The 272010-nt window shown below is 31.6% G+C and overlaps 2 protein-coding genes across 3 annotated transcripts; one reads left to right on the top strand and one right to left on the bottom strand.

Moving 5' to 3' along the window:
• The first annotated feature begins 31561 nt into the window (after positions 1 to 31561).
• On the top strand, positions 31562 to 100476 carry LOC145245966 (transmembrane emp24 domain-containing protein 7-like). 2 transcript variants are annotated; one of them, XM_080107745.1, is made up of 3 exons: positions 31562 to 32914; positions 48198 to 48446; positions 100158 to 100476. In XM_080107745.1, the coding sequence occupies exons 1-3, from the start codon at positions 32720 to 32722 to the stop codon at positions 100389 to 100391; spliced, it is 678 nt and encodes a 225-aa protein (XP_079963871.1). In that variant the 5' UTR covers positions 31562 to 32719; the 3' UTR covers positions 100392 to 100476. The 2 variants fall into 2 exon arrangements, with proteins under 2 accessions (XP_079963871.1, XP_079963872.1); XM_080107746.1 differs by lacking the exon at positions 100158 to 100476 and adding an exon at positions 76734 to 77673 and having other exon boundaries at positions 32370 to 32914.
• A 19725-nt stretch (positions 100477 to 120201) lies between these two features.
• LOC145245965 (uncharacterized) lies at positions 120202 to 175931 on the bottom strand. The gene is made up of 7 exons (XM_080107744.1): positions 175760 to 175931; positions 140206 to 140302; positions 135984 to 136053; positions 134508 to 134601; positions 128991 to 129020; positions 126367 to 126492; positions 120202 to 120907 (listed from the first exon to the last, which is right to left on the bottom strand). Exons 1-7 carry the CDS (start codon positions 175821 to 175823, stop codon positions 120720 to 120722), a joined length of 669 nt encoding a protein of 222 aa, XP_079963870.1. The 5' UTR covers positions 175824 to 175931; the 3' UTR covers positions 120202 to 120719.
• Between the last annotated feature and the right edge of the window lie 96079 nt (positions 175932 to 272010).

Below are 272010 nucleotides of genomic sequence, written 5' to 3'. Positions count from 1 at the left end.
AGACTGAGATTTCCAGCTAGTGTGGGACGTCTCTATAATTTTGAGGCGTTCATCACAGACTGTGACATAAATTTACGAAATAGAAAAACTTCACTCAGCATATACATGCAATTAGCGTAATTGGTCTAATTTGCATATTTATTTGAAAAATAACATCTTATAAATTAACTATTCACTTTTTTTTTAATTCAATGACTGTTTTCATTCTAATAAGAGGAATTCTATTTATGTATATTTTTAAGCGTAAACAAAAAATTCACATTTTGAGTGAAAAATCAGCCATTTCATTCTTTTGTCAGATTGTAAATTAAAACGAAACAATCTATGCACTAACACACCTTAAAAAAAAAAATCAGTCAGTGAATACATAACACTATCCCTCCTAATATTTTTTCATAATCTTGAATAAAATCTTAGTATTATGAGTAGAAAAAGTGTTATTTTTCAGCCCTTTCATGATAATTTACTTCTCAAGTTTACAATTCTTGGTCCTCTCAGATGATGCTTGTACATGGTTCCTGTGGCCATGATAGCTCAACTCATTGTGCCAGCCCAATGTTGTTGTCCAATCCAGTCAGCCTGCAACAAAGAAATTTTTCCTCTAAAACAAAAACTACAAACCCAATTTATAAACAAATAACAATGTTTGGCACTTCTGCAGGACAGTGACATATTAGCAACAGAGACGAGTTATCGATCCCTTAAAAGAGAAATGACGTCTAGCGGCCATTATGTAAACCTCAAGTATAAACAAGTGTTTATGATAACACAAAAATATATAATAACGAAATAAATAATACAAAAAATATATTAAAATCGAAACATTTATTGAATAAAAAATGCATCAAAATATAATTTTAATGTATTCATATAATTTCTTTTGAATGAGTGATTCATAACTGAAAATAAAATATGATAAAAACATGAAACATTTATAGATTGTTTTTAGAATTATTTGTTTTTTTATGGTAAGGTTGTATAAAAATGTAGCAAAATATAATTTAAAAAAAACATGAAACATTTATAGATTGTTTTTAGAATTATTTGTTTTTATGGTAAGGTTGTATAAAAATGTAGCAAAATATAATTTAAAAAAACATAAAACATTTATAGATTGTTTTTAGAATTATTTGTTTTTATGGTAAGGTTGTATAAAAATGTAGCAAAATATAATTTAAAAAAACATGAAACATTTATAGATTGTTTTTAGAATTATTTGTTTTTATGGTAAGGTTGTATAAAAATGTAGCAAAATATAATTAAAAAAAAACATGAAACATTTATAGATTGTTTTTAGAATTATTTGTTTTTTATGGTAAGGTTGTATAAAAATGTAGCAAAATATAATTTAAAAAAACATTAAACATTTATAGATTGTTTTTAGAATTATTTGTTTTTTATGGTAAGGTTGTATAAAAATGTAGCAAAATATAATTAAAAAAAACATTAAACATTTATAGATTGTTTTTAGAATTATTTGTTTTTTATGGTAAGGTTGTATAAAAATGTAGCAAAATATAATTTAAAAAAAAACATGAAACAGTTATAGATTGTTTTTAGAATTATTTGTTTTTTATGGTAAGGTTGTATAAAAATGTAGCAAAATATAATTTAAAAAAACATGAAACAGTTATAGATTGTTTTTAGAATTATTTGTTTTTTATGGTAAGGTTGTATAAAAATGTAGCAAAATATAATTTTAAAAAAAACATGAAACAGTTATAGATTGTTTTTAGAATTATTTGTTTTTTATGGTAAGGTTGTATAAAAATGTAGCAAAATATAATTTAAAAAAACATGAAACAGTTATAGATTGTTTTTAGAATTATTTTTTTTTATGGTAATGTAGCAAAATATAATTTAAAAAAACATAAAACATTTATAGATTGTTTTTAGAATTATTTTTTTTTATGGTAAGGTTGTATAAAAATGTAGCAAAATATAATTTAAAAAAACATAAAACATTTATAGATTGTTTTTAGAATTATTTTTTTTTATGGTAAGGTTGTATAAAAATGTAGCAAAATATAATTTTAAAAAACATAAAACATTTATAGATTGTTTTTAGAATTATTTTTTTTGTGTGTGTGAGCGCAGAAATATTGTATAAGAACGTATCAAAATATAATTTTAGTTTCGTGCATTTTTAGAAAAGGAAGAGTTATTGACCACTGTTCTTTGGCTAATAAGCGACATGTATTGGCGGTTCTTGAATCTAAAATACACACATTCGCCTCATATCACTGACATGCAGAAGTGCCCAATGTTTATATTTTGGAACATTACAAGTGGCACTTGCTTTCCTAAGGTTAAACGACAGACTTGCAGAATGAGAGTTTTGCCTGACCAGACATAGATCCCATTAACACAATCCTTTACTGAGAGCCCAAAAAAGGACCCAACCTACTCAAAGAGGCACAATATCCCAACTGCTTGGCAGCTCTCTGGAAAAACAACTGCTTACCTGAAACGTCTAGCTCCCCCTCTCTCTCCTCCCTTTTCCATCTCTGAGAATATTTTCACCACTGACTGATTCTGGACTTTTGTTAATGATCACCATTCAACCACCCAGAGGTTAACCACTGGAGATATCATTGAAGATAACTTCCAGACAATCTCTATTCATGGGGGCTTATCTGCAGATAATCTTTGTACACTGCTTTTCTTACCAAGACTTTCCCATTTAATGAAGTACTTATTTTGTCAAACAAAGAAAATATCTCTCGAGTGGTCAGACTCCGGCCAGAGATATTTTCAGCTATTTGTGCTTCCCTCTTATCCTTTGGTCAAGAATGTATCGCTTGTAATGTTTGTTATTTTTATGTGCCACCAAAACATACACTGAATATTAACAGAGAAGATATATAAGAATGGAAAACAAATAAATCTTTCATATTTACGGTGACAATATTTGTCATGCTTAAGAGGGTTAAAAATGAAAAGTACCCTAGGTAGAAAATCAGGAAACAAACAAAAAAAGATCTTTTTATACTTAAGAAAGATCTGCTTATCAGAGGCAACAGATTATTAGATTTCACCCATTACTGCCTTCACCTTTGTGTTATATTGAGTTCACATCAACTACCCGCACTCAGCAGATCTGCTAAGCAGCATAGTCTACTACCTCCATCTGTTATGTATTAACTGCCCTCCCCCACTGCTTTGCTTTAATTCATTAATTGATCTGGAAGTGCAGGAACATAAACGGCCATGCTATCAGTGGTTTACCCCCCCCCCTTTTTTTTTTTTTTGCACTCTTCCACCATATCTACAAGACATACCTTGCTCATACTGTGTCAATTGATGCTTTGGTAATAACACAGTACCAAATTGCTGATCTTTTGAAATGTGAATGTGAGATGCTGAAAACCTACACAAGCGATACACCTGAAGAAGATCAGAGGTTACATAGTCTGAAACGTTGTGAAAATAACATTCAAGATGATAACAGTCATCTAAATAATATAAATTATCTTATTAATTATATTATTATTATTAATTATATTATTATTACCTTTTAAATATGACTGAAATGAAATGAAAAATAATGTCTTTTAAATGTTGCCTATTTTCAGCTTATTTGTGCTCTTTCCAAAACATTATTCATGACAGATTGCAGAATCTCTGGACTGCGATTCAACTCCCTTATTTCGTTCCTGATGTTTTCCTTCAATTCTTGCAGGATTTGTAGTTTGTTAACATAGACTCTTTCGTTAAGATATCCCCACAAGAAAAAGTTGAGGGTAGTCAAGTGAAAATACCGTCGATAAGCTCTTTGAGTTAAAACAATTGACCTCGATTTTTGGTGAAACAATTTCACGACTTGAGTACGTTATTTAATACTATAAGTATGGCATTAAATAATGTTATTTAATGCTATAAGTATGGCATTAAATAACGTACTCAAGTTGGGAAATACATATAATTTTCAAAATATTATCTGTAAAATATCTGAAATAGAGAAAAATAAAGTACTCATTAATGTTAAAACGATAAAGATTTTCAACCTTTCAGAGACTTTTTGTACACCCTGTACTTTTTTACCTCTTTCAGAAACAATTAAGAGGAAACATACAGTGGTGCTCAATACTAGTGCATCACCAGACTCAGTTCTCTACAACCCAGTGCCATAAACATGAAAGTTTTTTTCATAACTTCTCTGAAAATACTCCAGTCAGACACGTCAGATAATAAATATTAGAGTAAAAAAAAAAAAGTTCAATTTGTATTGTGTAGAAATACCAAAGCAACATTAGAAATACACTTAAATACAATTTATTTTGTTAAATAACCTCTTTGCAAAAAAAAGTGTAATAATACAATTGGTTTGTTTGGTGAAGTTTGTTAACGTTCAGGAGTCTTTGGTGAAACTCTGTATTGATGATGTAAGTTCAGAAATTTTTTTGGATACCTATTCCTAAAAAGTACTCTAAACAATTTACTGGAGAGTTTAAAGACTGGCTCTTTGGATGGTGCAGGTCGAAGACGGAGCCGTTCAAATGGTAATGAATGTAGAACCCCCTTCTCCAAATCTTGGACAGCATGGGACAGCATACAGGTGAAAAATACATTGAAGAGGACCGGGGCTAGTATGCAGCCATGCTTTACACCATTGCTGACCTCAAAAGCATCCGTCACATTGCCATTGGAGAGAACCTGGCCAGTCATATCATCATGGAAGAGTCTGATTATAGACACAAACTTTGGAGGACATCCGATGCACTAAAGTGCCTCCATGTTGATGGTTTTCAAAGTTTTGGTCAGATCAATGAATACTGAGTAGAGGGGCTTGTTCTGTTCAATGCATTTCTTTTGAAGTTGTCTTATGACGAATATCATGTTTAGCCGCACTGTGCCTCAGGAAGTGTTTGTTCAGAGACTGTGATTTAAGATAACTTGCACAAAGATCTTTCCGGCAATTAAAAGGAGGGAAATGCCACTATAGTTTCTACAGTCTGACTTACCTCCCTCGTTTTTATAGAGTGAGACGATCAGGGCATCACAAAAGTCGTCTGATATCATCTCCTCCTCCCAGACAGTGAGCAGGACATCATGAAAAGTCCCAAGCGTGTAGGGGCCTACTGTCTGTAGATCTCAGCAGGGATGCCATCCTTTCCCAATGCTCTGCCAAAAATTGTCTGGTGAATCACTTTCATCATCTCCTCAATGGTAGGTTTTGCGAGCAAATCTTGTATGGGCTGTTGGAGGATCTGACTCAGGGTGTTTGGGTCAACTGATGAGGGTCGATTCAGCAGAGTACTGAAGTTCTCCTGCTAGCGCTTGCTGAGACCTTCCTGGTCCTTGATAAGTGTCTTCCCATCTGACGATAGTACTGGGGCACTGCCAGAGATAGAGGGGCCGAAAACAGATTTCAGTGAGCTGAAAAATTTCTTGGGATTGTGAATGTCAGTATAGTGTTGGACTTCAGTTGATTTGTTCTGTCACTACTGGTCCTGCATTGCTTGGAGATCAGTCTGGACTTTGCCTTGGAGGGCCTTGAACTTCTTTCACTTGAGATGAAGGACGAGTCATTCAGCCACCCTGTTTAAGACTTGTTCTTGACATGTATTGTTTCTTTGATTTTTTCATCATTCTCATCAAACCAGTTTGCATGGGTTGTGATTTTCGCTCAAAGGAATTCTTTAACAGTCTATTTCTTAATGCTGCCTTTGGTGGCCACATGATATTAGAGCTTCTCATTTAGCACTTGCTGGAATCGTGCGGGTTAGGATGGATCCTTCAGTCTGGTAACATTATATAAGGTTCTGACAGTCTTATGTGGTTTCTATGGGCGAGTGCAATGTGTAAGTGCTGATGATTGTGAGATCTGGTCTTGCTGAGGATGGATGCACAGTTTCAATGAGGTGCTCGTTGATTCCAACTGGTAGTGCAGGCATACTTCTCAGCAAAGTTGTCCTGATGACAAAACCAACACCATGTATCTGGTCCTCTGCTTGCAGTTTTCCTTTCCAGAAGAAAGTGTAGCCACCCCTCTCTTCTCTTAGGGATCCCTCACCGCAAACCAGGTTTTGCTGAGTGTGGCTATATCTACCAGGTAATGCTGGAACTCCCTTGCAATAAGCACTGTTTTTCTTTCAGGTTTTGAAGTGATAGTTCTATCAAGTAAGGTTCGGACATTCTATGTTCCAAGGATAATCCTTTTCTGTTTCATTTTTTGCATTGTTGCTCAACTGCTATGAGGATGAGTCTGTCAACCGTGGTAAACTGACCAGACATTTAGAAGGGCAAGCATTTGTCTGGGGTACCTTTTCTAACCCCCCTCCCTCATACAAGGCTGGACAGTGCTCTCCTAGAAGGGCTGTCCAGTCGCCCACAGGTGCTGCCAAACTTCCTGTTGCCCTTGGATTCAGGAAGTAAAGCGACCACTTGCCCATGGACCGCCTATGTACAGGTTTTTGACTACAATCATCAGTGTTCCCCTATTGCTTTTGCCACATTCTCATTGCCGCAGGACTTGAAGGGTATGCATAGACCGATTGATAATCGGTGATGAGTTGCAAAACCGACCTATGCGTGAAGGTTTTATAGTGAGAAAACCGGTGCACATGAGCAATCCCAGTCTCTCGGCCTGGGAAGTCTTAATCCAGTGGCACAGAGAACTGTTACAATGGGAGACTGTCAGGCTGCAGTGAATGAAGAGGACTCCTGCTTAAAGCACTCCAACGACACTTGCTGCCACCACCTTCACAACCGTTAGATCTTCAGGTGAACTCTTCCACTTGTTCCATCGGGAATTAGGCTTTGCATACAGTAGTGGTGACGCAGCCTGATTCTAACTCACCAAGAGTTTGAGACTTGTCAACTACTCTCATCTGGTTTAGCAAGCTAGCAAACTTGCCAAAACCAGTACCTGTGGTGTGGCCACTGTTGCATGCGACAGCTAAGGGGAGCCACAGGTGAGAACTGAGTGTCAGGTGAGGTCCAGTGGCAGACAAGTTGTCCTAAGAAAAGAACGTGGCGATCCCCCCCTACCAAAAGTATTAAACACTCCTTAAACACCCCAAAAGAATTCACTGTTTGACATAGATACACCCACTTTAGCAGAAGTCTAATATTTGGCTGCTTTGACACAGATACAGTGTCCTGACTAGAAACACTACATCCAATTGTTTCAGGCAGAGACATTTACCTAACCAGAAGCCTAACAGATGCACCTACCTGACTAGAAGTATAACATCTGGCTTAGAGATACCGACCTGACAAGAAACACAACATCCATCTATTTAACATGGACATCTGTAAAGGGCACCTGCAGATGCATTAGACAAAATATATCTTTTTTGCTAAATCAACAATCATGTTATTCATGAAACGTCTGATCTATAGCATGTGACACAAAGATGAAAAATAAAAATAATAATAATTTAAAATTATTATGATTTAAAATAATAATAATAATAATATAAAACATTAATAATAATTTAAAATAATAATAATAATTTAAAATAATAATAATAATTTAAAATAATAATAATAATTTAAAATAATAATTTAAAATAAAAATAATAATTTAAAATAATAATAATAATAATTTAAAATAATAATAATTTAAAATAATAATAATAATAATAATAATAATAATATAAAATAATTATAATAATTTAAAATAATAATAATTTAAAATTATAATTATTTAATATAATTTAAAATAATAATAATTATTTTAAATAATAATAATAATAATTTTAAAAAAATAGTAATAATAATTTAAAATAATAATAGTAATAAATATAATAATAATAATAATAATAATAATAATAATTTAAAATAATAATAATATAAAATAATAATAATAATTTAAAATAATAATAATTTAAAATAATAATTATAATAATAATTTAAAATAATAATATAAAATAATAATAATAATAATTTAAAATAATAATATTATCTGGTGCAGTGATGTTTAACCTTGGCCATCTGCTTTTTAACTTTAAAATGGAATTGTTTTGTAAAGCCAGCATGTACAGTTCATAGTGATTTTTTGAATTGTACAGAGTGGAACGATAAAATTGTCGCCATAGAAAAGACGACATGATTTCATTTCCATTTGATGAAAACCAGTTTTTTCTTTTGTTGCAGACCATCTACTAGTTGGCTAGTTGTGTACAAATCTCAAGAGTGATAGGAGGCTTCTATCATGTCTGAAAGTGACACTATGTTCAACAAGCTAGATCGGAGATGCGCCACTGTACAACTCATGCTCTCTACTGATCCAAGTTATGATAACAGGACCATTGCTAGCACCCTCAAAATGCAAATCCAGATGGTTCAACGCTTGAAGACACAGCTCAACACAGTTTCCAGTTGTGGTTTCAAACAAGGGCCACATCATGCCACTTCACATCTTCAAGGTCTGCTTGAAAGTCACCACCAAAGTGTACCTGGATGTGCTGAAGAATAAGGTGATCCCCTTGTGCAATCACACCCAGTGTCTGCCGACAGACACTGGGTGTGGCAGCAGGACTTGGCGCCTGCCCACAAGTTCAAAAATACCCAGGCTTGGCTTCAGAAGGAGTGCTACAACTTTGTACCCTTCTCTCACTGGCCTCTCCTCTTCCTCCGACCTGAACCTGCTGGACTACTTCGTTTGGTCATATGTCAAGAACATCACCAACATGACCTCCCACAACAACAAAGCCAGCCTGATCGCTGCCATCTGCCGAGTATTTGCTGAGCTCCCGCCAGTGCCTGCAGAAAAGTTCTAGACCCATATCAAGGCAGTGATTGAGGTTGAAGGAGGCTACATTGAATAAATATCAGCTCTACTACATAATCAAGTTACCTGAATTGATTTTTTCAATAAAAGTTTTTAAATAAAGCTGTAGTATTATTTTCTTTAGGGCGACAAATCTATCGTTCCACCCTGTAATTCAAACTAACAATTTTATATGACAAGCTATAGTTTTCCTAAACAAAAAAATGACAAGTGTACCAATACATTTTTAAGCTGTGTAAAACACATCATCATGTCGCATATATTCAGAATACAATCTCTAGCCAGACCTTTATTTATATCTCTTTCTTTCATATAACTTTATCAACTTCTCCCATGTTTTGCTTGGCCTTCCTCTGTGAAGTGAACCTGCTACCTCAACTGTTCTACATTTACTAACCCATAATTCTCATCCATTCTTTCAATGTGGCTATACCATCATGTTTTGCAAGTTTTATCTTCCTTTGAGTAGCTCAGATCCAAGCCGGCCTTTAACACTTATATTACACATCCATATCATTCTCATGTGATGCTTGTCCTCAGCGCTTACCAACCAGGTTTCACTTGTGTATACCATCACACTGCATACACATTCCTGATAGATTCTTCCCTTCATCGACAGTGGTAATATGCTGCTAATTAGTAATGGCAGATGTTCCCTGAACTACTCCAGTATCACAGGGAAGTTGGGGCATGGTGTTTTTGTTGAGATTCCCAAAGAGGCATTAATTACTTAATTTTATAAAATACTACATGTACGAACCTGGCATCACCTCGGATCCCTTATGTTTAAATTTGTCTGTTAAGTATGTCTATGTACTATAACACCTTTTTCATCTTGGCTAAAACTGCAAATAAAAATTGCTAACCCTTACTAAAACAATAAGAGTTATGCCTCTTAGCTGATTTTTTTTTTTAGTGTTTATTTAACAACTAGTGAGGGGTACCCGGCGTTGCCCGGGTGTTTTTCGGGGTATGTGAAAAAAACCTGAAGCGTTGACGACGCGCAGTTGGAAAATAGTAAAGTGTTTGAAAACAAACAGGTGCGCATTTTTGATTGACGTGACAGCGATAGGTATTCAGACGATTTTGTGCGGGACAGTTTTGAATAAATCGGTTTTTTTTTTTTTAAAAACCCGCTCCCTGTTTATTAGGAGGAGCGAAATGAAAGCTACAGTCTGATATGACGAAGTCGACATTGACCAAACTGGCTCTGGGCCTGTGATTAGAGTCGAGGTTCGCTTTTTTTATACCGAAAACCGAATGTAATGCGTGCCGATTCGGAAAATGTGGAATAATTAACGTTTGAAAGTCAATAAAATTAAATAGACAGGCGAGCTCCGTGGATAATTCGTAGATATTACAATTTATAGATGATATAAAAAGTTTTAAAAAGTTGTGAAGTGAGCAAGCGCTTCTTTGAAAGAAGCCTTTCGTGGACATCGAGGAAAAGTGAACATACATACACACATACATTTTCGCTTTTATATATATAGACTAACGAGGGGTACCCGGCGTTGCCCGGGTGTTTTTCGTGGTATGTGAAAAAAAACAGGTGCCCGTGAAAAAAAACGAAGCCTTCACGACGTGCAGTTGGAAAATAGTAAAGTGTTTAAAAAAAACAGGTGCGCGTTTTTGATTGACGTGACGGCGATAGGTATTCAGCAGTTATGATTTTGTGCGGGACAGTTTTGAATAAATCGGTTTGTTTGTTTTTAAAAACCCGCTCCCTGTTTATTAGGAGGAGCGAAATGAAAGCTACAGTCTGATATGACGAATTCAACAAACGTTAATTAGCTCTCTTGAGACAACTGGCTTTCGGCCTGTGATTAGAGTCGACTTTCACTTTTTTTTTATACCGAAAACCAAATGTAACGCGTGCCGATGCAGGAAATGTGGAATAATTAACGTTTGAAAGTCAATAAAATTAAATAGACAGGCGAGCTCCGTGGATAACTTGTAGATATTACAATTTATAGATGATATAAAAAGTTTTAAAAAGTTGTGAAGCGAGCAAGCGCTTCTTTGAAAGAAGCCTTTCGTGGACATCGAGGAAAACCGAACATCCATACACACATACATTTTCGCTTTTATATATATAGATATCTCAATATGAATAAATTGGTGAACCAGATTAGGTCTTTTTAAAAATAAATTTTAGCAAAGTATGCTAGTTTATTGTCAATAATATGGGGCAACAATAACAGATAAAAATTGGCTAGTCAGAATCAAAGTTTGACTTGTCAGCTTAAATGTTATTTCTGTCCAACTTTTAAAATCCGGCAAAAGCATAATTTTATATGTATGTGGGATTTATGAAGACTGATAGCAATGTAGAGAAACTAGAATGGTGAAAGGAAGTATTTGGTTTAATAATCTTCAGAAAATAATGATAGCTACCCCTCTGAAGACAACTACTGTCTTTGTTTTTGCTCATGCTTTCTTTCATCATACCGGTTTTTATTCATAGCTATTACCTTTCCTAAATACCCATGTATTTCCAAGTAATACTTCAAGCGAAGTAGATTTCTCTTTTATCATTTTATATATTAGAAGACAAAGATAGAAGCTACTGTTTGTTGTCTATGCATAAACCACAAAGTATTTTTATCTGAGTTCTTGTTAAGAAAAAAGTAAAGTGATATTGCAAGATTTAATTTGATTCCAATCTCAAGAAAGTGTGGAAAAGTTCTCATCATTATTTTCAATGTATCATTCACAATGACATTCGGGGGTGAAAAAAAAAAATAAATAAATAATCTAAAAAGTCAAATAAAAAGTACCCAAATCCAAGGGGGAAAACTTGCTAAAAACAGACAAGTTATTCTTTGTGTTTCAAACCTGTTTGTTTTGTCATTCAAGTTGTTTTGTACTTAGTTTTAACATGAAAATTACAAGCCATTGTGTTAGTAAAATAAAATGAAGCATACATATAAAAACGTCTTGCAATTAAAAACACTTCTGATTATGCATATTTGCTACACAAAGTAATTAAAAAAAATTTCAACACTTTCTAATCGCTTGTACATTGGTTAATTTGAATATTTACTTTTGACATTGCATATTATTTGGTATTTAAAAAATGTGAAGTGTGCATTTTTTTTTTTAGATTTGTATGCAAATTTGTGGTTATCTATTCAAATATCTTAATACTGATAATAAATCTTTACTAAAATGTTGACTCTTAAGGTAAATTTTGATGATATGTGGCCAAGCTTTTAAATGTGGTTTATAAAATTCAGTCCCTGTTATAGTATGAAATCCTATGAAATTCTGTCTGTTATAATATGCGGCCTACCTACAAAACATATTATAAAGACGTATAATACTTGCAAGCTGTTAGACATAAAAGTGAAATATAGCAGTTAAAAATCAAATAACAGGAAAACTTTTAAAAATACTTATGATTGAAAAATAAATAAAACAGTAAAAAAAAAAGTTTGTTTTGTCTGGTTCAAAAGCAGAGTCAGCACAAAAAATACACACTTCATTAATTCAACCACTAACTCTAAGTCCAGGATTTCAATATGCCAACCCTTAGTATAAGTCGTTGGGTTAATGAAGAGTACGTTTTAACTTTTTCAGTTCAAATTTATCTCATTGATGTCCAATTTTGAGAAATTCCTCTTAAATTCACTGATTGACTCCCCTTTTATGTAACTCTTCTAAAATAAAGAAAAAAAATGGCATCAATCTATAAATTGCCTACTACTTGTATATATAATCTTACTAAGGTAGTGTACATTAAAAAAAATAAAGCATACATATAAAAACGTGTTGCAATTAAAAATACATACTATAATGGCAATATTTTGATAACTACTTTTTCAACTGTTGATTTGCTTTTGAGAAAAATAAATATTTTGAAGATTGAAATTTCAGTTTGCTAATGAAAATGTTGATCTTTGTAAGGATAATTTTTCCATACAAAAAAAAAAAAGAAAAAGAAGAATTAATGAATTCAATTAATCTATTTAATGAAGAAATAACTTATTTTGAGTTTGACATTCAAATGTGTTCAAAGATTTTTAGCATTCCATATCTTCTTGAAATAAATGCTAATATGTATTTCCCTGTCCTTTCTAATTACAGAGTTGTCCTGAACGTACTTGACAGAGTAGTGAATAAATTAAGCAAACCATATTCATATGATGAGCTTTTACCTACACGCAAAAGGGAATAAGATATTTGTTTAGCTTGTTTTTGTTTGAGATTTCTATGATTTAAAATGGGTAACTCTATCATTTCAGATGTAATTATTTTCATAATTCTTCCTAAAAGGCATTTCTGTTTGCTGCCCATATATTTCAAAAGGGCTTGAAAAATTTGTTATTTGCAAAAGCCAAGATTGTTTTTTTAATCAAAAGGACTTTGCTTTTTTTAGAGTTACTGTCAGTATTTTTAACATTTAAATGTATACTTAATTTGGTAAATTTATTCTTTTTTGATGCCTCCATTCAGTTTTAAAAGACAATATATACCCCCATGTAAAGGCAGCTGCATGTGTCAATTGTGAGGCAAGGGTTGTGCAATCCACAACCATACCTCTCTCCTAAATCAACACCGCTGAGCCCAGTGACAAGGAGAGATCCAGGACGACTGGAAACAATGCCGTGGTGAACAGAGAACATATACAGCACCTGGAATTCTCAAATGGTCACTCATTTTAGTACAACATTGCTTAATTTGGGTGAACTGATGAGAACCGGTGTGTCAATGTGATTATTCTGCGTATATTGCCTTTAAGTTAATAAAAAATCATTTTAGTTGTAGATGATCAGGTTGTATGGTAACAGGATGTAACTGCATATTCATTAAAGATATGTTAGAAGATATATTATATGAAAATAAAATTATTAGGGGTCTTGGATTTGATCTCAGCAGAAAATCCTATTGATTTAAGAACAAGAGATATTACTGTCCAAACTTTAAAACTGTATTACTGTTGTATAGCCTTCAGTCTTTGGTGACGTTGTACAATGACCTACTAAGGAAGAGTTGTTCATCAAAATCTTTCTTTGGGTAACAATAAATGTAAGTAAAAAAACAAGGAAAAGACAAAGGAGCAACAAAGAACAGCAAATAAAAACTAGACCCGGAAACTAAATTAAGTCCAAGTTTTATTAAAGGAATAAAAGGTAGTTGCTTTTGTTTTCCAAAGCAAAGGTATGGTTTCAGTTTTTATAAAAGGATTAGGGGTAGGAAGGATGCTATAGAGGTCACAACAAAGAATACATGAAATGAACAACGTTGGAAGTATGTAGATTCTGACTCCATATAATTAAAGACAGACAAATATTGAAGGTTGAGAACCGATTTTATTTACTACTAACAGTTTGTATTAGAAGAGGCAAAGTGTTCGTAGGATGGAATGTGATTAACGAAGAATGGATTGTCCGATGGAGATATTTGACAGTTTGTATTATGGGGAAATGTTTGTAGAATGTTTGCAGGTATGTACGATTTAACAAGGAATGAATGTTCGTAAACTGTTTGTAGGTATGTATGAATTGACAAGGAATGAAGGTTCGTAAAATGTTTGTAGGTATGTATGAATTGACAAGGAATGAAGGTTCGTAAAATGTTTGTAGGTATGTATGAATTGACAAGGAATGAAGGTTCGTAAAATGTTTGTAGGTATGTATAAATTGACAAGGAATGAATGTTCGTAAACGTAACTTATCTTTTGGACAATGGATGTGGTAGGGGTAGGCCAGTCATCCTGCTGTCGGTGATGCGTGTCCTGGCTTGTAACTGGAAAGCGGGTGACTTCTTTCATCAGCAGCTAGCAGCCCGGCGTCTTCGTCTTCTTTTTCCTCCTCCATCTCTGGTTCCCTAAAATCCCTCGTTTTATAGTGGCAAACCGGCTCCCAGTGACTGTGATATTTGAGATGTTTATTTTAGGCGCGGAGCTCTGCCATTGGTCAATAACTATTTTGTGGTTATCTTATATTTTCTTCCCAAGCGAAAGCAATGCGTGGAACCATGTGCAAAAGACGAGTTTTCATTTTGTCTCTCATGGTGGATACGTTAACATCCAGTTCACTGCTAATTCTCATCATGTTCCCACAAAGGTTAAAAAATTAACCAAAGTAACAATCAACACAGAAATAAAGAAAACATAAAACATGCAACAAACATATAAACTAGGGTCACTATATAAGAGAATTCTTTAAAAGATGTTTATCAATTAAAACGACAAATTTATTTTTGTCATCCAAAACGGTAACAAACAAAAAAAAAATGGAAGTATTCTCACTTTTCGACTTAAATAAAAAAAAAGTCTTACTTGACTATAAAGTAAGTGACATACAAAAATATATAAATCGTCTTTCTTCAAATATCTACTTCTCTGTGTTTTTCTTTCTTCCTTTTTCTTTGGAAAGGAATTTTTATTTCAAACCACTTTGTGTTTATATTAATTTATTTTTTACAGACTATTATTCTCATCTTTATTAGTTGTTGTTTCACGACGTTTCGCCCAACTATTCCTCTGGCCTTCGCCAGAGGCTTACTTGGTCAAAAACGTGGTGAGACGACAACAACTACAGATGGCAGTGATTGCTGAGAATGCAGTTAGTAGATTCAAAGTTCCTATCCGTTGCGGTTAGCACCTGACGAAGGCCAGAGGAATAGTTGGCCGAAACGTTGTGAAACAACAACTAATAAAGATGAGAATAATAATCTGCAATAAATAAATTAATTTAAATAATACTCATCTCAATAATGAATTTCAATTAAAATAATATATATACCATTTGGTACGGACCCGACCATGGAAGATCAGATAATAAATAAACGTGGATTTATACGATCAAAAAATCCAAACTTGATTGCCCTTTGGGGCCCATGGCGCAGTGGATAGAGACGTTGAATCTCTATGGTTCCAGATGAGCATTGTCTGAAAATAGCAGTTTCAATCCTTCCCAAAGCAGGACAGAAGATTTGTTGGCCAAAAACGTGGCGAGACGACAACAACTATGGATGGCAGTAATTGCTGAGAATGCAGTTAAGGGATTCAGAGTTCCTATCTGTCGCGGTTACCACCTGGCGAAGGCCAGAGGAATAGTTGGCCAAAACGTTGTGAAACAGCAACTAATAAAGATGAGAACAATAGTCCGCAATAAATAAATTAATATAAATAATACTTATCTCAATAATGAATTTCAATTAAAATAATATATACACTTTGTGTTTATCCTTCTACAGAGTTTCTTGTCTTTGGTAATAATAATCTTGCAGTAGTCTTCAACAGGAGGTGATGGTGGTCTAGTGGTTAATGACACGGATTGAGAACCTAGGTTTTCCAAGTTCAAATCCAGTTTGTTCTGTAAAGTAGACTTAAAAGTCTACCGAGGCCGAGACTAGTGCTGAATTTATAACACCACATGACGACCAGTGTTCCACTTTTTCCCAACCCATCTCATTGGTTATTCCCATTCTCTACATGCCCACCCCCTTATGATCACAACACCAGTGTTTTGTGGTCACTTGTTGGGAAAGTTCTCTATAGTTGTGAGTTGGTCCTCGCATTTATGGAGACAATGGTCTTGGTGGTTGTGTGTCTCTCATGCTGCGTCATGGGATCGAACTCGTTGATCGGATCTTGGTTATCCACCTCTATATCTGCATCAGATGTGTCATCTGCCATCACTACATCATCATCCATCTTTTGCACATCTATCCTCTGGTGTATGTCACACGAGAACACACTGTCCTTCATTCTTAGTCTCTGGGGAGGTGATTGAAGGAGTGGTTGTATGAGTATCCCTAGTAGGTTGGATTTTCTGGAGGAAATGACAGTTGCATAGTATGATCCTGCCACTTCCATCCAACTGTACCTGGTATTGTTTATTACCTATGGTCTTGACAATTCTCTCCATTTTTGTCCATTTTCGGGGATATGTGCCTTCCTGATTCTACACCTGAACAGATTTGCCAATCTAAAGCTGTTGGAGTGGACCGCAGTGCACGTTGTACTGTTCTTGGTTTTGCACATGCCTTTTTGCCGTCGCCCTTTCTCTTAATTCTTTAGTTTCTGCTCACTGATTGTGAATTTGGTGCTTCTTGCGAAGTATAAGGAGGTGATTCCTTAATGCTCGACCATATAACATTTTGGCTGGTGATAATCCAAGGTCCTGGTGGCCATGTTCCTATGAGTCATCATCGCCTGTGCTGCTCAATCGTGATGTAGGTGACCGTAGCTATCAATGTAGTCTATGAGCATTCTTTTGGCTTTTTTTTTATGATCAGTTCAGCTTGGCCATTACTGCTACTGATGGTAGCAGGACAACTTCAATGTATCAGTCTGCATATATCTACTGGATATCATGGGAAGAGTTACTCTTCCCATGCATATCCAGTAGGTCTTTAACAGTCTTTTGGAATGGGAATTCTAAGTTTGAGGATGGCATTAGTGGTTCTCTCAATTGGAATGGGGTGATCGAATTGCATTTGTGACATGTCCTTGTTTGTCAGATACTAGCATCTAGACCGGGCCAAAATAATCTTTATCTAACATTAGCTAACATCCCATTTACCCCTTGATGGACGGAGTGCAGTGTCTCTAGTACCTCTGCTCTAAGCTGCTTTGGTATTAGAATTTTATCCCTTTTTATGGGTACCTCTTCCAAACAATATAGTTCGTCTGCCATCACCCAAAATTGCCAGCCTTTCGGTGGTAGTTCGTGTTGTGACTTCAGGAACCCGTCTTGTATATATATCACTAACATTCAGCATTCCTCATTAGTGGCCGCAGCTGCCATGATTCTATTCCAGGATATAGCTTTAGAGTTCGGGGGTCATGTATGTAGATGGCTTTGATTGATGCTTGCATGGCCTTCTCGATCTCTTAAGTAATATCGGTGGTCATTAATCTGCTATGCTTTGATGGTGTCGGGTCTCAAGAAGTGCAGTCTGGTACGGCGTTTAGTTTTCCAGGAATGTGCTTAATCCGGAACCTGTACATTAATGACTGTTCTTTGAGAGAAAACAAGTGAGGGTTCTTTATGTTTTCCAGGACCTGATCTAAGAATATTTTTACCAGTGGCTGGTGATCCACTATAAACAATAAATCTGGGCATTCCAAAACAAACATCCTACAAGACTCCAATCCATATACTAATGCCAGAGCCTCACCCTCTATGAGAGAGTAGCGAGATTCTGCATCCTTCGTAAACTGGGACCTGGCCAAAATCAATTTCTAATGGTCCTTATCACAGTTAGGTCCAAATTCCATTGGGCATTGGTAGTGTTTCTGAAACAGAAAATACCCAATGTCAACCTTGCTATAGTCCATTGAGAGGAAAGTTGCCCTGTTCATCTTGAATGTTTTGACCTCTTCGATTTTATGAATAATGTTTTTTTTTTACTCTTCGGTAAGCTCGTTTAGAGAAGCATCCCAATAAAATTTGTGGTCTTTCGCGCACAACAATTCTCAAAAGGAGGATATGATATCGACCTGTGAAAATGCATACGATACCTAGTTAATCAGTCCAAACCATGATCTGATGCTGGTGATGTTCGTCAGCGTTGGGTTAATAATAAGTAGGTTTGAAAGCACTTTTTAAAATCGTGTCAAGCTGGCTTAACGATTATTGTAATTGACTTTAGGTTTTGGGTTCGATTTCAGCTCGAGTACTTTTTTTATTTACAAGAAGTGAATTGTTTAGAAAAAAGCATAACACTCGCATGGACATGGACAGTTTCTTTCCATTTTTTTTCTTCATTTTTATTTAAAGGAATTTAACATTACGTTTAATACCTGTAGTATTTCTATTTATAATAAACTAACCGGGGTGCCCGGCGTTATGACTTGCAAAAAATGTCAGCAAAAAAATTCGACCCTCCCTGTACAAAAGTGCCCAGTTGAGAGTGAAGGAATTAATGTTTTTGGCCAATTTTTCATTGTCATCCGAACGGTTAAGCTTCAAAATGATACTGATCTTGTGAAAATCCGTTGCTTCTGTCGAAAGTTTTAGACAGACATACAAACATACATATATTCATACATACATACATACATACATACATACATACATATAGGTGAGATTTATATAATAGACTAGCTGCTGGGGGTACCTGGCGTTTCCTGGGTGTTTGGAGGTGTGTGTGTTAAAAAAAACCCAAAAACGTTGGCCGGGTGTTTGGAGGTGTGTGTGTGTTAAAAACAAAACGTTGGCCAGGTGTTTGTAGGTGTAAAAGATAAAAAAGTTTTAGTAGGAAGGTAGGCTCGAACTCCGAAGCCTTGACGCGAAGGTGGAAATGAAAGGGGAAAAAGCCAGACATCTAAACATCTCGGCCACGAGGGGAGAGGAATTGATAAGCATGTTAAGTTAAGGTTTATAAAGTGAAATATACAGGTGCGAGGAAGTGGCATGATGTTTGATCTAGTTTTGCGCTGCAAGTCAGTTACTGTTTCCCCTGCCCCATCATTCGCTTTTCGAAGACGCAGCGAGCTGGTAAAAGTCGGGCAAATTAAATACACACGCGACCTCCATTCTTTAGTCGTAGATATTACAATTTAGATGTGATATAAAAAGTTTTAAGAAGGAGCGAGCCAAGCGAGAAGGCTGACGAAAAAAGCCTTTTGCAGACATACACAAAAAGCAAACACACACACACATTTTCGCTTTCATATAATAGATAAAAATTCTGCATTAATTAAAATATAATATTCATGCATATTCTACGACTGGGCAACGCTGGGCGGCTTGCTAATCTATATATATAAAAGGCAAAAATGTGTGTGATCATTTTATGTATGTCTCGCAAAGACTTTTTTCGCCGATGCCCCCGGGGAGGGTTACTATCACTTAGAACTGTTTATATACCCCCTAGATAATAATATCTAGGATTTGGGAATGCGGGTCGCCTCTAGATTTATTTACGTCGATTTTTACAAAATTATTGCTATTTCAGCCCGTCTTGTGTTCATTCAGCTTTTTCGTATAAAAAGCGAAACTAATTAAAAACTAAGGCACTGTTCCTGGCAATCGCACCAGTAAATGTCTAGAAGCAATCAACTTTGATCAATGTGGGCCCAAACTCCTTATATCAGACAATTGCTATCCAATCTGGACAATGAGGAGCTGGTTTCCTCCTCCCAACATCTTGGGGAAAAAGCCAGTCAAAGTTGGGTAAACAAACACTGCCTCGCAGCAAAAGTTAACTCCGTGACTTTTATTTGACCTCATTAATGAGGTCAAATAGAAGCAGCAGAGTTAACTTTTATTGCGGACTCGTGTCAATTCTGTTTTTAATACTTAAATATATAAATTCAAACATGTTTCCATTAGTATTTCGCGGTGGCCCAATGGTTAACGTCGCATGTTTTTTTTTCACACTTTAATTTCTAACTTTGCCTCAAGGGTTCGAGTTTGATCCTCATAGTTACCTACCAAAACTTTTTTTTTATTTTACCCTCCCCTTCCTGAGTTTTGATTTACCCAAAACCACACACGTCTCCAAACACCCGGGCAACGCCGGGTATCCCCCGCTAGTTTATATATATAAAGGCAAAATGTGTGTTAGTGTGTGCATTTTTTGTGTATGTCTGGCAAAAGCTTTTTTCGGGGTGGTTCTCGGGTTGGTCGCTCATTCTTATAATTTTTTATATGCTACCTAGACGATAATATCTAAGATTTACGAAATGACTCGGCATGTATCTTTAAATTAAGCAACTTTTACACATGATTTTCGTCATATTTATTGTCCCACACGTATGTCTTTGGCTTTTCAGTATAAAAAAGTGAAACTCAGCACTCATGCGGCACGTCCAGAAGAGCAATAAGCGCTTAGATCAATGTTGGTGAAAACCATCATATCAGATAATTGCTATTCATTTCGGCTCCACTCCCCACCCCCAACAAGTTGGAGAGAAAAAAAATAAAACCGAAAAAAAATTCATTCTCCCATAGCCTGATGTTTGACCTAAATAAAATCAAGCACCTGTTTGAACACATTAACTTTTTAATCGCTAAATTTAACATCTTACATTGCTTCCATTGCTGTAGCGTAGTTGTATATTGTCAGCCTATTGGCCTCAAGGCTCTGGGTTCGAGCGTACCTGCCACCAACCCCCTATTTTTCTCCCCCCGTTTTTAAAGTTTTAATATTAAAATCACTGTTTTTGTTTTATTTTTTTAAGAAGTTTAATATAATTTTTTTTAATATTTAAAGAGGGTTATGTTTCCATTTTCTTCTGCTTTACCTCCGCCCTCCCCAACACACACACACTTCCAAACACCCAGGTAATGCCAGGCACCCTCGCTAGTCTATACATATAAAAGTAAAAATGTATGTATGTATGTATGTATGTGTGTATGTTTGTGTGTCTGCTAAAAACTTTCGATAGACAGAACAAAAATTCACAAATTTTGTCTCATATGAAAGCCCCATCCTTCGCCCGACAAATATCGAAAAATTGGCCAAAAACGTTGATTTTTTCACCCTGAAATCAACACTGTTCTACAGGGGAGGGTCAGCAAAAACCAGCCTCTACTGACGAGATCAGTTCAATGCATGCGTAAGACAACGGCATGACCTGATTTAGTTTAAATATTTGAAGAACTGACACAATTTCATGTATGTCGTGTTAGCTCAGTTGGTTAGAGCGTTGGGTCATTATCTAAATGTTTTGGGTTCGAATCGTGCTGTGAGATTTTTTTTTTTTCGATTTTTTAAATTTAAATATTGAATCAGTGTTATTTAAGCCATATATTTTTTTTTTACTTTGCTTTTCTTAGGTTTTCATTAACACCCCCACCCCCGACCGACCACACACACCCAAAAACACCCGGGTACCCACCGATTTTTAACATTTTAATATCGAAACAGGCTTATTTAAGCCATTTTTCACGTGTTTTTTTTTTTTTTTGGTTTTTATTTTTCAGATTTTTTAAAGCAGTCTTAACGTTCGTTTTTCTGGGTTTTTTTTTGTCTTTGTTTTTTCGATTTTTACATTTAACGTTTGCCTTACGTTAGTTTTTTTGTGTTTTTTTTTCTCAATGGTTTGATTACCCCCCCCCCAATCCGCCCGGGTACCCCTCCCCCCTTAAGTTTTAATGTTCGTTTTTCTGTTTTCTTTTTTACTTCGCTTATTCTTAGGTTTTCATTAACACCCCCCCCCATCTCCGACCGAACACTCGGGCAACGCTGGGTACCCCCCCTAGTCTATCTTCTATATATATAAAAGCCAAACGTCTGTGTGTATGTATGTATGTTTGTTTGTAACGCTAAAACTTTTGAAAGACGGAACCAAACTTGACAAATTTGGTATCATATCGAAGCCCCATCACCCGGATGACAAATATCGAAATTTCACGTCAAACGGACCACTAGAAGTTGGTCAACTGATCAGTTATCTTCTAGGGGGGCCCCCAAAAAACCTGTCATTATCTATATATATAAAAGACAAATGTTTGTTTGTAACGCTAAAACTTGAGATGAAAGATTCCTCTCCCCTAAGAATAAAACATATGTTCAATATCTGCTTTTGTTTTTTCATTGTTTATACGGTCCCGAGCAACGCCGGGTAGCCCTGCTAGTATATATATAAAAGCAAAAATGTATGGGTGTATGTGTGTTTGTATGTATGCTAAAAACTTTCGACAGACAGAACAAAAGTTCACAAATTTGGTCTCATATGAAAGCCCCATCCTTCGCCTGACAAATATCGAAAAATTGGCCAAAAACGTTAATTTTTTCAACCTGAAATCAGCATTTTTCTACAGGGGAAGGGATCAGCAAAAACCGTCCTCTCATGACAAAGTCGCTTCTACACATGCGTCATACAACGTCGTAACCTGATTTAGTTTAAAGATTTAAAAAAATGAGCTAATTTCGTGTACGTCGTGTTAGGTCAGTTGGTTAGAGCGCTGGGTCATTATCTAAATGTTTTGGGTTCGAATCATGGTGTGAGATGTCTTTTTTTTTCAATTTTTAAAATTTTAATATTGAAGCAGGGTTATTTAAGCCATTTTTCACGGAACGTTCGTTTTTTTTTGTTTTTTTATACTTCGCTTATTCTAAGGTTTTCATTAACACCCCCCACCCCGGCTGACCACACACACCCAAAAGCACCCGGCCAACGATTTTTTAAATTTTAATATTGAAATAGGCTTATTTAAGCCATTTTTCACAAGTTTTTTTGTTTTTATTTTTCAGATTTTTTAAAGAAGTTTAAACGTTCGTTTTTCTGTTTTCTTTTTTGTTTTTGTTTTTCTGATTTTTACATTTAACATTTGCCTTATGTTAGTTTTTTTTGTTTTTTTTCGATTTGTTAATTTTTATTTAATATTTAAAAATATTTACTTCGCTTATTCTTATATTTTGATTACTCCCCGCCCCCATCACCACCGCCCAGGTAGCCCCACTTTATTTTTCAGATTTTTTAAAGAAGATTTAACGTTCGTTTTTCTGTTTTCTTTATTTTGTTTTTTTACTTCGCTTATTCTTATGTTTCGATTAACACCCCCACCCCCCGTCCGAGCACACACACCTCCAAACACTCGGGCAACTCCGGTTACCCCCCCCTCCGCTAGTCTATAAATATAAAAGCGAAAATGTGTGTATGTATGTTTGTATGTGTGTTTGTGTGTCTGCTAAAAACTTTTGACAGACACGACGAAAATTCACAAACTCGGTATCATATTGAATTGAAGCCCCATCCTTCGCTCGAAAAATTGGCCAAAAACGTTCATTTTTTCACCTCGAAATCGACAATTTTCGATAGGGGGGTCAACAAAAACTGTCCTCTCGTGACGATGACCGGTTCTACGCATGCGTCAGATGACGTCATGACCTGATTTACTTTAAATAGTTGAAAAACTGAACAAATTTCATGTATGTTGCGTTAGGTCAGTTGGTTTGTGCGTTGGTTCGTTATCTAAATGTTTTGGGTTTGAATCGTGGTGTGAGACGTCTTCTTTTTTTTTAGATGTTTTAAATTTAAATATTGAACCAGTGTTATTTAAGCCATTTTTCATGTAACGTTCGTTTTCTGTTTTTTTTTTTACTTCGCTCATCCACCCCTGACCACACACCCAAAAACACCCAGGTACCCACCGATTTTTTAAATTTTAATATCAAAATAGGCTTATTTAAGCCAATTTTCATGTGTCCGTTTTTCTGTTTTGTTTTTTTTCGATTTTTACATTTAACATCGTTCGTTTGTCTTACGTTAGTTTTTTTGTGTTTTTTTTCGATGTTTTGATTACACCCCCCCGCTTAAGTTTTAACGTTTTCTTTTTTTTACTTCGCTTATAACAAACAAACCTGGTCATTGACCTCATTTGCTGAATAGCTATTGCTTATGTCGTCGTCGTCTTTGTAACGCTCGATGACTTCCATGCACGCACCTGTCAATTTGGTTCTTACTTAAATAAATTCAAACATCTGTCAGTAACTCATTCTGGCTGGCCGATTTTATTTTCAAACTTCACCTCAGGGCTCGGGTTCGATCCTACCAACTTTTACCCCCACCCCCGGTTTCTTTTTTATTTAACAGCACACACACCTCCAAACACCCGGGAAACGCCGAGTACCCCTGCTAGTCTATATATAAAAGGCAAAATGTGTGTGTGTGTGTGTGTGTGTGTGTGTGTGTATGTCTCGCAAAAACTTTTGACAGAGGCGACAGATTTTCGCCAGATCGGTATCATTTTCAAGCTTGAACCTTCTGACAACAAATATCGACAAATTGCCCAAAAACATTCATTCCTTCATCTTCAACTGGGCAGTTTTGTACAGAGAAGGGTAGCAAAAAAATTGTTCCTTCATTTTCTCTCCTACTGCTACTATGATGATGACGTCATGTTTGACCTAGAAAACGTTGACGTTAGTTTAAACCACCTGCAGTTTTTTTAAACATTTAATTTTGTCAGTTCTCAGTTGTTTGTCTCTTTGGCGCTGGGGTAATGTGTCAGACTTTTTTTTCTGCCTTAGCCTCGAGGCTTCAGGTTCGAGCCTACCTCCCTACCAAAACTTTTTTTTTCTTTTACACCTCCGAACATTCAGGCAACGTTTCTTTTTTATTTAAACAGGGTTATTACTTTGCTTATTCTTTAGTTCCCCCCTCCTACACACACACACCTCCAAGCACGCGGTCATCAGTTGTTATTTTAAGATTGCAAGTTCAATCTGAGGTATTGAAACAGGGTTATTTATGCCATTTTTTCTGCTTTTCGCCGTTCATTTATTTTTAAAAAATTTTTTTACGTTCGTTCGCTGTTTTTTTTGGTTTTGGTTTTTCAGATTTTTTAACATTGTTTTTTTTTATGATATTTCAACAGGGTTATTACTTACCCCTCCCCTACATACACACCTCCTAACACCCAGGCAACGCCGGGTACCCCCACTAGTAATATATGAAAGAATGTTTATATTTTTTCTCCCAATTATAAAGATTTGGTCATTTATTAGATTGATTTGCTTTACTGTAAAAATAATAATGATGATGATAATGATGATGATGATGTATTAATAGTAATTACAAATTTGTAGATTAACACCTTTAGATAAATTGTTCCGCCAAAATGAATTTCTACCTTTTTTTATGATTATGTAGAAAAAAGATAATTATTTTAGAATTTTGAGTAGGAAATCAATTTTGTATATAAATCTGTCTCTATTATTATATAAAAGTCACTTTGTGCATGTGTGTGTGTGTGTGATTTCCTTCCTCATAGATTGAGCCTATCTTTTGAAAATTTCACACAAAGCTAATTTATGTCTTCTTAGATATGCTTTATACAGAAATTCATCTGATATATATCGAAAATCGTAAAAATCCGATCTTAAAAACAGCTTTTCTTTCTAATAGATTAAAAAAGAATAATTTTTACAGGGGAATATTTTACATTATACTGGCAAGGGAGATAATAAAATCTTAGTAAATCATTTTTTCTTCAAAAGAAACAACAAAAACAAACAAAAAACAAAAAAAGCAGATTTATTATGATCTGGAGATAAAGCTTCGCGGTAGCAGTGTCAGAAATCGACATTAAAAATGCGTGATAAAAACTTGAATAATTAGGCTTACTATCTTTCGAAGCTTATAACTACTTAAAAAATGTAATTTAAACCTTAATTTTTTTTCAATAAAAGGAGCAAAGACCAAATTTTAAAGTAATAGCAGGTTTAATAGCAAAATATGCAATATTTGTTTTTTTTTTTAAATCGGTTTTCTTTAAAAAAGATTTCAAGAAAATCAACGAATTTTAACTTGCTTCGAATATAATAAATATACATAAATTCCAAAAAATCACTTACCTACAAAAAATACTAATCAATGGGTACTTACATTCTTCATTGTAACGAATTTATCTATATTTATATTTTATATTCCATGTACTTTTTACATAAAATAATTTTTTAAACAAGGATTCAAAAATATGGCGATGTCAGATGGTCACAACTGGAAGAAAGGGGAGACAAATGTCTCCCTTTCAAGTTGAGAACTACGGTGGCCTGTAAGCGCCAGAATTAATTTCCCCTTTCTATTTCTGGCATGTGTTTGCTCTAAACAAAAGTTAGTAAATATGGGCCATCGTACTTGAAAAATGATGATATTTCACTTATCAGTTTTTGCCGTTAAAAAAAATTCCACTTGACCAATTTTCCATTGTTTTTTTAATTCTCTTAAAGAAATACATGAGTTTTTGATCTAATATATTTTATTTCTTCTTTAAGGAGTGATTTTTTTTAATTTAAAAAAAAAAATAACATTGGATGAAGCAGAAAAAATTGTTGTAGGTATTCAATCTTTTCAGGACAAAATTTAAAAAATGTGAGGTTTCACTTAAAACAAAAAAATCAACATGTTTTTTTTTAAAAAAAGGTTTTAAACTTTTGACTTTACAGGTAAATTTGCACAAAACTATTCTTTTTTTGTTTGTTTTAAATTAGATTATTTTATTTATTGATCTTTTATCTTCAATTTGTGATATATAAATCTGAGGTGAGAAAATTAATTAGTTTCATTTTAATAGACATTTCCAAACGGGGCGGGAGGGTGAATTAAAAAAAAAAAATCGTTTGTTTAGAATATTATATTCCGTTTATTGGAAAGAGCATAAAATTTTACATTAAACCTGGAAATATTGTAAAAATTGAATCAATAGAAACATTTTGATAGATTTTTAAATTGAAAAAATTTAACTCGTAAAATTCAATTCATTTTATTACGTAGAAAAAAATGGATGCATGAGCGCACGCACAGGCACTTTATTAACACGGTTTTTTAAAAAATATTTCTATTATTTTTAAAAAAACTTTAATAGTTTATTTTGGAAGTATATTCCATAAAGAAATTAAACAAATCACTTTAAAAAGAGAAATTACGAGTTTTGTATATTTTATTTGCAGTTTTGTGTTAAGGGTGTCAAAAATTCCCCCAAAAATTCTGACACACCTAACTTAGCGGTAGAGCATTAGAGTATTTAACTACAGATCAAATGATCCCTTGTTCAAGCCCGGGTGTACCTCACCATTTTAATTTTTTCTTATTAATGAGTTCAATTTACGATAAAAGAACAGATACCATTTAAAATTGCCACAAATCATTTCTTCGTTTGCATATTTTAAAAATAAACATTGACTTTCCAGGGCATTTATCGTCAAGCCTAAATATCACCTAACGTGATATTCTAAACAAACGGAGGGCGGAATTGAACATGAGGTCAGTTATAAATTTAGGGGGAAACCAGCTCCCCAAAAGGGGCACTCTGGTCAATAACAAAAATAAAAATTGTATCAGTAGTGAAGAATTTCTCCTCCATTAACCAAGACCACAAAGGGGAGGATTTAAGTCACTAGAATGCTGAAACTGATACTACACTCAGAAATTCATGTTGCCTAATCGCTAACTGTGTTAATGTTTTTATGTATTACTTTCGAAAATCTGCTGAAACAGTTTATGTTTTAAACATTACTTTATTTCAAGTATATTTTAAGCGGTGGGTTACGGGATATGAAGTCAGTCCCGGAAATTACTCACACCGTTTACGATTTAAACATTACTTTATTTCAAGCATATTTTTAACAGTCGGGTGGGGGATATTAAATCAGTCCTGAAAATGGGTGAAACCGTTTACGCATTACACATTACTTTATTTAATGTATATTTTTAACATTGGGGAAGGAAATATGAAGTCGGTTCCGGAAATGGCTGCAACCATTTACGTTTTGGACATTACTTTATTTAATGTATATTTTTAACAGAAGGATGGGAGATAAGAAGTCTGTCCTGGAAATGGCTGAAAAAGTTTAGGATTTATACATTACTTTATTTCATGTATATTTTCAACAGTGGGTTGGGGATTATAAGTCAGTTCCAGAAATGGCTGAAACAGTTTACTATTTAGACATTACATTATTTCATGTATATTTTTAGCAGTGGGTTGGGGATATAAAGTCAGTCCTGGAAATGGCTGAAACAGTTTACGATTAAAACATTACTTTATTTAATGTATATTTTCAACAGTGGGGTGACGGATATGAAGTCAGTCTCGGGATTGAATGAGATGTGCAAATATATACTATCAGAAAGCATAGTATTGAATGAGATAAGTGGAAAACATATAGTAGCAAAATACCCAGCTTTGCCAAATATCGAATGAGATAGGTGAAAGATATATATTAGCAGAATATGCGGCGTCACCCAGGATTGGATAAGATAGGTGAAACATATATATCATGAGATTACCCAGAATTGATTGATATCAAAGTTATTATTTAAGTAAGGGGAAGCGACATAGTGGGTTAAAGCTATGAAAATTATTGTCGAAATTAGTAACATATCCAAGAATTATAAAAAATGATGAAATGTGAGTTATTTGATTGGTATGTTTGTAATGATATAATAAGACCAGGCAATATATCAAATATATTATATAAGTAGGAGGGAGAGGCATAATGTGGGTTTTTAATTATAAAAATTATTGTCAAAATTAGTAACATATCCAGGATTATGAACAACGATTAAATGTGAGTTAATCGATTGTGTGTTTATAATAAAATAATCAGCCCAGGAAATATATCAAAGTAATTATGTTAGTAAGAGAGGGCGATAAGGATGGTTTAAATTACGAAAAATAATTGTCGAAATTAGTAACATATCCAAGAATTATGAAAAATGTAATATGTTATTTAATGCATTAGTGTGTTTGCAATGAAATAATCAGACCAGACAATGTATCAAAGTTATTATCTTAGTAGTGGGGGGGGGTGATAATGTGGATTAAAAATATTAAAAATAATTGTCGAAATGAGTAACATATCCAAGAATTAAGAAAAATGATGAAGTGTGAGTTAATTGATAGTTGTGTTTTTTATGAAATAATCAGCCCAGACAATATGTCAAAGTAATTTTTTAGTAAGAGAAGGCGACGAGGATGGTTTAAATTATAAAAACTTATTGTCGAAATTAGTAACATATCCAAGAATTACGAAAAATTACGAAATTTGATTTAATTGATTGGAGTGTTTATAATAAAATAATCAGCCTAGACAATATATCAAAGTTATTATATAAATAAAGGGTAAGGAGATAAGGAGGGCTTAAATTATGAAAAATTATTGTCGAAATTAGTAACATATCCAAGAATTACGAAAAAATGATGAAATATTAGATAATTGATTGGTGTGTTTGTAAGGAAATAATCAGCCTAGAGAATATATCAAAGTTATTATTTAGTAAAGAGGGAAGGCAGAAAATGTGAGTTAAAATTATGAAAAGTGATTGTCAAAAGTAACATATCCAAGAATTATGAAAAATGATTAAATATGATTTTATGCATTCGTGTGTTTGTAATAAAATAATAAGCCCAGACAATATTTCAAAGTTATTATTTTATTAAGGGGGAGCGATAATGTGGGTATAAATTATGAAAAATTATTGTCGAAATTAGTATCATACCCAAGAATTATGAAAAATGATGAAATGGAGGTTAATTGATTAGTGTTTGTAATGAAATAATCAGCCCAGCAAATGTATCAAAGTTATTATTTTAGTAAGGTTGGGCGACAATGTTGGTTTAAATTATAAAAAAATATTGTCAAAGTTAGTAACATATCAAAGAATTACGAAAATGATGAAATGTGAGTTGATTGATGTGTGTGTTTGTAATGAAATAATCAGCCTAGACAATATATCAAAGTTATTATTTTAGTAAGGTGTGCGATATGGTAGGTGTATCAGAATTTTTGTAGGAATTTTTGACACCCCTAACACGAAACTGCGAATAAAATATAAAAAAACTCGTAATTTCTCATTTAAAAGTGGGTTGTTTATTTTCTTTATGTATTATACTTCCAAAATAAACTATTAAAGTTGTTTTAAAAGTAAAAGAAATATTTTTTCTTATTTTAAAAAAAACAGTAACGAATTTTCCGAACTCAATATTTTTCAATTTTTAAACTTTAAAAATCTATCAAAGTTTTTCTATTGATTCTATTTTTACGATATTTGCAGGGTCAATGTGAAATTTTATGCTCTTTCCAATAAACCGAATATAATATTTTAGACAAACGTTTTTTTTTTTAATTCACGCCCCCCGTTTTTCAAGTGTCTATTAAAAAGTAAATAATTAATTTACTCACCAAAGTTTTATATATCACAAACTGAAGAGAAAAAATCAATAAATAATATATTCAAATTTAAAACAAAAAAAAAGTAGTGTTTTTTAGAAATTTACCTGTAAAGTTCGAAGTTTAAAACCTTCTTTTTTTAAACCACGTTGTTTGTTTTTTCTTTTGTTGTTGTTTTTTTTTTTAATGAAACCTTGGTCCTTGCTCCTTTAATTGAAAAATAAAATAGGGCTTGAATTACATTTTTCGAGTAGTTATAAGCTTGGAAAGACAGGGGGTCGAATAATTCACGCCCCCCCATTTTGAAATGTCTATTAAAAAGTAAATAATTAATTCACTCACCAAAGTGTTATATATCACAAATTGAAGAGAAAAGGTCAATAAATAATATATTCAAATTTAAAACAAAAAAAACTAGTGTTTTTTAGAAATTTACCGTTTAAAACCTTAAAAAAAAAACAAAAAAAACACGTTGTTTGTTTTTTTCTTTTGTTTTTTAATGAAACCTTGGTCCTTGCTCCTTTAATTGAAAAAAAAAAAATAGGACTTGAATTACATTTTTCGAGGAGTTATAAGCTTATAAAGACGGGGTGAAATTATTCACTATTTTTCACGAAATTTCTGACACACCTAGCGATATGGTGAGTTTAAATGATGAAAAATTATTGTCCAAATTAGTACCATATCGAAGAATTATTAAAAATGATGAAATGTGAGTTAATTGATAGTTGTATTTTTTATAAAATAATCAGCCAATACAATATATCAAATATAATATTTTAGTAAAGGGAGAGGCGATAATGTGGGTTGAAATTATGAAAAAGGATTGTCGAACATAGTAACATATTCAATAATTATGAAAAATGATAAAATGTGAGTTAATTGACCGGTGTGTTTGTAATGAAATAATCAGCCCAGGAAATATATCAAAGTTATTATTTTAGTGAGGGGGCGATGTTTTAATAATAAAAAAAGTAGAATAATATGATTGTGCCTTCATTCATGCTGAACAGAACGCTCACAGCATGCCCAGCAACAATATATTACATATGAAAAATGCTGCTGTGGAATTTCCACAGGTCCCGCTAGTTGTTATTATTATTATTATTATTATTATTATTTATTTATTTATTTATCTATTCATTTTTGCAAATTAGTCCACACTCCACCGGGCATTAAAATGTTTACAGATTTTAATCGTGCATTTCTCTAGTTTATATGGATAAAATAAAAAAAATTTTCAGACGGAATGACTCCTCATGTAATAATGCTTAAGATAAGATTTTGAATGCCTTATTTTTTTTCATATCACCCGCAAAGTCTATTTTGGCGACAATACCAAAATTAAACAAAAACAAAACAAAAGCAACATAAAAAAATACAGCGTGGCGTGGATATCACGGCCATTAAAGGTCAATTTAAAAGTCAATTTCACCCAATCCCTCTTCTGAATACTCATTTACGATGAAACAGTAACATAAGCTCGAGTAACATATGGCCCTTCCACAGCGGGATGATATGAAACAAGAATTGTCAAGAGCCAACGTCCTAGAGGAAGAGCACTTTTGGTACCGGGCATCCCAGACGACTGGCAATAAAGTTAAATTAACCCCTCCTTAAAGGAGAAGGCAACGCCTGGGAGGGTGGATCTCCCAGAATTGCACAGGACCAGCAATATACTGCAATCAACAGGCAAAAAGTTATTTCAAAAATGGTCTAGACTGTGGTAGTACTGCATTAGTGCATTACTGCAATACTGCATGGTGGTGCAATGTCTGCCTTTGAAAACGGCACGCCTGTGTCATCGTAAGGGTTAACAAGCAGTGCTCATATGGATAATATTCCGTCGGACGCATGCAATAACAAGAACATCAGGAATGGAACGTATGTTACAGACCTAGTTTTTTACTAAAAGTGTAACGTTAGTTTTTTATTTTTTTTTTTTTTTTTACCCGAAGTGTAACGTTATGTTATTATTATGTCTGGTCAAAAAAGAGAAAGACAAAAACTTCAAATTGAGTGCGGGCCTGAAACCGGAAGTAGCAGTTGCTAGCGCCATCTACCGGCCACGTCACTTCGATCAACATCGTCGTTTCGCCATTAGCACATCCAAGGACGCTTTCCGACCGGCATTTTATCTACAAACCCCAAAAGATCTTCTTCGCCTTTCTTTTTTTTTTTTTTTTCCACAACACGCACATAGAGCCCATTTGCCAAAAAGTGAACTGGCAGAAAATATTCTTTCCACTCTATCTCATTTTTCTTCTTCCTTCTTCACAAACCTTCTTCCCCTTCTAAAATCTTTTGGTCGGGTTTCCAAGTGCTGGATTGAAGAAACTTTTTCAAGCTTGTATCCCCAAAGAGTTCATTATTTAGTTTTGTTTTATTTCCACGATGGTGGAGTTAAGTAATATAAATAATGTCGTCGGATCGTTAACATCTTGTGTTGTCTTATTGTCGGGGATTTTCTGTTTGCTCTGTGTCCAAACTGCTTTCACGGGTGAACTTACCTTCGAGTTGCCCGACAATGAACGGATGTGTTTCTTTGAGAAAATTGACAAAGGTGTAAAATGTACCTTAGAGTTCCAGGTAAGTTAATTTTAGACCTTGGCGGAGAACATCATTGCTTTTTTCTTCTCATTAAAATATATATATATATATATATATATTTGGAAAAGTCATGTCTGCCGTACATACGCTAAAAAAAAACAAAAAAAAAAACGCCAAACAAAATCAGCCCATCTGTAAAATAAATAAAACTATGAGAAGTATTTGGCTTTAGCAATTTGTTACTAATTATTAAAAAATAAACTTTTAAAGTTTTATATAAGAATTGAGATGTAAGATATGGATAATCGCGTTGTATCTCGCTCTTTTTTACTTTTGTTGTATTGTTCAAGCGAGGAGCTTAAAAACTAATTTAAAATGTCATATTAAAATAGTTTCGGGTTTGTATTACTGTACACACAGATTCGAAAAAGTTGTCAAAAAAACAAATATATAACAAATGTTATCAAAGGCAAGATAAGTTACTTTTCTGCCAAACTGGATATATTTTTTGTGTTTTTATTCAATGTAACATGTTTATTCAGCTGGAAAAACAGTGTTTACCGATGTATTGGAAAATTCAAGATGGCCCCTACCCCTCACTCCCTCTTTAACACGGTAAGTTTGGGAAAAGGTGTTATAAATAAAAACTATACAAAATACTATTAAAAACCCGCCGAATATATGTCAACCTATGTCACGGTAACATATATTGAGCGAGTTTTTAGCAGTATTTTATCCGTTTTTTTATTTATAACACCTTTTCCCAAACTTACCATGTTAAAGAGAGAATCAGACGCCATCTTGAATTTTCCAATACATCGGTAAATACTGTATAGTTTTCGAGCTGAATAAACATGTTACATTGAATAAAAACACAAAAATATATCCAGTTTGGTAGAAAAGTAACTTATGTTGCCTTTGATAACATTTATTTATTATATATTTGTTTTTTGACAACTTTTTCGAATCTGTGTACAGTAATACAAACCCATAGTTTCAAACATTCGTTTTAATTTTGTCTTTATTTTGATTTCAATAAATATTCGATTAATATTAAATAATACAATATAATTCAACGTTTAGCGAGAAATACGGTAAGCATCTTGTTTGAGAGATGTCACTTTAGGTTAGATTTTGGTCTGAAACATATGGAAAAGTGTCCATTAGAGTACATCTACATCACAATATATTTTATCAAAAAATTCTAGATTTTTTAAAACTATTGACAATATTTACTTTTTTGGTACTAGTGCACCATGCTGAAATAATGTTATTTAAAAAGCCATTCTTAACATGGGGAGGGGAGGGTGTTTTGTACCTATTCTATACTTTAACCTTACAACTGAATAAAAAAAACCCATAAAACTTTAAACTTGGAAATACGATTTAAAAAATAGGGCGGATCAGCACCACTTTTTTATTTAGATATATAAAAAAAAAATCTTGGTAATTTTAATGTCGCATGAAAAATCAACCTTTCGAAGTCCAAACAGATTTAATCCCCAAATACAGATCTTGCATACACAACCGTGGCTACCGAGGAGAGTAGCCCGCCGTGACAGTGACACAACTCGATATCCTTTCAGATAGAGCTTTATAACCATTAGCGATAAGTCCCTTTTAACTATTGTTAGAGAGGGAACACAAATTTTTGTTGTGGGCACATCAAGTGAAGACTTACTGTTGCTTTTAAGGGTATTCGGGTCCGTTTCGAACGAATATCACGAACAATCATCAATATTTACTGGAAATGTAGACTTTTAGCGTTTTTTCTAAAATAAACTTAAATGTCAACAGCTGTATAGATCACCATGGAGATCGACAAAACGAAAGTCACCTATTTTAGTTTAAATAATTAACGGGGGTATATATATATATATATATATATATATATATATATATATATATATATATAACAACAACAAAAAAGCTGAACATAGGTTAAAACCAATTATGTTTTTTTTTGTTTTTTTTGTAACAAAGTTGACAGAATATTATTTGAACAAGATGTATTTCCCCGTCCATCATATTGAAAATATGGCCACAGGCGCATTCTGGGTAATTTTCAATATGGCAATTGGGAAATGTTTTGTTCAAAGAATATTCCTTAAAAAGTCTGTTATGTCGCCGCAAAACCGGATGTGAAATAAAACAAGCAAACGGATATGTGTTGATAAAACGGAAACAAAAAATCAGGATAAAATAAATAAATAAAACATACACTAAACGCGCAGGTTGGTAAAGTTGACAACGACGCAGACTGATAATCTAAGTGTGCTAAGTTCGAACCCAGTTGATCCCATAGCAGCAGCACTTTCACGTGGTTTTTCCTGCAAGTAGCCAATAAATCGAAAAATCAAGGCAATAACATATTAGCCGATTAGCTGCTTCATACGAATGTATTTCATTAATGCACCAAGTCCGTGGTAGCAATATGCTAACCGGACTTCGGGGTTGGGTTAGTGACGGGTACTAATTGCATCGATTCCGCGTCTCGTTTAGCAGCAGTTTAATAAAAAAAAAAAAGTGCATTATGGGTAATTGTCAATATGCTGGACCAGAAAATAAGATTTTTTTTTATTCACCAATCATTTTAATAATTAAAATTGAAGACTAATGTGAGTGATATATTTTGCATTGGCGGACCTCCTGTACGAGAGTGCTCACCTCCTAAAAACGCGTGTTTTTTAAAAACCTTTTTTCGGCGATTATCATAGATTAGAATTAAGTATCATATTAGCAAAAAAGTTCTAAAAAGAAAAAAAAAATTAATGACTTTTCTCTTTATATAAACGTTCTACTCCATTGCTACCTGACTTATTGTTCATTTCTTTAGCGACGTGTTACGTGATTACAACGATAAAGTGAATCCATTTCTTAAGTCATTAAATTTTGTTTAAAAAATGTTGTTTTTTTTGTTAATTAAGTCTGTAATCTATGATAATCGTCGGGAAAAAAACTTAAGATGAAAAACCCGCATTTTAAGGGGGTGGGCACTCTCGTACAGGTCCACCGAAACGGTTAAATATTTGTATTTATTTAACTAGCAGGGAATCCGACATTGTCTGGGATTAAATGATGATTAAATGACGAATATTTCACACTTCTATATTTTTGTCATCGAAATCCGTGAAACCGCCCAGGAGTAACTTAGTCTAAAATATGTTATTCTACATTGCACTCTAGATAATCTACTGTTTCTTTTATAAAATTATTTTATACAAACTTCTTTCCAGTTATTTATTGAGATTGTCAGACTGACTTCCTCATCTTGGTTGTTATAGTCACAACGTTTCGGCCGTTTTGCCCTCTGGCCTTCATCAGGTGTTTTGTATCGAATTGGGAAACCGTTTGTTAGGAGTCTCGAACCCAACCCTTTATTATTATTATTACAGGGGTACCGTGTTCGGACTCCAGCTAGGCTCTGGGACATAGTTGCTGATTCTCGGAGGGCAAAACGGCCAAAACGTTGTGACTATAACAACCAAGATGAGGAAGTCAGTCCGACAATCTCAATAAATGAAAATACCTCATCTCAAAAATACAGACAATTACTTCTTTCCAGTTAATGGAAAAAAAAAAACCCTATCAACTTCCCCACAGTAGAATTTTCACAGCCTGTTGCTCTATTGTTGTGCTAAGCGATGACATGGAAAAAATGGCTTTATCGATGATAGATAAATTAAAATAATGATTTTGATTATCGGTAATTATTGGGGTTTTTGAAAGATAAAAAAAAATATTTCCATTACTTTTTATACAACTTTAATAGTTTATTTTGGAAGTATAATCCATCAAGAAAATAAACAAACCACTTTTAAATGAGAAATTAGAGTTTTTTTTTTTTTTATGTTATTCACAGTTTCGTGTTGGAGGTGTCAAAAATTCCCCCAAAATTCTGATACACTTAGTGCCTATGGAAGACCATAAAGCCTACATACAGTTGCTTGTATTTACAAACAGTTATCTCCCCTGTTTCCTTTTTGCTGTGATTTGCGCTTGATTTAGTTTAAAGTGTGGGGGACTTGCATCAATCACACTCTCGTTCAGAAATGCTTGGTCGTGAAGGCAAGACAGGGTCAAGACGACCACACGTGATACTAGATGCAGGAGTTGTCTCCAACACATACGGCACCAAGCATTCCCAAAATGGTCGCTCATCTGATAATGGCAAGCCTCATCGTTGCTTAACTTCGAGGGTTATGTAGGCAACAAATATGTATCTCTTATGAAAAAGAATTAAACCCTTACAAAGTTGATTCCTCACTTAATCGTCAAAACAAAGGTTAAAAATACATGAAAATTTACAGGACTAAATGACTACATTTATTCATGTAAAGGTTACCATAGTTTTTTCTAAACTATCATTAAATTTTCGATTTTTTAATTTTGTCACACAAAATCTATAGAGTAAGATAAAAGATGGAATTATTTTAAATTTAGGTACTTATGTTATATTTTTGCATATTCTATAAGAATTATCCTAAATCTTAGACAAAAAAAAAAAATTAATTGGTTCAAAAACTTTAAAAAAATATTCAAATGTTCTATCCATCAAGACAAAAATGGCGGTGAATGGTGTTTTTAATTTTAAATTCTATTAAAAATAGTAGAAAAAGTTTTATATTTTGCTTTTTATATGATAAAATTCAGGCTTTTATCTTTCTGGAAAAGAAAAAGTTGCTTAAGAATTATGGATTTAAATAGATTTTAATTTGTTTAAAAAAAACAACTTGGTTTTTCCTCTTCACACACAAAAAAGTTACCTCCAAAATCCATTTTTATTGTGAGGAAAATATTTCACAAAGACAACAAAAAACAACAAGGGTTTCTAAATGTTATTTCAGCATGATACCTTCTTTGCATAAGTATCAAAACCGGTTTTTAAATTATTTTTAAGTGGTTTTGTGTGAAAAGTATATATCCACTAATGTTTGTTATAAAAAGGAAAAACATTTTATTTTCAAGACATTGCAAATTTACAGAAAACACTTTATCAGCATCCTCTTCATTTCAGGGAAAATTATTTTTTACAAATTCTTCAAATTGTTCTTCCTAGTTAAAAATGTATCTATAAAAGCAATATTTTCATAGCATGGACGAGAAAGTGGGGATTCTTAGAATAACTTGGCAGAATGGATTATAACATTTTTATTTAAATACATTTTGTAATAATTCAATTTAAAGGTTCCAATTCTATCACAAGTTTATAGAGTTTAAATTAAAAGAAAAAAAAAATTAAAAAAATAAAATTTTAATGATTATATTAAACAAAAATATTTTTTTTCATAGATTGCCATTCCTTGGTGTTCACTCACCTTAACTTGTTGTGCTCATGTTAAAATTTGGACCTATAAAGTAAAAACACATATCAAGGTTCTGGTAGTTTGGTATCTAGATTAGCTTATCATTAAATTCGATTATTTGTAATGAGTCATCTATTAAAATGATCACTGGGAATTCTGATATCTTGTTCATGTAAGAAAGACCTAATATTCATGTTAAAAATGTAATTTTTTTTTAAAATTTCCTTATTTTTAATCATAAATTTGTTTGATAAAGAATGGACTCTTGGCAGATTTCAGTTCTTACAGAGTAATTTCAGAGTATTGGAGAATTTTGATCAGGTTCCAATATGACTGAAGCAGTTTATGATTTGAAAACTGCAAAAAAATATATAAAGACAGATGATACTAAACATGCAAAAGTTTAAGTTAGGTTGAAAAAGAAAATTAAAGAAAATAAAGTGCTTTCCAAATCATAAACTTTGCATTCTCTATCACTATTCAGAATTGAAACCTTCTTGATACTCATTCCTTACATGTACCATTGTCAATATCTTTTACAAAAATCTCTCAAAATAATCTCCCTTTTTAGCACTTGTTAGTCCATTGTCTTAAGGATTTTCATATCTACAAATGTGAAATTTGATGCTAGTATCTATTTCACAAAAACCTTAATGTGATTTGTTGTTTGTTAAAAATACTGTAACAAATAAGGATCTGAATGTATTCTAAGTAAAAGTAAAAATATTAAAACAAAATCACATATTCAACTTTCTGCCAAGTCAGAACCTTCCAAGGAATTGTATAAAGCATGAAAGTCCTAATTCAATTAAATCGATATTTAAAAAAAAAATCATATCTTTGGCCATACACACATATAAACACCCTCCTCATCATCATATTCGGTTTAATGTCTGTTTTTGATGCTGGCATCTGTTGAATAGTTTGTAGAAATTAACTATAAAATTAACCTATCCCTGACCAGTTGTTTATCCCTCTTTTTTCTTCAAATTCACCCTTATTACTTTCTCCCATATTTTCCTTGGCTCATTCTTGTCAACTGACCCTGCTACCTCAATTGGTTGACATCCATTTTTACAATGTGGCCATTCCAACAAAGTCTCCTGTTCTGTATTTCTCTCTATAATTGTTCAGCTTTAATCTTCCCCTGAGCTCTTCAGAAGGATCTTTAAAACTCACATTACACATCCATCTTTCCCTTCTAAACATCATCACACTGTATACATGTGCATGATAGACTCTTTTGGTTGAGAGTGATAATGCTCTGCTGGTCATTAATGGCAGAAGACTGGAATAGTATTAAATTTATATATTATTATAGTTTTCATAAAATATGCAAATGTTCCATTGTTTTAAAGAGAAACCTTCAAAGATTAATTTTCTCTAACATTATCAGTTATACATTACTTTACGGCATCACCAAAATAACTTCTGCAACTTTGTTTATTTTGAGTATGAATTTATGTTCACTCATTGCCTTCATCTGAATTTGGTGCTTAATTTTGAGACCAAAACCAAAACTCTAGTGTAAAACAAGTAACAATATTTTATTTTGAAGTTATGCTATTTTCTCAATCAAACTACAGGCTTGAAGTTAGGACAAACATTTCTTCTAACAAACTGCCCCTCTGCTGAAGACCCTAAAGGCCCTTGATTTTCAGACCAAACAAATACCAAACTTATTCCTCTGAACATTTGCTGGAATAAATATAAGTTCATTGCACTTGAGATTTATCAGCTGTTAGTCTATGGACATAAAACTAGAATGAACTTTTGCATAATACAAGGTATTTTGTTCACTGATCATCTTGAAAGGAAGGACCATTAATAGTGACTATAACATTAATGGTATGTTTTAAAGGAAAAAATTGCCAGAAAACTGCTACAAATGAAAAAAAAAATGCTTTTATATAACATAACATGACATAATTCAATAGCAAAACTAGATTTGCGCTTCATGTTGCTTTTGCACCTACCCTATTCTCCAGATCTGGTTTCGAGTTACTGTTAGTTGTTTGCAGACCATGAAAGAATGCTCTAGGGAAAAGATTTGACTTCAATAAAGAATGGATATTGGAACATATTAGTGGCTTTAAAAAAATAAGTGACATTGAATTGTAAGAAAAGTATTGGGATCAATGTATCACCCTAAAAAACTGTTGAATAATATCTAAATTGGCCTTGTTTTATTAGTTAAGCCCGGAACTTATTGAATGATGTGTTACAACATGTCAAAAAAGATGAAAGGAAGCAGTTGACTAACATGACATTCAGTTTGTTGGTGTACGACATTAAACAGATGTTATAAACATGTTGTTACATGAAATACCCAAAGGAAGCTACTAAGATAATAGAATCTTTAAACAGTAAATCCTACATTCCGTAGTAATACAAAAATACACAAGTTATTAAAAACAATAAAAGCAAAGAGTTCAGAGACATCATCCAAAAACGTTGAAGTTTATATATGTTCCTGTTTTTTAATTTTAGATCATGTGGAGTACAAGAATACTGCATCTTGCAGTACCCTTTTGCTTTTAAACCAAATTTTCTCCAAGGAAAAGTCACTTTCAGCACTAGCTATACCATTTCCATTAAAACCATTATATAAAATAGTAGCAACCTTAAGTTCACTTTTTAAAACTAAACTCCTCTTCCTGTTTTAAAATAATAAAAAAAATACCATAAAACTTTAGAAAGTCGCAATTATTTTATTTTTACTGGCTTCATTTAAAACTTATTTTTTGATAGTTTTTGATTGAATGAAACAAATGCATGTCCTACATTATAGATTTTTTTATTTTCTCTTTTCATTTGTAAATATAAAACTTTGGAAGCTAAAGTGAAGAAAATGATTTCCTAGATTTAAAAAAAAAAATGTCCTAAAATGTTTCTCGTTTTTGTTCAATCTTTCTTACTAATAGTACAAATATTGATAAAACTGAATTTTACTAAATGATGTTTTCAAGTGTTTGATTGGATATGGCCGTTTGTTAAAAAAAAAAATGGTTTTAGGTTCTGTTAAAAAAAAAAATGGTTTTAGGTTCTGTTAAAAAAAAATGGTTTTAGGTTCTGTTAAAAAAAAAAATGGTTTTAGGTTCTGTTAAAAAAAAAATGGTTTTAGGTTCTGTTAAAAAAAAAATGGTTTTAGGTTCTGTTAAAAAAAAAAATGGTTTTAGGTTCTGTTAAAAAAAAAAATGGTTTTAGGTTCTGTTAAAAAAAAAAATGGTTTTAGGTTCTGTTAAAAAAAAAAATGGTTTTAGGTTCTGTTAAAAAAAAAAAAGGTTTTAGGTTCTGTTAAAAAAAAAATGGTTTTAGGTTCTGTTAAAAAAAAAATGGTTTTAGGTTCTGTTAAAAAAAAAAATGGTTTTAGGTTCTGTTAAAAAAAAAAAATAGCACAAGTTCTGGCCATTCATGCACACTGCTGAATATCCTCCCTTCAACAAGCTCTAATTGTGAGATGTTTATGCTTGTTCAGTCATGCTCTTCAGCATCAAAGTCAATTTATTAAAGAAGTCATCAATTGAGTTCCATTTTAAGTCTGGAACAAGTGATGTGATGATCAACGCAGAATGATAAAGCAGGTGCAGAACCCATTATGAGTCCACACAAATGGAAAATGTTGAGCTGTGCTTTATTGGCCTTCATTCAGAACTTTTTTTTTATCAAGGCTTGAAGGCCGATTAAGAATAATGGTTAATGAGTTTCAGGAGGTTGGTGAGATGGGTAGTGGTAGAAATTATGTACAATTTTATTATTTAAGAGGATAGTTCAACAAGAACTTGTTTACATTGGATTTGAAAATGATCATGCTGTAGTTAGCTGGAAAGCTGTCCTAACATAATTTCACTGGCAGGTAGTTCTAGACAAGAAACTTTGTTCATGGAATTTTCACTTAGGTTTAGGCACAGATGGAGAAATTTTTGACAGTGGTTGTAGCTAAATTACTGTGAATATTTTGCAAAGGGGATTATAGCTCAGTCGAGCATTTGTCATGAAAATGACAATAGAATAGCTCATAATGTCTCTACTGTAAGAAAGAGGCAAGGAGGAGAAAAGGACACCGCCTACTAGATTTTGAAGCAGATTTGAAACCAACCCAGAGTGAAAGCCATCACGAGTAGAATCAAAAAGGTTCTGATGTACAGGCAAAACTGAACTCATCCATCTGTATCTATCTGCTTTTTTCTTTAATTCTACATTTTATAAGATTTCATTTCGCTCTTTTGGCTAGAAGCAAAGTGTAGTAGTTCTGATACTAAACTTCATACTTGGTCAATGAAGGGGAAATTCTTCTAGATTGAGGCAATTTTTATTTCTAGTCTAATCCAGAGTACTCCTTTTGGGGGTGAGTTGGATTTTCTTTAGATAAAACCAACCTTTTACCTAATTGTCCACGGTGGATGGGTGGGTCAAGTAAATAGGAACTGACACTCTGATACAAATATAACAAACCTACAGACCCCATGTGAGTTTTGTGTTTTTTTTTTCTCTCAACGAACTGGAATACCTATCCATAAGTTGTAATGTAAAAACAAATTCTTGTCCTTTAATTTAGTTGATGGATTGTAAATGTTTGATCATCAGTTTTTTTTGTTCATATCGACCGCTTGCTTTAAGTGTTCACCAAGTGAGCCAACCACTTCACCAGCCTTGAAACATATGCGACTCAAAAGCAGCTTTTCCAATGTTTAAAAGTATTTATTTATAATCCATTGAAGCATTTTCAGGATGAAAATATCATTTTCCAAATTTTAAACAAAAGTTGAGACTTGCACATTGTTCAATCAGTCATTGTAAACATCACAGCTGTTCTCTGAAATGATATCAAAGAACAAATACAAATGAATAGTTTTTAACAAGAGTATGAAAAGCTGACTGACATTTTAAGCTGATAATAAGCACCATTAATTTTGCACACATTACACTTGTAGTCCAAAAACTTTCTGATACTAATCTTTGCTGGTTGCAAAAATAATGGTAAAAATTAATAAGTCCTGCATTTTATAAAACTAATTTGAATTGTCTGTATAAATCTAATTGTAAAATCTTGTTCTGATGGTACAAGTAAAAATGAACAAATAATTTATAAAATTCCATGGTTGAAGTTGTAATATTTTTCATGAGTTACAGTCGGCTTTTTTTTTTTTTTGAATTGTAAATCCAGAAAAGATAACTGTTTAATTGACTGACCGTTTTTTAAGAAAATTATTTTCTTTTTTTTTAATCTTTGAATAAGTTTCTTTTAGGATTAGTTGAGCATTTATTAGATGTTTATAAAAATTAAACAAACTGAAGAGTTGTAAACCTTTGAATATTTGCAGAAGGTAAAGATAAATTTAAGTAACAAAAAAATTATAGAACTCCATCTATGATTGTTAAATCTTCATGACTGTTTGTAATCTAGAATTACTCATTCTAGCAGGAAAATCTGATATGGTTCATTATTTTCATAACATCATTTTTCTTATTTTTTTTAAATGCACTTTTCACCTTCTCTTATAGTCGAAAGAAACCAAGATGTTGATATTAGTATCTAATACATTTGGTTTAAATTTCATTAAAATCAGATATGCATATTTGAAAATTTAAGTTTTACTCCCATAGCTGTCTTAGACGGAAGACAGATTTGGAACCACTTCCATTATCTTCAGAAAATTTTATATGTATAATTTAAATGTCAAATTTAGATATATTTTACAAATAAGTACAAGTTTAAGAAGGGTCCCCTCCCTTCCCCCCAAAAAACCTTATTAGGCAAGATTCAGGATCCTTTCTAGTGTCTTCCTTGGAAAAATTAGCATATACAGTGACATGCATAATTATTGGATACATGTTATTTTCTGTTATAACTTTAGTTTATGTTCGCCATTTTTGCCTGATATTTGGGCAAGAAATATCTTGTAAGATTGTTTTAGTTGTATGTGGAAAGAAAATTAAAAACTCAGGGTTGAACCCTTTTTTATTTTGTCAAAATTCAAAAGTATTAAATAAGTATCAATTTAATATTTTATTGCATAGTCTCTGTTTGGTTTCACTGCTTTTAGTAGCTTTCTGTAGTTGGCCACAAGTTTTTTTTACACTGATCTACTGTTACTTTACCCCATTTTCCCTTGCATAATTTCTCTAATTGCTTGATATTTTGTGGATTCTGTTTATGAATTTTAACTTTCAAAGTATTCCACAAAATCTTAAACTCAAGTCAGAAGACTGGCAATTCCTTAATAAGAACATAAACTAGAGTTCTAACAGAAAATAACATGTATCCAATACTTATGTATACTACTAGAAATACACTTATCTTTCTTTCTGTAGGAGCACACACATGCACACACTTATCTCTATCTCTCTTTCATATATATATATATATATATATATATATTTACACACACAGGAGAACCCTAGGATACGTTTTTTTTTTTTTTTTTCCAGGTTACGATGTGGAATACAATGTTTTTCCGGTCCTTGGTTATGTTATTTGCCTCACCTTATGGTGTTATTTATGTAATTTGATTATATACATATGTATTATATACTGTACTGTATTTTGTTATTAATTTTTTTTTGCCATATCCCAGGGTTCTATTAAATCTGGTGCATCATCTCAAATATGGCTTAACTACTATTCTGGAATCACTTCATCACTAGTCATTGTATATTTCATTTACTAAATTTTTTTTTTTTTAATAGATACATGGAATTTTTACGGTATTGCAATGTTTATGTGCATTTATTGCAGATTATTTTGAAACCATTAATTTCTGGAAAATTTCAGTGTCATATTCGAATTCCTAGCACAAAAGTACATTTATATGGTAAATTTTATTGCATATCTTGTGTTTTAACAAAAATATAGCATTTTTACTGAAAAAGCAGTGTAAAATGTGACAAAACGTTTATCGGAAAAATATCCAAATGTGTGAGGCACATTTTAGTCAGATTTGATTAATTATTTTTAGTCAGATTGTAAAAATTGTTTTTAGTTAGATTTTAAAAATTCAAAAAGATTCTTAGATCAAGTTCTTTATGTATGCCATTATATTTTAAATTTTAAGCAATTTCAATTTTTTCATGTATTGCTAGTTTTCAAATTTCAACCATCTAAAATATCCACACGAATACTCTCAACACAATTTAAAGATTAAAAGATATTGTTACTCTAGTATTATACCTTTTTTTAAAAATTTATTTTGTTTATCTGTTCTTTTCTGAAATTAAAAATGCCAGGGGAGATAGTAAATGCCATTGTTTAGTGTAAGATAAAAAGAAAAATGTCTATGCATAACATAGTCCCTCATCCTCCCATCTAAAATTTTTATGACTGAAAATGTTTTTCCCCCAATTACAGTGTTGTGATAAAAAAGGAAGTCTCTTTGTCATGTTAATTTAATGGTGCTTTTTAAGTGGGGGGGGGGAGTTTCTTGAAATATCTTTTCTAGAAAGACAATGCTTAAACATTACCCTTCGTCTTTACAAACCATGAAATGAAAATTACTAAATGGTACTATTTATGTTAAAATTTAGAGTACTATTTTATGGTATTTGTAAGCATTGGATAAACAAAAACTTCAGTGGAATTACTAGTAGGTTGAAAGATAGCCAATTTATGTGCAAGAAGTGTAAGACAATGGAGACTGATGAGAATGTGGAGAAATTATATTTTGATGGTGAATCTAATGAGATTCCTCACAAGTTTTTAATTAATTCCATTGGTGCAGATAATACTGTGAAACAATTAGGAGTGAAGTAAGTTGATCAAGAGAAGTCTACCGGGCATGTGTGTTTAGTGTAATAATGTTTGGACGTGAAACCTGGCCAGTACATGCATTTCATGGGTAGATATGATACGATGGATGTGTGATGCGAGACTTGAAGACAGGCTTAAATCTAATGACCTCAAAGATTAAATCTGGACAGTATAGGGAAAAGTGTGTAATCTAAGAGACTTCTATGATATTGTTATGTTGAAACAATACATGAAAGTTATTGGGTTAGAAGCAAAACAGTTGAGATAGCAAGTTCAGTTCACAGATAAGACAAAGGAAAACATAAAAAGTGGAAGAAAGGAGGATAAAGATCTGGGAGATATAAATTATTTTGGAAGTCCATTTCCAAAAGCTATCTAACACGTAGCGGCATGTAAAATGAATTTTAAATTGAATATAATGATTATGCTCATATAAATTCTGTAAATTTCAATCATACTAAGAGCTAGATTAAAACTTTCGGATGGTCAGTTTTTGTTAGTACTTTAATAAAGTTTTGTTTTTAAGTTTTCATGTTTTTTTATTTTCCTCCCTATACATGGAATGAGGATGTTTCTTTTTCTAGAGCTGTATTTGTACTTTTTACTCTTATTTTTCTTTTTACTTTTTATTTAAAAAGCTTTTTTCTTCACACCTGCCTTTTTGTTTGTTCTGCAAACTTTCTCTGTTACACATCTTAAACGCTGCAACCTGTTGATTTGTATAACACCTGTTTAACACTAAATCGATTTTTGAGAAGAAAAGAATGACTTGGACAAATGTTCATATCGCTTGAAAAAATTGCCAACTTTGATTGATTTATTGGACACTATATTATTCACAAATGAAATATAATATGTGTGTTTCATATAAAGTTGATAGTTTTGGATGAATGGAAGCATATTAAAAGGGTGTTGTTCTATTAATATAAATCAATATATACCCATCAAAAACTCACACGTGTGATGAAATAATTTGCATAAGTTGTCTTTCCTTAAACTGAAAAGACAAACACTGAAAGTTCATTTTTTTAGTGGTTTTTAGCAAGCTGATTTTAAATTCTATGTTCAGCTTTGATATGAATAAATTTTGGTTCTTTCATAAAACCAGTCTGAAATTGTTTTCCTGTCCATGACCGATAATACTTTTTAATCTTCCATTTTATAATAAAGTGTACTGTGTATTTATTTGTCAATATATATTCATCTCATTACTTAATTCTGTCAGACAAATAAGGGAAGGGAAAATGCAAATCTATTTCCATAATGAGGCGTTTTCTTTTTCCTTTCTGGTTTCCATATCGATTTTTCTATAAACATTGCAAAAGTTTTCTTATTTCTTTATATTTAACTCTTTTACTTTGGCTAATGTTTTTGATGTCAAAAAGTTTAGTATCTTTTTTATCTACTTGCCCTCTACCTTCCAATAATAAAAGGAATAATATTTAAAAAAATAGAAAGCAAAATCTATTTAAAAAAAACTCTTCTCTCTCTAGTTGAGAAAAACAGTTTTAAAAAAATGCTACACATTTTTTTTTTTTTTTTTAACTGTTCTTTTTATTTGTTTTATTTGAGCTACTGTTCTCATCTTGAGTGTTATTGCACAATGTTTCTGTTGGAAGTTACATCGACTTTATTCAGGTGTATCTTGTCAAATTTGGAAATCTGCACTGAATTTCAAATGGAACTTTCTAATCCACAGAGGTAGCATACTCTCATTCTGTCAGCCATGATTGTGTAAAAATCCTAAGTAATTTATAATTATTTTAGTGTCACCTGCACTGAAGATTAAACTTTCAACCTCTAGAAGAGTGTAACTTACAACTGAATTTTACCAAATACTTTATCTGAGTTTTATTTTGTTGTCCATACTTTTTGGGCAATGCTAGTAATCATTCTAGTCTAGTTAATTAGTTTTAGAAAGAACCATTTGTTACCACCTAGGCAATGCTGGGTAACTACAGATAGTATATTATTATCAAGAAGAAACTGACAAACTGAGACCATTTCATTAAAAAAATTAAATGGTTAAATTGATCTTCTAGATAACTATGGTTGACATTGAACAGTCTTTTCTTGATGAAAAACAAATTATTCTTAGCTTACTATCATGAAAACAAATCTTTTTTTTCTATTTATGTACATCCTACTGATGGCATAATTAGGTTGGGATAAATGGTAATCTAGCCCATGCAGTTGACCATTCATCCTAGCTTTGCCACTTAACTATCAGCAGCTACAATTCAATTTTACATTACTGTATTTTTTTCAGGTTATAACTGGTGGTCATTATGATGTAGACCTGGAGGTTGTGGCTCCCAATGGACAGATGCTTTATAAAGATACCAAGAAGCAATATGATACATTTGTATGGACCACAGATCAATCTGGAGTTTACAAATTCTGTTTCAGTAATGAATTTTCCACTTTCTCACACAAAGTAGTTTACTTTGACTTTCAAGTTGGAGATGAACCTCCTCTTACGAAGAACATGGAAGGCCATGCCACTGCTCTTACTTTGGTAAGTAAAACAAAAATATTAAAATATTTGTATCTTGTTAACAAAACCTTTCTGTACTTGAAGTTTACTACTACTACTACTAATTCTACTGCTAATAATAACAACAATAACAAGAGTGGGGAACGGATTAAAAAAACCCAAAAACTTTACTCTTGAAATTCAGTCATGACTCTTTGACATAATACCTGAGGTAGGAAATTTAAAAAAAAAAAAAAAAAAAAAAAAAAAAAAAAAAAATTGATTTAATTTTTTTTTTTTTTTTTTTTTTTTTTTTGCTGGGTTAAAAACATTGTCTTGAAATATATATCCACATTCCAAGACATTGAAATGTTTATATTTTATAAAATAATGACCTTATATATTCTATAAAATATGAACATTTCAATGTGTGCAAAATATGTCACAACAAAACCCTTACTTTTGTACAAGATTCCTCACTTTTGGCTTATTAGACTCCCCACCTCTGATTATTCAAGCTTTTCTTAAACCTACATGTGTGTTGAAGGAAAGTATGAAACTCGAATGCCTTAACAAATTTGTTTGCTTTCATTTTAATTACTATCAAGAGTTGATAAGTTTTTTTTTTTTTTAAATTCCACCAAAAAACTCCTTAAGTTTATCAGCACATTTTTGCACATATTTGCCAACGTTGAGTTTAAAAATATATTTTCTTGAAATATTTATTTTAAAATTATGAAATCCTCATTCCATGTTAAGACATTGAAATGTGCATATTTTATAAAGGAGTTATCACTGGACTTGGTTATTTCTTTATTTTTTTACAAGGTGGTCACCACTTATCAAGGCCCGGAAGCCACTCAGGGATAAGGGTTATTGTAAGTACAGTATGTTAGTGTGGAGATTTAATAAAGTGTCTACTTCAGGGGGCGGTTCATCAGAAATTTGTTTACGTTGGACTTGAAGACATCCAGGTTGTAGTCAGGTGGAAAGCAGGCAGACGAAACAGTTCGACAGGCGTGCAGTTCTAAGAAGCTTTGTTCATGGAATCTACGTTTTGATTTAGGCATAGATAAAGAGTGGGGGAAGTTTTTGACAGTGGATTCAGCTAGAGGGGATAGATTTGCCTAATTTAAAATAAAACTGTTTAAGATTTATTTTTGAAATGCATTTAAAACAACAAAAATGAGTAAATATATTATGGCAAAAAGAAATAACGTTTTTAGTCTTTATTTAAAATTTAATTTGTTAATATTGGTTTTAATTTTGTTCAAACTACTTCAGTGTTGAAGGTTTTATTTCTATTTATAGAGGTGTATAGGTTTATATATTTCTATGTACAGCATTCCAAACTAATTAAGTGAGCGTTATGAATGTTGGAACATGACTGCAAGGCATAAGGATGGGTAATTTGAATTATATTATTTAATTATATGTGAAGCAGGTACAATTCAGATATCCGATTTTTGAAATTTTAACAAGTATTGGACATCACTTACTAAACTTTTTGATTCGTTAAAGTAATTTAGTTTCTAGAGGGCATAATATGGGTACAACTTCCCATTTAAAAATTCCAATATTTTAAATTTGATCCTTAGTCTTTTTTTTTTTTTTTTATACACAGGAATCACCACTTATCCTCGAGTGGCCTCTGGGCCTTGATAAGGGTTAATGGGTATACATTAGTCAATGTGATTATGGCGTAGTAATCATAAGTAGTGGGAATTTTGTAAATTGGATTACTTAGGAGGACGGTTCATCAAGAACTTGTTCACATTGAACTTGAAGACAATCAGATTGTAGTCAACTGGAAAGCAGGCAATCAGAAGAGTTCCACAGGCGTGCAGTTCTAAGAAAGAAGCTTTATTCATGGAATCTGCATTTAGGTTTAGGCACAGATAAAGAGTGTGGGAAATTATTGATCGTGGTTTTGGCTAGACGAGTGTTTTTCGTGAAAGTTTGGTGAGGGGGAACCATAGATTGAAGCTCAGCTGAGCATTTGCCATGAAAATAACAAAGCCGAGACAGGCTCGTAACATCTCTTCTGTGGGAAAGAGGTTGCAGGGAAGAGAAAAGGGTATCCCCCACTAAGCTACAAAATCTATTTTGAACTCTGTCAAGGCAGGATAAGCTGCTTCTAGCAGCTCCTGCCCAGATATGGCAACAATATTACATTGTTGGCTGTACCTGGATTTTATATAGGTAGAGAATTGCATCAGGAGTGAGATATCTACTGAAGCGGTAAAAGGATCCCACCATTTTTCCAACAATCTTGGCAATGGATTTGATATACATGTTCCATTTCAGGTCAGGAGTAAAGGTCTATCACCTGAGTTCTTAAATACAGGGCATACTGATGAGATTTTCCAAGGTGTTGGGAAGCATTTCTCCTTAAGACAATGCTTAAATAACTTTGTAAGTATGGGCACTAGTTCTGGTTGAAGCTTTTTTAGCACTATAATTTGTATGCCGTCAGGGCCAGTTGCTTTACTGGAATCAAGGTTTTTGATTAGCTTGGCAAACTCACATGCAGATATTTGTATGTCGCATAGCGTGTTTTCAGATACACAAGGAAATACTGGGGGTTGGCGGCCTTGGACATAAAGGGTAGAATTAGCTGCAAAGAGTTTGGCTTTGTCTGATGCTGACGAGATTACCTCAGGTTCACTGATGATAGTTGGGATAGAGCACACACTTCTGTTCAGGATTCTGTTTGCTATTTGCCAAAACTGATGGGACGCTAGTCGCTGCTCAGTTACTTTGGACTTTACGGACTGAGCATACAACTCCCTCGCATTCTTTATTACCTTTTTACACAGGTTGCTGGCGGACCTGAAGGCGGCTTTAGTCTCGGAGCATATATTACGTTGGAAGAAATGGAAAAGTGATTTCTGTGTGCAATGGTAGCAGTACATTTTGGAGAGAATCATGGCTGGCTGTTAGGTTTTTGCTGGAACTTTTTTGAGGGTATGAAGCGGTCTATACCTACAATTAACCGTTATGTCAGGTCTGATACTAGACATCCTTTTTAAACATGGAATGCAGATGTAGATCTGATATAAATGTGCGGAAACTATCCCAGTCAGTCATTGAGTATCAATATATTGTACGATGGAGAGGTATGTTTGAGGACCTATTACATTTCGTTTTTATCTTAACTGATACAACAGAGTGGTCGGAAAATCCTAGTGGAGACAGAACGGAGGATGAACATAGCTCAGGGCAAGTTGTGAGAAAAAGGTCTAGGAGACTTGCATACTGGCCGTCAATGTCTGGGACACGGGTGAGTTCATGAACAATCTGAGTGAGGTCATAGGCAATGGAGAAATTGTGACAGAACCTCCCCTCGTTATCGGTCTTGTTTGAGTGGGTTAGCCATTCCACATTGTAAACATTAAAGTCTCTACAGACGTGAATGTTTGCTGTGTGGTATGCAGACAGGACGTGGTCAATTTTCTCAGATATGCTTTTAAAGATAGAAGCTCCACTGTTGTGGGGGCGATAGTGCAAATATGAATGCGGTAGTGTGAGCCAGTGCAATCTGGAAGCACATATAGGATAAATTAGGATCTTCTCTAGAAATGTCCCTGCTACATGGAAAGTCGTCTTTAATGTAGGTACATACTTCATGCCTATGGCGATCTTGGGGGTCAGGTTTAGAGGTTAAGTTAGAGTATCCTTTAATTACAAACTCATCTAGGAAGTAGTTGGTCCAATGCCAGTCTCGCTTAAGAATAATAGGTTAGGTTTAGTCTCCTGTAATAGTTTGAACCTCTGGAAGGTTGGAACGTAGACCCCTGATGTGGGAGGAGGAGACATGGTAGTGGGGGTCTACGTTGGAAGTTGAGGATCTGGGTTTGATCGAGTATTTCTTCTGGAAACTTTTCATATTTGGGATTTAGGATTTGTGGAAGAGGTCGACAGACTTGCTTAGAGCAGGGCAGAGAGGAAAAGTAAGAGAAAAGGAAAAGATTTTTAATCAAAGTTCACTGAATATCTTAAAAACCCCTTAAGCTTAAACGATAATGACATTACATTCTGATAAATTAAACTAAGGATTCTAGATATAAGTTTTAGTATCATATGTTGATCTTAATCATAAAAGTGCTGCAGAATTGTTCTGTTTGATGAATTTTGTGTGCAGATGGAGCATTTCAAAGCATTAATTTATAGAGATTCAATTTGAAAATCTCAAGAGAAAATTTATTTTGGTATCAAGAAAGATATAAAATTTCGTCATTCACAATGGCTGTTTTGTGTTTTCCAGTAACTAGACATGTTTGCATCAACTCCAAACACAAGTCACTACCAATCATGACAGTCCGATATTTGAGCTATGAGTCAGCTATTGTTATTGGAGAATGGATTTTTGTTTTCATTTGTTTACCTTTTACTATATTAATAATCTAGAGAATTCAATTTTTTTACAAAAGTAATCTTTTATATTTAAGTTGAAACCATATTTGCTTCACTCATAGTGGAGGGAGCATGCATATATATATATATATATATATAGTGATAATTGGGTTGATTGACTTACCGAGGGTGGCTCGGTGGGAAGGGAAAGACACTCATGGCTGTGAACGGCCCAGCCTGGTGTTTGTTAATGAAGAAAATAGGATGTCTATTCCTTATAGCTTAAATAGACATTCCAGTCTCGTTTCAATCTCGCTGAACGAGAGATTGAGACTATAAAAAGAGTCACCTTTGTAGGCTTGTTGTTGTAGTTTGTTCTTGTTGTTGTTAAAGATCTATCAGACCGGTACGACAACTGTTAACAGCGCGTTATATTTACAAGAATACGTTTGCTTGTAAGCAACGAGGTAATTTTTCGTTGCAAGCTAAACGTCTTTTCTCCCCCCCTCCCCCACTCGTCGGTAGGAAATATCGACAATATATATATATATATTTATTGTGGACTATTATCCTCATCTTTTTTAGTTGTTTCACAATGTTTCGGCCAACTATTCCTCTGGCCACTGCTAGGTGGTAACCGATGGGATAGAACTTCCGAATCTCCTAACTGCATCCTCAGCAATTACTGTCTTCCGTAGTCGTTCTCACCACGTTTTGGCCAAGTAAGTCTCTGGCCGGTTTTTGGATAGGATTGAAACCGCTATCTTCAGACAATGCTCACCTGGAACTGTAGAGATTCATTGTCTCTATCCATTACGCCACAGTTCTCAAAGGGCAATCAAGGTTGGATTTTTTGGTCTTATAAATCCACGTTTATATCTATTTTATTTATAAGACCAAAAAATCCAACCTTGATTGCCCTTCAGGACCTGTGGCACAGTGAATAGACATTGAATCTCTACGGTTCCAGGTGAGCATTGGTTGAAGATCGTGGTTTCAATCCCACCCAAAGCTGGCCAGAGGCTTACTTGGTCATAATGTGGTGAGACGACAACAACTACGGAAGGCAGTAATTGCTAAGGATGCAGTTAGGAGATTCAGAGTTCCTATCCAGTCGCAGTTACCACCTAACAAAGGCCACTGGAATAGTTGGCCGAAACGTTGTGAAACAACTAAAAAAGATGAAGATAATAGTTCGCAATATATATATATATATATATATATATATATGCAAGTGCTCCCTCCACTATGAGTGAAGCAAATATTAATAAATAATACTCCTCTCAATAATGAATTCCAATTAAATTATATATGTATGTATGTCACTTAGAATTCAGACTGGCTAGATGCATGTCTATCAACCTTGTGACATTCTAACACTTTATCCTTTCGGCTAACAAGCTACACACACACACACACACACACACACACACACGATAAACTGTATTTGTACATTTTACTACAGTTTCACGGCTATGATGATCCTGACATTTAACACTGCTGTAAAAAGTACCATTTATTATTCATTATTGATAAAGCTCTATTAGAAAGGATATTAAGCCCTTTGTTCCAAATCTGCGATTATGTTTTAAGTTTTTTTTTTTTATAATTTTGATTCTGACTGGATTAATAACATTGTCAAGTATATCTTTTAATTCTATTGCAGTTTTATCTTTACAAGATCTGAATCCTCACTTAAAAAAATCTTCAGAAAAAATTTACAAAATTGAAAAGACAAAAAACATGCCTTTCATCAAAGAAGCCATGTTTGATATAGAATTAAACAAAAGTACTGTTGTTGATCCAGTTAAAATTTATTTTTGCTGTAGAGATATTTATTGGATAATTCAAAATGCTTCACGGGTATTCTTTGACCTGAAAAGTGGAAAATTTATTGAGCTAAGCATACAAAAGTTTGCTTTGATTTAAATTTTACTACACAAACATACATGAATCCGTAAAGACTCTTATTATTATTATTTATTTTTTTTTTTTTTAATTATAGGAACATGGAATTACATAAATTCCAAACAATTTAAATATTTTTTCTGTCCTGCAAAAATAAAAAATTCTTATTGAATTTGGATAAGCATGCATATTATGCATACAGAATTCAAATACTCATGATACCATAAAAACATCTACTTGAATTCTTTTCTTAGTTCAAGGATTCAAAGTATTTAAAATTAGGGGCCATCCTTTCTTAGAAGGACAATAACTATTAAGAAAACGCTTTTAGATTATTCAGCACAAAGTTTGTTAATCATGTTTATTAGCATATTAGATTTCTGTTTATCTAGGAATGTGATTAAATATATATATCAATTTAAGGATTCTTTCCTATTGCAAATTAGATAGTGATTCTAAAATTAGTGCCTGGATTGGGGTACATTTGCACTATATCTAATATATGAAGTAAAATCGGTTCTTTTGTTTTGTCATTGATAATTTTTTTCATACAAAATAAATATCTGGTTCATCAGTTTTTCTTGTGAATCATTGCAACATGTTAAAAATAAAACATAATTCAATTTAATTTCTTCCAGAAAATATTTTCACCTGGTTGAATTTCGAATGGCTGCTATCATAAGAAAAAAAAAGGATGTAAACATTTACAACAAAATATTGTAGTCAAAGAAATCTTTGGATTTTATTTTTGTAGAGGACAGAGCCAATTATGCTGATGAGAAAACTTGGCAAATAATGTCAAATTTATCTCGACAAATTCTAAAATAAATTTGAAACTGATTGTGCTTTTTTTTTTTTTTTTTTTTTTTTTTTTTTTTTGATAGTTTTTATACTGCTTGTTAAAGGTTAACATAAAACTGCATCATATTCGGGTTTACATGCTGGCATGTTTTGCATTCAAAATTGTCTTTCTGGTAGAAGACTGTCGTGTGTTAATTTATTTGTTTTTATATTCAGTTTTAAGCAAAATTGGAATTCTCATTAATCCAATTTGGTAATAAACTTTTATTATAAACATTTTTCCTTTCTGTATACTTTTAGAAGCTTTTAGTTTCTTTCATTTTGGGTTTTTTTTTTCTTTTAATTTTTTTTTTTATTTGTGCACAATTTTGATTCCTTACTATTGAATGTTTTAAAGTTTCAGAAATAGTTTTATTCTTCTAAAATGCTTTTGTGAAAGTTGAATTACTAACCAGCAGGACTTAATCTGAGCAAATTCATTTTTTTTTTTTTTTTTTTTTTTTTTTTTAATAGTTGGAAATTCAAAATTACCAGAGTCAAGTATCTGAGTTATCAACATTGCAACCTCTTTTTCATAGTATATAACTATTTTTATTTTTTAAATTGAATTCTTGCAAATTTTTAATTAAAAACAAAAAAATTGTATTTGAAGACTTGAAAAATATACCCAACCTTCTTTAAAACCAAAACATTATAAATAATATATAGCATGTATACACTGTTACTAGTGGAACATTTCTTAGGTTGGAATCATAATTTTTAACATTTCAGACATTGGAACTACCAATTAAACAGTCCTGATATATATATATTTTTTTTTTAATGCAGAATTTGATCCCTACATTCATTTTGTATTATGAATCATGTTATGTTTGAATTTTAATAAAATGTAAATGAATATCTTGCACATTCAAAAATATACACTTGCTATCTATACTATCTGATGTTACCTGAGATGAAGTATTGTATATTCTTTAATTAACATGAGTTATTCTCTTTGCTGATTTTGATTTTTCAGTTATTATTGAAATAGGTTCCATATCGGTTGTCTAGGCTGGACTATCTAAATTAAGATGTGCTTTTGCAAAGTACGTTATAGTACTGGTACAATAATAACAAATGAAAATTGGCTAGTCAGAAACAAAGTTTGATTTGTCAGTTTAAATGTTGTGATTGACTTTGAAAATCTAATAAGCTAACTTTTTGGTAGAACATTCAATTTAAAAGATTTAAATTTATATTTTATTCATACTTTGATGAGAAGTAAAACTTTGAGATGAACACTTGTTGCAATAGTTTTCTTATCATTGAGAAACTATTATGAAAAAGGTAATCAAATTAACTGGAAAGATGTAGCTTATCAACCTTCACTTGCGAGCAGGTCATTAAAAAACTAAATTAGGTTTTTAGATTTCACCTCAACTTTAAATAGCAATACTGCACCATTTTTTTTCTTTACACCAAATAAACTCAAATCAAGCATTATTGAAAAGAGCATAAAAAACAAAGATTATCTTCAGTTTTTTAAAATTGAGTTATGACCATTTAAAATATCAAAAAGCATTTTGTCTTAAGTTAGTCCTATTCAAATAAGCTTGTGATTGAAAATGATAGGAAATTTGCACTAATCCATTTTAAAAAGCTGTATCTTCAGATCTTTTTAAGATCTTATGATGAAATTTTGAACATATGATCATAACACCATGTAGGTTCACATGGATGTATTTACGACCATCTCACTTGGTAACTCAGACTAATTAACAAACTAATTAGCATTTTTAAGTTTTTATTTTAATGGTTTTAAGTAGAAACATCATAACACAACTAAGAAAATGGTCAGTAAGGCTTTATCATATGAAGTATTATTCTGATGGACATTATCGTTTGTCATCACATCATGAAAAATCCATTATGGCCCCCACAACCTGATTCAAAGAAATTAACAAAATCGCTTGTAGCATATTAAATGAAAGTAAATTTTGTACAGATTACAATTGTTTTCAAGTACATCAAACTAATTAGCATAATTGTTTCATTTTAACGGCTTTAAGTTGCTGTTACAATTATCGATTGGGTTTCTTCTATTAGTTTGTATAATTTTTTATCGCAATTGTTGAGATTTCAAAGATTTCTTGTTCTCATGTAAAGCTCGACACTTGTTTTTCAAACTGAATAAACATTTACAACACCAAAAATTTATCGAAGTAGTAGTAACTTATCTTGCCTTTAGTAACATTTATTTGTTATATATTTGTTTTTTGATCACTTTTTCATACCTCTGTGCATTGTAAAACAAATCCAATAAATGTTATCATAGACAAGATAAGTTATTCTTTTACTTAACTGGATAAGTGATCTATGTGTTTTAACTCCTTTAAAAGCATTTTTTACTTAAAAGAAAGTGATGTAGAGTGAATCCGTTTGAAACAAAAACAATTTTTTTTTTTAACAAAATAAAACAAAATTACTAAAAATTAGTATTTTTGTTATTCTATGTTCAAGTTTTGATATCCTTTTTTATTAAATTATTAGGTGAAAGTACAGAATAGTTACAAAACACCTTCCCCTCCCCATATTAAGAATAGCTTTCTAAATAACATTATTATAATATGATAACGTTTTATTAAAATGTTATGTGAAAGTACAAAATGGTTAGAAAAACACCTTATTCCAATGCTAAAAAGGGGTTTCTAAGTAAAGCGTTTCAAAAGTTTGTGGGACTCTGTTTTAGAGTTGCAGACTGCCTCACTTAAAACTTTACTAAAATTCAGGAAATCAACCAATTTTAATGAAGTTTTCAGTATTTATTAAGTAACAGTGGCAGAATATATAAATATCTATTAAAATTTTTGAATGTCTTTTTTGTTGTATTAAACCTTCCTAACGTCTAAACATGGTTTTTTATTTATTTTTATACAAATAAACTTTCTATTCAATTTTGTTTGAATTGAATATATTTTGACAATTTTCCTGACGTTAAAATAGAACATTACTAAAAATATTTTTCTGTTCATAATCAAAAACTGGTGTTTTCTAAATAATATATAATAAAAAATGTATATCTCATTGCTGTAAGCGACTTTGTAAACAGATGTTTTGTTATGAATTTACATGATGGCATCACATCGCTTGTGATGGACAGCACTCAAAAGAAACAATCAAATCGGGACTCCTTATCATTTCTATCAATGCGCACATAAAAAAATTCTTAACCAATTCTTTCTTTTCAAATAAAAATAAATATATTGGCTATTACATACCGTTTGAACAAAGTTTCTATCTTGATTTATTTTTGTACTAGAAATCCTCAGCTTCAAGATGTTCTAACTTTTGACTGGAAAGTCACACACATTTTGTTCAAATTCCATGGTAAAGACAAATTTTTTTTCTCTTATGAAACTTCATTGACTAAAACTTCCGGTCGAGTATTTATATGAACAGACCTAAAACGTGTGCATCCGAAAAGTCATTTACCACTCGCATTCATGCCATGACGACATGTTTCATTGTTAATAGATCAAATTAAATTATTTCTTGGAATATATACATCACACACAAAAAAAAAATAATAAATAAAATACTATTTTAAAAAAAATTTTATTTTGAATCCAGTCATGTTTTCTATTGATTGATGTAGAAGAAATCTATTAATTACTGATTTAAAAACTTTGACTGTCAGATTAAGTAGCAGAATGTGCATTGTCCAGCGCTAAACAGTACATCATTTGGTATTCCTGCTTTAAATAATAAACAAAAATAGATTTTAAAAAAATTATTATTCTCACTTTGGTGTTTGTTTTGGATTACCTTATTCAGATGTATTTTTCGAACTTTTCATTTTTTTAATTAAACTCAAATCTATATAAAATTTAGGTACTCATGCAGAGAGTGATTCGTGCTGAAATGTTATTTAAAAAGCCATTCTTAACATGGGAAGGGTGTTTTGTACCTATTCTATTACAATTGAATAAAAAACATATCATAAAACTTAAACGTGGAAATATGATTTAAAAAATAGCGTGGATCACCCTCTGTATTAGCACCAAAATTTGTAACTGAACTCTTTATTTAATTCATGAAGATGAATTATTTTTGTTCTTTCAAGCATGACTGGGTGGAAGAGTTCATTGTATGTTGTTCTTAGTTATTGTCTATGGTAAAGATTGAACCATCGATCTCAGAGTTATTTAAAACTGTTAACCAACACTATTACCTATTATGCCATGTGGCCAATTCTAGTATGTTTTTTTATGTGGAAACTACTTTTTACAATAAAATCCAATGTATATAAGACTATATGATTGCCATTGCCACCACTACTGGTCAATGGATACCTGAAATACTTCAAATAAATAGCATTACAGTACACATCATTAAAGCCATGGTTTTGATATGTTAATACTCTAGCCTAAAGGCTGTTTAATCAAAAGGATGTTTAAGCATTAGTAAACCATATTAACTTTGTTTACTATAAAGTTAACAATGAAGAAGGAACATAGTGTCCTTTCTAGATGAGTTGATAACTCTCAGTGAGCAGAGGTTAAAGTCATCCATACATCAAAACCCAGTCTTCACTGAACAGTACCTCAATTTCAACTCTCACTATTCATACAGTATAAAGAAAGGAATCATCTGCTGCCTACAACAGCAAGCAATATGTAGTAACACTAATAGATATCAAAGGGAGATTGACAAGAGAAACCCTCCATTGAAATAACTACTCACACTCGGAAAGAATAATATCTATATAAAAAACACTACCTAAAAGCTCACCAGTCTGTTTGCATACCATATCTGAAAAATTGTTCTGAAAAAAAATAAAATGTAGAAGATATATAAATACTAATACAACATATTTAGATTAAGATTAATTTTAAAGCTCTCAAAATTCATACTAGAATTGTTCATGTGGACCTGTTGTGTAACTGTTAGAACTTAAGTTAATAAATTAATATTGGGTTCTAAGTGACAGTCTTCTGGAGGTTGATGGTTTAATCCTTACTCCAGGTGATAACAATGAAAAACATAAATTAACACTTCTATTGTCATGGGTGTCAGAATGAGAACACTCTACCTCAATGGATTAAATAAAAGGTTCAGTCCAAAATTCTGTCCAGATTTTTAAAGATTCCCATAGAAAAGGATGCATCGGAAGAATGTTGGAGGTTACATCGATGAGACTTTGATATCAAGATGAGAATAGTCATCTGAATATTCCAAATTGTCATCTCAAATTCTGAAGCACAAAATAAGAACTCATTTTTTTCTTTTTATACTAAAACCAAATTAATTTTTCACCCTCTTAATAGCAATAATAATAAAAATATTAATAATAAAATTAATAATCTATATTAAAAAAGTAAGATTTTATTTTGTTTATTTTTGTATTAATTTCTATTGCACAAAAATTTTCTAATTGGCTTTAAGTGTTTCATCACTTTAAAACACTTTTAATGCACTAATAAATTTTACTCTTGAAAAAATAAAAGTTAAATAATATTCTATACTTTTTTTCTTTTTCTTGGTAAGAAAAAAATAATTCTAAGAATTCAAGAACAAAAACTCCAGCTTAATATATCACTTAAACCATTTTGATCACTTTTCTTTCAATTAATACAAAAAAAAATTATAATAATGAGTGATCGAAATTGGTTTTAATTCTTTCAAAGTGGCAGTTCATTTGTTTCATTTTAGTAGTTGAATTTTTTAAGGTTTTTTTTTTTCTGAGTTTGATCAGCAACATCTGGAGATCCAATTGGAATATTTTCTTATTCTTCTTAGATATATGTACCTTTCTTCTGTTTGATGTTTCTTTGAAAAGTATTGCTTTGATCTAGAAAAATAGGCTGTGCGCCAAGTAGCTTCAAGCAAAACGAATATTAGCAAAGGTTTTCCAGCCATCCACTGAGATCAATTTCTAAAGCCTTCAAGTCTCTACTGTATATTCCTTTTTGAACCCCTAAGAAATGCCTATGAGGGACACTTTCCTTGCACAGGTTTACATTCTTACATATCAAAACCAGCAGAAAGCATCTGTTTCAGCTAGGAAGATATACAATAAATACTCATACAAGATAAATATTTTAATATTAAGTGTGGTCAGTATTTTGATGGTTGATCATTTGGAAATCTCAGATACTATATAAAATCTGGTTTTAGCCATGGACCAGCTAACAATCTGCAACTATAACTAATGTTATGATCTGCACAAATCAGACAATTGCTGGTGATGATTGGATTTGCACACTCGTATGTCAATGGAAAAGCAGACCACTCGATTGTCAAAGAAAACCTCTTTTCTCATTCTGTTATCTAAATAATGAATTTTTGATTTTGCCTATTATTAGCAAGGTAAAGATTTTAAAGAAAGAAAAAATGGAAAAGGACCTGCTTTCACAATTTTTATTGGCTTTTAAAAAAATTATTATTGCTAACTTTAGTGTGACTTACACTGCTTTTTATTTTAGAATAGAGGATTTCATGATAATGCCTATAAATGTAAAAAACTTTTCTAAGATAACTAATGTAGGAACATTTTTAGATATTGTAATAGTGCATTAACTTGTTAGTTTTATTTTGATTAATCGGACAATTATTCTCATCTTGGGTGTTATTAGCACAGCGTTACAGTCGCTGTACCCTGCGACCTTCTTCAGGTGTTGAATACATGTTTCCTTTTCTCTATTAAGGAAAAGAGGGATTAACTCTGCATTGCGAGAATTCGAACTGTAGGTTTGAGTGTGGGTCCGTAGATCATGAAAGTTCAATCTTCAGGGATCACGATATATATATATATATATATATATATATATATATATATATATATATATATATATAAATATAATTTTTTTTTTTATAGGGTTTTTCTATTACTCAATTTTTCGGGATATCTATGCTCATTGTTAATATTAGTGAAAAGAAAAAAAATAGAACTTGATCACATTTGGATCCCTCTAATTACAAATCCACAGGAGAAAAAGAAAAGAAATAACAAACATATGCCCAACCCAAGGGAGGTAACTTCACAAAAAAATTCTTCCCTTGGAGTTGTCTCCCTTGTATTTTTTTTTTTTTTTTATGTGGGTATCGATCCTGTTTCGTAAAACATTTTTTTCACTAATATTAACAATTAGCATAGATATCCCGAAAAATTGAGTCACAGGAAAACCCTAAAAAAACTATCACTTACATTAGCTATTCGTGCATCAATTCTTTATGTATAAGAATTTGTCAATATTTATACATTATATTCCATGTATTTTTTAAATAACAGGATTTTTAAACAAATAGTCCAGGAAAAACTTTTTTTGGTAAATGTTATCCGCCATTAAGAAAACCGGAAGTCCGTCGATTGTCGAGTTCTTATATATGGAACCAGCGAAGTGACAAAAATAATTATTTCAAAAACGTAAAAACCACACATTATAATCTCGATAGTAACTATATGAATAAACAAACATTTAATGTAATAATAACGAACAAAAACACTTTTCTTTTCTTTTTCTTTTTACTATAAGCATATTTTATTCAGTTTTGCATAAAATAAATGAATGTTTATGCATATAAGTGGTCAGTATGTGCTACCATATTTGAAAACTTTGAACATTTCATTCATGGATTTTGGCCAATTACAAAAAATTTGCTTGACCAAATTTCTACTTTTTTCTTATTCTCTTAAAGAAATGCATGAATTTTTGATTTAATATATTTTAATTCTTTATTGTTGTCGTGGAACAACGGTGAAAATAAGAACAATCAAATCGAGGTTCGGTTAAGGAACAAGTGTATTAACAATAATGTACAAAGATAGGAAAGCGCGTATATCTGCTGGGCACTGGGTACCTCATCTTTGGAGTCTATTTGCCGTATGTTGTGGTAGTCCCTTTTTCTATCTGAAAATCGTTAATAATGGTTTGTGGTCTGTTTGTAACAAATTGCCTACCGTGCAGGAAACGATGAAATTTCTTTACCGCGAATATAATGCTTAGCGCCTCTTTTTCACTTTTTGAGTAGTTCTTTTTGGCTGGCAAAAGTGATCAGAATGAATGTGCAATGGGTTTCACTTTTCCATCCATTTTGTGTAAAATGCATGCTCCTATGCCATAGGAGCTGGCATCGCTTGGAACTATGATTTCACGCTCGGGAAACAAGTCTCTTTAATTTCCCGAAATGCTTCTTCGCACTCTTGTGTCCAGATCCATTTTTGGTCTTTCCTTAACAGTTCATTTAAAGGCGATCTTAGTTTATGCATATTTGGCACAAATACATAGTAGTAATTTGCCAAACCTAAGAAACCTAAAGACGCAATATTTTCTGGAGCAGGCATATTCTTTATTGCACTAGATCTATCTGGATCTGGCCTTCTTCCATGTTTATCGATGATTTGCCCCAAGTATTTTATTTTCTCCATGAAAAATGTACATTTTTCCTGTTTTCCTTTAAATCCTGGATCCTTTTGAATACTTGGTTTACATGAGCTTTGTGTTGTTCTTTGCTAGCGCTTTTCATTAACACATCGTCCAGGTACCCTACTGCGAAATCCAACCCATTTAACATAATGTCCATAATTTGCTGAAAAATCGCAGGGGTGACTTTGACCCCAAAAGGAAGTCTGTTAAACTTGTACAATCCCTTATGGGTATTAATACATAGCAGCTTTGAACACTCCTCATCGACTGGAATTTGTAAGTACGCGTCACTGAGGTCGATTTTAGAAAAATATTTCCCTCCACTCAGTTTCGCAAATATCTTTTCAGGGCTTAGAAGAGGATAATGGTGATCCTGTTTAAGCCTGTCGCGAAGTCGGCGCAAACCCGAATCTCCTTACTCTTCTTTTTGATGTTAACCGTTGGTGCAGCCCACTCACTGTGATCAATTTTTCTGATGACACCCATGTTTTCGAGTCTTTCTAATTCACCGTCTATCTGTTCTATAGCGAAGTATGAAACATTTCTTTTCTTTCTGAACACTCGCTGTTCATTTACTTTTACGTCAAATTTTGCTACCGCTTTTGTGCACTGAAAATATGTCTGGGAAATTCTCTTTTAACTCCCTCTTAAGTTTTTCTGCCTCCACATTCGAATCCTCAACCTTTTGGCAAAATGAGCTTAAAGGCAGATCCCGTAGTCTAAACTTCTCGAACAGATCAGTTCCAAAGAGGTTGTTTGATTTTCGCATGACAAAATTTCTTGCTTTTTCGGCCCTGTTCTGGGAAAAAATATTCGTAAATAATTCTCCTTCGAAGATAATTTTTTCGCCACTGACGCTTCTCATCGTTTTATGTGATTTAATCATAGTGGGTCTCCCAAGCCTCTTCCATGTCTGTACATTAATAATGGAAATGTCAGACCCACTATCAAGCTGTAGCCTTACATTTTTTTAAAAACATTTTGACCTGTACATATTTCCGGATATTTTGTTCCTCAAGTTCAATTTTCGTAAGTTTAATGGATGTCTTTCTACCAGATTTTTTTCTACAAGGCGATGCTTTATGCCCTTTCTGATGGCAGTTGTCACATTGTTTGAATTTGTAGGGACAATCATTGTATCAATGTTTATTTCCACACCTCCAACATGGTCCAGGTGGATCTTTTCCATTTCTTTCTCTGGTTATTTTTTAAAGAATTTTTCTTTTGATGGATCCTTTTTAAAATGCGACACTCCGCTTTCCTTTATGTCACGACTGTCTTGTTTCAGTGCAATAAACCGTTCAGTCTTCTGCTAAGTTTTGTAGTTTTACATTCAGTTCATTTTCGAGTTTATTTAAAATACAATGCCAGATTTCAGTGTCTTTATTTAAGACCAGCCGTTGCACAAATATTAAACATTTAAAATTATCTGATGATAATTCATCCAATTTAAAATCGTCGCAATGCTTGTTCACTATAGTTGCATGAGCAGTGTAGTCATCTTCCTCTCTTCTAGTAACATTCATACATTTATATCGCCTATGGAAAAGGGACGTTTTTGCAGAAAACAGTTCTGTAAGTAGCGTAACTGTTTCTTGGAAGCTCAACTTACTGGTCTTTTTTGGGAGAATAAAATTCACGAACTTTGTATGCTCGGCTGTTCCCAATTTCCTTAGCAAAAGCCTAACTTTTTTTGCGTCTGACCACAATCCAATATAAAAATATCCTCCTATCGTATAATTGAAATTTTTAATAGCGGCCCACACAGCTGTTTAAGAAAATGCGTTATGATTATCGTCCACTTTAGTTAACTGTGTCGCCTCCAGAATTTTTCTTTGTTCCTCCTGTATTTTCATAAATATTTCCTCAAAGCGTTTCTGTTGTTGAAGCATTTTTTCTTGAAATGCTTGTTTAAATCTCTCTTCTGTTTCTACTTGTTGTTGAATTTGCTGCTTTTGCAAGACAAGATTTTGCTCTGCCTGGAATTTGAACAATTCCAACAGTGAATCTTTGAATTTTGCATCCATCATATGAATTCAATTTACACTTGTATTAAATAAATATTCCTTAGTGAAAAAAAAAAAAAAAATATCAACCAAGTTTTCTTTCCCAATTCTTTTGTTTGAAGAACAACAGTTTAGCAGTCCTTTTTTAACTTAATTTGTTGAACGCTATATTTCTAGTCTTACTAGAAACAATCCAGCAAAATAACATTTGTTTAACATTTTTTTTATTTGCACGCGTTTTTACGTAGCAAAAATAAAATCCGTCGCTTTAAATATCCGATGAATGCGTATGATAAACTTTTCTTTTTTTTTTTTTTTTAACTCTCTTTGCCTTTTGCAGAAAATGACTTGATTCTTTACATGTTTGCTAAGCACAAATAATGTACGTGAATAATTATTTTTCACGGTCTGTCTGTTTTCTGTTTTTTTTTTTTTTTTCTCAAATACCAGATCTTATCAAAATAACGATAAGCTTACACGGTATTTGCTAGTTAGTTTTGGACATTTAACTTTGCAGAAGAAAATCCTTACCATAGGAAAAATGGCCTCTGGTGAAGAAAAAATGAACCCTTTTTCCCTTTCTAAAAACACTTGGTAAGTGTGTTCAATTATTAAATAATTGACAACATTCGCGTTTTTCGCTGTAGATGTTGGTAGCAAGATTTTTCCCCGTCGCCAAATTACTATTGTAGTAATTAATTTGCTGTTAATCCTTGCGTATCCAAATATCTGTTGAAATGACAAAGGTGTTCTGCCGTAAAGATTTTACAAATCTTTATTTCAATCACTTTTGTTGATTCTCTGCAGTGATGATTGTTTCGATTCCTTGTCGCCAATCTGTTGTGTCGTGGAACAACAGTGAAAATAAGAACAATCAAGTCGAGGTTCAGTTAAGGAACAAGTATATTAACAATAATGTACAGAGATAGGAAAGCATGTATATCTGCTGGGCACTCGGCTAGCAGTTGAAGTGCAGACACATCTCTCTCACCGGTGTTGGAATTACTAGCGCTATTTATAGTGCTAATCGGTGTAAATTCCTCTGTTCAAGGAAGGCCAGTTTAACATTTATCGAGTGAATTTTTTTTTTTTTTTTTTAAATATCTAAAAAAAAGAAAACATTGAATGAAATAGAAAAAATTGCTGTCAACGTCCAATATTTACTGGACAATTTAAGCATAATATAAACTTTCACTTAACAAAAAAAACAAAAATCAACGTGGTTTAAAAAAAAAAAGGTTTTACACTTTGGACTTTACAGGTAAATTTCCCAAAAAACACTTTTTTTGTTTTAAATTAGAATATTTTATTTATTGATCTTTTATCTTCAATTTGTGATATATACAACTTTGGTGAGTAAATTAATTATTTAAATTCTAATAGACATTTCAAAATGAGGTGGGGGGATGAATTTAAAAAAAAATAAAAACGTTTGTCTAAAATATTATATTTAGTTTTTTGGAAAGAGCATAAAATTTCACATCTACCCTGAAAATATCGTAAAAATTTAACCAATAGAAAAATTTTGATAGATTTTTAAAGTTTAAAAATTGAAAAATATTTAACTCGTAAAATTCAATTAATTTCATTACGTAAAAAAAATGGCTGCATTAAGGCATGTCAGCACTTTGTAAAACACTATTTTTAAAAAAATAAAAAATATTTCTATTATTTTTTAAATAACTTTAATAGTTTATTTTGGAAGTATATTCCATAAAGAAAATAAACAACCCACTTTAAAAAGAGAAATTACAAGTTTTTTTTATATTTTATTTGTAGTTTTTTGTTAGGGGTGTCAAATTCCCCCAAAATTCTGATACACCTAATGCAGAGCTAACCCCTCTTTTCCTTTATAGAGAAAAGGAAACATGTATTCAACCATCAAAGAAGGTCGCAGGGTACAGCAACCGAAACGTTGTGCTAATAACACCCAAGATGAGAATAATTGTCTGATTAATCAAAATAATACATTCATGTCTCATCTAAAAAATTCCAAAGTGCATTGACTTGTTTATGCTAATGAATTAAAATTATAGAATCTATAATTGTATCATAGATTTCAATATTTGAGAGTAATCAAGAAAGTCTGGGTAAAAATACTTGAAAGAAATCGTCAATTTTTGAGAAAAAAATGATTTTGATTATCTCTTCAATTTTTACACATTCACTTGTCATATGTAAGTGTTTGGCGTTGTTTCACAAATGAAGATGTTTATTTCACTTGCATATGGTTAGAGACTTTAATTGCATGATTGCCAAGCCTGTTATAGGTATCTTGATCACAAATTTCAATACATACATCAATCCTCTCATTAATCATATGGCCGGATTTATCTCCCTTAGCAATTATGCATCACGTTTAGAATATTAACAAAAAATTATCGACTTTTCTGTGTGTAGCATTGCATTAGTGTTATTTGCATGTATTTATTTTTTGTTTTTTGTCTTATTTTTGTCTGAATTTTTTTGTTATGATTTTGTTTCATATTGTTGTGACTTTCAAGTTGGGCAACTGTTTACTTTGGTAATTTTCCTTATTAAATGAAATTGGAAAACCATGAAGAATCTTAATTTCTGCTGTGTATTTATATTTGTGTGGTTTATATACAAAATCTAATTGTTTTATCAAAGATTGAGTGAGCGTAGGCGACTGGACAAACAATCAGCGTATTTAGTTATGAAAGACGATCTGTATATTTATAAAATTGAGCCATTTAAGTGACATTAAAACATCAAATTTATATTCACAATAGAAAATAACTTTTCATTTACTGATCATGTGATCAACGTCATAAGGTTAACTAATTTGCATATTGCTTTGCAAAAGAATATCTCATTAATGTAATGTTCTTCAATGATTTTCACTTTAAAAAAAAAACACCTAGTGAACGAGTCTTTTCTGTCAATTTACTTCTGAGGGGTGGTCATTCTTTGTTCAATTTTCTCAGACAACACTTGGATATGGGTTCTGCTAGTAAACTGTAATCTTGTATGTTTCTGCTGAACACTAGACAAAACCATCAATGGCAATGGCATCTACTTATATTTTCACTCTTTTTGCACTGTTTCTTTCTTCTGTCGGTTTCTTAGCACTCACTGTTTATGTATTTAATGCCTTTATCAAATTGTTTTTAACGTCACTTTAACGTTATATAGTCTATGCTAATGCTGCCATTGTAATTACTAATTTGGTATTATGATGCTGATAGCTTTTTCATTTACTTAGTTTCCTGGGCCTCACGGATTTGATAGGTCATTGGAAAATGTTAGGCAAAAATTTTTATACAACATCTAGGTTGTACATTTTAAGGAAATACTCAAATGTATTTCATCTATTTTTAAATTCAGTTATAAAGACACCAATAGGTTTGTCATCAACTCTCCTTGCGGGCATCTTGAAATGATGCCATGTAATTGTCAGCAATGATGGAATTAGTGATAATAAAAGAGGCGAAATAAATTTGCTACTTAGATTTTATTGTACTTAATGCTGTAAAAATTCATTTTCTGCAGTTATCATTTCAGAAAAGTACATGTAAAAAAAAATTTAATACAAAGAGATTTTGTTTTGAAATTTACAGTTAGAAATAATTGATAATTTGTTTTGGATTATTCAGATTACTATTCAAATCTTGGTTGTTATTTTCACAAAGGCAAACCTGTGCTTGTGAGACAAAATAAAAATTAGACAGAAAAATTTGGCCAACAATCGCCTCTTTCTAACTAGAATTAGTATAGCATTAAATACATGGAAATCAATAATTATAAATAGATCAGAAAAGCATTAAATAGAAATAAATAGTAGTGATACTTCATATCCAAAGTAAGATTACATTTAAAACTTTCAAAATTCATTCTTGAATAGTCTACAATGAACTCATGACACAACAGATGAAGATGTCAACAGTCGGTTCCAAGTGATATTCTTTTCAAGATTGACGGTTCAATCCTTATGACAAGTAATAATAACGAAGAATAACACAATAATTAACATTTTTATCTACTTCTGGCTGACAGAATGAGAACAATCTAGTACCATGGATTAAATAAAGGGTTCAGTTTTAAATTCTGTATAGATTTTAGAGTTTAACATTAAGATTTTCAAGTTTGAAAGGATGCGCCTGAAGGTTGGAGGTTACATCGGTCAAAATGTGAAAATACAAAAATGAGAATGGTAGCCTAAATAATACATTTTGTTGCTGAAAAAATATTTAAAAGCTTATTTGTTTGAAATATATAACTTTAATCACAAATTGTTTCATATAAATCTGTTGTAATTTTAAACTATTATTTAAATTACCTAACTTGAAAATTAATAAACATGATAATTTAAAAGGTTTTTGTAATTTATATAAATCGCTTTAATTATTATTGGCAGAACTGTGTGTGGGTTTGTTTATATATATAACAAATGACTAACACCAAACATTAAATATAAACTACTTAAGAGTTTTGTAAATTATACATACAAATAGCTGTTTGACTTTTTATTCACTACTATAGATACAATACTTGAAAAGACTAAATTGACTTAAATAGCAGCCTTTTCAATGGTAATAGGTGTGATAAATGAAAAAGACTTCTGCATTTATTCCTTGTAGAATTTTTTTTTTTTTGTTGGCATGGGTTTTCCTGATTCTTTTTAGAAAATCCTGTGCTTAGGGAAGGGACCACATAAATATTGCCAATAAAGTGGTGCTATTGAACGGACTAGATTTGAACTTGGCACAGTCAGGTTATCAGTTCACATTGTTATTTACTTCATTGTCACCTCTTGATTTTGTGTTGAGATTAAGCCTTTTAACAAGTATTTTTATATTTCCTGTATAAGCAATGTCAACATGACCTATAGCACTTTTGTGTTCTCTGCAATGTCCTTTGTGGCAACTAAAATTGCAGTTTTATCCGGTTTCTCTGAATTCAGTTCTTTGACCATGTCTAGAACAGAGGAGAAACTTTCATTCGGTCATTAACTTCATCCAAAAACAACTTCACTCGTTTGACCATGTGCTTTTGTCACAAACCACATGTCCTGTTATGCAATCAGATGGATGGCTCCAGTGTTGAGCCACTTGGCAAAATAGACATGACTGTCAGCGTAAAACTTAGCACTCTATTGGCAAAACTTATGTAAAACTCATATTAGGTGCCAACATCTACAGCATTTACTGGTGGAATTGCATTTGTGATTCAAAGAAAGCTCAAAATTGTCCAGCACAGTCTGCAGCTATGCAAGACTTTTTTATCAGGTGACAGGAGAGCACAATAGGCAAAACATGATTTACCTTTCGTTTTCAGGAATTTGAAACTTATTTTACGTTTGCAGATATTCTGATACATGTAAATTGGAATAGAGGTTTATGAAAGATTTAGGGATTTTCTTTGTTGCCCAACTTGATTTTTAAAAATATTTTCACCATTTTAATGTATACAATATTTTTTGTTTTATTTTGTGCATGTTGGTATCTGGCTTCATCACATTGCTTTCTAAGGAAAAAGGGTTTATATTTCCTCCCACTTTCTAAATAAAAAAAAAATTGATGACTCATGTAAAGTTACTCGTATATCATACCATCTTCAATGTCCATCTGTACAAAATAGTGGCCTCTTGCTCCCAAAATTCTTGCATAATATTTTTATGAATATTTTAGTGTTTAAGAGTTAATAGCCAAGTAAAATTTTTATATTAAAAAAAAAAAAGGCTTGTTTTAGCATCAATTTATTTGTATGTTATTTTCAAGAGTATTTTAATGTTGTTTAATTTATTTGCACTAATGATCATTCAGTAGTCAATAGATGATGGCTAAGGAGAATTTAATGCTATGGCGTCAGCAGCAAAAAGACATTTGTCTTTGTCTAAACTTGCATAAAGCACAATCCATGTTTTAATCAAGATGATGCCATCTCATGATCATTAAATGGCGAGCCCTCAAGTTCATATACCTCTTTCTTAGTGATGCCAACATACACATGAATGAAGTTTGTAAATAGAGCTTTGCTGCCATCTCATTTAATGTGCAAAAAAAATGAAATGTCAAGAAACAATGCTATTGAGCGACATGTTGGTATCTTTTTTTTTATGTTATTGAAGCTACAAGGAAATGGGGAGACACAGAAACTTTGGCTTCTACATCCGCACTATAACAACCTTTTACAATTAGACGTTGCTATATAATGAACTACTTAGGTGTCAGATGAACAGCTGTTTTGGTTGACCAGAAAAACTGGGCAATCTGTAGGTTTCAAAGTCTCCCATGAAGTGCAGCAGTTACATCACATGGAATCTAATAAAATGTTTGAAAAAATGGATTACAATTACATAAGGAACACTTCTTCTGAAAAGCAGTAGTTTTACGTTCATTTATTTCCTATCCTCCAAACTATCAAAAATGTCCTCTCCTGTAAAAAAGTATTTGATGCTTTATCTGAGAATACATACAGGAAAGAGATTTTGAGTCTAATTACTGATTTCTGCCTGCTTCTTTACCTGTATTTACATTTAGATAAAAATTCATAAAATAAGCTGTTTATTTTGTCCTTAAAAAAATGTGAATGTCAAATTAAACAAGATATAACTTGTTTGGAGTACACTAATATTGTAAAGCTTTTTAGTAGAAATTTACTTGAATATAAATATGTAAAATATTGTATTGTTTACAGAAACTTTTTTTTTTTTTTTAATTATTGATGTTGGTGTCTGATTTCGGTTAAAAGGTTATGATCCAGAGAAGAGCATAAGAAAAAAAATCTGTATACATGTTAAAATTGATTTTATTTTTGTTAAATATTATATTATCAGATTGATAAGAAAGTTTGGCGCTTCTACACTATTATTTAAATTTCGGAAATCATAATACTGAATTTCACATAAAAACAATGGTATCTATGTATTCTTCATTTTTAAGATGATTATATACAAAATTACGAAAATCGATAAGGTAGAAAATTATTTATTAAAGAAAATAGAATTTGAAGAAAACAATCGTATTTTCTTATGTAAGACACAGGAGAGTTCTAATGGGAGGTGATTTTCAGTTTCGATTTATTTTATACAAACAAGATGGCCATAATTTTCTACCTGCTAACATGATTAAAGTTGTTTTTTTAATAATTCAGTAATATTCAGGTCATTTCAACTGCATAATTTGAGAGCTAACATTGTAATTTATTAGAATTGACAAAAAAAAAAAAAAAAATCAGTAGAAATCATTGTTTTTTATCTGAAAACTCCATTTATCGATTACAAAATTTTGTTGTGATAGTGTAGAAATGCTGAAAGTTCTTGTAGTTTTTAATTTTTAAATTTGGATAAACATATCTTGACTCAAAAATTTATTGATTGAAATGAGTACCATCAGAATCAGCACACTTAAAAAAAAGTAAGTGTATTCCAGTAACGTAAAAATCTTACATTCTGGTGGCGATAAAGTCACTGAAGGCGTTTTGATATCACTTAGGTTTTTGAAGCATTTTTTATGCAGAAAGTTGTTGAGATACTTGAAAAAGTGGTAGCTGAGAGATCTAGAGAGTATGGCGGATGAGGTAGAGCTTCGTAGCCCAATTTGTTCAACTTCTGCAGGGTCGGTTTAGAAATGTGCGGTCAGGCATTTTCACAGAGGAGAATTGGGCCTTTTCTGTTGACCAATGCTGTCAAATTTTCTAATGCATTTTATCCATTTGTTAACAGTACTTCATTGCCGTAATGGTTTCACCTGCATTAAAAAAAAACTAATGGATGAGACCAGTCATATACTACCAAACAGTCAGCATTACCTTTTTTTGGCTTTGGAATGTGTTGTGGAGCTTCAGTTATTGTAAAGAACCCATTTTTCATCGCAAGTCATAACCTGGTCAAGAAACGGGTTGTTCTTGTTGTGTAAAAAGGAAAATAGTGTTTCTTTTGGTTGTCGTTAAATTCGTGAACATCTATTTATCAAGTTTTTTGTATTTCCAATCTCTCAAGTGGTTGGAAATCGTCTACATTACGGCTAATTCAGAAGCAAGTTCTCAAACAGTTGTGCATGGATTGGCTTTGACTAAGGCTCTTAATTAATTGTTGTCAACATCTCATAGTTGACCACTACACTAATCTTCAAGACTCTAGTTGCTGGTACAAAATTTCTTAAACCATCAATTTGCTGTGCATTCAACAGTGGTTCCTTGCTTCATTGATATCACAATCTCTTAAAGCAGCTTTTTGGCCCAGCTTGAATTGAAATAAGAAAATTGTGCGAATTTGCTTTTTTTTTTTTCATCTTGTATTCAACGTTCTGAAAAGACATTGTTTTAAAATGATTGGTTAAATAGGCGAAAAATGCTCTTTAAAATGCTATATAAAGTAAAAGTATTGTAACAAAAACTTATTTGAAAATACATCATTTGTAATGAAAATTAAAAATTCCACCAGAACTTTCTTGTCAACCTAATTTAGAGTTAAAATTTGAGTTTCGTTTTTAGATAAACACAATATCAGATAATTTTTTTGTTTTGATTTAGCTTATTCACATAATGTTGACACATTTCAAGTGTGCTTTTAAAAATTTTACATGCATAATATTAAGTGGATGTTAATTGGAAATGATTCCTCATTTGGTATTTAACAAAAACAATATAAAACATTTTTCTATAAAACGTTTTTCTGGCTGTGACCTTTAAAAGGTACCCTTCTGATCAATATTTCTTTTCACAATTTTGGGTAAACTTGGTATCTTGCGTGTTTTTATTTTATGTACTAACAGGAGGAATCCAGTTTTTCCCAGTGTTGTAAGAACAAAGTATCTTTTATAGTTGCATTTAGTTTCAAAGCCGTGGCTTCTTTCTCCTTTGTACAAATAAATAAATTAAACATAATTCATGCACCCAATTTTATTTATATTCCAAATGAAACAAAAATTGTCTGATAGTTTTTGAATCTATGGGTACATTCACTTTTGAATCTTTCAAAAATAAATCTAAGGAATAGATTTATTGTCTCATTCAGGAGGGAATGCCAATAAGATTCTATGAGTACTGTTTCCATCTAGAGTGTTGCTTGGATTTTTCACACCTTAAAGTAAATGCTAAATTTCCTCTCTGTATCTTTCTCTTATTCAAACTTAAACAGGTCATAACCATACCAAAATAATTGTTGAAATTCAATAAGTTTTTATTTTGATTAAAATATTATTACCATGTAATTTTAATTAAAATGGTTCCAACAGATTTAATTTTCTCATCTATCTGGACAAATGTAATATGTAATAAGTGTAATATGAAATTAAAATGAAACATTATTTTAGAAATATACTCTTTTGGATAAAAAGTAATTTTTTTTTCCTTTATGCAAGTACTTAAATACAATTTGAAAATTATTGCCAATCATAATTTGTATTTTCAGCTACAGTTTTGAACATATATTTTAAAATTTTAAAATAAAAGGAAGATTTTAGTGATCTAATTTAAAATTAGTAACAATTAGTGTGGAAACGCTGTTCTATTATACAATTTCCCTATATATTACAGTTGGGTTTCATGCTTATGCAGGCAACGATGCAGAACATAATAATTACTGCTGGTTGTGAGGTTCAAACCCAGTCAACAAAATCAATCTTGGTTTTTGCAAGCTAGTGTTCTTTCAGTTGGCCATCAGGAATTAGCATTTAAATGAAAGTGAATTAAGTTGCTTATTAAGCCATGTAAGCAGACTTGTCAATTCAACAGCAACAAGAGTATTCAAACAAACAGGAAGTTTGAAATGATGCATGCAGTTAATTTGCCACTTTCAATTCATAAGTAGGGCTCAACTTTAATTTTATTTAAAGGCGCTTATAACATGAATGAAGAAGTAAATTTGATTTTTGTACAATATCGGGGGGATCTGTAATGTAAATAAAAAAGTGTCATGTTGAAAAAAAACTAGCTAATGAAAATCCGTGAAATATGATGGAAAAATGTCTTAAATTTTGTTAAGTCAAGTAAAAGTAAATACTAATTACAGAGCAAATTCCTAATCTTTTAAATATGACTAAAATAATCCAAGAAATCAATTGGAAATAAAATTCTTGTTTCTAACATGCATCAGTATTTGCTCTATCCAACTAAAATAGATTTTTTAATAAAATTTTTAAGAAAGCTGTTGAATGCAAATGTATTTTTACTTCTGAAAATTGAAAGTATCAATACTTAGATGCATCTTTAAAACCATGCAGTATACATTGTGATCAACACTGAAGCTGTAAAGAAAAAACTACATTGATTTTGCATAGCTTCTTTTTGTGTTTTATGTTGGTCTTTAGTTACCTATGCAGCCTTTAATCTCCCTTCGTCTCTCTCTCTCGAACTGTATTACTTAGTACTTTATCCATTACAGCACGATCCATGTGAGATTTGTGGTGTAACAGATAAAGTGCTAAGTAATGATCAATTCTTAACTTCTTGTGGATCTTCAGTGCGCTTAATACTAAGAATATAATTACAAATCATAATGCCATAAGGTAGGGTAAGCTATCTCTATGGATTAAATGAAGTGTTCTGTTCCAAATTCTGTACAGATTCCTAAGTTCAACAAGATGGATCCAAAGAAGGTCAATTATATAAGCTAAAACATTGAGAATAGCATCCCAGATGAGAACAGTCTGAATAAGGCAAATTATCAATCCTCATCTGAAAAATTCTGAAACGTTTGTATTAGATCATGTTCTTTGAGCCAATTCCATCATTTCATTCATTCCTTTTGCATAAGTTGTGAAGCCAGATACAACACAATGTTAGCCAAAGTATGATTTTTTTTTTTTTTTTGTATGTCTTGTTCACTATTAGCTTTTTGTTTCTTTTGGCAATCTGCAATCTGCTTTTCGTCTGTTCTCTTGTAGATGGAGAGCTCGGCTGTTATTAACCACGAACGTTTAAATCAAGTTGTGGATTATCAGACTCATTTTCGCCTTAGCGAAAGCCAGGGTAGAGCATTTGCTGAAGACCTCAATGAACGTGTGATGTACTGGTCAGTTGGTCAGTCTGTGATCATCCTCATCGTTGGCATTGGGCAGGTGTTGGTTATGAAAGGTTTCTTCACTGATAAGCGACACTTACACCCAATGACGTAAAAAGGGGCCTTTACAAACCAGCTGTTGATGAAAGAACAACAAAATACTGTTTTATATAAAAAAAAAAGGGAAGAAAACTTAAAATGAATAAGTTTTCTAACTTATTTGGTCAGTGAATGTTACTGAAGTCAGTTTTAAATATTTAAAAAATTACAAATCAAAATTTTTGAAAAAAATATAAAAAATATAACACATTTAAGCATTATATACATTTTTTTTATTCTATTCTTGTATAAGCAGAATTTCTTGAAAACATACAAGTATAATGGTCCAACATGGAAGAAAAAAGAACAAAATAGAGATGCGCTCTTGATGGATATTCAATCAGACAAAACATTTTATTTGACACTTGTTTCAACTGATCTTTCAGTTTTCCAAAGCTACAACTTTTTTTTTTTTTATGTTACCAGTAACGTGGAGTAGAGTATTTGTTACTTGACCAAATATTAACCGAATGTAATGTTGAACGTCCAATATTTTTCAGACAAATCTAATTGAACCAGAAAGTAATCATTAAAATATGAAAATCAAATGTTGATCATAAATCAAATTTTGAAAATTATAAACTAAATCTTCAGGGATTTAAAAAAAAAAGTTTAATAACTTTTCTGATTTATTACTTTGTTTTTGGATTGTAGATGTTTTGCTCAACATATTTTGACACTCTTGTGTGGATGTATGATAATAATAATAAAAATGTATTGCTGCAGTTTCATGGTATCAATTGATAAATGAAACAAAACTGCTTATATATGTGACTGTGTTTCACACGTTTTTCTCCATATTTACTTGTGAAAGTTTAACAAACTATGCCACAAGTTAAACTGAGCACGTGAATATTTTTAATTACAAAGCAAATAGTTATTTCTGTCTGCATTTAGATAAAAAATTATTTTTAATATTCTAAGCATAATTTAAAATTGAATTAGTACATATGGCTAAAATGCATGAAACACTAAGTCATGTGTATAAGCATTGTTAATTCTTTTAATTTGCTTTTTGATTGATCCCAATTGAACACATTTTTGATAATTAGTGATACTGTGAAACTGCAGCAGTAAAATTATGAGGTAAGTACATTTTATTATCATTTGATTGATAGAGCTCTGTCTAATAGGATAGTGGGTCCTTTGTCAAAGACCTGCTTTCTTAATTCGATTCTGCTCCAATTAAGAGGTTGGTTTTCTTGTGATATATATATATATATATATATATAAAAATAATCTATGATTGAAAATTCTATGTCTGTCGTTTCTTCATCGGTTTGAAATTGTTTACTTATGAGTGAACACTTTTTGATGTCTAAGGTTTTGGAATGTCTTCAAAATCTAACTTTTTGAATAACAAAAGCTTCTCTCAATTATACTCTTTTCCTCACTTTTTAAATAATCGTATCAACTGTGTTCTGTCTTATGATCTTTGGCATTTTGAAATGTTTTAGAATATCTTTGTTTCCTTTTTGAATACTTTTCATTTACTTTTTTAATTTACTTTTTTAATCGGGACCGTTTTCCTAATTTTGGTTATCATAAATAAAAATCCTCATGTAATTTATTTTTCCAATATATCAAAGATAATTTGAAGGCACAATGACCAAATAAACTTGTCAGGGAATTATTTTTTCTTTTAGCTTATATTAAAACATTCTAAAAAAGTAAATATTGCCTATTTTTCCAATCGTTATTTCTATCGTATTTTGAATTTCACCCTGTCATTGTGTATGCAATATACAATAGGATAAAAAATAAAAGGTATAGAAAATTAAGTCAACACTTGTTTTGTAAACTTCATAAAGTAATTATTTTTATCTTAAAACATTTACATATGAAATAAAGAAAAAATAAAAATTGAATAGACTTTTTAGTTAGTTGATTTAAAATACATTTTTTTAATCTGTCAGTGAATTTAGGAGTCTAAAACAATGTTTTGTTTGTTTCTTGCTTTCTTCAATTTAAATTTATTTTAATTTTGAAATGAAGTGCGTTTTAAAAATGCTGCAATGTGTCAGTGATGTTTTGTTTACTTTTTAAGTTAAGTGTAAAGGTCTGTACATTTTAATTGGAAAAATTGTTGATCTATTGAAAAACTGATCTCATTTAAAATACCCTCCACTTTAAGATTAGAAAATGTGAAAGTAATTTCAAGACAATGTTTGTTAATGTTTAGTATGCAAAATATAAGAATAAGATAACAGCTTTCTCTGAAAACTTTCAATTTTTCATTTTAGAATTAAAGCAGTTTTTAATAAAAAAATATATCTCTGCAAGATATTAACATTTTTTGTAATTAAAACAAACAACTCTATAAAATTAAACTTTGCATTAAATATTGTAATTTGTGTGAAAATACAAATATCTGAGTTCAAATTTTTTTCTTAAAATTTTATAAAAAATAACTTTAAATTTGAATTATTGAATCTTAAAATAAAAAGCCTTGAATTTTGTGACAATTTGCATGTAACTTTTTTTCAAGTACCAAGTTGGGATGTAGCGTATCAAACATTGAGAAAAAAATAAGTGAAAAAGACAAAAAACATAATCACATAAGTGTACATCAGTGGATTATTATTCTGTTTCTTTTAGTAACAGAAACTTTGTCAAAGTAATAGGTGTTATTTCTGATACATACAAGAGACATTAAAATATACAGACCCTTACATCCAACTTAAAATTTGAACAAAAAATTGTTCAAACATTTCAAATTAACAAAAAAATTTCTTGTACTAAACATATCAGAAACATCTGTTGATTTTGACAAAGTTTCTATTAAAAAAATTAATTTGTTGTGATTTTTGTCTTATATTTTGCATTTTGTCCATTAAAATTTTTTTGCTACACATTTTGTAGGATTATATATATATTAGGGATGTACCGATTATCAAATTGGCTGGTTACCGATTAATCAGCCAATTAATAGGTTTTCTAATGTCAATTTATCAACAAATTTTCTTGTCAATATTATATTGTAAACTAAGACAAGTTAACACCTTCTTTTGATTACTATTGAAAATTTATTGAAGACCTGCATCGTCTACACCATATTATCAAATAACGGGCATGATGTGCTGTTAACACGTAGACTTTTACAACTGCACTGAATTTGAGGCAAATAGATGTAAGCATATAGAAAATTTCCATCCTTTCTCTTCCTGTCGAATTAGCATTATTTTTTTACTTTAAATCATTTGTCAAAGAAAATTATTACTTCAGCTTTCAGTTTTCATATTGAGGAATTGTACAGTAAATTGTGATGATGTGTGAACGAAAAATAAACATTCTTCATCAGTCATACTCTTGTTTCTTATTTTCGAAGTCTTGCTACCATTACATATATATTTTTATTTTTCTGGTTTAGATAATGCATAATTTATTTAGATAAATTACTTATTAGATATCAGACATAAGTAATTTAGATATGTAAAAAAAATTAACTAAATATTAACAACCTTCAACCATTATGGCAACCAGTTTCTGGTGGAAGTATTTTGATGTCAATCCCAAGAATAAGAATACAGCTGCTTGCAAGTTATGTCGGACCATCACATCAAAGGGTGGCAAATCAGCAAAAACTTTTACAATGACTAATATGTGAAACCATCTTGGAAAGGTTCGTTCAAAAAAAAAAAAACAAACATTGCAGATAAGAAAAGGAAGTACAATGAATATTCAGGGATAGCATTCCAAGAACAATTGACAACAACTACGAGCCTCCATCAAAACACTAAACTACTATAGAATCAATATTGACCAAAAAGAAAGTTTGGAATATTAATGACCACAGGTCACAAGAGATTCATTATCTGATAATAGAAATGATTGCTGTTGATATTCAGCTATATTCTGTAACATCTGACATTGGATTGAATAAGCTTTTTGCAAAACTTTGTTCAAATTACAGCATTCCATTAAAAAAGTACTTCAATACAAAATAATATTCGATATATTTACAAAAGCAAAACAAAAATTCAATTGTCTCTTGCTGAAATTAGCATTTCATGAATTAGACATTTGGACAGCTACAACAGATAATGCTCCTTTTCCGAGTTTGACAGGTCATTAGCTTTCAAATGACTTTGACCCATGTAGAGCTGTGCTTAGAGTTGTTCTATTCCCTATTACAAACACAGGTGCAATAGGTCCTGGATATGACCTAAAACTATATCCAATGGTGAGGTCCCACCTTGCGGGCCTTGGGGAGTGTTGAGCCACCCTTTAATTGCCATTGCTCCCAGGTCCACTCTGACCCGGAGTGGTAGTACATGTTAGGGTTCCAACTATGGGTTAAATAGAATCTGACTTTAAAAAAATATATACTCCATTAAAAATCGTTCCTCAAAATAACTAGATTCGGCATTAAATAACCTGAAAAAGGTTGATATGCCATAAAACAAAAATCAACCAACTAACAGGTGCAATAATAAGTGAAGAATTGCACAATGTTCTTAGTGACTATAAAATTTTCAATAAACTTTTCTTAGTCTTGCAGAATTCAGTGCAAATATGGTTGCTGATGTCAGAGAACGTGGTTTAGAATAACTATCATACATTGTAACTCAGTCTGTGAAAACAACCATTACACCTAACAGAAGTACAGTCTCTCACTTGAATTGCTTCCTATTAGCAAATTAACTGAAATACAGGATCGGCTTAATTTTGAAAAAAAAAAAAAAAAGACAAACATATTCAAATGTGATCACATGGTGGAATTCAACATATTATATACTGAAATAAATTATAAAGAAAAGCTCTTGTAATGTGCGCTGTTAAGATTTCTACATTGACAACTTACCAATGGAGACTTGTTCAAAAAAATATTCAGTTCTTGAGTCCATTTGAAGAAATCACCCAAGAAGCAAGTCAAAGAACTTCTACCATATCAATGATACCTACAAATTTAGCTCTGAGGTTATTTCTGTCAAAAGCTGGTCATTCTATTTCTAGTATTTCTGACTTCAATGGAATTCTTCTTGTCGAACAATTCAGGTTATTAATGAAAACAAGATTTTCATCTTATCTAAAAACTTGTGTATGTCTACTTTCCTAGACCCATGATTCAAATATTAATTTTAAAAGATTGGAATAAAAAACATGTTTAGAATTGGATTCTACATCTGCTTTTCGCTAATAATAAAGCAGAATCAGCAGGATACAATACCCTGCTGAGGGTGAAGAAGCACGAACAAGTGTGAATTACAATATGGCAACTTTGAAACCAACTGACAAAAAATCAGTAAAAATGCCGCAAAAGATGTTTTCATTACTCCTAGTATAAGAACACAATAAGTAAAAGTACAATTATTTCTAATTAAATTTCACACTTCATTTTTGAGGTGTGAAAAGTGAGCATCATTTATAATCACAGAATTGCACTGATGAACAATTTTTAAAGTATCATCCAGAGTTGCATAGTCAGTCGGAGGGAATCTGAGGTTTTAGTCAGTTGGATTTCTAAGAATACTAGGAGTCGGTCGGAAATTTTTTATCCAACTCCGACTCTTTAAGTCCAATAAATTTATTTTTTTACATGGTTTTCCTGTTTGGTTTTACCAGTTGCACAATTTAGCAGTTTTTGTATCGTTTTGCTTTTATTTTTTGGAAATATATCATATTTTGTACTGTACTGCAATGCTTCTACTTTATCAAGATGTTTCGGTCCATCAGATCACTGCAAATCTTGTCTAGACAGCTATTTTCTTTTTGGTTGTGACTTCACACAGGATCAATGAAAATTCTGTCTTTGAGTGAGATCACTATGGATTGCATTGGATAACAATTGGATTGCAATCTGAAAGTTATCCAGTTCCTGAATCAAATGGAATTCGGCAATTGGAATAGCCCAGGATCGATCCGGAATTATAATCTTATCTAAAAAAAAAAAAAACTGGCCTAAATCAATAAGAAGCAACCCATGCTATTATAGGTCTTTGTAACTTTTTCTTGTTTTTCCTTTGATCCTCTTTCCATAAAGGCAAAAAAAAAATTCTTCTCTGTATGTGTCTCTACTCGCTTCTGATGAGAAGCATTTGACTTTGAAATGCCATGGCCTAAAGAGGTTTCCCTATCCCTAAATATTGTATTTCCTTTTGAACTGATAGCATAATAAAATTTCATTGTAATTTTTATCCCTTTGTTATCTTAACTTATTCTATAAAGCTGGTTGAGTGTATATATTTATCATACAAGTGAATGTTAAGTGTAAAAAATGATATACATGAAAAGTAATTATAAAATAGATGTGGGAGAGTGGTATATGGATCTGCAGAATAGATTTCCACATAGGGCTAAAGGAGTTAGTCAGCTTTTTACCATCAGACTTCACCACCCTAGTATCATCAAATAAAACTGAATTAAATGACAGTAACAGTATGAACATTCAATATAATTTATGCATAATGATTATTATGCCTATTTTTAAACAATTCCAGCTGAAATTTAATGAAGTTTTAATGAAGTCGATAAAAATGCTGATATGTTCAATTTTGGTGGTGGAAATAAAGTACCAAATATCAAACATATACTAATTACAAAATCATGCATCACAAAAACTCTTAAAATATCTGGAATATTGCATGCCTAATTAATACATATTGTAGAATGCTATACTATGTACTTCTTAAATAGTATCCTCAAAACAATGTAATACTTTTCTGTAGTATTTTTCATTTTTTTTTATCATAGCATATAATTAAGTAAACATGTTCAACAACAATTTAATTTTTATAAAAGAGAACTGCATGTTATCAACGATAGAGTTCTTTATATAATTGGTATTTCTTTGCGATTCTGTTGAATTCTTCGCTTGCCACTAATCATATTTATCCATTTGTGGTGGTTTCCTCACCTCCTTCCCCAGACAAGCACATAAAGAAAAAAACTTAAGTTGTCCTTCTTCAATATTTGTGGCACAAATCACTTGTTTTGTAGTGTTTATTAAATTGTTAGGTGAAAGTATAGACTAGTTAGAAAAACACCCTCTCCTCCATATGTTAAGAAATGGGTTGGCAATAAGTTCTCTGCATAAATATTCTTTTTTTATTTTTATTATTGTTTTAACATCTTTATTTTATTTTTTTTTTATTGCCTTTGTTCAACTAATGCTGTGATTGTTTACAAATGATTTATTTTTGGCTTGTACAGACCGTTCTGCTTTATGTTGAATGCCCAGAAAAGGTCCTTTCTGATTAATGTTTACCAGTTTTAAAATAAGCAAATAAATTTGGCTATTCTTCAGAATAACATATTTTTAACTGGTAAACATTAATCAGAAAGGACTTTTTCATGGAATATATGTGAAGCAGAACGATTTGCACACACTGGAATTTTTTAATAAGAGATTCATTCAGATTTTTCATATGAGAATTTGCAACGCTACAAGATTTCTACCTTCACAACTTACCAATGGAGACTTGTTCAAAAAAATTGTCCAGTTATTGAGTCCATTTGAAGAAATCACCAAAGAAGCAAGTCACAGAACTTCAACCATATCAATGATAATACCTACAATTTTAGATTTGAGATTATTTCTCTCAAAAGCTGTACAAGCTATTTCTTCTTTTTGGTGTAATCCTTAACACTGTTGAACAATTCAATGAATCAATGGAAACAAGATTTTCTTCCTAGCTAAATGATAAAAACTTGTCTACTTTCCAAGATCCAAGATTCATATTTAAATTTTAAAAGAATGTGGAAAACACTGAAGTTGGATTCTACATCTACTTTCTACTGATGATAATGAAGCAGAATCAGCAGGATACATTTCTTCAAACTCTGTTGAGTCAAGATTACAGTGAAAGTAAAACTGTACTCTTTCAAGCCTGTTTGAATAAGTCTATAGTAACAAATCAAAACTTAGAGCAAGTAGAAGTTGAATTAAACCTGGAGACTGCAACTACAACAGAACTACAAGAATCACAATCTAAACTCAAAATGGAGTAAATCCGTTATGCTTAAGTGCACAAAAGAACTTGACTATTAAGCAGCTTTACAGCTACTTACAAAAAGGTGATGATCCATTTCAGTGGTGGAAGAAGACACAGACTTTACTACTGCTGAGCAAACTGGCTTAAAAATAGTTAAGTGCACCACCTTTATCTGTGGAGAGTGAGACTCTTTAGTACAGGTGGTAATGTGTATGAACCTATGAGGAACTTGCTGTGTCCTGAGAATGGAGAAACTAATATTTCTACATTACATCTTTAAAGTATTCAACTTTAAATATTGAGGAGACTATGAGAGCAGAGGAGGCAAGCAGCAAGAATAGGGAAGTAGAGCAGCAGCAGGTGCAGAACTTCAGCTTATAGTTATTCATTTCAAGATTTACAATTTGTACTTTGTAGTTGGTTTGTAATTTCTTTTTTCTTATCTAATTATTTAAGTATATTCATTTAAGACTTAGAAATTGTACTTTGCATTTTGTAATTTTAGTTAATAAAGGCAAAAAGTCATAGTAGTGACCAGACATTTAATTAAATATTGAGTTAAATTAGTAGTTACCATGTTAATGTGTGAAAGCTATCTGATGATTCACTTGGCAGTGATGAAATGATTTAAATTTAATAGGAAAGAGAAAAGTAAATTAATTTGCCAATTAATCAACAAAGTGACCGATTAGGCCGATTATCTGCCAATTAATTAATACACCCCTATTATATATACTCGCAAAAGTGCCCGTCGTTGACTGGGTTCAAAAACAGCCTACAGAAAATGGACTCTGATTTATGAAAGTATGATAGGTTATGAAAAGGAAGGGTTGCAAAGAGATAGTTTCGAATTTGGGGGTATCTAAACCAAAGCAAAATATGATGAAAGTAAAAATAAAATAGATAAACCCCATAATTTATTATACCATACCTGTTCACACTGAAACACTTATCACAATATTCTGTGGATCTATATAAAAAAACCTTGTTAAACTTTGTGACATATTTCCATTCTATGGAGATCAGGTGTGAACGAACACCCCATAATTTTATTATACCATATTTCTTCAAACTGAAACATAATTATCAAAGTATACTTACGCAGATAGATATAAAAAGTCTTTATTAAAGTTTGTGCTTATTTCCGTTCTATGGAGGCCAGGCACAAATGCAGACCCCACAATTTTATTATACCATCCCTATTTAAAATTATTTTGATTAATGAAATTGATCAATTTGATTTTTGAGAGAATTTTAAAATCACGTTTTCATTGTTTACGTTAAAATATGTAGAAATTACATTGGGTTCCATTTTTAGCTTTTTGGTGAATTTTTTTTTTTTTAAATTCACCAGTTTTACAAAGTAATATATATATCTTGAGAATACAGCAAAAATTAGGATGAATCAATTTTATTTTACAAGGTATTACTATTATTTGCTATGGGGGTCGAAAATTCCGCCTTTATTATGGTCATACCTACTGAATAGTCTGTGTTGACATAATTTATTTCTATAGATAAGAAAGAAAATCAGTGTAAGGTAAATTAAAATTTTCAAAAAGACATGTTTCCCACTCAAGCTTTTGTTTGTTTCTTGTTAGAATTTTAGAAAGATTGATCAAAATATCTTCTAGAAAGATTGATCAAAATATCTTTTAGTGTTTGAATTCTGTCCAGTTGGACAATATTCAAACAAAATTAAGTTATATTTCGGGTCACTCAATACCTGATTTACTCATAGGAAGAAAAAGATAATTAATGACTACTTTTTTTTTTTTTTTTAATTTAAAGGGAAGTAAATTATCAGAAATTATTCCCCTTGGGGTTTTAAGCTTTTCACTTCATATTTTCAAAACTGCATTCGCGTGCAAAACATTTGTCTTTATGAAATTCTTTTTTTCTAATTTAATAAACTCACCAATACTTTAAAACTTGTGAAATTTTTAGAACTTCATTCTATATATGCATAGATTAAACCTTTTTTTTAATGAAAACTAGCTTTCACCTACACAAACAAAAAATATTTTTCTAATTTTCTGGAAATTTCTATTGGCTGCTTTTTTTATTTGTGTAAACATGCGCACATTCTGTAAACAAAAGCTATTGTCTTCATTCAGTGCTTCTTTAAAATTACATTGACATGAGAAATAAAGTATATTTTTTTGGTTCATGAAACTTTTAAAAACTGTTAGCTAAATTTGCAAAAGAAAATAGACATTTTAAAGTTTCATTACGGGTTTCAGCTATGCTTTTTGTGTATAAAAATAGATTACGTCAGCACAAAAAATCACTAGGGGGTATTTTCTCCAATTTTTCAAGATTACCTAATAATTAGAATGATCATAAAACAAATCAGTTTTAAATAATTTTAAAATTATTTGAATTTTATTAAATTAATTTGATTGATTTTTAAGAAAAAAATAAAATAGGAGTTTCATGTCAATAGTTTTGTACTGCTGTCGTGAAATAGAATCAAACATGTCTTTAATTGGTAATAAGTAGTCAAGTAAGCTTTTTCCCATTTTTACCTCAATTTATTTTTACCATCAATAACTTTTTCCCTATAAAACCTATTTGATTTTGATTCAGGAACTACTTTGACCTGGTTGGAATCATGTTTATTGACATCATCTATAAAAAAAATGCAACTTGATTATTCATCAATACAGAGTTACATCACGTTTGTAACAACAAATATTTTTGGAGAAAAAAAAAAGCATAATATACAAAAAGAAATAAACAGCAAATCAAAACAATACCTGTAGATATAGCTACGTTCTAAATAATGTTGAAATTAAAAAAAAAATCTATGAATGTAGAGATTTGAAGAATTAATCAAAAATTGAACTATTAAAAAAAACATGGCGTTTTATTTATTACAATGTGGTTGTAAAGAATCAGCCTTTATTCTTGATGTTTGCATTCAATTCTATTAACAATATTAAAAAAAAAATCTCCAATGCCCCCTTTTTTTTATATAGGTGCTGCTGTATAAATGTTTAATAAATTGTTGAATTGTAAAAAAAAAAAAAAAAAAAAAAAAATAACAAATAAAATAATTTCATATTTAAAAAAAAATTTATTTGTATATTTATTTTTTTCAAAAGTTTCATAAAGTATAGCTAGCAATTTTCATTGTGGATGCTGGCACCAAATTTTTCGATGTGCTCTCATCATCACCTTCCACTTTTTTTTTTTTTTTTTTCATTCATTAACATAGGATGTATACATACACTATATGGTGTTCAGAATAAATTAGATAATCTTTTTATATCCTTTCATTTCACTACCATTGGAAGTATATAATACTGGTAACATAGTGGGTTTGAGAACTAGCAGTCATGGAGACTGGAAAGCACTGGAATGGTGAAATTGTTATCCGCATTATGACAATGTGTGATATTTTCAAAAATTCAGTTGCACCTCTGCGCTCCTCCAATACATTGATAGCTGTAAGATTTAAACTGAGGAATTGTGAAGATGTGGAAGCAGGGGCTAGTAGGAAAGAGTGTAGCAAACGTTCTGATTGTGTTTAGACAACAAACTATTGAAGTTGCAAGATCAATGCAAGACTTCGTAAGAGAGATGATTGTCAATGTAATAACTATGGAGAAAACACTGAACAGGCATCTTGGCTACTCCTCATACAAGAGTTGCAAGGGCCAAGAGTACCACCTTGTAAAAATCAATAAAGTCCTCAACAAGGTCAAACATCCAGTTAAGCTAGGGATGATCTGGTTCTTTTCAGATGAGGATTTGTATCAGGACAGTTGCACAACATACTGAACAAGTGATTAACCTACAGCTGCATGTCATGAAGATCAACACTCCTCAAACTAATGGCCTTTAGTAATGTTTCCAGCAAAGACCATGCACCATTTTCAAAAAAGGGAGTCACTTAATTCAGATGGCTATTTTGAGTTGCTGTCTGTGGCTGTGGACTTGTCACACCTCCAGGTCCAGAACAGACATAGGTAACATGAAATTAGGTTACTGGGGGAAAAATATCTATCGGGATAAAAAGAGAAAAGAAGGTAGAAGAAAGAAGTGAGGGTGAAACAGAAAGCAGGTATGTGGCAATCATAGCATCGACCATTATCTTCTCTATCTTCTTTTCTATTCTATCTATCTATTCTTTCTTCTATCTCTCTTCTTCTCTTCTCTATATAAATAAAATGAACTCATTTTTTCCCCTCCGAGTTTGACCATAATAGGATTAAAAATCTAGAAATTTTATGCAGATGTACTGTACACAAACTGCATCGCGCTGAGGTTTGTTATAGGCATATTACCTATCCACTACCTCGCTGGTCGGAGCTTCCTGTATTTTATCTGGTGAGAGTTCACTGCCAAAACTGGTTACAATCAATGGAAGTAGTACATTCTTCTCTCTCTAATAAATTCATACTTCCACCACCACCCATTTACACCGGCCGTGACCATTCACAGGAGACAATTACGGACGAATACCGGGTTAGACTTCTATAAAAACTGGACTGCGCTTTAGGTGAAAAGCACCACGCTTACGTTTACGTTGGTTCAAAACAAAAACAAAGCAAAAAACTTTACATTTTCTTTCCTTAAAATAAAAATTATATTTTACTTCAATTCCGTTTTATTTCGCGTTCTGCTCCATTTATAACATCGTTTCTTTTGGGGTTTTTTATTGTAATTTATTTGGGTTTTGTATGTTTCTCTGTTTTTCATTTTGCCGATCTTTTCATTTTACAAATTCATTTCTTCTCTTTTTCGCCAAGTTTACCATCGTTTCTTTTTATTTTTATTTATTTTTTACTTTCCTCTGTTTCTGTTTCCACGATCTTTCCATTTTCTTTTATTTCTTCTCTCTTTAACATCGCAAGTTTAACATCGTTTCTTTCTTTGTAAAACAGCCGGACTTTTTTTTTTTTACACTAAACGAATCTTTCCTTTTTCTCCTGTTTCTTTGCTCTTTGTTCACTGTCTTTCCAATCTCTTCTCTCCTTTTTTTTTTTTTTTTTCTTTTTTTTATAAATAAACATATAAATCATTTCCGTTACATTTCGCTTTGTTTGATGCATTTCTCTCTATTTTCATCGTTTACTTCTTTTAACCCATTTTTTTTTTCCATTCTTCTTCCTTTTTCTTTTTTTGGTTGGAAACGTCTGTCTCACATTTGTATATAACAACATATTTCTTTGGTAGATTTCCGGGTGCTAAAACTGTGCTGATGGAGATTCTTTCATTACACCATATCGACCCAGCAAAGCGTGCCAGGGTACAGCTAGTAAAAAATATTTCAGAACACAAAAATTCTCTTTCCCCACCCAAGAAAAATGGGATGTGGGTGAATGTTTGCTGAACAAAAACAAAACTGACTAACTTGATAATGACATGAAAATCAAACATTAATAATTGCTTTAATCGCTGGTGGGCATTGCATTGTTATTTATTTATTCATTTTTTTCCATATTTTCAGTATATATAAAATAAATTGTAGAAACTAACATAGAAATTTAAATAAAAGAAAGAATACTCTGAAAAATATTTTATATTTATTTGCATAAGAAATTCTTGACAAAATCAATGTTTAATTTCTTTGGATAACAAGATTTTATGCAAGTGATATAGTAAATAAAAGAAAAGCGTGTATTTATGTTCAAAAATGTATTTTATTCACTGACAAATAATGCAAGTAAATATTTATAGTCATAATTTTATTACAATCGTTTTTTATTCACACAGGATTCAATATGGAATATTTCTTTAAAAAAATCATTCGATCTACAAAGAAATCCCACTGTTTATTTTGTTGTGAGAGCAATAAATGTTGAGTTTGTTTTATTTACAAAAAGGTGTATAAGAAAATATTTTGTTGAAAATAATAGAAATGGAAAAGATTCACTTTAAAAATGTACTTATTTGTGACCAGAAACATGGTTGACATTGATGTTTGTTAAAACTTAATCTGCTTATTCAAAACATAAGTTTTAAGCAACCAGAATTACAGAATAGAATTCCTTGAATATGGAATGTAGAGATGCGATAACAATATTGCTTCTGTATACAAAGGACACAATGTAGAAGAGAAACGTAAAAAATACAAAATTTATATGGAAGGAATATGGTTGCTACCCTCGTTTTTGAAAACATATTTGGGAGAAGTAGATGTCTTTGAATAAATGTAATATGTATAAATATAAAAAAAAATGTAAAAATATTTTTGTGAAACACTTTAGGAAGTGCTGTATGTTGTGAGTAAAAAAAAAAAAAAAAAAAAAGTTATAAAAACTGTTTTTTTTTCCTGTTGTCACTGAAGTTTCAGAAGAAAACTCGGGTTTACTTTATTATATAGATTAAAAAATGATTCCTCAAAAACGCATATTTAAAGAGCACATGAGAACTTTGACTTGTCATCACAATACAAAACTCATCATAAAAAAAATGGTTACATAATTTGTGAGTTAACATCTTCACTATGCTCATTATCATAAGCTGAATTTATACCAGAGAATTTAAAAATGATTTCAAACTTGAACCGCTATTGCATGAGAAATGTGTATTTCATAATTTATTTCAGAGTAACAAGTCCAAAACAATTTTTACTTTAACTCGTTTCAAATATTTGATATTTCTTTAATGAGGTGACTCAAATCGTTAACAGTCTTTGTTTTTATCACTATTTAATTATAAGCACACCTGGATACAACACGCAAAATTATCAATAACTGACACTTTGCACTATCATTATTTTTGCTGTGATGGCCTTTAGTTCAGGAATAGTCTAGGGATTAGTTTGGACATCATCTTTGAGATAACTCCACAGATAAAATCATCAGGAAGATGAGGGATGAAGGTCCAGTGAATGTGAAACCCATTTAGTATCGCGCCTACTGATGATCATTAAAATATCCATGCATAGCAATAAAACGAGACTGTTGGACATTCATGGTTGAAACCTGGTGGGTAAGTGTGGCATTGACTGAAGTTGATTTCTATCAAATATGATTATTAACGATTCCACGGATCGCATTTGGAGATGGGTTACCCTATATTGTCATTTACATGTTTTAAATTGTTGTTTGCATCTTATTTCCAACATTTTTGGGCCATTGTATTCTCTGGCCTTCTGTATTAAATTCCCCAAAATTATTAACTACGACACAAGTGACCTCAAGAAAGGTGGCAACAAAGATAAGGATAGCACACTGAAACTTTATAATTATCTAGAACATACTTCATCCTTTAATTGTTCACTTGATGTTATAAGCCATCCAGCTGATTTATATAAACCCTAGCATAAATCAAATTGACTTATGTGATGGCATTCATCCTGGGTTGATAGAGCTGGTTTCTTCCAATGGATTTACTGAGTCCTAAATGAGGTCTGACCAAGCACTGCAGTCTTAAGATAGATCTCTCAGTTTCATTTGTGAATATATGAATCATTAGTTTTGCATCCTGCTTCATTGTTCTCAACAATGTTGGCCACTACACTGGAATCGAATTGTTGGTTTCTCTGATAAATTCATCTCATTGATCCAGCAAAAAATGCCTCACAAAGAAGAGCTTGTTGAAGGAATCATTTTTGAAACAATGCGTGAACCTCTCCCTGCATTTATGCCACCAGCAAACTTGGATGTAATGCAGACAGTAATGATCAAGGACTTGTAGTTTGTGAATGTCTACAGCTTCCACTAGCCATGACTCACATCCATAGAAGAGGATCGTATGAACAAGAACTTGATAAACTCTGAACTTTGTAATCAGCTTAATTTCTCACCTGGGCTACAATTGAGACTAATGGATAGAAAGCAAGATGGGCATTTCTAATATGACAATCTGTATCTGCCTTCTACTGGCCTATTATAGTGGTGATTGGTCTCCGGTATTTGAAGCAACCAAAATCCTTAAGAATATCCCACCAAAGATGACTGGTTACCTTTTGGAAGGAAGAAATCCTGCTGCGAGCAACTTGAGGTAAAATGCTGCAGTTCTTCAATTACATGATCGGCTAAGTGAATTCTCATTAAGTATCTCTAAACTGCACTCCCCATTCCCCTCTATACACACTGTCTCAAAGTAACTTAACATTCTGTTCAGGCTGTGATTTTTTTTTTTTTTTTCGGTTAAACTATGTATGTGTGGAGCAGTGGTATCAATCCTTTCTACTGATATTTGTTTACAGTTATCTGAAGATTAACCAGCTAAGAGGTTCTCATTTTTGTACGGCTGCATGTTAGTTTGAATCTTAAACTATTCATGCAGAAAAGAACTTTACAGCAACAGAAAAATTGTTTTACTCTTACAAATTAATCACTGTAAGAAGTACATTTTTTTTTTTTAATTTTAATAAGTAAAAACTTTTTAAAAATCTTTTTGTGTTTAAATTCTTTCTTTTTTATTGAAATAAATTTATAAAAACAGTGGTTTAGTAAAAATGTTAAAGCCAACAAACATGGTAATCTTTAAAACTATTTTTGAGCAAAATTAATAATAGCATAATAAATTTGCACCAATTAAAAAAATATATATACAAATATTACATATACAAAAAGTTTAAAAATAACAGCTTTTGTTTTTGACAAAAAAGTAAATGTTTTTTTGTTTTGTTTTTAAGAACTTCTGCCTTATGAAATAAATGGCATATGATAAAGTAAAGACGTTTTTATTATTCAAATATATAGGTATATAAGTCATTAGGTAACAAGCGTTGATTACTCACATTTGGTATATTTTATATGCAGGCATTAAGCAATAAAAGAAATAAAAATTATTAATGTTAAAATGTTTCAAGAATCCATGAAACAAAAACTTAATTGTAAATTAAAAAGTTTTTTTTTTCAATTATTTTTTTAATGCCAAAGTTGTAATTGCTATTAAATTATATTTCATATTTCTCATCAATATTGTTGCTTGATTTGTGAAAAGTATGAGACTTTTTTATGTGCGTGTACTTCTTGTCAATTTAACTACATATTGAATTATTTTTCATTTACTAATAATTGATGATTTATTAAAAAAAAAATTAAAAAAATGCAATAGTGTAAAATAACACTTTTTAAATCTTATTTCAAAATAAAAAAAAATCAATTATTTCAAAATAAAAATTAAATACAAAATTATATTTAAGTGTTTATTCATAAACAAGCCAACCATTTAAATATTTTGTGAATATTTGGAGAAAAAAAGAATGAATTTTGTGACTATTGAAAACTTTTCAGAATCATTTAAATTATTTATTATTTAAACTGGCTTTAAAATCTTTTAGGACATCCTCACAGAATTGCTTAAAATATTTCAATAATGGCATGTATAGGAAGAGCTTGATAATTTAAATCTGTATTAAAATCAGACTAAAAATAAGGAAGTTAACTATTTCTGGGCCCCAGAAACAGAATTACTATTTTTTTTTTTTTATTATTAAGATCGTGTGTGTTTCATCACATTTTTATACTACTATTTCAGTAAAAAATCTTATATATCTATATGCAAGATAAAGCAATGAAATTTACCATATAAGTCTATTTTTGTGCATAAAATCGGAATATGCTGCTGAAAAAAAAAAAAAATTCCAAGTAATCTTCAGTAAATGCGTATAAACCTATTACAATCCTTTGAAAAAGAAATTAGCAAACTCAAAGTTGAATTGTAATATTTTATGTACTGAAATTTAATACTAAAACCCTTAAAATTACTTTTAGATATGCAAACTTAGTGAAAATTTTGTCTCATTCTGTAAAAATGTTTTTATAAAAGTGGTGCTCTCAAAATACGTTTTATCTTTGATTTGGGATTACAAACGAACCATAATACTCTATTTTCCCCCTATTGACTTGAATTCTAATCAGGGATTACTTTGTATTCAGCAGTTTAAAGACTTCAAAATTACTTTTGAATGTTGAAGTCATTGTGCCAAATATATTTTGTTTATTACTGAAGATAACAAAATGGTCACTGGGTTGATGTATTTATTTATTTTATTTTGTGGCAGTAAAAATAATCCAAAGAGATTTGGAAGCCTTTAAATTGTAAATTTAAGTAATTTTTGGTTATTACTTTTAATTGACATTAATGGACAGTGCAACATCTTATTTTAACTGCAACAACTTGACTGTGCTCCCAAGCTCTTATACTGATGACACACAAATTTCTGTGTCCCACCCAGACCCTTATATAGTGCCGGTATACCTACAGTTGCTACTTGTTTTTGTGTGTGAGTGTGCAGGGGACCCAAGTACGCTGTTCAACCTAGCAAAAACATTTGCGCTATTGTCCTCTAGATGCTTCTTTCCGTTCCCTATCTGTGGGATTTGGTTCAAGACACATTTCTGCTATTCTTGAAATGGCATAACTATTGGGAGTAATAATATCTAGCAACCTCAAGTTTGATGACCACTTTTATATTCAGCAGCTTTATGTGTTGTGTATCCTGAGCTGCCAAATTCTTCATGAATGGTATTTGCTAACTAGGTTTTACTAGTTGGACAGACTGAACCTGCAATGATATACAGTCACATTAGACCCTCTGCATAATCACACTGGTGTTTGTTCAGAGATGTGCTGCTGATCTCTTTTTACATTGCATTCTACAGTCCTCAGAACTGTGTGGATAAGCATGTATCACTGTTATATTTTCAGATTTCTGTATTGTCTAACTATTGTGATATTCCTAAGTTTTATGCAGTCTCTAATTAGCTAAGTAGCCTCTGTCTATTGCTAATGGGTTTTATGATCATGGCTTAATAAGGTGGGGAGGAATAATAGCTTAAAGGCCTCAAAATCATTTTGGAATTCCCCACAGCCATATTTTTAAGATTTTCCAAACCAGTGTTTTGAAACCTTTTGAAGTATTGATTTGAAAGTCATTCTTTATTAAAATTGTAGGTCGAAAGTTGACTATTTCTCAAAGGTGTCCCTATTTATTTATCCATTTATTTATTGCAGACTATTATCCTCATCTTCATCTTCTAGTTGTTATTGCATGACCTTTTGGCCAACTATATCAGGTGGTTAACCGCGATGGGATAGGAATGCCAAATTTCCCAACTGCATCCTCAGCAATTACTGCCTTCCATAGTTGTTGTTGTCTTATCACATTTTGGCCAACTAAGCCTCTGGCCAGCTTTTAGGTAGGATTGAAACTGCTATCTTCAGACAATGTTCACTTGGAACCAGAGGCTTAGTTGGCCAAAATGTGGTGAGACAACAACTATGGAAGGCAGTAATTGCTGAGGATGCAGTTATGAGATTCGGCGTTCCTATCTCGTCGCGATTAACCACATGATGAAGGCCAGAGGAGTAGTTGGCCGAAACGTTGTGCAACAATAACTAGAAGATGAGAATAATAGTCCGCAATAAATAAAATGAATAAATAATACAAATTACTCATCTCAATAAGAATCTTCTATGTATTAATATGCTTGTCCGTACGGTGTCACGTCATCATCATCGCAAACATTAATTAATGTGAATTATCTCCCTTTATTGTTCAATCTTCATTAGTTAAAAATCATTAAACCCTTGGCTTGACCATTACTCCTGATCTTAAATGGAACACGTACATCAAATTTGTTGCCAAGGCCGCTGGAAAAATGGTGGGATCTTTCTATCGATCCGGTAGATATCTCACTGCTGATGCTATTCTCTATCTATATAAGAGCCAGGTACATCCAAGGATGGAATATTGTTGGCACATATGGGCAGGAGCTGCTAGAAAGGACTTGGCCTGCCTTGATAGAGTTCAAAATAGACTTCGTAGCCTCGTAGGAGATGTCCTTTTCTCTTCCTTGAAACCTCTATCTCACAGAAGAGATGTTGCGAGTTTGTCTCTGATGTATCGTTATTTTCATGGAAAGTGTTCGACTGAGCTTCAATCTATGGTCCCCCCTCGCCAAACTTTCACAAGAAACACTCGTCTAGCTGTAAACACTATCAATAATTCCCCCCACTCTTTATCTGTGCCTAAACGTAGATTTCATGAACAAAGCTTCTTTCTTAGAACTGCACGCCTGTGGAATTGTCTTCCGTTTTCCTGCTTTCCGGCTGAGGTTGCAAGGAAGAGAAAAGGACATCTCCTACGAGGCTACGAAGTCTATTTTGAACTCTATCAAGGCAGGCCAAGTTCTTTCTAGCAGCTTCTGCCCATATGTGCCAACAATATTCCATCCTTGGACGTACCTGGCTCTTATATAGATAGAGAATAGCATCAGCAGTGAGATATTTACCGGATCGATAGAAAGATCCCACCATTTTTCCAGCAGCCTTGGCAACAGATTTGATGTACGTGTTCCATTTAAGATCAGGAGTAACGGTCAAGCCCAGAAGCTTGTCAAAACTTGAGGCCTCCTGAAGACGAGAGCAATTCATTTCAATTGATGCCAGATGTGGATCAGAATGTTGATGATGTAAAGAGAGAAGCTTGGTTTTCAGCATAATTCTTACAATAGTGCTATCAAAGTTTATTGATTTTTCTTATTTAACAAAAATTATAAAAAAAAGATACAAGAACATTTTAAACATTTTTTTTCATTAAATCGTTATTTAGGTGAAGGTTCACAATAGTTAACCCTTCTCCCCATAACCGTTGTTTTTATGCAGTAAAATACTTTGTTTCAATAATTATGGTTTAAATAAATATTTATTCCTTATTAAAAAATTTACAGTATATTTTATTTAATTGAAATCTATATCAATAATTCGACTTAAAAAATATTTGTGAATTTCCAAATCTTCATTGAATAAAATTCAAAATAAATAGAAAAGTCTATTGCATATGTAAAAGTTGACGGTTGCTTATTTAACTTCATTAAAAGCTATCAAAGTCAACCAAGAGCTGCTCAATATTCTGGCTTAATGGATCATTTAGCAAGGAATGAAGATGGTTATTCTGGTGTACCAGTTATTCTACCATCTACATTTACAGGAAGTCCTAGGAATCTACAACAGCTTTATCAAGATGCAATGGCAGTTTTCTGTGACCTATTCATTACTTACACGTGTAATGCAAAATGTCCTGAAATATTAAACAACTTGGGGTCATCAGAACTTTCACAAAATCGATGTCAACAATGTCACACAGTTTTTTTAAATTGACAGTCTGACTCCCAAGAACCTGGTGACTGACCACTATTCTCACTCCAAGCAGCTGATCGACGCCCCTGTCACTGCCGCAGTCATCACCAGCACTTCCTGACAATATCCACAGCATCAGTTACGATCGCATTGACCTTCAATAAAAGTTTAAACTAAAGTCCTTTGTTTGTTCTACTTGCTTCCATACATTCATTTTTGTAATATAGCAATAAGGAATTTCTTATTGATGTGTTTTAAAAGATTTTTAACTACCGTGGAATTTCCACGGGTCCTGCTAGTTCCAATTAATTAAATAATGTCACTATTTTATTAAGAAACTCATAATGCATATGGTGCCACGTATTGATACTGATATTGCTGATAATACGGTCAGCTTAAACAGTTAGCAATAAATGGAAACCACATTTTTCAGGTAGGGTAAAAAAAAAATGCAACTATGAAAAAATAAAACACAATTCTAAAATTAATATGTAAAAAGGGGGTTAAAAGGATTGATTCACCAGTTTGGGTACATAAAAATTATTTGTCATATTAAAAGGTTCTCCTGGACACAGCAATAAAAGGAATAGGTCAGTTTGGATGAGACCTCTGTCAGAAATTAATCTTCCCTAATTGGTTTCCAAATTCCATTGCAACATTGCTCAGAGACAGCATAACAAACTTAAGCAACAAAAGTTGTGAAAATGACCGGTCAGTAGCACTAAACTCTTCAAATGTATAATTTAGATTATTTTTTGATCCATGTCAAAGTATATTCATTTGCACACAAAATGGTGGTATTTTGAGGGTTGAAAGTGCTTTAGTTTTTAAAACGTGACTATTGAAATTCAAAACGTTTTTTAATGTCAGTTGGTAATAATAAAGGGATCAATAATTTTAGAAAGATTTTTAATCTCTCTAGACTGTAAAATTAGATGATTTTTTTGTTTAGGAAATCCTAAACAAAATCATCTAATTTTACAGTATAGTCTAATTAATAATTTGATAAACAAATTATACTGTAATAAAGGAAACAAAATAAATAATGATAAAAAAGCAGAAATGTAAACCAAAATAGAAGTAAAAACTTCCAACGTAAGGATAGCTGGTTAAGTATAAACTTTTTTTTTAATCCTGCCTATCTTTTTTAATCTTTATTGTTTCAAAAAAATTTTTGTTTCAATTTAAAATCAAATTTTTTTTTTTAAATTAGCACAGCAATATTGATTATAATATTTTGGAGGATGTGGACTAATGTACGTTGAGTCTACCATGCTATACAAACAGGGTGCGACAGAGATAAATCATTGATTCCATGATATCGACAAAGAAGTGTGTTGTCTATCCACTTCTCCTTTATGGCTGTGAGACATGGCTGATGAAGCTGGTTGAATGGTGGAAGCTGGATGTTTTTGACAAGAACTGCAGTTATGACTGTCATACCTACTGCCATTGAATGTTGATTTTTTTGATTTTTTTATTTATTTTTTTTTTTAAGTGTAAAATAAAGTGTTACGAATGTTAACTTGGTTAGAGAATTTTATTGTAATGCATTTGATATAAATTGTTTTTATTTAGGTCATGAGTTATCGAATGTAAACTATTCTGTATTTTACCAGTTATGCTTTCTCAAGCCAGCTTGTTCAATTGAAATTGAGTATACTTTTCAACAAATACTTCTCAAAACCAAAGTAGTGGTCACTACTTATCGATGAGTGGCATCTGGTTAATGAAATGACTATGTCCAAATATTTGTGGAGGATTGTTCTAGATGGAAATCTGTTGCCATTGACTTTGAAGTAATTGTTGTTGTAATCTGCAAGGAAGCAGTTTTGTGGCAACATGTTTCACAGATGGGAACCCTAGCAAGAAGCTCTGTTCATGGAAATTTTGTCTTGAGCTAAAGAAAAAAAGGAAAGTTTTTTTTTTCGTTCTGGTAGAAAGACGAGTTTTTGCTATGAATGTTTTACAAAGGAGAATCAGCAATGAAATAATGATTGAGTAACAAGATCACCCCTAGTAGATTTTGAAGTTGATTCTGAATTCTATCAATGCAACAAAGAATGCTGTGAGTGTCACCTCTCCAGATGTGGCAAATGGAGTAAAAATTTGCATTTGAAATTTTCTTTTTTTTTTTTTTTTTTCATTTTATTATTTGCACTGTCCCAAATTTTGTTTGAAAGATTTCTCCTTATCCTTATCATATTCCTTCTTTGTTTCAGATGGAGTCAGCTTCTGTTAGTGTCCATAACTCACTTAATGAAGTCACTGATTACCAAACACACCTGATGTTACGAGAGGCAAGTGGACGTGCATTTGCTGAATTCTTGAACGAGCGAGTTTTCTACTGGTCAATATGTGAAACTGTTGCCGTACTGCTGATTGGAATCGGTCAAATAATAGTTTTACGCAGTTTCTTTACAGACAAACGGCCATCGAGCACGGTACAGTCATGATGTCCGTGAACCAAGCATTTCATTTGTGTGCGTGTGTGTATATGCATCAATGTAAATAAACGAGAAAATAAAAGGAATTTCCTTATTTGAGATGTTTTTTTTTTTTATATAAAAATGTATTTTCACTATTGTTTCATTTTAATGTCTTTCTTTGATGCTGAAAAAAATGTTTGTGGATCACGTCTGTGAAAATTTGTTTACGTTTGGGAAAACGTGATACATCATGTTTGATACAATGTTATGCAAACTTAATAGGCTGGTTATTTATGAAGGCTAAGTGCCATTTGAGGATAAGAACTAAAAAGATAATTATAAAGATTTAATGATAAACAAAAGCTGATTACTTATAAGTATATTTTAAAATAAGGATTTATCAACATTCGATTTGAAGACAAAGTCTGCAGGTAATGTGTTCTGGTGATAGAAAGTTCTTGGCAATTCTCTTCTATCTAGAAACTGATTTAAATGTATGCTTATAGTTTTAGTAGTTGTAGTTCGATGTTACATTACTCTAATTTGTTTTAAGATGACAGAGTTCATTGATTTATTCCAGCAGTATAAATTTATTCATCATGAGATGACAGTCCAGCATTTGAAAAAATGAGTGGTTTTGATGGTAACGTGATTTAAAAAAAAACAAAAAAACTTTCGCATGTGCATGTCTTCTCATATGAGTAGGACACTTTGCTGGAGGGAATGATAATGGTTTCCACTTAGCATAAAAGAAAAATAAAGAAATACTTTTTTTTTTCTTTTTTTTCTTTCTTTTTTTTTTTTAACTTGGGAGTCACCATTTTTCAAGACCTGAAGGCCACTCGAGGATAAGGGTTAAGGAATGTATGGTGGTAGTGTAGTAATTATTCATGGTGTAAATTGGTTAGAATTTGATGGGGACAACTCAACAAGAACTTGTTTACATTGGATTTGAAGGGGACAATTCAACAAGAACTTATTTACATTACATACGTCATATACATTTGAAGGCTACCATGTTGTATTCAACTGGAAAGCAGGACAGCAGAAGAGTGTTCCACAGGCAGACAGTTCTGGGAAAGAAGCCTTATTCATGAAATCTGCATTTAGATTTAGGCACAGATAGAGTGGGGGGGGGTCGTTTATAGTGATTGAAGCTAGTTAAGTGTTTTATTGTTTGGCAAGGAGGAATCATAGATTGGAGTTCATTTGAGCACTTGCCATGAAAATAAAGATAGAGCAAAGACAGGCTTGCAACCTATTTTCTGTCTGAAAGAGGTGGCAGAGAAGAGAAAAAGGGTATTTCAAAGCTGGTTTTGAACTCTATCAAGGCTGGATAGGGTGTGCTGAGCAGCTCCTACCCAAATGTGGCTACAACACTCCCTCCTAGGATGTACTTGGCTCTTATACAAATAGAGGAGCAGTAGAATGATCCAACCACTTTTCAGCAATCTTGGCAACAGATTTGATGTATGTGTTCCATTTCAGATCAGAAGTGAAGATCAATCCCAGAAGCTTGTCAAGCCATGGAACTTCCCCAAGACTAGAACCATTCATTTCAATTGGGGTCAGAGCGATTATGATGAAAGGAGAGAAGCTTGGTTTTTTATGCATTAAAATTAACCAGCTACCTTTTTCCTTATTGCACCACGTTTTCAAGATCAGAAAGAGAATCAGAAAAATGTTGGTCATTGCTGGCCTTTAAAGTGTTGCCATAGATTGTGGTGTCATATGCAAAAATGTCTATGAATGATCTAAGAATGTGATTTTGGTTATCAATTCCATAAAAATGTAAATAAATAGTTTCATTTAAATACAATAGAATTTCTCCCATTTCCAAATAAAAATTTTGTTTGCTCAATCGATAGGGAATCGGACATGAATCGGACTAAGGTCTAGATTTCAAATATCGCTACCTTTAGCAACACTGAGTAAACAATCTGAATTTTGGCTGCTAGACATAATCTGGGTTATATGTAATTTAATTTAGTTTTATATAAAGAGGGCATAAAATCAATTTATAAAAATTCAGATTCCTCTGATTCTTCTGAAATGTCTACGTACTAGACATCAATTAATAAATATTTGCCAAATTTCAGTTTCTTTGGAGTATTTTCAGATTTTAGGAACACAAAGATTCAAATTCTTCTTAAGGCTCCTTAAACTTATATTTTAATTTTAGCTTTTTTTTGTTTTTTTTTAAATTTTTTTTTTGTAATTAAAATCATGTAACGGATTGAGATCAAAATTGGGATAAGGATTCTAGACATAAAGTTATTGTTCTGCTGAAGTTTAAAGCTAATGTGAACCAATGTCTTGTTAATCTTTTCTAGGCATGGTCTCAAATAGAAGTGGCAATATCCCTTGTTAAGTTTGAATGTGAGTAATATATATATATATATATATATATATATATATATATATATATATATATATATATATATAAATAAAAAGAACAGAGATGTAAGGTAGAAATTTACAAAATGTTTTTATTATTTGGCAGAATATTCCAAAGCTGGTAGCTAGGTGCTCCTTAATCCACAGAGTTTCAACTTTAATTCGGAACCATACAGCCCTTATCATAAACCTAACCTCTCACTTTTCTATGTACATAAACACTCTAATCACCCCCAGTCAATCAAAGATCTATAATCCCTTCTATCTCCTCAAGAATCCAGTGACAAAATAATATTTGAACAAAATTCTATGTTCTATAATAATGCCATAAGAAAATCAGGATATATTGAAAATATATATTATATCCATAACAACTTTCATACCGCCCGTTTGCCTTCATTAATCACCCATAATATGTCCCACACTAAAAGGAAATATCAAAATATGAATAACGACAGAAACAATAATTTTCACGACCACCTTACCAACAACAACACCAACCAGCTTCCTAACCACAATAAATCTCGCCCGAAGGAAAAATAATATATGGTTCAATGTTAAAACAAATATTCCCAAAGAATTTTTCAAAATCTTGGAAAAATCTTTCAAATCTCCCTATAAATACGCTACTTTGCAAAACAAAAATTCCATCAAGATATCATACTCCACTATGCCTAATTTAGCACAAACAATAATTTCATCCAACAATAAAAAAAATTAAAAATGCCCAGGCAATCCCTTTGTCATTACTCCATAAAGCAAAATTTAATTGCCAAAGGAAACAAGAATGTTCACTTGACAATAACTGTGTACATAAAGATGTTACTTACTCTTGTACAGTAATGGAGATACCTCTTAACCCACCTCCAGCAACAAACTTGGTGACTCCTATACTATCTCCACTAAGCAATTTGAATCCTTTGCAAGCATTGCATAACCCTTAACAGCCATCTGATTCCCTGCATATCCCAAATTCTGTTCCCTATCAATCAATATGCAACGAATCCCCACAACTGGACTTACTTAATAATGCCACCTATAATCTGAATAATAACATAACCCACCAAGAAGACCAGCAAAAAACAAATAATAATAGTTTCATCCCAGCTATCCCCCCTGTGATACTATAAAGTGGTCCTGGGGTGGATTTGAGCCACTAAGTGCTGAGAGGGGGGGGGGAATAGACAAAGGAAGAGGAAATAGCTTAGAATAAACAAAGAAATCAGAAATATCCTACAATCAACAATAGATAGAAAATAGCAAACAATAACAATAGAAACCTACTGATAAAACAGGGAAGGAACGCTTCCGGTAGCCAGGGTGGGGTGGGCGACCTGATAGACCAGGAAATTGGACAGCGACAGTTGAGATCGAGATGCGCTCAAGGGTGTATGGAAGTTGGACAATGACAGTTGAGATCTAGATGCGCTAGACGACGGATGGGAGTTATAACAACTACAGTTGAACAGTTATAGAGTTGACTGTGAAATAAGACGTGGACAATTTTAGAGTTGACTGTGAAACAGAGATAGACGAATGTAACATCAATAGGACGGGGAGAAAACACGCACTCACACTCACAAGTCCAACAGTCAATTTATATGTGAACATTGGCGTTTGTGTTTTTCCTTTCTTTGTTCATATTTGTATTTTTGTGAAACCATGCGTGTGTCCCCACCGACAGTCGCCTGTGAGAAAATGATGATCCAGCCATGAACGAAAAATCCACAGTACACAACGTTGGGAGTTGGCGATCTGACGAGAGAGCCACAAGTGGGGTTACAAATGGTGCCGTTAGACCTTAGATCGACTTTCAGGCGATTTCACGATGAAAAGGGACACGCAGAAAAAATTGAAACAGCCGAATCCATTTCGAAAAAAAATCAACTAAACAACAAAAAACAAAAAAAATCACGAACACAAAAAAAGAAGAAAGTAAAAAACATGAGAGCGCTCTCATTATAAACTTCAGAGAGAGAGAAAGCGACGCAGAAAAAATTAAAACGGCTGAATTTGAAAAAAAAAACAGACAAAAACAAAAAACGGGACAAAAAAATTAAGAAAAACAAAGCAACCGCGAAGAAAGAAGGATGAAAAAAAAAGAGGAAAATTGAGCAACAAGGAAAATTCGAGATGACAAAATAGATACGCGGTGAGTGGCTTTCTCTTGAACAAAAAAAAGAGACTTATAATTGTTAAATGCTATTTTTTTTCAGGTTGTAGGTTTTATTGTGCTGAATTATATTGTTTTAGTGTTGTCGAAAACAGAAACAGTAGAGAAGCAGTTCTGTTTTGTTAAAATGTTACTTGTTTTTTTTAATAATGTTGCAAGTGTTATTTAAGTAAAAATAAGATTGTCCTTCTTATTGGAAAAAATGGCGAGAGATCAGACAGGTTCAGGGGTGTGTGCACAAGGTTATCCAGGTGGGAGGTGGCAAAAAAAAAAAAATCCTGATTTTTTTAGGGAGGGGGTGGAGAAAGGGAGAGAGGAGAGTGGTACTATGCCTGTTACAGTTGAGGTGATTAAAATTCCTCATGATTTTGTTTTTATTTTTTAGGGGGTGGGGCGAAATACTTTGGAGTTGACTAAAATTCCTCTGGGTTATTTTTTTTTGGGGGGGGGGGCGAAATATCGTCGGGGTGGTTAAAATTCCTCCTGTTTATTTTTGGGAGGGGTGGGCGAAATGGCGAAATGCCCGTTATTTTGGAGGTGGTTAAAATTCGTCTTGTTTTTTTTTTTCTACCTCGATGGAGGGGCGAGGTTGATTTTCCCTCTCTGGTATGAAAAGCTGTACCAGTTATCTGGAGCCAGTCAAAAAAGGAATTGCTTTGGAGAGTTGTTTTTTTAAGGGTATTCAAATACCCCTTTAATACCGAGACTGTTGAGTCCACACCTGTGGTCCTGGGTTGGACATGATACGCCGAATTTCTGTTTTTTTTTGTTTCTGTTTTTTTTAAGTGAAGGATATATCTCTGGTGTTTCATTATTCATGTAATATGCATGAATTTTATGTAATTTATGTTGATATGATTTTTTTTTTTACATAGGCATCACCACTTATCAAGGCCAAGAGGCCACTCGAGGATAAGGGTTAAAGAGTGTACAGTCGAAATTGGACAATATAGTAACTGTTAGTAATGGAGATTCGGTAAATTTGTTAACTTATATGGAACGGCTCATCAAAAACTTGTTTACGTTAGACTTGAAGACAACCATATTGTAGTCAGCTGGAAAGCAGAAAAACGGAGGTAATTCCATAGTCGTGTAGTTCTAAGAAAGAAGCTTTGCTCATGGAATCTACGCTTAGGTTTAGGCACAGATAAAGAGTGAAGGAAACTAGTGATAGTGTTTTCTGCTAGACGAGTGTTTTTTGTGAAAGTTTGGCGAAGGGGGACGATAGAATGGAGCTCAGCCGAGCACCTGCCATGAAAATAACGATAAAGCAGAGACAAACTCACAACATCTCTTCTGTGAGATAGAGGTTGAAGGGAAGAGAAAAGGACGTCCCCCACAAGGCTACGAAGTGTATTTTGAACTCTATCAAGGCAGGATAAGTCCTTTCTAGCAGCTCCTGCCTAAATATGGCAACAGTACTCCATCCTTCGACATACCTGGCTCTTATATAGATAGAGAATTGCATCAGCAGTGAGATATCTAGTGGATCGATAGAAGGATCCCACCAGTTTTCCAGCAGCCTTGGCAACGGATTTTATGCATATGTTCCATTTAAGATCAGGAGTAAAGGTCAAGCCCAGAAGCCTGTCAAAACATGAGGCCTCCTCAAGACGATAGCCATTCATTTCAATTGATGCCAGATGAGGATCAGAGCGTTGATGATGTAAAGATAAAAGCTTGGTTTTAGATGCATTAAAAGTAACAAGCCACCTCTTTCCCCATTGTACCACTTGCTCAAGATCAGAGGAGAGAGAATCAGAGAGAACTTGGTCCTTTACAGTTTTAGATGTGCTACCATAGATAGTAGTATCATCAGCATAGATGTCTACGAATGATGTAAGGATGTGATTTGGAAGATCATTAATATAGATCAGGAAGAGAGGGACTCCAGCATTAATACTAAGAGCTTCTGATTTGTACCCATCAACCTTATCAATCTATCAGAGAGAAATGATTTAATAATTGATTTTGTGTTTTTGTAATGTATGTACTAAATGACAAGTTGGGCATGGGAGGTGTGTGATACTATAAAGTGGCCCTGGGGTGGATTTGAGCCACTAAGTGCTGAGAGGGGGGGGGAATAGACCAAGGAAGAGGTAATAGCTTAGAATAAACAAAGAAATCGGAAATATCCTACAATCAACAATAGATAGGAAATAGCTTAGAATAAACAAAGAAATCGGAAATATCCTACAATCAACAATAGATAGGAAATAGCAAACAATAACAATAGAAACCTACTGATAAAACAGGGAAGGGCAGCTTCCGGTAGCCAGGGTGGGGTGGGCGGCCTGAGAGACCAGCACAGAGGAGACAGGCAGTTGAGATTGAGATGCGCTTGAGGGCGGATGGAAGTTGGACAGCGACAGTTGAGATCGAGATGCGCTCGAGGGTGGATGGGAGTTGGACAGTGACAGTTGAGATCTAGATGTGCTAGATGACGGATGGGAGTTGATAACGACTACAGTTGAACAGTTATTGACTGTGAAATAGAGGCGTGGACAATTTTAGAGTTGACTGTGAAACAGAGATAGACGAATGTAACATCAATAGGACGGGGAGAAAACACACACTCACACTCACAAGTCCAACAGTAAATTTATATGTGAACATTGGCGTTTGTGTTTTTCCTTTCTTTGTTCATATTTGTACTTTTGTGAAACCATGCGTGTGTCCCCACCGACAGTCGCCAGCATGAAAATGACGATCCAGGCCATGAATGAAAAATCCATGGTACACGACGTTGGAAGTCGGCGATTTGATGAGGGAGCCACACGTGAGGTTACATCCCTATTTCTAGCCATTTCTGTAGCAACTGTGGCCCCCACAATAATGCTACCAATAACAATAGAGCGACTCCCAAAATTTACACTTATATCGGTTCTACTTCCACTTTGGCAAAATTTAATTTAAAAACACATACAGATATTAACCAGAGTACCTCTGTAAAGACTCTAATCAGGGAACTTAGATTGGAAAGCAAAAATTTCTTTATTTAGATATCATTAAAAAGTCTAAATCTTATATCCCAGGCTCTAAATCATGCCGACTATGCTTATCCAAAGCACTGCTCTACCTCAGGTAAAAATCTAATGAACACTAAAAATGAGCTGATTTTCCAGGGCCAAATATAAATATAGTAATTTCCAAATCACTCAACTGTCAAGCCTTCCACTGCAGTGATCCCTCATCTTTATCTGTAATTTTCTTTATTTTCCTTTCTCCTAGCCTATGTGATTTGATAAGTCCCTTACTTCTTTTTTGATAAGTCACTTACTTCTTCAGTTCTCCTAATTATTTAACTCTCTGCACTATAGTATTCTTGCCATATAGGCTATATTTTAAATCCTTATATACGTTTGGTTTGGTTTGGTTGTTTTTGTTTTACGGCATATCAACCCTTTTCGGGTTACTTAATGCCGAATCCAAAGATTTTGAAGAAAAATATTTTTAATAGAATATATTTGTTGTTTTCACGTCGGTTTCTATTTAACCCATAGTTGGGACCCTAACAGGTACTACCACTCCGGGTCAGAGTGGACCTGGGAGCAATGGTAATTAAAGGGTGGCTCCACACTCCCCAAAGCCCATAAGCTGGGGCCTCACCACTGGATATAGTTTAAGGTCATATCCAGGACCCCCATTGAGGGACTTTTACCCTCTGCAGGGGAGCAGTCGGCGTATTCTAATGCCCCACCGACAGGGCCGCCTTATACACGTAGAAAAAATGAAATGCTGAAATAATCAGCTTGTCTAGCATTCGTATCTCAACTGTCATTTGACAACTGTCTAGCATCTACATTTGACAACACGGTTCTAACTGTAAAAATGAAGACCTGAACTGGAATGTCTGAAGTCAGAGGGGATCAAGTTTGCATTTTCAAATCTTGCGCTGCACGTCTTTTTTGTATTTCTCAACTGATGAGTCATTCTCACTTGTTGGCTCAACATAGCTTCACAATAAGCAGAAGTATTTTCTAGTATATTGATGTATCTATAAAAATAAGAAAATTGAAACATTCGTATGTTAGGCTCATTGGATTTTTATCTCTTTGTTAACTGTTTCACGAATACACATACATGAATCGTTTACATGACAGATCCCTTGTGTTAAGAATAAGTAGGTTTGAAAACACTTTTTAAAAATCGTATCAAGCTGGCCTCATGGATATCGTACATGACTCACTGTCTTTAGGTTTTGGTTTCGACGTCAGCTTGAGTATTTTTTTTAGTTACAAGAAGTGAAAAGACTTGCATGAACATGTTTCAGGTTCTTTCTGTTTTTTCTTACTTGATTTTTTTTTAAAAGGAATTTAACGTTGTGTTCAATACCGGGAAATGCTGGGTACAGCTACTAGTATTCTCTTCTCAACCTATATACTCAATGAATTTTTGATCTACAGACTTGAAATGTGGAAAACTTTTTAATCAGTTTTCATCCGGAAAAAAGACTGCTAAGGGGTCAAAATTGAGAAATTTGTATGTAGGGTTATTTGTTTATCAACTGTTTCATGTTTGTGCATGCACAGCCGGAAAACATGACAGCTTAAGAATAAGTTGGTTTGAAAAAGTGAGGAGACTTCTCAACATCATATATATACTCAATGAATTTTTGATCTACAGACTTGAAATTTGGTATATAGAGTATTCAGACATGTGGAAAACTTTTTAATCCATTTTCATTTAAAAAAATGGGCTGCTGAGAGGTTAAAATTGGAGTCGTCGGATTTTTGTCTGTTTGTCAACTGTGCATGCACAGCCAGAAAACATGACCGGCTTCTTTATGTGAAGAATAAGTCGATTTAGAAAACATAATTTGCAGGTTGTGTGTCAAGCTGGTCTAATTGCTATTGTACTTGATTCACTCTCTTTAGTTTTTGGTTTCGATCTCAGTATATATATATAATATTTATGCATATTTTACAACCGGGTAACGCTGGGTTGCTTGCTAGTATATCTATAAAACTGAGAATGTGTGTGTGTGTGTGTGTCTGTGTGTCTGTGTGAATGTGTTGGTGAGGACAACTCTCGACGAATTTTTGATCTACGGACTTGAAATTCAAACACGTGGAAAACTTTTTAATTGGTTTTCTTCCAGAAAAAAAAAAAAAGGCTGCTAAAGGATCAAAATTGATAGGGGGGGGTCATCAGATTTTTATTTGTTTGTTATTTTATTTGTTTCACATGCACAAATCATTCACATGACAGCTCCTTACGTTAAGAATAAGTAGGTCTGAAAACACTTTTTAAAATCATGTCAAGCTGGCCTAATGGTTATTGTACTTGACTCACTGTCTTTAGGTTTTGGTTTTGATTTCAGCTCAAGTATCTTTTCTTTTTACTTACAGGAGTACACTGTTTAAAAAAAACAAAACATAATACTCGCATGCACGTTCCAGTTTCTTTCCGTTTTTTTTTTTACTATATTTTTTTTAAAGGACTTTAATGTTACGTTTAATACCAGGCAACGCTGGGTATATCTGCTAGTATTCTATATATCTATAAACATTTAAATCAGTTTCACCTATTCGTACCTAAGTAGTCTTTAATCAGAATCAGTACACTATCTCAAAGAAATTATGTACCTATGGTGTCGCTGATAAAGTGCTAACAATTAGTTGTCAGTGACAGTCTTCTAAAGAATGAAAGTTCAATCTTCGTTACAGGTGATTTTAAGAATATGATTTAAATTACTTAAGTATTATTTTATTTATTGCGGACTATTATCTTCAGCTTTCATGCAACGTTTCGGCCAACTATTCCTCTGGCCTTCGTAGGTGGTAACTGCGACGGGATAGGAACTCCGAATCTCCTAACTGCATTCTCAGCAATTATTGCCATCCATAGATGTAGTCGTCTCACCATGTTTTGGCCAAGTAAGCCTTTGACTGGCTTTGGGTAGGATTGAAACCGCTATCTTCAGACAATTCTCACCTGGAACCATAGAGATTAAACGTCTCTATCCACCTGACGAAGGCCAGAGGAATAGTTGTGAACAACTAAAAAAGATGAGGATAATAGTCTGCAATAAATAAACAATACTCATCTCAATAATGAATTCCAATTAAATAATATTTTATATTAAGCATTATTTCTATCTCGTCATGGTTAAGGGAACAAAACCAATCTACCTCAGCAGGTTCACTTTGAAATTTTGTACAAATTCCAGAGTTTTATGGCTTTCTTGAGGTGCATTTAGTCAAAAATGCTTGACTTCGACTAAAAGCACCTCAAGAAGGCCAGAAATTACATCAACCAAAATTGTTATTATAACATAAGATGAGAACAATAATCAAACTAATACATTTTTCTCATTATATAATCAACACATAAAGCTTCAATTTAACAACAATCAACAAATAAAGCTTCTATATTTTATTTTATAATCAACAAATAAAGCTTCTATTTTCATTTTGAATGGTATTCTTACAATGTTTCAGGCGATGTAACCTTTCACCTTTTTTCAGATACTCCTTGTTGAGAATTTTTATGTTGAACTCAAGGGATAGCTTGCTTTTGTTTCATTAACCATGGCCTAAAGTAATTCTTAATTATATTCTTAGTATTGCTCATACTGAAGATTAAACCTTTGTCAGAAGACTGTCATAAGTGATTGGTTATATACTTAGCACTTTTATCAGTTGCACCATAGAGGCCTTACTATGTAAGTTCGAGCTTTTTTTGGATCGTCTTGAGTTACAATCAGTATATCATATCAAGGAAGATAACTTTGGTTACTTTATCTCTTTTTGTCAAGGTAGGTAACTCAGCCTTTTCTAGTTTGAAAAGCTTCATAAATGAAATGTTACTCGATTAATGGAAAGCATTACTTATGGCTCGTAAAAAATTGTCTTTTGAGTAAAATGTAAATAATTTTTCATAAATCAACTTTATTTAAATTTACCATCAATAGAATGTAAAATCATTCAAGAGAAAAAAAAATGGTAGAGAATATGCATGTTGTGCAAGAAAGTTTTTTCAAAACACAGTTCACAAATAAACTTCAATGACAAAATTGGCCAAACATTTTGGAAAAATAAACCTGCTATAGAAATAGTTCAAAACAGCCACCAAAAATATACAGATAAGGTTGACTCAGTAGACTGGCTGAAAAGAAGGTTACTTCACTATGATCAGAAAAGGATGCTAACGGCTGCTCAAGATCAAGGCTTGTTGACCAATGCAATGACAAGTGCAGACTTTGCCACACCTGACATCCAGTTATAAGGTTTTGCTGATGGGGGGGGGGGAGACTACTATACAATGTGACACTGGATCATCTGTAAAATGTTGAATATCCAGTGTAGCAATCCTAGGAACATATTCTACAAAGAACAGCTGGAAATAAGTTATACATCATCCACTATGACTATACAATTCCTACGACTACATACCTCATAAAAAAAAAACCCCGGACTTGTTAAACATGTGATATGGGACAAAATAGCAACCCTAGTTGAAGTCAGTGTCCCTAATTATGTACCCTTTTTTTGCACCTCAATAACATTCAGTGGGTGACATCACCTAATTTTGGCCGTTAGATCTCCTGGTCACTCTGGTGATGGCTCTGGATGTTAACAGGTCCTGCGAATTATACCCCCCCCCCTTACATTGTGACAGATCGGAGGGGGCCAACTGGTCTGATGCTGGTCATTAACGGCTATATCGCTAGGGAGCAAAGGTCATTTAAGCCAAAAGAGGAAATACAAAGAACACTATGACAACAATCTTTTTAAATAACACAATAATGATTATTCAGAGACATATTTTGCACTTTTATCATCAGATCAGGTTCTTAATGGTCATATCTGGACGGTACTTCCCAATAAAGTCTGTGCGCTTTTCAAGTGTGGCTGTCGCTAAAGGCTTAGGAGATTGGACTTTTCTCAATTAATATTTTCGGTAGAGAGTTGATGGCGGATTCTCTTCTCTTTTTCAACATCTGTCTGAGCTATATGGATAAAGAATAGTGCGAAGCTCTGCCCGTCTTGCCAATAGCATATGATTCTCATTGTTTCAACCTTCTTTATCTTTTCATGCCTTTGCTTACCTTCCTCTTCATGGGACTTAAGCTAAAACATTTTTCTGTTTAATTTTTCTTTCACACCGATATTTTAATTAACAAACGGGGCAGGGTGCATAAATACATAAATAAATACATTTTCAGTTTGGTTTAGGGTTCAGCTTTATGAGGGTAATAAAATTAACCACTTAACATTCCAAGCCCACCAGAACCTTTGGTCCATAGGCTGCTTGACATCATTTCCTCAAATCCAGTTAATTGTGTCCACTTCTTGATGGGGTCAACAATAAACCACTTTTATTGGCCAAAGAATAGTGTCACAATTTCTTTTGAGTGAATTCAAATATCTCTTATCCCCACAGCGCAATCTTTGTGTGCCGTAGACAGTTTTGACTGCCTATTTAGCAGCAATCCCTTTTTTTCTAGCCTGTGAATATTGTCACAATGATGCTGAATTAAAGAGAGTTGATAGGGAGAAGATAATGAAATAACAATTTTTTATGTATGACATGAAAAGAAACTGGAATCTTAGGAAGATCTCCATTATTACAGTAGTTATAGGAACAATGGTGAACCCAGTGAACCAAGTGCAGAAGAGATAAAAACAATTACACTTAAAGGGACAGTTAGAATCATAACATGATCTCTAGGTTGAAATGTTTGAAATAGAAGGTGAATGTCTGGAATCCTATCAGATGCAACAATAAAAAATAAAACAATTAGGAAAAAAAGTTCAGTTTGAATTACCCATGAAACACCATCTCCAATTGTCTTTGATCTGTTTATCAGGACAGTTTCACATGAGGATAGTTCACCCTACAAATCTTCAAAATAATGTAGCATTCAAAGCCCAAATCAGATCCCCTGAACACAGCTTTATACTGGTTTATACAAGCAATGGTGCACCTTCTCCTGATGAGAACAATAATCCAACTAGTACATAGTACGAGATCAATCTATCTCAGATCAAGGCTCATTGCTTTTTTGTTCTAATTTCAATATTTTTTCGCAAATTCTATTTTTTTTTTTAATCAAATTTCTGATAACACATCCGCCCCACTTTCCACTATGACTATTTATTAATTATTTAATTACTGACATCACAAAAAAAAAAAAAAAAAAAAAAAAAAACTCAAAACAAAATCGTATTTTACAAATTATCAATTGTATTCAAATAATCCTTCAATGTCTTTTTAGGGATTCGAGTTTTCTTCAGTGATTTAAACCATCTCTCCACCCATCTCATCTTGTCATACATAGGGAAATAAAGTATAATCATGTTTATTCATTTTTTTCTTACCTGCAATCATTAAAAATATACAAAAAATAATACTCTACAAGCAATTATTTGTGAAAATCAAACTTCTTTTAATTACGAACTGTATTATTGTTCCATGAACTGTTTGTAATGTTACAATTGCGTAGATATGTTATTATCCCCTGAGCAACTACTTACAACACATCAACAACAGATTCACAGAACAGACATTACTAGTCTCTTTCTACTCTATTATTAATTCTATGTAAGACATTCGCAACAAGAACTCATTTTCCTACCGCAAAGAACTTTCCTTTCTTCCTCCGAAGAGAGTTTATTCTTCTTTAAAAAAAAAAGACCCAAAAACTTTAAATGTCAACAAACACTCGTCATAAATCGTCTTCATAAGTCATGAAATTTTCTTCATTTAATTCAATTCTCTCAAAATATTATTCATCATCCAACTGACAATCTATTATCTGATTAACCCTTTTCATTGAGTGGATTTTAGTTTTAATAAATAAACCACCATAATAACCATTTCCCCATCTCTACTCATCAGCATCATATCTGTTTTACATACTGGTATGCACTGAATGGCTTTTAGAAGTTGATTTCCAAATGAACCAATTTCTGGCTAGATATAGCCTTCTTTCTCTCAAGTACATTCTTCACTTCCTTCCATGTTTTCTTTTGCAGATTTTGTTATCACAATTGTTATGCATCTCTGAACCAACAAATTTTCACTCTTTCAACATGGAAAAAAAAAATGGCTGAAATTTCCAACCCGTTTCCCTGACCAGCAAGAATAACAAGCATCACTTCTAGATCTGTTTCAGACCACAGTTCCTGAGGATTGTATAACAAATGCTGACAGCCCACTCGGGAACGCTGATCATGCAGTGATAATGGTTGAAATCGCCCTAAACTCTAGACCCAGAACTTAAGAGCCAGTGCTCAAAACAATGAGATATTATAAAAAGGCTGACTTATCAGAAATGTCCCATGGCGAAATATTTTTTCTCTTCCTGCTGAACAGTGCGCAAATGAGACCACTGAATGGTTCAAAACAGCAACTGAAGCACATGTTTCCATGCGGAAATTTTATAGCAAGCCCCACTCTCCCCAATGGTTTACTTCTACTCGTGCAACTGCCATTGCTCAAAGGCAGCATGCATACTTCAGATTTAACCGACATAAGTCCAGTTCAAACAGACATAAGTAAGTTAGAAGTAACATTAAGAAAGAAATAGTGACAGCTAAGAGTGAATTTACTGAAACCACTAAAAAATGCATTGAAACACAAAATTTAGGAACTCGTGAAAATCTACAACAGTGTAGTAAATAATGGGCAATCAACAATTCCTCCACGAACCAACAATCACGAGGTTGTTTGCTCAGCAACCGACAAGACTAATATGCTTGCCAGCCGGTTTGCCTCAAACTCCACACTGGACCCTTCCAACCACCCCCTGCCTGACAGACACCACGTTAGACGATATAAAAATCACCCCTGCTCAGGTACATGCTATCATAAAAAACCTTGACACTTCAAAAGCATGTGGACCTGATCTCATCCCAACTGTGCTATTAAAAAAATGCTCAGCCGAAGTAGCTTCAGTTCTCTCCAAACTCTACAACAAATGCCTTAATGAATCATGCTTTTCGGGCTGTTGGAAAACTGCTTCTGTGGTACCAGTATTCAAGAATTCTGGCAAAAGAACTGACCCATCAAATTATCGCCCAATTAGCCTCCTCCCACTTTTCGCCAAAATATTTGAGACCATAATTAATCATGCTCTAGTCCGTCACCTTACAGATGCTTCTGACTGACAAACAATATGGATTTAGACAAGCCCGTTCCACAGCAGACATCCTCACTGTAATCTCTGAACGTATATACAATTCACTGGACAAAGCAGGGGAGGGCAGACAGGGTATGGCATGAGGGTCTCGTCAGGAAAATTAAATCATACGGTATCACTGGTAGAATACTTAACATAATTAAATCCTTTTTAGATAAGAGAAAAATCCAGGTTGTTCTCGACGGTCGTACATCTAAACAGTGTGATATAAATGTGGGAGTCCTTGGACCTCTATTGTTCCTGATATTTATTAATGACCTCCCCGACAAAACTGCCTCTGAGATGGGTATATATGCTGATGACACCACACTATAACAGGCATGACAGGAAAACAAATGAACACATAACTAAAGAAATGGTAAAAACACTAAAGGATGACCTCCAATCTGTAGTGGAATGGGGACATAAATGGATGGTCACATTCAATGCTGCCAAGACTAAACTGGTTTCCTTCAATAATTACAAGAAACCTTCTCTGCCACCAATAGCAATGGCCAGTGACTCCCTGTCTGAGAGTACATCTTTCAAACTGCTTGGCCTAACATTCACAGGAAACATGAGTTGGAACAATTATATTAAAAACATTGCCAGGGCCGCTGTGAAGAAGGTAGGCTCTCTCTACCATGCTAGAAAACTACTGACACCTGAAAGTATCTTGTACCTCTATAAGGCCACCATTCGCCCATGTATGGAGTATTGCTGTCACATTTGGGCTGGTGCATCTGCTGCTAGTCTCTCGCTCCTAGACAAGGTTCAAAAGAGAGTCACCAATCTGATAGGCCCTGAACTGGCATCTAAGCTTCAGCCTCTGTCCCATCAACGAAATGTTGCATCCCTCTGCCTGTTCTACAAGTATTTTAATGGTGAATGCTCTGACGAACTGCAGACACTTGCGCCCCCACGACGTAGACACCCTCGACAAACCCAACAGGCAGCTAAATCCCACCCTCACACAGTAGAGATCCCTCGATGTAAAAGATCTTTTTACTCCAGTAGTTTCTTCCCCAGAACCGCTAGACTCTGGAATTCCATTCCAGGTCCCTGCTTCCGCAACTGTACTGACATGCAGAAGTTCAAGTGTAACGTGAACCGACATCTTGCTGCCCAAATCCCAAGATAGTGCCCCAGTAGTTGCTGCCCCTGATAATAGCCCCCTACACCACAGTGGCAATGTGCCTTGTTTGGGGTGAAAATGTAATAAAAAAAATTTTTTTTTTAAATTTTACACACATTGTTCAGATTTAATCTTTCACTGAATGTCATCAGATTTAATTTTATTTGACTCACATGTTAGATCCATCATGTCATTCTAATGCAATGTCTATCCATGCGATGCATATCCTCAACTATCACTGGCCAAGTTTCACTTTCATACATCATCACACCGCATACACATGCACTGGTTGACGGCAATAACACTGCTCCTCCCTGTGCTTCAATGTTATCACCAACATAAAAACTTTTGAACAACTTCCATAGTTTCACCATTAAAATATATTTTCTCCACATCTAAGTTCTCATTCACCTTCATTGTCTTACATTTCTTGCACACACAAACTGGCTATCATCTCTCAACTTATTTGCAATTCCATGTATCATCTCTCAACTTATTTGTAATTCCATGTATCATCTCTCAACTTATTTGCAATTCCATGTATCATCTCTCAACTTATTTGCAATTCCATGTATCATCTCTCAACTTATTTGCAATTCCATGTATCATCTCTCAACTTATTTGTAATTCCATGTATCATCTCTCAACTTATTTGTAATTCCATGTATCATCTCTCAACTTATTTGCAATTCCATGTATCATCTCTCAACTTATTTGTAATTCCATGTATCATCTCTCAACTTATTTGCAATTCCATGTATCATCTCTCAACTTATTTGCAATTCCATGGGCAAAATACAAGTATCACAAAAGCTTGAGTTGCGCCTAACTACTTTTACACAAACTGAGGAGGAAAACTGAATGCTAGCTTAGCCTAACAATACTCAACCAGCAACAATAATAATGGAATGTTTATTTTTAATGTCTTCTTATCCACATCTTATTCAGTTGTTCCTTTTTAGCATTATTTTTCTATTTGTTCCTCCTTCTACTGGATATTTTTGACACTCAGAAAAATAGAAAAGCATATCATTGAATGGTTATAAAACAAAGATTGTTGGACATTCATGACTGAATTGGCAGACAAATTAACTGAAATTTATTTGTATTAAATTTGGTTAGATTGCAGAAAGGATTGTGAATTTTATTAATGATTATTACCAGACGTTACCCAGGATTGAATGATGATCAACAAATGTTTCACACTCCCATATTTTTATTGTCATCAAAATCGATGAAATACCTTATTTTTCACTCAAATCGACTGATTGCCTGCTATAATTGGGTACCCATCATGATGCACCATGCCTCTCACAGGGACTACGCTCACAATGTATTGTAGTCTACATAGCATTGTAGAGAACCTACTGTTGATTTCATAAAATTATTTTATATTATATATATATATATATATATATATATATATATATATATATATATATATATAATGGCTTGAATTAAACTTTAAAATGCAAAAGTTGGATATCATGGTTACATTGTGTTCTCAACAGAAACATTCATTTTGAAGTGCCCTTATTATATCAAAGAACCTACTGTTGATTTTATATGCCCGGCTAGTGTTTGTGTGGTTATAATGGCTTGAATTTAAGTTTAAAATGAAAAAGTTAAGTATCATTGTGAAATTGTGTTTTAAACAAAAACATTCATTTCCAACACACCCCTGTCATATCAAAGAACCAACTGTCAATTTTATGTGTCTGGCCTTTCAGCTTGTGTGGTAATAAAACTTCTCAAATACACTTGTGATGTTAGGTTGTGTAAGGTGTTAACTTTGGTCAAAATCGCCTGTTCTTTCTTTCATCAAATTATTTTGATTATCGATACTTATTAAATAAATTCTGATACAAAACCTATCTAAAAACACTGCCAGGTACATAAAGTACCTTTGCGTGATATTCCATAAAAATCAACCCAACTGTTTTTGAGTCCATAAGGAGTGAACACACAGATACACAAAATTCCTTTTATATAATACTGGCTGAAATTTTTTAGGTGCTCATTCTGTATTTCATATTATTTGATATGATTGGTATTAAAAGAACATGCAAACATTACAAGAATAATAAAACTGTGATCGTCAGTTAATTAAGATGAGTTTGTAATAAAAACACAAGAGAGCGATAAAGCTTATGAAGTTTTATTCAGCTGAGAATAGTTTTATATCAAACATAGGTAACTATTTATAGTTATCTATAGATTTGAGTTCTTATTCAAGGGAGATAAATTTGAATTCATTGAAATTAAATGAAAAAAAAGTAAATTAATTTAAGCTCCAAAGAAAAATAGAGACAAAAAATATGTTTTTGGATGGAGTTCAGATTGGCTTGTTTTATAACAACCCTTTTTAAATTTTTTAAAATGGCAGTGGTTGGCAGCAAGGACTGTGAACTCGTCGTGCTGTGTTCAAATCTGGCTGGACTTATTGCATTACTTTCATCATTATCTGTAGGAAAATGTATATATTTTACCTCTTCTCAGCTTTGGATGAAATAATAAAGTCAACTATCAAGCTTTGGTAGGGGCAACAATTGTACAAAACTTTGATATAACATCTGTGATCAGCTAGGTCTCTGTTGCATGGTACAGTGTACACCTATATACTCATAACTTGCCTGATGGAGAGAGTGAATGAGCCTTGTTCTCCACTTAAAAATGAATTCATGCAGTTGTCAGATGGTTTTGGCTGTTATCTTCATGATCTTTTAAAACAGAATATTCATCAGAAATGTTTAATTGAACACAAGTTATTTTATCCATAGCTGGAGAGGCTTTGGTCCATTTCTCCAATGGTTTTAGAATCGATTTGAATTGATTTGAGTTCAACTTAGCCTATTCCACAGTCTGCATTTGTATCCATTGTACCACTTGTGCCGCCCCCTTTCAGATTGGTTATTATTATTATTATTAATAATAATAATAATAATAATAATAATAAAAAAGATCTAAATAAAAGATATGGAAAGAAAGAGAGATCAGGAATGTGTTAAGCAGGTTTAGCAAAATACTAAAAAAATAAAAAAACTGAAAAATGTTAGTAATATTTACAGCCAAAGTTGGCTGAGAATGAAAGAATGGGGGAGGGGTAGGTGTTGCGTCCTCCCATAGGCACTTATGTGTCTGTAATGCAATATTTACATATTGTGAAACCATTTAAAAGAATGAAAATAAATAAAATTAAAGAATCAAGAGAGAAAGAGAAAAAATGAGTGAGAGAGCCATCCATCCAAGCTGCAGATATTAAAAGTCTGTCATCCTCGGCGAGAGGACCACCTTTAACTACTGCCCATCAGCAGTCAATTTTCAAGAGAGTCTTTCTCGGTGTTTTATGAGCAGACGTGTGGCTACTGAAGTCATTTAGCTGCTTCAGTTCAGCAGACTGGCTGGATTGAATCACAGAAAATGAATGGTTTTTTGTCTTGGGAGATGGTAACAGTTATCCAGAGTTTTGTTTGTTGCAACCCCTGCGTTTAAAAAGAACAGATAAAAAAAGAAGCCTTCTCCCTAGCAAAGGCAATTCTCTGAATTGACAGTTTGTGCATTTTCCTTTGCGTTGGACAACTTGATTGAACTGCCCAACTCGGAGTCTTCCATATCTGTCCCCTGAGCATTCAGAAGTCGAACACCAGAGTTTGGCATCTCACACATTTTGATCAATTCCTGTGCCATTTGTAAGAAAGCGTCTTCAATTCCTAAAAATAATTAAAAAAAAAGAAAACACAAAAAAGTCAAATGAACATATAAAGCATAAATAATAACACAAGTCAATCATGACACTACATATGTCTGCCTGACAATCTGCCTTACTTTTCCATATTGTATGAAACATTCTCATACATAACTTTCATAAACATAAAGTTATATCATGGAAATGTTAATAACTCAAAAAGTATGATTTAGTTATATTGAAATTTTGCATGGTGATTATTGTTATCAAAAAACATCAGATTAATACATCAAATTTGGAAAAATTGGAAGTTGAAATTTCGACTATGACTGAACTTTTCAAGGTTGAGGTAATGTGCAACTTCATTGACTACAGTCACTGGTCAGATAGTGAAACTGTATGAACAAAAGCAAAGTTATCGCAAAAATATGCGATTTTTTTACTTTTACTGTGATTTTGACCTAGATATCTCCAAACGTAAATCACTTCAAATTAGTCCATGACCTTTGCCTAAGTTTGTAGACAATTGGTCAAGCGATGTGCACGCTAGGCTGTACACAAACAGTGACAAACTCAGCCCAAACAAAAACCTCCTACTAATAGGTTAAAAAAGAAAAGGTAAAAGTGCAAATGGACACATTTCAATCGTTCAACTTTATGAATTCAGAATAGTCGTCATCAACTGTATACTAAAAATTGAAACAAAATCTATGTACGGCAAAAGAGAAGGCCAACCTGCTTGCCTGACAGTTTGCCTCTAACTTCACTTTAGACCTAACAAACTACTCTCTTCCAAATTTCCCTTTGTGGACAGAAGCTACACTCAACTTTCGTTATATCAAAAAAATCAAAACACCTCAAAGGCGTGTTGGCCTGACCTCATTCCTGCTATACTGTTAAAAAAAAAATCGAATTATGTTTTCCTGATCACTAGAAAATTGCTTCTATGGTACCAGTTTTCAAGAATTCTGGCAAGAGAATTGACCCATTCAATTATCGCCTCCATTCGCCAAAATTTTTGAGCCCTTAATCAATCAAGTACTAATCCACTACCTCAGAGATACTAAATTTCTTTCTGACTGACAGAATGGATTTAAGCAAGCCTGTTCTACTGTTCTAACTGCAATCTTTAAATGTATATACCATGCACTGGATGAGGCTAGGGGCAGGCATAGTCTTTAATTTCACTGTTACATTGTGTTATCATATATATATATTTTTTTTCTCTTAGTCTATATTTGTCTGTCTGTCCATTCCACTTTTTCTTGGAAACTACTAGGTTAATGTGACTGAAATTTTGTATGATTTTTTTAGGATGTGGTACAGCGAACTAAGTATAATACTTTATATTTATATAAATATTCTTTTAACAACCATAATTCTAATAATAACCAAGGAACTTCTCTAACCACTTTAATTAAAAAACTTAACTCTAACAATACTCCCTTCTCAATCAAATGGACTATTATAAAAAAAGTTAAGTCTTATACTCCAGTCATGTCGCCTCTGTACAACCAAAGCTATAACTATAATTACTTCCCCTCAAAGTAACAATATAATAAATTCTAAAAATGAACTGATCTCTTTCTGTAAACATAAGTCCAAATTTAATTATGGCAATTTTGAAATTACATAGTTATTACTTTTACCTTTTATATAAAATATTTTTTCTTTAACTTTTTCATTTTTCGACATACTTCTTAATATTTTATAAATTTATTTTTTATCTCTATTCTTTTCTTATTTTATTTTATATTACATATTTTATTTTTTTATTATATTTTATTTTTTTATTTATTTTCTATTTATTTATTATATTTTTATTTATTTTCTATTTATTTATTATATATTTATTTATTTTCTATTTATTATATTATATATTTATTTATTTTCTATTTATTTATTATATATTTATTTATTTTTATTTTCCTTTTTTATTTTTTTATTATATTTTATTTTTTTATTATATTTTATTTTTTTTATTTATTTTCTATTTATTATAATATATATTTATTTATTTTCTATTTATTATATTATATATTTATTTATTTTCTATTTATTTATTATATATTTATTTATTTTCTATTTATTTATTATATATTTATTTATTTTCTATTTATTTATTTTTATTTTCCTTTTTTATTTTCTATTTTTCTTTTAGTGTCGTTTAATAACTCTTGCTGACATTTTTTTTAAGTGATAACCTGTACATTTCAGTTGACCTATATTATTTTGCCCTATATATATTTTCGCGCCTTTAACATTTCCTGTCTGGGTCGTTTTGACTTTTGTTTCCCTTTATTTTATATTTAACTTTATCATTTTTTTTTTTCTCTCTCTCTCCTTTTTCTTCCTAGATCTTTTTTATTTATAGTTATGTCTCGGAAGTAGAGTGAAAAGCACATCTTATTTTTCTTTTATTAATATTATTTTTTTTCCTTGTACACATGTTTGTGAATTATTCCATGGATTTCTGCCTTTGGATTATTATGGACCATCTTCTTCCAATTACGGGATGTCTTTGGATTTTACTTGTACAAATGGAAATTCTTTTAACTTTTGGATTTTTTACATTTGGATTTTACCGTCACTGGATTTTTTTATCTTCCACCAGACTATCCATTCATGTGTAATCACCTTTTTCTTTACCATATTCCCTCTGCTTAACTTATTTTGTTTTCAAGTAAGATCTTTGACTTACTTGTTGTTTCATCAAATACTTCTGCATTCAAAATCCGATCCCGCATTTTGCTAATTCCTACCCTCTGATGAGAAGGAGAGTATTTCTTTGAAACTCCGCGGATTAAGGACTATCCATTTATCTAGTGTTTCCTTTTCAGATTAAATATGTTTTTAACTCTTTTTCAAAGTGTTTTTTAACATATTTCATTAACTGTTTGCTCATATGTATGTGTGCGTGTATGTACAATTCTCCTACAGCCCACACCTCTGGACCGATCATGACCAAACCCAACATGATGATGATCTCCGACCTAGAGATGGTGTATATCATTTTTCAAGGTCAAAGATCAAGGTCATAATTGGTGCGGCTTTTCATAAACTCACCCACCTAGGGATGGTTTACACCAAGTTGGGGTTTGCCACCATGGTGCTGGCCAACTTGAATTGGAATCAAATCACCCTCCTCCACCCCTATTCCCTCAACCAATTAAACAAATATTAACTATTGTGATTCTTTGTAATTGTTTCAATTTTTATGCATAACAATATAAGTGTTAACTCTGATATAATTTATTTGCTTTAAAGTTCATGGTCGGATTTTAGGAAATAGTTAAAAAAAATTGAAACACCTTAAGCAGTAATTGCTCTTACAACATCCACTTACTGCAAGGGTGCCCATGAAGTGGATACTCGAATGTATAGCAAAGTTCCATGCAAAGCTTAGGTATCTTTGCTAGTATATAGATCTCCTATATAATATTTTGATTGCAGAAATTCCCCTCTGGACCAAAGTACCATAGGATTGCAACAACAGATGTCACATGCAAATTTATTATATCTGGACTATTAGTCACTATCTTATGTAACTTTAGCATACACTTTTAGACACTTTTTATAATAAAATCCTACATGTCATCCTAGGAGCAACATCATCACAATCCCAACCATCTTTAGAGAAAGTAGTTCCTATTTTTTCCTCTACCGTCCCCAGTCATCACCAGGAGGATTTCAGCACTTTTGGCAAATATGAGGTTTCACCCTAATTAACTGGATCATATACTCATAGACATAACATAATCTTTCCATTTCCCAATTCAAAAATAATAAATTCTCCCTTCTCACATTCCACCAAATCTCATTGGTTGAGAGCTGATATTTCGTTCATTCCAAAATCTACGACTTATTATGACTTATTACATAACTTTTCAAATATGGCATCACTCTCTACAAGAGGCAATTGTCTTAAATAAAATAAACCAAATATAAACATATTAACCAACTGCGAACATCAAGACATGTTTATAAGCCAAGAATTTTTTTATGTTTACATAAAATATACCGTAGACATTAATTGTTCTTATACAGTTACACTACCGTGCTAAATCTTTTGTGTTTACATAAATTGTACATGTTATTACTAAATACTGTATTTCGACACATCTGCACATGCTTATAAGCCATTATTTCTTCATTTTTTAATAAAAACGAGATAAATCTGTCTTTTTTTGAGTGCAATTGACTACAATTCTTTCTTTATATGCTAAATAAAAAAAAAACATAAAATACGATTGAGTGAATAATATAGCCGAGACCTGGATTTTGCCGAAACCTGCAATCAAAATGGGATATATATATATATATATATATATATATATATATATATATATATATATATATATATATATATATACTAGCAAAGATACCCAAGAATTGCATGGAACTTTGCTATACACTCGAGTATCCGCTTCATTAGGAGTGTCAGAATTCACTATTAAAAAAAAGAATGCTTGGCTCTAACATTTAATCATAACCAAAAATTGACAGTTTATAAACTTCAATATCTCCTCACATGTGATTTTGAAGCCTTTAATCTGTCTATTCCTAGTTATTTTCAAAGTGCGTGTGAGTGTGTACATGTGTGTGTATGTGTTTGCATGCCTATTTGCATGTGTGGGTGTGCATCCATGTGTGTGTGTCAATGCGATATAAATCAATCTAATACTTGCGTCAACCAAACTCAGCTACGGCAATGCATGGCCGGGCGGGTACAGCTAGTATATATATATATATATATATATATATATATATACACACACATACAGATTATATTATATAGATATACGGCATAATCTATATATCTATATTTATAGACTCTCACTACACCAATGAAGACTGAAGGATCGGTTGAAAATTATGTACTTGCAAAAAAAGTTCTTTAATTTTTTTTTTCATAATATTATTTTGTATTCCTGCAAGTCACCAATTGAAAATGAATAAAGAAAAGTTATAAGTTTTTATACTTTTCATATTCTTTTTTTATACATTTCCATATATATATATATATATATATATATATATATATATATATATATATATATATATAGATTATACCATATATATAGATATACGGCATAATCACATTGACACACCGGTTCTTGTCAGATCACTAAGTTAAGCAACGTTGAGCCTGGCTAGTACCACATGAGTGATCATTCGGGAATTCTAGGCACTGTATGTGCTTTCCGCTTATCTCGGCATTGTTTCTAGTCATCCTGAACTTCCACTTGCCGCTGGTATTCAATAATGTCAACTCAGGAGAGATGTGGGCGCAACTCTTGCCACAAAAATTTCACATGGGTATTCATAGACTATCATGACTGAAAGAAGCCACTATATATATATATATATATATATATATATATATATATATGACTCTACTTTCCAAATGTCTCATTAAATAGAACATGTTTGCTATTTATTAATTCATTGTCATGCAAATATTTAATGCCTCTAATCTCTTACCTGTATTGTACAAAGCTGAGGTTTCAAAGAAAAAAGCCCCAATGGATTTAGCATATTCCTGGGCCTCTGATGCAGACACTTTGCGTTTATGCTCCAAATCTTTCTTGTTTCCCAACAGACACATCACTGCAAGGAAAAAATTGCAGTAGGATATAAAAATGACTAAATCATCAGTAGTTTTCTTAATTTTCACTGAGAATATTTTGCTTCCAGAAAATTTTAAAAATAATTAATTCAATAAACATTTTTATGAATCCCATATTTAAACGTGGCAAGATGGCTGACGATATAATTTGCATGTAAATTGCTTAGTGTTTGAATTTTAGTATCGTTGCTTACTCTGGTATTGATGCTATTTAAATTAGCAAAAGTACAGTTGGATATGATAAACTCCTTATTGTGCTGGTGTTATAAATTATTTAACAGTAATATGCTTTTGAAGTTTTAATATACAAGTTGGCAAACACAAGACGTTACTTAAGTATAATTGACAAGATTTCATTATCGTTTCATCTGTCTTCATGTACTCTCCTGATAAATGAAAATAGATAAAACTATAATGAAACCTTGTCTATCATACAGGATTACTCCCCTCCCCTCAAAATGCCACCACCCATGATGATATTGTTAATAAGATTCATTTTCTATGATCCAACCATATTTGGTATGAATAAACTCGTCAAGTAATGTGGACACAAGGCTGTACAGAAACAAGCAAACTTGACCGAAAACATAACTTTCTTGGTGGAGGTAATAAATAAGGGGAACTTCTTTTCTTTAAATGAAATCAGAGTTTAATACAATTTCTGACACCAGAAGAAAAAGAATCGGTTAATTTATGGCGGATGCTATTCAAATCGCTGTTTATTCTGAAATAGCATCCTATTAAGAACTTAGCTTAACTTCTGGTGATCAAGAGAACACAATGAACATATACTCTCGACAAAGGCTTCATTTCTAGGGCAATTGCTCTCGACATATCAAAGGCCTTTGATAAGGTTTGGCATAAAGGCCTACTACACAAGATTTTCAGCTACAGTATAACTGGAAATGTTTTCTCGATCATTAAATCATTTCTCTCTGATAGGCTCATAAGAGTAGTGGTTGATGGGCAGAAATCAGAGGCCTACAGTATTAATGCTGGAGTCCCTCAGGGGTCCATACTGAGCCCAACTCTCTTCCTGATCTACATCAATGATCTCCCAAAACACATACTAAAATCTTTCGTTGACATCTATACTGATGACACGACCATCTATGGCAACACATCAAAGGCCGTAAATGATGATGTTCTCTCTGATTCTCTCTCCTCTGATCATGAGCGCGTGGTACAGTGGGGAAAGAGGTGGCTGGTTACCTTTAATGCATCTAAGACCAAGCTCCTATCTCTACATCATCAACGCTCTGATCCCCATCTGGCATCAATTGAAATGGATGGCTCTCGTCTAGGGGAGGCCCCATGTTTTGATAAGCTTCTGGGTTTGACCTTTACTCCTGATCTTAAATGGAACACATACATCAAGTCTGTGGCCAAGGTCGCTGGGAAAATGGTGAAATCCTTCTACCGCTCCAGAAGATATCTCACTAATGATGCAATTCTCTATCTATATAAGAACCAAGTACGTCCAAAGATGGAGTACTGCTGCCACATCTGGGCGGGAGCTGCTAAAAACAGCCTATCCTGCCTCGACGGAGTACAAAATAGACTTTGTGGTTTGGTGGGGGATGCCCTTTTCTCTACCCTGCAACCTCTTTCCCACAGAAGAGATGTAGCGAGCCTGTCGTTGTTCTATCGTTATTTTCATGGCAAGTGCTCGTCTAAGCTCCAATCCCGATCCCCCCTCGCCAATCTTTCATGATAAACACCTGTCTAGCTGAAACCACTGTCAAAAATTTTCACCACCTTTAACTGTGCCAAAACCAAAACGTAGATTCCATGAACAAAGCTTCTTTCTTAGAACTGCATGCCTGTGGAACGCTGTTCCGCTTGCCTGTTTCCCTCCCGACTTCAACCTGGATGTCTTCAAGTCCAACACAAACAAATTCCTGATGAACCCCCCCCCCCAAGTAATGACACCTTACCAATTCTCCAATACTATTGCTACACTATCCCTTTGATTACTGTACACACAATAACCCTTATCCCCGAGTGGCCATTGGGCCTTGATAAGTGGTGAACTCCATGTAAAAAAAAAATAAATAAATAAATACTGTAGTATTATAGTGGACCAATTTTATGGAGGAGAAGAGCAGTTATCTTAAAAAATCCACCACTCTTTTCTGCAGTTCAGAAAAATAAAAAAAAGAGAAAGATTTTCTCAGCTTATTTGCTATGTGCCTCTGTTAATTTCCTGTCTATGATGCAATGCCATGACATGTAGTCATTATTCTAAACTTTTAAAGGAATTTTCCACCGTTTTAATTTTAAGCTTACTTATATGGAAAATAACACTTAACATTATTTTTTACATACCACAAATGAATATCCGCCAATACAGCAGGTTTGAAAGATTTATTTCAACAAATATGACAGCTCTTTGCCTTTTTTTTTTAGTAATTTGTAACATTTTAAATGAATACAAACTGAATGAAGAGGAATATAGAAAAGAAAAAAAACGGCTTACCAATAGGAGTTTCCACATTTTTCTTTAACTCTGTTAAAACAATTATGTAGATATTTCAACATGAGATATAAATATGACAACATACAGATATTTATACATGCTATATACTTTATACTGAACAATCAAACCTTTTATATAAAACAATTTTATCAAATTAATTAAATTATTCTAATAATAAATTTTAATTATTCTAATAATTAATTCAATTATTGTAAATGACATAAAATGATAATTAGATTTTGTATACACTGAGCATTTCAGAATAATTATATAGTCCTTAAAAATTTACTAATAATATATTTTTACCTTTTACTAATATATTTTTTATACCTTTTATAATAAGTAAGGTTAAGCAACATCCTGAGGCTGTTTACTTGGGAAGACGATGTGGTAGCGTGGCTTAACAAGCTGAAGTTGGTGGCAAAGTTGCAGAAGATTGAAGTCAGACACATTGATCCCAATGTATTTGGAGGGACATCATCTAGTGGTCTATTTAGAAATGGGAGAGACATTGCTGAGAGTATTGAAAACCTATTAAAGACCACATTTTCAGAGAGTGCGTTTGAGGCTTATAATAAGCTCAGAAGAGTTACCTGGACTGGAGAGTCGGTGGATTTATATGTGGCAGAGATAAGGTGATGAGCGGGATTGGTTGGATATGCAAGACACAGCCTTGAGAAGACTGTTAAACTGGCTTTCATAAATGATTTCCCTGACTGCATCTCTATGGAGCTGCAATGACTTACTAAAATTGAAACCATGGAAGTGGAGAAGATTTTGAGGCATGCTAGAGTACTGGCAAAACAGCCCTGTGAACAGGGGGTAATCGCAACCTCTGCAGCAAACAATCAAAGCGAACGAAGTCATAGATTTATTGGTAAATGCTTTAGATATCAAGGACCCCACCTGATGAGAGTTTGTAGGGAGCTGCGACCAGACATTATCTGTTTTCGGTGTGGACAAGTGGGGCACATTAGCAGGAATTGCTCTTCGCTTCAGGAAACAAGTAAAGGAGCGCTAGTAATCACCCTTTTTATACTGGAAAGGCGTTTGAGAGTTTGTTGCCACAGATAGTAGTTGCTATTAACAGAAAGAGGGCTAGAGCCCTTGTCGGATGTACAACAACGCTTGTTACTACAAATGTTACTAACTCTTGGAATGAACCAGCAACATTAGAGCAGTAGATTGCAGAGAAGTGAAATCTTGTGGAGAGGCCGATGCTGAGATTGTGGTGAGGAATATGCCGCTGCGACTAAAAGTGATTGTATAACGAGACCGATACTGCACCAACCATACTGGATGTCCTTAATCTCGTCGGATTCAACCCGATATGACAGATGTTCTTTCGATTGTACATTGTCCCATCACAAGTTGGCTTGTTGATTGTTCTTACCCACTGTGTTTTCATGGTGGGGCGCTTTGCCTCTCGATCGAATCATCTCCTACCCTGGGTAGGTAGTCTCTGGGTACATCACTCCGCTGGTCCTTGCGGCTTGCTTCAAAATGAAGAGTCCTCACCACAAACAAACAGAACTTCGGTTTATAACAATAACAATTTATTAATTTCATTACTCCATAACAGCTGCTGTCTAAATTGAGGTGACTGACTATAGCAGTGAAACGATGTAAGACCAGACCAATAAAGTCACAGATTTCCCATTAACACAGGCTAGTTAACATCATAACATCAGGCCCTGAGGGCTCCCAAATCGGAAGTGCTTGACCAGCCCAGCCGTTCAGTTTGCTGGCTACGACTCTACTCTCTTTAGAATTCCTTTTTCTAAATCCAACCCCTTTTCCCCACCTCTCCTTCAGAGAGTGGTTACAAACACCCTTTCTTTCTTCCTCTTAGAGCTTATCTCTACCAAATTTTAACCCTCATTTGCCACTGGTTTATACTTATCAAATTAGGAGTGATTAGTTATCCCAGGTCGAACAATGCTTGGCGGCGACCCTTACCCTTGACCCCCATTCTAAGTTGTCCGCCTTAATCAGCTAAGGATTTCTGGATCTCTTCATACCTCTCAACAGAGGTTTTAAAAATAACCTTTCATGTTAACAGATATATAACGACAATGAGATAAAAACAATTATTTGTTTTTTCTCTTTCTGACAAAATCCCATAGACATTTCTGTTTTGTCCCAATCAGACATCAACACCCCCTCTTCTGCCCTCTCTTCCTCTATCCCGTCCGGTCAAACACCCCCTCTCACCGCAATATGCACCTCGCTGCATGCATTCATGACACCAATAGTGTCATAATTGTACTGAATAGGCTTATTTCAGGAATTGACGTGGTAATGAGCCTGGATGTGATAGACCGATTAAGAGGAGCTACCATTGCTAAAGTCCAGGTGAAGTTTGGCAATCAGAGTGCTCCAAGGATGACAAGAAGTGCAACCAGGAGCAATACCACCCAACTGTCAAAACCCAGGCCATGTCTGATTGAGGATGAGAACTTTCGGCCTTACTTTGATAATGTAAATGAACGGTAGAGTGGCGATGGACCACAGAACCATCTGTGTTGACAAATCAGAATAGCTGCTACAAAAGCACACTAACAGAAGATATAGAGTCGTAGTCTGAGAAGGAAGTTGAGAGGTGGATAGACGAAGGAATATTGATACCATGGTCAGGGAAGATTAAAGGAATTTTACCAGTCATGGCCGTTGTCCAACCTATAAATAAGAAAGTTAGGCTGGTGTTGGATTTCCGAAAATTAAACAAGTATGTAGCTTGATGGAATCAACATGTGTGAAGAAGTCATAAGGGACTGGAGCAGAATGGAATGCGCAACTAAAATCATGAACCTAAAGTCAGTCTACCTGCAAATTCATGTAGACGAAAATCTATGGCAGTATCAATTGGTAGAATATAAAGGTCAAGTTTATTGTTTGACCAGATTAGGATTTCGACTGAATTCTGCACCAAAAATCATGATGGCAGTTCTTAAGACTGCCAAAGATGATGCGGTGAAGAGAGGTACCGGTACTTATATTGATGGTGTACTGGTGGATGAAACCGAGGTGACTGCAAAGAGGGTGAGAAATTATGTCAAAACATATGGATTGACGGCAAAATCATCAAAGTCATTGGAAAACAGAATGGCTTTGGGATTAAGACTATGGCACAATAAGGCAAGAAAGTTGATGTTTGAATGAGGAAACGAAATCCCTGAAGCCAAGGATGGCCTGACCAAGAGAGAGCTTTTCTCTGTATGTGGAAAGTTGGTTGGCCATTACCTTATAGTTGGATGGTTGCAAACTGTGTGCAGTTTTATTAGAAGGCAGACGGGTACAGACAGTTGGGAGGATGCAACTGATCAAGAAGTGCTGCTCATGATACAAGTCAGTGCAGAAGTGAAAAAAAGGGACCCTGTAAAAGGAGTCATAAAGGGGTAATAGCAGCCTGGCATTAGGGGTATTATTGGAAATAGGACAAGTGACTGTTGAAGATGCTGCTTGGTTATGAAAAAAGGATGATAGTGCCCATATCAATGCTGCGAAACGATGATATGATGAAGGGCATTAATTTGGCTTAAAAATGGGGACTACGGATTGTCCCAATCAGACATCAACACCCCCTCTGCAACAATGATATCATGGATTAAATTGAAGGTGTCTGGTGATAAACGGATCAAGACAAAAGGAGAAGCAGAGATGCTTGCTAAGCATTGACTTGGAGCTCTTGGAGACTTGATGCAAGAATTTAGACTGAAGGTTTCATCACAGAAAAATAAAACAGATGGGCTGACCGGAGTGAAAAAAGCCTGGTTAAGGAAAGAGGAAGACATGGCTCCAGTGTGTTGTGCAGTAGAGCATCTGAAAGACCTGCATAAGATGCATCATTTAGGAAAGGAACGGACTTTAAACCTGGCAAGAAAAGTGAATCTGCACATCACAATGCAAGATGTCCAAGAAGTGGTGGAACAATGTAAGGAATGTCAATCAATTTACTCTGCGTCGGCTAAACATGAAAAAAAGGAATTGCATGTTGAAGAAAAATGGTGGTGATACCATGCATTATCAACATGAACCGTATTTAACTGTGATTGACTGTGGGCCTGGGAGATTAGCAATATGGCAGAAAATCAGAAATTAAATAGAAGAAAAGGTGAAGAGAGTTGTCGAGGAGGTGTTTATGGAAAGGGGCCCAGTAGAAGTGGTATTGGTGGATAATGGTATATCTTTCCGCTCGGAAGTTTTTAGAGACTTTTATGCAAAGTGGAACGTTAAGCTATATTTTAGAGCTGCATATCACCAAAGTGGTAATGGAATTATAGAGAGGCATCTCTGCACTATAAAAGCTGTGGCAATGAGAAGCCAAATTTTGCCCCAAGAAACTGTATTTTGGTATAATATGGCACCAAAGACTGGCAGAGATGAAAAGTTAGTGTCACACCAATCTATTTTTACATACGAATGGTAACATCCATTGGTTGCAACAGAGAGAGTGGAACAAGTACACACGGAAATCACGGTTGGTAAAACCACCCAATTCTCATTATACAACCCACAGGGGAAGAAGTATTGTAACTGAAATACTCTCCAAAAACAAAGTGGAAGTTAATGGAATGCTACATCACATCTTAGACATGTATGTATGAGAGTTTCCTTGCCAGCAGAGGAAGAGGAGGTTGCTGAAGTTCCTGAAAAAGAACCTATACGACGGTTGCACCGCGAACAAAGATGCTTGGCATGAATGGCAGACTATGAGATCAATTATTGATCTTAAAGATCAAGAGGGTGTGTGATTAAAAAGTAGTACAAATCTGACCTCTACAGCGTATCGTCCGTTTCAGGAAAGAGATAAAGAAAAAAAAATGGCCGCTCTTGCTATTTATGAACTAGTGGTCATATGAAGTAACAAGAGTTGGGGGAAAAAAGCAAATGAGATGCAGTATTTTTCCAATAAAATGTCTGGTATCAGAGAGAGAGAGAGAGGGGGGTCTCTTTGGCAGAAGTAAGTTCTGACAAATGTGTGCTGGGGTTTGATACTGAGAATTGTGAGAAGGAGAACATAACAGTTGCCATTTCTTTCTTTGGATTTTACTTTCTAATAATATTAACATATTTACCTGCAATAATTTTTTACCTTTTACTATTAATATATTTTATTTTGCTGTATGTTTTTTTCAGAAAATACTCATTCCAGCCAAGAAAATTGTTAATATGATGACATTCGATGGTTCATTTCTATGTGGTAGGTTGCTCAAAGCATGGAAAGTATCATTTAATGATGATCTGATCTCATTAGGCAACACAAATGAACTTGCAACAGACAAATTGAAAGTCATTTACAAAACTTCTAACCTTGGCATGAAATAAGCAAAATGAAAATAATAATTAAATAATTCAAAAAGTTTTGATGTGCCATAAAACAAAATCGTAATTACACAAATATTTCAATAGTTAATCAATAAGAACTGATCAGACGAAAGAAAAGTGGGCTCAAAATACTTTTTCTAGTAAGAGTTATGAGGACAGTGAAGTCATAAAAGAAATCATAAGACATACCTTTGACCCAATCTTTAATGTCATAGTAACTGTCTTTGCATGTTATATCATAAACTAGCATAGCTGCATTGGCTTTTCGGTAATACATGGGAGCCTGTTAATAAAAAAAGATATGTATATGACACGCAGATGGACACTTCAATTGCATATCATTTGTTCATTCAATCGTTAGAAATGGAAAAACATTTGCATTTATAATATATATATATATATATATATATTACTTTTTATGAAGACTTAATTATCATTAGTTCACCACAAGGTTCAATATTCAGGTAATACTATAAAATACAATTAGGTATTAAGATTTTAATCTGGTCATGACTGACAGAACGAGAACAAACTACCCTTGTGAATTAAAATTTGTGTTTAACAGAAAGATTTCTGAGTTTGACAAAATGCACCTGAAGAAGGTCAATGGTTACATTGTTATGAAAATAACATCAAAGCTTTTGAGGTTTTTGAGAAGCTTTGTTACTTTGGTGATACTATTAGAGCGCACAGGGTGTTAGTGTGATTGCACGAGTGAGGAGTGGATGGACTTCTGTGATTTCTAACCAGCAGAACATTATTGCTGTCGACCAAAGGAAGAGTTCATTAGCCATGTGTACTCAGCGTGATAATGTATGGAAATGAAAACTGGCCCGTGAGGATTGAGGAGAGAAATTCTATGAGAATAATACAATGGATATGTAATTTGAGTTTTAAAGACTCACATTACATATCTATTGTATTATGACATTCAGAGGAATATTAAAATCTGGAAAGTATAGGGAAATGTGCGCAGAAGAGTAGACTTTGATGATGTGGCCAGATTGAAAGAATGAGTAATAGTTTGTTAAAAGATGTAGAAAAAATTGAGGAAGTAGGTTCAGTTTAAAGGGAAGAAAAACACGAGAAAATGATAAAAATGGATCCGAGGAAAAGAAGTTACTTGAAAAGTCAATTTCTTAAATGCATGCTTGCATGTAAAATGGATGTTAAATCAAATATGATGATGATGTCTTCTTTTCATTTATATTCATATTTGTACACACACCCTGCTAATCTGAATTCTTATCTGATGTTATTACATAATTCATACATCATCCAATCAGCTCAGATCTGACATCTGAATGGTTGGGGCTTAATTTAATTGGCATTAGTTCCCCCAACGCAAGTACTTACAGGAGGGACTATGTGACGGTTGCCAACATCCGTAAATGAAATTGGTGCTATGGATCCGACTAGATTTGGACTTGGCACACCCAGGTTGGCAGTCCGCTTCACTAATGTACCACCAATTCTTTGACGAAGGTTCATCAAAGAAAATTCTAGAAAGTTTATAAATGCTTGAAAGCTGTGTGTGTGTGTGTGTGTGTGTGTGTGTGTGTGTGTTTAAAAAAAAACTTATTTAAAAACATAATGGTGAAAAAACAAAAAACAACAACAACAACAACAAAAAACAAAAAAAAAAAAACAGATGTACATACTTACCATGGATCGGAAACGTTCTTGTCCAGCTGTATCCCACAGTTGCAGTTTAATTCTATATTTGTCCAATGTTCTAGAGAGAAAACAATGAATTTATGACATATAAAAAATCAACAAGTTGCAACATATATTTTTAGATAGACTTCTTATAAAGTTACCTCATGTTGTTAGGAATGACATAATGACTTATGAAATCAACTTTTAATATGAGAGCCTGGCAGGCAACTGATCCAAATGGAGAAAAACCCTGATCTCACATCTCAGGAGAGAAGCTAACACAAGTCACTGTGTCTGCTGATAGAAAAGTGTTGGATCCAGTGGATCAGGGACAGAACACACATGTGACCTCTGTCGCAGAGACTGTCATTCTCACTTCAGCTTCTCCAGCCATGTCGATGCTCAAAACAAAAGGATAACTAGTATATTATCCTGTGGTCAACACTGACCAATGGAGATCAACTACTACTTTTAAGATAATGCTTCCATTCAGTCTCAAGAGACAATGGATACCCCCTGTAAGGATAGGTGTGCGTGTAATTGTACAGCAAGGGTTGTGTAATCCTCAACCACTCCTCTCTTAAATCGACACTGCTTGAGTCCAATGTCAAGGAAAAGTGCTAGATGACTGGAAACAATGCAGAGATGAGTGGAGAGAACATACAGCATCTGGAATTCCCAAATAGTCACCCATTTGAGTACTGATCAGGTTCAATGTTGTTTTACTTTGGTGATCTAACGGGAACCGGTGTGTCAACGTAAATTATGCTATATACTACTTTTAATTTCCATCAAAAGAGGTAATAATCATGCTACCAATGTACAGCTTATTCCAAGTTATAATATCCCATGTATAAAATAAAGTGAGTTTCTCCCTATTTGGTTGACTAATATAGCTCTATAAACAGAAACATCATATGTGGATGGGAGATGTACGCATTCTAATGTATTATTTGTATTTGATAAAATGAAAAAATGATTATAACACATATTTTTCTTGTTTTTATTATAATTTAAGGTAAAAACATTTTTCCAGTTGAACTGATGTGATAAAGCAGAAAATCTGAGCACTAGACAGGTAATTCAGCTAGTATCTTCTTTATAATTATTTTATTTTTTACATAAAAGTTATCTTATTGGGTTTTCAAAGTCAGACACAAATAATATTTAAGCTGACAAGCAAATTTTCATTTGTTATTGTTGCACCATGTTATTGGTAATATAACTTACTTTGCTACAATCTTTTTTAAGAATTAGTCTAGCTCAAACCATCTGATAACATAAAGCATTAACTAATCACTGAAAAATAAAATTCATCAAAGAGAATAACTGATATTTTAATTGAAGAATGTAAGATTTGTTTTGATTAAAACTAAAATTTTATCTATTTTTCTATATAAGTTTAAACAATGTGCCAACATATAAAAATTAAACTGAATTTATTGCATCCTGGACAATGTTAGGTAGATGCAGTTAGTAATATATAGATATGATAAACAAGAGAGAAAATAGTTATTTTTAACTTAAAGAAAAGTTTCAAATGGATTCTACATATATATAAAGCAAAGTTGTGTATATATGTGTATGCATGTTTTTTTTTGTTTTGTTTTTTTACATGGGGGGGGGGTCACCATTTATCAAGGCCCGGAGGCCACTCAGAGATAAGGGTTATTGCGTGTGCAGTAATCAATGAGATAGTATTGTAGTAATCATTAGTATTGGAGATTTGATAGAGTGTCTTACTTAAGAGGGCGGTTTGTCAGGAATTTGTTTATATTGGATTTGAAGACATCCAGGTTGTAGTCAGGTAGGAAACAGGCAAGCGGCAGAGAGTTCCACTGACATGCAGTTCTAAGAAAGCTCTGCTCATAGAATCTACGTCTGGATTTAGGCACAGATAAAGAGTGGGGAAAATTATTGACAGTAGTTTCAGCCAGACGGGTGTTTCTCGTGAAAGATTGGCGAGGGGGGGGGATGAGAGATTGGAGCTCAGACGAGCACTTGCCATGGAAATAACGATAAAACAAAGACAGGCTTGCAAAGTCTTTTCTGTTGGAGAGAGGCTGCAGGGAAGAGAAAAGGGCATCCCCCACTAAACCACAAAGTCTATTTTATACTCTGTCAAGGCAGGATAGGCTGTTTTTAGCAGCTCCTGCCCAGATGTGGCAGCAGTACTCCATCCTTGGACGTACTTGGCTTTTATACAGATAGAGAATTGCATCAGTAGTGAGATATTTTCTGGAGCGGTGGAAGGATTTCACCATTTTCCCAGCATCTTTGGCAACAGACCTGATGTACGTGTTCCCTTTCAGATCAGGAGTAAAGGTCAAACGCAGAAGCTTGTCAAAACATGGAGCCTCCCCAAGACAAGAGCCATCCATTTCAATTGATGCCAGATGGGGATCAGAGCGTTGATGATGTAAAGATAGAAGCTTGGTTTTGGATGCATTAAAAGTGACCAGCCACCTCTTCCCCCACTGTACCATGCGCTCAAGATCAGAGGAGAGAGAATTAGAGAGAACTTTGTCATTTACGGCCTTTGATGTGTTGCCATAGATGGTCGTATCATCAGCATAGATGTCAACGAATGATTTAAGTATGTGTTTTGGGAGATCATTGATGTAGATCAGGAAGAGAGTTGGGCCCAGGATGGACCCCTGAGGGACTCCAGCATTAATACTGTGAGCCTCTGATTTCTGCCCATCAGCCACTACTCTTATGAACCTATCGGAGAGTTGAGTCAAATTAACCATAGTCAGCACTTTCGATTCAATGTGCTTGTTGATGTCAAAAGTTCTTGAATTTTTTTAAAGCTCATTATTCAAAATGAAAACTACATAATAAAATTAGAAATAAATTTGTCATTTTTAGTGTTCCCTTTCTAGTTAGTTGATATCAAATCATTATACATGTTTGACGTATTGTTTACTTTGAAGAGAAAACACTTATCTCTTATTTTATTAAAGCTGGACAAAAATATTTTATAAAATTTCACTTATACACTTTTTACTTTAATTAGACTTTTTTCTTTTGTATTTGTTTATTTTAGCCAATCAAACTATTTTAAATCATGCAAAGAGGTAAAAATCTGTATTAACATAGTTTAAGTAGATTTTAAGATAAAATATTTTCATTTGAGTGGTAATCATGTGGATAAAGCATTCGTCTTCAGTTTCATTATTTTATGTCATTTTTTCAGGGTTCAAATCTCACATTAGACAATTTTTTTTGTTGCTTTTTTGTTGTTTGTTATAGTGTGCAAGTTATTTTCTAGACTATATCAACTATCATTATAAACCTTAATATTAAAAACAAAATTTTTTAAATGGATGAAAAATATTCATTAGATGTTTTTAACTTTTAATCTTGACTATAAAATTCAAGAAAAGTTGAGGAACCCAACATACTTTGGTCATGTATTATATGTATGCAAGTGTATGAAAACTGGAAATCAATATTTCATTATTTATGTGTAGCTTAAATAGTTGATATTTTTTGTTTCTTTGGATCAAACTTAGAATACAGTTGTAATCAAACATTCCCAAATGTTTATTTATTTTAGACTTTTCCTTTTCACATTTTCAAAGAAATTTGTGTTTTTTTCAAGTGTTTTTTGTTAATTCTGATTCTTTTTTCCACTTTTAAAGATATTGTAATTTTGTATTGTATTAAACTTAGTGCTTTCATTTTTGTATTTTTCCCCTTCAACAATTTTTCTATCCTTTTATGCCAACTTTAGCAACTTGGTTTGGCTTGCTACAATTTCTTATAGAAAATTAAATAAATTGTATAAAAAAATAATAAAATAGCTAAAATTTTTCTTAGAAAAAAAAAAATGATCCCCATTTATTAAAAAATGTAAAAACATTTCATCTTAATTTTTCACATTTTAAAAGGACAAATATTTGAAGAAAATAATTTTGTCATTCTCAATATGTTAAATTGTGAACAACAAAGTTATAAAAATTTATCGTTTTAGAAGAAAAACAAAAATGAATTTGCAAAAAATAAAATGATTAATAAATTATCTAATATTGAAAATTACATGAAAAAAAAAAACAAAAAACAGATTCTGTATCAGATTTGTAGTTCCATGATGTACATGTATAACATTTAGGTGTATATGCTTGTGTGTACGCATTTTGATGTTTGTGCTTATTTATGCGAATACATATATATGTATGTGTGCCTGTATCAGTCAATCGAAACTAGAATGGTTGAAACTTACAATTTATATGTAAAGAAGGAAGCTCCGATTGTGGGACTGACATGTTTGCTAAACATGCCACCCACATATCTAATCACAACACTAGTTTTGCCAACGGCTGAAAGATAAAAAAAGAAAGAAAAACCATTTAGTAAATAAAGACAAAAGCTAAAAGAAATCTTAAAATTGTGAAAAACACAAATACTTCAAAATACAGGACAATTTCAGAAAAATTTTTTAATGCTGTTAGTTTTATTAAAAAACTAAAAACAAAATGAAAGTACTTATTTACTTGCCTCCCCACAAACGCAAATTTAGATGCAAGATCTGTTTTAATTATTTTGAAAATCCAAATCCCCCAAAAGGAACTTTAGATAGGGTTCATGGAATTATTTGTGGGCCTATTCAAATCCCATTGCTGCTAACATATACAAATTGATTTAACCAATTTGAAAAAATATTACTGCTTTGATCCTGAGGTCTTTTAACTCTTAGAAGTTAGAAAATTAAGTAAGTCTACATGGAAAGAACATAAAATAAAAAATTAAAAATTACAATTTATTTATGATTATTTTTTTCTTAGCAGGGGTTAGGTGGGTGGGATGTGAGTACTTCTCCACTTTTTGCTAGACCTGCATCAATGGGTAGCAACTAACTGGATGTAATTCATGGGTTGATGAATCAGTCTGCTCTGCTCCAACAACCAGATACATGTAAATGACATGTTTTGATGAGGCATCTGCACTGCTGTTGTCCCAGAACACACCAGACACAAAATGCTTTACTAAAGTGAGGAATGTATGTGGTTGGTCGGTTAACAAGTGTCATTGAGTGTGGTTGTCCTAATCTTGTTTTAGTCTAATCATTCAGCAGCTCAAAGTTACTTCCGAGTTGAGCCAACACTGACAGAACCGCACACAAAGAAGGTAGACTTGTTTATCTGTGACTCACATAGCACAGTGATTAGGCATTTCAATTTTGTACAAAAGGTAATTAGTTTTGCAATAAATGTCCCCTTTTTAAAGAATGAAAATATCAGGCCAGAAAGATTTTTTATTTAAATTTGAGATATATGCAAAGCAAAGTTAAAAAAAAATTATCTAATACATGTTATTTTTTTGTCTGAATTTTAGATGAGGAAGAATTGTTTTTTTAGACCATAGTTATAAGTCATGACAAGCATAGATTATTTCCGAATTTGTTAGATGTGGCTTAATTCTTAACATTGAGAAGACCTTAAGTTATGACTTTAGCCAAAAAAATGAATTTTCAATGATACTGCTAAAATTTCAAATTGAATATTTCCAATAGTTATATATCATTTTTAAGTGCTTAGATGGATCTAAAAAATACCACACACACACACATTTATTTATATATATATATATATATATATATATATATATATATATATATATATATATATATATATATATAAGTGAACGTGTGTGTGTGTGTGTACATTTTCCTACGCAATAATTCTGTCAATTTTTAATCTACAGACTCGAAATTTGATATACAGGGTACTGAGATTCGGGAAAATCGATGCCATCGGTTTTTGGTCAAAAATTTGGCGATTAAGGGGTCAAAGTTCAACGATTTGACCTTTGAGAACTCTACCAAACTCCTCCAACAATTTTGGGTCTATGCACTTGAAATTTTAGATATAGGTTCCTTAGACATGGATCTAACTTAATAACTTGATTTGAGCCCAAAACAATAAATTTTAAGGAATCATAATAGGGGTCAAAGTTAAAAAAAAAAATTGACCTCTGCGGTCTCTTCCAAATTACTCAGACAATTTATGGTCTAAATATTTGAAATTTTACATAAAGGGTATTATTCAGAGATAGGGCAAGCTTTTTCATCAGTTTGGGTCGAAAAGTTTTAGTTACCAATATATAAATGTATGTATGTATGTCTGTTTGCATGTCTGCCTTAAACTTTCAATAGAGGCGATGGATTTTACCAAGATCAGTATCGTTTTAAAGTTCGACCTTTCATACAACAAATATCGAAAAATTGGTTAAAAACATTAATATCTTCCCCTTCAACTAGGCACTTTTTTACAGGGGGGGGGGAGGGGCTCACTTTTTTCGCCGATATTTTTGAAAGTTATCCTCTCCTTTAGATTGTCTAGCCTTAATTTTAAAAAATGTCGCTTCCAGTTTGGCGGTGGTCATAACAGCATAAACGTTAAGTTTTACCCTGTTCTTTTCCTCCTTTGCGGTACGGGTTCGAGCCTGCCTTCCTACTACCACTTTTTTTTTTTTTTTGCTCAACATACACATCCAAACACTCGGGCAACGCCGAGCTGAAATGCTAGTGTATATATATATATATATATATATATACTAGCAAAAGTACCCATCATTGACTGGGTTCAAAAACAGCCTACAGAAAATGGACTCTGATTTATGAAAGTATGATAGGTTATGAAAAGGAAGGGTTGTAAAGAGATAGCTTCGAATTTGGGGGTATCAAAACCAAAGCAAAATATGATGCAAGTAAAAATAAAATAGATAAACCCCATAATTTATTATACCATACCTGTTCACACTGAAACACTTATCACAATATTCTGAGGATCTATATTAAAAAACCTTGTTAAACTTTGTGACATATTTCCATTCTAAGGAGATCAGGCGCGAACGAACACCCCATAATTTTATTATACCATATTTCTTCAAACTGAAACATAATTATCAAAGTATACTTACGCAGATAGATTGTTTGTGCCTATTTCCATTCTATGGAGATCAGGCACGAACGCAGACCCCACAATTTTATTATACCATCCCTATTTAAGTTAAAATATACTTATCAAAGTATTATTATGTACATCTATATCAAAAACACTTGTAAACGATTTTTTTTTAATTTTTAAGTTTTTTATTTCCATACTTTGTTGACCAGCTGCGTACGCAGACTCCACAATTTTCATGAATCATCATTATGCTAGATCAAACATACCCATTCCTGTGTCTTGATAAATCTTCTATTAGTATATGTGATCAGTTTTCTAGAATAGGAGCCTATTTGTGATCAGACACACACACAGACGTTCAGCTTTATATTATAGAAGATATATATATATATATATATTAGCACTCAAATAAGATAAGCTTGAGAAATTGACTTTTATTCTCAAAAAACAATATGTTTTTTTATCCAAATAATTTATCTGTTTTCTCTTATGATATACACAAAAAAATTCATGGTGGGGAAACTGTAAAACTTGCTTTAAGGTTCTATTGAAACGATCCCAATTCAGAATAGTGAACACTATGCCCAAATTTGGATATCTTACAAATATAATTAAGGTGCATACCTTTAGAAAGGTTTCATAATGTCAACTAACATTTCCATAAGTAATATGGTCATAAAATCAACAGATATTTTATTTGTTATTGTTATTTGATGATAGAATAGTTGGTTTTTTTTTTTTTAAATTTTTAATGGAGATTTTTGGTTTTTGATCACACTTTTTAATATAACATAATATTATGAATAAAATTGATCCTCACAATTATTCCAATGAGTCATTTGAAGTATGGGGAGTTGCTGCATCCTGTTTAAAGTGATGTTCATCTCTCCTAACACCATTTCATTTGCTCCAACCCTCTTAACAACCATAGATAGCACTCAGTTTTAATAATGATTGACACTGAACTGAACAGCAATAAGACAAACACTGTTGGTCATTCACGGCTGATGGACAAATCAGGCACAGATTGAAGTTAATTTGTACCAAATATGGTTTACAGAAAGGATTGTGAATTTTTATTAACTCCAAATTCCATGAGTGGCATTTCTTTGGGTGCCACCTTTAGTGAAATAATTGTAATCTTTAAACTTAAAATGCTAAGTGAAGAGTTTAGCATAGTTATGGACAATTTTGCATGCTGTATGCAGATGTGCTTGCAATGCAAAGGTGCACATTTTGAGCACGAACAGTGATAAAACAAAGACTGTTGGCCATTCATGACAGAATCATGGTGGGCAAATCGGACATAGGCTGAAGTTTATTTGTGCCAAATATAGTTTGATTGTACAATTTTATAAACAATTTCATATATAGCATTTTTTGTTTTGTGGAAAGAAAAGCGTGTGTGTGTGTGGGGGGGTCACCCTATGGATGCAAGTATATTCTGCTGCGATTCAGGAAATGTATTTTTATTTTTGTTGATGTAAGGCCAAGTAAAAAAAGATTTCTCGTTGTAAATAATGAAATCTGGCAGATTTCCACCTGAAAATAACCTTCATATGAAAGCAGTGTGACACACCTGGTTCATTTCCAGAATATGATGCCATATTATGCCAATTATTTGTTTTGTTTTGTGCAAAATCATATTTAATGGACATTTGTTAATTGTTTTGAAAAATTTAAGAGACATCAAATTACTGAAGGCTACATTTTACAGTAAAGATACATTTTGTTTTGTATTATTCTTAAGGGCAGCCACATAGATATTTTCATTCTGACACACACACACACACACACACACACACACACACACACACACACACACACACACACACACACACACACAGTACCTTTTATATTGTGTGTGTGTATATATGTATATATATAAGGCACTGTATGTGTGTATGCGCGAGTCTGAGTTCATTCCATATGAACTCTCAGCTGGGACGATTTTAAAAAATTTCCCACAAATGTACTTAATGTGTCTGAGTGTTCTTAAATAGGTTTTGTATCATAATGCTTCTAATAAGTATCGAAAATTAATAATTGAAAAATTTTGATTAACAAAGAAACAGTTTTATTTTTCTATAGCCTGACATCACAAGTGCATTTAGAGAGGTTTTAGAGGGGGGGGGTATTTTTTCTGTAGTTTCTATATAATTATGTAGTAATTTTTAAAGAAAACAATGTAACTAATTTTACTAAAATTCCAAGTCATTCTTCAAAATCTTCCGAAAATGACAACATTTCTCTTTAAATTATAGTAAGGATGAGGAGGGATAGAAATTCACTAAGGTTGGATTTATAAGTGCTCTGGAGATCTCTTTGATTTTAGTTGGTTGGTTTCAGTAGTAGTAGTAGTAATTACTATTACTATTTGATAAGTGGTATATGTTAGTCAGTCAATATCGTGGACAGAACTATGTTTAAAGACTGTATCTGGGCAAAACATTTTGACATATTCTTTCATACAAGAAAATCTACTCGGCATTGCTAGAAGTCATATTAGTAGTAATACAATATCATATCTGGTATGTGGTATATAATGAAACAAAGAGTTATCAATATTCAAGGCAGAGCAGGTATGCAGCGTTGCTTAGGATAAAGAACTTCTTTGTCTTTTTTATTATGTTGAACACTAGACAAAATAGATGGTGTTGACTGGGAGTCATAATAGTAATAATACAGTATCATATCTGGTAAGTGGCATGTTAGTCAATCTAAAGTGCTCGATATCCTGGATAGAGCAGACATGTTTAAAGGCTGCATTGTCTGGGAAAAACAACATTATCATGTTTTGTTATACTATTTTATATTAGGAAATCTACTCGGTGTTGCCCGGGATTCATAATAGTAATAATAGAGCATCATATATGGTAAGTGGTGTTTAGTAATCAAAGAAAGCTTGGTATCTAAAATAGAGCAGGTGTGTTTCAATGCAGCATTGCCATGGAGAAAAAAACTTCTTTTGCTATTATGTTGTATACCAGACAAAGTAGATGGTGTTGCCTAGCACCTATAACGGAAATAACACTGTATCATCTCTGGTAAGTTAATTGCAAGTGGATAATATCATGGATAGAGTAGATATGTTTATATGCTACATTTCTCGGGGGGGGGGGGAAACAACTGTATTTCGTTGCACTATTTCATACAAGAAAAAGTAGTCGGCATTACATCGAAGATGTATTTTCTTTTATCCATTTTTTAAAATTTTCTTTCATTCATTTCATATTCAGTTTTTCATTCATTATTCCTTCAATTTTTTTAATTCATTTCTTTTTATTTCAAATTTATCTTCATTTTTATTTTTTTCATTCATTTGTTTTAAATTTATTTTTCATTCAGTTTTCATTAATTTTTCATTTACTTATTTTCATTCATTTTCTCTTGTTTTTTTTATATTAATTTTTTTATTTATTTTTCATTCATTTAATTTTTTTTAATTATTTCATTATCTTTTTTCATTAGTTTTCTTTCTTTCATCCATTTGTCATTCGTTTTTTTTTAATAATTTTTCATTCACTTTTCATTCATTTTTTTTTATTCTGGTTATTTTCCTTTTTCTTTCCTTCATTTATTTTCATATGTTCGTTTTCATTCATTTTTCAATCAAATTATCTTCATTTTTCCTTTCATTTATTTTCAATCAGTTTTTTTTTTTTTTATCATTTTCCTTCATTTTTATGGATTTCTTCTAATTCAGTTTATTTCAATTTTTTTCATTAATTTTCCTCTATTTGTTTTCCTTCATTTTCATCTAATCATTTTTTTCACGTTTTTCATTGTATTTCTCCTATTTGTCTTCAACCTCTAAATTTCAATTAATGGAGGGATAGAAATTCACTAAGGTTGGATTTATAAGTGCTCTGGAGATCTCTTTGATTTTAGTTGGTTGGTTTCAGTAGTAGTAGTAGTAGTAATTACTATTACTATTTGATAAGTGGTATATACGAGTCTTGTTTTTCTAGAATGTTTGTTTTTATTAATAAAGTATAAAAAATATAAGTGCAAGGATTAAAAAAATAACAAATGCTATTTATATTTATATATAGTAGGTATGTGTATATGTTTGTACATTTGTATGTATTCATTCCTAAACTAATTAACCGATCATTATGAATTGTAGAATATAGCTGCCAGGCATAACAGGTTTTTAGGAGGCATGATATGGGTACTACTGTGCATTCGAAAATTCAAATATTTTAAATTTGCATTGAATTTGATTGATTTTCAAGAGACATTAATTAAGCAAAATTCTCTAAATTTCAATTCCTTCTTAAGATCCTTTAAGTTTAAACTTTAAATTGTAGACATTTTTTAGAATCAAAATCATGTAATGGATTTTGATAACAATTAAAATAAGGATTCTTAAACATTCAATTTAATTGCATTATATTTTGATTTTAATATATAAATGGAAAACATAAAAGTGGTGGAAAACTATTCTGTTTGAGATATTAATTTTATCCGTCTTGGGACAGGTTTTCTAGTTTACACCAAAAACTTTTGTACTTTCTTTTGTATGTTTTAATACACAGTCATACTTTATTGAAACCTGATGACAGTCTGTGGATTCAACCAGTTACATACGGCACACCCAGTCTGTCGCATCAAAACATGGAATGTTTAATATTTATCAGAGTAATTCAAAACTACTTAAATTTATTATAAATGTTCAGGATAGAGGAAGTTCTCCATAAAGGAAGGAACATGTTGGAGTAATAGTATCGTTTTCGCTCTAGGTTTAAAAATGCTGAATACAATTTAGGTTATCTTATTTGAAAGAAGAAATATTAAATTCATTTTAACTGGACTTAGATGCACATAGATTTGTTCATAAGATTATCATGAACACTAAGATCCAACGTATTATTTCATTCAATACTTTAAGTCTTGGAATCGGTTTAAAACTATGCCATTTGTTTTTTTACTAATTAAAAAAAAAGATTTTAAAAGTGAAATTTAATTATTAGGGTATTGTTTGAACCAAATTATGAAACGATATGCTTTGTTAAATTTCACGTTTTTCAATCTTTGAATTAAATGAGGAATTCGTTAAGAAATGACTTTCTATACCATATGCTATCGAATTCTTTAAAAATTATCCAATACGAGTCTTGTTTTTCTGGAATGTTTTGTACAATTGAAATTATTGAAAACTATTGATAAAGCTTTTTTAATTTTGTGCTTTTTCTGGGATCATATTCTGCACAAGTCACAAAATGGGAAGGGAGCAGCACATAAATAGCAAAAATGAAAAGTGAATACAAAGCTTGAAAATTCTTTTGTTGTCATGTTATTGGAAAGGGCAAAGGGTATAGCCATCCATTTAAAAATGATTTTTGTTGTTATCAAGATTTAGATATATAAAAAAGGACAAGGTTTACCGTGTTCAGTGGTGATTTCGGTCAGCAAAGACAATAAATGATGTTCTTTTAAAAAATAGGACAACTGACACTGAATATAGAGTTGACAGTTTAACAGATTTATGAAGAAATCTGATTATTGCTAGTTGAGAAAACAACACGATAACAAAATTGGAAATTTAGCAACTAACATTACTACATACTAGCAGGCCTACCCAGCAGGAGTAGGAATTTATTTTTATCAATATTGATTTCCTAATGTTTTCACACTTCGTATAAAAAACAAAACAACTAATCTGAAATAAAACTTACCAACAAAAGATAAATAAACAAATAAAAATATGTGAGATAAATTTTACTTAAAGAAAACAAAATATACAAGATAAGTTCTACTTTGAAAAATAAACTAAGTTGCTCTCTCTCTCTCTTTTCTGAATCAGTAAATAAAACATCTGTGCACCTGTAGATTATTTTCTATTTTAATCATAAAAAATAACAATGGAATATCATTTTGTCTCTATTAAAAATGAAAGAAATTATTTCCTTTTATTGTTTTTTTATTATCAGTTATTGCTGCTCATCAAAGTTAAATTTGCTTATTCTTTCTTTCCCTTATTATTATTATCATCTGTATATTAATATGGTAGTACCTTTAACATACGTACGTATGTGTGTTACGGTTTCCAGATTATAAATTATTCGATCAGGAGATCCTATTCATTAAAAAGGAGGACAGGAGGTGATAACATACTCCAAACATTAAATTATTCATATATAGATACACTAATTTAATGTCCGAAGTATATTATCACCTTCTATCCTCCTTTTTAATAAATAGAATCTCTCGATCACCAAAGATGCAATGTAAAAAAAAAAAAAAAAAAAAAAATTGAAATAAAAAAAAGTTGTCAATTTTGGGCCATACGTGAAACTAAAATATACCTTCTTGGTCGTCTGGCTAGGATCCAAGGGTAGTATCTGTTCTGTCTAAAGATGGTATAATGATATCGTGGAATTTCCGTTCATGCTGCCGTCCATACAATGGAAATATATCACAGACTTCTTTGAAGATATTAGAGATAAACCGTAATAACCAGATATATTCTGACACTACATTAACCAGATTACTTTGATAAATACTTTTACAGTTTTAACAAAAGGGCTACAATAATATTGTGGAGTCTCCATTCACACTAAACGTCCACAGAATGCCCAACAGCAATATGAAAGATGCCACTGTGAAATTTCCACAGAGCCTGCTCATTATTATTATTATTATTAAGATTAAGCCTCTTTTTTTTTTTTTGCTCATAAAAATAAATTTCCATGGAAATTTCACAGTAATTCTATATTTATTGTAACCACTCTTTGTACTTTGAAGGTCACTCTTGAATAAGTATTACTTTTTAGTCTGGATACTTCTTGATCACTTATAATCTGACCCACAAAAAATTATTATATTGTTCAAAAAGATTACATAGTATCGATGATTTTTTTTTATTACATCAGAATTATATTTATGATCCTGTATTCAATTCTGAAACAATTTTTGAATGGCTAAAATCTAAATGATGCTCAGTGAGACCAGTTATTTACCAATGACTTAATATGTTTCATATTTGGTGATCAAGTGATCTCATTTTTTTTAAATAGGTGTGGAAGGTGATAAATGTACACACATATTATTGTATAGATAATACTTTTCAGTTATCACTTAAAACAGCATCCCACATAAATCCTAGTATGACATCATGTCAAATTGTTACTAGCTCGTAATTATGTGTGTATAATACAAGTCATATTGACATGATTGTAAAATTCAAATTTTCCTCTATTAAGAAGTCTCCTTTGAATAACAATAATTTCAAAAAAACACTAAAAACCAACATAACTATTTCTGGTCCATTTGTGGACGTTTATTATTTTTTTCCAAATAAAATATGAAACATTTGTCCTTATACCAGAATCAATAGGTTCCTCCCAGAATCAGCAAGTTCTTCTCAACAAATGAACATTTTCACTACTGCACTTTTGCATGTGCATCAAAAGGAACTATTTGCTCATACAATTACTTTTTTAAACAAGACAAATTGCTACTGAAACGTAAGGGCTACTGCAATAGGGGACAACTTGGATGTGAGAGGTCGGGTAGCAATAGATTGGTTCACATTACATTTACATTATTGCATGTTAGTATGGTCAGGGGAAACAGAGAGCGGGGAAGGCAAGCCGTTGGAAAATGTCATCTTGTGGTAAGTAAAAATTAATCGTACAGGTCTCCACATTGCGAGTGAAACAGTCACATTTGCAAGTGATTTTTCAAAGTCGTGACTAGAAATAATAAAACACTTATCTTTTGGCGATTGTATTTCTTTTACTGACAATCTTCCAAATCTACTGAATGAAAAAAGTTTCAACTTTTTTTTTAAAATAAAACAAAATCAAATTATTTAAACAATGAAAAGTTTAATAGAACAATATATTCTTTTTTTTTAACGAATGTCGTTTGAAAAATATCTGAAGAAATTCGATTGTTTATATCTTCAAGTCTCAATATAAAATTTGATGCATATTTAGAATTATACTTATTTAAAAAATAATCAGGAAAATATTTATGATGTGCATACTCATCACAGAACGAAGATGTCATATTCTAAAAATCATGTGGATTTGGCTAGTAAATGAAAATGTTACCAAAGGTCAACTAAAAAGAAATTTATCTGTAGAGCCCTGTCATAATGAAAATAATAATTAGATGAAATCTCATTACACATTCGAAAAAAACATAAAAATGACACCAAAGTGAAACTTTGTTCATACAAGATTCATTTTAACAACACATTTAATCTTTGTGCAATATTATTCATGACACAGAGTACACGCCAAATTTTGCTTTTAACAGTAAATCAATAAAGAAAACAAAATTCAGATTTGGCCAATGTAAAAATAAATGAAAACTTAATTTAATAATAGAACAAAGATTCCATTCATTTAAGTTTTGAACTTTATTTTTTTTGTGTGTATGAAAACCAGCTTAAAACTCAGCGCTATGGCGAGTAACATTTTTTCTATTTTATATGAATAGAGACACACAATACCGTGTGCATAAGTTGAAAATACCAACATAAAAAAGAAAGAAACTAGCAAAAGAGAAAGAATCGTACATTTATAAAAAGAAAAGATAAAATTTTGTTTATATTGGAATTTTATCAAAATAATCTAAAAACATAAATGAGTTATCACAAGTTGAAATTGACTTTTATCAAAATATTTTACCTGTCAGACATTTTTTATTGTTATTATTAAATAAAATGTGCAGCACTCCATTAAAACTTTTTCAAGAATATTAAAAGCTCATTGTCTGTGGCAAGAAGTTATGTGTTCATAAGTACACGTGTTAAAAAGTATTAATATTTTTGGTGTAAGAAAAAAATGTAGGACCATCAGCGATTAAAACATTGAATTAAAGTTTGACTTTCAATATTTTAGAAAATAAATTAAAATTTTATTTCAGGACAATAAAGACAATTTAAGATGAAGAATCAATTTCAACTGACACTAATAGCATTCACCTGGTGTTACACGGCTGCATAATTATTGCTGGTCAGAAATAATTTCAAATATCGAAATAATAAAAATTATTAGCCTGCTGGTGTTTTTTTTTTTTTTTTTTTTTTTTTTAAATATTTGCGTTTCTTGCAGCTATAAAACGGCAAATGGTTTCAACAAATCCAAACAATTTTAAATCTTAAAAACAATAGTTTTAATGTTTGTATTATTTAAATTAATTGGACAATTGTTCTCATCTTGAGTGTTATCTGCACAACATTTCAGTCGATTTAACCTTTGACCTTCATCAAGTATAAAAGTCGATATTTTTTAGCAGAAAAAAAAGGGGATAGCTCTGCACTCTAAACCTTTTTAAAATACACTCTTGATCAAGATGTTCCTTGTTTATTTTTTGTTTCTATTTTCCAACATATTTCAATAGAGACCCAACGTTGCTTGGGATTGAACAATGATTACCGAATGTTTTAGGCTCTCATATTCTTATTGTCATCGAAATCGATGAGATCACTCATTTTTCAATCAGATCGATTGATTGCCTATTCTAGTTCAGAACCCATCGCGGTGCACTGGGAGGAAGCTTCACAAACAGAAACACTCATTTTGAATGCGCCCTTGTCCTATCAAAGAACCTACTATAGATTTTATATATCGGGCCTTTCTGCTTGTGTGGTAATAAAACTTCTCAAATACACTTGTGATGTTAGACTGTATAAGGTGTTAACTTTGATCAAAATCGCCCGTTCCTTCTTTCATCGGATTTTTTTCGATTATCGATACTTATCAGAGACAATCTAATACAACACCTATTTAAGAACATTGCCAGATGCATCAAGTACATTTGTGTGAAATTTCATAAAAATCAGCCCAGTCTGTTAGTTCATGTAGTACTTCCCACAACATAGGATAAACGCATATCACTGTTGGTCCGACGCCATATTGAATATCCACTCAAGACAAGGGACATAACTAGAGTTATCTAAGTTGGTGGCCTTTTTCTATATAGAAAAAGGCCACCAACTTAGATAACTCCAACTTTAACTTTTTGGTGTCAGGTATAAGTGAAAATTTCAACAAAAAAAAAAAAAAAAAAGAAATACAAACAAAGAAAACGGGTTATTAACACAATAAGTCTCTTAGAATTTCAGTAGAGGCTCCCATCTTTGTCAAACAGTTTGCAATCTGTTCCTGTCCTCTGATCCATTCAATTTGTATTTCCTCCTTTATCAACATTTCCTTCACTCTGGCCACATCAACTCTCAAACGTCTAACAAGATTTTCTGATTTTAATATCTCTACCAAAGATGTGTTGTTTTGCAAAGTACTTCAGGCAACTTGAATAGTCTAAAAATTTATTGCAGCCTGGCAGCCATCAATACACCTGCATCAGCAGCTTCACTGAGTGTAAGTCTTGGATGCCAATGGGTTCTTTGTTGCTTGGTTAAGTTTTTTTGATGATCAGCATATAGGAGCCAGTCTATTCATCTTACCTAAACAAACATGATAAATCTACCCTTTGAGGAACCATCCCGCAAGCTGGCATGATTAGCATCAGAATAGCGAACCACACTCAAATCTCAAGGATTTCCCAGCTGTGGAAAGGATATGGAACCTGTCTTTGATTTAAGCTTTAATAGTGACTTGTTGGCTTCAAAAAGTAACTTAACTTTAGGAGATTTTCTGGTATTACTCATCCTACACACATCAAATAAAACATCAGGTTGAGTCTGAGTAGATACCCACATCATTTGACATCATTTAGTCTTTTTAAATCTGTCTTCTCCTCTTCACTCAGCTCATCATTTTACTTAAGGATCTTCCTTTCTTTATATCTAACAAGCGAGGGGTACCCGGCGTTGCCTGGGTATTTTTCGGTGTCTGTGGTTGGGCGGGGGTGGGGAGGTTGATGAAAACCTAAGAATAAGCGAAATCAAAACATCGAAAAAAAAAAAAATTAACGTAAGGCAAACGAACGATGTTAAATGTAAAAATTGAAAAAACAAAAAAGAAAACAGAAAAACGAACGTTAAAACTTCTGAAAAAAAAAAAAACAAAAAAAACGTGTGAAAAATGGCTTAAATAAGCCTGTTTCGATATTAAAATTTAAAAAATCGGTGGGTACCCGGGTGTTTTTGGGTGTGTGTGGTTGGTAGGGGGTGTTAATGAAAACCTAAGAATAAGTGAAGTAAAAAAACCAAAAAAACAGAAAAACGAATGTTACGTGAAAAACGGCTTAAATAACCCTGCTTCAATATTTGAATTTAAAAAATTGAAAAAAAAAAATCTCACACCAGAATTCGAACCCAAAACGTTTAGATAATGACCCAATGCTCTAACCAACCGACCTAACACGACGTACATAAAATTTAATCAGTTCTTCAACTATTTAAACTAAATCAGGTCATGGCGTCATCTGACGCATGCGTAGAACTGATCTCGTCATAGAAAATTGTTGATTTCAGGGTGAAAAAATTAACGTTTTTGACCAATTTTTTGATATTTTTCGGGCGAAGGATGGAGCTTCAATATGATATCAAGTTTGTCAATTTTTGTTCTGTCTGTCGAAAGTTTTTAGTGGACACACAAACACACATACATACATACACATATTTTGCTTTTATATATATAGACTAGCGGGGGTACCCGGCATTGCCCGGGTGTTTGTAGGTGTGTGTGGTGTTAAATAAAAAAGAAACTGGGGGGGAGGGGTAAAGTTGGTAGGATCGAACCTGAAGCCCTCAGGCGAAGTTTGAAAATAAAATCGGCCAGCCAGAATGAGTTACTGAAAGATGTTTGAATTCATTTAAGTAAGAACCAGATTGACAGGTGCGCGCTCGGAAGTCGTCAAGCATTACGACGATGACGTAGGTTTGTTTGTTATAAGCGAAGTAAAAAAAGAAAACGTTTTAATTAAGGGTAATCAAAACATTAAAAAAAAACACAAAAAAAACTAACGTAATGCAAACGAACGATGAAAACAGACAACGAACACGTGAAAAATGGCTTAACTAAGCCTGTTTCGATATTAAAATTAAAAAAATCGGTGGGTACCCGGGTGTTTTTGGGTGTGTGGTCGGGGGTGGATAAGTGAAGTAAAAAAAAAAAACCCAGAAAAACGAACGTTACGTGAAAAATGGCTTAAATAACACTGGTTCAATATTTAAATTTAAAAAATCGAAAAAAAAAAAAGAAGATATCTCACACCACAATTCGAACCCAAAACGTTTAGATAATGACCCAGCGCTAATCGACTGACCTAAAGCGATGTACATGAAATTTGTTCAGTTTTTCAACTATTTAAAGTAAATCAGGTCATGACGTCATCTGGCGCATGCGTAGAACCGCTCGTCGTCACGAGAAGACCGTTTTTGTTGACCCCCCCCCTGTCGAAAATTGTCAATTTCGGGGTGAAAAAATGAACGTTTTTGGCCAATTTTTCGATATTTTTTGAGCGAAGGATGGGGCTTCAATATGATACAGAGTTTGTGAATTTTCGTTGTGTCTGTCGAAAGTTTTTAGCAGACCCCCAAACATAAATACATACATTTTCGCTTTTATATATATAGATGGGAAAATAGATGACACATAACTGTTTTGGTTTATAATGATCCCATCTTCCATTTGTCTAATACACAATCCCAGAAATTTGAAGGCTCCATTTTCATGCATTCCAATCATGAATATTTTCTTTAATTCTGAAATCACATTTTTTTAAATAATCATTTCCACAAAATATAAAGTCATCTACATACATTGCCAGAATACCCATCAAGTTCTCAGATAAATCATGCCAAAAAACAGTGCATTGTCATATGCACTTACCATTTCTTTTAGTTTAGTTAATTCTTGAGTAACTCTCTTGTACCATGAACAAGGCACATCATTCAATCCATAGATATATCTTTTCAGTTTCCACACTTGTGACTATGGATATGCCTCAGATGGTGACCTGAGAAATACTTAACCTTGCAAAAATGCTGAAGTGAAATCAAAAGTCTCCACTTGCCAATTCTTAATGGAGGCTGTTCATATTCCAAGACGCATAGCTTCACGGTTACATGTTGGAGAGTCTGTTTTTAGGTTATGCGAATTTTCTTCATAGCCATGTGCTCCAAGACGAGCCTTTGTTATCTTTTTGTATTCCTTAACTTCCTCTGTTATCACCCATCTTGTTGATATGCAGTTTTGACTTATGTTGAAGACACATTCATAAACTTCATGAGTTTTCATGTTTTTTTATTTCTTTCTCCTTTGCATCAATCATATCTTTTGCTTGTTCTTGTTCAGGTGTCAAGAAAACAACATGTTCTTCATGATTTCCTTCTGTTACTTGGGGAAGTTTTTGCCACTGATCAACCTTATCCCAGTTGATACACACTGGACATTCATTTTCTGCAGCTTGTTCTATATTCCACCAATGGCCATAATTTCCAGTTGATTTTGGTTGTGTACTCATAATCTTTCCTTTTTTTTCCACTCCTTGCTTCCAATAATTTTATATTCCAATATTTTCCCTTTACTTGGCATTGTAGTATTTTTGTCTTTCAGTTCCTTTCTGTTACTATTGGAATTTTCATCATGTTGATTTTCAACTTCCTCTTCCAAGATTTCATTCATCTCATTCAAGGGAATTGCATTTTCTTTATTCTTTCCCCATCTAAGGTCTTTGTTCACCTTCATCAAGTGACATGGATGCATCCTGTAGAATGTCCCTCCATGTTGGATCAATACACATTGATTCTCTTTACCAAAAACTTTTTATATGGCCATGCTATCCTTCATAGTTTTGTCTTCTATAGTAAACAATGTCTCTGTCACACATTCTTCATCTGCATAATGTCTTATATTAAATCGCAGTGATCTCCGATATTTTTCACTTGATTCAGCCTCCATGAACCTTTTTCTCGCATAATGTAAGGCATTTAAATATATTCTAACCATCACAGCCAAGCCAAAGCTATTTCTCATTCACATTTCTCATCTTCCAATGTTTTCTCCATTGCTTCATCCAATATCAGATTTTGATGTTTCACAGTGCCATTACTGAATGGACTTTTAGCGGCTGTAGTGCAGGTTTTAATATTCAGTTTTTCATTCATATCTGTAACGATCGTTGTTAAATTCTCCTCCATTATCACTCAAAAAGCATTTGAGAACTCCAAAATATGCTATTCACATTAAAAATATGTTGCAAATAATTCCTTGACTCTTCTTGGTTTTAATCAGCATGGCAGCAGAATAGCTAGTGGATGCATCAATTAGGTATAAAATCCAGCATTGGCTATGTCGGAATTCTTTTAAGACCATACATACAGTGTCATTAGGCAATCCCACTACCAGATGAAAAAGGGGAGGGGGGTCTTAAACAAACTGAACACAAATCCTAGACATCCTTAATAAGAGCCAGAAACTCCTTAGCATGAAAGGCCCAACAGCCTCTCACCAATGATACCAATTTCTCTTTTGATGCATGAGCAAACTGTTTATCTAATTTATCAGCCTTCATTTATTTTTTCTCTCTAGAACATTTTTTTAAAACTTCACAATGTAACACAAAGTTTGGTGACTTTTCAGCCTGCTAAAATATATTAGTCAATGAAAGATTTTATAATGTCCAGAAGTTGTCTTGTGCAATCTTATATATCTGCCTAAAATCTTACAGTTGTCACTTTTATAATCTAGTATCATATCAGTAGTTTTCATTGATTTATGACTTAGTAACAAGGGTGGCACTTGTACAGTTTAGTCAAGACATTAAAAAATGAAAATATCGAAAAAAGTTTAAATTGTATGTATCCGTTATGGAATGAAGTTCTCCGAAAAAAAATTTCACTTAATTTCATCAAGTAGTTTTTTTTTTTTTTTACAGCGAAAAAACAATTTATTATGATACCGGGCTCTGATTTATTAAAGTATGATAGGTTATGAAAAGGAAGGGTTGTAAAGAGATAGCTTCGAATTTGGGGGTATCTAAACCAAAGCAAAATACGATGAAAGTAAAAATAAAATAGATAAACCCCATAATTTATTATACCATACCTGTTCACACTGAAAAACTTATCACAATATTCTGTGGATCTATATTAAAAAACCTTGTTAAGCTTTGTGACATATTTCCATTCTATGGAGGTCAGGCGCGAACGAACACTCCATAATTTTATTATACCATATTTCTTCAAACTGCAACATAATTATCAAAGTATACTTACGTAGATAGATATGAAAAGTCTTTATTAAAGTTTGTGCCTATTTCCATTCTATGGAGGCCAGGCGCGAATGCAGACCCCACAATTTTATTATACCATCCCTATTTAAGTTAAAATATACTTATCAAAGTATTATTATGTACATCTATATCAAAAACAATTGTAAATTTTTTTTTTTAATTTTTAAATTTTTTATTTCCATACTTTGTGGACCAGGCGCGTACGCAGATACCACAATTTTAATGAATCATCATTATGCCAAATCAAACATACCCATTCCTGTGTCTCGATACATCTATCATTATATGTGATCATTTTTCTATAATAGTTAACCATATAGAAGCCTATTCGTGACCAGACGCGCACACACACACACACACACACACACACACAGACGTCCAGCTTTATATATATAAAATAAAAATTACAATTAAATGTATATAATCAAATAACATTATAAATAACACTGTAAGGCGGGGGAAATACTGTAATCAGGGGCCAGAAAAGCATTGTATTTCACATCGTAACCTGAAAAAACTGTATCCTTGGGCACCATATATTTGGTTTCTACTGTGTGTGTGTATGTATATATATATATATATATATATATATATATATATATATATATATATATGTATATACACACAGTATCGGCCATAATATAAGGAACGGAAAAAAAAATTACAATTATTCATGTATATTTCAAAAATTAGTGCATGGATTTTTCTGAAATACGCACGATGAACAACACTTTTTGATCTTCGAACGATATTAGAAATTGTTGAAATTGATTTCTTTTCTTTGTAATTGTCTAAAATTAATCTTTTTTCTTGGAGAGACAGAGTTTTGCGAGTCGGTGACGCCATTTTTCTTTGTTGTGCTTATCAGCAGTTCCAATATTAAAAACTAGCTATTTTTATGTAAAGTTTAGTCTCTTAAAAATAAATTTTCTATTTCGTTCCTTAACTTTTGGCCAGGATAAATCCACAGATATAATTTTAAACTAAAATATTTCTCAATATTGAACCGTAATTTTATTTTATTTTTTTTTTGGTACTAGTTTATACATATTGGTTCTATTTGTTTATTCTGAGTATTTCAGAAAAATCCATGCACTAATTTTTGAAATATACATGAATAATTGTAATTTTTTTTTCCGTTCCTTATATTATGGCCGATACTGTATATATATATATATATATATATATATATATATATATATATATATATATACATACACACACACAAACCGAAATATATGGTGTCCAAGGATACAGTTTTTTCAGATTAGGATGTGAAATACAATGCTTTTCTGGCCCCTGGTTACAGTATTTCTCCAGCCTTACGGTGTTATTTATAATGTTATTTGATTATATAGATGTGTATTATATACTGTACTGTATTTTGTTACTGATCTTCAATGCTGTATCCCGGGGTTCTACTAATATATATATATATATATATTATATATACAGTGCCAGCAAAAAGAAAGTCTGCACTTGTAATTTTTTCAAAAACTACAAATTTAAGCTAAATTTAATGTAACTGTTTAAACCATACCTCATTTGATTCACCTTTTATTTCTCTATAATTTTACGTGTTCATATTTGACTTTGAATTGAAATATTCTAGTGTTCACGTCAATTTAAAAAAATAACTTCAAATTGAGAAGGCAAAAAGAAAGTCTGCAGCAACAAATTCGCTTAAAACCAGCTTAAATTATTGCTCCTAAATACGTTTAAAATATCCACCAACAGACAACAGAGCATCTCTAATCATAATTGTTGCTATTCCAGGTTATACAACATAACATTTAGTCCATATGCCACGATTTTCTCTAAGTGATCATCAGGACCTCATTAATCTCCACCTTTCTGGCTTATCCAATCGGGAAATCGTCCACAGATTGATTGAAAAGTGATGAGGGAATTTAATTTGCGAGGATATGTTGCAAGACGTAAGCCAATGATTTCTGTAAAGAACAAAAAGCACTGTCTGGACTTTATCAGATGCAATGAAGATCATGACTCTTCATATTGGTCAAAATTGCTTTTTAACGATGAAAGCAAGTTCAATAGGCTAAGCAGTGATGGTAGGCAGTATATCCGTTGGAGGAAAGGCGAAGAATTTAATCCTAGGTCCACAGTTTCAACGCTGCAAGGTGGTGAAGGTTCAGTTTTGGTGTGGGGCATTATTAGTACCAATGGTTCAGGGCCTATAGTTCGCTTGCAAGGTCAAATTAATTTGACCAAGTACATTAATATGTTGACTGAGCATTTTCTACCCTACTTTGGTTGGAATTTGGATGATAATCCCATCTTCATGCAGGATAATGCTCCCATTCACACAGCTGGCAATGTTAAGAGGTTCCTGGAAGAGCATGATATTCCATGTTTGGATTGGCCTGCACAATCTCTAGAACTCAATCCTATCGAAAACATATGGCATTACATCAAGCAACAGCTACGCAATGATAAAATTTCAAATTTGGAAGAACTTTGGACAAAAATTAAAGAAAAGTGGGATGCCCTTTCCCCGGAGTATTGCTGCAATCTAATTCAAGGAATTCCTAAAAGATTGCAGGCTATCAAATTGCAGAAAGGCTATGCTACTAAATATTAATTAGTTCATTGTGTTCCTGTTATATTTGTGTTGCATTAATGTCCTAAAGTTACATTTAAATAACAATTTTCCATTGTGTAGACTTTCTTTTTGCCTACTCAATTTTAGGTTGTTTTTTTAAATTGATGTGAACACTAGAACATTTCAATTCAAAGTCAAATATGAACAGGTAAAATTATAGAAGAATAAAAGGCCAATCAAATGCGATATAGTTTGTTTAAACAGTTACATTAAATTTAACTTAAATTTGTAGTTTTTGAAAAATTACAAGTGCAGACTTCCTTTTTGCCGCCTGTATATATATCAATTATAAATACATAATATAAAAATATATAAGTATTGAAGTCATATGTAAAGTAGACGATATATAAATGATTGAATACGATCAATTTGGTTTAACATCGACATGATTGTGTAAATATCTAAAAGTTTTGCATCCAATAATATGAATACAAAGTTTTTGACAGTTCTGAGTTTTTGAGATGAGGTATGAATGTTTGTATCATTTAGATTAATGTGCTGATAAAACTCAAGATGGCAACAATTGTCTGATTAATCTAAATAATACTTCGATTTTTTTAATATTTTTCCTCATCCATGTTGATATAAAATAATGTTATTTGTTTGTAATTTGATTGCATCAACTTTCTCTCTGTACTAAACTGTTTAAAGTAACAAAGGATACATAGCTAAAATTTATTAAATATTTTCTCTCCCATTTTGAGTTAAATTTCAAAGGAGACAAGGAGGGTAATTTAGATTTCAAATAAGTTGGTAGCTGTTTGCCTCCTACTGCTGCAAAATATGGCACAAGGCTAGTAAATGGAGCAAACCAGCTCTCCCAAGAGAGCACTCTGGTTGGGTACAGAAATAGAATAGACAGGAATTGTAGGAATTTGTAATATATTTGTGCAAAGTTTGTCACAAGGGTGCTCCATCCTTATCATAAATTATTTGACCAAGATGGGCATCAAGAGAGTTCCTCACTCTCCCCATAGTCTAGACCTTGCTTCCTGTGACTTTTGGTTATTCCCTAAGCTCAAGGAAAATCTTAGATGCTGTCATTATGAGACAATTGAGGAGATGAAAGAGGCTGTGACAAGGATCATTGACACACTCACACAAGGGGACTTCCATGGGTCCTTCCAAAAGTTGTTGGAAGGGTACAGCCAGATTGCATTGCAGCTGGGAGAGCTTACTTTGAAGGGGACTAGAGTTTCATGTGTGTACTTTCAATAAAAGTGCCCATAAAGAAAAAGTCTGGAAACTTATTGAAGGCACCTCATATTATATGGATACTTTTTTCTTTACTTATAATGTCAAGTTATTATACTTACGTAGTAAAGTATTTTAGTTTCTTAGTGACATATAATTTTGACTCATGCAGGTTCTTAGTGATTTTTCCAATTTGTCAATTTTTTTTATTAATGAATCACCACTAGGGCTGTGACAACAGAATATTCTTTTTATCCTTTTGATTCTTGGGTATATATCTGACACAGCACACTTAATCAACCGAGTACCACATCCACCTATATAAAAACATGTAAGATATTAACATATATGGCATGATCACGTTTCACACACCGGTTCCCATGAGATCACTGAAGTTAAGCAACGATGAGCCTGGCTAGTACCAGATGGGTGACCATTTGTGACTTTCAAGTGCTGTATGTGCTCTCCGCTTATCTCAGCATTGTTTCCAGTCGTCCTGGACTTTCCCTTGTCATTGAACTCAAGCAGTGCTGATTTCAGGAGAGGTGTGGTTGGGGATTGCGCAACTCTTGTCACATGTGCATCTGCCCCTACAGAAGGTATCCTTTGTCTTTTGAGACTGAACAGAGGCATTGAGAAGATATTTACGGATATATACTCAAGAGTCAAAACAATGAAAAGAATGTGCTGTTGTCACAGCCCTAGTCATCACTTATCAAAGGTAACAGACAATCCAGGATACAGTTTATTGAAATAGTTGAATGATGAAGAATATGAACAGAGGATTAAAAATAACAAACAAAATTTGATTACTAATGAGGAAGTATTTGACATTAGATTTGAAAATGACCTTGTTGTCTACAGAGTATGCAATCCTATAATATGTTCATAGATGGTTCATTTTTAGGGAGAAACTATCATTTGTATTTGTTTCCATAGAAATTTATATACTCTGCAGATCAATATGTGACACAATGTGGAATTTGCTGATAGAAATAAAAATTGATTAAATTAATAAATTAAAGAAATTGTGGATTTACACACACACACACACACACACACACACACACACACACACACACACACACACACAGGTTATGTAAATTTATCCAAATGAAAATTTAGGGAGAAACTATCATTAACATTCTATTTTTGGTTGACGCTTACACCCCCCCCCTAAAAAAAAAAAAATTTCATTATTGAATTTAAAAAAAAAAAAATTTCAGAATACTATTCAGAATACAAGGAGTACAAGCAAAACAATTTCTGTAAAATACTTACATTAACCAATAAGAATTATTTTGATTGATTTCCAAAATCGGACTTCAACCAATCAAAAACAGTTGCTCTGGGTGCTAAGCACCTGTTACATACTGGCTATGTAAACAACAACCTCTGACAGACAGCAGTAAGATTCAACCTGCTGCCACAAATCCTCATCAGTCATTTTCATAGCAACATGGTGCAAACAAATTACTACTGGCCATCTTGTGAGCTATCTTAACCTTGGCCATTGGTATGCCGGCTCTCAGTAGATAACTCTATAAGCATGCACTTATTCAAACACATACAGAATAAACAAAATGCAATCATGTATACACACATTGCATAGTTTTCTGAACTTCCATATTGCTGCATGCATTCTCACTTGGCAATAGACAAAATAAATATGTCTGTTCAATTCTTACAAATGAAGCAACACATTTTTGACCTAAAACAAAATTCTTATTGTTATCCATTCTTCTGCTTGGTTTTAAAGAGAGCTTAGAAATAAATTTTAATTAATATTTCTCTGTATTGTCTCTTATTCATTGACATTGGTGATATGCAACTACAAAAAAAACTTCAACTGAACCCAACTAGGATTTGAAAAAAAACAAACAGCCAAAATGAGTGACAATATTACAGAATCATTGACTTAATCACTCAAAACATCACAGAAGAAGTCTCACCAGTTAAAAAGAGTACAAACACACATGTTATTAAATTACTCAATGTCTGGACATCCGTTGACTAATTACTTAATGAGAGGATTCATCAAGCTGAACAAAGAGTTTATAAATTTCAATTAATATTTGTATGAATTGCTTGTCAATCATTGATGTTGCTTTTTCTCTACAAGTGCAGATACAGTAATTGTTGCAGACTCACGTCGTCATAAACAATTATACTTCTAATTTTGATTGAAAACAAAGTTAAAAAAAACATTTCTTTTTAATTTTTGATTGGTGTGGATGAAGGATACAGTTTTGATGATCATTTGAGAAAATAACTCAACATTCAGTTATTGATCAATAAGGTATAATAATAATAATAATAATAATAATAATAATAATAACAACAACAACAATAATCATAACAGCAACAACCACCATGCCAGCTCCCAATGACTGTAGACTCCAAACGTTTGTGCCCAGAGTTTCCTTTTTCATTTTCTTGTTCTGGTCCTGTTGCCTCTCACATTGGCAATCATCTAGGGCGCATGTACTGGTTTATAATTTGTCTTCAAAACAAAAACAATGCAGATTCACATAAGTAAAAATAAAGATATATACATTGTGTATTTGACTTGTTGATAATGTGTGTGTTTGTGTGTGTGCACGCATGTGTGTGCATCTCATTGGGGCTCTATGGCTCATGTCAACATCTGTTAAGCTCCAGTATTTCAAAGTCAGACTCTCAGCTAAGATCATTTGCTTTTCAAGACAAGTCATTTTCCACTCAACGTCATCTACTCATCTCTTCAACCCAATCTCCTGGTGTATTACAATATAATGTCCAATCTGGTTATCTCCTAAATATATCTATAAGCAGAAATCATAGATGTTCGGTCCTTCTCTCAGTTACTTCCAGCTGGTCATCAAACGTGACTATGGCATTGTTACTTTATGTAAAATCTTAGCAATTTTTCATTCTTCTATTTCAGTATGCATACATGTGATTCGAGATGAATAAAGCCTTATTAACAGGTAATCATTCATCTTCCGTGTTCCAAATGATTACAATTTATTCATCAAGAATCTAATCCAAAATGGACCAATTTTTGAAGCCACAGAGTTTCGATGGTAACTCTTCAGTGCCTGATTCTGCAGACCATTGGATAATTGACTATCTACAAATGGGCAAACCAGACTTTCTTACCAATTACATCTCCCATCCAGTGCACAATTAATATCAAATTGTGACTCATATGAATCAGCCATCGCTAAGCTCTAGTCTCTTTTCATAAAGTCCTCTAACATTGTTCATTCTAGACATCTTTTGCCAACATCTAAGCAGGAGCCTGGTGAAATGATTGACAATTTTTACAGAAGCTAGATTCGTTTACTGCGGAGTGCCAGTAACGGTCAAACATTTATCGACTAGTTGCAAGCCTATTGCTACAAAATCCAGAACACACTCACCAATCCATCAGCAGTTTATACAATCCGAAATTCATGACCTTCTAAAAGACGGTGTTATCAAACTCTCTTGCTCTCCCTGGAGAGCACAGGTTTTAGTAACCACTAACGAATGATACAAGAAGCGTCTTGTCTGACTATAGTCAGACCATCAATCGGTTCATGTACCTTGATGCTTATCCTTTACCAAGAATTGATGAACTAGTCCAAGAAAAAAAAAAAAATAATTGCTTGCTAATCCTGTGCTTGCAGAATACGTATCATCAAATACCAATACAAGAAGAGGAGAAGAAATTCACAGCTTTCGAAGTGGAAATCTATATCAATTCTGCTGTATTCCATTTGGTGTAACAAACGGTGTATCATGTTTCCATCGATAGACAATCTAATAAAATGTGTATGTTGATAACACCATTATATGTGGTCATAATATGATTGAACATGATGTAAACCTTAATCGTTTCTTAGATGTTGCCAGGAAGTACAGCATAAGTTTCAATGAGAACAAGAGCATTATGCAAACTGAGTGAGTCACCCCCTTAAGGTAGTAAGTGTCATTTGGAATTGTAAAACCAGATCCTGAACGCTCCCATGCTTTGAGATACATTTACCTCCACCACAAGATGCTAAATCACAACAGCGGGTTGTTAGAATGTTTTCATATTATGCTCAATGGATTCCTCGTTTCTCAGATAAAATTTGATGGCTAGCACAGAACCAAGTCTTCCCTCTACCTTAATCCTACTTAGCGGATTTCACTAACCTCAAAGAAGAACTGTAGCACACTTCACTTATGACAATTGATCCCAACATATCCCTTACCGTAGAAATCAATGCTTTGGACATTGCCCTAGCTCTCTCAATCAGAACGACCACCCAGTTCCTTTCTTTTTCCGATCTCTTTCAGTCAATGAGCAACATTACTCTTTGGTCAAAAAAGAAGCACATGTTGTCATCGAAGCAGTATGTAAATGGTGTCACTACCTTATTTGTTCCGCCTTTAAACTCAACACTCAATCAAAAAAAAAAGAACGAGAAGGTACAATGCTGGAGAATTGAACTATCAGCCCTTACATTTGATGTAATATACTGTCCAGGGAAAAATAATGCAGCCACAGTTTGCTCCTCAACTAATTTAACCAGTCTACAAGACCTACACGTTTTCTTGTGTCATCCAGGCATCACACAAATGTCTCATTTGGTAAGTCTGCGTAATCTCCCTTAATCTATTCAGGATGTTTGACGAACTATTGGGAACTGCTCCATTTATGCAGAATTAAAACCACGATTTTTTAATCCTACTAGTTTTAAGCTTGTCAAAGCGACAACTATTTGAACACTTAAATACTGACTTTAAAAGGTCCCTTGCTATCTAATAGTTGAAAAAAATATCTATTAACAATTATTGATGAATATTCATGCTCCCCTTTTGCCTTTCCTTATCAAGATATGACCTCACAAACAGTCAAAAAAATTTTCTGTCAACTATTTTCGCTGTTTGGCATGCCTTCCTTTATTCACTCTAACAGAGGTCCATCATTCCTTTCAACAGAACTAACAGATTTTTTGCATAGAAGGGGAATAGCAATGAGCCACACAACTGTCTATAACCCGCAGGGAAATGGCTGGGTAGAACGACTAAATTCCACGTTATGAAAAGCGATATCGCTGGTATTAAAGTCGCAAAAACTGCTGATTTCTCATTGGGGAACCAGTTTTGTTGCAATGCCTTGCGTTCCATTCGTTCATTATTGTGTACTGGTACTAACGCTACACCTCATGAGCGAATATTCCAGTATAATCGAAAATCAACGTCTGGTACCTCTCTTCCCAGTTGGCTTTTGAATTCAGGTCCGGTCCTGATGAAACGTAATGTATGATCATCTATGTATGAACCCTTTGTCGATGAAATTAAATTGCTAGAATGCAACCCTCAATACACCCATGTTAGACTTCCAACTGGAAGGGAGAAAACAGTGTTGCTGCATCAACTTACTCCAAAGCCACAAAATGACACTTATCTCACTGGAGACTCCATCTCTACTACCAGATGCCTTGAGTCAGATGGACCCTCACAATCTGATACAAAGCTTGATAAGAACCTATCAGAACTCATCCTTAGAAAACATTGTATTCATCCCTATCATCCAAGAAACAGAGATGCTTGAACTTGAATGCTTTGTACATCATTTCATAATCCCTCCCTGAATTCTTTCCACTCGGGGTGTCATATTAGCATTATTACTTTGTGTAAAATCTTGACAATTTTTCATTCTTCTATTTCAACATGCATACCTTTGATTCTAGATGAATAAGCCTTATTAACTGGTTTTCATTCATCTTACATGTTCTGAATCATTACAGACTACATATATTTTCTTCAACTTATCATTATTCACCCAACCAGAAAAATTAACAACCAAACGTTGTGCAAATAACACTCAAGATGAGAACAGTAGTCCAAAGAATGCAAATAATACAAAAAAAAAAAAAAAATTATTTAGAAAGAGGGGTGGGGCTTCGCATACATTAGTCAAGTTAACTTGTTGACAATAACTTGTTTGTCAAGTATCAAATATTGATAACAACACAAACATTGACATATAAAAAAAAAACATGTTCTATTTTTACACTCAGCTGACAAATAAAACAATCAACTTTTTTCTTAGACACACCTGTAAAAAATAACAAAAGCTAAGAAAAGTATGAAGGTGTTTGCAAAGATATAAAACAGAAATACAACAGACAATAGTGCACTGGACAAAATCTCATCAAAATCAAAATAAATTTTAAAAACATTTTTACATTTAAATATTTCATAATGTCTATGTTAATAAAATAGTAAAAGTACAGAATAGTTAACAAATAAACAAATGAAAACATAACTTCTACCAAGTGCAGTATAATTCTGTTATCTACTGACCTGTATGCTTTTAACATGCTAAAGTTGTTTGTATTTTTAAGCAATTTTATCTTGTTCGAATCTGTTTACACAAAACATGAAAAAAAAAAAAAAAAAAAAAAAAAGAAAAGATGGCGACCTACATTTTCGTTCATGCTGAAATGATAGTAAAAAAAAAAATACTTTGCCTACCACTACTTTTAACTTTGGGGAGATGCTACTTAGACTTAGGGTTAATGATACAGTATCTTTTGTTACAATATTTTTCAGGCATGTTAAGTGATATCTTGGCGGGCAGTTTGGTATTACGTGTCAATAAGCCAACTTTTGTAGAAAAAAACATTTTAGAGTTTCAGCAAAGGTTGGTAAATAATTAAGTTCTAATGCGTTTGGTATAAATTATTTGTTGTTGTTTGTTTTTGCTTCCAAGTTGGTTTTTTTTGTTAACTATTCTGCAATTCTACCAATAAAATTGCGTGACCACCTCATATGCATGTATGTCTATTTCTATCTAACAAAAATATCAAATTAAATTGGCTATTATGCATTTTGGATTTGATGCAAGTCTTTCATTTCAAGTTCAGAATGAAAGTCAATCCTAGAAGCTTATCAAAGCAGGTGTCTTCCTTGAGGAGAGAGCCATTCATTTTAATTGGGGTAAAGTGAGGATCCAAGTATTGATAATGAAAGAAGAGAATTTCGGTTTTAGATATGTTAGAAATAGCCAGTCACATTTTCTCCACTGCATGACATGCGCCAGATAGGAAAAGAGATAATCAGAAAGAGCATTAATGATCAAGAGAATTGTTACAAAAACAATTCCTACCTATATAAGAGCCAGGTACATCCAAGGATAGAGTATTGCCACATCTGGGCAGGAGCTGCTAGAAAGACCTTATCCTACCTTGACAGAGTTCAAAATAAACTTCGTAGCCTCGTAGGGGATGTCGTTTTCTCTTCCCTACAACCTCTTTCTCACAGAAAAGACGTTGCGAGCCTGTCTCTGTTTTATTATTTTCATGGTAAGTGCTCGTCTGAGCTCCAATCTATGGCGCGCCAAACTTTCACAAGAAACACTTATCTAGCTGAAAACACTATCAATATTTTCCCCCACTCTTTATCTGTGCCTAAACCTAAATGTAGATTCCATGAAAAAAGCTTCTTTCTTAGAACTGCACGTCTGTGGAATTGTCTTCCGTTTGCCTGCTTTCTAGCTGACTACAATATGGTTGTCTTCAAGTCTAATGTAAACAAGTGTTTGATAAGCCGTTCCCCTTAAGTAATCCAATTTACAAAATTTACATTACTAACGATTACTATGATAGTGTCCTATTGACTAGTGTACACTCTTTAACCCTTATTCTCGAGTGACCTTTGGGCCTTGATAAGTGGTAACTCCTATGTAAAAAAAAAAAAAAAAAAGAGATCGTTAATGCTTTCCAAAGTGTTGCCATATATGGTTATATCATCTGCATACATGTCAATTGTGATTAGAGAAACCACTAACAAAGATCAGGAAAAGGATTGGCTAAGAATTTATCCTTGAGACACAATGGTGTTGATACTATGTGCTTTGAACTTTTGCACATGAAGTTAGTGAAGTAAACCTTTGTGCTAAACCCTATCAAAAGCTTTTAATATGACAAGAAGCTCCTGTTAATAGATTCACTGATCTTATGTGATATTACAGTCAGCACATCAGCTGTTGATCTGGCAGAATGAAATCCATATTGTTTGTTACTGAATATGCTGTTTTTGTTGAGGTAGTTCACAATATCTTTATTACAGGTTCAAGCAACTTATTCATGATGCACAGGAAACTGATTGGTCTGTATTGAGATGCAGAAGATTGATCTGCAATATTTTTAAATGCTGGGCAGACTGATGAATTTTTGAATGTAATGAAAGGCATTTCTCTTTTAAGTAATAATTGAACAGCTTTGTAAGAACAGGGACTACTTCCATATTAAGCTTTTTAAACACTATGATTGAAATACTGTCAGGACTAATTACTTTGCTGGCATTAAGGTTCTTAATACGTTTTGAAACATCCTAATGGATGTTCAAAATGTTTAGAATCATAGCGAGAAATTTAAGAAATAGGTGGCTTTGATTGCAAAGAGTGGAATCTAAAGGCAAAGTTTTTGCAAAAAGTTTGGCTTTATAAAATGCTGGTCCATTGATGATGGTTGGAGTAGAGATCTCACATTTGTTTAGAACCCTGTTTGTTATACATGAAAATTCTTTGAACCAAGTCTCTGCTCAGCCACAGTTTAACAGATTGAGCATATATGACTCACTTGCCTTTTTCTATAACATTTTTGCAGGGGTTGTTGGCAGTCCCAAAAGAAAATTTTTATTTTGGAACATCTATTTCTATGAAATCAATTGAAACTGGTTTCTAAAGCAATGCCGGCAGTACATTCAGGTGTGCTGTAGTTGGCAGCTTGATTTCTGTCAAAACTTTTTTGAAGATATGAAGTGCTCAATACCAATGATTAACCAATCTGTTAAATCATATGCAATACAAGACACATTCTTTTCAAACATGGAATACGAAAGAATTTCTGATATAATATATGTACCAGTCAGCTATCGAGTATCAATATCTCTGTGGTGGAAAGGGACATCAGAGACTACTTAGCTGAGACGGCTAAGTGATCAGAAGATACCAGTGAAAACAGAACAGCAAATGAGCATTATTCAAGATAAGTTGTCAGGAAAAGATTAAGAAGACTTATAAAATGTCTGTCAACATTGGGTACAAGAATAGGTGTGTCAACAATCTGTGCTAGATCATAAGCAAGAGAAAAATCATTTAAAAACTCCCTCCATTATCAGTCTTGCTTGAATGGACTAACCATTCAATATTAAAGTCATCACAGATGTGAATGCTGGCACAAAGGTAAAACAGACAGAATATGATCAATTTTCTCAGAGATTCTCTCAAAGATATCAATTCAATAGAGAGGAACAAAAATAAATGCCATGTTCTGTGAGTCACTACTACTCAGAAACACATATAGGGGCAATTTAGTGTCTTTGGAGATGTCTCTGCCACATAGAAAACCATCTCTAATGTAGGCATAAATTCCATGTTCATGACAATCTTGACGTTCGAGTTTTGATGTCAACCTTTAATTATGAAATCATCGGTAAAAGTAGAAGGGCTAATGCAAGTTTTACACAAAGAATGGGTTCGGTTTGGTCTCCTGTAACTCTATTTTAACGCCTGGAAGATGTAAAATGCAAAACCCTTATCTTGGAAAAGTAGACCTGATGGTAAGATAGGGAACTGGGTTAAGCTTATCTTTTGTTTTAGAACGTTTCCGATACATTAAATAAAAGAAAAAGATAACCTCATCAATAGCAATAGGCATTTGTATGATTTGGAAATGTATGCTTATTTTTTTATAGTTCAATAAAGATCACATTTTAAAAATAAAAAATTTATTACATTTACTCAATCGTCTTATGCACGCGAATTTGTTAAGTCAGTTAAAATGATCGTTTAATTTAAATGTTTCTAAATTCCTTTCAAAAGCGTCACTTACAAAGAAATAAAAATTCATTGAGATAGATTAAATTTTGTAATTATTCATTTTAATGGAGTTTTATAAAGTAGAAATGTGAACTTCGGATGACATAAGTTTTTGAGTTAATAATAGTAACTCAAAAAATTGCATATATTTTTTAAAGATTATGACATGCTGAACATATTGACTTTAAAATAAATTTAGTATTACAAAAAAACAAAAAACTTTAACTTACGGACTTATTTCCAATATGGTGGCATAATCAATAAAAAGAGTGAAATAAAAACAAATGCCACAAAAATTTTAAAATGAATGTTTTCATTGTTTAAAATCTTTTCTAGCAAAAACAAGAATTATGTTTTTAAAAACAAACATTTTGATTGTTTTAAATAAGTTATGTTTGTACAAGTCATTAAAATACTTTACTTCTTTTCATTGCTATTACCCATTTTCATTTTAAATGTAGTAACACTAATTTTTGTTTCTTGGCCTTCGGGACAAGATCAAAGTGCTGCTTTATGTCCTGGCTTTGGAGCCTCTTCTCCGCAAGCTGAGACATGGGGAGGCAAATTCGGCCCTGCGCGGAATGGCTCTGCCTGGCGGCTCAGCTGCCAAGGTATCCGCGTTCGCCGATGATGTCACGATCTTCGTGTTGGGCTTCAGAGACATTGAGGTCGTGTCGGAGGCACTCGCACAGTACGAAAGAATCACGGGGGGCCAAGATAAACCGCAACAAGTCGGTAGGACTGCGGTTGGGCGCATGGAGTGGCAACGCAAACCTCCCTGCGCCCTTCAGCTGGACAGATGGCCCGGTCCGGATCCTCGGCGTGTGGTTCGGACCGGGTCTCCAGCTTGACAAGAATTGGTTGGAGGTACGGTCAAAGGTGGAGGCTGCAGTCAATTCGTGGCTTCCTAGGAAACTTTCTTTAAAGGGTAGAGCTGAGGCGTGCGCCACTTACGTCTTTCCTCTCATCCTTTACCGACTGGCCGTACTTCCCCTGCCTGCACAACACCTAAAAGCTCTTGTCAAACTCTTGTCCTCGCTCCTTTGGGACAGAGAAAGACTGGGTGAGCAGACAGGTCTGTATTCAACGTCCGTGTGAGGGAGGCTTGGGAATGCCGGACTTGAAGTGTCATCGAGATGCTGAGAGGCTGGCCTTCCTGAGCCACTATATGCAGGATGACCAACCGTGGCACCCCGTGGTTACTGCCGCCTTCCCCGACCTCGTTCTCGACCCTTCCATCGAGAGCCGTCGCAGGCCGCGGGGAGAATCTGCCTACATGAAAGAGTGCCGAGCCGTGCTAAAACGACTACCAAGGTCCAGTGACCTTGTGACTGCTACCCGTAGGAAACTCCACAGGGATCTAGTGAAGGGGGCCGCTGACGACCCGCTATGCACGCATTTGGTGTGGCAGCAGAGTGAGATCCGCTCCACGTGGAGCTGGGCGCCAGGTTCGAGTCATCTGAACAATTCAGAGTTCTCTCTGACCTGGCGATTGGCCCGAAATGCACTTCCACTCAACAACATACAATGCAGTTCCGGGTTTTTGGAGTCGCCTGATTGTCCCCGTTGTGGGACAACGGCCGTAGAAACTACGGATCACGCTTTCTTCGATTGCCGCGAACTCCGCCAGTACTGGTCGTATGTCAGCGGAGTGACGGCTCGCATCGATCCTGAGCATCCTCACCCAATGACGGTATCCAATGTTGTGGACAACGTGAGGCCGCCGTGGGACCGGGAAAGACAAATGGTCTACGTTACGATCCTGGCCGTGGCGAGAATGGTGATTTGGACGTCGCGTTTGCAAGGTTGCCGGGGGGTGTTGTCTTTTTCTGATCAAGATCTGATCGCTTTCTTTAAACACCAACTACGGGTGAAGATCAGATGTGATAGAAGAAGGCTGCATCGCGCGGCATTTGACAGAAGATGGATACATGTGGCAAGTCTGTGTGTACGAAGAGGAGCCAAATTTGAATACGTGTTCCCCGCCTAGGTGTGGAACGCGCAGTTCTGTAAAGTAAAATTAAACAAGTAGCCTCTCAGCTAGCTGAGTGTGTGTTCCATCCCTCCCCGATTAGGAAGCCTCCAAGATCCCCATCCCCTCTTACCTGCAATTTTTGTTTTCACCCTTTCCTCTAAATTTTACCCATCTTGGAGAAAAAGAAATACAAACTAACCTCCATCCCTTACCCACAAAAATTTTCTTTTCTCCATTCACCCCCATCTAGAGGGCATCCCCACCCAGAGACTGACCCGCAGAAGCGAGGTTCCTTTTACAATCCTAGTGGAAAGGGCAGTCTATCAACTAAGCGGGGTTAGGAGGGTCCTACTAATCACCTTTTGTTTTTTCTTCCCCCCCCGCCCTCGACACAAATGAATTATTGTACCATTTTATTGTTATCTTTTTTGTTTTTACACGTCAATAAAAAATGTTTTAAAAATTGGGAGTTACTAGGACGTCCCCCAATATGAAAGGGTGAATGCGGTATTATGGTGAAAGAAGATACTAGCTGGGAAAAACTTTTGACTTTGTTTAGTTCTGGAGTGACAAGGATGACCAACGACCCCCAAAATCCCCCCTTTTGAGTTGGCCATGTGCCTAAGTTTTTTGTTCATCGTTGATTTTGACTGTATTTTTTAACATGAATAAAAGATTTAATATCTCAAAGTGTAGTATCTGTTCTTCAGATGCTGCACTTCTATTTCTTGTTCTCTGTCAGTGGAGGAGAAATCCTTCACGACTGAGACAATTTTTATTTTTGTACCTTTTCTCCACGTTAAAAAACGACCCTGGTGTCTAACTCTGTCCCGTGGGGAGGCATAGTAAATAGGTAGTAACACAGAAAAAGTCTGGCGTTCGTTCCATCTGTGTTTGGGCTTGACGTTGAATGCCCTGGAAAAGTCACGTCTAATTAATGTTTGCAGAAAAAAATAAAGAAAAGAAAAAAACTACAAATAAATATTCCTAAAAGCAAGAAGTTACTCCTCTACCTACCCGAATAAGCTTCTTTTTTGTTGTTGTTTTTAATTATTTTTAAGCGTCTATTTACTTTGAAACAAAAGTAGGGGCATGTCGGTTGAGGGTGAACGGAAAAAACAAAATGGCGGTTTCATTACAGCTATTTGGACCCGAGGTAATACCGCGGATCCAACCTCGGCGAGATAATCTCTCCAAAATCGAAAGTTAAACAAATTACTGGTAGAACAGTACATTTTCGAACCATTGGTGACATTTATTGAATGGATTTCTACTAGTATTTTCTTTAATTTTCAATTTTTGAGCGATTATCGAGTCCAAATAACTGTAACAAAACCGCCATTTTTTCCCTTCTAACTCAACATTACTTTTGTTTCAAAATAAATAAACGCTTTAAAATAAGTTAAAACACACAAAACGTATCCATGTAGATAGAAAATAACTTATTTTGCATTTGGTAACATTTATTTGTTGTAGGTTTAATACTTTTATTTTGTTGGTTATTATAAAAAATCTTACGAGTGCGCATCGCCGGTTGATCATAATGAAGTTAAAAGAAACATTGGATAGAAGAGAGAAAGGAATTGTAAAGTGGTTAGTGCGATGTCTTGATTTTTTTTTTTTTTTTTTAAGGCGTTATCCTTTTTGATCTTGGAACCACGATTAAATCGTAGTACTTGACGTTTTATTCATTAAACCCGCATTAACAACTAGAAATGGATATCTATTTGCTAGTTTTTAAACTCACTTCTCGAATTTTAAGGTGCTCTACTAAGTAAACAAATATTCGAAGCTGTTAAAACATCTGTGTTTTAATTCGAACTAAAGTTTAAGAGACAAAAGTCAATTGTTCAGATTCGGTGGTGTTTATAAGCCAAAGAAAAATAACCCGAAGATTGCCAAGTACCCTGTTCCTAACAAAGAACTTACGCCCCGAGATTTAACTCTTTAAAAATGTAACTGGAATCTACAGAAAGTTATGGCTACTTCGTTTTATTTTTGGTCACTTCAAAATCATTCACCTTTAAACTGGATTTTCTTAGAACACTAATGAAGGACACGTGTGCTTACCTTGAGATCCTAAAAGTACAATTTTCGCCTCGATTGTCCGTTTACTGTCCACTTCGCATTCCATCGTGGTTATTGTTTTGTTCGAGATATAAAAAAAATTAAGCCAGCAAGGTTGGCGTTAGTTTCTTTACGACACCATCTTTGTTTTGGTCACGTGATCGCTTATGGAATGATAGAATGACTATTCTGTTTATTCTTATTCTTTGGTTATTCCGAGTTTTTTGAAAATTGGAAAAATTTGATCAAACATCGCGCTCGCTTAAGCGTGTTTTGTAATATCAAAGGTACTTGTTTAGTATAATCAAGACATTAAAAAATGACAATATAAAAAATATATATTGTACATACTCGTTATGGAATAAAGTTTTCATACAAAAAAATCGCTTAATCAAGTGGTTTTTGATTTTCTTTACAAAGGAAAATCAAATTTTAATTAGATCGATCGTGTTGCGGCGATCTTGCTTATTTCGCGAACGAGGAATGGGTGCCTTGAAACGAAAAAGGGATTAAAATAAGTGAAAAAAAAAAAAATTAAAATATTTATCTAGGTATTTTTTCTACCCATGTTTCGATATAATCTCGTCAAATTTTGATAAACTTTGAGCGGTGATTGGAGTTATCTCCCCTGGAACCCCCTCCTTATCCGCGAAATAAACAAGATGGCTACAACACGACCGATCTCATTAAAGTTTGATTTTACTCGGTAAAAAAAAAACAAAAAAAAAAAACACTTGATCACATTAAGTGATTTTTTTGTATGATAACTTTATTCCACAACGAGTACGTACAATATAATTTTTTTTTGAATATTTTCATTTTTAATGTTTTGATTAAACTAAACAAGTACCATATTTAAATAAAAATGGATAATTTATTTAAAAGAAAAAACAATGAATAACTAAGTTGTAAAATCTTATTGAAAAATGCATTAAATTATTTATTTATAGAAAATATTTTTTTAAAAATCATTTAAAATATATTAGGTAAAAGTGTGGAGTAAGTAGGTGTCGTTGGTCATGTCTATCCTACTTTTAACTAATCATTTCAGTAACCACAATACCACATTTACGCTAAAGGTCGTCCAACCCAAATTTATTGGACATTTTATTGTTTATCATTCAAACACGGTAGTGTAAAAATCAAAACAACTAATCTGAAATAAAACTTGCTAACAAAGGACAAATAAACAAATAAAAATATGCGAGAAAAATTTTACTTAAAAAACAAAACAAAATATTCAAACACGGTAGTTTGAATATATGGTTAAGTGGCAGTTTTAATCATTTAGAATTGCTTTAAAGCTTCACCGCTCACTTATTTTTCGACCAAATTTCAAACAATTATTACAGTTTATAGATCACCTTCTCAGCTATATTGTGAAAAGAATTTTCAATCTTCGTTCAGTAAAACAAAAATTATGATGAATTTTCTGGTGTTCAAAATCGTAAAAATATGTAAGGAGGTGAGCAACGCTTTTTATGACTGGTTTCCATAGCAACCACATCACTTCAGCGACTACTGTTGCTACTAATTCACTGCTGTCACGAAAAGAGAAGTAACAAGTGAAACAGAGAGAATAAAAGTATGAAAGGGAGATAATTGGGGGGGGGATATGTGTTTATGGGGCAAAAAAAATAAGACTGAAATTAAGCAATGAACAAGTGAATTTATTGGAAGCCTGGAAAAATCATGGATTGCAATAAAAAAATGCGAGCATGAAAAGTAATATGGTTGTATTTATAACTTAAAATATTGCAGCATTAAGAATTTTTTTTTTAATTCAATTTATAACATTATATAATCAATTCTTAATGCTGCAATATTTTAAGTTATAAATTTATTATATTTTTTACTAGAATATCTTGTCCTTTTCTTTTTCAGTTTTAACAACTAGTCCTTTACTTTCCCATGTTTAAGCTTAACCATATTAGTTTTCATGCTCGCATTTTTCTATTGTAATAATATACATAGTTACAAAGATTTCATTTGAATAAAATGGGGGGAAAAAATCAATGAATTAGACTAGACACGGCCAAAACACAGAGGAAAATCAAACGAAGTTGATATTTTTTTCTTTTTAACTCATTCAAATTCATTAAAATCCAATGTCTCTGAACAAATTTTGATTTTTCCGGAAAGATAAAATCCTAAATTTTAAATATTAAAAGCAGAATAATATAACATTTTTTTCAAGAATTTTTCATATAATTTTAAAATTTAAAAAAAAAAAAAAAAGTAAACAAAACTTAAAAAAAAAATGCTTTGGAATCAATTAAACTAATTTAGGATGATTTACAAAAATATTAGAATATTAATTCCTGAATTCCCCCCCCAAAAAAATAAATAAAATAAATAATAATAATAATAATAATAATAATAATAATAATAATAATAATAATAAGAAGAAGAAGAAGAAGAAGAAGAAGAAGAAGAACACCTTTCCATCAGTTTCTAAATAATTACAGTTAGAACCGAAAATAAGCAGGCCAATTTCTAAATGGGAGTGGTATCTAAGTGGGAGAAAAAAAAATGAGAGATGAAGTTTGGAGAGTGGGTAGTGTCCTCCCAGCTAAATGCAATTTGGGAGAGGCTGAGGACAAAAAACTTGAAAATGAGCAGCAGGCATCTAACTGATTAATGGTATAAAAACTCTTTTCGATTATTTTGAAGCAGTTCATGGCAGGAATCCCAGTTATAATTAGTAGGGAAGTAGTCTTACAGGAATGTGTTCCACTGGTGGGTAGCAAAGAAGCTCTGTTGATGGAAATTTCACCTGATGGTAGGCACATCTTTTTTCGCTTTGGTAGCAAAAGTTCTTTCTTAGACTGGATATAAGTTGAATACTTTGCATGGAGTAGAAAGAGACCAGCAACATTTTTTTTTTTATGAGAAACGGATTGTAGGAAAAAGAATATTCGAGACAGTTTTATTACTTGTAACACCCAAATGTTACTCCACCAACCCGACGTGCTATCAAATTTCACTAGATGTAAAAAAAAATACTATCAAATCATAGTTTGAATGGGAGAAGAGCATATGGACGTCATAAAGGTCAGAACGAGCGTCAGGTTAATTGATTTGTAGTCGTTGATTTATAATTACAATCTTGCTTCTTGTTTGCACTCATTGATACATTGTTTGGTTAGGGCACTTTTTTGAGCAGGGGGATACACTTCTGTCGAAACGTAATTAATTGTAGGTATAGACTACTTCATACCCTCGAAAAAAATTCCAGCAAAAACCTAACAGCCAGCCATGGTTCTCTCCAGAATGTGCTGCTGCCATTGCCAATGTGCATCACTATTTCCATTGCTTCCAACGTAATAAATGTACTGAGACTAAAGCCGTCTTCAGGATTGCCAGCAACCACTATAAAAAAGTAATAAAGAATGCAAGAGAGTTGTATGCTCAGTCTGTCAAGTCCAAAATACATGAGCAGCGGCTTGGTTCCCACCAGTTTTGGCAAATAACAAACAGGGTCCTGAATGTGTGTGCTCTATCCCATCATCAATGGATCTGAGATAATCTCATCAGCATCAGACACATCCAAGTTGTTTGTCAAAAACTTTGCAGCTAATTCTACCCAATTTGTTCAGGGCATGATGTTGTCAAGCTAATCAAAAACCTCAATTACAGTAAAGCAACTGACCCTGACAGCATTCCTATTATAATACTGAAAAAGCTTTAACCAGAACTAGCTTCCATATTTACAAAGCTGTTTAAGTGTTGTTTTAAGGAGAATTGCTACCCAACACCTTGAAAAACCTCACCAGTATGTCCCGTATTTAAAAATTCAGGTGACTGTTCATCACCCTCTCAATACAAACCAATCAGTCTCCTGTGCATCATGAGTAAGTTGCTGAAATCTGTGTTAAACAGAGAAGTAGTCAATCACCTCAACAAACATGCAACATGCAATATGGTTTCTATTCTGCTAGATTTACAGCACATATGCTAACAGTTATATCTCATAGGATTAACGAATCTCTCGACAGAGGCTTCCTTTTTAGGGCAATTGCTGTTGACATATTAAAGGCCTTTGATAGGGTATGGCATAAAGGTCTACTCCACAAAATCTTCAGCTATGGTATAGTTGGGAATGTTTTTTCAATTATTAAATCATTTCTCTCGGATAGGTTCATAAGAGTAGTGGTTGATGGGCAGAAATCAGAAGCTCACAGTATTAATGTTGGAGTCCTTCAGGGGTCCATCCTGGGCCTAACTCTCTTCCTGATCTACATCAATGATCTTCCAAATCACATCCTAAGATCATTTGTAGGCATTTATGTTGACAACACTACTATCTATGGCAACATTTCAAAGGCCGTAAACAACCAGGTTCTCTCTGATTCTCTCTCCTCTGATCTTGATCACATGGTACAATGAGGAAAGAGGTGATTGGTTACTTTTAATGCATCTAAAACCAAGCTTTTATCTTTACATCATCAATGCTCTGATCCCTGTCTGGCATCAATTGAAATGAGTGGCTCTTGGCTTGGGGAGGTTCCATGTTTTAACAAGCTTCTAAATCTGACCTTTACTCCTAATCTGAAATGGAACACATACATCAAATCCGTTACCAAGGCTGCTGGAAAAATGGTGAGATTGTTCTACTGCTCCAGTAGATATCTCACTGCTGATGCAATTCTCAATTATCTGCATAAGAGCCAAGTACATCCAAGGATGGAGTAGTGTTGCCACATCTGAGCAGGAGCTGCTAGAAGCAGCTTATCTTGCCTTAACAGAGTTCAAAATAGACTTCGTAGAGTAGTGGGGGGTGCTCTTTTCTCTTCCCCACAGAAGAGACGTTGCGAGCCTCTCTCTACTTTATCGTTATTTACCTGGCAAGTGCTCATCTGTGTTACAATCTATGGTCCTTCCCTGGCCTGATTTTCACAAAAAACATTTGTCTGGTTGAAACCACTATCAATAATTTCCTCCACTCTTTATCTGTGAACATAGATTCTATGGAAAAAGCTTATTTCTTAGAACTGCACGCCTGTGCATCTCTGTTCCGTTGTTCTGCTTTCCAACTGACTACAATATGGTCGTCCTCAAATCCAACATGAACAAGTTCTTGATGAACCACCCCCTTAAGTAATCCAATTTACCAAATTTCAGCTACTAAGGATTACTACAATATTGTTCCATGATTCTTCCTCATTCCATCCTCATTCCATTCTACAAATTGGTAATTTTGATTCTGAAGTTTTATGCCTTTTTTTGAACAATAACATCTCCTATTTTCTTATAGTTTTACCATGGAAGACATAGAGAGCACTGAGAAACTTACGTTACTTATGACCATTTTTCTGTACTTACTAGCAGTCTGCCCAGTATTGCCCTGTAGTAAAATATGCATAAATATTATATTTCAATTCATGCAGATTTCGTATTTATTATTATAGAGCCAATTCTCTAGTGATTATTATCCAATATATAGTAATGATTTCAAAAGTTATAAAAAAATATACATGACTTGGGTGTCATCTGCTAGAATTGAATCCAAACTGTTTAGCTCTCCAATCCTAGTTGTTATTTATCACTCCAGCATCGTTACTACTTGAGCTAGCAACAGATGGATATAGAAAGTTAAAAATTATGTGACTTTAAGCTATTGTATTTTTAATTTTGTACACACAAAAGTAACAGCAGGAGTAACAGCTTTATTCAACTTACTCCTACCAAGGTCAGCTGTTTTATTTCCAATTTTGACTCCTTAGCAGCTATTTTTTACAGGTTAAAAATAAAATCAAAACTATTCCACAGGTCCAAATCCCCTATATATAAAGTTTCAAGTCTGGAGACTAAAAATTCAGAGAGGAGTTTGATAGAATTGCTGCATGCACACACACATACACTCACACAGAGACAAGGTAACTTTTATATATATATACTAGTAGGCCACTTTGCATTTCCTGGTTGTAATATACACTTAAATATGATGTTTAATTTATTCATATTTCGTATTTGTTATTATAAAGCAAATTCTCTATTGATTATTACATTGTACCCAATATATATAGTAATGATTTCAAAAGATTTTAAAAAATGACTTCGCTGGTTTTAAACCGGACTTCCACAAATGGATCTCCATACTGCACCCTGCACTGATGGAAAATTTTACTCTTTCACCATCTCCTGGTTAATGCGTCAAGGCTGTCTGCTTTCTCTCCTGCTTTACATCCTTGCATTGGAGTCGCTACTTCGCAAGCTAAGGCGTGGGATTGCGCTTGGCAATGACATCACCATCTTTGTGTCATGCTTCCGAAACATCAAGGCAGTGACAGAGGTGCTCATGCAGTATAAAAGTATCACAGAAGCCAAAATCAACCACAGCAAGTTGGTCAGTCTGTGGTTGGAGGCTTTCAGGGGTGCCACTACCTTCTGGCTCCCTTCAGCTGGATGGATGACCCTGTTCGGATCTTCAGCATGTGTTTTGGACCGGGTCTCCAGCTTGAAAAGAATTGGTCGGAGGTATGGTCAGAGATCGAAGTTGCAATCAACTCATGGATTTAAAGAGTAGAGTGCAGGCGTGCACCACTTATGATGTCTTTCCTCTCATCTTCTATCGACTGGCCATACTTCCTCTGTCTGGGAATTACATAAAAACCCTCCAGGGTGTCTTGTCCTCGCTTCTTTGGGATGGGGGGAGGCATTTGGTTTGCAGGAAGGTCTATGTTCAATGTCTGGATGAGGGAGGCTTGGAACTGCCCGACTTGAGTTGTCATTAAGATGCCGAGAGGTTGGCTTTCCTGAGTCGAACCTTGACAGAAGAGTCAGTTTGGAACTTCATGGTCGATAATCCCTTTCCTGACCTCATCCTTTACCACTCGGTCTAGTCTCATCGAGGCCGTGGGGCAACATATATTTCATCAGAAAGTGTAGAGCCATGCTCAGGAAGCTCGAAAAGTCCAGCGGCCTGTTACGGGCTTTGTGAAAAGAACTATATAAGGAATTAGTGAGGGGGGTGTGCCGACGACCCACTCATTGAGCATTTGGGGTTGTCGAAGGAGGAGATCCATTCCCGATGGATCTGGGCACCCAGTTCAAGTCATCTCAACAACTCTGAATTTTTCTTGACCTGGCGATTGGCGCAAAATGCCTTACCCCTTAATGCCGTATAACACAGTGCCAGACTAGTGGAGTTGCCCAAGTGCCCCCCCCCCCTTGAGAGACTCCAGCAGATTAAATGCTGGAATATGCTTTCTTCTATTGCAGTGAACTCCAGAAGTGTGTTAACGAATTCACAGCTCATATCGATCCCAAACATCCTCGTCCACTTGATACATTCTACATCATGCACAATGCCAGACTGCCATTGGACAGGGAGATATGGATAGTGTTTCTTGCAGTCTTGGCCATAGCAAGAATGGTCGTATGGACATCACGACTGATCAGGATCTGATTGCGTTCTTCAAACACCAATTGAAGGTCAAGATCACATGTAATAGGTGAAGATTACATCCTGAGACGTTTGACAGAAGATGAATCAAAATAGTGAATTTGTGTGCACATAGAAGTGCCAATTGTAGTATGTATTCCCAACCTGAGCATGGCGCACATGGTTCTAAATCCTATTGGCCTCAGACCCCATAAGGTAAGCCCTTGTTTAGCTTAGTTTATTAGCTAGTTGAGTAAATGCACCCTCCTTCCCAATAGGAAACCTCCAAGATGCCCGAACCTCAGCCTTTCTTTTCACCCTTGGCCTTTCCTTAATTGCTTTTATCTTGGAGTGACATCATATGCTCCCCAACTCCCACACTCTATTTATTTTTTCCCTTCTAGAATTCAGCCTCAATTAGAGATTGACCTGCTTCTTTGTGCCTCCCATGAAGCCGGAAAACAGTAGGTGGTCTACCATCTAGAAAGAGTTGAGAGGATCTTACTAACACTTTTTGTTTTTAAAATTTTTCCACTTATCCCACACCAATATAATAATGTTCTATTGAATAAAAACGGATTTTATAAAATTTTATTTTTTACAGAGATTATATAAAAAAAAAACCCGACTTGACTTGGGAATCTTAAGTAGAACGACCTCTGGTGTAAATGTATTATGGTGATTGGGAACTCTAGCTAGGAATAGCTTAGACAATTCAAAGGTACAGTGACAAAGATGACCATAGACCCTTCCCTTCCCCACTTTTTTCATTGACCTTGTGCCTAATTTTGCGAGCATTTGTTTGCAAAATAAAATATATAAATCAATGTCAAAGCAAGAAAAAACTCAACTTTATAGGTATATAGATATACACATATATAAATACATGTCTGTTTGCGAGAACTTTTATCCTTCATTCTATGCAATTATTCACAATATATAAATATGCATGAGTAGAACTGAGCATAATAGTTAAATGAGTAAATAGAATTGAGCATAAGAGTGAAATAAATCCAATCATCCAAGAAGGAACCATAAAAAATGAATGATTAATTAATGAAATTCGTTTTTCAAAGAATATGTAAATTAATTAACCATTATTTAGTAGTTTACATATCAATGACTGAGTATATAAAGAAGTTCGTTTTAATAATTTTTAAATAGAAAAAGTAGGCTTTTAATATCTATGTTAGAGCGACAAAAAACTGAACTTTATATCGATATAGATAGATATATAGATAAAAATAAAAGTGAACATCTTTATATTTCCCTCTCAGATTTCTGTGATTGTCTTGTTACTATTTTCCTCGTGCTAATACGCCACCCCCCTCCCGCATATTAAAGAAGCCTTATGAGTCTGGTCGATTAATTGAAAACGATAATGATGAAACACAGGTTACCAGCAATTGTTTGTATAATGAGATTATATACACCTGAAACATACACAATCAGCAATACTACTACAAATAATAATAATAATTGGCAAATAATAAGGAAAGTTCTGGAATACCAAAACTAACTCCAGTAGTTGCCATATTGCCAGGGGTGGAAGTGGAAACGAGCTCCCACTCTCCTATAAAGTACCTCAAGGTATGCTCAAATCTATAGCCTCTGACAATCTAGCCCTACTCCTGACCTTCTCATGTGGCTTAGTCACTAAGCCCAGCAGACCAGTGTTATTGACAGAAGAGAATGCATCAAGTGAGTAACTGGCATTTTAAAATCAATAACTTTGGGTAGGTGGTGCTCGACAGTCTAATAAGACTGGCCATCTAAGAGAAGGAAAACTCTGATTTTAAACCACTAGAGATGATGTCTTGAAAAAAGCAAAAACAAAAAAATTCATTGATAATTGTGTAACTACAAACTTCTTATGAATGAAATGTCAAATCAAAATAGTGGGAATAACGACACAAATGAGACTGAAATTCAAGGTGAAAGACCCACGTTTGGTAGGTATATCTTGAAGCAGCAGTGAGAACCTCATCATCATCCTACTACTGCTAGAATGAAGTGGAATAAAGAGATTTACAAAGTAATCATGGAGTGTGTCTTCAGATGCAATGCTTATAATGAAAATGAAAAGCCTATTGAAAACGTATGTTTGGAGAAAAGCCTATATGAAAACGTATGTTTGGAGAATGGAGAGAACAAAGAACATTTGAATAAACAGAACAGTGTGTGAATCGTCAGGCAAGAGCCATACAGAAGAATGAATGGTTATCAGAGCTGGAATTAGAGGCCATAAAAAGACAGGTGAATGCAAAAGTTATGGTGGATGATATGGTAAACAAAGGAGATGAACAGATTGATGAGGAAAGGACAGAGAATGAAGTGGAAGATGTGGCTAAAGTGACAGGAAATGGAGAGGAAACAAGCGACAAGGTAATAATAGGAAAACTGATGATGAGTTACTGGAAGAAACTAAGGGAGCGAGAGGAATCATTGAAAGACTGGAAAAGATTATGCTGGAAGGAAAAAGAAGTGATGGAATCTAGATAGAAAAACTTTGAATGCCAAAGTAAATGAGGCAATGAAGTATGGGAATGCAAGGCCATCACAGAAACAAATAATTTGATTTTAGCAGGAAGTGTTTCGATTGCCGAAAAATTCAGATTGAAAAGAGGTGGACGCCAGAATAAAAATAAACTGCGATATCAAAATTAACCCTACGTGCGTATCAATTTTTCAGTTTCTCTTTTTCAATTGTTTTTGTAAAAAATAGATTTTGTAAAAAAAAAAAGAAAATTAAATTGTTAGTTGCAAAACAATTCTGCAAAAAGTACCAGAACAATTCTGTTCGTATTATTTAATTTTTTTTAAATTATAAAAAGTTCTATATGTTTACAATGTAAATAAAAATGGTCACTGTTTCCAGGGATACAAACAGGTGACTCGATATTTGTGTTCCTTTCGCTTTTGGTTTGGGTTCGAGGTTAATCGCCACCTAAACTCCAATCCTGCCGAGAAATCAATGGTAAGCAACTGTTGCGATAACGCAAATTCTTTTGCAAAAGTTATTAAAAGAGGTGGAGAGTACTGGAAGTCTGGGGAGTCCTGTTGTCATTCAGACTCTAGGGAACACCACAAGTTGTCGTCAAAGAGCAATCTTTGAGGATGGCTTGTGTGATTACTCCTAGTGAGTAAATAATAATAATAATAATAATAATAATAATAATAATAATAATAATGATAATAGCTTAATAACAATAAGTTATTCAAGACAAACCAGTCAAGGTTCTTTAAAAATCTGGAAGGAGATGAAGCTAAAACCGTGACAGCTAACTCTCAAGAAACTGCAAAGTTCTAGTCAAGTACATGGTCAAAGATGGTGCTGAATGGGTTGAGTAAGTGAGAGACTGGAAGGACATAAACAAAAGGATATCCGCATATCTATCGAAGATTTAAAAAAGAAAATAAAGTTCATGCCTAAGTTGAAAGGGCTCAGGCCTGATGGAATTTATAGGTACTGGTTGTGACTTTTCACAGGATTCCACGAGGGGCTTGCTGCCTCTCTGGATGATTGTGTTAGATTGTGCCAGATACCAGAATGGCTTGCAGCAGGAAGGACTATTTTAATCATGAAAGATCCTGCTAAAGGACCAGATGTTGGAAATTACAGACCTATTGCTTGCTTGAAATTGCTATGGAAGACATTGACAGGGATATTCAGTATAAAAGTCTATGACCATTTTGTAATGATGGTTCACTATCAATTGAGCAAAAAGCGAGAGGAAAATGTGTTTAGGAACAAAAGACCAACTATCGATTGATAAATGTATTTTAAAGAACTGCAAAGCAGAAAAACAAACATGAATGCAGCTTGGAAAGAATCGACCTCTTAGGGAAAGTATGAGCAGTTGGAAAACCAAGCTTTTTTTGCAGATGGTAAACTATTAGGAACAGTCATCAAATGCAGAATCTTCCAAGGAAATTCTTTTTTACCAATTCTATTCAAGATAACACTCATACCATTGACACATGTACTAAGAGAGACAAAGATGGGATACCAACTGGTGAAGTACAGACTGAAGATCAGTCACATGTTATTTGTGGACGATCTGAAATTGCTTGGCAAAACAAATAAGGAAATTTGGTTCAAACTGTACAGTAGTGGAATGAAGACATAAATATGAAGTTTGGAATTTCGAAATGTTGTTGCTCTTAAATGAGGGTGCCTGAACTTGACACAATGCTCTGTAATGAAATGTAAAAGAACCAAAAGAAAAGACTCAAACTGCTCCTGAAATCTCAACTGAATGGTAGGAACCTACTATATCTATCAATTCATGAGTTCTTGATGTAATTCGATACAATGCAGCTTTTGTAGGATGGATACGGGAGACAATGAAACAGCTTGATAGAGAAAAAAAGAAATTATTAGTTGAGTATGGAGCATTTCAACCCAAACTCTAATGTGCTTAGGCTGTATATCACAAGGAAGAAAGAAGGAAGAGTGCTGATTGCAGTTAAAGAATGTGTCGGGGGGGGGGGGCTTAGAAATATGCAGCACTACTTGGCTAACAGTCATGAAGTGTTACTTGCATCAGTGATGAAAAAGGAAGAGCTAGATAAAGAATCACTGGAAGATAAGCAAAAGTTTAAGGAAAGAATTGAAACAGAAAAGTTGACTGAGTTGGAAAAAATGAAACTTCATAGTCAGTTTTAGTAAGATGCTAAGGCATTAAAATGTCAGGACATGTGGAATTTTCTGTCTTAAGGTGACTTGAACAGAGAGACAAAAAATCTTATATTTTCTGCTAAGGAGCAGGCACTAAATACAAATGCAGTCAATAGAAACATTTATAGAAAAGACTGTTCAAGATAAGTGGAGGCTATGTGGTATAACTCCTGAAACAGTGTCGCACATTATTAGTGTGTGTTCTACACTTACAGAGTACAAACGATGCCATGACAAAGTATGTGCAAATCTGCATTGGAGTTTGTACCAAAAGTTTGGAATCCTAGGGATGGACAAATGGTTCCAACATTACTCAGCTTCACAACATTGTAAAGTTAACCAAGAAGAAGAAGAAGAAGAAGAAGAAGAAGAAGAAGAATAAGAAGAAGAAGAAGAAGAAGAAGAAGAAGAAGAAGAATGCTTAGCTCAACATCAATATGAAAAACGGAAACACAATAAAATCACTGAAGTCCTACACTGGAATGTATGCAAACTCTATGAATTAGACCACAATGAGAAATGGTATAAGCATACACCAGAAGTGGTACAGGAAAATGACAATATCAAACTTCGTTGGAACCTGCACATACAAACTGATAAGGTTCTTGAACACCAAACCTGAAATAATTTTTCTAAACAAAAACAAGAGAACTTGCTCAATCATTGGCATAGTCTCCTCTTTTGATGCTAGTATGCAAAATAAAGACCATGAAAAAAAATCAAGATTTGAAATGAAATTAGTTAGACTAGGAAAATGTAAAGAAGTCAAGGTGATTCCCATTGCAATTGGAACACTTTGGACTATAACGAAAAGCTTTGTCAGATTGACAAGACAATTTCTTTTCCAATTTTGCAAAAGGCTTACCAATTAGGAACAGCAAAAGTGTGAAAGTACAGCTTGAATGTCTAAAGTTAAAGGGATGTTCAAGAAAAAAAAATTCAACTAAAAACATCCAAAAGTTTGTACTACTATGAAATAATAATAATAATAATAATAATAATAATAATAATAATAATAATAATAATAATATAATTCATTTATTTTTCAAACAAGATTTTATACACATTCATACCACTTATATTAAAAATTAACTTCCTGCTCCAGACAATCACTTGAAGGTCATCTGTTATAACTGTTCTACTTCTGGAAATGTACTTATTTTTTTTCTGATGGAAGACATAGGCTATGATATATTGCTGTATGTGGATTAGGTCAACTTGAACAAATTTTATCTTATTGTCCCTCTTTGCATGTTTGTACAGACTAATAAAAATTTTATGTGTGCATTAGGATGCACACATAAAATTGTTATTAGTCTGCACAAACATGCAAAGAGTCAGCAGTCACAAGTTGATATTTTCAACACAAATATAAATCTTATAATTTACTGATTTGATCTCTTTTGATACCTCCCAATTGGTGGAAATGCTGAAGAAAAAGAACAATGTTTGTAAATCATCCAGGTTGCCATGAATTAAAAGTGCATCTAACAATATTGAAGCATGCAACGAACTAAAGGAGCATCAGATCATCAAAATTTCTGTGAGGATGAATTGTGGGTCAACATGAAGGCAGTCTTAGTCAATGCAAAATAACAGGAAATCTTTAAATACCCTTTTCTACTGTTAATAAGTGATCATATAATTCACAAGAGAGGACGAAGAGTTCACAAAACCTCATTCATATCGCTCTTGAGTATATATATCCCTTAATATCATATATGTTTTTATATAGACTGATGTGGTTCTCGGTTGATTGACTGTGTCTTACTGTGTCGGATATATACTTGAGAATCAAAAGAATGAAAAGAATATTCTGTTGTCACAGCCCTATTGATGAGTCATGATTTGCATTATTTCCCAACAATGGAAAGGTATGGGTATGGAGTCTTCATCAGAAAGAGTTTGACATTAAAAGACTTCAGCCAACGCTGAAACATGGGGGGGGGGTCTCGTTTGAAATGGAGTACAATTTGGAGTGATGGTTGCTCATATTTGGTGGACTGTGAAGAAAACATTAATTCTGCTAAATATGTTTCAATATTAAATGAAGAACTCCTACCAATATTCTCAAGTGGTAAAATGAACCAAATTAACTCCCTATTTATAGAAGACAGAGCTCCTTGTCACACTGCTAGGGCAACACAACATTGGTTGAACCAAAATGGAATTAATAAACTTCCATAGCCAAGTCAGTCTTTGGATATGGATCCAATTGAAAACCTTTGACACATATTAGTCGGGAATCATTGAAAAAAGAAAAGTAAGCCATCTTCTAAGCCTGAACTTTTAATATTATTGTGTCAGACATGGGAAGAAATTCCTCAAGATGATATTCGTCAACTGATCAACGCCATACCTAGAAGGATCCTAGCATTAAAAATAGCAAAGGGAATGTCAACCAAGTATTAGTTATTAAATTTGTGACCATTCATTTTTGATTTTGTTCTATAAATTAAATTATATGTTTATTGAAATAAACAGTTTCCATGGGCGTCTATTCTTTTCTGTTATGTCTGTGTACCCCCCCCACAGAGGATTAATCTATAAATATTAATATTTATATTTAAAATTATATATATATATATATATATATATATATATATATATATATATATATATATATATATATATATATATATATATATATATATATTAAGAGTGTACCCATTAATCGGCAGGTAATTTGTAAATAGCCTAATCGATCACTTTGCCGATTAATCGTTAATTGACAAATTTGCTGATTATTTTCTTTCCTCTTTCTCATTAAATTTAAATCATTTCCTCACTGCCAAGTGACTCATCAGATAGCTTTAACACATTAACATAGTAACTGCTCATTTGACTTAACTTTTAATTAACTACTATGGTAACTGCTCATTAACTTTTAATTAACTACTATAGTAACTGCTCATTAACTTTTAATTAACTACTATAGTAATTGCTCATTTGACTTAACTTTTAATTAACTACTATGGCTTTTTTTTAATCTTTATTAAATAAAATTACAAATACAATTTCTAATTCTTAAATGAATATAATTAAATAATCAGATAAGAAAAAAAGAAATTAAAAACCAACTACAAAGTATAAATTGTAATTCTTTAAGTGAATAAGTATAAGCTGAAGTTCTGGACCTGCTGCTGCTCTACTTCCTCTTCTATTCTTGCTGCTTGGCTCCACAGCTTTCATAGTCTCCTCAGTATTTAAAGTTGAATACTTTTAAGTTGTAATGTAGAAACATTAAACTTTCTCTATTCTCAGGACATAGCCTGTTCCTTAAAGATTCATATACATTACCACCCATATTAAAGAGCCTCTCACCCTCCAAGATGAAGGTGGTGTGCTTAAATATTTTGAAGCCAATTTATTCAGCAGTGGTAAGGTCTCCTGTGTCTTCTTCCACTACTGAAATGGATCACCACCTCTTGCGAATAGTTGTAAAGCTACATAATGCTCAAGTTCTTTTGTGCACTTAAGCATAAGAGATTTACTGTGATTTTTGTATTTCTGTTGTAGTTGCAGCCTCCTGGTTTAACTCGGCTTCTACCTGCTCTAAGTTTTTATTTGTTACTGTAGGCTTATTCGAAGCTAATTCATCAAACAGGCTTGAAAGAGATACAGTTTTATTTTCACTTTGATCTTCTTGACCCTCAACAGAGTTTGAAGTGTATCCTGCTGATTCTGCTTCATTATCATCTGTAGGAAGTAGATGTAGAATCCAATTCTTCGTGTTTTCCATGCCATTCTTTTGAAATTTAAATGTGAATCTTAGATCTACGAAAATAGACATAAGTTGGTATCATGTAGATAATGAAAATCTTGTTTCCATTGATTCATTGAATTGTTCAGTAGTGGTAAGGATTCCACTAAAGTCAGAAATATGAGAATTAGATTGGACAGCTTTTGAAAAGAAATAACCTCAAAGCTAAAATTGTAGGTATCATCATCGATATGGTTGAAGTTCTGTGACTTGCTTCTTTGGTGATTTTTTCCATGAATTCAGTAACTGGACAATTCTTTGAACAAGTCCTCAACAGTAAGTTATTAAGGTAGGAATTTTATAACGTCACAAATTCTCGTATGAAAAAAATGAACGAATCTCTCATTAAAAAATTCTGGTTTTTGCGAATCATTCTGCTTCACATATATGCCATGAAAATATTCTGTTATTCTAAAAAACAGCCATGTTCGTTTGCTTATTTTAAACTGGTAAACATTAATCAGAAGGGACTTTTCCTGGGCATTCAATGTAAAACAGAACGGTCCACACAAATGAGAAATAAATCATTTTTAAACAATCACAGCGTTAACTAGAACAAAACCAATACAAAAATAAATAACCATATTAAATAATAAAAACAATAGTACTCATGCAGAGAACTTTTTGGAAAGCCATTTCTTAACATCTGGAGGAGAGGGTGTTTTTCTAACTAGACTATACTTTCACCTAACAATTTAATAAACAATACAAAACAACTGATTTTTCATTTTATTATTTAAGTAAGTAATTGGAGAAGGGTAACTGAAGTTTTTTCTCTGTATGTGTTTAACTGGAGAAGGGGTTGAGGGAATCACTTCAAATAGATGAATGTGATTAGTGCCAAGCAAAGAATTCAACAGAATTACCAATTGTATAAAGAACTATTGTTGATGTTGATAATATGCACTTTTCACTTTTATTAAAATTAAACTGATGTTAAAGATGTATGTTTACTTAATTACATCACTATGATAAACAAAATGAAAAATACTACATAAAATTATTACATTTTCTTGAGGATATTATTTAAGAAGTACATGGTGATATGGTGACATTTGGATATAGCATTCTACAATATGTATTGATTAGGCATGCAAAATTCCAGATCTTTTAATATTTGTTTTGATATATGATTTTGAAATTAGTATATGTTTATGACATTTGGTACTTTATTTCTGCCACCGAAATTGAAAATATCAGCATTTTTATCGATTTATAATGAAGTAAGTTGCAGCTGGGATTGTTTTAAAAATAGGCATAATAATCATTATGCGTAGAATTATATCGATTTACTGTCATTTAATTCAGTTTTATTTGATGATACTTTAAAAATTGTCCATCGGTGCAATTTTGTTATAATAACTGATGCAATGTTCACTTTCCACACCTCAAAAATGAAGGCCAAAATTGAATTAGAAATAATTGTACTTTTACTTCATATATTAGGAGTGATGAAAGCATCTTTTATGGCATTTTTACTGTTTTTTGTCAGTTGGTTTCAAAGTTGCAATGTTGTAATTTACATATGTTTGTACTTCTTCGCCCGCAGTCCGAAAATGAGGAACAAGAGTATGACATGAAAAATGCTTCGCACATTGTCAGCAGGGTAGTGTATATTGCTGATCCTCAGTGAAAAGTACTTTTTTGATGGAATGCTGTAATTTGAACAAAATTTTACAACAAACCTATTAAATCCAATGTCAGATGTTACAGAATATGGTTGAATATCAACAGCAATCATTTCTATTATCAGATAATGAATCTCTTGTGACCTGTGGTCATTAATATTCCCATTTTTTTTTTTTTTTTGGCTAATATTGATTCTATAGTAGTTTGTTGTTTCACTGGAGGCTCATGATTTCTGCCACTTGTTCCTGGAATGTCCGTCCCTGAATATTCATTGTGTTTTCTTTTCTTATTTGCAACTTTTGCTTCTTTTGAACGAACCTTTTTCTAGGATGGTTTAACATATTAGTCATTGTAAAAGTTTTGCTGATTTGTCACCTTTTGATGTGATGGTTTGACATAACTTGCAAGCAGATGTATTCTTATTCTTGGGATTGACATCAAAATACTTCCACCAGAAACTGGTTGCCATAATGGTTGAAGGTTGTTAATATTTAGTTAATTTTTTTAAGTATTTAAATTACTTATGTCTGATATCTAATTAGTAATTTATCTCAATATACATTATCTAAATCAGAAAAATATACGGTAGCGAGAGTCCAAATCTGAGGAACAAGAGTATGACTGATGAAGAATGATTTATTTTCGGTTCACACATCGTCACAATTTTCTGTACAATTCCTCAACATGAAAACTGAAAGATGAAGTAATAATTTTCCTGGACATGGACAGTGATTTAAAGTAAAACATAATAATGTTAGTTTGATAGGAAGAGAAAGGAGGGAAATTTTCTATATGTTTTCATCTATTTGCCTCAAATTCAGTTGTAAAAGTTTACATGTTAACAGCTGATGTCAACTGATGAAAAATATGAAATGAACTGTGCTTGAACAAATATGTTAAAATGCATCTAGATAACAGTAGGATAGACAAGAAATTTCTACTGACATTCTCCACATTCCCTGCACTTTTAATGGCCTTGTGCCTAATTAGTAAATGAATTATATCATTTATTTGTGAATAAATAATTCAAAATGTATTTTTGTTAGCTAGTCTATTCACCAATGACACCCAGGACATCAGCAGCATTGACAATCGTAACCCACACCAGTGACCAGTCAACTCTGTGTTCAACTTTGTTCTGCTCACAATTACAACGACTGTATGCAATGGCCGTGTACAATTTGCTTTCCACTAAATAAAATTGGCACTTTTAGCACTTAGCAAGTTTTCATTTTGTTGTTCATTTTGTTTATTTTCTTAGCTACTACGACTACTTGGCTACGGTGACATTGATTCCAGAGGATTTAAAGGGTGACTATGAATAACAAATAACTTTAAAGGTGACAAATCTCTGTAATGAGCAGGTGAAATGAAATTACTTGACAGTAACTTAAGTAATTTTGTAAGTAAATACTCCCCACACCAACTTGTCACTCAGCAAAATCCCACCTCTTCATTGTAGAGATCCATAGATTTAAGAAAAATTTCTAATCTAATATCTTCTTTTCTGCTTGCTTTTGGAATGCCCTCACTGCTTCTTGTCTCCTCGAGAGTACCATGCAGGAATTTAAATGTAATGTAAATAAACATCTGTCTGCACAAGTTTCCACTTGGCTTGTTCTTATAAATATGGCCCTTAATTCACAGTCTCAAGTGTAATGTGTCTTGTTTCGGGTGAATACAAATAAAATTTAAAAAATAATAATATGTGCTTACAAATATACATTTTGAATAGAATTTTTGATGATAGATGATAATAATTAGATTAACTACATTAAATGTAGTTAGGGTTAGGGTTACGGTTATTATATTGATTTTTTAATGAAAAAGACACTTTTTTGAAAACTTTTCACTTCTTCAAGCTTCAATGAAAAAGATATATATATATATAATTAAATATCTACAGACACTAGTTTTTCATCCTTTCGGGAATCTTCAGTGCAGGGTGTCATGATTAACACCAGTTGATTGATTCAAACTCGGCAACACAAACCATCTCTGGCTTGATTAGCAAAGACCGCATCCATTCGGCTACCATTAACCGCGTGAAATAACGTTGAATTTAAACATGTTTATTTTTAAATGTTTTTTTATTTCAGTCAGAGTGATATAATCGTTATACGATGATCTATGCATATATATATATATATATATATATATATATATATATATATATATATATATATATATATATATAGTTGTTATTTTGGCAGTCATACCTTATAGTTAACAGCCAGGAAATAAAAAATTAAACAAAATATACAATAATAACATTTAATAATATTTAATTTTCCACTGACCTGCATAAAGTCCTGAATCTGTAAGTTTTGTTATTTCAAAATTTGTTTTGTTTCTTTTAAGTCAATCAAAGATGGCAGACAGTTTTTTATTTATTTATTTATTTTTTTGAGGTTCCTGCTAATTTCAAGCTTAAAAGAAAAAAAAATCTCATGGTGCCAGTCTAAGGATGGTTACCTATTAGATTATTTGAATTTTAAAGTAACAAAAATGTTAAATAACAAAATCTACAAACAGTTTCATAACTTTGAATTATACAGATAGAAAAGAAAGTAAATTATAATCATTATTTGTTGTATAATTTGTTTTGTTTATTATTTTTTTCCACAGACTTGTATGCTTATTGTTAACTTTACCCAGTTGTGTTCCTTGAACACTCTCCACAACAGAGAGTTAACTTCGGAAACGGTGTAAAAAGAACTTTCGAAATATATAGCGCGAGTGGTACGCATGTGTTAAATAAATGTTCTTCGACCCTACTCCAGTTATCCATGTTTATTTGCCTTAACATTGGTAGCAGAGCGTACAAAAACAACAATAAAAAAAAATGGCCTCTAAATACATTCCCTTACCAGCGTAAATACAATTCCTGGAAGAAAGAAATGCATATATGGGAATTAGCCACTACTTTAGATGAAAGAAAACGGGCCCCCATCGTGCTTTTGTCCCTGGAGGGAAAAGTGAGAGAAGCTCTGTTTGAATTGGATATTACCTCACTCAATGCCGAAAATGAAATGGAGATATTATATCAAAAGCTGGACATCCTCTTTCTAGAAGACGCAAACCAGGTAGCATTTAGGGAGTACGAGGCGTTCGAAAGTCCCCGAAGAAAGAGCGGTATGGGAATAGATACTTTTCAAATCGAATTTGAATGTCATATTGCCAAGTTGAAAGAATTTAACATAATTCTGGCCGAGCCGGTCCCGGCGTTCAAAGCTCTCAAAAGCACCGACCTCACCCCCGAAAACGAACGCTTAATAAAAGCCACCATTTGGGAACTGACACTCAGAGAAATGTCCAAATAATTAAAAAAAATTCTTAATGACTTTGAAGCTTATTCCTCACAAAAAACTCCTCTGGTTACTGTGAAAACCGAATCTGACATTATTTTCACCACTGGCGAAACTGAAGACACCTACTACACCAGTAGTCATGGTCTACGCCGCCATGGTGATAAAAAAATCCAGTCTCACCAGTCGTGGTGCTCGCAGATGGGGTCACAACCAAAATTCAACACACTACAACAACAACATCAAAAGAAATTCAAACCACAAGGTTGAAAGCGACAGCAGCAGCTGTGTTTGTTTCAAGTGTGGGTGTAAATACCACTAGGTTCGCAACTGTCCATATGACGAAATTGACAACACCAAAAAAGGAGGCCATTCGCTCATTTCCAACATCTTCCTCATGAACAAGCTTGAAGAATATGACGGCACCAGCACGTTTTTTGGGAGAAACGCTTGGCTCCACTGTCTTGGATAATGGTGCATCTGGGACAGTTTGTAGAAGAAAATGATTTGAGTGTTTTCTAGAAACCCTGCCAGAAAAACAAAAAATAAAAGTTCGAGTTCCCTCCAGGGAAAAGCTACAAATTTGGTGATGGGAACACCATTAAATCCACTCACACAGCAACTTTACAATGTGTCATTGCTGGCATTGAAGTCAGTATTATCATTGACGTGGTGAACGCCAAAATATCGCTTTTACTGAGCAAAAAGTCAATGAAAAGAGCCAGCACAAGCCTCAATTTCGAGAACAACAGTGTCACCATGTTTGGAAAAAAAATCCCACTGCAATATATTTTTTCACTACCACATTCCCATAACAAGACCTCCGCCAGACCGAAGTAAGTTTAAACATATTTTGTTTACCAAAGAAATTTCTGACAAAAATAGGCAAGAAAAAATAAAAATCGCCACCAAACTGAATAGACAATTTAGTCACCCTAGCGGTAAAAAGCTATGTGACTTAGTCAGGAACACCGGAATGAAAGACAAGCAATTCATTAAGATACTTCAGGAAATTCCCAATTCTAGTGAAATTTGCATGAAATACAAAAGGGTTGAACCCAGACCTGTCGTGGGGTTTTCACTGGGAACATATTTTAATGAGAGCATTGCCATGGACATGAAAGAAATTAATGGTAACAAAGTATTGCACCTTATTGATCATGGTGCCAGGTACAGTGTTGCAGCTAAAATTCTGGGTAAAGAGAGCTCCGATATTATTAGTACTATTTTCAAAAATTGGATTACTTATTTTGGTACTCCTGGATTTATTCTCACTGACAATGGCAGAGAATTCAACAACCAGGCGTTTAGGGACATGGCACAAAATATGAATATTGTCGTTCGTACCATTGCTGCTGAAAGCCCATGGAGTAATGGGCTAAATCAAAGACACTATGGGATTTTAGGGGAAATGGTAAAGAAAACCCTAGAAGAAACAAATTGCAGTTTCAAGGTGGCTCTCGCATGGGCAGAAATCCCAACCTACCTGGTTTTCTTAATGACAAACTCCCTGCACTAGAAGGTGTCTCTACCAGTGAAATTGTTGCAAATAACCTTAACGCTATGCATGCTGCCAGGAAACACTTCATAGTGAGTGAATCTTTAGAAAAGCTTAGACTAACACTCCGCCACCAAGTTAGAACAGGTATCACCCAATCCTATAAAAATGGAGATGCTGTTCTCTATAAAATGAACTTGTGTGATAGGTAGCGCGGGACTGGGACAGTCATAGGGTGGGAGAACAAACAGGTGCTTGTCAAGCATGGCGGCACCTATGTTAGAGTACATCTGTCGTTTAGCTTTCTACCCCGAAACATACCAGATTAACAATGAGGGTAACAACGAGGAATTGAGCACCCCATAAGAGTCTGAAGGATTCCCAAGAATGTCAAACTTCGAAGAGAATATTTTAGAAGAAGAATTAAAAATATCAAACAACACTGAACAACGCCCTACTGTGGAGACTCAACGCATAACCAATAAATGCGACACGACCACCAGGAAAGTTAAACTTCCCAAACCTGGACAAATCATCAAATGCAAGCTTGCCAATGACACAGAATCAGACTGGAAGAAGTTAAATGTCATAAGTAGAGCAGGCAAAGCCACTGGTAAAAATAAACATTTGATGAATGTAGTTATGGAACAGGGTGAACCTTTTTAGTTGGACTTTGAACATGGAGTTTCCAATTGGCAAACCGATGAGACTGAAGAAAATGAAGAGCACCATGATTCCTGCACTGAGGAAGAAGTAATGATCACCTCTGCCAATGATAGCCTGGAACTAGAGGAAGCTAAACAAAAGGAACTTCAGAGCTGGGTTAAAAATAAAGTCTATGTTCAAGTACCGGATCAAGGCCAACCAAATATCTCCACCAGATGGATTTACACGAGCAAAAATTCCAATAACCAACAAACATTCAAGGCCAGATTCGTTGCCCGAGGTTTTCAGGATAAAGATGCTGAGAATCTAAGAAATGATTCTCCTACATGCTCCAAAGAAGGTTTACACATAGCATTAGCTATATATAGGTATGTAAATCCATGGATATCAAAACAGCATTTCTGCAAAGTTGGACCGACTGGTTTATCTGAATCCTCCCAAAAAAGCTAATGTACCCCAAGGCTATATTTGGAAACTCTCCAAATGTGTATATGGCTTGACCGATGCCTCTAGGTCCTGGTATCTCACACTCAGGGAGGAATTGATGAAGTCCAGAGCTATAGCTTCAAAATATGATCAGGCTATATTTACATGGCATTTCGAAAACAAATTGCAAAGTATAATTGCTACCCATGTGGATGTTTTTTGCTTTGTAGGATCAGAGATTTTTCATAGAAAAGTTATTGACAAAATCCGTCAAGTATTTGCAGATAAATCTGAAGAAATTGCAGAGTTTCAGTCCATAGGATTAGACATCAAACAGAATGAGTAAAGAAATTGAAAAATATCCCAGTGGAAACTGGCAGGAATATTAATGACAAGACTATTTGATTAAGATGGGCATCAAGACAGTTCCTCACCCTCCCATAGTCCAGACCTTGCTATCCTGTGACTTTTAGTTATTCCTTAAGCTCAAGGCACTTAAGTAAGACACTTTATCAAATCTCCATTACTAACGATTACTCTAATACTATCCCATTAATTACTGTACACACAATAACCCTTATCTCCAAGTGACTTCCAGGCCTACCTTGTAAAAAAAAAAAAAGGAAAACCTTAGAGGCTATTGTTATAAGGCAATTGAGGAGATGAAAGAGGCTATGACAAGGGTCATTGACATGCTCGCACAAGAGGACTTTCACGGGGTCTTCCAGAAGGTTTTGAAATGGTACAAAAAGTTCATTGCAGCTGGACTAGAGTTTCATGTGTGTACTACCAATAAAAGTGCTCACATTAAAAACGTCTGGAAACTTATTTAAGGCACCTCGTACATAACATCATGCCATGACTGTGATAAATTCTACATCAGGGAGACACAGTGGTCCCTTTAGAGAAGAATATATTAATATAACTGAACCATTAAGTTGGGGGATATACTGAACTCGCTGGTTACTTTCCCATGACTATTGTTTCAGCACACAAAATGTTGCCACGATTAAATACGAAATTGAGACGCTTGATAACATGTTTACACAAACCAAAAATAACATCCTGCAAAGTTCTAATAAAAGAAAATTTCCATTGGAAGATTTTTATGACGACCATGAAAATGTTCCAATTTATTCTTCCATTCACAGGCAAACTGATATCTGGATCCACTGCTGTAAAACTAAGTTGATTAAGATAATATTTATATAATTTTCATTATTCATAATAATATTTATATAACCTTTTTATTTCTTATTTTGTAGAAATAGTCAAATAAAGTTATTTGACATTTATTCAAACTGATAAAGAATACAGTCTATTTTGGAAATTAAATCTTAACAAAAAATGATTTTGATATTTTAGCTTCCCCGGCAGTTCATCCCCATATCATTTCCAGAACCTAGATGATCAGACGTTGTCATCATAGAATAAATATACAAGTATAATACTGTTAATCGACCACACTTTAGTATATAACATTATTTTGTAGCAGTTATATGTCGGACGAATTATTTTCTTTTGTTCAAGCTTACAGTTTTCTGCACAGAGTGATTGATACATTATCCAATCAGAACATTCTGCGTTGAGGCAACTTTTACTGATCTGGCTTTTAGAGTTTAAAAAGTCAGATAGTAAACATCAAACTGAACAGATGTGCAATATTCTCGCCCTTGTCAAAAAAGACTTGATATGCACAAGATGGTTGGATATAAAACCCAACCTGAGCAGATGTACATGCACTTGCCTGACTCTGTATGATATGGTGTTTGTTTAGGGAATTTCCCTAATAAAATAAAATAACACAATTCTATGAACAATGACAAACAACTTCTTCAACTTAACAAGGGAAAGGTTTATTCGCAGAGCGTACTGAAGGAAGAAAGTAGAGTCGGGTCTCCACTGCCTTACGAGGTAGTTACAGCCGGCGGCTGTCGTCAATACCTTTAGTAGGAGCAGCGAAGAGAACAGGCGTCTAGCACCGACGAAGGCTGGTAGCGTAAGAGAGAGTTTTCTTTTGGGACCGGAAGCTGTCTGGTCCCTAGGGGTTAATTTGTATTCATGTGCAAGTCCTCAGATTGGACAGTTTAATGCCGCATCACTCACTCAGAGGAAGCGAATGCGCGAGAAGAAAAGGGGGTCTATTTGTGTCTGCTACATAACCCCCTGCTTAGGCTGAAAGCCGACAGAGAGAAAGGTAGCATAACAAATAGCAGAAAGAAAAATACAATAAGAAATGTCCGTTTCTTTAGGTCATTTTCTTGCAGAAAAAAAAATGTTCTTACTTTTCTGTGAAAAGTTGGAAAATTTGCAGAAAACGTTCTGTTCTAAAAAGGAGAGAAGAAAAAATGTTCTTTTTCAACAGAAATACACTGTTTTGCAAAGTCTCTTCGGCCAATGTACCCGTCGACCACTACGTGTAGTGGTCACATAATTGTTCTCACGTGGAACATTTACCTCAGGTGTATGATTATGCTGTGTGTATGTTGGAGGAATGTGTGGCTCAGGTGTTAATGTGTCCAGAAAGGCTCTTTTTACCCTATCTACCGATACTGTCTCTTTTTTACCACTAATGTCTAGGATAAAAGTTTTATCAGTGCGTGAAAGCACGCGATAAGGGCCAGTGTAAGGTGGAGTTAGGGGGGCTTTTACTGCGTCCTTTCTAAGGAACACGTGAGTCCATGTCGCTATGTCCTTCGGAACCAAAGATTTAATGGTCTGTTCCCTAGGGTGCATCGGCGGTAGCTTACTGAGATAAGCTCGTAGTCTGTTGACATATAGAGCTGTGTCAGTTGATATATCCTCTAAATATAATTAAGCTAAGGGTAACACCCCTTTCTTTTTACTAAATGGATTTTTCTTACAGTTTCATTGTGAGGAATTCGCTTCTGCTATCATTTCTATTAAGTTGCTTGTTTGTATCGTTTCTTTTATAGGATCAGTATAGTGCACTTTTTTCTTCACTCTCGTACCAATGTACATCACATAGATGTGCAGTTATGACAGTGTCTTAGTTTCTACAGTATAGTTTTTCATCCTACTAGACAATGATCCCAGGGTACCATGTTTTTTAAAGTTTGTCATGGAAGTAGTGGCGGCTTTACAGTATTCCTGGTCAGATTGTGGAGTATTTTAATTTTTGCACTTGTAATTTCTATTCTTCTCCAAATATGCAAATCTTCTAGTTGAACTGAGGAACCTATACGGAATTTCGAACTTAACCCTTATTCACAAACATGAAATGATGTACTTAATAAAGACCGGAAGCTACATTGTATGCTATGGTGTTTCATCTTAACTTTTAACAAAAAACAGTTTATGGTCTGCTGCTTTTTGTTGGTGAAACTGATTTGAAATGTAATCAAGCTAAGGATAACTTTTTAATAAACGAACCTCTTTCTCTACTCTACAAAATGGACTCTTCATTGTTCCTATGGCATGAAATCCATTTTGTTGAGTCCATTTTGTATTAGGTTGCTTGCTATTTTGTATCACTTCTACAGAATAAGTAGATTGAATTTTCTTCTTCACTTGTATGTATTAGTACATCACTAGCAGGACCTGTGGAAATTCCACAGCAAACTCATTCATATGTAATATATTGATGTTGGCATTTTGTAGATGTTTAGCATAAATAAGGACGCTCTGATATTATTGTAACTCTTTTGTTAAAACTGAAAAAAATATTTATCTAAGCTAGTAGGGACGCCCGGCATAGTCTGGTTGTAAAATATGCTTAAATATGATATTTTAATTCTTGTCGATTTTGTATATATCATTATAGAGTTAATGTTTTATCGATTTTATATATTATAAAGTTGCGATTTCATAAATAAAAAAATATATCCATATAACTTGGGTGCATCAGCTTGAATTGAAACCGAAACCAAAACTTATGAATATATATATATATATATATATATATATATATATATATATATATATATATATACATATATATATATATATAGACTTTTTTCGGAGGGGGGGGAGTCGCTCGGGGCGGGGGGAGTACCATGTCTCAGAACTTTTTATATACTCCTGAGATTATAATATCTATGATTTGCAAACAGACGTCGTGTCTATCTTTTATTTGAGCGACTTATTTTACAAAATTCCCGTTATTCTGTCTTCTCGCATGTTATTTCGTATTTTTCATATAAATGAAACGAAAATATTCAAAGATATTGTGTTTCCCTGACACTCTTCACAGGGACTTCCAGAAAGCAATTTTTGACCAATGTAGAGAAAACTCGTCATATCAGACAATTGCTATTCATTTGGACACTCCTCTTTTATGGAGATCTGGTTTTCTCCAACATCTTGAGAAAACAAACAAATATGCAGAAACAGGCTGGTAACCAAAGTTAAGTGCTTTATTTTGATGCACCTGTGTGAACTTATTCACTTAACTTTTTAATCGTTTAATTTCAACCATTCTTACTTCCTCTGCCTTCCTAGCGTCGCGGTAACATATCATCTTTTCTTTCACTTTCTTTTCCGCTTTCACCTCAAGGCTTCAGGTTCAAGCCTACCTGCCTATTAATGTTTTTTTTCCTACACACAGACACCGACAAACACCCAGGCAATGCCGGGCACCCCTGCTAGTCTATAATATAAAAGTGAAAATGTGTGTTAGTGTGTACGCTTTTTTGTAGTTCGACAAAGGCTTTTTCCGGCGGGAAGGTGCTCGGAGCATTACTATATTTTAGAACTTTTTATATACTCCCTAGATTATAATATCTACAATTTGCAAATGGACGTCGTGTCTATCTTTGATTTGAGCGACTTTTATTTTACAAAATTCCCGCTATTCTGTCTTCTCGCGTGTTTGTTCATGTTTTTTGTATAAATAAAGCGAAAGTATTTGAAGAAATTGTGTTTCTCTGGCACTCTTGCTAGGGACGTCCAGAAAAGCAATAAACTTTGATCAACTTCCTCTGCCCTCTTAGCATCGCGGTAACATATCACCTTTTCTTTCACTTTCTTTTCCACCTTCGCCTCAAGGCTTCAGGTTTGAGCACTACTAACACTTTTTTTCTTACACACACACACCGACAAACACCCGGGCAACGCCAGGCACCCCCGCTAGTCTATAATATAAATCTCACTTGTCTGTTTAAATATATGTATGTATGTATGTTTGTATGCTTGCCTAAAACTTTCAACAGAGGCAACAAATTTTCACAAGATCAGTATCATTTTGAAGCTCAACCCTTCAGACGACAAATGTCGAAAAAGTTGCTAAAAACATATTAGGATGACTTGCGATAATATCGAAAGTCATCCTCTCTTTTAGATCGACTAGCCTTAATTTAAACCTTTGTCACTTCCGGTTTGGCAATGGACGCAACAGCAAAGACGTCACTTTTTATTTTCATGTTCTTTTCCTTCTTCGCGGTATGGGTTCGAGCTTGCCTGCCTACTACCACTTTTTTTTTTTGCTCAAACACTCGAGCCACACCAGGCACCCAGGCTAATCAGCTACAATCAAAAATAAATGAAAGTCCATAACAAACGACTCTGATGTAAATATGGCATAGGAAATAAATAACACACACGCTATCATATTGATATATTTAGTACTTACAGGAAGGATCGCATGAAGGTTGTCAACATCCTTAAATGAAAGCGTTTCCATGGAACGAATTGGAATCGAACTTGGCACTCCCAAATTGTCAGTCTGCGTCGTTAACCACTGAAATATTGTAAGTTCCTAATTCCTAGGGAATATATATAGTAGTTTCCTTTAGTCTTGGCAGACTATGGATATTTACAGTAAAAGTGTCTGCACGTGGAATTTTTGTGGCAAGAGTTAAGCAATCTCTGAGCACACCTATTCTGAGTAAACATTGTTAAATAGAAATGGTAAGTGGAAGTTCAGGATTACTAGAAACAATGCCGAGATAAGCGGTACAGACCAATAATTCTCCTGTGTGTCATGAGTAAGTTGTTGGAATCCATATTAAATAAAGAAGTAGTCAACCACCTGAGCAGAAATAACCTTCTTAGTGACATGCAATATGGTTTCTGTTCTGCCAGATCTACAGCAGATGTGCTAACGGTTACATCTCATAGGATTAGTGAATCTCTCGACAAAGGCTTCCTTTCTTGGACAATCGCTCTTGGCATATCAAAGGCCTTCGATAAGGTATGGCATAAGGGCCTACTTCACAAGATTTCCAGCTACGGTATAACTGGAAATGTTTTCTCAATTATTAAATCATTTCTCTCTGATAGGCTCATAAGAGTAGTGGTTGATGGGCAGAAATCAGAGGCCCACAGTAGTAATGCTGGAGTCCCTCAGGGGTCCATCCTGGGCCCAACTCTCTTCCTTATCTGCATCAATGATCTCCCAAAACACATACTTAAATCTTTCGTTGACATCTATGCTGATGATACGACCATCTATGGCAACACATGAAAGGCTGTAAATGACAATATTCTCTCTGATTCTCTCTCCTCTGATCTTGAGCGTGTGGTACAATGGTGGAAGAGGTGGCTGGTCACTTTTAATGCATCTAAAACCAAGCTGATATCTTTACATCATCCCCATCTGGCATCAATTGAAATGGATGGCTCTCGTCTAGAGGAGGCTCCATGTTTTGACAAGCTTCTGCGTTTGACCTTTACTCCTGATCTGAAATGGAACACATATATTAAGTCTGTTGCCAAGGTCGCTTGGAAAATGGTGGGATCCTTCTACTGCTCCAGAAGATATCTCACTAATGATGCAATTCTCTATCTATATAAAAGCCAAGTATGTCCAAGGATGGAGTACTGCTGCCACATCTGGGCAGGAGCTACTAAAAACAGCCTATCCTGCCTTGACAGAGTACAAAATAGACTTTGTGGTTTAGTGGGGGATGCTCTTTTCTCTTCCCTGCAACCTCTCTCCTACAGAAGAGACGTTGCGAGCCTGTCTTTGTTTTATCGTTATTTCCATGGCAAGTGCTCGTCTGAGCTCCAGTCTCTGGCCCACCTTGCCAATCTTTCATGAGAAACACCCGTCTTGCTGAAACCACTGTCATTAATTTTCCCCACTTTTTATCTGTGTCTAAATCAAAACGTAAATTCCATGAACAAAGCTTCTTTCTTAGAAGTGCATGCCTGTGGAGCTCTCTTCCATTTGCCTGTTTCAAGTCCAACATAAACAAATTCCTGATGAACCGCCCCCTTACGTAAGACACTCTATCAAATCTCCAATACTAACAATTACTACGATACTATCCCATTGGTTACTGTACACGCAATAACCCTTATCCTTGAGTGGATCCGGGCCTTGATAAGTGGTGACTTCCATGTAAAAATAAAAAATAGAGAGATTTCTCTACTCTACTAAATAGACACTTCTTCTTCTTCTTCTTCTTCTTCTTCTTCTTCTTCTTCTTCTTACAGCATTTTAATCTATAAAGTAGAAAACAAACAGAGATGGAATAAATCTTCCCTTGAGATAGGGGTGGGGGACTGTAGGAATGTTTCACATTTGTGCATCTAAATTTTATACTGGATTTTAGTCATATTGTTGAAGCAAAGTTTCTATTTAGCCTAAAAATTGGTGTGGTATTTTTATCTATTTAACAGTGAATTATGCAGGACGTTATTTTTAGCATGTCATGTGGTCGAATCTTAAAGTAGATATTACTCAGATTGAGAAAAAGAAAAAATGTTTAAAGGAAGAAAAAAGAATCCACTCAATGAATGTAGACATTTTTTCTTTTAAACGAACTTATTTTGTTGACACACCTAAACCTGCTGAGCATGTTTAGCCGCATTGGATTTGTATTTTATGTGAAATTCCCTTTTCCTGTTTATTTAAAATATGACATTCATATAATGTGTGTGTATGTTGTTTCCTCATAAATATTTTTGGGCTTTTACCTTTTCTTTTTGTCTTATCAATTTTATTAACAAGTCATTCAATTATGGAAATGATAAGCATTATTTATACAAAGCCTTTTTATCTTAAACACTTGTTCTGCACGTTGTATAACTGATCTAAAGAAGAACCTGATCACTACTTTTGTCATTGATTATTTTTTAATAAATTTAATGTTTTAAAATAAACATTTTAATCAACACTTTATTAAATTAGTCTTTAATTTTATTTAAAAATAACGATATCGACACAGCGTTGTCCGGGATTCTTTTTACCTTTATTTTTGTTTTGCTTTTTTGCTATGTTTTAAATTAAATTTGTTAAAAATTAAATTTAATATATTTCAATTAATATATATATATATATATATATATATATATATATATATATATATATATATATATATATATATATATATATATATATATATATACTAGCAAAAGTACCCGTCGTTGACTGGGTTAAAAAACAGCCTACAGAAAATGGACTCTGATTTATGAAAGTATGAAAGAAATGGCAGAAACACTATAGGAAGACCTCCAATCTGTAATGGAATGGGGACAAAAATGGTTGGTCACGTTCAGTGCCGCCAAGACTAAACTAGTTTCATTCAATAATTACAAGAAACCTTCTCTACCACCTATAGCAATGGCCAACAACTCTTTATCTGAGAGTACATCTTTCAAACTCCTTGGCCTAACACAGGAAGCATGAGTTGGAACAATTACATTGAAGGCATTGCCAGGGCCGCTGCAAGAAAGGTGGGCTCTCTCTCTACCATGCTAGACAACTACTAACACCCGAAAGTATCCTGTACCTCTATAAGGCCACCATTCGCCCATGTATGGAGTATTGCTGTCACATTTGGGCTGGTGCATCTGCTACTAGTCTCTCGCTCCTTGATAAGGTTCAAAAGAGAGTCGCAAACCTGATAGGCCCTGAACTGGCATCTAAGCTTCAGCCTCTGTCCCATTGACGAAATGTTGCATCCCTCTGCCTGTTCTACAAGTATTTTAATGGTGAATGCTTTGACAAACTGCAATCACTTGTGCCCCCACGACGTGAGCACCCTCGATGTAAAAGATCTTTCTACTCCAATAGTTTCTTCCCCAGAACTGCTAGACTTTGGAATTCCATTCCAGGTCCCTGCTTCCCCAACAGTACTGACGTGCAGAAGTTCAAGTGTAACGTGAACCGACATCTTGCTGCCCAAATCCCTACATAGTACCCCAGTAGTTGTTGCTGCTGATAGTAGCCCCCTACACCAAAGTGGCAATTTGCCTTGTTTGGGGTGAAAATGTAATAAAAAAAAAAAAATCATAGGTTATGAAAAGGAAGGGTTGTAGATTTGGGTTGAATTTGGGGGTATCAAAACCAAAGCAAAATATGATGAAAGTAAAAATGAAATAGATAAACCCCATATGCCATAACTGTTCACACTGAAACACTTATTTTTGTTTAGACCCAAAATTGGCAGAGGAGTTTGGTAGAGTCTGCAAAGGTCAACTCTGTAAACTTTGACCTCTTGGCAGCCAAATTTTCGCCCAAAAATTGATTAAAAAGCTTGCTGTATATCTGAATACCATTTATGTCAAATTTCAAATGTTTAGACCCAAAATTGACTGAATAGTTTGCTAGAGACCACAAAGGTAAAATCTTTTGAACTTTGACCCCTTGGTAGCCAAATCTTCGGCCCAAAACCCGATTAAAAAGCTTGCCACATGTCTAAATACACTTTATATAAAATTTCAAATGTTTAGACTAAAAATTGGCTGAGTAATTTGGTAGAGACCGCAGAGGTTAAATTTCTTTACTCTGTCCCCAATTTTGACCCCTTAACATTTACTGTTTTGGGCTCAATCAAAATTAAAAAGTTTGATCCATGCCCAAGTAATCTACATCTAAAATTTCAAGTGGTTAGACCCAACATTGGCGGAGGAGTTTGATAGAGTTTTCAAAAGTAAAATCGTTGAACTTTGACCCCTTGACAACCAAATTTTTGGCCGAAAACTGATTAAAAACATTTTCCCAAATCTCAATACTCTTTATGCCAAATCTCGAGTCTGTAGACTGAAATTTGACAGAGTAGTTTGATAGGGAAATGTACACACACAGACACACACACAGACAATTTCACTTTTATAGATATATAGATATATATATAGATATCATTAAAATATATTGTATTAAATATTATATATTTAATTTTAGGATTTCACTACTAGGTTACCTTAATTTACTTATATTTATTTGTTATGAATTGAGTTTAAATTATAATATGACAACTGACTAACCAGCGTCACTATTTAACTTGAATTATTGTATTTTGGTTGTCCTGCCTTAAACCGAATAAAATCAAGACCGTCTTTATAACGAAGGCCACGATAAAATGCATTTCAGTTTAATGTGGGACAACAAGTATCTATTCCTATTTAAGCACGCTTAAATTACATCTTGGTGTTTATTTAGTAAATCTGCCTTAGATGTTAATATGTGGTAAGCATCAAGAATACAGAGATTGCATCTTTTTGCTTTACTCTGTTTATATTTGCTAGCTCTACCAACTATTGAGCATTTTAATTCATATTCTATTTTATTTTTTCAAAGTCCCTTTACCCAATTATCTAGGGTAGTTGAATTTTTCTTTTTTCTTTTTTTTTATTTCTATTTATTCAATTATTGTTATTGTTATCTTCATTATTGCTGTTTTTATCATTACTATTTCCATTTTCTGTAATTATCTTGAACGATGTTAAGTGATTACGAAATCTAGCTTTAAATCTTTCAACTGACATTCTGTGGATTCTAGGTATGTTTTAGTATTATTATCTCTTATAACTCCACATTTATATACAATATCAGAGGTTAAAGAATTTTCATTAAGTGGGAATTCTTTAGATTTTCTGTAGTTAGAATTTTAGATTCCTGTGTCTCATTATTCTATTCTATTATCTCTATTATTCAAAATTTTATTTCATTTTACGTTGTTAGAGCTTATAATTGTATAATTTTTTTAGTTAAGTTATTTAATGTGATATTTTAACAGTGTTCTTATTTATTATTTGACCATATTTATATCCCAGGGTGAGGGAAGTTTTTCAATAATTTGGTAGAATTCTTTCGTAATGTCATTTTTAATGTGTTTGTTAAAAGGTGAATTAAACCAAATTTGGTTCTACCGTCTGTTTTTCTTTTTTATAGTTTTTTTCCTTTAAATTAGATACTGGTTCTGTATTGCTATTCTCCGCATTTATTACCCTATTTTTAGTTCTAATGTTACAATTCACTTTTCTAGATCTGTTCATGGCCATGTTATATATGATATTACATTTGATTTCTTTGTTAATTAGTTTTTATGAGTATTCTTAACAGAATTAATTTTTCCGTTATATCCTAATCTAGCCAGTGCTTCATTAAAGTATTTTTTATTTTTATTAAATATTTGATCATTTTGCGAAAATGTTAGGTATGATTGCCTTTTTGATACATTTAGAATGATCGGATTTGTAATCTATATAGAATAAAGTTTTGTTTATGGCAATGTTCAAATGTGCAATTGTCATGAGAAATGTTACATTCAGAAAGTTCACAACGTTTTTTATTTATATCTATAGTTATTCTCATTTTCATTTATATCTATAGTTATTCTCATTTTTATTTATATCTATAGTTATTCTCATTTTTATTTATATCTATAGTTATTCTCATTTTCATTTATATCTATAGTTATTCTCATTTTCATTTATATCTATAGTTATTCTCATTTTCATTTATATCTATAGTTATTCTCATTTTTATTTATATCTATAGTTATTCTCATTTTTATTTATATCTATAGTTATTCTCATTTTTATTTATATCTATAGTTATTCTCATTTTCATTTATATCTATAGTTATTCTCATTTTTATTTATATCTATAGTTATTCTCATTTTTATTTATATCTATAGTTATTCTCATTTTCATTTATATCTATAGTTATTCTCATTTTTATTTATATCTATAGTTATTCTCATTTTTATTTATATCTATAGTTATTCTCATTTTTATTTATATCTATAGTTATTCTCATTTTTATTTATATCTATAGTTATTCTCATTTTTATTTATATCTATAGTTATTCTCATTTTTATTTATATCTATAGTTATTCTCATTTTTATTTATATCTATAGTTATTCTCATTTTTATTTATATCTATAGTTATTCTCATTTTTATTTATATCTATAGTTATTCTCATTTTCATTTATATCTATAGTTATTCTCATTTTTATTTATATCTATAGTTATTCTCATTTTTATTTATATCTATAGTTATTCTCATTTTTATTTATATCTATAGTTATTCTCATTTTTATTTATATCTATAGTTATTCTCATTTTTATTTATATCTATAGTTATTCTCATTTTCATTTATATCTATAGTTATTCTCATTTTTATTTATATCTATAGTTATTCTCATTTTTATTTATATCTATAGTTATTCTCATTTTTATTTATATCTATAGTTATTCTAATTTTTATTTATATCTATAGTTATTCTCATTTTTATTTATATCTATAGTTATTCTCATTTTTATTTATATCTATAGTTATTCTCATTTTTATTTATATCCATAGTTATTCTCATTTTTATTTATATCTATAGTTATTCTCATTTTTATTTATATCCATAGTTATTCTCATTTTTATTTATATCTGTAGTTATTCTCATTTTTATTTATATCTATAGTTATTCTCATTTTTATTTATATCCATAGATATTCTTATTTTTATTTATATCCAGTGTTATTCTAATTTTGATTTATATCCATAGTTATTCTCATTTTTATTTATATCTATAGTTATTCTCATTTTTATTTACATCCATAGTTATTCTCATGTTTATTTATATCTATATTTATTCTCATTTTTATTTATATCTATAGTTATTCTCATTTTTATTTATATCCATAGTTATTCTCATTTTTATTTACATCTATAGTTATTCTCATTTTTATTTATATCCATAGTTATTCTCATTTTTATTTATATCTATATTTATTCTCATTTTTATTTATATCTATAGTTATTCTCATTTTTATTTATATCTATAGTTATTCTCATTTTTATTTATATCCATAGTTATTCTCATTTTTATTTATATCTATAGTTATTCTCATTTTTATTTATATCTATAGTTATTCTCATTTTTATTTATATCCATAGTTATTCTCATTTTTATTTATATCTATAGTTATTCTCATTTTTATTTATATCCATAGTTATTCTCATTTTTATTTATATCTGTAGTTATTCTCATTTTTATTTATATCTATAGTTATTCTCATTTTTATTTATATCCATAGTTATTCTCATTTTTATTTATATCTGTAGTTATTCTCATTTTTATTTATATCCATAGTTATTCTCATTTTTATTTATATCCATAGTTATTCTCATTTTTATTTATATCCATAGATATTCTTATTTTTATTTATATCCAGTGTTATTCTCATTTTTATTTATATCCATAGTTATTCTCATTTTTATTTATATCTATAGTTATTCTCATTTTTATTTACATCCATAGTTATTCTCATTTTTATTTATATCTATATTTATTCTAATTTTTATTTATATCTATAGTTATTCTCATTTTTATTTATATCCATAGTTAATCTCATTTTTATTTATATCTATATTTATTCTCATTTTTATTTATATCTATAGTTATTCTCATTTTTATTTATATCTTTATTTATTCTCATTTTTATTTATATCTGTAGTTATTCTAATTTTTATTTATATCTATAGTTATTCTCATTTTTATTTATATCTATAGTTATTCTCATTTTCATTTATATCTATAGTTATTCTCATTTTTATTTATATCCATTGTTATTCTCATTTTTATTTATATCTATAGTTTTTCTCATTTTTATTTATATCTATAGTTATTCTAATTTTTATTTATATCTATAGTTATTCTCATTTTTATTTATATCTATAGTTATTCTCATTTTTATTTATATCTATAGTTATTCTAATTTTTATTTATATCCACAGTTATTCTCATTTTTCTTTATATCTGTAGTTATTCTCATTTTTATTTATATCTATAGTTATTCTCATTTTTATTTATATCCATAGTTATTCTCATTTTTATTTATATCCATAGTTATTCTCATTTTTATTTATATCCATAGTTATTCTCATTTTTATTTACATCTATAGTTATTCGCATTTTTATTTATATCCATAGTTATTCTCATTTTTATTTATATCCATAGATATTCTTATTTTTATTTATATCCAGTGTTATTCTAATTTTTATTTATATCCATAGTTATTCTCATTTATATTTATATCTATAGTTATTCTCATTTTTATTTACATCCATAGTTATTCTCATTTTTATTATATCTATATTTATTCTCATTTTTATTTATTTCTATAGTTATTATCATTCTTATTTATATCCATAGTTATTCTCATTTTTATTTATATCTATATTTATTCTCATTTTTATTTATATCTATAGTTATTCTCATTTTTATTTATATCCACAGTTATTCTCATTTTAATTTATATCTATAGTTATTCTCATTTTTATTTATATCTATAGTTATTCTCTTTTTTATTTATATCAATAGTTATTCTCATTTTTATTTATATCTGTAGTTATTCTAATTTTTTTTTATATCTATAGTTATTCTCATTTTTATTTATATCTATAGTTATTCTCATTTTCATTTATATCTATAGTTATTCTCATTTTTATTTATATCCATTGTTATTCTTATTTTTATTTATATCTATAGTTATTCTCTTTTTTATTTATATCTATAGTTATTCTAATTTTTGTTTATATCTATAGTTATTCTTATTTTTATTTATATCTATAGTTATTCTCATTTTTATTTATATCTATAGTTATTCTAATTTTTATTTATATCCACAGTTATTCTCATTTTTCTTTATATATGTAGTTATTCTCATTTTTATTTATATCTATAGTTATGCTCATTTTTATTTATATCCATAGTTATTCTCATTTTTATTTATATCCATAGTTATTCTCATTTTTATTTATATCCCTAGTTATTCTCATTTTTATTTACATCTATAGTTATTCTCATTTTTATTTATATCCATAGTTATTCTCATTTTTATTTATATCTATATTTATTCTCATTTTTATTTATATCTATAGTTATTCTCATTTTTATTTATATCCATAGTTATTCTCATTTTTATTTATATCTATATTTATACTTATTTTTATTTATATCTATAGTTATTCTCATTTTTATTTATATCTATAGTTATTCTCATTTTTATTTATATCCATAGTTAATCTCATTTTTATTTATATCTATATTTATTCTCATTTTTATTTATATCTATAATTATTCTCATTTTTATTTATATCTATATTTATTCTCATTTTTATTTATATCTATATTTATTCTCATTTTTATTTATATCTATATTTATTCTCATTTTTATTTATATCTATAGTTATTCTCATTTTCATTTATATCTATAGTTATTCTCATTTTTATTTATATCTATAGTTATTCTCATTTTTATTTATATCCATAGTTATTCTCATTTTTATTTATATCTATAGTTATTCTCATTTTTATTTATATCTATAGTTATGCTCATTTTTATTTATATCAATAGTTATTCTCATTTTTATTTATATCTATAGTTAATCTCATTTTTATTTATATCCATAGTTATTCTCATTTTTATTTATACCTGTAGTTATTCTCATTTTTATTTATATCTATAGTTATTCTCATTTTTATTTATATCCATAGTTATTCTCATTTTTATTTATATCCATAGATATTCTAATTTTTATTTATATCCAGTGTTATTCTTATTTTTATTTATATCCATAGTTATTCTCATTTTTATTTATATCTATAATTATTCTCATTTTTATTTATATCTATATTTATTCTCATTTTTATTTATATCTGTAGTTATTCTCATTTTTATATATATCCATAGTTATTCTCATTTTTATTTATATCTATATTTATTATTATTTTTATTTATATCTATAGTTATTCTCATTTTTATTTATATCTATAGTTATTCTCATTTTTATATATATCCATAGCTATTCTCATTTTTATTTATATCCATAGTTAATCTCATTTTTCTTTATATCCGTAGTTATTCTCATTTTTATTTATATCTATAGTTATTCTCATTGTTATTTATATCCATAGTTATTCTCATTTTTATTTATATCTATAGTTATTCTCATTTTTATTTATATCCATAGTTAGTCTCATTTTTATTTATATCTATATTTTTTCTCATTTTTATTTATATCTATAGTTATTCTCATTTTATTTATATCTATAGTTATTCTCATTTTTATTTATATCCATAATTATTCTCATTTTTATTTATATCTATAGTTATTCTCATTTTTATTTATATCTATAGTTATTCCCATTTTTATTTATATCACTAGTTATTCTCATTTTTATTTGTATCTATATTTATTCTCATTTTTATTTATATCCATAGTTATTCTCATTTTTATTTATATGCATAGTTATTCTCATTTTTATTTATATCCATAGTTATTCTCATTTTTATTTATATCCATAGTTTTTCTCATTGTTATTTATATCTATATTTGTTCTCATTTTTATTTATATCTATAGTTATTCTCATTTTTATTTTTATCTACAGTTATTCTAATTTTTATTTATATCTATAGTTTTTCTCATTTTTATTTATATCTATAGTGATTCTCATTTTTATTTATATCCATAGTTATTCTCATTTTTCTTTATATCTAGATTTATTCTCATTTTTATTTATATCTATAGTTATTCTCATTTTTATTTATATCTATAGTTATTCTCATTTTTATTTATATCTATATGTATTCTCATTTTTATTCGTATCTATAGTTATTCTCATTTTTATTTATATTCATAGTTATTCTCATTTTTATTCATATCTATATTTATTCTCATTTTTATTTATATCTACAGTTATTCTCATTTTTATTTATATCTTTAGTTATTCTCATTTTTATTTATATACATAGTTATTCTCATTTTTATTTATATCTATAGTTATTCTCATTTTTATTTATATCTATAGTTATGCTCATTTTTATTTATATCAATAGTTATTCTCATTTTTATTTATATCTATAGTTAATCTCATTTTTATTTATATCCATAGTTATTCTCATTTTTATTTATACCTGTAGTTATTCTCATTTTTATTTATATCTATAGTTATTCTCATTTTTATTTATATCCATAGTTATTCTCATTTTTATTTATATCCATAGATATTCTAATTTTTATTTATATCCAGTGTTATTCTTATTTTTATTTATATCCATAGTTATTCTCATTTTTATTTATATCTATAATTATTCTCATTTTTATTTATATCTATATTTATTCTCATTTTTATTTATATCTGTAGTTATTCTCATTTTTATATATATCCATAGTTATTCTCATTTTTATTTATATCTATATTTATTATTATTTTTATTTATATCTATAGTTATTCTCATTTTTATTTATATCTATAGTTATTCTCATTTTTATATATATCCATAGCTATTCTCATTTTTATTTATATCCATAGTTATTCTCATTTTTCTTTATATCCGTAGTTATTCTCATTTTTATTTATATCTATAGTTATTCTCATTGTTATTTATATCCATAGTTATTCTCATTTTTATTTATATCTATAGTTATTCTCATTTTTATTTATATCCATAGTTAGTCTCATTTTTATTTATATCTATATTTTTTCTCATTTTTATTTATATCTATAGTTATTCTCATTTTATTTATATCTATAGTTATTCTCATTTTTATTTATATCCATAATTATTCTCATTTTTATTTATATCTATAGTTATTCTCATTTTTATTTATATCTATAGTTATTCCCATTTTTATTTATATCACTAGTTATTCTCATTTTTATTTGTATCTATATTTATTCTCATTTTTATTTATATCCATAGTTATTCTCATTTTTATTTATATGCATAGTTATTCTCATTTTTATTTATATCCATAGTTATTCTCATTTTTATTTATATCCATAGTTTTTCTCATTGTTATTTATATCTATATTTGTTCTCATTTTTATTTATATCTATAGTTATTCTCATTTTTATTTTTATCTACAGTTATTCTAATTTTTATTTATATCTATAGTTTTTCTCATTTTTATTTATATCTATAGTGATTCTCATTTTTATTTATATCCATAGTTATTCTCATTTTTCTTTATATCTAGATTTATTCTCATTTTTATTTATATCTATAGTTATTCTCATTTTTATTTATATCTATAGTTATTCTCATTTTTATTTATATCTATATGTATTCTCATTTTTATTCGTATCTATAGTTATTCTCATTTTTATTTATATCCATAGTTATTCTCATTTTTATTCATATCTATATTTATTCTCATTTTTATTTATATCTACAGTTATTCTCATTTTTATTTATATCTTTAGTTATTCTCATTTTTATTTATATACATAGTTATTCTCATTTTTATTTATATCTATATTAATTCTCATTTTTATTTATATCCATAGTTATTCTCATTTTTATTTATATCCATAGTTATTCTCATTTTTATTTATATCCATAGTTATTCTCATTGTTATTTATATCTATAGTTAATCTCAGTTTTGATTTATATCCATAGTTATTCTCATTTTTATTTATATCTATAGTTATTCTCATTTTTATTTATATCCATAGATGTTCTCATTTTTATTTATATCTATAGTTATTCTCATTTTTATTTATATCCATAGTTTTTCTCATTTTTATTTATATCTATAGTTATTCTCATTTTTATTTATATCCATAGTTATTCTCATTTTTTTTATATCCATAGTTATTCTCATTTTTATTTATATCTATAGTTATTCTCATTTTTATTTATATCTATAGTTATTTTCATTTTTATTTGTATCCATAGTTATTCTCATTTTTATTTATATCTATAGTTATTCTCATTTTTATTTATATCTATATGTATTCTCATTTTTATTCGTATCTATAGTTATTCTCATTTTTATTTTTATCCATAGTTATTCTCAGTTTTATTTATATCTATGGTTATTTTTATTTTTATTTATATCCATAGTTATTCTCATTTTTGTTTATATCCATAGGTTTTCTCACTTTTTTTTATATCGATAGTTATTCTCATTTTTATTTAGATCTGTAGTTATTCTCATTTTTATTTATATCTATAGTAATTCTCATTTTTATTTATATCCATAGTTATTCTCATTTTTATTTATATCTGTCTTTATTCTCATTTTTATTTATATCCATAGTTATTCTCATTTTTATTTATATCTATAGTTATTCTCAGTTTTGTTTATATCCATAGTTATTCTCACTTTAATTTATATCTATAGTTGTTCTGATTTTTATTTATATCCATAGTTATTCTCATTTTTATTTATATCCATAGTTATTCTCATTTTTATTTATATCCATAGTAATTCTCATTTTTATTTATATCTATAGTTATTCTCATTTTTATTTATATCTATAGTTATTCTTATTTCTATTTATATCTATAGTTATTCTACTTTTTTTTTATATTCATAGTTATTCTCGTTTTTATTTATATCCATAGTTATTCTCATTTTTATTTATATCCATAGTTATTCTCATTTTTATTTATATCTATAGTTATTCTCATTTTTATTTATATCCATAGTTATTCTCATTTTTATTTATATCTATATTTATTCTCATTTGTATTTATATCCATAGTTATTCTCATTTTTATTTATATCCATAGTTATTCTCATTTTTATTTACATCCATAGTTATTCTCATTTTTATTTATATCCATAGTGTTTCTCATTTTTATTTATATCTATATTTGTTCTCATTTTTATTTATATCTATAGTTATTCTCATTGTTATTTATATCTACAGTTATTCTCATTTTTATTTATATCTATAGTTATTCTCATTTTTATTTATATCTATAGTTATTCTCATTTTTATTTATATCCATAGTTATTCTCATTTTTATTTATATCTATAGTTATACTTATTTTTATTTATATCTATAGTTATTCTCATTTTTATTTATATCCATAGTTATTCTCATTTTTATTTATATCCATAGTTATTCTCATTTTTATTTATATCTATATTTATTCTCATTTTATTTATATCTATAGTTATTCTCATTTTTATGTATATCTATAGTTATTCTCATTTTTATTTATATCTATATTTATTCTCATTTTTATTTATATCTATAGTTATTCTCATTTTTATTTATATCTTTAGTTTTTCTCATTTTTATTTATATACATAGTTATTCTCATTTTTATTTATATCTATATTAATTCTCATTTTTATTTATATCCACAGTTATTCTCATTTTTATTTATATCCATAGTTATTCTCATTTTTATTTACATCCATAGTTATTCTCATTTTTATTTATATCCATAGTGTTTCTCATTTTTATTTATATCTATATTTGTTCTCATTTTTATTTATATCTATAGTTATTCTCATTGTTATTTATATCTACAGTTATTCTCATTTTTATTTATATCTATAGTTATTCTCATTTTTATTTATATCTATAGTTATTCTCATTTTTATTTATATCCATAGTTATTCTCATTTTTATTTATATCTATAGTTATACTTATTTTTATTTATATCTATAGTTATTCTCATTTTTATTTATATCCATAGTTATTCTCATTTTTATTTATATCCATAGTTATTCTCATTTTTATTTATATCTATATTTATTCTCATTTTTATTTATATCTATAGTTATTCTCATTTTTATTTATATCTTTAGTTTTTCTCATTTTTATTTATATACATAGTTATTCTCATTTTTATTTATATCTATATTAATTCTCATTTTTATTTATATCCACAGTTATTCTCATTTTTATTTATATCTATAGTTATTCTTATTTTTCTTTGTATCTATAGTTATTCTCATTTTTATTTATATCTATAGTTAGTCTCATTTTTATTTATATCAATAGTAATTCTCATTTTTATTTATATCCATAGTTATTCTCATTTTAATTTATATCCATAGTTATTCTGATTTTTATTTATATCCATAGTTATTCTCATTTTTATTTATATCTATAGTTATTCTCAGTTTTGTTTATATCCATAGTTATTCTCATTTTTATTTATATCTATAGTTATTCTCATTTTTATTTATATCCATAGTTATTCTCATTTTTATTTATATCTATATTTATTCTATTTTTTATTTATATCCATAGTTATTCTCATGTCATTTATATCTATAGTTATTCTCGTTTTTATTTATATTCATAGTTATTCTCATTGTTATTTATATCTGTAGTTATTCTAATTTTTATTTATATCTATAGTTATTTTCATTTTTGTTTGTATCCATAGTTATTCTCATTTTTATTTATATCTATAGTTATTCTCATTTTTATTTATATTCATAGTTTTTCTAATTTTTATTTATATCTATATTTATTCTATTTTTTATTTATATCCATAGTTATTCTCATGTCATTTATATCTATAGTTATTCTCGTTTTTATTTATATCGATAGTTATTCCCATTTTTATTTGTATCTATATTTTTTCTCATTTTTATTTATATCCATAGTTACTGTCATTTTTATTTATATCTATAGTTATTCTCATTTTTATTTATATCTATATTTTTTCTCATTTTTATTTATATCCATAGTTACTGTCATTTTTATTTATATCTATAGTTATTCCCATTTTTATTTGTATCTATATTTTTTCTCATTTTTATTTATATCCATAGTTACTGTCATTTTTATTTATATCGATAGTTATTCTCATTTTTATTTATATCTATAGTTATTCTACTTTTTTATTTATATCCATAGTTATTCTCATTTTTATTTATATCCATAGTTATTCTCATTTTTTTTTATATCAATAGTTATTCTCATTTTTATTTATATCTATAGTTTTTCTCATTTTTATTTATATCCATAGTTATTCTCATTTTTATTTATATCTATAGTTAGTCTCATTTTTATTTATATCGATAGTTATTCTCATTTTTATTTATATCCATAGTTATTCTCATTTTTATTTATATCAATAGTTATTCTCATTTTTATTTATATCTATAGTTATTCTCATTTTTATTTATATCTATAGTTATTTTCATTTTTATGTATATCCATAGTTATTCTCATTTTTATTTATATCCATAATTATTCTAATTTTTATTTATATCCATATTTATTCTCATTTTTATTTATATCTATAGTTATTCTCATTTTTATTGATATCTATAGTTATTCTCATATTTTTATATCCATAGGTTTTCTCATTTTTTTTTATATCTATAGTTATTCTCATTGTTATTTATATCCATAGTTATTCTCATTTTTGTTAATATCTATAGTTATTCTCATTGTTATTTATATCCATAGTTATTCTCATTTTTATTTATATCTATATTTATTCTCATTTTTATTTATATCCATAGTTATGCTCATTTTTATTTATATCTATATTTATTCTCATTTTTATTTATATCTATAGTTATTCTCATTTTTATTTATATACATAGTTATTCTCATTTTTATTTATATCAATAGTTATTCTCATTTTTCATCATATCCATAATTATTCTCTTGTTTATTTATATCTATAGTTATTCTACTTTTTTATTTATATCCATAGTAATTCTCATTTTTATTTATATCCAAAGGTCTTCTCATTTTTATTTGTATCTATAGTTATTCTCATTTTTATTTATATCCATAGTTATTCTCATTTCTTTTTATATCCATAGTTATTCTCATTTTTGTTAATATCTATAGTTATTCTACTTTTTTCTTTATATCCATAGTTATTCTCATTTTTATTTATATCCATAGTTATTCCCATTTTTATTTATATCTATAATTATTCTCATTTTTATTTATATCTATAGTTATTCTCATTTTTATTTATATCTGTAGTAATTCTCATTTTTATTTATATCTATAGTTATTCTCATTTTTATTTATATCCATAATTATTCCTATTTTTATTTATATCTATATTTGTTCTCATTTTTATTTATATCTTTAGTTATTTTTATTTTTATTTATATCTATAGTTATTCTCATTTTTATTTATATCTATAGTTATTCTCATTTTTATTTATATCCATAATTATTCCTATTTTTATTTATATCTATATTTGTTCTCATTTTTATTTATATCTTTAGTTATTCTTATTTTTATTTATATCTATAGTTATTCACATTTTTATTTATATCCATAGTTATTCTCATTTTTATTTATATCTCTAGTTATTCTCATTTTTATTTATATCCATAGTTATTCTCATTTTTATTTATATCCATAGTTATTCTCATTTTTATTTATATCTATAGTTATTCTCATTTTTATTTATATCTATAGTTATTCTCATTTTTATTTATATCCATTGTTATTCTCATTTTGATTTATATCCATAATTATTCTCATTTTTATTTATATCTATAGTTATTCTCATTTTTATTTATATCCATAGTTATTCTCATTTTTTTTATATCTATATTTATTCTCATTTTTATTTATATCTATAGTTATTCTCATTTTTATTTATATCTATAGTTATTCTCATTTTTATTTATATCTATAGTTATTCTCATTTTTATTTATATCCATAGTGTTGCTCATTTTTTTATATCTATAGTTATTCTCATTTGTATTTATATCTATAGTTATTCTACTTTTTTATTTATATCCATAGTTATTCTCATTTTTATTTATATCTATATTTATTCTCATTTTTATTTATATCCATAGTTTTTCTAATTTTTTTATATCTATAGTTATTCTCATTTTTATTTATATCTATAGTTATTCTCATTTTTATGGATATCTATAGTTATTCTCATTTTTATTTATATCCATAATTATTCTCATTTTTATTTATATCTATATTTATTCTCATTTTTATTTATATCCATATTTATTCTCATTTTTTTTTTATATCAATAGTTATTCTCATTTTTATTTATATCTATAGTTTTTCTCATTTTTATTTATATCCATAGTTATTCTCATTTTTATTTATATCTATAGTTAGTCTCATTTTTATTTATATCGATAGTTATTCTCATTTTTATTTATATCTATAGTTATTCTTATTTTTATTTATATCTATAGTTATTCTCATTTTTATTTATATCCATAGTTATTCTCATTTTTATTTATATCAATAGTTATGCTCATTTTTTTTACATCTATAGTTTTTCTCATTTTTATTTATATCCATAGTTATTCTCATTTTTATTTATATCTATAGTTATTCTCATTTTTCTTTGTATCCAGAGTTATTCTCATTGTTATTTATATCTATAGTTATTCTCATTTTTATTTATATCCATAGTTATTCTCATTTTTATTTCTATCTATAGTTATTCTCATTTTTATTTATATCCATAGTTATTCTCATTTTTATTTATATCCATAGTTATTCTCATTTTTATTTATATCCATAGTTTTTCTCATTTTTATTTATATCTATAGTTATTCTCATTTTTATTTATATCCATAGTAATTCTCATTTTTATTTATATCCATAGTTATTCTCATTTTTATTGATATCTATAGTTATTCTCATTTTTTTTATATCCATAGGTTTTCTCATTTTTTTTTTATATCTATAGTTATTCTCATTGTTATTTATATCCATAGTTATTCTCATTTTTGTTAATATCTATAGTTATTCTCATTGTTATTTATATCCATAGTTATTCTCATTTTTATTTATATCTATATTTATTCTCATTTTTATTTATATCCATAGTTATGCTCATTTTTATTTATATCTATATTTATTCTCATTTTTATTCATATCTATAGTTATTCTCGTTTTTATTTATATACATAGTTAGTCTCATTTTTATTTATATCAATAGTTATTCTCATTTTTCATCATATCCATAATCATTCTCTTGTTTATTTATATCTATAGTTATTCTACTTTTTTATTTATATCCATAGTAATTCTCATTTTTATTTATATCCAAAGGTCTTCTCATTTTTATTTGTATCTATAGTTATTCTCATTTTTATTTATATCCATAGTTATTCTCATTTTTTTTTATATCCATAGTTATTCTCATTTTTGTTAATATCTATAGTTATTCTACTTTTTTCTTTATATCCATAGTTATTCTCATTTTTATTTATATCCATAGTTATTCCCATTTTTATTTATATCTATAGTTATTCTCATTTTTATTTATATCTATAGTTATTCTCATTTTTATTTATATCTGTAGTTATTCTCATTTTTATTTATATCTATAGTTATTCTCATTTTTATTTATATCCATAATTATTCCTATTTTTATTTATATCTATATTTGTTCTCATTTTTATTTATATCTTTAGTTATTCTTATTTTTATTTATATCTATAGTTATTCTCATTTTTATTTATATCCATAGTTATTCTCATTTTTATTTATATCTCTAGTTATTCTCATTTTTATTTATATCCATAGTTATTCTCATTTTTATTTATATCCATAGTTATTCTCATTTTTATTTATATCTATAGTTATTCTCATTTTTATTTATATCTATAGTTATTCTCATTTTTATTTATATCCATTGTTATTCTCATTTTGATTTATATCCATAATTATTCTCATTTTTATTTATATCTATAGTTATTCTCATTTTTATTTATATCCATAGTTATTCTCATTTTTTTTATATCTATATTTATTCTCATTTTTATTTATATCTATAGTTATTCTCATTTTTATTTATATCTATAGTTATTCTCATTTTTATTTATATCTATAGTTATTCTCATTTTTATTTATATCCATAGTGTTTCTCATTTTTTTATATCTATAGTTATTCTCATTTGTATTTATATCTATAGTTATTCTACTTTTTTATTTATATCCATAGTTATTCTCATTTTTATTTATATCTATATTTATTCTCATTTTTATTTATATCCATAGTTTTTCTAATTTTTTTATATCTATAGTTATTCTCATTGTTATTTATATCTATAGTTATTCTCATTTTTATGGATATCTATAGTTATTCTCATTTTTATTTATATCCATAATTATTCTCATTTTTATTCATATCTATATTTATTCTCATTTTTATTTATATCCATATTTATTCTCATTTTTATTTATATCTATAGTTATTCTCATTTTTATTTATATCCAGAGTTATTCTCATTTTTATTTATATCTATAGTTATTCTAATTGTTCTTTATATCCAGAGTTATTCTCATTGTTATTTATATCTATAGTTATTATCATTTTTATTTATATCCATAGTTATTCTCATTTTTATTTATATCTATAGTTATTCCCATTTTTATTTTTATCCATAGTTATTCTCATTTTTATTTATATCAATAGGTATTCTCATTTTTATTTATATCCATAGTTTTTCTCATTTTTATTTATATCTATAGTTATTCTCATTTTTATTTATATCCATAGTAATTCTCATTTTTATTTATATCTATAGTTATTCTCATTTTTATTTATATCCATAGTAATTCTCAATTTTTTTTACATCTGTATTTATTGTCATTTTTATTTATATCTATAGTTATTCTCGTTTTTATTTATATACATAGTTAGTCTCATTTTTATTTGTATCAATAGTTATTCTCATTTTTCATCATATCCATAATCATTCTCTTGTTTATTTATATCTATAGTTATTCTACTTTTTTATTTATATCCATAGTAATTCTCATTTTTATTTATATCCAAAGGTCTTCTAATTTTTATTTGTATCTATAGTTATTCTCATTTTTATTTATATCCATAGTTATTCTCATTTTTTTTTATATCCATAGTTATTCTCATTTTTGTTAATATCTATAGTTATTCTACTTTTTTCTTTATATCCATAGTTATTCTCATTTTTATTTATATCCATAGTTATTCCCATTTTTATTTATATCTATAGTTATTCTCATTTTTATTTATATCTATAGTTATTCTCATTTTTATTTATATCTGTAGTTATTCTCATTTTTATTTATATCTATAGTTATTCTCATTTTTATTTATATCCATAATTATTCCTATTTTTATTTATATCTATATTTGTTCTCATTTTTATTTATATCTTTAGTTATTCTTATTTTTATTTATATCTATAGTTATTCTCATTTTTATTTATATCCATAGTTATTCTCATTTTTATTTATATCTGTAGTTGTTCTCATTTTTATTTATATCCATAGTTATTCTCATTTTTATTTATATCCATAGTTATTCTCATTTTTATTTATATCTATAGTTATTCTCATTTTTATTTATATCTATAGTTATTCTCATTTTTATTTATATCCATTGTTATTCTCATTTTGATTTATATCCATAATTATTCTCCTTTTTATTTATATCTATAGTTATTCTCATTTTTATTTATATCCATAGTTATTCTCATTTTTTTTATATCTATATTTATTCTCATTTTTATTTATATCTATAGTTATTCTCATTTTTATTTATATCTATAGTTATTCTCATTTTTATTTATATCTATAGTTATTCTCATTTTTATTTATATCCATAGTGTTTCTCATTTTTTTATATCTATAGTTATTCTCATTTGTATTTATATCTATAGTTATTCTACTTTTTTATTTATATCCATAGTTATTCTCATTTTTATTTATATCTATATTTATTCTCATTTTTTTTTATATCCATAGTTTTTCTAATTTTTTTATATCTATAGTTATTCTCATTTTTATTTATATCTATAGTTATTCTCATTTTATTTATATCTATAGTTATTCTCATTTTTATGGATATCTATAGTTATTCTCATTTTTATTTATATCCATAATTATTCTCATTTTTATTCATATCTATATTTATTCTCATTTTTATTTATATCCATATTTATTCTCATTTTTATTTATATCTATAGTTATTCTCATTTTTATTTATATCTAGAGTTATTCTCATTTTTATTTATATCTATAGTTATTCTAATTGTTCTTTATATCCAGAGTTATTCTCATTGTTATTTATATCTATAGTTATTATCATTTTTATTTATATCCATAGTTATTCTCATTTTTATTTATATCTATAGTTATTCCCATTTTTATTTTTATTCATAGTTATTCTCATTTTTATTTATATCAATAGGTATTCTCATTTTTATTTATATCCATAGTTTTTCTCATTTTTATTTATATCTATAGTTATTCTCATTTTTATTTATATCCATAGTAATTCTCATTTTTATTTATATCTATAGTTATTCTCATTTTTATTTATATCCATAGTAATTCTCAATTTTTTTTACATCTGTATTTATTGTCATTTTTATTTATATCTATATTTGTTCTCATTTTTATTTATATCTGTAGTTATTCTCATTTTTATTTATATCCATATTTATTCTCATTTTTATTTATATCCATAGTTATTCTCATTTTTATTTATATCAATAGTTATTCTCATTTTTGTTTATATCTATAGTTTTTCTCATTTTTATTTATATCCATAAGTATTCTCATTTTTATTTATATCTATAGTTAGTCTCATTTTTATTTATATCAATAGTTATTCTCATTTTTATTTATATCCATAGTTAATCACATTGTTATTTATATCAATAGTTATTCTCATTTTTATTTACATCTATAGTTTTTCTCATTTTTATTTATATCCATAGTTATTCTCATTTTAATTTATATCCATAGTTATTCTCATTTTTATTTATATCTATAGTTATTCTCATTTTTATTTATATCCATAGTTATTCTCATTTTTATTTATATCTATAGTTATTCTCATTTTTATTTATATCCATAGTTATTCTCGTTTTTATTTATATCTATAGTTAGTCTCATTTTTATTTATATCTATAGTTATTCTCATTTTTATTTATATCCATAGTTATTCTCATTTTTATTTATATCCATAATTATTCTCATTTTTATTTATATCCATATTTATTCTCATTTTTATTTATATCCATTGTTATTCTCATTTTTATTTATATCTATAGTTATTCTCATTTTTATTGATATCTATAGTTATTCTCATTTTTTTTTTATATCCATAGTTATTCTCATTTTTATTTATATTCATAGTTATTCTCATTGTTATTTATATCCATAGTTATTCTCATTTTTGTTAATATCTATAGTTATTCTCATTGTTATTTATATCCATAGTTATTCTCATTTTTATTTATATCTATATTTATTCTCATTTTTATTTATATCCATAGTTATTCTCATTTTTATTTATATCTATAGTTATTCCCATTTTTATTTGTATCAATAGTTTTTCTCATTTTTATTTATATCTATAGTTATTCTCATTTTTATTTATATCCATAGTAATTCTCATTTTTATTTATATCTATAGTTATTCTCATTTTTATTTATATCCATAGTAATTCTCAATTTTTTTTACATCTGTATTTATTGTCATTTTTATTTATATCTATATTTGTTCTCATTTTTATTTATATCTGTAGTTATTCTCATTTTTATTTATATCCATATTTATTCTCATTTTTATTTATATCCATAGTTATTCTCATTTTTATTTATATCTATAGTTATTCCCATTTTTATTTTTATTCATAGTTATTCTCATTTTTATTTATATCTATAGTTATTCTAATTGTTCTTTATATCCAGAGTTATTCTCATTGTTATTTATATCTATAGTTATTATCATGTTTATTTATATCCATAGTTATTCTCATTTTTATTTATATCTATAGTTATTCCCATTTTTATTTTTATTCATAGTTATTCTCATTTTTATTTATATCAATAGGTATTCTCATTTTTATTTATATCCATAGTTTTTCTCATTTTTATTTATATCTATAGTTATTCTCATTTTTATTTATATCCATAGTAATTCTCATTTTTATTTATATCTATAGTTATTCTCATTTTTATTTATATCCATAGTAATTCTCAATTTTTTTTACATCTGTATTTATTGTCATTTTTATTTATATCTATATTTGTTCTCATTTTTATTTATATCTGTAGTTATTCTCATTTTTATTTATATCCATATTTATTCTCATTTTTATTTATATCCATAGTTATTCTCATTTTTATTTATATCAATAGTTATTCTCATTTTTGTTTATATCTATAGTTTTTCTCATTTTTATTTATATCCATAAGTATTCTCATTTTTATTTATATCTATAGTTAGTCTCATTTTTATTTATATCAATAGTTATTCTCATTTTTATTTATATCCATAGTTAATCACATTGTTATTTATATCAATAGTTATTCTCATTTTTATTTACATCTATAGTTTTTCTCATTTTTATTTATATCCATAGTTATTCTCATTTTAATTTATATCCATAGTTATTCTCATTTTTATTTATATCTATAGTTATTCTCATTTTTATTTATATCCATAGTTATTCTCATTTTTATTTATATCTATAGTTAGTCTCATTTTTATTTATATCTATAGTTATTCTCATGTTTATGTATATCTATAGTTATTCTCATTTTTATTTATATCCATAGTTATTCTCATTTTTATTTATATCCATAATTATTCTCATTTTTATTTATATCCATATTTATTCTCATTTTTATTTATATCCATTGTTATTCTCATTTTTATTTATATCTATAGTTATTCTCATTTTTATTGATATCTATAGTTATTCTCATTTTTTTTTATATCCATAGTTATTCTCATTTTTATTTATATTCATAGTTATTCTCATTGTTATTTATATCCATAGTTATTCTCATTTTTGTTAATATCTATAGTTATTCTCATTGTTATTTATATCCATAGTTATTCTCATTTTTATTTATATCTATATTTATTCTCATTTTTATTTATATCCATAGTTATTCTCATTTTTATTTATATCTATAGTTATTCCCATTTTTATTTGTATCAATAGTTATTCTCATTTTTCATCATATCCATAATTATTCTCTTTTTTATTTATATCTATAGTTATTCTACTTTTTTATTTATATCCATAGTAATTCTCATTTTTATTTATATCCACAGGTCTTCTCATTTTTATTTGTATCTATAGTTATTCTCATTTTTATTTATATCCATAGTTATTCTCATTTTTTTTTATATCCATAGTTATTCTCATTTTTGTTAATATCTATAGTTATTCTACTTTTTTCTTTATATCCATAGTTATTCTCATTTGTATTTTTATCCATAGTTATTCCCATTTTTATTTATATCTATAGTTATTCTCATTTTTATTTATATCTATAGTTATTCTCATTTTTATTTATATCTGTAGTTATTCGTATTTTTATTTATATCTATAGTTATTCTCATTTTTATTTATATCCATAATTATTCTTATTTTTATTTATATCTATATTTGTTCTCATTTTTATTTATATCTTTAGTTATTCTCATTTTTATTTATATCTATAGTTATTCTCATTTTTATTTATATCCATAGTTATTCTCATTTTTATTTATATCCATAGTTATTCTCATTTTTATTTATATCTCTAGTTATTCTCATTTTTATTTATATCCATATTTATTCTCATTTTTATTTATATCCATAGTTATTCTCATTTTTATTTATATCTATAGTTATTCTCATTTTTATTTATATCTATAGTTATTCTCATTTTTATTTATATCCATAGTTATTCTCATTTTTATTTATATCCATAATTATTCTCATTTTTATTTATATCCATATTTATTCTCATTTTTATTTATATCCATTGTTATTCTCATTTTTATTTATATCTATAGTTATTCTCATTTTTATTGATATCTATAGTTATTCTCATTTTTTTTTATATCCATAGTTATTCTCATTTTTATTTATATTCATAGTTATTCTCATTGTTATTTATATCCATAGTTATTCTCATTTTTGTTAATATCTATAGTTATTCTCATTGTTATTTATATCCATAGTTATTCTCATTTTTATTTATATCTATATTTATTCTCATTTTTATTTATATCCATAGTTATTCTCATTTTTATTTATATCTATAGTTATTCCCATTTTTATTTGTATCAATAGTTATTCTCATTTTTCATCATATCCATAATTATTCTCTTTTTTATTTATATCTATAGTTATTCTACTTTTTTATTTATATCCATAGTAATTCTCATTTTTATTTATATCCACAGGTCTTCTCATTTTTATTTGTATCTATAGTTATTCTCATTTTTATTTATATCCATAGTTATTCTCATTTTTTTTTATATCCATAGTTATTCTCATTTTTGTTAATATCTATAGTTATTCTACTTTTTTCTTTATATCCATAGTTATTCTCATTTGTATTTTTATCCATAGTTATTCCCATTTTTATTTATATCTATAGTTATTCTCATTTTTATTTATATCTATAGTTATTCTCATTTTTATTTATATCTGTAGTTATTCGTATTTTTATTTATATCTATAGTTATTCTCATTTTTATTTATATCCATAATTATTCTTATTTTTATTTATATCTATATTTGTTCTCATTTTTATTTATATCTTTAGTTATTCTCATTTTTATTTATATCTATAGTTATTCTCATTTTTATTTATATCCATAGTTATTCTCATTTTTATTTATATCCATAGTTATTCTCATTTTTATTTATATCTCTAGTTATTCTCATTTTTATTTATATCCATATTTATTCTCATTTTTATTTATATCCATAGTTATTCTCATTTTTATTTATATCTATAGTTATTCTCATTTTTATTTATATCTATAGTTATTCTCATTTTTATTTATATCCATTGTTATTCTCATTTTGATTTATATCCATAATTATTCTCATTTTTATTTATATCTATAGTTATTCTCATTTTTATTTATATCTATAGTTATTCTCATTTTTATTTATATCTATAGTTATTCTCATTTTAATTTATATCTATAATTATTCTCATTTTTTTTATATCTATAGTTATTCTCATGTTTATTTATATCTATAGTTATTCTCATTTTCATTTATATCTATAGTTATTCTCATTTTATTTTTATATCTATATTTATTCTCATTTTTATTTATATCTATAGTTATTCTCATTTTTATTTATATCTATAGTTATTCTCATTGTTATTTATATCCATAGTTTTTCTTATGTTTTTATATCTATAGTTATTCTCATTTGTATTTATATCTATAGTTATTCTACTTTTTTATGTATATCCATAGTTATTCTCATTTTTATTTATATCTATATTTATTCTCATTTTTATTTATATCCATAGTTTTTCTCATTTTTTTATATCTATAGTTATTCTCATTTTTATTTATATCTATAGTTATGCTCATTTTTATTTATATCTATAGTTATTCTCATTTTTATTTATATCCATTATTATTCTCATTTTTATTTATATCTATATTTATTCTCATTTTTATTTATATCCATATTTATTCTCATTTTTATTTATATCCATAGTTAATCTCAGTTTTCTTTATATCTATAATTTTTCTCATTTTCATTTATATCCATAGTGTTTCTCATTTTTATTTATATCTATAGTTATTCTCATTTTTATTGATATCTGTGGTTATTCTCATTTTTTTATATCCATAGTTATTCTCATTTTTATTTATATCTATAGTTATTCTCATTGTTATTTATATCCATAGTTATTCTCATTTTTATTTATATCTATATTTATTCTCATTTTTATTTATATCCATAGTTATTCTCATTGTTATTTATATCTATAGTTATTCCCATTTTTATTTATATCCAGAGTTATTCTCATTTTTATTTATATCTATAGTTATTCTCATTTTTCTTTATATCCATAGTTATTCTCATTTTTATTTATATCTATAGTTATTCTCATTTTTATTTATATCCAGAGTTATTCTCATTTTTGTTTATATCTATAGTTATTCTCATTTTTCTTTGTATCCAGAGTTATTCTCATTGTTATTTATATCTATAGTTATTCTCATTTTTATTTATCCATAGTTATTCTCATTTTTATTTATATCTATAGTTATTCCCATTTTTATTTATATCCATAGTTATTCTCATTTTTATTTATATCCATAGTTATTCTCATTTTTATTTATATCCATAGTTTTTCTCATTATTATTTATATCTATAGTTATTCTCATTTTTATTTATATCCATAGTAATTCTCATTTTTATTTATATCTATAGTTATTCTCATTTTTATTTATATCCATAGTAATTCTCAATTTTTTTTACATCTGTATTTATTGTCATTTTTATTTATATCTATATTTGTTCTCATTTTTATTTATATCTGTAGTTGTTCTCATTTTTATTTATATCCATATTTATTCTCATTTTTATTTATATCCATAGTTATTCTCATTTTTATTTATATCAATAGTTATTCTCATTTTTGTTTATATCTATAGTTTTTCTCATTTTTATTTATATCCATAGTTATTCTCATGTTTGTTTATAACTATAGTTAGTCTCATTTTTATTTATATCGATAGTTATTCTCATTTTGATTTATATCCATAGTTATTCTCATTTTTATTTATATCAATAGTTATTCTCATTTTTATTTACATCTATAGTTTTTCTCATTTTTATTTATATCCATAGTTATTCTCATTTTTATTTATATCCATAGTTATTCTCATTTTTATTTATATCTATAGTTATTCTCATTTTTATTTATATCCATAGTTATTCTCATTTTTATTTATTTCTATAGTTAGTCTCATTTTTATTTATATCTATAGTTATTCTCATGTTTATTTATATCTATAGTTATTCTCATTTTTATTTATATCCATTGTTATTCTCATTTTTATTTATATCCATAGTTATTCTCATTTTTATTTATATCCATAGTTATTCTCATTTTTATTTATATCTATAGTTATTCTCATTTTTATTTATATCTATATGTATTCTCATTTTTATTTATATCTATAGTTATTCTCATTTTTATTTATATCTATAGTTATTCTCATTTTTATAAATAAAAATGAGAATAACTATAGATATAAATAAAAATGAGAATAACTATCATAGTATATCCATAGTTATTCTCATTTTTATTTATATCTATAGTTATTCTCATTTTTATTTATATCTATAGTTATTCTCATTTTTGTTTCACTAAAAAACTGATTTATTCTCTATTTGGAGCTGGAAGCGCTGAAACTGCAGGAGTGAACTGAAGGTTGCAGAGATCATTGGAAGCTGCAGAAGCTGAAGTCATTGCAGGAGTTGCTGGTAGCTGTAGGGGTGAGCTGGATGTGCCGAAGCTGTAGGAGTGAACTCGGGGCACTGGAGTCACTGGAAGTTAACTGGAGTTGAAGCTGGTTTAGGAACTTGAGTGGCCGGCTGTGAAGGGAAGTTCTAGGAGGCTGTGAGGAGAAGTTTCATGAGTTAAAGAGAATGCAGGTAGTTTATGACCCACAATAATAGTTTGTTGAGTAATCCTAAAAAAGGCTGTTTAATACTGCTGCTACTCCTGGTTCCAATGGTGACTGGGTCTGTCAAGTTGATAAGTCGAAATGGGAGTGGTCATAACTCCCAAGCTGAGGCAAAAATTTGCTAAGTTGCTGGAATCTGTGATAAATAGAGAAGTGATCAACCGCTTCAGCAAAAATAACCTACTTAGTGATATGCAATATTGTTTCCGTTTTGCTAGATCTACAGCTGATGTGCTATCTGTAATATCACACAGGATTAGTGAATCTCTTGACAGGGGCTTCATTTCTAGAGCAATTGCTCTTGACATATCAAAGGCTTTGATAAGGTATGGCATAACGGTCTACTTCACAAGATCGTCAGCTACAGAATAGCTGGAAATGTTCCCTCAATTTATTTTTCTCTGATAGGCTTATAAGAATGGTCGTCGATGAGCAAAAATCAGAATCTCATAGTATCAACGCTGGTGTCCCTTATGTTCCATCCTAGGTCCAACTCTTTTCCTGATTTTCATCAGTGATCTCCTAAATCACATTCTTGGTCATTCGCAGACATTTATACAGATGACACTATGATCTATGGCAACACTTCAAAGGCAAGCAATGACTAGAATCTTTGATTCTCTCTTCTAATCTTGAGTATGTGATGCAACGGGGAAAAAAGTGTCTGGTTAATTTTAACACTCTGATCTCCATCTGGCCTCACTTGAAATGAATAGCACCATATCTTCACAAGCTTCTGAAACTAACCTTCACTTCTGATCTGAAATGGAATACGTACACGAAATCTGTTGCCAAGATCAGTGGAAAAATGGTTAGATCATTCTACCGCTCCAGTAGATGCAATTATCTATCTGTATAAGAGCCAAGTATGTCTTAAAATTAAGTTCTGTTGCCACATCTGGGCAGAAGTTGCCTGACACACCTTATCCTTTCTTGATAGAGTCCAATACCGGCTTTGAAACCTACCAGGTGATGTCCTTTTCCCTTCCCTGCAACCTGTTTCCCACAAAAGAGACGTTGCAAGCATATCTCTGCTCTATCATTATTTTCATAGCAAGAACTTGTCTGAGTTCCAATCCATGCCCTCCCCATTGTCAAACTTTCACAAAATACACTCGACTAGCTACAACCACTATCAACAATTTCCCCCACTCCCTATCTGTGCCTGAATCTAAATGCAAATTTCATGAACAAAGCTTGTTTCCTAGAACTACCTATCTGTGGAACTCTATTCCACTGGCTTGCTTTCTGGCTGACTACAATATGGTAGCCTTCAAGTCGTGTGTAAGCAACTTCTTGTTCAGCAGACCTCTTAAATAATTAAATTGTATCCAACTTATACCACTAAGGATTACTACACTGCCATCGTACATTCATTGACCCTTATTCTTGAGTGGCCTTCAGGGCTTGATAAATGGTGACTCCTTTGTAAAAAAATAAAAAAGTCGCTTGTTTCATGGAAAGCCCTTTATGCTACAGTCAACGGTGTCACTAAACAAATTTTTTTTTTTTTTTTTTACATAGGCATCACCACTTATCAAGGCCAAGAGGCCACTCAAGGATAAGGGTTAAAGAGTGTACAGTAGACATTGGACAATATAGTAATCATTAGTAATGAAAATTTGGTAAATTTGATAACTTATATAGAACGGCTCATCAAGAACTTATTTACGTTAGACTTGAACACAACCATATTGTAGTCAGCCGGAAAGCAGGAAAACGGAAGACAATTCCACAGGCGTGCAGTTCTAAGAAAGAAGCTTTGTTCATGGAATCTACGTTTAGGTTTAGGCACAGATAAAGAGTGGGGGGAATTATTGATAGTGTTTACAGCTAGACGAGTGTTTCTTGTGAAAGTTTGGCGAGGGGGACCATAGATTGAAGCTCAGTTGAACACCTTCCATGAAAATAACGATTAACGATACATCAAAGACAAACTCGCAACATCTCTTCTGTGAGATAGAGGTTGCAAGGAGGAGAAAAGGACATCTCCTACGAGGTTACGAAGTCTATTTTGAACTCTATCAAGGCAGGACAAGTCCTTTATAGCAGCTCCTGCCCAGATGTGGCAACAATATTCCATCTTTGGACGTACCTGGCTCTTATATAGATAGAGAATTGCATCAGCAGTGAGATATTTACCGGATCAATAGAAAGATCCCACCATTCTCCCAACGCCCTTGGCAACAGATTTGATGTACGTGTTCCATTTAAGATCAGGAGTAAAGGTCAAGCCCAGAAGCTTGTCAAAACTTGAGGCCTCCTGAAGATGAGAGCCATTCATTTCAATTGATGCCAGATGTGGATCAGAATGTTGATGATGTAAAGAGAGAAGCTTGGTTTTAGATGCATAAAGCAGCCACTCCTTTCCCCATTGTACTACGTGCTCAAGATCAGAGGAGAGAGAATCGAAGAGAACTTGGTCGTTTACGGTCTTAGATGTGCTACCATAAATGGTAGTGTCGTCAGCATAAATGTCTACAAATGATGTAAGGATGTGATTTGGAAGATCATTAATGTAGATCAGGAAAAGAGTTGGGCCCAGGATGGACCCCTGAGGGACACCGGCATTAATACTGTGAGCTTCTGATTTCTGCCCCTCAACTACTACTCTTATGAACCTATACGAAAGAAATGATTTAATAATTGAGAAGACATTTCCAGCTATACCATAGGTACAGATCTTATGAAGTAAACCTTTATGCCATACCCTATCAAAGGCCTTAGATATGTAAAGAGAAATTGCCCTAGAAAGGTGGCCTCCGTCGAGAGATTTGCTAATCCTATGAGATATAACTGTAAGCACATCTGCTGTAGATCTAGCAGAACGGAAACCATATTGAGTGTCACTAAGAAGGTTATTTTTGTTGAGATGGTTGATTACTTCTGTATTAAACACAGATTCCAGCAACTTACTCATGACGCACAGGAGACTTATTGGCCTGTACTGAGAGGGGGATGAGCGATCACCTGAATTCTTAAATACAGGGCATACTGATGAAATTTTCCAGGGAGATGGGAAACTATTCTCCTTAAGACAACGTTTAAACAGTTTTGTAAGTATGGGCGCTAGTTCAGGTTGAAGTTTTTTGAGTACTATAATTGGAATACCGTCAGGGCTTTACTGGAATCAAGGTTTTTGATTAGCTTGGCAACATCACGTACAGATATACGTATATCACATAGCGTGTTTTCTGATACAGGAGGAAATATTGGGGGTTGGTGGCCTTGGTCGCAAAGGGTAGAATTAGCTGCAAAGTTCTTGACAAAGAGTTTGGCTTTGTCTGATGCTGATGAGATTACCTCAGGTCCATTGATAATAGTTGGGATGGATAACACGCTTCTGTTCAGGATTCTGTTTGCTATTTGACAAAACTGGTGGGAACCAAGCCGCTGCTCAGCTATTTTGGACTTAACAGATTGAGCATACAACTGTCTTGCATTCTTTATTACTTTCTTACAATGGTTGCTGGCAGTCCTGAAAGCGGCTTTAGTTTCCATACATCTATTACATTGGAAGCAGTGGAAAAAGTGATTTCTGTGCGCAATGGCAGCAGCACATTCTGGAGAGAACCATGGCTGGCTGTTAGGTTTTTGCTGAAACTTTTTCGAGGGTATGAAACGGTCAATACCTACAATTAACCATTCCGTCAGGTCTAATACTATAGAGGACACATCCTTTTTAAACATGGAATGCAGAGGTAGATCAGATATAAATGTACGGAAGCTATCCCAGTCAGCGTTAGTGTATCGATATACTGTACGATGGAGAGGTCTAGTAGCCTCGCATACTGGCCGTCATTGTCGGGCATACGGGTGGGTTCCTGAACAATCTGATGTCATAGGCAATGGAAAAATCATGACAGAACCTCCCCTCATCATCGGTCTTGTTTAAGTGGGTCAACCATTCGACGTTGTGAACATTGAAGTCTCCACATACGTGAATGTTAGCTGAAGAATAAGCAGATAGGACTTGGTCAATTTTCTCAGATATGCTTTGAAAGATAGTAACTCCGCTGTTGTGGGGGCGATAGAGAGTAAATATAAATGCAGTAGTGTGAGCTAAAGCAACCCGGAAGCACATATAGGGTAAGTTAGGATCTTCCCTGGAGATGTCCCTACCACATGGAAAGTTATCTTTAATATAGGCACATATTCCATGCCCATGGCGATCTTGGGGGTCAGATTTAGAAGTTAAGTTAGAGTATCCTTTAATTGCGAACTCTTCTAGGGAAATAACCTGTCCAATGCCATTTTCACTTAAAAATAAAAGGTCTGGTTTAGTCTCCTGTAATTGGGTTTCAACCTCTGGAAGGTTAGAACGTAGACCCCTGATGTTGGAGAAGGAGACATGGTAGTAGGGGTCTACGTTGGAAGTTGGAGAACCGGGTTTAATCGTGTATTTTTTCTTGAAACATGTCATGATGAAATTTTGGAATTTGTGGACTAGGTCCTCAGATTTACTTAGAGCAGGACAGAGAGGGGAAACTAAGAGAGAAAAAGAAACAAAGAATTTTTTATTTTTTTTTTATTTGTAGGTAATGATAAGGTAAAGCCGTAACAATTACCCACTAGTATGGCATCGAGAGGCCTCACCAGAAGCTACTGCATGGTCCAGAATCCATTCACCAAATGGCAATACAGCAGCCCCAGTACTTTGCACCTGCTGATAGGACAGCCTCCTTAGTGGTTAATCCAAGGTTCGGGTCCCTGACTATCAGGCGGATAACGTCAGCCCAGACAAAACGTTTACCTCCTGCACCCTTACTAGTGACATGGCTACAAGGATAGACATAGAAACAGAAAATTTCCGCCATCTCTGCCAACTGTTCGTGAAAAATACTGCCAACCTAGAAAACAGCTTTTTCTTCTCCCTTTGTCAGAAAAATCACTCATTAAAAAATGAGGACTGATGGACAAATAAGGAGAAGCGAGAGTAACGGGAGCTGCCGATAACGCATCCATAATGCGTTTTCTACTCTCCATTAAAAAAAAAAAAAAAAAAAAAAATTATTAAGTATTCTACTTAATAAAAGTCCAACAGATGTGTTCAAGGGAAAGTATGGTGATAGATTCCCCTCTCACAAACTAAAAATGAGTACAATTTCGTAATCTATTTTTGCAATCAACTCGGTAGATAAATAAACATTTATGGACGAGAAAAAAAGCTAGCATTTAATAAAACAGAAATACATAAATTAAATACTGAAATAAAATGTAGTTATTAATATTTGAATCTAAAAATAAAAAGTACGAATTAATATTGAAATCACTTATCTCAACAAAAACACTTCCGTCTCCAAAATGAAAACTGTAGTGAATGACTGTTGTTAATTTTTCGCTAGGTTACCTACAGGCAAAAAATCTATTGGGTGTTTATATTGCCCATATATATATATATATATATATATATATATATATATATATATATATATATATATATATATATATATTCTTCATCTAAAAATAAAAAGTCTGTTATTTTGTTTCATTGCACAAAAATTGATTTTTGTGTTTTTTCTTTGTTGTTGAAGAAAAAGTTGTTTATTAAGATACATGGTCATGACATATTTGCAGTAATGTTGGTTTTGTGTCTGCCTCTGCCGACCAGTATGTTTTGATTACAAAATGGGAGTGGGGAGTTGGCACACTGCAACACTATGTATTCACAAAAAGTGCAGTGGAATAAAAGTGCAGTGGAATTAATGAGTAGAGGATTCTTTTAGTACTGTCTTGACACAGCTCGTGCAACAGACAGTAAGACATGGAGGGATATTGTCACCAAATCAATTCGTCACCGACGTTTAACAGTGAGAAACAACAACTTAACAACTTCAAATTCCACTGAATTAATTTAAATTTAAAGAAATTGTATATAATAATTCTACAGATACAAATTTGAACACAATCATTGCAAAAAGCCTCGTTTTGACAAAGCAGATTTGACAGAACTGTCACAGACAAATTCAAAATCCTTACTACTTCACATTTTCGTTAGCTGACAAAATATTAATTCTAATATATAACTTACTGTCACCGATAAACACGAACACAGACACACACAGACACGCACACACACACGCACACGCACACACACACACACACACACACACACACACACACACACACACACACACACACACACACAAAGAATCGTTCTTTTATTTGGATAAGCAGGAGAGAAGGTATTTTTAGCAATAACAGCTACACCTCACAGCTTGAGATTTTGAATATCTTTTGCTTATAAACTTAGTGCTGATTGGTGCTAGCAGTCAACTTCCCTTTGAGCTTGCCCAATCAGATGCCATTTCTCAGGCGAGCTGAGCACGTTACAAAGTTTATATAAAAAAAGGTTAAATGAATGGCAACTCTCTCCTTCTCTGTCTTTCTCTCTTTCTCTCTCTCCGGCTCTCGGTACTGACAACACACTTCATGGAGCTCGGAATAATCCTTAAACTTCTCTCGTGGGATGCAACAGAACCTATCCAGGCCTTTCTTCCAGGGATCAACTAAAACAAGGAGACAAAGAATCCATCCTGGCTACCATCAGACCCTAAATTAAACCCACATACAAGGACTCTTTTCTTCTTCCAACAGACTGCCTATCTTTTCATTTCCGTCCATGCATATGGACTCATTCCAATACTAACCTTCCTTTTCTTTATTCTTACTAACAAAGAAAATCAGTAAAGTTATTATTAAATGTTCGCATGAGACTTTGTCTATTCCATTCTACAGACACAAGATTATATCATGAGAAACGAACACAGATTGAATGTTGTTGAGCCATTCTGATACCTTAAGAATAGTCAAAATCAAGAAGATACCTATAAAGTATGCAGAATCCATTAGTATATTCAAAATCGAAGTTGTCTGGGAAGATTCTTCCACTCCTGATTAATATATCCTTACATAATCATGGTGTGGTGTTCTGTAGCTGTGTTCACAATGCAATGCTTCATGCTAGCAAGTACTGGCTTCTCAGAGTCCAGGATAGGTAACAATTTCCGCATACTGAGCAAACAATTCTTCACTAGATAAGTACAAATGTACCAAATCATGTCAGCAACTCCGTTCGTTGAGGAAGACACCAAATTCCACCTCTGGATGTAGAACTACATGAGAAGCATCTGTGCTAATTTGGTCATGTGAAGATTCTTTTCTTTTATTTTTTGTAATAAATTTATGCATTTTTATTTATGAAAGTCATTTCTCGTTTGTTTGCATTTTTTTGGCAAAGAATTACAATTTAAATTGAATTGTTTTCTGTTTTCACTTTAAAATCTATAAAAAGAGATTTTAAAAACATTTTTGAAACATGGTAATTTCAGACGAGGGTTTATTTATTGGGTACTCTCTAAAATAATAAAATAGTATCACCAGCACTTTTTACAATTTTTTAAAGAATTTTTATTTTTTTATATATAAAATATTTTTTATTATGAAAAAAAAAAAAAAAAATACACGACTTATTTAATTTGTAATTCAGAATGGTCTTCCGTGAAAGTATTTTTAAGGGAGATCATTCTGATTTACAAATTATATTCAATATTCAATCATGACAATTAGAGGTATCCCTCTTACATGCACGTAATGTTATTATTTATTTATTTATTTATTTATTTATTTTTTTAAATTGAATCGCCAATGTTTTATGCACTATCAGTAGGTACGGGCAAAATGAATGCCGATGCTAAAAATGTATAAACATTTTGACCCCTTCCTTTACTTAAAAATTCACCAAAAATCAAGAATTTAACCAATTTTAATGAAATGTTTAGTAGGATCTGCCAAAACGACTGTGAAAAATGGACTGCGTGTTTCCGTGACGTCAGATTTGTGTTAACTATACGAACTATGGAAAAGCGGAAGCGACTTAATGATTTTTTAAAACCTTTGTTTATCTTCTTCAAACTGCAATTAATAATTAATCTTTGTTATAATTTTGTTAGGTTTTAAGATTTACACAGTTTAATGATTAATAATATGATACACATTTGTATATTAAATATGAAATACGGTTTTACTGAATATTCATTTGGTTACCTACGGGGGTCCATATTTTGTTCGGTAAAAAGAGACAAACAACATATGAGGGGGGGCTACAAAATGCTTAATATTTGTGCAATAATATTTTCAAATTGGTTTTAATCTGGCGATAAAATAGCTGACAAGAGTCATGTAAACTTAATATTTAAAAATAAATTGAAACACAATTAATTAAAAATCTATGTTGTCATGGAACATTTTGAAATAATGGAATTTTAATAGTTTTGATCTTTTAAAAATTAATTAATGTTTACGAAGTTTCTTTTTCTTGACAATTCAACTGATTATAGTATATATTAATTCAAATAAACGCTATTAAAAAAAAAAACATAATAATATTAAGTTTATATCAATTTTTTAATTGCAACTTCAAGGTAAATTTTTGTTCAATATGTGTATTTAAATTTAAAAAAATGAATATTTTTTACTTATTTGAACTCTTTGTTTCATAATAAATAGGAATTTCGATAGATTTAAATATATTTTGGTCGAATTTCGAAAAAAATAAATAGGGGGGGCACGCACTAAAAATATTTCCCCTCGTATATTGTACGAAAACTGCATTTTATATGCAATTTCATTCTAAAATGGATAAGTATCGAAAATTTCACTAAAATCTGACGATTAGTTGAGTTTTGCTAGATTTATTAAACACGGGTATGTTTTCACGTTCGGAATGTCTACTACATGGAAACGTTATTTTCAAGCGCCAATTATGTAAACACGATTTTCTTCTCGCAATTTCATTATTTTCGTTCGATGAAAAACATTTTTCTAAATTATTATTAGTTTATTTTGCCCTTCTTCTTTTAAATGGTACAAAAGTTATACTGATAATATTAATTTATAATAAAGTTATATCGTGTTACATCTAGGGTGGGGTAATTCTGTGGTGAATTTTGGCAGTCCCTAATGTTCAGTATTTATCAACTAATGATCGCGGAATATCATTATATTCCGCGATCATTAGTTGATAAATACTGAACATTAGGGACTGCCAAAAACTAATTATTTTTATTTAAATCTGAGTGGAAATGTATTATTTTATTTAAACAAAAAATACCTTTACTAAAGTTATGGTTTGCAGTAGTAAATAAAAAAAACGCAAGAATTTTTGCTTTTTTTTTTTTATATAAATAAAGCATCGTAATTTGTAACAATAAAAAAAATAAAATAATTTTTATAGGAACATTACAAAAGAACCCCCCGTATTAATGAATTCGATATATCTCGAAGAAAAATGAATTTCTCGAACTACCGATATTACCATTGAATTAAGCATCGTTTATTTAATTTCACACAAAAAATTATAATAGCAAACATATTTGGACTTTTTTTTTTAAATTACACATTTCGCATAATTTTTATATGCAAGATTTTAAGAATTTCCTTGCTGGTAAGAATGTGAAACTTTCGGCGTAACATAATTTTTATATAATCTCGAACAATAATTTAAAAAAATAATTTAAAAACAGGAACATAAAAAATAAATTAAAAAATGATAAAAATTGATACAAACGTTCAAAATAGGAATGTATGGATGCACGTCTGAAAAAAAAAAGAAAAGAAAAAGAAAGAAATCTGACACCCCTACCTCCTTTTACTATCATGACTTCATTTTGAAACAGCGTTTCGATTGGCTGAAATTTGTGGCCTCCTTATAATCGTGTTTACATTTTTTTTTTTTTTTTTTTTTTAGTTTGTTGCGTTTTTAGCTAACGGTAAATTACTTACTTTTTGAGGGCTAATTAAGTTTTTTTTTTTTTTTCATAAACAAGGTGTTTTTTTTTTAATTATTTAATTCAATATCTTAGGACTTTACTTAAGTTACTTAACTAATTATCTTTGAAATAGACCCAGAAAACTAATATTTATATTTTAAAAGATTTTTGCAATGAATTTATCTAACTTCAAAATTTAGCTTTGAAAACATTTTTCATAACTATTTTTTTTCCACGTGTACAAATATATATATTTTTTCCTTTAGGAAATTAATTTTAGTTTCTAATCTTTCAAATACAATCAAAAAGTAGTCGGAAACCTACAAAAAAAAAATGATGATAAAACGGCTTTCAAAACTAGGTACCCCTATTTTTGTCTGCTAATTTTTGTCCGTACCTATAGACTATCAGCCATATCATCAGTTTTTTGTCTATCTTATAATTGTGCATAATTTTTACGGATGCCGATAATCGTTCAGGAAAGCAGCGTTTTTTTTTTTTTTTTTTTTTTTTTTAATGTTAATTTGGCGCTGTTTTACAGTTTGTCACTGTGCAGAGGGAGACAACTCTCGATTGCTATAAGATTCGTTCATTTTTTCATCTCACAATTTAGGACGCTATAATTTTTTTAAAATTAAATCGAAACATTGAAAACTTACAATTCCTCTACAACTATCGTCGCATTTTCATTTTTTTAATGTTAAAAACAAGATGTCTGTGTTATTAATATTATAAGCTTTGTTACAGTAAAAAAAAAAGTTTAGGAAAGAGTTTCATTCTTTGTATTTTTTAAGGTTAAAGACTAATTTTTTAAAACCTTACCATAACATTTACATTAAAAATAATGGAAAAAAAAAAAGAAAAACAGTGGCCTCAGCTTCTTTTTTAATGTTTCCATCGAATGCAAATATCGTTTGTTCGTTGGCATCGTAAATTATTATATGAAAATAAAAACGCTTCTCTTAATAGTCACGTAAAGACTACATTTTGCATTATGAATATTGTGGCATAAAAAAAAAATCGTCGAATCTTTCTTTTTTGAATGTTTTGATTTAATAAATAAATATCCCGTCCTAAATTATCAGGTGAAAAAATAAACGAATCTTTTAGTAAACGGGAATAATCTCCCTTTGCACAGCGACAAACTGTAAAACAGCGCCGGAGAACAGTTATTAAAACTCTCCAGCTTTATAAAATGGTGCAACTTTTATGGACCTAAATTTATTTTGTTTAATTTTCGTAACATGAAATATGGAAACACATTTAAGGAAAACTGCTTATAAAATATAAGTTAATTTAATGGTGAATACACAGCGAGAATTTCATGAAAATCTGACCATTATTTGATTTTTGATAGATTTTTTAAACACGTCTTATGTCTTCAAAATGATCACAACATCGTAAAGTTGTTTTAAGGTGTCGATAATGTAAACACAATTTTGGTCTCGCATTTTCATTATTTTCGTATGCTGTAAAAATTAAACAAAAATATTACTAGTTTATTTGAAATATTCTTCTTTTAAATTGTATAAAAGTTATGATGATAATATTAAATTAAATTATAGTTACACCGTGTTACACGGGGAGGGGAGATGTTTTTCACGTTGGAGGTACCTAATGTTCTATCTACTTGCTTCCATGCAAGGGCAAAGTTGAACTAGGTCGGTTTTTAATGTTCAGAAAATCCAGTTTGGAATTGGGGAGGGGGGTTGCTTCCGTCTAGAAATATTTCTACTCCCCTGACAGAGAACAGAAAGATTCTAGCTCAAGACTTGCCGAATGTGTAGGAGACATCATTTTATTTTTCCACAAAATTATTCAATTTTAAAGAAATATTGAATATTGAAATTTACTTGTTTGTCTAGGTTAGTGAAAGATTAAATAGAGTTGTCTCTCGCACACTTTGAAATACATGCTATAAATTCATCCGACTTTGAACTGTTAATATCACTATCATAAAAAACAAGAAGTTTTGAATGGTGGCTAGTATAAAAATAGGTGCATGTTTACATTACAATTATGCATAAATAAGTAAGATGTTAATTTTATGTCATGCAGACTTTTGGTAGAATGACCTCCCTTTAATGTATATACTACATTCAACTATGACAATAAAAGTTGTCTCCCTTAGGGTTAACTAACATATTCGGGTATGTAGTTTTTTTCGGTGCTATTTTAATACCTTCAAGGAAGACTTATCAACCATTTCATAAAACAAAACAAAATGAAATGAGCTCAAATCTGTTTTGGCTTTGTATCATATTTCCACCTGGCAACACCGGTACACAGGTTCTGCTAGTTAATAATAAATTAATAAATTATTACTAAAATTATCTGCTAAAAACTGAAAAAATGTATGCTGTAAACGAAGGTTAAAATAAATGCAGCAAAATGCAAAAATAACGGCTGATGAAGTCAATAGTGAATATCAAAATTAACCAAAACAAGTGTTCAAAAGGCTGATGATTTCGTTTTTCTCAGACTCTTAGTTCCGAATATATCAACCAATATGAAAAGAAGGACTTTGTTTCCAATAGTTACATAGAATTGGACACCGATAGCACAGGATGAATTCAGGTTCTTTTTATTTGAAAATGTCTGAGAACCATTGTTGACAAAACCTTGGAGAATTCAAATTAGATCCTTAAAAACGTATGCAGTTAAATCAGTAACACTCTTATTTAAAAATTCTACATAAGTTTAAGATTTATCTATTTAACTTTTTTTTTCTTCTTATGGATAACTAAAAGAATACCCGTCCCAGGGTGGATAAGAATAATTAATCAAACAAAGCAGTTTTGCACCAATTTATGTCTCCTTAGAAAAGGATAGAATCAAAATATAATGATACCAAATCATATATTTAGAATACTTATTCCAATTTTGATCAAATCAATTGCATAATTTTGACTCTAGAAAATGTTTCAAATTTAAGGAATCTTAAGAAGAAATTGAAATTCAGCGATTTTTGTTTAATTGGTGTTTAATGAATATGGATAAAATTTAATGCACACCTTTTACATTATTCCAAATAAACTGAAATTGGGAGAATATTTATTAATTTATGCATAATCCCTATTGTTAAAATTTCACAAAAATTGGAGGCATTAAAAATCCCCCCCTTTGATGTATATATATATATATATATATATATATATATATATAGTGCTACCAAAAAGAAAGTTTGCACTTGTCATTTTTTCAAAAATCGCAGATTTAAGCTAAATTGAATATAACTGTTTAAACAACCTATACCTCATATAAATCATGCAGATATTCTACATGATTTATACTTGCAAAATATTTGCATAAAGAGTTTATAGTAAACACAAAGTTCTTTCTATACATATTTATGTATACGTATATATTCTTGTTTAAAAAAATGTTGCCTACCAAACTAGAGTTTTTGGCCTACAGACATGAAACTTCATATATAAGATATTTAAACCCATGCAAAACTTTATATTTGGGTTTTAGCCTGGGAAAATCGGTACAAAAGTGTAAAAATTAAAAAAAAAAAAAATGAAACTGGCCAAGTGAAGGACTAACGCCGGCATTACGCATGCATAACGTAGTAGCTATTGGTTCATGTTTTAATTTTTAGCCTTGCACAAACATGTCTTCATAGCTCAGGCATTAACGGCAGAGGCAAAAATAAATCGTAAGCTAAACGTTTTGGTTTTGATTCTCAGTGGTGATGCACGAATCATTATTTTTTTTTTAAACTTTTTAAATCATTACTATATATTGGGTCTAATATAATAATAAATACGAAATCCGCATTAATCAAACTATATTTAAGCGTATTTTACGACTGGGCGATGCTAGGCGCCCTACTAGTAGTAGTAGTAGTATATATATATATATATATATATATATATATATATATATATATATATATATATATATATAATTATTGATGCACCAAACTACCTGCATCAGTTGTTGTCTGCCTTTAAAACACTCATGCAAATTTCACCAAAACTATAACTGATGTCCCCTGCCATTTCCGCTTCATACACATGCATACAAACTTTTGTAGTGCACCTCTACAATGGGTTTAGCACAATGATTATTATTATTATTATTATTATTATTATTATTATTATATGCTAGATATATAACATAATCACATTGACATGTCGGGTTTCAGTTTATTGAAGTAAAGGAACATTAAGCCTCGTCAGTACCAGATGGATGTTCATTTAAAATACTAGGTGATGTATATTATCTTCCTTAACTGGGATATACATGCGGCTGCATATGAATTTGATATTATTCCCTAGAAACTTCCTCTTTCGGTGGAAGCCGAATGCCTTGCTCAGGACATATACCACATAAGGTACTCATCACCAGAATGTAGAACCTTCGTAGTTTTATTTCTTTATGAGATAATTTTTAAAAAGGAGGAGGAGGAGGAGGAGGAGGAGGAACAACAACAACAGATTGACTTACAAAATGGTTTGTTTCGTTTAATCCTTTTAAGATTCAACTTATATTTTTCAATCGTAGGCGTGTCCCTTTTCTTCCTGCGATTCTCATGAAACCGACTCTGAAATTTCTTCATCTTTTTTTCACATTAAATCTTTCTTGGAGTTCATATAATAAATCTATTGTTTCTTCTGCTTCTCATAAAATCGATTTTCTCTATCGCTCTAAACACTTTCTCACAGCTGAGGCTATTCTTCATCTTTACAAATTGATTGCCAGACCATGTATGGAGTACTGTTGTCATTTTCGTGCTGGTAACTATCTGTCTTGTTTGAGGGATATTGATCGTGTCTAATTTGATTGGCCGCATTCTTTCTTCTTCTCTGCACTCTCCCTCTAACACACGTGATTTTGCTATAAATACTGTATGGCATGTGTTCTTCAGAATTGTTTGATCTATTCCTACTTCCTTTGTTCCAGCCCCTTTAACTTGTTGGTCTAGTGGTCTCCATCAATTTGTTGTTTTGAAAAGTCATTGTAATACAGCTTTCTATTCCAGTAGCTTCTTTCCAAGACCTGCAGGATTGTGGAACTTCCTTCCTGCTGACTGTTTTTCTTCTATTTATAATCTTGGTCTTTTCAAGTTTAAAGCCAATAGGCATCTCCCTTTTTTGAGACAAAGGACAATAGAAATCTTTTGGCTTTGCAATAATCATATTTCATTCTTGTTAGCTCCTTACATCAAGTGGCTTCATGCCTCGTCTCCAACGATTTCCATAAAAATAAATAATAATAAAAGAAAAAAAAATGCGCACATTTCTTCATAATTACAAAATATTGTATTTAAAACTTATTAAGAATTATATTAATTTATTTATTGCGGACTATTATTCTCATCTTTCATATTTGTTGTTTCACGACGTTTCGGCCAACTATTCCACTGACCTTTGTCAGGTGGTAACCGCGACGGATAGGAACTCCAAATCTCCTAACTGAATTCTCAGCAATCACTGCCATCTATATTTGTTGTCGTTTCACCACATTTTGGGCCAAGTAAGCCTCTGGCCGGCTTTGGGTAAGATTGAAACCGCTATCTTCAAACAATTCTCACCTGGAATCGCAGAGATTCAACGTCTCTATCAACTGCGCCACGGGCCCCGAAGGGCGATCACGGTTGGATTTTTTTGTCTTATAAATCCATGTTTATTAATTATCTGATTTTCCATGGTCGGGTTTGTACCGAATGGTATATATATATTGTTTTAATTGGAATTCATTATTGAGATGAGCATTATTGTTTAGAATTGTATTATAGTTGTGTTCTGTCATCTAAACTGATGTGAAGTGTATATATGTGAAGTGTGTATATGTGATGAGTGTATATGCGATGTGTGTATATATAAAAGTGTGTATATGTGAAGTGTATATATGTGATGAGTGTATATGTGAAGTTTGTATATGTGATGAGTGTATATGTGAAGTGTATATGTGAAGTGTATATATGTGAAGTGTGTATATGTGAAGTGTATATATGTGAAGTGTGTATATGTGAAGAGTATATATGTGATGAGTGTATATGTGAAAGTGTGTACATGTGAAGTGTATATATGTAGAGGGCATATATGTGAAGTGTATATATGTGATGAGTGTATATGTGAAGTTTGTATATGTGATGAGTGTATATGTGAAGTGTATATGTGAAGTGTATATATGTGAAGTGTGTATATGTGAAGTGTATATATGTGAAGTGTGTATATGTGAAGAGTATATATGTGATGAGTGTATATGTGAAAGTGTGTACATGTGAAGTGTATATATGTGAAGTGCATATATGTGAAAGTGTGTATATGTGAAGTGTATATATGTGATGAGTGTATATGTGAAGTGTGTATATGTGAAGTGTATATATGTGAAGTGTGTATATGTGAAGTGTATATATGTGATGAGTGTATATGTGAAGTTTGTATATGTGATGAGTGTATATGTGAAGTGTATATGTGAAGTGTATATATGTGAAGTGTGTATATGTTAAGTGTATATATGTGAAGTGTATATATGTGAAGTGTGTATATGTGAAGAGTATATATGTGATGAGTGTATATGTGAAAGTATGTACATGTGAAGTGTATATATGTGAAGTGCGTATATGTGAAAGTGTGTATATGTGAAGTGTATATATGTGATGAGTGTATATGTGAAGTGTGTATATGTGAAGTGTGTATATGTGAAGTGTGTATATGTGAAGTGTATATATGTGATGAGTGTATATGCGATGTGTGTATATGTGAAGTGTGTATATGTGATGTGTATATATGTGAAGTGTGTATATGTGATGAGTGTATATGTGATGTGTGTATATGTGAAGTGTGTATATGTGATGTGTATATATGTGAAGGACATATATGTGAAGTGCGTATATGTGAAGTGCATATATGTGAAGTGTATATATAGTGTATATATGTGAAGTGTGTATATGTGATGTGTGTATCTGTGAAGTGCATATATGTGAAGTGCATATATGTGAAGTGTGTATATGTGAAGTGCGTATATGTGATGTGTGTATCTGTGATGAGTGTATATGTGTAGTGCATATGTGAAGTGTGTATATGTGATGAGTGTATATGTGAAGTGTGTATATGTGAAGTGTGTATATGTGAAGTGTGTATATGTGATGAGTGTATATGCGATGTGTGTATATGTGAAGTGTATATATGTGAAGTGTGTATATGTGTGTGTGTATATGTGAAGTGTATATATGTGAAGTTTATATATGTGAAGTATGTATATGTGAAGTGTATATATGTGAAGTGTATATATGTGATGAGTGTATATGTGAAAGTGTGTATATGTGAAGTGTATATATGTGAAGTGTGTATATGTGATGAGTGTATATGCGATGTGTGTTTATGTGAAGTGTGTATATGTGAAGTGGATATATGTGATGAGTGTATATGTGAAGTGTGTATATGTGAAGTGTGTATATGTGATGAGTGTATATGCGATGTGTGTATATATAAAAGTGTGTATATGTGAAGTGTATATATGTGATGAGTGTATATGTGAAGTTTGTATATGTGATGAGTGTATATGTGAAGTGTATATGTGAAGTGTATATATGTGAAGTGTGTATATGTGAAGTGTATATATGTGAAGTGTGTATATGTGAAGAGTATATATGTGATGAGTGTATATGTGAAAGTGTGTACATGTGAAGTGTATATATGTGAAGTGCATATATGTGAAAGTGTGTATATGTGAAGTGTATATATGTGATGAGTGTATATGTGAAGTGTGTATATGTGAAGTGTATATATGTGAAGTGTGTATATGTGAAGTGTATATATGTGATGAGTGTATATGTGAAGTTTGTATATGTGATGAGTGTATATGTGAAGTGTATATGTGAAGTGTATATATGTGAAGTGTGTATATGTGAAGTGTATATATGTGAAGTGTGTATATGTGAAGAGTATATATGTGATGAGTGTATATGTGAAAGTGTGTACATGTGAAGTGTATATATGTGAAGTGCGTATATGTGAAAGTGTGTATATGTGAAGTGTATATATGTGATGAGTGTATATGTGAAGTGTGTATATGTGAAGTGTGTATATGTGAAGTGTATATATGTGAAGTGTGTATATGTTAAGTGTATATATGTGAAGTGTATATATGTGAAGTGTGTATATGTGAAGAGTATATATGTGATGAGTGTATATGTGAAAGTGTGTACATGTGAAGTGTATATATGTGAAGTGCGTATATGTGAAAGTGTGTATATGTGAAGTGTATATATGTGAAGTGTGTATATGTGAAGTGTGTATATGTGAAGTGTGTATATGTGAAGTGTATATATGTGATGAGTGTATATGCGATGTGTTTATATGTGAAGTGTGTATATGTGAAGTGTATATATGTGAAGTGTGTATATGTGATGAGTGTATATGTGATGTGTGTATATGTGAAGTGTGTATATGTGATGTGTATATATGTGAAGGACATATATGTGAAGTGCGTATATGTGAAGTGCATATATGTGAAGTGTATATATAGTGTATATATGTGAAGTGTGTATATGTGATGTGTGTATCTGTGAAGTGCATATATGTGAAGTGCATATATGTGAAGTGTGTATATGTGAAGTGCGTATATGTGATGTGTGTATCTGTGATGAGTGTATATGTGATGTGTGTATATGTGAAGTGTGTATATGTGAAGTGTGTATATGTGAAGTGTGTATATGCGATGTGTGTATATGTGAAGTGTGTATATGTGAAGTGTATATATGTGAAGTGTGTATATGTGATGAGTGTATATGTGAAGTGTATATATGTGAAGTGTATATATGCGATGAGTTTATATGTGAAGTGTGTATATGTGAAGTGTATATATGTGAAGTGTATATATGTGATTAGTGTATGTGATGTGTGTATATGTGAAGTGTGTATATGTGAAGTGTATATATGTGATGAGTGTATATGCGATGTGTGTATATGTGAAGTGTATATATGTGAAGTGTGTATATGTGAAGTGTATATATGTGATGAGTGTATATGCGATGTGTGTATATGTGAAGTGTGTATATGTGAAGTGTATATATGTGAAAATGTGTATATGTTAAGTGTATATATGTGAAGTATGTATATGTGATGTGTGTATATGTGAAGTGTGTATATGTGATGTGTGTACTCTCCCCTTGACTAGAGAATCGGACGATCAATCCTTTATGTGCTTTAGACTTAACATGCAACACAACATTAGCTACTTTTATTTTCTCTACCGCTCTCCCTCGACCCAAGATAGTGCCCTATTACACAAAGTCTCTGACAGCATAGATACAGTACTTTCCCTCGATACTAGCACAGAAGTGCATGTATTTGGTGACATCAATGTCCACCTCAGCAACTGGCTTGGATTTTCTACTCACACAGATGCAGCTGGTACCACAACATGTAACTTCTCTATATCTCATTCCCTATCACAGATGGTTACGTTTCCAACCCGTTCCCCAGACCAGCAAGAACAACATGCGTTACTTCTTGATCTGTTTCTGACCACAGTTCCTGATGACTGTGTAACGAATGCCCACAGCCCTCTTGGGAACGCCGATCATGCAGTGGTAATGGTTGAAATTGCCCTAAACTCTAGAGCCAAAACTAAAGAGTCACTGCTCAAAACAACGAGATATTATAAAAAGGCTGACTGGGAAGCCATCAGGGACCTCATCAGGGACGCTCCATGGCAAAATATCTTTTCACTTCCTGCTGAACATTGCGCAAATGAGACCACTGAATGGTTAAAAGTGGCAATTGAAGCACATGTTCCCACACGCAAATTGTTGTCATGTTTGGGCTGGTGCATCTGCTACTAGTCTCTCACTCCTAGACAAGGTTCAAAAGAGAGTCGCCAATCTGATAGGTCCTGAACTGTAGGCTAAACTTCAGCCTCTGTCACATCGACGAAATGTTGCATCCCTCTGCCTGTTCTACAAGTACTTTAACGGTGAATGCTCTGACGAACTGCAAGCACTTGTGCCCCCTCGACGTAAATAACCCCCGACAAACCCGACAAGCAGCAAAACCCCACCCCTTCACAATAGAGATCCCTAGATGTAAGAGAGCCTTTTACTCCAGTAGTTTCTTCCCCAGAACTGCTAGACTTTGGAACTCCTTTCTGGGTCCCTGCTTCCCCAACTGTACTGACATGCAAGAAGTTCAAGTGTAACGTGAACCGACATCTTGCTGCCAAACTTCCTACACAGTACCCCTGATGCTTATGTCCCCGATAGTAGCCACCTACAACAAAGTGGCAATGTGCCTTGTTTGGGGTGAAAATGCAATTAAAAAAAAAAAAAGTGTGTATATGTGATGTGTGTATGAGTGATGTATGTATATGTTAAGTTATGTATATATTAAGTGTGTATATGTTAAGTGTGTATATGCGATGTTTAAATATGTGATATGTGCATATGTAATGTGTGTATATGTCAATTGTGTATATGTTAATTGTGTATATGTGATGTGTGCATATGTGAGGTGTGTATATGTTGTGTATATGTGATGTGTGTATATGTGATGTGTATATATGTAAAGTGTATATATGTGATGTGTGTATATGTGGAAGTGTGTATATGTGGAAGCGTGTATATGTGATGTGCGTATATGTGAAAGTGTGTCTATGTGTCATGTGTATATATGAAGAGTGTATATGTGAAGTGTGTATATGTGAAGTGTGTATATATGTATATGTGAAAGTGTGTATATATGATGTGTATATGTGTGATGTATGTATATGTTAAGTTATGTTTATATTAAGTGTGTATATATTATGTGTGTATATGCGATGTTTGAATATGTGATATGTGCATATGTAATGTGTGTATATGTTAATTGTGTATATGTAATATGTGCATATGTGAGGTGTGTATATTTCAAGTGTGCATATGTGAGGTGTGTATATTTCAAGTGTGCATATGTGAGGTGTGTATATTTTATGTGTGTAAATGCGATATGTGTGTAAATGCGATGTGTGTATATGTAAAGTGTGTATTTGTGAGGTGTTGATTTTTGAAGTGTGCATATGTGAGAAGTATGCATATAAATCGTCCATGTAGATCATCTGAATTTCACACTTAATCTTCCAGAATGTGATTTAATACGGACTTAAAAAGCTCCAATCCTCCTGCATTGTGTGTTAAATCCTAAATGAGAGATGACCATGGTGTGGCCCTGTTTGACTGAATAAATGGTGAGGTGTGGCCAGCCAACGGAGATGATGACTGGAATATCTAAAATAAATTAAAAAAAAAAAAAACAATAAATAGGCACAAATTCACTGAACTTATTTATAACTGTAATTTGCAGAAGTTTTTTTGTATTTTGATCTAAAAAATAATATTTTTTAACCCTAGTAACATCTGTTTTTTTTTTAATCCCTGAATTCTTTTTCTTTGCACTTAAGTAATCAAATATGTGCATTGAAGTTATAAGAAAAGTAACTTCACCCAATAGCATCCATGGTTCTTTTTTAAGACCAAAGGAATAATAAACCATATTTCAGCAACACATATATATATATATTTATTTATATACATATAGCTAGTCATAAAGATGGGAATGTTTTTCAAATATTATACTTCCTCTGTTGTATATTAGCAACAGTTTTCAGTATACTGTGAAAATTGAAAGTTTCATCTGTCATTCAATCAAAAACCTTTTGTAACCAACTCACATTTTTTATTCTCTATCTCATAAAATCAAGTGGATCTTTAGAAAATCAAATAAAATTTAGAAAATCAAATAAAATTTAGAAAATCAAATAAAATTTAGAAAATCAAATAATAGTGTATTTTTAAATGATTTTGGTAATAAATCAAGCAAAACAAATGAGCACTAATGGGTTTACCATTCATATATCTTGGATAAAATATCAGTTATTATTATTATGAAAAGACACACAAAATAAATTCAAAGTTATCACTTTGCAATAAAGGTGATATACATCTTAATGGTTAATATTAAAAATTTTAGTAGTAAAACTTATATATTTAATATATTTAAAAGTTACTTTTATTTTTGGAGGGTGGAACGTTTCAGCCTATTAGTTTCTTTACGAAGTTTGCTCTGAATAAATCAATAGGTTGAAACATTTGCACTAAGTATAAGTTATAAATGAAATTATATATATACATACATACAAACATACAGTGAGGTCAAACAAGTCTTTGGACAAAGCAAAAATGTTTATTTTTCATCAATTTGGTACAAATGATATTAAAGAAAATCATAAAATAAAACTTTCACATTACTAAAATACATAGAAATGAGAGAAACTAAGTATTTTAAAGAAAACAGTTATTAAACATTTCTTAAATTAGATACTGAAACAAGTATTTGGACAAATGCAAAAAAAATGTTTCATATTTAATTGGGCCTCCTTTAGCACTAATTACTAAATTATTGCCATAGTTTTTCACAAGGACCTGGCAAATGCCTAACGGAATTTTTTCCCATTCTTCTTTGGCTATAGACTTTAATTGATAGATGTTTGAGGGGCGTCTTGTTCTAATTTGTCTCTTCAAAATTGGCTACACATTTTCAATGGGATTCGTCTGGTGATTGGCTGGTCCTTTACAAAACATGAATTTCCTTATCCTCGAACCATTTCTGAGTTGCCTTCACTGTCTGTTTCAGATCATTGTCTTGTTAGAACCGCCAATCACCAGACAATCCCATTTTCTCCACAAACTTTTGCAAGTTATTCTCCAAAATATCTCTGCATTTGGCTCCATTTATCCTTTCTTCGATTATTTCTATTGTTCTAATCCTGCATGAAGAAAAGTAACTCCAAATCATAATGCTTCCTTCTCCATGTTTCACGGTAGGGATAGTGTTCTTCATTTCATATGCAGAACCGTCTACACGCCAGATATGGCTTGCACCGTTATTGCCAAATAGCTCGATTTTGGTCTCATCCGACCATATCACATTATCAAAAAAATTGGTATCCTCATTGATATACTTTTTGGCATATTCTAGTCTTCATTTAAGGTGAACTTTCTTCAGAGTCTTGCGAGGTTTGCGAGGCTTGAAACTTTCTCTGTGCAGTTCATTACTGATGGTCGTCTTGCAGACAATGGTGCCAATGCTGCTAAGGGTTTTTTTTTGCAGCTCTTCACGGGTCGCAAAAGGATCATTTTAAACCGTTCGGAAGATTTTTCACTGACACCTTTCAGATATTTTCCAAGGAGCTCCTGAGCGTGGCATGTTTTTTGTAATACCTAACTCTTTCCACTTCTTTACAATGTACCTTACAGTTCTAACAGGAAAATTCAAAGTTTGTGCTATACATCAGTAGCTTTTATTATCTTCATATGCTGATATAATATGGTCCTTTATGGACTATTTGAGTTCTTTTCATTTGGCCAGTTGCAATGTTTTCTGGGAGAGATCTGGGCAGAGAATGACTAGAAGTTCACTGAATGTCAAACTAGTACCTTCTAGAATGATCTGGAAGGTAAAAAAAAAAAGGAAAACTTAATGTTTAATAATGAAAAAAGAAGGTTGTCCAAATACTTGTTTCAAAGCCTATTTTAGGAAGTGTTTAATAATTGTTTATTTTCTTTAAAAAATTTAGTTTTCCCCATTTCTATGTATTTTAGTAATGTGAAAGTTTTATTTTATTCTGTTTGATATCATTCGTACCAAATTTTTGAAAAATAAACATTTTTGATTTGTGCAAAGACTTGTTTTACCTCACTGTGTGTGTGTGTGTGTATGTATATATATATATATATATATATATATATATATATATATATATATATATATATAGAGAGAGAGAGAGAGAGAGAGAGAGAGCATGTATCACAGATTAGTTGAATAAAAAAATCAATAAAGAGTTCCATCATAGGTTCAACAAGTACTCATATAAATCTTATTTAAAACACTATCCGTTGTGTGCACCTCGGTTTCATTGATCTGGTCATGCCGGATCTGGGGAAATCAATTCTACTGAACGGTCCTGAAAAATCGATCTGTTTCTGTCAACCAGTTTCTACTCCAGATCAATGAAACCCGGGTACACCCAACATACACTGAACTGCGTTGTTTTTAAATAAAATATTTCATATACATATAAACATTTATTCAAATATGTTGAGTGGAGGGATTTTCCAGTATTTATTTCACAATTAGTACAGCTTTATATTATTAGCAATAAAAATATGCTTACTAGTTATAGAAATACAATAGGCTTTGATCATAGATCTCATTAGGACATTAATGGTATGAAATCTATGATTGAAACTTGACTGTATTCATATAACTTATTCACCATATTTTTATAATAATAATAAATGATTTATAAATAATCATCAATTATTATATTATTATTATATATTATTACCATCTAATATATTATTTAAAAAATAAATAAATAAATAAATAATAATAATAATAATAATAATAATAATAATAATAATAATAATAATAATAATAATGATAATAATAATAGGATTTAATGAGTTGCTATGCAGATGTAATCATGGTTCAAACATAGATCTTACTCTGATAAAAATGTTCCTTGTTTTGGATTAAAACTATTAAGTAATTTATAATCTTCCATTTATTCATGAAAATTTTCTAAAAAATATTTGAAAAGTCAAACCCATCAATTTTATGACCATTTTTACACACACATGCGCACACACAATATAATTCTTTATTTTTGAAGAAACAAAAATTGTGCAATTACGTTTGTAAGAGCATAATATATTTATTACAGTTTATACTATACAGTAATATTTCGATTAGCCATTGATACCTGTGGTTTCAGAAGATATAAACTTGCAAGTTGCACATGTACCTCGTTTGATTACTGATTAACAAATAGGGCCCATCAAATATGCTTTAACCCAACTTGCAAGATTTCCCATACCTTCTGAAACCACAGTTATCGATGGTTAATCGAAATATTACTGTATAGTAGCCCATTAAATATATGTTAGTTGTTTAATCAAATTCTTGTGCTCTTAGCTCATTAATATTCCATTTTTTATCCAAAGATGCTATTATGTGACTCTAAAGCATTTATTTCTTTTTCGCCAGGCTAAACAATCATGTCAAGAAAGACTTTTTTTTGTTTTTCCATTATAAGTTTTGCTTGTCACGATTGTTTAGCCTAATAGAGAATTGTTCAAAACCAACATTTTTAAGTCAAGAAAACTCAAGTCATTCAAGAGAAATTTTTAATTCATAATTTGTCGTCAATAAGTAGGACAGAGTTATCTACCCTGAAAAAAAGTGTAACAGTTTGCTGACTCGTTTGCTGTTCACCACCAAATGCGCCCGAAGTAATAAGTATCATTAGTAAGTAATGTGCGAATAGCAGATATTTCTGATAGTCTGTTTCGAGAAAAAAAGGAGTCACAACACTGTAAAGAAAGCCCAGCTAAAGTTCAAAGATTCTCCTGCAGTTCTCCTGCAAGGTTTTCTCTCTAGTTCAAGCAGGACATAAAAAAAAAAATATTTTACAATATGCAGACAAGGTCACAGTAACAGCTTTAAGTTGTTCTACTGTAGTAAGAAGATTCTGAAATGACGGAGAACCGATAATCTTAATAACCAGCGGTCAACTTGTTTTTTTCTTTTTTAAATATCATAAATTTTTGTAAATGAAAAACAGTTTTAATTTATAAAAAAAAATGAAAGAAAAAGATAAAAATATTAAATATCAATCATTTTTTTCTTCTTCTTTTGGCTAAGTTATTGATTGGCTAAATCACTGGCCAATCAACTTCAGCCCGATTTCATTGATACTGTGTAATGATTATCAGCTAATCAACTTCAGCCAGTTGGCATTATCATTGAATTTCAGCCAATTGTCATTCAACTTCAAGAGTTTCAGCCCCTAAAGCATCTACCCCCCAAAAGTGGGAACAGTTGCTCACTGCTTTAGGATAAAATAAACGTATATTGACTTTTTTTTCCTTTTTTTTTTTTTTTTGAAAAAAATAATTACATGAATTTTGAGTGTTTGAGATTAAATTTTTGGATTATTTGTTTGGGGGAAGGAGTGTCAAAAAGAAGTTTATAGCTACCAAGAAATAAATAGAATGATATAAATTTTAATCGCAAAACAGGCACCAGTGGGTCAGATAAAAGTTTGCACATAATGGCTGCGGACCAGGATTCTATCAGATTTACAAAACACACATACATACATGTACATTTATTCACACACGTGTGTGTGTGTGTGTGCATATATATATATATATGTGTGTGTGTGTGTGTGACACACACACACACACACACATATATATTAATTTACTTATAAACATATATAAACTGATAACAATCGGTATGTATAAGTATTGGTAAATAAAAGGGATAGTGTTTATATAACTAAAGCTTAAAATGACTTAGTAAATATTCAAAGTCTACTAAAAAGCATCTTTATTCATACAATTGTTTCTGCCCATTCCAAAACATATTCTGTCTTGATAACTGATAAACGCAAGATACGTTTTGAAAAGGTTTCTTTATATATATATATATATATATATATATATATATATACTAATTTTATAACGCTTTTGAAGAACACCAAACGTAGTGTCATAATTAATTGCTGAGGGTTTAGGTTTTTTGGGGTTTTTTTCTATAGTTTAAACATAAACCATTAAAAAGAAACTTTCGAAAAGAAGACCAAAATACACTACTAAAGTATATTTCTCCTAAGCATAAATTAGATAAAAGGGATACATAAGGGGTGGGGTAGAAAGAAAAAACCCTATCGAGACATCTTTCAGCCAACCTTTTTTAAGATTAACGTAAATAATTGGACACTCAATACAGAAACCAAACTTCGATCTCGCTTTCTTAGACTTTATAAAAGTGGATGGCTTTCCAAAGAAACTTCTGATCGAATTCATCCCGTGTGTTCGCAACGTCCCAGGATGTATGGTTTACCCAAAGTCCATAAGGAAAATATTCCTATGGGACCTATTCTTTCAATGTTGGGTTCTGTGCAACATGAATTGGGTAAATGGTTAGCCGATATCCTTAAATCTGTCCTGGAAATATATACTGGATTCTGCATTCCTGATTCTTTTCCATTTGCAGAATTTATTCGTGATGTAAAGGTTCATCAAATACTGCATATGTATGTTCCTATGACATATCCAGTTTGTTCACCAATGTGTCTTTCGATGAAACTATCGGGATTTGTGTCGATAGTCTTTATTGTGGTTCCCTAACTAAACCCTCTTTTCCTGAGCATATATTTTTGGAGCTCATGGGTTTAGCTACTAACTCGGTTGAATTTAGTTTTGATGGGAACATGTATTGTCAAGTTGATGGAGTAGCAATGGGAAGTCCTTGGCTAATATTTTTGTCGGGTTTCAAGAAAAATTGCATTTTGATTGTTTTCCTAAACTGTTGTGCTATTTCTGTTACATGGATGACATTTTTGTCATATGTTTTTCCTGTACGGAAGCTGAGGGGTTGTTAGAACAATTAAACTTACTTCACCCTGCATTGACGTTTACTATGGAGGGTGAAGTTAATGACTCATTACTGTTCTTAGATGTTCTCATTGAAAGATCCGGTATGAGTTTTACTACTAGCATATATGGAAAACCCACATTTACAGCGCAATACATTAGCTGGGTTTCGTTCTCCCCTAAAATCAGAAAATTAAATCTGATTAAAACTTCAGTGCATCGGACTTTGTTGATCTGCTCTAGTACTAAACTAGATGCGGAACTCCAAAGCATAACTGAGATCCTTTTGGCTAAAGGTCATCTTTTACACGGAATTCAAAAATGTATGAAGGATAAAATCTTGACTTTTAAAGGTGGAACGTTTGTGGACCCTCAAAAATATCCCATATATGTGAAACTCATATGGATTGGTGTCAAAAGCCAGGAGTTTTCGCATAAAATTGCTACAGCCGTTTCACGTTGCTATTTTGCAACGAAGGTTCAAACGGTGTTTGGGACGAGAAATGCGTTCCCCCCCCTTTCGAAAGGATGGTATCCCTACCACTCAATATAATATGGTTGTTTATCGGTTTAATGGTCAGTGTGAAGCTGACTATGTGGGCCATACCAATCAACATTTAGAGGTTAAAATTTCCCAACATGTCCCCCCTTTGAAACATAGGCACAAAAAAAGGCCAACATCCGGGCGTTTACCAGCTCATAAGTCGACCATTGAACATTTATTACAGTGCCAAATTAGATACACAGATGAAACTTTCTCGATTTTACACAGAGTGCGCTCGAGAATTCACTTAAAAATTCTCAAGGCTGTATCCATTAATTTGCGCCAACCATCTTTGTGTAAGCAAACAGAGTATATCCATAATGTAGAACTTATGATATTCACTGAGATTGTTTCTTTTTTTTTCTCCTATTCCTTATACAATTTCTCCCCTCCCCTTTTTTTTTACCCTCGCTATTAATTTATGGTCTTTTGACCACGTTTTTAAACGATGTTTTCTCCCCCGTTGCCAACGTTAATCTTGAAAAGGGTTGGCTGAAAGACGTCTCGATAGGGTTTTTTTTCTGCCCCACCCCTTATATATCCCTTTTATCTAATTTATGCTTAGGAGAAATATACTTTAGAAGTGTATTTTGGTCTTCTTTTCGAAAATTACTTTTTAATGGTTTATGTTTAAACTATAGAAAAAAAAAATAAAATAAAAATAAAACCTAAACCCTCAGCAAATAATTATGACATTACGTTCGGTGTTTTTCAAGTGTTATAAAATTATGTACCCATAAAAATATTTTTATATTACTAATTGTGTTTATCCAGCATTACCTGGTTGGGGAATTTTTTTTTATTATATATGATCTATTTTAAATAGGATTTTGAAAGAACTAAATTTTTATAAAATTTTAAAATCAAGAAAATGTTTCTGATGGATTTAATTTTGTAATTAAAAAAAATAAAAATAAAAATAAAAAATCGTTTATGCTATTGCAATTACTTTTATGATTGCATTTCAATAAATATTAATTAATAGTAACTAAATTAGAAAAATATTAATTTAATGTAGATGTTGCATAGTTGCAAGAAAAATATGTATAAAGGTTGTTTCATAATTCTATCAAAATAGACTAGGAAGTGGTGATGGTGCAGTGGTTAGTTATGTAGACTGTAAGTTTGGCATGTTTAAGTTTTACGTTCACTAGTATCTTTAGGAAAAATTTCCATCTATCTGTCTTCCCTCAGAAATAGTAGATTCTAAAGTTTTCATAAGCAATTAGACTAGAAGGAGGACAATTCCAAAAGAATGGAAAAGTTTTGGTTGTCTTTGGCATGTATAAACCATTAAATGTCCACTTTGTCGTTGTGCACCCACAATTGATCAGCATTTTCAAGCATTTTACACGAACGATGCAATTCATTTTATAGATAAATTTATTAAACAGAAAAAAAAACAGTCACAAAGAGAGAGAGAGAGAGAGAGAGAGAGAGGGAGAGAGATGTGGACATGAGTAAGAGAGAGAGAGAGAGAGAGAGAGAGAGTAGATAGACACATAGCTTGTCTCGTTACACCTAATTACATACACAGAAAAGCAATTTTAACAGTTTCTGCTAAAAATCTTCTCACATTTATTAATGTGTCTGTTCTTTGTAAATCCAATATATGATTATACATTATGAGAGAAAGAGAGAGATGCTAGTGACCAAGGAAAGTTATCAGTTCATTATTTAAGCATATTATTTGGATTATTTAGACTACTAATCTGATCTTATTACATTAACGTTTCAGCCGATATAACGTCCAAGCTTGAGGTGCACCTTTTTGAATTGGAGAACCTTCTAGCTGTACTTGAAAGTCTGTTGAACTCTGGAACTCATACAAAAATTTGAACTGAACCTTTGGAGGTAGAGTGTTCTCATTCCGTCAGCCATGACTGTTAATTCATGTTATTCTTAGTTATTATCCCTTACCAAACTTTCACAAGAAACATCCGTCTACCAGAAAACACTATCAATAATTACCTCCACCCTTTATCTGTGCCTAAACCTAAAAGTAGATTCCATGAACAAAGCTTCTTTCTTAGAACTGCACATTTATGGAATTGTCTTCCGTTTTCCTACTTTCCAGCTGACTACAATATGGTTGTGTTCGAGTTTAATGTAAACAAGTTTTTGATGAGCCGTTCCATATAAGTTTACAAATTTACTGAATTTTCATTACTAACGATTACTATATTATCCAATTTCTACTGTACACTCTTTAACCCTTATCCTCGAGTGGCCTCTTGGCCTTGATAAGTGGTGATGCCTATGTAAAAAAAAAAAAAAAAAGGATTAAACCTTAGAACTAATTATTAACCAATGCTTTTAACCATTAGATCATATTATGTATGTGAATGATTTTAAGATTATTTTTTTTACCATTACTCATATTTCAATTTTCTTAAAAGTGATTTAATCTACTATATATAGTTATTGGTTCCGATGTCAGATGTATTAAAGGGGATATTGTCACTCAGCATAGGCACTGCTTCTTTAAAACATCTTAGTCTGCACCATTCTTTTCTGTCTATAATTTTCTTCTTTGTCCCATAAGAATCGATGCCGTTTTCTCTCTATCTGCGGTCAGCTGTATCCAACTTTTCAATTTCTCTACCGTTTTCTGATATTCCCATACTATGTTAATAACTGGCACATTGGTAATGGCAAAACATTTGGCAAAACTTTCATCTGGTGCAAGTCTTTGGCACATCCAATATCCACAGGACTCATCATGATGAAGGATTACTAATTCTCAATTTGCTGCAATTATTCCTAATACTTTTGGAGGCTTAAAGTACTGATTATTATTATTAATTCATTATTATTCATATACAACACAACCACATTGACACACCGGTTCTCGCCAGACCACTGAAGTTAAGCAACGATGAGCCTGGCCAGTACTAGATGAGGGACCATCTGGGAAGACTAAGCACTGTATGTACTGCAATGAGTCATAGAAATTTCCAGATTGGTATCTGGGGGCGCGTTTAACTCACTGGAGATGCATCCCCGAATCAAAACAGAAAACAACGGGGAACTACCATCATTACTTGTCTTCTCGAGATTACCATTGGGTTTACAATTTGGAGAACCATGGTCGCCGACACTGTTAAAACAACAGAGCCGCTGATGTTATTATTCATGTTATAGGCAGTAATAGTATATTAATTTTGATCCTATAAATACAAAGGATTTTTCATACTAAATTTGGTGCAAGTTTAGTCAATAATGTTGAAGCCTATAAGTATTTATTATGATACTTATTATTATAAAACACAGATATATATATATATATATATATATATATATATATATATATATATATATATATATATATATATATATATATATTTATAAAGTAAAGTCAGCCTCATTCCTTTGCCATCGATATCTTTCTTCCTACGAAATCAATATTTGATTCTGGTTGATTACTTTTTCTTGTGGATCGCTGCAGCATATTGTTAATAAGAATAAAAAGTAATTCGATTTAATTTCTTCTTCTTCTTCTTCAAAAGATTTTCTGGGTGGGAATTATTTTTAAATGACCGATATCTTAGCAACAAGAGATGTAATACCAAAATGGTCTATATAAAGTTACTTACCTTAAAATATTTTTGAAAAATAAAAAAACAAATAAACAATAACAACCAGCAGAGTTTAAAAAAAGAAAAAACAAACAAACAAACTGTAATTAAAAACATTACTCTACCAAGCAATGCTGGGTAAGTACAATTAGTTATTATTTCTACTACTCCTATCTATTTTTATTTATTATCTATATAATAATACACTAAAACATTTCCTGTTCATATCTCTATCATATTCCAATCTTTCACTGACACGTGTTTCGTCGTCTACAACTCATCAGAGTGGCTGAATCTTAGACAACGAAACACGTGTCAGTGGATGATTATATTTTAAAACAATATATATATATATATATATATATACATACCACTCCCCATTTGGGGGTACCAAATTGGTAAAAGGGAAAATTATTCCAAACTCGCATTTAGGTAAAAATGCACTTACATATAAATAATTGAATTCATTCAAAAAAATAACTGAATTCATTTAAAAATATTGCAACCAAAAACAAATAAATAACACGTTAAAATGTTTTTGATTCATAATGAGGGTATGACTCCAATGATTTTGACGATCTTATTTATAACTTAATGTTAGGACAATCAACCAATCAGAAGCTTCAACTTTACTATAAAAATATCAACTTTTCGATTCAATTCAGTTCGCTGTCAAACTGAATCGTGACTGCATTGATTCTTCGCCACCATCTTTGTTACTAAGAATTACTCAACACTCGAGATCGTGACTGCATTGATTCTTCGCCGATTTGATTTATTACCGCCATCTTTGTTCAACATAATGTCTCAACACTTAACATAGCATCTATCATATTTCACTCATTTTTAAAAATGAGATCGTCTGATTGGTGATTAATTTGATGTCGCTAAAAGTAAATTTTTTTTTTACTTTAATAAATTGTTCCAAAATCAAATTCTATCCTTCCATTGATTAAAACAGTACAATTTTCAATAAATATATTTTGGAAAGTGGCATTATTTGAAGAATATTTAACAAACAATTTTGATGGTAAGAAGACGGAAAATATTTTTTGTTTTGAAAAGAATTAAATTGCTATTAAATTTAAATGAATGACAAAAGAAGAAATGCATTCATTTTTTTTTTTAGTTAAAGAATTGTTAGCGGACAATGACAATTATTTTTACAGAAGAAGAGTAAATTTTTTAATTGATAGTATTGAATCTGACAAACATTTATTATTTCAAAAGGAATATTATTATTATTAATAATGATAAATTGTGCATATTGATGTAGAAAGCACAGTGGCGTCCCACTACTTATTATTATTAGTAGTATTTTAATTTTGATGCGCTTATGACCTATCCAGTACACTTATAAGTGTTTATCGTTAACTATTAGCATTTGCACTTTTGCATACATGTATCTCTTAAAATCACAGAATCTCAAGGATGCTTCATATTAAATTAGGTGTAATTCTATTATGGAGTTTTAGAGCTCTAAAAAAAAAATGAATGTTGTGTGCTCACAGCACTGAATACTTATTTTTTATTTCAATTTTATTTTTGTTCACCTCCAAACAAGGCATATCACCACTAAAGTGTAAGGAGCTACTGTGATAAGGTTCAGTTTTATAGAAGGGAAACCTGGTTGGGAGTTGGATAGAAAGATATTTGTTCACGTTACATTTAAATTTCTGCTTGTGAGTACAGTCGGGGAAACAAAGAACACGGAAGGAATTGTGGTCTGCGAAAAGTAGAAAATCTTCCGGCATCAACAATGAAGGGATATGATTTTGCTGCTAGTCAGACAAGTTGGGGATGTTTATGTTGAGGTATTTTACTACTGGTCCGAATGGAATCGATAATGATAGCATTTGTAGTGAAAACCAAATGTCTTTTGATCTTTGATGCTTGAATCATTGCAAATGAAAGCTCAATACTTTCCGCAGCTATTAAGTGCTTTTTCTTTTTTCCTTTGACCCACGTCTTTGAAAAAAAAATTAATATAAATAAATAGATGTGATCCAAATTAAAAGTCTCAATGGGTGAATGAGAATTTAAAACGAGAAAGAAAATTCTTCATGTGTCAGACTTGACATATGGAGGTTTTGGTTTCTCCTACCTGGTATAAATTAATGTGAACAAAATGAAGAAATATTTAATTCTTTGGAACAATATTCGTTTGATGATATATCTGAGATGAGGTATTTCTGTTATTTACATGTTTCGGACTTTGTCTACATCCTGGTTGCTTTTATTTATATATATATATATATATATATATTTTTATTTATATATATAAACAAAAATGCAAAAACAAGCGAGATGGAGATAACCATTTGAACAGTGGTGATCGTTTATAGGTGCTCTGTAATTACAGCTCATTTTAATAAAAAAATTATGGTGCTTTTTGGAGTTTACCTTTTTGTATATAAATAGAAGCATGACTGATTGACAGAAAAAAAGAATAGACAGACTACATATTACTAAGGCAATAGTTTTTATGATATCAATACCAGAGTTTAAACATCATGAAAGTATAACATAAATAACATAAAACAAAAAGCTATTACATGAATATAGTTTTTAAAATTAAGTAAATTGTTTTTATAATGCACAAAAAAAACAAAAAAAAACATAAAAGTTATTCGGCATTAGTTCAAACAGAATCATTTTTGCTTAAAACATAATTTCTAATGTTTATTTTTGCCAATGCAAGCAATATGCAAAGAAGTATATTTTTTTCCACAAATTTTCACAAATATTTTTCGCGATAGAAGCTAGGTAAAGATGGAAATTGTACCAAGATCGCTTAAGGAGTGGGTATAAACTACGTTGTGAACTACAAGGACAAATCTTACTCCCAAAATGCCACCCAAGGAATCGTTAATAAAATTTACAATCTTTTCTGCGAGCTAATCATATTTGGTACAAATAAATTTCAGTCTATTCTTGACTTGTCCTCAGATTTTGAGTCATAAATGTTCAACAGTCCTTGTTTTTTTGACGTTCAATGATATGTGGGGATACTTTAGTAATCATCTCATCAGTAAGATGTGTGATCCTGAATGGATTTCACACTCACCAGTCTTTAACCCTACAGATCAAAATGTTTATTGGAAGTGGGGGGGACAGGTATCTTAAAGGTAATATCTAAAAAACAATGAGTATTACTGAACTGAAAAGGACCTATCAGTGTCAAGAGAGAAGTGTGTCAGTGTTATTGATAATTTTGCACGTTGTATATAGGTGTGATTATCAATGAACAAAAATAGAACAAAAACTGTTGGACATTCATAATTGAAACCTGGTGAACAAGTCAGATTAATACTGAAGTCTATTTGTATTAGATATTGTTGGACTATAGAAAAGATTTTTAATTTTATTAATGATTCCATGTACAAGAAATAATGATTTAATAACCATCTCATTTCTAAAAATAGAATCAGTTTGTAAAAGACTGGAAACATATTGTCAAGCAATAATTAATAAAATATATTTTTAAAAATTATCTACTCTAAGTTAAGGTGTCTTTTTTTCTTTTTTGACTTTTTTTTTTACTAACATTTGAACAGACTGGCAAACAAAAAGGGTTTTAAAAAGTTTAAATTTAAAAATTTTCTGAATCAGCAGCTTCAAAATTAAGAGTTACAAGTCATCACTGAGTCACGTCCGAAACATATAGATAATATAAAGAAAATATATTTTTGTGCTTTGATTTTTTTTTTTTTTTTGATTCAAGCTTTGGTATATAATGAATGAAAAAGAAAAATGATGTATGATGTACCGGTAAAATATTTTGACATGAAGTTTCTTTTAGATTATTAAAAAAAAATCATTAAGAAGTCCCCCCTTCCCCTCCACCATCATTTTTAATAAAAAGTTCTCCTTTTTTTTGTAAATTTGACAAAAGGGATTCAAAATTCTGTTTTTCATGGAAAAAAAAAGTAGAAAGAGAATAAATGAAGAAAGTCGAGGGGGTAAAATTTACAACAAATTTTAAATGACAATGTAGATGAATTAAAAATGATATTTTAGGACTGAAGTAAATGTATTAACATAAAGGAACAGAAAAAAAGGGGATGTGTGCAAAACTTCATTCTTTTCTTTGGTTTAGAAGCACAACTCATCCATAATACTTGACTTTCACCTTTAATCTCAAAACCGTTAATTTCAATCCAGAAATTACTGTTTGCTTATCAGTTGAAAGACTTCCTTACCCAAAAAGTGAATTTACATGAACGAGATGTCGGACATTTTTTTAATCTATTGATAATGGATTAAAATGTCTGACTTGTGTATATATTATCGTGGCCCTTTAAAATTATAAATTCTGAAACCTTTGAAATGGCGAAGAAAAATAATTTTAGTTTGAGTTTAAATTTTAAAAGCCAAAATCAAGTATAGGTTGCTCCCCACCACCTCGCAAAAAAATGCCATTTATGGATTTGTTAATAAAATTTGTAATCCTTTCTTCAATCTGACCATATTTGGTATAAATAAATCTCAGTCTGTACATGGCCTGCCCACTAAGTTTCAGTTATAAATATCCAACAGTCTTTATTTTATTGACATTCAACGATATGTGTGGACATTTTGGTAATCATCTCATCTGATAATTAGGAAAAGTGATTCTGAATGGGCTTCACACTCACCGAAACTTCAGCTCCCAAATTTTTATCCAAGGAATTACCTCAAAGATAATGTTTATCAAAACAATCCAAAACTATTCATGAACTTCAGTCATAATCGTATTCAGGTCTGCTTGCATTTGAAGCATCATTGAATGACATTAAAACAAAGACTGTTGGGCATTCATGATTAAAACTTGGCAAAATAAATCAGGCATAAAGTGAAGTTTATTCATATCAAATGTGGTTGGAAAGGATTGTGAATTTTATTAAAAAAAAAAAAAAACAACTTTTTTTTCGTTTGCTTCTAAACTGAATGAAAATATCAATGTTTCCCATGTGTCTCTGTTGTACAAAAGAAACTTTTCATTTTTTTTTAAATCAATATTAAGGCCGGAAACCATAATAACTGGTGTCCTCAAAAAGAAAAATGGAATAATAATAACAACAAATATTAATATTAATAATAATATACATACATATATTTTGTTTTAGTGTCAAGATTTCCAATTTTTAAACATAGATATACACCAATAATCAATAATGATTAATGACCAGTCCTCTAAGGGGCACCCAATCTGAATCTAAAAAAGTAAATTATCATTATTATTGGCCAATAAATCCCTGAGGGTAGGTTAAAAAAAGAAAAGAAAATGGCGGGTAAGTTTATTGGTAGCCCCTTTTAGTGCGAAGAAGCTTTTCAAAATAAACCACAACACAACAAAATCGTTGCCAATATATTATTAAAAATATATATACAATTATGTAGGTTTTCATATTTTATTTGTAAATTTGCCTTGAACTTAAACTACACCAAGAGTGATGTAGATACGATTATATATATATATATATATATATATATATATATATATATATATATATATATATATATAAAATAAAATAAAATTTTGTATTTAAATATATATCTTTATGTGTGTGTGTGTGTGTGTGTGTGTGTGTGTGTATTAATAAAAGTGTGTGCTTCTTTCTCGTCTGTGCGTTTCTTGTTTCTATGTGACTTACATGATTTTTTTCTTTACTATTAACCGATTATTCTTTGAAATGAAAAATTAAATAGTATAAAATAAAACGAACTGTTTAAAAATTCTATCCAAAAAAATCATTTAATTAGGAAATTAAATCCATCAGAATGTCTTTTGGTTTGGTCATAACAAGTTAATCGTTTTTATTTTTGAAAAAATAAAAATAAATAAATTGTTTGAAAGCATTCAAATTATTGAATAGAAAATAAGTTAGGCTCAAAATTTTTAGCAGCTTTACATCCAATAATTTCATTAAATAGAGATTGAAAATTAATCATAGTTTTATAACAATTAATGATGAAACGATGCTGTAACAATTCATTTTAACTTACGAAATCCTATTAAAAAAATAATAATTTAGTAATGAAAAGAAAACGTCATTGTTAAAAAGAAACAAAAATAAAAGTAAATTCCCAGGCAACGCTAGGCAGGTGGAGCTAGTATATAATAAATGTCGTTTAACACTTTACTGCAGTTTCATAGGGTTTCTGATTGTAAGAAGTGTATAGTTAATAAAGTTCAT

This window comes from Euprymna scolopes, chromosome 23 (assembly GCF_053919585.1).
Source record: "Euprymna scolopes isolate OS-2025 chromosome 23, ASM5391958v1, whole genome shotgun sequence".
Taxonomy (NCBI): Eukaryota; Metazoa; Mollusca; class Cephalopoda; order Sepiida; family Sepiolidae; genus Euprymna; species Euprymna scolopes.
The sequence above is the reverse complement of the archived record's forward strand: the minus strand, read 5'-3'. Positions and strand labels throughout refer to the sequence as shown.

What these genes read in the sequence shown, in the direction of transcription:
- LOC145245966 (XM_080107745.1), top strand. Translation starts at nt 32,720, where the DNA reads ATGGTGGAGTTAAGTAATATAAATAATGTCGTCGGATCGTTAACATCT. An exon ending in AATGTACCTTAGAGTTCCAG is followed by an intron (nt 32,915 to 48,197) that starts GTAAGTTAATTT and finishes TATTTTTTTCAG; the next exon opens with GTTATAACTGGTGGTCATTA. An exon ending in ATGCCACTGCTCTTACTTTG is followed by an intron (nt 48,447 to 100,157) that starts GTAAGTAAAACA and finishes TCTTTGTTTCAG; the next exon opens with ATGGAGTCAGCTTCTGTTAG.
- LOC145245965 (XM_080107744.1), bottom strand. Translation starts at nt 175,823, where the DNA reads ATGGAATGCGAAGTGGACAGTAAACGGACAATCGAGGCGAAAATTGTA. An exon ending in TCCTTCTTTACATATAAATT is followed by an intron (nt 136,054 to 140,205) that starts GTAAGTTTCAAC and finishes TTTTCTCTCTAG; the next exon opens with AACATTGGACAAATATAGAA. An exon ending in AAATGTGGAAACTCCTATTG is followed by an intron (nt 126,493 to 128,990) that starts GTAAGCCGTTTT and finishes TTTTCCTTGCAG; the next exon opens with TGATGTGTCTGTTGGGAAAC.